The sequence below is a fragment of the Thermobia domestica genome, chromosome 2, assembly GCF_964235325.1.
Source record: "Thermobia domestica chromosome 2, izTheDome1.hap1.1, whole genome shotgun sequence".
Classification (NCBI taxonomy): Eukaryota; Metazoa; Arthropoda; class Insecta; order Zygentoma; family Lepismatidae; genus Thermobia; species Thermobia domestica.
The window spans coordinates 318,597,159-318,851,958 of NC_137455.1; the positions used below are offsets into that span (position 1 = coordinate 318,597,159).

Consider the following 254,800-nt stretch of genomic DNA (forward strand, 5'->3'; position numbering starts at 1 on the left):
AATGTTATTTTATTGTAGTTATGGACCACAGATTTGTAATTATTTTGGAAGTCATATATATAAACTGAAACAAACTGCTAGATAAAGTTAGACATGTGTTTCGCTATGAACTACAAATATTTTTTTTAGATTAAGAGAGTTCATAGGCCATTATGAGGAAAAAGAAAAATTATAGCTTGGAAGAAATTGAAATATCCCTTATTTATGTAGTAGCTTGAGGGAAAATTTTCAATCTTATTAGCTACACAGTTCACCTTTATCACATCTAGGAAAAGATGGACTGTGAGCCTTCACTATCTGCAAAACAAACTGTTCCTGCTATTCGTTTTTAGTAAGAACGTTGTTTTAATCTTCTATTGGTTTCACTCCCCTTTCTGCTGTATCGTTTGTTACGTGCATGAATTTAAGTATTGTCTTTCCTTGAAGATAATCATTATTTTTTGACCACGAAATCGGATCGCACTCAAGAAACCCTTTGCATATTTTAATCTCTCGAGGAAACTTTGTGTATTTGTTATAATAAAATCAGTGATTTCTCTTTTCACAAGACGTTTTATGTTATGACCTCTTGCATCAAGCCTCTTTGCTGCTTCACGGTTTCCCTTACAATTTTAATTCTTTCAACCGTTTTTTGTTTTCTCATTATGCTAACTTCATCATCAAAAAAAAAAACAATGCTACGTGTTCCTCCGTCAAGTACCAGTGGTGGCGAGAAAATTTAGAAACAGCCATTTCAGATAATTCAGCTTCTATTTTTCTATAACTGTACAAACCTTTCAAAAATTGCAGGTCTTGTAATGCTGAATGGGATGGTTGATCACCTCTAAACTAAGCGTGAACCTATTGTCGTATCAGAAAAATGCATGCTCTCCGATGAACCGTTTATATTTGCTTCGTAAAAAAATGTTCGCGAAAGAAATTTTCTTTAAAACAAGAGATTGCTTTTCCCATCCACCTTGCATGGTGAATTGCTTCAGGCAAACGAAAGAAAACTCCTCGAGGAGGTATGCCTCCTAAGTATATGATGATCAGTACTAAAAATTCCCTGTAATCTTCTCTGCGGTGTACTGCTTCTACAAGTTTGATAACAAAATTCAACACTTCATTTCTTACATTGGAAATATTGTTACTTACATCCTTATCATCAATTCCTGGAATAAATTTTTAGAAATCTACTTTAGACCTCTTGTTCTCAAAACACCTCAATAGGGAAAAGTCTGGTCCAGATCAAAACGGAAAGCAAACTTGTCAAATACACATTTTAAACCCAATTCATAAATGTGGTGTCTATAAGGAAGGTATAGAAGGTTATTTTGGAGCTTCTGCTCTATCAGAATACAACAACGAGTTGGCCTGATCCATATTGCAGGGAGTAGTATCACAACAAACTGAGTGCACAATCTTTACCAAGTTCCATTCTTCAAGTAAGTGAACTACAGTAGAAGCAATATGTTCTGCTTTTGTTGATGACATAATTTGAACACCAATTAGCCTCTCATGACCGTCTCCTGTAATAGTTATTGCTAACCTGTCGCCAGTCTCTCTGCCAGTCAAATTCAGCAGTACTTTCCCGTTCCTATGTACAACTAATGCACTTGATTCACTCTGAAATTGTTTTTCGTGGTCCTGTGTAACTTCGACACGGCTTTACTCTCTGCATCGGTGAATGGAAGATACATTTATTACTAGTTCCTCTACATTATGGCCTAATGCCTCTGCCGTCGCTGTCAGGGTATGTATCCGGATCAGTGGCCTTGTATCTATCAAGAGCAGCAACCAGTCTTGGAGTAATACCAGAAGTTTTTTCCCTTTTACATATATTTGAGGGTCCGGACATATGCCCATCCATATTTACATTTTCTGTAACACTCCCAACTTTTCCTCTTCATTACTTGAACTGCTTATCTCCATGTTATTTTTTGGTATAAAGTTCAAACAAATCATTTACAGATGTGCATTTTGTTGTGCTGTCCTCTTTCTTTTGAAGCCGTGCATATCCCTTTCGTTCCTTTCGCGCCAAACTCATATCTACTTTAAATGTGAAAAGGAGAAATCTTTTCACAGGTATTAATTATTACACGATTAAAGCTATCTTCAAAATAGTGCTAGATTTATTTTTCTGGTGAAACGCTACCTCAAAACTACATGTTACATGACCTTCTATTTGAAAATTTCGAAATTGATAAAACATGGCGGACTTCAAGGTGGCTGCAATGACAATACTATACAAAATTAGATATGCTTCTTCCTCTGGTTTCATTAATCAGGTTATTTTCGCGTTCCATTTAGTCGTCTATAAGTTATAGGAATTTACTCCAGATGTTTTTCATATGCTATGTGTTGTAATTGAATTCAAAACTTTAGGTGGCTTGAGGCACAATTTTATAGTGTTCGATGACGCTAATTTTTCTCCTGACCTAATTTAGTCCCATGTGGAACCATTTTAGTGTGTTTTTCCAAATAAATTCCTAAATTTATTTTCCCCATATAAATGAGAACCACCTTAATATATCATATGGGAAAAATCTGGAATAAACTCATGTAATTTAGAAACGGCTAAAGGTAATGCAAAGATACCCTGAATAATACAAAATAGAGGAAGAAACATATCTAATTTTGTATAGTACTGCCATTGCGGCCATCTTCAAATCCGTCATCTTGGATTCAGTTCAAAATTTTTAAATAGAAAGAGGGTCATGTGACATATTGTTTTGAGGTCGCCCACACAAACGGTCATAACCCCCACACAAATGGACAAATCTCCCAAATACACGAACGGTCATAACCTCCACAGCCAAAACCCCCACACTCAAGAAATGTCAAAACTTCCACAAAATCGGTCAAAACTCCCACACAAATGGACAAAACAGCCACACATAGCAACGGTCATAATCCCCACATAAATGGACAAAACCCCCACACAAATGGTCAAAACTCCCACATGCAAAAATTGTCACAACTGCCACACAAATGGACAAAACCCCCACACAATCGGACAAATTCCCCACACTCTGATATGATCGTGATTGCACGTCTTTGTTGCGGCTCTTTATGACGCCCACTTTAGTATGTCTGTCATTAGAAAACAGTGCAAGAAGAATAGTTGCAATATCAGTTTAAGTGGAATAAAAAATGTTATTAAAAAGTACAAGGGCAAGACATGCAACCAGGATTATTTCAGAGTGTGGGAGATTTGTCCGATTGTGTGGGGGTTTTGTCCATTTGTGTGGCAGTTGTGACAATTTCTGCATGTGGGAGTTTTGTCCATTCGTGTGGGGGTTTTGTCCATTTATGTGGGGATTATGACCGTTGCTATGTGTGGCTGTTTTGTCCATTTGTGTGGGAGTTATGACCGTTGGAGGTTATGACCGATTACCAGTGTGGGGGTTTTGGCTGTGGGGGTTATGACCGTTCGTGTATTTGGGAAATTTGTCCATTTGTGTGGGGGTTATGACCGATCGTGCGGGCGTTTTGACATTTCTTGAGTGTGGGCGTTTTGGCTGTGGGGGTTTTGACCGGTTCCTAAAAGAACGAAAGGGATATGCACGGCTTCAAACGAAAGAGGAACGCGAAAGAAAATGCACTTCTGAAAATAATTTGTTTGAACTTTATACGCCAAAAGACATGGAGCAGTTCAAGTAATGAAGAGGGAAACCCAGTTGAGAATGTTAGAGAAAATATAAATACGAATGTGTGTGTGCCGGGACCGTCCAAGAGATGTAAAAGGGGGAAAAACTAATTTTATTACTCAAAGACTACTGTTGCTCTTAATCGATAAAAGATCACTCATAGATCTGCAATACATATTCTGGCAGCGACAGCAGAGGCATTTGGCCATAATGTAGAGGAACTAGCAATAAATGGGTCTTCCATTCACCGATGCTGAGAGAAAACCTGTAGTGAAGTTGCGCAGAACTACAACAAACAATTTCAGAGTGCATCAAGTGCGTTAGTTGGGCATTGGAACGGAAAACTACTGCTGAATTTGACTGGCAGAGAGACTGCCGGCAGGTTATCAACAATTATTACAGGAGATGGTCATGAGAGGCTAATTGGTGTTCCAGTTTTGTCGTCATCAAGAGAAGAACATATTAATTCTACTATAGTTCTTTCGCTTGAAGAATGGAACTTGGTAAAGTTCGTGCAGGCAGTTTATTGTGACACTACTCCTTGAAATACGGATCTTGTCAATGGTGCTGCATTCTGCTAGAGCAGTAGCTTCAAAATAACCTTCTATACATTCCATGTAAACACCACATTTATGAATTAGTTTTAAAATGTGTATTTGATAACTGTCGTGTTTCGTTGGCATCTGGACCAGACTTTTCCCTATTGAAGTGTTTTGAGAACAAGCGGTCTAAAGTAAATTTCATTGCAGTGGCAGCAGTGACGAACATTGTGGGGGTATGGAAAGGCACTGTGCCCAATGTTACGAGGGCATACACAATTCATGGACAAACGACGTCTGCAAAGCACAACAGTGGTCGAAAGACAATCCTGTCAGATAGGGACCGGAGGGCATTAACATCGATTGTAGCAACTAAAAAGAAGACCACTGCAATGAAAATTACTTCTAAACTAAATTTCGGGCTACAGAACCCGGTTTCATCGAAAACAGTGCGAAGGGAATTTCATAAAATGAAAATGCATGGCAAGGCCGCTAATGCCAAACCCCTGGGCACAGCAGTAAAAGAGAAGAGGCGTATCCAGTGGTGCAAGGACTACAAGGCGTAGACTCATGAGCAGTGGAAACACGTAATGTGGTCCCATGAATCGACCTTCACCTTGTTTCCAACAACCAGTTGTGTTTACGTATGGAGAACATCGTCGCTGGCCTATGATACAGACAGTCTGCTCCCAAGTGTCAAGCATAGGGGTGTTCTGTTACAGTATGGGCAGTGATATGGTGGTTTTCTGCAGGTCCCGTCATAGCCCTGTATGGAATGATGAATGCTAACGCGTATGAAGCAATTTTGGGGGACCACGTTCTACGCATGTCCCAAATATTGTTCCCTGATGGTGATGGAATTACCAAGATGATGTGGCACCCTGTCACGCTACAGAAACGGTAAAATCATGGTTTGAGGAGCATGACCAGGAGCTATTATACCTCCCCTGAATTCCACAATCACCAGATCTGAACATCATTGAGCCATTGTGGTCTAAGTTAGAAAGGCGTGTTCGGTCTCATTACCCTCATTACCCTCCACCAACATCCCTTAAGGAACTGGAGATGTTTTGGAGGAACGATGGTACGAAATTCCATACACCACGATTCAGGAGCTGTATCGTCCGTTCTACGTCGAATCCAAGCTGTTTTGGAAGCAAAAGAAAGCCCCACACCATACTAGGTATCATTTTCACAGTTTTTGCAAACGATTTAGATTTTTTGTAAAACCCCTGTATATATATTCAACTGTATATGAATATAAGATAAAGAGAATATGAGAAGATCAAGGAACAGAAGGAAAAATTATAGTGAAACAAAATAGAATTTCCATATTCATATTTACACTCCTACACAATTTTACGAGACTCTTACGTTTAACAGTTTATTGTACAAATTAATTTTGGTCGTGTTGAAATTATTTTTCTTCTTTCTTTCTTTGTGAATTAGGTAGATAAATGTAAATAAAATGCAATAATATGATTTTTAAGGTTTTTACTTCTGGGGTATCAAATTACAGGATAGGTGTCATGGTTGTATTACACTAGTGAAAACAGTTAATGTCAACATCAGCAGAAATCATGTGGTATGGAAGATTGTGAAACAGTTATTTTTTTTTTTAATGTTAAGAGAACAAAAAATATTTTATGAAAAAATTACTTGTAATAATTGTGTACGTTTCGTGATTTATATGAGTTTTTTGGTGCTCTCTGATACTCTCTGTCTGATCTATGCAACTAGACGAAAACTGTGTGTATGAAGCTTAGCTCCGTTGGTGCCACATGGCATCAGCGTATGCTATTCGCTAATGTACGCATTTTAAGAATATCATTATTATTGTTATTGATATTGATTCACTATGATGCTAATTGGCATCAGAATGCACTTTAGGGTTAATGGAGGGGCAATCGAACCGAATTGAATTCAACTGTTAACAAGTTTCAATATATGCGAGTAGTAGATACAAGGAAAATGTAGGAATTTCCTTCTATTGGATTGACCTTCCTTCTATAAAACTAACAGCTTACAAAAATAATAAGCAATTGAAGCAGTCCACGAAACAAAGCTGTTAGAGAGATTTTGAAAGTACTGATATGCTTGTAAATTATGAAAGAGAGCATGATTGGCTTATACTAAAGGGATCAATCCTTGAATATCAGTACCATGTCTGAGATAATCGAAAAAAGATCATTTCAGTCTGAGCGAATCATGTTCCACTAGCGTAATTCTACTGGGATACCAGCAGAACACATTTCAAAATATTGTAACGCCATGGTTTCGTGGAATGCTTCTACTTCTAAAACAACGGAAGTTGTAATTTTGGCCTATAATAACAATAACATTATCAAAATTAAGATTTATAACATTGGTAGTAAAACCATTGTATTTGCTTTATAATTGAGAATAAGAAACTTTGTAATGCAATGATTTTTTCAGCTATACTTTCGACCAAAATCCCATACTGGCTGAAGTCAATAATGCCGAAAGACTCTCATGGGCCGTAGTACTTGCACACAAAACGCTACACAAACGTCGGTTTGTATGTGTTTGCATACAAGAGGCTAGAAAGAAAACTTCATTGCGTATCGCAAATGATATACACGGCCAAGAATAAAAACAAATGTGTGTCAATTCCGATACACGCAGCCTGAACGTGTTACTTTGTTCCGAGAGGGGGAATCCGCAAAATGTCTTAAAGATAAAAGAGAAGAGTCTAATGAGTAAAGAAAAATTATGTGGAAATAAGATATATAAGTAGAAGACAATAATTGTGCAGCAAGAATACTGCTTTGCAAAGTAGTTAAAGTGAAGGATAAGAAAGCAGTGTAGTAAATAAGTAGTTTGAGTGAAAATATTAAGAGGAGAGTTACCGATGAATACAGACAATTCTCACATTAAATTCGGGAACACTTTATTAAACGAACATAAGGATGTATCATTTACGATCCATTATTTAGATAAATCTGTGTATGAAATATTCAAGTTCATAGCTGCCTAGATAATCTTGTTTTTCTAATATGTTCATAACAGTTTCTATGAATAAATTAACATGTAAAACTTTTAAGCATCTTATATTTAGGGACTGTGCATTTCTGTTAAATATCAAAAAATTAAGTGGATTCTCTTAGTGTGCAAGTGATTATTGTTGTAATAAAATCAACGTTACTCAGTTTTCGTTTACATGGTATCAGTCATGGCTCTTGAAGGAAGTTCCATCAGTGAAAATTAAAAATCTCTTAGTTTAATTGGCACAAAGTAAGACTATGGCTAGGGAATTTTATTAATCTTTTACTTGTTTTAGCTAAGAATTATTACATGAGATATGTTTTGTTCCTATTAAATTTTAGTTTTTACAAATGAGACTCCTCTCAAGAGGTGTTATTGTATTAGAATTCTAACTTTCAATTGATATTTAACCTTCCTAACTGCACATCAAGGAAATATCTTTTATACTTATTTCCAGTTTAGTGGCCTGTTACGTAGAGTTTTTTTTCTCCTTTTACATATAAGTGGAGAGGAAACAAGAAATTTGCGAGACAAAGTGCAACATATTGAGTTGTTCTCAGCAGTGACTGTCTTTTTTCCATGTGCAATCAAACTAACATACAACTGAGAAAATACATAAATATTATTCTTCCTTTATCGAATCAATTTAAATTGTTTTCCAAATCATTTAACAACTCCCTACTCTTATACTTTTTTCTAGCTGTTCTTGATTCTTCATAAAAGCACATTAAATTCTGGCGTGACGATCACCACTATTATGATACAGATGTACCATGTAACTAACTTAAGTAATCCATACCCAGAGAATCTAATAATCTTTAAAAGATGCTTCCAAGACTAATAAGGTACTTTGATATAACATAAATTAATTCGTATTATCACCTACTTACGATTCAATAGCTGCATCAATATTCTCAGATATAAAATTAAGTGCCAATCCACGAGTATCTTTGTTGGCAACGATTGCAGCAAAGAACGTATCAAAATCATCATTACTCACTCCTCCGTTGGATGGATCAACAATCGACTGCCATAAAACGCTGGAAAAAAATAAATAAACTTAGCATTTGAAGCCAAATATTATGCTTCTCAGATAATTTTAAGTACCTCCCAATCTTTAGTTTTACAATATATAATTAATAAATTAGAAAAAAATATACGCATGTTGAATTTCCTAATATTTTGGAAAAGTCATACAAAAATATGCTACAATTAAATACTAAAATATAGTTAACTCGATTAGCTCAACAAATATAACAACTACGTTTGAGTCACTGTTTTAAGTTATATAGTGTAGTCCACGGACAAACGCCTCTGTTCTGTCACATCTCTTCATAAGTATAATACTGTATTTGCACTCGATGCGTCATTTGAGACTTCAGAGATCAATTGCCTCTACTGAAGTTTGGATATATATTAGAGTAATGAAAAACATGAAATCTTAGTTCCTTATATCAGAGAGTCTTGTTCTCTCCCTCCCGAAGGAAACCATGAAATAAAGCTGCTAATCTGCATCTTTATCTTGTGGAATGGAATATAAATAAGAGGATAGATTCTGTTTCTCACGTAATTAGCATAAGGCAAAGATTATTTCTTTCCTTTAATACTTCGATTGAGTAGTTACTGAATCCCAATAAATTAAATCCATTTTATTGTATTTATGTTATTATCTTTTTATACTTTAATAGTAATAGTACTGAGAAGTTAGGTTTAACATACTGCATAATGTATCAAAATTATTTAATACTAATATTATAGGGAGCTAGCTTGCTTACCAGCGGGACATGAGATAGAGGGGGAGAAATTTCAAATTTTTTTCTGCCTGACTCTTGCGACACTCCCTTGCCCTACTTCTATATGTCAGCGTTGCCAGGGGTAGAAAATTATCACGTGAATGTCATTCTGAAGAGTTAGTGTGAGTTGATTATTTGTTGAGTGCTGTTGTGGTTTTGTTCCTTAGTATTCACTTGATAATGGCTTCACAGCGTAAGAGATTGCAAACTATACACAGCGAAGCTAGAGAAGTAATGCTAGGCCGCTTCGCCACGAGGGTGGTTATAAAATATAGAAGGTGAGTATATGCAAAATATACCCAAATACGGTAACTGCTTATGCAAATTTGTAAATGACGAGTTTTGAAAAAAAAATCTTTCGATAGGGATTGCATAATTTGTATAAACTCTTTGAATTCAGTGAGTATTAGGTGAATTTTTTACAACGCACTGGCAACCCTGCCCAGGACCGTCGAATGACCGTTTCTTGGTGAAGGGAGTGGGGCATCTGTCAATCAAATCTGAATTCCTCAGCCTCGCATTAAAGCCAGCTCCCTATAATACTTAAAATATACTGTATGGTATTGATATTAATGATCTGGTCTGTATCAAGGCAATACGCACAAATATAAACCTTCATTATACCAACTGATGACGATTTAATATTATTATCGCAAATATTATAATCACCAAATATGATTTTTTAAATAAGTAAGCTACATTCTATGATAATATTTTATTGTCTAGAGAAGGTTATATACGGAAAGTTATTAAATTAGCTAAATCTTGTTCATTTTTCAATGTGAATTCTGTATCTTGGTAAAGAAGTTTATAATAATACGCGACTGTACTCCGAAATTGAAATAACACATTACAATTGTCTCCATATACCTGGGTTTTAAAAATTCATTGTTCTAATATACTGGGTGCGTGATGTTCAGCTTGTGAATGCTGAAATTTGCAATTGTTGTGGCGTGGGTGTTTACACTTTTACTAGCCTTTGAACAACTTGTGTAGTTCGCGCCAGATAATTTATTGCAGTCCTTGTTTCTCAATCCTAAATGAGAGAATTTAAAGAACTCAAGGAATGCTCGTCCTGAATTATAGATATTGGTTCAAAACATGATGTATCGTTTCAAAATATAAAACTAATATTAGTCCTAACAACAACCGTTAGATTTGATATAAAGTACAGAGTATTAACTTTTACCACCGTTTTCCTTCATTCTATAAAAATTCTGACTTTTCTCAAAATCGTGACAGAAAAATTGCTCGTCATTCAATTGATGAGATATTATTCTGAGTCGACAACTAATGAATAGGGGAAAACGTTGTACCTTTGAAACAATGTACCTTTGAACACTTGTGCTTTCCTCGAATTCAGAGCTATCGAGGGGCAGTGGTTAAAATTCGTTTGAAAGAGTAATTGAAAAAAAAAAGCACTTCAAACGCGTTTTGCTGTTGTTTACTGAGTGTTGTGCCGAGTAATGTACCTTTTAATTTTTTCACCCCCAAAACGAAGATTTTTTGTAGTTACCTTTTGAGTTTTGTACTTTTCGCTATTCGCAACTTGTGATATTTATTTGTCCAAATTTGGGGTAGAATCACTGGTGAATACAGTAATATTTTTAGTTTTAACTACTGTTCAATATTTAAGCTAGTGGATAACTTTTTTTCGTAATGGTGACCCTCTTGTACCTATGAACATTAATGCATCTTGTACCTTTGAACGATAAATAATACTGTTTAAAGGTACACAATGTAAGTAGTTAAAACAATTGATATATTTTAGGTTAGGATATAAAGTTATTAATTATAATTTTAAGTAGTTTCTAAATATTCGCTTACTGTATAACATATACGGTTATGTTAAGAATTGTATATGCTAAACTTTATTGTTCATAAGTTTTTGTTAGAACTTCTCTTCAATATTTAATTTAATTAATAAAATTTCAATTCTGGGAAACTTTTTATAGCTATACCTTTTAATACAATTTATAACTATTAATATTTGTGGCTTATTTTTATATTATTGCCCCAGAAACATTGTAATTATCACTTTGTTCAAAGGTACAAGAGGGTCTGTTCAATGGTACATGACCATAATGTACCTGTGAATAAAACGGATGTTTTCTTATTATATCCTATAAAATGAACTGTAATTATAAAACACGTTTAAAAATCATCCTGTCTTATAGCAAAGAGATGGCACTTCAAATATACGACAAAAATTGGGGAAAAAGTGCTGAATATTAGCACCAAAAATTCGAAGACTCTAAAAGTGTTCACAGGTACAACGCCTTCCCCTAATCTTCTAGTACATTCAAAGTGGAAATTTCCATTTTCTTTTTAAGAAAAACATCAATTTTGTCCCCATCATAAAATTGAACATTTCTCTAATTGTATGCACAATACGATTATTTACATGTTTTGTTTTAGATGTAGTCTATGAAACTCTACTCAATTCAATCGAGTTTGAGAATATTTTCAGATTCTTGCGATATGTAACTTTTGAAAAAAAAAATGAGGTAGGTTAACTACAGACTCGACATATGCATAATGATACCTAGGTAATACATTTGAATTTGTACATTTCCACATATTTCCAAAACATTACTAATTTTTTTATGTCTTCACATCTACTTTTGTATAGCTCTTTCCTTGCTCCGTCTGTTTCCCCTCGTAACTCGTTATTTAACTTCCTGTAGATCTTCACCCTTTCTTGTATCAAATTGTTTCCAAGTCTGCCTTTCACTCTTTTTCTGCAACATTTGTTCTGTAACCCATGGTTTCAGTTTCGTGTTCGCAGTAACCTACTATCTGTCTTCCTCTGCAGCCTGCTTTATGTATACTTTAACATGTTCCCGCCGTATGTTACTACCTGCACCTATCATTTTCTCGTTAGAATATTTTCTTTCGAATTTCTTACTTCCTCTTTTTTCGACTTTTCAATATTCAACATCTTGTTACTGACTTTTCTCTTGCCTACATTTTTAGGATGAATATCGAACTCGCCCAGCACAAGGTTATGATCAGAGAAAATATCGGCCCTGGGAAGTATTCGAATACTTCTAACTATTCCGATATCTATAGTCTATTTGATAATACCCATCGCCTATTGGGTGGAGTAGAGCATAGTAAGAGATTGTTTGGGTGCATCAACGGATAGGTTCTTTTGCACCCATACAAAGACAGGAGTTAATCATAAAACAAATGAAACACAAAATCCACAATAATAAAACGAGTAATAAATTAATTAAAACATAGGCAAATACATACACACACGAGTTAAAACTAAATGGCATGTAAAACATAGAGCTCTGCGAAAATATCAGCAGTTCGTGGAGAAAACCTGTGCTGTCACAAAGCAGCAAATGTGGCTCTTCCGGAAGCTTGTAACGTTGTCGGTGCCGACCCAGAGCAGGGCAAGCGACAAGAAGATGACAAACAGCTAAAAGATCTTCACAAAAATGTAACCGTCGGTTACTGTTAAGGCAGTATAAATTTTTTGGGTCCCCATAATGTTTGATCGTACTGCGTATTATTAGATTTTACTATATAATTACCGGTTTACGCACTAAATCTGTTTGTTTCTTGTCCAAGTAAAAAAATTAACCAAGATCCTTCAGAAAAATTCGGAAAAAATTATATTTCGGGAAGTAATGTTATTATATATTATTTTTGTCGCAAATTTATGTATATGGACAACTCATTTGAAAGATTATTTCAATTATACATTTTTTCGATGTAATTTGTAGGTTAGCAATTGGGAAGAATTTTCTGAATTTTCCAACCAGTCCAATATTTGGTAGAGTATCTTGGACACCTTCATCCCGCTGAGATCCTCTTATCCTGCTAAAAATCCGGTTCGATCAAGTTTCCACCATTTTTCATTCGCTTTATATTTTCCGCCGCAAAAATTACCGTGCTTTGATAGGGAACTGTATTCTAGCTGAGTATTCTGGGGAACTTTACCTCTTTTTTGTCTGGGAGCAGTCGGTGGATCAACATAGATTAAATTGATGCAGTGAAATGTAATAAAAGGACCAGATTTCCAACAATATTTGCATTTAATAAATAAACCAGTTTGGAAGCTTCCGGAGTCCTGAACTTTTGAAAATCCTTCAGTGAAATTAGTCATAAAATATAAAATATGGAACTCGATTGAGCAGGCGCCATGTTTGTGAATACAGATAGTTATGGACAGGATTTGTAGTGAAATATATTGATTTTTCCGGTTTTATGATCCCGTCGAACTAAGTTGTGGAGATTAGTGTTTTCCCTTAAGATTTTCCTTCACCCTCCCCACTTCGTAACATTTTGATGAACCGTAATCGTTTAAAATGACCCGAAGAAGTGTTTAGAGAATCATAATGTGAGGACAATTCATATTTCATGACTTCTATACAATTTGTTCCCTTTACACAATTCAGAAATGCAAGTAAACTTGATTGGTAAATACATGTAAGTATTAAGTACCTACCTGGTCTAACGATGTGAGTGGCGTTGATTTAGTAAATGTTTTGGTATAGTTTAAAAGTAACTACAGAGCAGTATGGCTGTTTCCCCAATTGGTGCAGTATAATTATACTCGTCCAGCCTTTATTCTCGTTAGTACTTGTTTGCTTTGATTTTTTAAATTACCTTACTAAGCTTAGTTCGTCACTGTTCGTATAGGTGACGGGACGAATAAAAGTAAATAGCATAGTTGGTTTATTACAGTAGTGTATCATTATCCCGCACCAACCCGTCAGGAATCCTAATATCTATGGATCTTCACTTCCTTTATTTCTAAAGATATAGTATTTGAAATTAGTTGACGCCTCAAGACCTCGTAAGTCTTGCGGACTGGGAGCGACTGGCTAAATTTGGCTTCTATTAACTTGCTAGTACAACATTAATTTATTTTAATTTTTTTTTAAATCTCTGGCACGCCTTTTATTATTTTTTTTGTTTACCGACTTCTATACTATTTTCTCCATGCTTTAATCTAAAATCTTCACAATTTGCTGAGGGGTAGGATATTTTTTATAATTAAAAAATTTTAAATTAAGAGACTACACTTCCGTTCCTGCATTTCCAGTGGCTTGACGGGATACAGTGGGGAATGGGATTTCAATAAAGCCCGTGTCTTTGTGAAAATCCCATCCTGGGCACTGACTTGTTCTCGCATTTGGGGAGATATCTTTGTCTTCGCATTTACTATGACAACCAATCAGACATATTAAAATATATATTTTTGGCTCTGAAGTCGACGATTTCGTATATTTAAATTCGACTACTCTTCTTTGTAGTATTTAGTGTTCTATATTACTTCCTCTTTTGGCGCGCTGATATTCTCTTCTCTAGCTATTCTTCTGTTTTTTCTATAAGATTCTTTAACCTCCCCGTTTTAACTTGACAATTCTTAACCATTTAATATGCCTTATTTGAACTTGAATATTCAATTGAGATATTGCAGGATATAATTCGAAGAGTTATTCACTTTCGTCAAATATCAAGGGACCATTTCAATAGCTATTCGACCCGCTGTAGTTGTGAGCGATCGCCCAGTATACGATCCAACATTGTTTCCGTTTCCTTCACCATTTTCTGATTGAAGTTTAGCTTTGGTACTCATCGTCTCTATTCTTGTTTCGACACAGTGTCACAGAGATGAATTTTTCGTGTAAAATATGGGCCCACGAGTATTTGTTAAAACTTGAAGTTTGATCATCTGGATGGCAAACTGTAAAATGAAAGTGTTAGTGTTTTAATTCCGTTTACGTACCTGTCTTATACCTTGAATGTTCATTATTTCGAAATCGTTAAGGAATCGAAATCGTTATTCATTGTATGGTCGAATTCATTTCATTGTATATGATGTAGTGGTGAAACCCTAGGATTTTGTTATGCGGGGTTATCAATTTAAAACTGTAAGGAAATAATTAAATGTGTGTATATTGAATTATAAATATTTAATGGATCTAAGTGTGATATTGAAGAGAAATCGTATGATGATGAAATACTTTGATTAAGGTGAATAAAGGGTTTGTTACGTACCACGAACGGTTACGTTGGTTGCCATATTTTCATAAATTTGACAGTTGTAATATATAAATTTGGAATCTACCGCCCTATGTTTAAACATCATCCTTAGTTTTCTAATGTGATCAACGTGTGTGTGTATATATAAATATCTAATATTATCGTATTAATTGCATGTTGCATCTGAACAAGGCAGGTTATCGTAAGCCAGAAGTATCATCAAGGCTATCCTTAATCCCATGAACCTGGAATCTCCTATATATTCATATCTCCATTTCCGTTGTGATATACAACCCATTGAAACCCAAATAGTGTTTCCGTCGTAATGATCTTGGTCTTGGTACGAAAGTGATTGGCAACATCTGCAATCTCATATCAATTATCCTTCGAAAGTTGTGACAAATCTAGGAATTTATGAAATTTTAGTTTCTTTAAATTGTACTAATATGACTACGAATGTGTGTGAGCGATATGATATAATTCGATGATGACTCGAGAGATATTGAGTTAACGAAATAACAAACGATGTGGTGAAATGAGTGATTTAGTCAAATCTGAGCTAATAACAGAAATTCTAATCTTCCTTAATTTACGAATGTATAAAAATATATAAACAAATAATTCTATAAACTAAATGTGTTAGTCGCAAATACATAAATATCACGTCATGTCTATACTCGAATAAAGGAAAACGTGTATGGATGCCAAATAGGTGCAGTATTGGCACGTGAAATAAACTGTTATGCAAAACTACTATAAGGATAGACTCGTTTGATAATATTTCTTTAGAAAACCTCTTAATATACGAGGTACGAATTGATGTTATTAATTTCTTTTTTAAAATATTCTTCTAACATCAAATTTAGATTGACACAATTTAACATTATATGTATAATGATATAACAATATGTATTTATTTGCATGTAATTAACATCTTCTTTTGTGTTTATTCTTGAAAGATGTAATAAATGTTACAAAAATGTAGTTAGGTGATAATTTCATTCAAAGCAAATCTAAACCTATTTACCTCTATCAGTACATTGTCCTGTACGTTTGTCCGTGTGTGAGTAATATATCTGGTTTTTGAGTGGTCATTTCTAACGTTAATATAGAATAATAACACTTATTATGTACTTGTCTTACTATAACAAGTGTATATCTCAGTCATGACCCAGGTCATGAAGTTAAATGGTCTTAAGATAATCCAAATCGGATCTGAAAGACATGTCGAAACAGCAGAATAAGCTGTTGATAAGGACGGTATCTTCAAAGTTTCAAGATCTCCGATTTGTGGAAAATATGTGTATCATTTGAAATATTTTCTTTCCTTGTTTAACTCAAAGGTGGGTTCGACCTTGATTATATACAATGAGTTACTGGATGAAAGTTATTCAATATTCAGAAATAACAGATAAATAATTGAATTAATACTTCTCATCATCTGGTCTGGGTCTGGGTAACTCAAACTTCTGTAGTTACCTGGATCCAGGTCAGAGTAGTACGAGGGAACATGTTCTCATCGGGAATAGTTCAGAATTGATTCTCGAATAATAAAATTCGGTTATGAAGCACCTTTTAATATCTTTTTAAGATTCATTACTATATTTCCATAATTATCCAGTATTTTTCATTTCTATTTTTTTCTCTTGCTTCTCTATTTTCTTCTATTTCTGTTTCTTGCATTTCTATTTTTTCTTGTATTAACCATGAACTATTCAACGTTCCTTTTCTGCAACGTTTTCTTCTGGTCTCTCCCTCTCTCCAACATAGTAGATTTCTTTAGAAGACCTTTCTAACTCTCTTTCTTCCTTCTATAATTCTTTCCTTTTCCCTCTCCTCCTGCTACCTCCTTCTTGACATTACTATCTCTTTCTCAGTCTTTACTACCTTTAATAAAACTGAAGAGAATTCATGATTGGGAATTTTCGCTATAGGAGCGGTCAATACATTCAATTTATGTTCTCTTCGGAAGTCCGTTATTAAATAACTAATAATGAAATATATTCAGAACAGAAAAATGAAAATTATTTTAGTTTATTTACTGAATTAACAAATTGAAGTTCAAACTGGTGACAACTAGAAGGGTCACTTCATCTCCTTTTTTCACAATCACCACGTTCATTGTTTCAAAAAACACATTTTGTAACTGCATCTCCACGTAAAAGATATGCATGCGTTATATGATTGTGCCCAATACGCAGTCAAGTTAAAAATATTTCTTCTCCATGAGACTTTCGAGAACTTGAGGTCCGGGCTGCTAGGCGTCGTTTAATAGCATGCAATTTGTGGCATGCGGAAAATCTCATTCCGACTGCCATTGTGGAAGAAGACGAGATGTCAACACCGGGTAAAAATAAGTACAATGCAGGGGGAATCACGTGTGCAAGTGCAACACCTTGAACAGCTGCATATTTTGCCACAGAATCCGCCGCTCATTACCAGGTATACCAACATAGCTACGAATCCATGAAAGTGGGCCACTTAGTCTTCACAAAGTAGGGAGTGACATTTTAGCATAATGCGCTCAACCAGAAGATGCCTAGTGTATATATTACTAAGGCTGGTAAGAGCACTCACGGAGTCAGACAAGATTAGAATACGGGCAATAGCAAGGAGCTGAACAGTTAAGATGGATGCAAACGAAGGGAGTCGGTAACCATAATGACCCGGGCCAAAGATGAAGCCCCCAGCCAACAGAATATTTCTGATTGTAGCCTTCTGTACAAAATTCTGAGAATTCAGCATAGTGTTGTAACAAAGAGCAAAATTCCTGCTCATATGCCTAATCAGTGGTGGTTTACTTACTAAAACACGCCAACAAAAATGAAATATGAAGACTATGGAGCTGCCAAGGTGAAACGGGAAGAAAACACAATTCATCTAAAAGTTCTAATGCACGAAACCCAAAAAGCAGGCTGACACCAGGTTGTGTAACATACCGAGAATCGCGATCACCCGTTTCAAGAACGAAAGAAGTAGGGTGACTCGGAATGGCTTTAGGATGTCCAAAATAACGGACGATTAAACAACGTTTGCTATGATGAGGAGGTAGTTCATGCAAATCAACAACGGAAGCTCCCATACACAAGAGAATACCAAGATGATGGATTATATCTATTTGACTTAGAACAGATGGCCGAGCGAAGGAGTCAACCAAGCAACCATTATCCAATTTAGAAAGATCAGTGTACGGTAGATTCGCAAACGTACTGTAGGATCATCACCCCAAGAACAATAAGATAGGACTCGCAAAATGTTGAGCGCTCTCAAGCAAGTATATATCAGATATCACACTTGTTAAAACCAACTTAGTCTACGGTCGAATTGTAAGAAATCGAACACTTCAGACAAACGAAAGACGTGTTCCACGAAAATAAAGGTCAGGATCTGAAACACGATGTAATCGACAAAAATTAACACACTTGGATTTCTCAAAGGAAATACGAAGCACAGGCTGTGTGGTATATATAACGATTCCAGGTGTATATAATGATTCAGCGTAAGTTGGGGCTGGAGAGTACATGTACGGAGGTCATAGAAAATACAATAGATGGTAAGGTCATCAACATAAATGAGGCCACAAACAGGTGTCGTAATATGAGACTTGACATCATTGATGGCAACAACAAAGAGCGTCACACTCAGAACACTACTTTCAGGGACACCATTTTCTTTGATGAAGCGATAAGAAAGAGTGAAGACAACCTGAAATATCACTCACCTTAGAACTGTTCTAAAAACAGGGCCATAGGGCCGCACAGTCCCCAACCATGAAGCTATTGGAGAATTCCAAAGCAGCAGGTTATGTCCTACGGTTTTTCTAGGTCAGGAAGTGTTCCCCATGACAAAAAGCATCTTGAACAAAGATTTCCAGATCGACAAGATGGTTTGTACTCGAACAAAATTGACGGAATCCACATTGGAAGTTCGAAAGGAAGGATTCCAGTTCAAAGAACCACACCAACCGAAGATTTACCAGCTTTTCAAAAACCTTGGAGACACAGCTAGTAAGGGCAATAGGCAGTTAGCTAGAACTGCAAGTTGAAATCTTACTTGTTTTAAAAAAGGAAGGATATGAGCATCTGGCCAAACTACCTGAATGTGACCTGCAAGCCAGATATGATTCGACAGTCAGTAAAGAAGCCTTCCCATTAGGGGTGGATGGCTTAACATAGCATTAGGAATGTTATCAGGGCCTGGAGCAATATCCTTGGTGGTGCAAGGCCCTTAGTCGAGTTCTGCAGCAGTAAAAGGTAAATTATAGTTCCACATGACTATTGTGAAATGATAAACGTGTAAGTTCAGCGTGTTGTTCATAGCGATTGAAGTCCATAGCAAAGAGTAGTGGGTAGAGCTAGAGATGGAGGCAAAATAACTAACTAATTCGTTCGCTATTTGCTTTTGATCAGTGACCAACACGTTATCTACGTGAAGTGCTGGGATAGAGTGCGGTTCATCACAACAGTGTAAACGGCAGATTTTCGACCAAAGAGCAGTCATGGAACTGAACGTGGTTAATGTAGAGACATACTCTCGCCAACACTGACGTTTTGCCTGTTCAGTCAAGTAGCTAGCACGAACACGAAACTGACAATTGTGTGGTAAATTATCGATTGTTGGAAAACATGTAAACCGGCTAAGTGCACGACACCGAGCAAGAATAGCACAAGGATTTCAGAGGATCACTAAGAAACTCTGCGTGAACCTGACCGTAGGGAACAGGGATTAGAAGAATCAGCAGCTGCGAGAAAACTTTGCTAAAATAGTGTACTACGCTCGCCAAGAGAAATATTTTACCACATTAAAGATAAAGAGGTGTCTGAAATGATTCTTGTCTGCCGGACATAACTTGTAAGTGGATGGTTAAATGGTAGAAACACTAGGGAAACCATGAATGATTATGGAGAAATGGTCGCTTCCTCACAAATCGGATTAAACATTCCACGTAAGAGGAACACCTAGCTGGGGATTGCAAATGGAAAGGTGCCCGTCCTAGCTATAAAATAGATGAGACTGCCATCATTAAGTAAGACCAGGTCGAACATATCAAGGAATGTAGTGACTTCACGGCCCCGAACCTCGGTCTGAGGATAACCCCGCAATATGTCAAGTATTAAAATCTTCAACAAGAACGACAGGGAGTGGTAATGATGATAAAGTTAATATAAATCATGCATTGCAGCGTGATCACGACGAGTAAGGTAAATACTGCAGAAGGTAGTCGGTTGTTGGAGGAAATCTCGAACAGCAGCAATTTGCAAAGTACTTTGAAGATACAGGAGTGAGAAATTAAAGGCGTTCAAGACACCAATAGCCACTCCTTCTGTACCACAGCCACTTGAAGCTTGATCCTGTCTATACATAGTATAATCCGACACGACAGCTGAGCGCGGTGGAATAAAATGAGTTTCCTGAATGCAAAAATTACAGGTTGACGTCTGAAATAGCTGCATAAATTCTTCGAAATGGCTGGAAAAATATTCAAATTCAATAAAAGAATTGCCTTTATCAAAAAGAGGTGTTAAGGTGTAGTAATCCGCGATTTTGATTTCTTCTTCATATCCTCAAAGACAGTAAAAGGAGTAGGATCATCCACCACCATCATTCGAGATAGAGGAATCGCTATGGTGTGGACTGCCAAGTGGACTAGAAAAAGATTTAGACTTCTTACTAGTAGGAGGACTGGCAGATTTAATTCGCTTCAATATCTTCTTGCTTTTACGAGATTAATTTCTTGAGGTGGCACAGGCTGATCACAAAAGACAGTAGGTGTTTTAAAGAAGATCTTCCGTAAAGAACTAAGAAACACCAATGGATTAATGTTGAGAAGCAGGCGGAGTCTTAATTTTGGGATGGTCTGTAGTAGCAGTCTATGACGATGCGCCAACTATATCTGAAGCAGTTGTAGATGACGGTTGAAAACTAGTTTGGGTACCTGCATCAACAATCTGGGTAGCCTGGGAGCAGGTGGAGGTAGTAGCAGTAGTAGTTTGAGTAGAGACCTCACTTGTTTGGGTGCTCTTGTACATGTCGGCAGTAGCTACCGAAGAAAAGCTAACTCCAAACGTATGAAAGTTTAGACGTCTACGGGCGCCGGCAGCAGAAATTTTCTCCGTAACCATTAATTGTCGAATGCCCTTCCAAGTTTCAACGACAGACAATGGGGATTTCCATGTATAGCTTCTCTTCTTCTGATTAAACCACGTGTTTCCAATTGTAATGAACTCTGTCTATAGAAATTCACCAGTCCCTCTCCCATTTTATTATTTTTTTGCCTAACAATATTCGGCTAAAACCCTACCTTCCTGTTTTACTCCCACAACTACATTGAAATCTCCCATTAAAATTACACATGCATCCCTGTTTTTCCTTCCTATAACTTCTTCTATTTTCCCATAATTTTCCTTTACTTCTTCGGTCCTATACAAAGTTGTCGGTACATGTGTCTACTACACTACTAGACAATTGTTTTCTCCTTTAAGTCTTAAAACCATTACTCTATCTACAACACATTCTACTTTCACTAACTTCTCCTTTAAGTGCTTACCAAGAATGATTCCTACATCATTATGACCGCCCTTTTCGTAAAACATTCTATTTCCTTCACTGTTCAACGCCCTATTTTCTTCCCATCTAACTTCACAAATTCCTACCATATCAAGATTATTTTGTTTCATTTCCTCTTTAAGATTTTTTTACTTTCCCTTTCTGTAACATGATAAGTACGTTACGTATCTCTTTCCTAAACCTTTTCCTCTTGCATGTTTTTCTCTATTTATCTTCTATACATTGTTACTTTCTCGTCCTATAGATCTTCCCAAGCCATCCCCTATCGGAGATCCAAATGGGGGATATTTTACCTGCGGAACTGTCTTTTGACCTATAGAAGACCATTGTACGTACATATGTTCTGTTTCTGCTGCCAACAAACTAGCGGAAAACGAGAGTACTGAGTTTCTGTTGCCTTCCACCCCTCAGTATCCCAACCGTTTAGGTCATTCTGTCTGCGCTTGGAACTAAAATCCAAGTTGCCCTACCAATGACTATGATTCCTGCTAACTTGGCTACTGGAGAACTGCCGTCTTCTCCGAGAATACTTTATGTCTGAGTACTCCGTTTAGACCAATTCGGTAGGGGTAGCCCTTCTGGTAGTCAATTACCTAAGTCATAGCTCTATATATGACTCTAGAATACAATCCTCCCCACTCGACATATAAGTGTGTTCGTAAAAGTGGTGAACATGTTCAAATTTGAGGTTCTTTAGTCTTCCTGTTGCTCTTGGGCTGAGCTTCTTTATGTACAAAGAGACCACCCAAATATAAAACATTTCCCACGTTGCTTGAAAAAATTACATTAAAAATTGCAGTATTTCATTGAGTATAATACTAGAATAAAGTGTTGACTTCACATATCTTTTTTGCTTGTGTTAAGATAACTTCCGTTAAAAGATATTTTTTTATTAAATGCTATATGTTATCTTTGAGACTTACCAGCATTCTGACTTGTAGTCTGCCAAACAGTGGAGCATATTTTGAACTCAAGACCCCAAATTAAAAAAAAAAACATGTTGGTCGCTTATATACAATGCGACACGAATTTAGTTACCAAACAACGTCCTGTAGTAAAATATAAAAGGGTTTCTTGATTATCACAAAATATCCAACTATACTTAGAAACGTAAGAGCTAAAATATTATCTTAGTTACCTCTTCTAAGAATCTTAAGTCATAAAATATGATTTTAATATATTTACTGTGTTTCGCACTAAAATATATACTCACCTGTTCAGAAGAGTTTCATTTCGTGAAGAACCTAAAACTTTAACCCAATATTTCTTGTTTGTCAATCCCTGGGCTTTTAAGTATTGCTGATAAACAAAATTCCATTCTTCATTTCCTCCTTCTCTAACTGCTGTTTTATAAATTGTTTCTCTATAATTTGGGGAAATTCTGCAACAAGTAGAAAATGCAATGTAAGCGTGCAAATACTTCGCTAATTCCAAAATGAATTATGTAACTAACAACATTGGGGTCAAACTTACAAGTATTTGAAAGTTTACCCAAAACAAAAAATATTTTTAGTTTTTTCAATGAAAACTAGTTACTTGCGCCTTTGTAAAAATACATCAGTATGGTGGTTAACAAGAATAATATACTTTTTCGGAAAGTTACGAGATATTTCAATTTTAGGCACTGCAACTTTTGGGTGCGAAGAAGTTTAATACAACTTGTTGGTATATTCTTCGTACGCTCTCGTATAGCAACACTACGCCAGAGCATGTATAATGCATTTCGATTTGTCCTTGACTTTTAGTTATTTTTTAAAATCAATATAACAAAAATTGAAACCAGCAATAACTGTTCTTTTTTTGTGTGTGTGTGGAAATAGTCAACGTGAGAAAATCTCACCGTACCGCCAATCCATCTCAGCGTATTGCGATGAGGAGTGTATTTTTTAGAAGCTGAATATAAATGCCACTCACTCGAGCCCCTGAAGAATCGCAATCTCTAAAAATAAAAGAAAATCTTTAATTTAGTGTCCCATGATTATACTATTTAGGTAAAAGGAGATGAATGACTAACAACAGTAAAAATATGAAATGTTTGGTTAGTCAAAATATCGAAGGAACGAGAAGATCCTCGAAAAATCACGAACACGATATTATACACTCGAAACTAACATGCCTGGTGTCAAAGGTATTCGACCACTTCCAACAGAGATGTGTTCCTTACCACTGAACAACCGTGCCAACATTAATAAGCGCCTTCACTGTTACCATGCTATCATCAACGTGATTCACTACTGTTTTGAAAGGTTTTTCTTAAAACTGTATACTGTATTGGTGATAACATTGGAATCTAATTTTACTCTCGTCATTTCACACTATTCTACCATTTTTCTTAGTACTTATAGTTAAGAGATCATCCAAGTTAAGTTAGCCCGTGAAAGTTGCATTAATTTACGATGTCAGATAGACATAATGGTTAAGTTTTTGTTCCATCACAGCTTAGTAGATTTTTGTAATTAAAATCATTTGAAGTATTGATAGCTTCTATAATAATTTCAAAAATATCCAAATAATAAATTCTATTTTTCATTTCTCATCCTAAGAAATTCATTAAATACGCCCTTAAGTTTTCTTAGTACACGGTATGCAATTTGTACTGAGCTGTGCTCTGGTACCAAGCATAAAAGTTTCTAAAATGTTAAGTTATTTCAGGCGGAACATTTCTGGCATCTCCACTGTTGAAACCAACTTCCTAAAGTGCGCCTTCTTAACCGTTACTATTGAAGTATGTCTCTCGATAGTTCACGCCATTTCTGCTGGCAACTTGGGTATTATGTCAACGCTACTCTTTTCTTCTGAAGACTTTTTCTTTTCTATATTTTTCATCTAATATTTGTATTCATCATATTTACTTCATTTACGTCTTTTAAGTTTAACTTGTCGACAACTATTACGATGATTGAGAACATTCTGTCAGCACTTTTTGACATTTCATAATGATTTGACGTTTATAGGCATATTATCTTTCATTTTGCTGTGTAAAGTTTCACATTTTCACTTTCAGTATTACGTGCTGAAATTACATACGGTGACTGACATACATACGTGAAACTACTAACTCTTTGTCAATCCTCCTCAATTCTCTTCATTCTACCTTCATAATTATGTATAATTTAAACAAAAATCAAATATCACTAAAGCATTTTTTATTATTAATCTGTGTGAGAATTTCGCAATGTATATCATTGCCTCCATCATACACGTTTTGAAAATACAATCTAAGTCAACCTATATGCATTTAAGTAAATTAAAGAGATTACACCTAACAGCAAATTGCATTCTTCATTTAATTTTTATTGTCATAAATGCTTAACTAGGAATTACTACAAATCATGATTAGTTACACATTTTCAGTTTTTATTAGAATACTTAACCTTTAACTATGGAAACTTGCCCTTACATAACATACTACCTTGCATGTTCTGTCTCTTGGTCCTTTTATTAATATTTTATCTATAATCTTGAACCATGAATCGCAACTGTTAGTGTACTTGTGTGAAATATTAATCTCTTTCTTCTCTTTGTTTATCCACTGTCCTTCTTTCTGCTTTCCTATATCATTTTTTCTTTCTCTTTCCACTCGCTCTATCCCACCTTAGTCTCTTTCCTACACTGTTTCTCTCACATCTTTAAAACTTGCGTTCTTTTTCTATTAAACCTAGGATCATCTTTATTATAATTAATCCTTTCTTCTAACCTCTTCTCTATCTCTTTTATTCTTTACTTTAATGCAATTCCTTCCTCCTTCTATCACACTGCTTGTTCTCATTTGATACTAAAAGTGCGCAATCAGTTTTGTAATTGTTGTTCACATACGAATCTGGAAAGCCAACCAGTAGAATTACAAAAAGTGACAAGAAAATACGTTCTTTATACAAATGAGTGTCTTAGAATTTACGTTTTAAACTATGTACTCACCTATTTTCATCTGGATTTCCTGATGCCATCCATTGTCGAAATGCCTCTAGAGATCTCTGCGAAGAATCTTTATGTCCAAGATCATTAATACGTGGAAGCAGAAGTTGTCTGGAGAGGGTTTTATCTTTGGATTCCGTTGGTTGTTCATCAAAACCTATATCTTCATAGATACCCTCAAGCAGTGCAAGCAAGTAGTTCTGAAATAAGTCAGACAAATAATTTCGTTGCAAAAACTGAGAATTATAAACAGTATGTGCATCATCGTTAGAAGTGTGGGATTCGCCGTTAGGTATAGAAAAAAGAAATAATAATTATGGTCTGCTAGTTAGCAGTGTTTTCTTTTACACATCAATACAGAAATAAATAATCTGTTGAAGCACAATAAAATCTATAAAGTATTATTGGTAATAAGCGGTATGATTTTTAGCACTATAAAAATTAGATTTTCCCGATTTTCTTGAACACTACTGATGGAAATATACCCTCAAAAAGTACGTTTGTTATGCTCGATGTTGAATACCGATTGATGTCAAATCTTTAGACATTATTGGAGTTAAAGAAGAATTAAATTTTAAGAGTTCATGATAAATTTGGACCATATCTCATTAACCAAACTGTGTACTTTCCTGTTGCTTGTGCTATATTGGAAACCTTCATAATGCTACACATTAGTATAACTTCTATTTTAATATGTAACATTTTTATCTTCCTGTATACATTTTCACATTTATAAAAGACTTAGTTTCTTTTTCTGGGTCTCAAGAAATATGCACAGAAAGATTTTCAATGACTCATATAGTTTGTTCAGCTTGGACAAATTTATTGATTGGTGCATGTCTCATCTTCGGTCATTGTTCGGTCATTACAGGCTAATAATATTTTACAAAGTTACTAAATGAATCCTATTTTATTTTTTCAAGTAATATGTGTGTATCTCTGTTAGGATTATATCCAACACTCTTTGGAGTATGATTATCACTCTTAAAAATATGTACGTTAGTGTTGAGGACTATAAGTGTCACTCGTGGGAGAAATCGAATATCAAGTGATAAAATATCACAAGATTTTTTCATATATAGATTGGAAAGAAACGACGTACTTTTAGTGGAATACAAATTCGTTTCTTATCGATTATCTCGATACTAAATCATGAAAATTGACCCTCGGATATGCCAGGTTATTTTTCTCAATGCGCTTTGCAAACTGATATATGGATTGACTTTGAATAATACAATACTTAAACAAACATTACAATTTAAGAGATAATGATCATTTTGGGCTATACCTCGTTAGCTATACTGCTCCTACCTGCTGCCGTTTGGTTGTTGGCATACAGAAGAGCTTATTGAAGTTTATTTCAATACTTATTTCATGTTATTAAGTAGAATGGTTCTGAACAACACAAATTTTTAAATTTAGAAGATCGTTTTTCTTATTTCCCTAGAAAACTACGCATGAGGACTTACGCTCAGCCATATCATTGTGTTCGCTGAATGAGACCGATCAACTTATATACGTCTTCCTATATCTTAAGTATTTGTTTCATTATGCAGTCATAATGTCGTACAAACTATGAAAAATACAAATGAAATATTAGAAATATTACTGAACGATCTGTCTAAAGGATGTTTTTATTTCCATTTACTTGTGTTTTATAGTGGTTGATACGTTTCCTACGGAGCTTTGAACTATATACGAAGGATTGAAACCTAGGTGAAAAGGAACAGGCTGTCCTTTAATTCTCCAGGCAATCCCTACTATTTACATTGGTATTCACTTGTATGTATTTTCTAATAGTTCAAGATATAAAGCGCGCTCTCCACTTTGTTGATAATAGTAAGTGCCTTGCAGCAGGTAGTAAAATAGTAAATAACATTTTGCCTCTTTCATTTAAGTATGACACGCCTAGTAAAATACATCATTGTTATAATATCATAAATAGAATACCTATTTTAAACGATACATTCATATTTAATGCTCTTCTTATTCTTCTTCATTGAGCTGTTTGAATGCAGATAATTCGGAGGATTCATAGGTAATTATCGAAGTTGAAAGAAAAAGAGACAAAATGTGTACACCCCGTTTAAAACACATGGCTTTCTGTCTTACCTTCTAATAATTATTTCAATATCTGTAGAAGGAATGTCATTTGGGAAAGGTAGGAGGAGCAATTCGGAGGAGCCCGTCGTGAGTTTGAAAAGTATACACTGTTTTGATAAATTCTATACTAATATGCTAACAAAAAAGGAAAAACGTATTGGTGGATATTTTTGTCCCCTCTTTCCTCGTAAAACATAAAAGACTCCATTCATCTGGACACGAATCGTTTAGAGACAGTAAAGAACTTCAGGTAGAGATCTTAAGTATGAAATATGCCCGAAATGACCAAAATTAGACTCGAATCCGAAGGAACCCATGTTGGGTATATAATTCCTACAAAGTTGAAAGTATTGTTTTAAAATACAGAACATATGGTACAACGAAAACAAGAGGGCTGCAGTCTGTGAGAATTTCAGAGCTTATTAAAGTTCAGTGCCTGAACCATATTTAAAATTAACTGGATAAAAAATTCTAATATTCTAGTTGAAGTGCACGTTCTGTTTATGGGAAGAATGAATTTGAACTAACTTACCCCTTAAGATGTGTATTTGAATGGAAATTAAATAATACAAACCCCGCATGACGTAAGTGCTAACCAGTTTTTAAAAAATCGTTTACAAGGGTTGAACTATTTCCTCGCTTTCACCTTTATATAAAGAGAAAAAAGAAAATTAAGGTATTTGAGAAATTTACCTCTTCTGCACTTAGAAGGAGAATTTAGTTAAAAGATTGACCATATATCGACTTATTTTTAATAAAGGTTGTTTATACCCAGTTTCAGCGTCCTCAGGTTAGGAATTCCCCTGTATTGAGTTTTAAATCACGATACTATATGATTAGCGATTAACGAAAAAATATCCAAATTTGAAGCAATGGATAAATCATTGATCTGAAAAAAGATAAACCAAGATGTGTAGTTTTCAACAAATTAATGACTTTTTGTAAACCTAAACATTGGTGATATATGATAAGCATGTCAACAAAAATGAAACTGACATTGAACTATAACCTGATCAAAGTTTTCATTCTCTCCAAAGGTTATATATATATATATATATATATATATATATATATATGTCAGTCGATACATCACAAGGAGATAAATAAAAAAGAGATGTTTCGAATTCTTATTCGTGGTCTCCGAGAAAATCAGAGAAAATAATTTTTTATTTGATTGAAAATTATGTTATTCATTGCTAACAAACATACGTTTTATTCCGCTGAATCAGTTTATTTATTTATTTATTTATTTATTTATTTATTTATTATGTACGTAAAAATACACTACTATATCGTTGTTCTCACAGTGACATAAATATTCCTAACAATGAGAGAAATATTACTTGAAATAACGAATATCAAAATTCTTTTAACCTCTTAATACTGTGTTTAAAATTGTTTTCTTCTGAAATCGTAATTGTAGAAATATATGAAAAAGAAACTTTCTAAAGACAGCGATTTCGTGGAATCCGAATTTAATCCGATTTATAACCCTCTTGGGGTTTCAAATCATTTGCGTTACAAGGCACAAATTGAATTAATCAACTTTCAAAATTATTTCAACACTAAATTCGCCATATTTAAGGGCTAAATACAAAAAAAAATAACATTACTTAAGTAAACAAAATGAACTTTTAATACACATCAGTTATTCTAAGTTGATATGATACGTTCTCTTTTTAAAAAAAGGAACACACACATAAAACAGATACAGCAACGTCAAGGTAGCAGCAGCACTGTTGCAGCTTCTGACAATGAACTGAATAAGGGAGTGTATGGATGTTCCAGGTGCAGAGAAAATGTTCGCACTAACATGCACGAATAACCTGCTGGCATTCTGGTTTCAATAACGATTTCGTTTGTAAACCATGTGTGGCCACGCTTCTTTCGACCAACTATACACTATACGTATGACATTACAAAGGTGCGATTTTAAACATAACTCGAAATATCCTGTTTTGGAAATATTACTTGACAAAACATCAGAGTAATTTCTACACAAGAAAGATTTTCAGGAAGAAGTAAAAATGAATTTCAATTAATATTTTCACAGTTCAATAAATAACTGGTCACGATTTCAGCTTCCAAGTCGGTTTGCAGCAACGTTGCCGGTGCTATGTTGCAGAAGTCCTATTGTCCGAAAGTAATATGCTGACAAGAATCTTTTCATGTGATTCATTGACTGAGGATTCTAAGCCTTTTATTCTCTCTGAGAATGTTTGTGTAACAACCGCAATTCTATATATATTAATTCATATCTTACATCGGCTTATTATTCCGGTCTTGGGTTCGTTGTAAAACACTATTAATAACAGCAGAATAACACTAACGATATTCAGAATTGATTGATGTTTCAAAATTGCTTGGAACCTTTTAGTCGAAAACCAGATATAAGATATGCAGTTGAATGTTAAGCATTATAATAGTATGAATAAAATCTAAATGGCAGAACCCCCTGAATATTCTATTAATCTCCTACGTAATTTTGGTAATTTACATCACATTGAAAACTTTAAAAGATATTATATGTTCCCATTCTTATAAATGTAGATTAACGTGTGTACCTTGGAACTGGATAGCTTCATAAGCGTAAACGGCATATTTAATGATATATGTTTTAAATTTATTGGGCCTTATGCAGAGTCGTTCTGACGCTTAATTAGTGCCATACTAAAGTGTTCTACTAACATGTTTCTTGCAGTAGTCAGGCCTTTAGTACGACGCTAATCGTACTTCAAAACGACTCTGCATAAGATTTATTATGATTAATACTTTTAAGTTATGTTCATTATACTTTATTTTTAAATGTTATCTGTAACTTTTAATGTAGTTGAAATAGACAAATATTGAATTGAATTTTGTAATTTTTTGACGTTATTACCTTGTTAGCTAAAAGAAAAAAAGTTAAAATAGCGAGCAAATCATTATGGGTGAATTAGTGGAGTGAAGTGACTTTCAGGAATCGCAAAACCTAATAGAAACCAAAGGACAAGTTATCCACCGTAAGTTAACACTGCATGGAATTGAACCAAATAAAAGGTATTTTACTACTAAGGTCACAATGTCCAACACGTAAGTGGTTAAATGTCATATAATGAAATCACTGCACGAGATTTCCTTGTGTCTAATGATAAATACTAGTAGTATAATGACATTTCTTTAACATATTCACATTAACATATTGGTATATTTAATTCTATAAATGAAAGAAACATAGTTATAAATGAAGCACTAAATGCCAAATAACGTTAAGTTGTTTCATATTGATTTACTTTCCATGTTAACGTTTGAAATAAAGGAACAGAAACTTGTGTTATTTGTATAACCGTCTCCCCTATAACGTTATTAGTGTTAGATATTTTTCTTCAGCTAAAACGAAGTTACATGTTATAGGTTAAGTTTTTGCTTAATAAATTTCCATCTTTCGCTAAAGGCATACATGTCATTGTTTCATGAAGTAGTGATCGCTGCGCGCATTAGTTGTCTTCAAAAAATATATCTTGAAAGTTTCTTAATACTTTCTAACGAAACAAAAAATAAATATAAAAATACTTCATAAACATAAAATGCTCTCATTGAAAGTTAACATTATATTGCTTTGAACTTTATACCGTACATCACTAAGATCAACGATTGTGTCGATTTCATATATATGTAAACAGATCATACCTTGTAAATGTCTTCGTGTTTCAGATACAAATCCAGTAGATGAAATATGTTGTTTGAGGCGACATACCAGGGAACATATTCAACTTCCCTGCTCATATATCTTGTGAGTTCCAAGGGTACAGTTATATTTAAGAGGCCAGCATTATATAAATCATAGGAGTCATCGAGCAGTTGAGCTCTATTGAAAGGACTGATGTTAAGGCCATCTTCAGAGTCCAAATAATCAGCAATCAGCTGCCAATTTTTGTCATCGTAATTCACTCTATAATAACCTGTCACAAAGATAGTTTCAAAGTTAATTTTAGTCTTGATCACGTGCAGTTTCGTAAAAGTAATATTAAAACATCTGACTTCCTTACTTGAATCAACTATGTAACTGTTTATAAGATTTCAAGTGATTCAATCTATTAAATGTATGCACTTAGCTTGTAATAATTAAAAAATAAAGACCTTATTAAGTAGATCAAACATAAATGAGTATATACGTGTTCTTAGTGTTTTTGCTTTAAAACTAAGAGCTTCTCCGTTCAAATTGACCGAAAACTTACCCATATTAGTTTTAAATCATTAGTTTTGTCAGATAGGAGAGATTAATGATGATAGATTAACTTTAACTGTGGAACTTGATTAAACTCCAGAATCACTTAAAGTATTTCGTTGTTACTTGTTTCCCGTGTAAAGTGCCTTGATAGGATTATTTGGAATTTTGATAATATCTGTATGTAAAAGAATTCTTGGCTGACCGGCTGGTCAAAAGCCCTAGCGAAACAGTTTAAGCAAAAACTTTGAAATTTGAACTGTGCATTACTTTGTAACGTAAGCTTCCTACTACTAAGAAAGGATTTTAGATTGCACATCTTCGAAAGGTACAAAGATTTTGGTTTCGTTTCCTCTAAATTGGGTCAAATGGTTGCAGGGTAATAAAAATGCTTAACTACGTCTTGACTGGTTAAGTTATATTTAGGGATCAGTTATTAACAAATTTCTGAAAATTGAACATATTTGGCTTATCGATTTAACGAAATTCAATATTCATGTGCAGAACGCGATTTAACTACTTCTTGCTGTAGGGAAAGAAATGTAATCTCTTCTTAGCAAGAATTGGATATTGAAGGCAAAGAACTAACGTAGAATTAGATCAATGTCCCTTTTTTAAGCCAAAATAAGATATCTAGATTGATTTCAATGTTTTCAAATAAAGAAATTATACGTTCAAGGTCGGAAAACTCAATTCATTCAAGTACTGTTTTGTTAGAATTATCATAAAATTTAGTGAATTTTAAGTTTTGGGATAAGAACAAGAAATTTAACTTAAAACGACTTGAGAAACAGATCTAGTAAGAAATCATTAAAGAGAAAGGGTAACTAGCGCGATTTACATAAGATGAGACCATTTTACCATTTTGGGGTGCAATAATGCTATTTCGATAGATCTCGAAGTCGCGAAAGAACATCAAAGGTCGATTTTTAAGAGTTCACGAAGCTAGAGTGAAAACAAAATTAAAAGGAATCTGAACCTGCTGTTTTAGCATCTGTCAAGTTTTCGTTATTCTAGTTCAATGCAGATTAAAAATATCGGGACTTCAGCAGCTAATATTTATTAATTCAGAATGGCAGAATAATATTCAAAACTCTTGTTTGTGCATACGTTCAACATGAGAGTTATGTATACGAACGATTCATTAATACACAATTGTAATGTAAAACTAGTTTGTACTGATCATCTAGAGAAGTTGATGAGTGTTTTCCACACTTGTCTTCCTTTATGCGCATAATGATCTATACTAACGCATAGTGCATGTTTTTCAAAGGAGTAATCTTTAAAACAGCATAAGTCTCCATAGAAATAATGACATTTAAGTGGATAGCCACATTGTTTACGGCATATGAATTATGAAGCATATTACAAGTCTGTGCGTGATACGGGGAGGCGTTAAAAGAATAACAGTACAGAGAACATTAGAAGATAATTATTGAAAGAATTTTATTTTTGTGCAAGTATTTCTGATAGTGCCTCTCAATTTTACCTGCTCCAAATGGATAACCCGCACACTCCAACAAAACAAGTGCAAAGAAGACATGAGGGTACAATTTCCACAAGATTTGAGAGTTTCACTATTATGTAAATTTGATCCTATATTTTAAAATCTGTTTGTTTAATTTCTTCTTATACAGAAGCAGTCACCTGTACTATTGAACAAATAAATAAATCTGTGCCTACTAACCTGTTTGTTGGATATTAAATATTACGAATTGATCGTCACCGGGAAGGTCATCTACTAACATTAGTTTTTTCTTCCTTAGAAAGTCAAATGGAGCAGTGTCATTAAAATCCAACTCTTCTTGTGTGGTAAAAGTTATAGGAACCCACCAAAGGGTGTCATTATCCACAGAACCATCAGTGAGAAATCTTTGCTAAGTAAACATGGAAAAACATAGTAGTATCAGTATTTTGTTATAACATATCAGAACTTTATACACATATGAAATCTACAGATCAGGCTTTAATACAGGCATGCGAATAAGCAACAAAATTTTACTAGCCCAAGAAAGAAAGCTACTAGCCCACATGCCAAAATAGAAATTATTTACTTACCTTCACTGTGATATTAAATACTCGCCCGTGCCGATGAACCACTCCCTCCGGGCGAGTGGTTATTTGCATCCCTGCTGTTACAGACAAGGGTGTCCATCAGGGGGGCAAGGTGGGGCTCTCGCACCCTCTAAGAGGAAATTGTACTTGGGAATATTGAAAACCCAATATAATTTTTACATTAGTTACAGCAAAATTTGAAATTATATTTCAAACGTCGCTTCTACTTGCCCCCGTTGGAAACCACAACCTGGTCGCCCTTGGTTACAGATATACAAATATTGGAACCACGGTATTATTATTATTATTATTATTATTATTATTATTATTATTATTATTATTATTATTATTATTATTATTATTATTATTATTATGAAGTATTCTGCCTTTTTTCAGGTCCTGGGTCAAATGAGAGGTTTTTTTATTTATTCTTCTTCATATTTTTTTTCAATTTGGGCCAGAAAATGTTTCTTCAATGTTTCTCGATTTTCAGCTAATTCTCTTAACTAAAATATTTCGTTCTATTTTTTTTTCGAATCGTCGATCACTTGTGTTCTTCTTATTCCTATTCCTCGAATTCCTGGGGGCCACGGTGGCTCAATGTTATGGCGTTCACCTCTGTTGCATGGGGTTCTTCATTCAATCCTAGCTCGCGCCAAATGAACTTTGTAATGGACAAACACGATGTGCGTGGATTTCTCGGGGTTCTCCTGTTTCCTCCAACTTTCTTCATGTCAACAATTCATTCATTTCTCATCATTACTGTCTTCTTTAGCCTAGCCGGTATACCCCTGGAACATACAACTTAAAGGTTTCTTTTCATTTTTCCCACTTTCCTTCCATCTTTCCTAGTATGGCGGTGTGAAGAAGACAATTTCTGCACAAGATCTGACCAATCCAATTGGATTACCTACAAAATATGGTGGCTGAAAGTGTCCTCTTCTCTCCTATCCGCTTAAAAGACATCGTTTGTTGCTCTCTCTGTACATTTTATCTTCTCAATTTTTCTCCAACACCACATTTCGAAGCTCTCCAAATATTTCTTCTCTAACTTCCGTCATGTCCAAGTCTCCGAACCATACAGTCCAACGCTCAATATATATCACTCGACCAACTTCTTATTAAGTCAAATATTAAGACTGCTAGTTAAAAGTGATCTTTCCTTGTTGAATGTTTCTTTGGCTATGGTAATTGTTTACTTGATCTCTTTGGTACAGTAAGCGTCTCTCGTCAAAATATTTCCCAGATACTTGAAATTATCGATCTCTTCGAGTTCTCTTTATTCTACACTGACCCATAAGGGCACGTTTCAACGGTATATTCTCATGACTTTCAATTTTTTGATGTTTATTTTCATTCCATATAGCTTTCCAGTGTCAACTATTCTGTCAAGCATTTCCTGCAGTCCTTCTTCAGTCCTAGCTACAATAACCGTATAATCTGCATACCTGATCTTGTTAATGATCTTCCCACCAATCTTGAAATCTCCAATTGCAATTAATTCTTCCTTCATTAAACATTCACTGTAAATATTGAATAATTGGGGCGACATATTACATCTTTGTCTGACTCCTCTTTCGATCTCCACACTATTGGTTTATCCTTCATTCGAGCGCAACTTCACTCGTTGTCCTATGTATAGATTTTGAATTAGTCGTCGATCTCCCTAGTTGACTCTGATTGTTTAAAGTATTTTCAGACCTTTCGCCCAATTGGCTATAATATACATATACAGCATGATTTTTTTTAAACTCAAGGATTTCACTTGAATCTACAATTACTGACTGAAGGCCGATCTCCATGAGATTTGTGGCAAATGATCAAGGAAGAATGGGAGAGTAATGGCACTATGTTTACTGGTTTAAATTCATTCGGAGTAATATGGGCCACGCCTCAAAAAAAACAGAAATATTCGCCAGGTACCTTACAATTGAAATGAGGTTTTGGGTTTTTGAAGCAAAATTGCAGAATACAAACGAAGTGTTAGTGAGAATATAAACTCAGTGTTAGGGGCAACATCCATAAATCACATGTTGAATAGTATTAACCGGTTTCTTGGGACAAACAACGGAGAGATTTCTTGGGCAACCTAAGTAGTCGATAATTGCCATTTTCCACAACACCCAATGCTTCCCTGACTCAATCAAAAAAGATCTTATTTCTTCCAATGTATTCACTAGCGACTATATTATGTTCCTGTCTGCGGCAGGACGTAACACAAATTTCTTTCTAAGTGCTTTTTGCGTACCAACATCACATTTCGTTCTCCAAGAACTTGTAAAAATAAACTCATGTTGCTCCAAACAGTACAGTATTCTTACTGTATCCCGATCATACTCACACAGTAGCACAAAAATGTACAGTACAATTCCCAATACAACGACTCAATTTACTTTTTCTTATTGACCTTGGCGAGGTTGATAGCTAAAGAAGAAAACTCAAATATCCACACCGCATCGCAGCTCATTCCAATTGTAAGGTACATTGGCGAATATTTGCCGCTTTTCTTGAGGCGTGGCCCATATTAGCCCGCATGAATTTAAACCAGTCAACATGGTTCCATAAATCTCCCATCATTCCTTGGGATTTTCATGCGTTGCGACTAACCGCATGAAAATCGGACTTCAGTTAGAAATTCTAAACTTAAATGAAATCCGCGAGTTTAAAAAAATAACCTAATATAATTTCCCAACGAAATATATTTGTACATCGATATTACTACAAAAATTTTGATCTTACTGAGCTCGCTCGAAAGGATATCGGACATAATACACAAAATCTGGAGCAAACGATTCAGCTTAAAAGTGTGCTATTTATGGACAGAGTTGCGGCAACATTGCGCCTGATCACTACTTGATGGGTCATTAATTTGAAGCTTGGGTCAGCCGCGCGTGCTTCTTGTTCAGAGTGGGCTCTTAACCTATGTGCAGTAACTCTCTACATTTATGCTCTCTACGTTTTTATGTCACCATCGACAAACGAGCTTTTCATCCACTTCGCACACCAATTTAGTATAGGCATTGAATAATGTCTTATGATTTCACTGAAAGCCTTTAGTTGTTTTTACTTGTAAAAAAACATACAACACAAACATCACTTCTGTCAAATAAATCTGAATGCAACTGATTTTAAAATGAAGTGAATATGGCAATATTGTTAACGTTGGAAAAAGCGTTAGACGCTCCCTATGCGCAAAATCATCGTCAAGTCCCTACACTTCTCTCAGTGCTTTTCACTCTTTACGAATATACTGTTCTTCCAGATAATCACGAATATAACGTCGTTTGTATTCTCAGCACGTCAAACATCCCGTACCATATCTCACCTTCATATTATTCACAGTAAAACCCGATTGTTACTAACCGGGCCTTCTGACATATCTAATCACTTCGAGGGTCGCCCCTGGACAGAAGTTTACAACCTAGCATTCGTCTCAGTAACACTTCCTTTGTGTTGCACATCCTCATCGTCGTTTCATTTCACTAAGCTGCTCATGAAAGCAAATCCAACCAGACATCCAAACTGCCTCATCTAATTATAAAGAATGCTCGTTGATGTTAATTAAAGTTAATTAATATCATTTGCCCACAATAAATTCTTCTTACTCCATGAATACGGCAATACTGTTTTGTTAGTAGAAGGGCAAAGCCACCGCAACGGGTGCTAGTTACACCCTTGTTGAAAAAAGTACAGACACTGCTAAATCTAGTTTGGGAATTATTAGTTACAAACAGAGAGAGTAAGGAGGCAATTTGAACATTTGTTTCAGGATTATTAAAGTACTAGTGTAAACAGAAGTTTTACAATAGAATAACTGTCAGATTCACATATAGTGATTTTTTATCGTGTTGTAGTATATGAGATTTGTGGTGATAGTTGCAGAACTCTAATAGAGGAATACCACCAAAGATTTTCTAACCACACAGTCTCCAATCGACGCATGTTCTCACACGTGTTTGATCAGCAAAGGAACATTGATCATCCTCCCCACGTACGGATAACATCGGGACGGGTTTCCCGATAAACTGCTGACACAAATGAAGGTACCAACAATAAATATTAGAAGGGTTTCGATTTCAACTTCTCCCTATTTCAATGCGGACAGTCTCTCCTTCCGGTAGACAGTGCAAAACTTGTTCCATTTTATGAATTGGTAGAAACGCTTCCTAACATTCTGCAATTCATTTTGTTTACTGATCAGGCAATTTTCACCCGAGACCGGATCAAAAACACCTACAACACACGTCATTGTAGTGACGAAAATCCTAGGGCAACGATAATAAGAAATTATAAAAAGATTTAGGATAAATGTGTGGACTGAGGCTATTGATGATAAGATTATTGGTCCCATTTTCCTCCCTTAGCGTTTCGCCAGTCAGGACCACTTGCTCTCCTACACGATGATTTACCACAACTGCAAGAGAGTATGTCTCTCCAAAGTAGGTTACTAGCATGACAGAGAGCTATCTCGCGCTCATCATTGTACTTCAGTAATTTGATCAAAAAAGTTTTCAAGTCGTTTAATCGGTCGGGGAGGAGCAGTCAACGCAAACTCAAAAGATGAATTAGTGCAGAACATCATTCAGGTATTCACTACGATCAAGGAACGCAGAGAAGACACTAGAAGGGCAACAAGACACAAGACATATAATGACCCGTACGCCAAAATGCATCGAAGATAGTCATATTTAAAAAAACTTTAATCACACATAATAAATTGTAACGGAAATTCCGACGTCAGTTTTCTGTTTCGTATCTACTATATCTGTTTCCAGTGAATTAGCTTTATATTGTGTCGCAGAAATTGCGTCCAATTATCTTTTCGTTACCTTTCTATTTTAGCGGAGCCTTTTAATATTTTAACTCCCTTACTTGCATCTTTTAGAATACTTGCAATACCCTGTAAACCGTTGGAATGTGCTATACACTATTAACGGAAACTCAACATATTTCAGTGGCAGAAAATCTAACCTTTATCTCGAAAATCAGGGGGAATATACCGTATGTAATACGAAGTTCCTGTGATAGTATTACCCATTTAGCACCTCCAAAACTATCTTTACTTCCTCACCGGATACCTATCTTGTATACGTAGATGGATGTGTGTATGTTTCAACGTAATTCTGGAACGATTGGAATAATTTCCAAAATTATTTGCACATATCATTATAATCTGAAAGCAAGTGCTATGCAGCAACAAAACTCAAACGCCCGTAACAGAGGAAAGCGGTAACTTATATAATAATCGAAAATAACCAATATTAGTGTTCAATTAATAGTTTTGGGGGTCGCTAAACTGATAAGTCATAGTTCTGATGAAATTTAAGTACGTATTACTCGAGGAACAAGCAATACCTTCCTTCGATAGAAATAAGAATCGGAACGGGCTGACATGGGCAATTGAAAACGGCAGATATTAGTACCGATTTCACAGTTTTTAGGACTACTGAGAGAATAGTGTTACTGTCGATGAAGTTTAAATTGATAGGCAATGGTATGAGTAGGGCCGGAAAATAAAATACCCAATATGGGCGAGATTAATGTCGAGGGTATAGCTATCATAATCATTAGGCTAATTAGTGGCAGTTCAGGTGATCATAAATTTTAAACAAGCTCGGACATGCCATTTAGTCTGGAAGGTCAGAGGTGCAAAGGTGAAGAAGGCGTTGTTTGTACACTCATATATATATATATGAACTTCTGAGTGTGTATGTACCTACAGTCAGCACAACTCTCTCTTACATCTGAAGAAAATCAACCCAACTTGCTACACATATGGCTTACAAGGAAATTCATACGGATTGAATGACAAGTAACGATGAAAAAATATAGAAAACGATTGATAATTTTGTTCAATCCGCACTTTTCTTGGCCGCTGAGATAAATAGAAACATTCACGATGACGTTTCATTGCAAGTTCATCCCTCAGTAGGGGTAGTAAAAGTCTCCTATCCCTCCTAGTGTGTAAACAAGGTAACATGTACAGATAACTGTAAGACATTTTCGATGCCGTTTAAGTCAAAGATCATTCGGCATGAAGGAGAGAAAGAGTGAAACATTGAATGTCTAAATGACTCAGATTAATATCTAATCTATTATTTTTGGAGTTAGGCAAGCAACTAATCCATCAGAAATGCCTTTAGGAACATTGTTAGTACCCACATCAAGCCAGTTTCTATCGACTCGCTATGACGAAATGGAGTATCCTAAGGGAAGAGGGTGTTTTATAATTTAAGTTAAAATAGAGTATTCCATAGATTTTTGGCACGTTTTTTTTATTGAAATCATTATCCCAATGGACAAGGGCGGGAACGACCGTAGTGTTTTTTTTTTAAATGGGAGCAAACGTTAAATTCCAAGGATTGCAGAGATTGATTCAAAGGGAAGGTCAAAAGACAGAAACACAAACACAGTCATGAATAAACAAACTTTGATGCACGCGTGCATATACTACTCTGTATCAAACAATAATAATTTACTTACATATTCTTATTAACTACAGAAATAAACTACAATATTTTGGTATTTTATACTAGCAACTTAGTATGTTTTGACATGTATTTTTAAGAATTCAGCACCTTTCGAAAGTCTAGAGAGATAAAGGGCTGTCATGGACAAGAGGAGTCAAGTGTTTTTCATAATTATATTCTCTTTGTGCGAAAAACAGGATTTTTTATCTAGTTTCATTATAAAACATTCTGTTTATTATGAACTAAATAAGGAACATTTATAGTATTCAAGACATCAGAATAACAACGGATGCATCTTCCTGGTAAAAGGTTCCCAAATGTTTCTTTAATCATTGCAATAAATATTACTTATAGTGTTACTGTCATAGCACACTCTTCCTACCTGACTAACATATGCGCTGCCACTTTCATAATTTCTTTCTACTGTTAGGAGAGGGTATCCGGGCTGAAGAATCCAAGATTCAAAAATTTCTTCCACACTCAGATCATCTGCCAATGTTCCCTCCTCATGAGCCACTGAATCCAGAGCTGCATACAAAGCAGGTCGAGTTCCAGAACCATACGCTCTACATCAAAATGGAAAATATGTTAGGAATTTACACACATTATTCACTCTTCAGTTACTACAGAAGGTATGATTTTATTTTACTCAACCTGGCAAATACGTAACATGTATCTTTAAATATAGAGCTTGACGACTTTCTTTCAGTTCTTTTCCCCAGATTCGAGAGGAAATTAGTAACCGTGCATGTTTCTCGAAAATGTTTGACAAATACATAAAATTTGGGACTTAAGGCGACCCAACCGACAATGAATATGGCTGAGTAATTTGAGTATTTTAACTCCAAAGCAGAAGTTGGTATATTTTCAATGGATCTTTTAGTTCTGGGGACAAAGGCTAGATGGATAAATCAAATACTGAAAACAGATTTATGAGATTCTGCTTACAGATTGAAACTACCCGAATAACTCTAATCGAATATACTAAATTAGAATCTGAAGTTTGCCTTTTGATAGTAACTTTCGTTCATACAAAGAAGTTAACATAGCGATTCCCACCGATTCAACTGACAGACAATTCATACATTCGACGATTTAGTAAATGAAAGGTAGTGGTAGGAGAACCACTTTTTGTTCTCTACATTTAGTCAAGAAAGCCAGAAAGCTTGCTTTCTGGAAACACATTGATAATTTAAAATAGCTGTAAAAATCGAGAATGACAAATCTGAATTAGAAGTTACTCTTTCTGTCGATCATTTAATTCTCAAGAAACACTTCGTGATAGACGCAAGGATCACGTAAAATATTTTGCTTCTTTTTAGTGAGTTAGAGATTATAAATGCGGATTTTGACGAAATCAATCAACTATCGACCAAATATTTACCTTTCGCCAAATACTCGAAAACAAAGTGGGAATACAATACCCCGGTACTTCAATTATTTATTGATTTTAGAAAGGCGTACGGCTCGGTTAGGAGAGAAACATTATACAACGTTCTTACAGAACTTGGAATACCGAGAATGCTAATTAGATTAATTAAGATATGTTCAAATTAATCCCAAAGTAAAGTCCGGGTAAGAAAACTTTTGTTCATGAGCTTTCACGTCGAAAATGGCCTGAAACAAGGAGCTGTGTCGTCGCCATTATTATTTAACTTTGTGCTGGAATACGCTATAAGGAAAATCAAAGATAGCAACCTGGGCCTAGAGTTGAACGGTATTCACCAGGTTATGGCATATGCTGATAATGTAAATCTAATAGGGGAGGATAGGAGAACAATAGAAAGAAATGTAGAGATCATATTAAACGCTTGCATGGACATGGGTTTAGAAGTAAATGCAGAAAAACCTAAATACATAGAAGTGCGTCGGAACCGTAATAGGGCAAATTGTGGATGCGTTAATATTTTAAATAATACTTTTGATAAAGTGGATACTTTCAAATATTTAGGATCAATATTAACAGACGAAAATCATATTCACGAACAAATTAAATGTCGACTAAAAGCAGGGAATTCGTGTTACTATTCGGTTCAAAATCTCTTGTCGTCGCGAATTCTGTCGAGGAATTTGAAGTTTAAAATATACAAAACTATAATCATGCCTGTTGTTCTGTATAGCTGCGAAACATGGTCGCTTACTCTAATGGAAGAACATAGACTGAAAGTATTTGAGAACAAGATCCTGAGACGAATATTCGGACCCAAGAGGAACGGGAATGGGGAATGGCGGAAACTTCATAACGAGGAACTACATAATCTATAAGGTTTACCCAACATTGTTAGGGTCGTCAAGTCTAGGAGGCTTAGGTGGGCAGTCATGTAGCTAGAATGAAAGAAAGTAGAAATGCTTTCAAAGTCTTGACTGGAAGACCAATCGGAAAACGATCATTAGGAAGACCTGGGCGCAGATTGGAGGACAATATTAAGATGGATCTCGCAGAGATAGGAATACAAATTAAAACTGGATCCAATTGGCTAAGGATAGAAATCAGTGGGTAGCTTTTGTAAACGCGGCATTGAACCTCCTGGTTCCATAGATCATAGTTAGTTAAGTTAGAGGCAGGCTTTTTGATAGTAACAGAATTGAAAATCTTTTAGACTTCAGTGCCAGAACCTAAATAAATGTGTTATTTCGGTTCTATTCTAGTATCAGAAGGGAAATATATTTCAAAATATTGGTTCTGTTTTCGAGACCAAAATCCACAGTGTTTTGGTTTCCGGTACCTTTGCATAAAAGTGGGAACAGAATCTAATTACAACCCAACACAACTATTCCAAAAACTACACTGTTTTGATTTCTGGAACCAGAACTTGAAGTTTCGATTAGGTGCACTTCTGAGAAAAGAACCAAAGTACATTTTTAGATGTATGTTCTGTTTACGGAATCAAAAAACACACTGTTCTCGATTTCGGTACCAAAACCCGAGTACCAGGTTTAATTCGATGCAGTTAAACTGGGAACATAACTTAAATATATTTCGAAGTAACCATTCTGTTCAGAAAACAGAAAAAACTTATAAACTGTGTTTTGGTAATAGAACCAAATATATTTATCATACTGATTTTGTTCAGGAAATCTTAAACAAAAGATTCATTAACTTATGTTTAGAATTGGTTTAATTCGAATAGGTTTTCTATTAATTATTTTTCAAATTGTTAATAGTACTACAAGGTAGAGCGTTAATGTTCTTCAAATGTTCTTTATATATTAAAATCAAATATTCGAAATGTATTCGTAGTTAGTCAGTTTAGGCAGTTAAAGAATGTTGAAAGGAAATTCAGCGAATTTGAAAAAAAAATATCCAAGGTGCATTCGAGGGTTATTCGCCGTATGTAGGCTACCAAATGTCACTATATTTTTGCATATCAACAATGAACTGTGTCCCGATGTCATAGCTTTATGGCCTCTGGAAAATATTATTCCCTTGTCGATTACTAGCCTTTTCAGAGTCAAAGTTTGATTGATTCAGATGGATTCGGATCTGAGAAAATTAGTTTCACTTCCAGAACAAAACGTTTGTAAAATCCATCTCCACCTACCGTTCTCGTTACCATTAACAAATCTAGTTAAATGTTTGTGAATTCATCGAGTATAAAAACGATAATGATGGACTATCATTAACAGCAAGCCATGCAAAATACAAAATAGGTTAGTGTGAACGAAAGGCGAATTATGATCGGTACTCGTCTAGTAAAAGTTCATATTACATTATAATCACAGATAAACTTAGTTATATATCTTACTTTGATGGACGCTAACAAATTTAAAATTTTATCAAAAGTATCAAAAGTTGAGACTTGCTGAAATTTTTAAGAATGTATTTACTAATGTATGTTTATTAACTCATCGCAAAGATGAAAAAAGATATTTTTTCTGCACCACATCGTTACACTTGATGAGACATGGATACATTATTATTTGGTTTAAAGTAAAGAGAGCACCGGTGTTGTAAAGACACATATTTGCCACTAAAGACGTTTTGCATTGTACCAAATGTACGTCATTCTAAATAGCTATATGAAGACCAATTATATTAGGTATATAGATTTCTGAAGGAAGAATAAAGTGTAAATTCCGAGTACTACTCTACCTTAAATTCTGAAAATGTCTGTAGGGTCAAGGATAAGAAATGTACAATGTTGCTTACAAAAGTACCTGACAAGGGACATCACCCAATTGTCCGGCTCCGATTTCAATGAAATTTTTATTGCTGATAGAGGACATGTATTCATTACTTGCGATGACAGAAATTTTTGCCATGGTGCATGTTTTCTATTTTTTAATAATTTTTAAAGGTTGTGATGTGGTTAATAGAGATTACTGCAGAAGTCCCTTACTACCCTTTGTAAACGGAGTGTTAATGAAAGAACAACCATGTAGATACGTATAGGGTCTAGGGGAAAGTCGTACGGTACGTATGACCTTGACGGCAGCCATCTTGAAATCCGCCATTTTGAATTAAGGTCAAGTTTTTAAAATGGGAATAGGGTAATATGATACATAATTTCGAACTAGAATTTAATCAGGAAGACAGTGGTGAAGTTAGTTTTAAGATGCGCCTATTTGGTGAAAAGTTACAAGCATATTAATTGTTTATACTTACTATGTGCTTAAGTCCCTTACCTCCGCTTCAAACCCGCGTATTAATGATAATAAGTGGATAATGGTTTCGGTAATACATATTATGCCTAGAGGGAAGTGATATGATAAGGGTATCATTGACGGCAGCCATCTTTAAATCCGCCATTTTGAATTAAAGTTAAGTTTTGAAAACTGAAAACCATAGCATGTGGCACCAAATTTTAATAGTAAATTTTCCCCCAAAGCCAATGGTATGCTTATTTTTGTTCTATAGTTCACCAGTATGAATTTATGACTGCTCTAATTTGCACGAAACGTCCATTACTCGATCTTTCAAATTGGCAACACTCCTAATTTTCATCGCATGTTTTAAGATTCCAACTGGCACTTTGCAATTGTTTCCATGGCTCATGTTTTCTAAATTTATTACATTTTTTTTAAGAGTTGCGATTTGTCAGTTCATGAATAGTGTTGGGTTAAGCATCCAGCAGTCTTTCTGAAGTTTGAAGACTTGCCATGTAATTATTAATTTCCTAGGGAGTGTAATTATTTATTTTAACCGAGAGTACATGAGGAACCTATGAACCTATGCGATGTAAAGAAATACAAATGAAATTATAAGAAGTTGGTGTAACACGAACTCAAAATTATCATGAAGTGTAGCCTACATGTTGCGCAAACGACAAACAGTATTTTTTTTTTAAATAAATACAACTTTACAATTTTATAGGAACAGCAACAAGGATAGAAAATATCAAAGAGACATAATATGACTGTTCCCAACACACTGTTTGTACCATGAACAAAATATGAAAACAGGTAACTTTTTTATAAAGAGGTGTAACTTAATTGAGTTCCCGATTGAAACTGATTATAAATCTTACAAACATAAACCATCGACAACAATCGCTAGAAAACGAATGACTTTTTTGTCTGACTAGCTAAAATATTGCCATAGAAAATAAATATAAAACAAAACAAAAGACCATTGATTTACACAACAATCATATTTCGTTTCCTTTTCTGAAGTAAATTTTCAACTTATTTCTCGTCTCATCTACTATCCATTACAAGCTACGTCTCCGGTATTACGTGAATGCAAAGTTGGAGTTCTTTCGTTCTGCGATGATTCATGTCAGTAAACGAGTTTTTGAAGGGCAGGTATAGGAAATAAATAATTACATTGTCTATGAAATTAATAATTACATGGCAAGTGTTCAAAATTCAGAAAGATTGCTGGATGCTTATCCCAACACTATTCACGAAGTGACAAATTGCAATTCTTAAAAAAAATGTCATAAATTTAGAAAACATGAGCCATGGAAACAATTGCAAACTGCCAGTTGGAATCTTAAAACCAGGAGCGTCATTTCAGATTTTGCTTTGGGGGGGGGGCAAGATCCCTTGATATAAGTAAAATTTCGCGTTTTTTCACTGATTTACTACTATTCTACTGATAAAATCTATATACATCTCAAACTCAGGGGGGCAAATGCCCCTCCCTGCCCCCCTAAATGACGCCCCTGCTTAAAACATGCGGTGAAAATTAGGAGTGTTGCCAGTTTGAAACATCGAATAATGGACGTTTCGTGCACATTAGAACAGTCATAAATTCATACTGGTTAACTATAGAACAAAAATAAGCATACCATTGGCTTTTGGGGAAAATTTACTATTAAAATTTGGTGCCACATGCTATGGATTTCAGTTTTCAAAACTTGACCTCAATTCAAAATGGCGGATTTAAAGATGGCTGCCGTCAATGATACCCTTATCATATCACTTCCCTCTAGGCATAATATGTATTACCGAAACCTTTATCCACTTATTATCATTAATACGCGGGTTAGAAGCGGAGGTAAGGGACTTAAGCACATAGTAAGTATAAACAATTAATATGCTTGTAACTTTTCACCAAATGGGCGCATCTTAAAACTAACTTCACCATTGTCTTCCTGATTAAATTCTAGTTCGAAATTATGTATCATATTACCCTATTCCCATTTTAAAAACTTGACCTTAATTCAAAATGGCGGATTTCAAGATGGCTGCCGTCAAGGTCATACGTACCGTACGACTTTCCCCTAGACCCTATACGTATCTACATGGTTGTTCTTTCATTAACACTCCGTTTATAAAGGGTAGTAAGGGACTTCTGCAGTAATCTCTATTAACCACATCACAACCTTTAAAAATTATTAAAAAATAGAAAACATGCACCATGGCAAAAATTTCTGTCATCACAAGTAATGAATACATGTCCTCTATCAGCAATAAAAATTTCACTGAAATCGGAGCCGAACAATTGGGTGATGTCCCTTGTGAGATTCGAGACGGCTGCTAGAAATGTGATTGTTATTGACTGATTGCATCATAGCCCACCCAACCAACGTGACTACATTTCCATGTAGCTGACATTTCTTACTTATCTGATGACATTTTTCGAAATCCATTGTTTGTTTTTGTGTTGTTTGTTTAATTAAATTTAGCACATGTTTTTCAGCATTGAGCCTGTATAACACGTAGACAGTTGAAGTGGTATGGGCTTTATGCGCAGTGGATCAGCCAGCCACTCGGGTCACAGATTGAAATCGTAAACCAGTGATGTGTAAAGTAGACCCACGGGCTAGATGTGGCATAACCTCTGTTCTCACAAATGAAAAATAATATGGCTCTTTCAAAACAGTTGTATTAGAAACAATGAAATACGATTATATAACATTATTCTGAGAATTAGTACATCCCAGTTCCATTCCGATTATGAGAGTTTTCAATCATAAATAGGGATTATTATTACAAGAATTTTGTAAATATATCATTGTTGTCAATAAATTTACATTCCTAAAGTTTTTCTCTCCTTTTATCTATCCTAAAATAGTTTGCTGGTCATTGTTTTGGCCATAAGTAAACTGGCCCGTAATTCAGAAAAACTTGCATTTGCATGCTCCATCTAGATTCTCAATACAATATTCAAAACTGTTTCGAAGAGAGGCATGGGATACGCCTATTACTGCGATTTGCCGGCAGACATCTCCTGGTTATATCTACTGGTAGAGAAAGCTTCCCTCGATAATGGAAGTCTATCGGTATTTGCAGTGTCGGCAACGAAGTGTCTCGAGCCAAACTGTAACCTAGGTTTGGTGCCAGGAAGCATCCTGGCACTTTAAGATAACAAACATTAGCAGTGTAATTACAACCTAGCAGTTTTCAACCCATTTTTGAAAACTTTTAAGAGACAGAAGGGGTATAATCCCAGACCTACCTACCTCAAATTATAGCCCAGATACCACCTGCATTACTGAAGCCCAATACCTAGTGCAGCTTGCCCATTTTGAAGTAGGGCAAACTCTTCTAAAGAAGAAATACAAACCACTGTGATGCGCTCAATGTTCTCCCAGGATCCCGTCCACGAAACGTGTGCACATTACCAACTAATCTAGTGGAAAGGGCACTTCAAAGAAGTTCACATGACATAATTAAGGCAATTCTCTATTGATTTGTGACAATGCTATGAGAACAGGGAACCTCACAATCATGTCGGAAAGTGTCTTGCAACGAAAAAAAACTTATGACACTTATTTTTTGACAAGAGCACCTCGGTCTGTAACGGTTAAATATGGGATGTGCTCTGTAGTTACGCCTTGCCGGATGATTACGGGTTGCTTATTTAGAAATACCTTAACACACCTTATGCACAGAATGAGTATACCAAAGGTTTCACTAGTAATTCCCTCTTCGTTCTGTTCGAATTATAGCTGCATTAATGCACTAGTTTCAACGACGTATCAAACGGGATGACAACCTTTTATACAATTTATATCTTAACTCCTTACAGCGGGAATCGAACATTGAAATCCCTCTCCGAAGTCACGTCTACTATATAACAACTAGGAAGTTCAAAGGCTATGTCGGAAAATTCTGCAACTTCAGAGCTGTCTACGAGATAAATCAGTCTGGATATAATTTCGACATCCTTCGTACATAACTACACTCTGAAATAATTATACCTGTCATTTAGGTAGCGGTTTAGTCCTTGACGGAAAACTTCAGGTGTCAAGATGTGTTGTAGCATTCTTATGACTGAAGCACCTGTAAGAAAAAGAATAATTGTCTGGGTGTTATTATTGCTAGACAGACAAGTAGTAGGATTTTTCTTTAATTATTTGAGTATTATAATCAAATAAGAATTTTAATAAGCTGTATCATGTGTACTCATATGAAGAAGTTTTGTTCGTATGGCGTAATATTTTCTAAATTATTTTTGAAACCGGAAGTGTTAGTAGATTTTAATATAGAAAGATTGGAATGGATATGACTAATATTCATGAGACGCTTAATTAATTACAGAAGACCGATTTTCTCTAATTATTACCGTTTCTACCCTAAAACATTCGACGTTAAATCTAGCAGTGATTTATTTCTAGCAATTTTTGATTTGAATAAGCAGTTAAGAGGAAACGAGCAGTTTGAATAAGCAGTTAGTACCTATTCTTAGAACGCTAACTAGGTGTCATAACTTTTCGTCATCTTTTATCGTTTTTGCTCTACGTAGATCAATATTAAAACCGGAAGTTGCAGTATATTTCTACCACTTCCTGGTTTAATAGATTGACTTAAGGGTAGAAACGTATGCACTCTTGGGACAGTAATCGATTGCAAAACATCTTTTTTAGCAATCTGTTCCTATTCTCACTCTATGAAGATCAGAGCTAAAACCGCAGTGGTTGATTTGTGACACTTTCGATTTAGTGCAGTGATTAGAGTGGAAACGAAATATATTCTTCGGATTCTTAATTGATTACATAAGACCACTTGTCGCTATCTATTATTTTTTTTTATTTTATAGCAATTAACGTTAAAACCGGAAGTGGCTGAATGCTGAAACTTCTGGTTTTAATAGAGAGATTAGAGAGCAGATTAGTGTATTCTATTGACGACACTTAATAGTAATACTATTATTACTATTATGATTACGAATGCTAGTGCTAATTCCACTATTTCTGCCACTGCTACTACTATCACTACTACCACTAGTGCTACTACTCATTACTATACTAATACGACAGCGAATACCACTACTGCTATTACTAGTAATACCAAAACAAAGCAATGAAAATGAAATCTTTGACTTTTACGTCCGACAGTTATCCCGGCTAGGCTAAAGAATATATGGTGAATGAATAAAGTGGGAGGAAACGGGAAAACTCCGAGAACCCCTCTCCCACATGGTGTTTGTCCACCACATAGTTCACTTGACAAGAACTGGGATCGAACCAGGGACCCCATGCACCAGAGGTGAACGCTCAACCACTGACCCACCGTTCCAGAACACCTAATTGACCCTGGCGTCTTGGTGATTTATGTGATCAATATACAGTATTTTGTTATATTTGTAGTATCATATTATAAACAATACATTAACATGTAGCACCATTTGGTATTTCCCTTGCTTATTGAACATTACTACAAATTGCGATGATCTTAGGAGCACGCCAGTTTACGGTTTTGGCCTCCGTGGTCTAATGGTAACGTACCAAATTCTACTTAGTAAGTCAAGTACTTGACTTTATCATACGTTCTTTAGGTAACTATTGTACAGGGCGTAGGGCAGCAAATTTCCAGATGCAGCAAATGTTTAAAACGCAGGTTTGAACTACGATATGTGCACGAAGGAAGGTTTCCACGATACTGAAAGATAAGGAAGGTCTATACTGAAAATAATGTTGGTACCACAATGTGACTCAGTTTTCGCGTTCCGGCGCTAGAAGTTGAGGAAATTGATTATTGGCTGCTAGTGTAATCTGTGCATTTATTTATACACCCTCCTCATTGCTTGAGTACAAAATTAAACTGGATGTGATCGCATTATTCAGACGTATAATGAATACGAATCACTAGGGGAACTAAATTTTCTTGGACTGAGGGGCGTAAAACAAATAAATACAAAACTGGTAAATAGAGTTTGAAACTATCTTTATTGATCACATATAGAAGGTTTTTATTACTTGTAGTTGTGAAAAGAATATTTTGTAATTTAATATTATTTGGAAAACCTTAACTGGGTTAAGATTTATAATGATTAAAATACCTAATAAATCATAAGTTTTTTTTTTCTCCAAATTTACTTACCTTTGACTGATTGGCGTAGCATCAACAAAGTGATAGGATTCTTTAACATTAGTTTGGAGTTTGTATCATTTTTAAGTTACGCACATAAAGTAATCATTACTACTAATACGTACGTCACTCTTTGAAACATCGAACACTTCTGAACAGGACAGGAGTGTGGTATGGCTTAAAAGTTAACTCAAGTTTGTTTCCCCAAAAGTGTTAACTGTCTCATTACCAACATCTACTGTGGCATAATTCTTAGCTATTTTAGAGGACCAATCTCTATTCAGCCTTCTGATCTCGACAAAAGTGGAGAAGAAAATGCTCTCTCTCGGAACTTTAACTTTGTTTTGTTTTACTTCAGATAAAGTTGAATGAAGTATAAATTAACTAGCTAATTTTCATGCTAACTAGATAATTTGCTCTGTGAAAGTTAATCGGGATCACTTCTATCCAAGGTTAGATTAGGATCACTCTACCTCTACCTTCGTTCACTAAAGCAATGGAAGAGTATGACACAACTAGTTTCTACACTGAAGTATTAGTTAGCAGCTGATAAATGATAGCCCATTTCTAAAACTTCTATTTGTTAAGATTTATCAACAATTAATAAAGTTTCTTTGGTAACACAAAGAATATTAAATTTGAATATACGTTCTCTAGCATAATTGAAAAGTAATGAGGAAAGTGGACCCATCCGCGCAAGAAGATTCTGTAAAGTTAGCTTCACATATGATTAATTTGTAGATGGAAATATTAATTATCAACTACAAAAAGACGAAGCAAACTCCTAAACTTTATATTCGTGTCACTACTATATCAGCCTTACTGGTAACGTTCCTTTTCTAATACAAAAGCTTGCTTCTAACTCGATCGTAAATTATAAGTTATGAGAAAGGAAACGAAGACGCCAAAAATAATAATAATAACCTGAAAGATAGTTTGAAATTTACAACTTTTGAGGTTCAATTTTATTTTTATATAATGTTAGCACCTATTTTTTCCATTGACTTGGGTTCTTATAAGTTTCACACAGGCTACAAAGCTGAAATGTAGAAGGTAGTATCAAATATCATAAGAAAGAAACACAACTTGTAACATAAATATTGTGCTGGTAATATATTGAATTGGTACTGCATTAACACCACATAAAAGGGACTCACTATATAGTTCATGTTAAGCATCCCTCAAATATATAAAACCTGTAGAACAGTAACTGTGGTCTTATATATATATATATATATATATATATATATATATAGATAGATAGATAGATAGATAGATAGATAGATAGATAGATAGATAGATAGATAGATATAGATATAGATATAGATATATACGTTTTTACATACCTTTCTGGTATGTAATATGTTGAAACATTTTAAGTGGCGTGCTCACATTCCTTGAAATAGGTAAAGTTTTAAGTGTTGAATCCGGAGAAAACACGTCTTGGATTTGTTTTATTAAGAACTGTTGATCATATTTATATCCAGGATCAACCTAAAAGAATGACATGAAAGAATAAAAGAAAGAATAACATGAAAGAATAAAAGAATAATACGAAGTTATGTTAATAGATCATTCTTAGAACTAAAGGAAAGAACTTTGAATACGGACCCTATAAAATATTCTCTAAATAAAAACAACAATATTAACAAATCTCAACAAAAGCGCTAAAAAGCAAAATATAATATAAGCGCTGAAAGGCAGAAAATAGTAAAAGTAAAGTGCATAAAAGCAGAAAATACTTCATTTTTCTTATCTTTAAAAAACTATTGAAGTTTGTGCTAAGCCTAGTGAATTATTGCCTGAAAATTATCATTGAAACTAATTATATGTTCAGTATTAATTTGTTTGAATTTCCACATAATTCATTATTTTTATACGTAATAATCATGAATTATTAGCTGCTTTTAAGTACCTCAATGTTATTATTTCCTGTTTGTAATGGCTTTTATTATTTTCTACTATTTAGCGCCTTTGTTGAAGTCGGTATATGTTGTTAGTTTTTAAATTTTAATTTCCAGTTTTTAGTGTTTTTGAAATCGATTGCTTTTCTTTTAACTTTGTTTCAATTTTTGACATTTCTGTTATCTCAATACTTTAGTTAGATACTTAAACTAAAGGTTGGGAACTAACCTCCTATAAAATAGATCATTCTTAGAAACACGTGTACTAACATTATCGTCTCTTGAGTATCATGGCTAACTCCAAAGACTGTAATCAGAGGCTGATAATAAAATCATTGAAACCTGTGAGAAAGTATACTCTTTAAAACCAAAACGGAATAATTAAAGTTGGTGCATATACACTCATGTCCAAAATGATTGTCGCATATCTATAACTGTCTTCTTGTAAGAATATAATTTGATAATAATTTTGCAGGGTACTTTTAATACTGATACTATGTGTATAATCGGAAAATGTATATTTGTGGCAAATTTCACAGGAAATTAATTATAAATAGGAAAATTTGAATGAGTAAAGCAAAATGTTGCTAAATAGGCAAGGAAGATTTACTTTCGTTTTATGGTTCTTATTTAATGCTCTTTTGACATGAAATTTGCCACATACATGTCTTTGCCGATTATACATATACTAACATTATAAGAAATACCGGGCGAATGCATTATCAAATCATATTCCTACAACAACATATGTATATGTTCTCGACAAAGTAGGTTAATTACGATATTAGCACAGTGTCATTCAAAAGTTTTATAGTCTACCTATGAAAATTATTATTAGATCATTATGCAATTTAGCTGGGGACACAAGCAAAGAACACGCTTTGAAACAAACAATAAAAGAATAATCAAAACCAGTACACCTATATCGAAATTATGTGTGATGATACAAAAATTATTGTACGAACACTGTCAGACATGTAGTTTCATGATGTAACTTAGAAGACTGTTGTTAGATCCTTATGAAGTTTATATGGAATCACAATTACAAAACACTCTTTCAAACAAACAAAACAATGATAGAATATTCAAAATCGGTGTAACTTTATCGAAGTTATGAGTGATTATATGTAAAATGATAAACACCGTCAGGTATTGAAGAGTTTCGTGATTTAGCTCCGAATGGTATTGTTACAGCCTTATAGAGTTTCAGTGGAACCAAAAGGAAAGAAGCTCATCCAAATCGGTGTACATATAGAGAGAGTCCCTCCAGAATAAAATAGACACGCGATTTGGAACATCTAGTATTGGAAGTCTCTATAGAGCAGATGCGTTTAAATCCGTAACAAGTGAGTTAGAGAAATACAGGATGGACTTATTTTAGAAGCTGAAGAAGTTAGGTGGAAAGGAAGTGCAAGCGGAACTGTTTTACCAATTATAGTTTGAACAGGTTCTTCGTTCACGAACGAATAATATCAGCAACTAAGTTGGTTGAATTTGTTAATGGCAGACTTTCTTCTATTACTCTTAAAAGACGGTGGTGTGATATTATTGTCGTAAATGTACATGTCCAACAAAAGAACATAATGACAATGTAAATGATATTAAACGGGAATTTGACTATAAAAATTCTATTAAGGAATGTCAATTCCAAGGTAGAACGAGAGGGTATTTTCAAACTGATTATGAAGAACGAAAGTCTACACGAGGAAAGTAATGATACCGGTGTTAGACTCGTGAAGTTTCCAACATCAAAAAAACTTATTTCTGGGAGGAGTACAAAATTCCCACATCGCGACTTTCATAAATATAGTAGGACCGCCTCCCCAGACACATAATTTATCACCTTTTAATAACTAGAAGAAGACAATCTAGTATAACTGATGTTCGCTCGTTTAGATGAGATGAATGTGAGTACCTGGTGGCAGGTATAATAAGAGAGTTATCGTTAAATAAAAGAAATATTCAATATCTGAAAACTGAGGGATTTCACTTAAAGAAATTAGAGGAGAGCCAGGTGAAAGAGGAATACACCTGCTCATCCCATAACAATAGTTAACAATAATAACGTAAAACCATTATCTTTACACCATTATTCTCTTTTGTGCGTTTACCACAGTTTATTACTAAAGCATTGTTTAAGTTGGGTCATCGAAAGTTTCTTTCTAAATCTTAAAATATTAATAATACTAATAAATATTGAAGATTTAATAATTTTGCAAAACTCACTTGGGCAGAGCCATAAGGCAGGAAATATTAGATTTTCAAGAACCAGCATTTCACGTAAATAAAATGACTAAGTACCTTTTCAATAAACATCAACTGACTTTCACACAATCATTTATAATCCTGTTACTTACTTTATACAAAGTGCACAATATTGGTAATCTTAAAGCCATAGTCGTAGTAACAAAACGTTATTGTCCATTAATAATAATTTTGGACCAATGTAGAAAGAGAAGGAAGGGTATAGTTAATAGCGTTAATATCTTCTAGTGTAAGACACACACTAAAAATTAGAAACAATTCTGCAATTCATATTTTCGTTTTACATTCATAGAATAGATTTTGTTGCACTCGTTTCCCTGTAAAAGGTTCTCGATATACTACCACTTCATTCGTACCTACAGAGGAAATACATCAGTAAATATTACCAAGACATTTTAGAACGAATTTTAAAATTCCCTTATGGTCGCCATACATGACATTTTATATAAAGTTATAGTGACTGCAGAGGAATGAATTGGGACATATCATAATATATGTAGAAAGAACATGATACAATGTATACATTGTTAAGATTCCATGAAGATAAGCAGGAAATATTTAAAATTTAGTAGGTGTTTCATTCCTTCTTTAAAAATAAAATGAAATGAAATCTTTCAGTTTTAAATCCCACGGTTTTCCCGGCTAGGCTAAAAGAGTAAGTGATGAAGAGAAACGAATGAAATTAAATATTTTGGAAACGTATAACTATTTTTGTTGTAGATTATTATTATTATTATTATTATTATTATTATTATTATTATTAGTAGTAGTAGTAGTAGTAGTAGTAGTAGTAGTAGTAGTAGTAGTAGTAGTAGTAGTAGTAGTACACTAACAGCACAATTACATAGCAGGTATATGCCTATCATGTTCCCTCAGGTACAAGGGAATGTGTCCAGTATGTGCCTTATGTACCTCTGAGAGAGAAATCACATGGATGGCAAGTGATAGTCACAGTCTATGTCTGCCCCTAGCCGCATTCCTGACATGTACCTGGGGATGGTGCCTAGTATGTTCTAGGTATGTTTCCTATGCCATAAGCGTGAATGAATCACAAAATACTCTCCCAAAATATGTTAAATCGCCTATATGCGTAATGGGCTTGCGTTAAGGTGAGTGTGATAAACACTTTAAACAAGTAAAAATCTACCCCAAGGTTGGCAAGAACCATCAACCTTCGGATTACTGGCCGCGTGCTCTTCCGACTTAGCCACCTAGGCGATGAAGGGAACATCGCTTGTAGAAGGATAAATTGTTGAGTTCTTTCGAATTTGGCTAATCAGAGTGCTCCTTTAACCAAACTATAATCGTTTGGGATAAAATAAAATCTGCTCGCCATGTAATTTTATAACAAACTTACGACTGTCTATTTACTTTCTTCCATATTCACTTTCAAATGATAAGCGAAAGTTGCCATCTAATAAAGTTGATGCGTTTGTTGTTTCTAGTACTCAATCGCTTAGAACAAGAAGCAAAAATTGCATTAAATGTGGGAGATGAATTTAGAACACCTAACTGTCACATGCCTTGCACATCTTGTGTTGTCAGGGTATTTGAAACAGTATGTACCTAAATGACGTACCTAGAACATGACAGATATATGTTCCAAGTGATGACATAAAAGCAAATGACTCTTAGAGTGCGAAACTGAGACAGATATATTCATGCTATATTTGTGGTACAGCGGGGGACACTTCTAAATGGTACAGCCATATGGAGATTTACGGCTAAGGTGTACCATTTAGAAATGTCCCCCGCTGTACATAGTGGCAAATATCAATTAGGTGTAACAAGTACCTAAAACTATAGGTAGCTGAAGTACATACTTATCACATGAATATCATATGTGCCAATGTCGGGTACCTAAAAAATAGCTGGTACACATAAATGACACATGCCTAGCACATCTTGTGCTGTTAGGATAGTAGTATCATTGATGAAATGACTTTCTTTGGAAACAGTAATATTTATAGTTCAACAAAATGTAAAGCAAATAGATTATCAACAGATAAAATGTATTATCTCAACTACTACCAACATAGAAAAAGACATTTAAAATGTAAACTAGACTTACTGCATTGACGACAATGTGCTGAAAGAAATTAGCAAATCCTTCATTGAGCCAAAGGTCACTCCACCAATGCGTCGTTACTAAATTTCCAAACCATTGATGCGCTTGTTCATGACCCATTGTTCCAATAATATTTTGCTTAATTCCAATATCGGAATCAGAAGGGTTATAAATGAGAAAGTATTGCCTGGAAACAACAATGTATTAAATCGCATTATTCAAAGAAAATTAACATCGTTGAAATCATACTGAAAATTTCTGAGAGTTGGGAAATTTATAAACAACTCCACATGTTCCCTATAACACAAGAATAAATTAGATTCTTATACTATTGATACAGAAAATCGAAAGCCTAAACACTACCTTTTATCCCATTTATCTATGAAGGTAATACAAGAAGAAATACGATATTCATACGATTAAAACGGGAATTGAACTTTTAAAGTGAACATTTCAAAATTTAACGTGTTTAGAATTGTAACAATCGCAGCTCCTTTAATTGCAATGATTAGCTGCAGAAGCTCCAAGTGTTCTAGTGCACTTATACCTATATCCTACTGATTTGAAATTAGTAAATTCTATTAAGGCGTATAAGTCAAAATCTCTCTTAATTTTGACATTTGGTTAAGAGCACTCTTATAATGCATCACCCGATGATGGTACATTGCACAGCATTGATGCTATATACTTATATTCTAATACTGGTGTGGGGTCTATTCTTTTATATTAGCTCCAGCACCTACGGCTGCATCATATTTTTTTTGTCAGAAAGTATAACGTTAGTTGATGTCCAGACTCTGCGATAGAACTGAATATATGTAAAGATAACGAAGGTATACAAATATTTTGTTACATGAGGCAGCCAATATTTATTGTTCTTGTAGTTAAATTACGATACTTTTAAAAAGACAAAACAAGACAAGAAATTTAGAAAGAAAGAAAAAGGGAGAGAACTTAGAGGAAAGAAAATAGAGCTGGAGATAATACAGATAATTTGGAGGGGAAATTATGCGAGAATGTACGAGATATCAAGTTTAATTATACATTATATGCAAATATTGCGGATATACAAGAAATACCATTCATTAGTTCTGAGATTGTATACTGTATATTGTTTATCGGAAATAGCAGAAAGTCAATAAATCTAAAATTTTCTGCACTAATTAAGCTGATTTTAATTTCATTACTTGGTAGTATTACTGTAATAACTGTTATGCTTATAAATGCATTTTCCCTATTTCTTTATTATATTCCTAATTTATAAACTATGTTACTAATTATTAGTTGAAACATTGAATTATCTTCTACTGTAAAACAAAACTAAGCATCTTTATAAGGAAAAAATTAATTAATCGTAGACCTTAATTGAGTTAGAAATATAAATATTTATAATTTTACACTCTTAATCATGGCCTTTAGTGTAAATTATCTTATCGCTAAATTATGCTGTATGAAATCTACAAAATTAAATCGTAAATAACACAAATATTTATTTTATTAATTAAGCAAATATGTTTAAGTAATTTCAGAAGTTCTCTCAACTTATATTATTTATTTATTAGCTTCTTTGTTTTATTACTTACGAGTACGTGATCAATCCCCAATTTTCCATGGCCCCACCTTTTATAGGAAGTGCTACTGAATCCAACTTTGGAAGGGTGAATGGTATTCCTAAATATTCACTTAGGACATCTAAAAGTTTAGGACCAACATCTAATGCATATTCTGTGTCGTTTATCAGAGCAGGTTGAGCATAAATAGTGTAATTAGAACTACTGGAGGCAGAAGCAAAGTCTGACACCAGAAAAGCAACCAGATAAGAAGACATATACGGAGATTCATCAAAGGTATCTAAATAGTATCCAGGAATATCCGATCTGAAATAAGAAGCAATAATTATAATGTACTTTCAACTTTAAAGAAATGGATTTCATATACAGTAAACTGTGGTAAATAAAGAGGAAAGATAAACGCAAAAGTAAAGTTGTTTCTCATAATGAAGTTTTGGAAACATAATCACATTTCCAAACTATTCATTGGTAATCCCCAATTAATTCCAAACAAAAGTGTAGAATGAATTATACATTTCCAGTGTATAAGTTATGATTATAATAACATAATCAAATTCATCCTATTATAGAAAGCTATATGTACAGATTTTTTCGGTAACAAAACAAGAATTGTTATTATCTCCTAGAGCGTGCCATAACTAAGTAACTATCAAACTACTCTATTAAATTAAGTAAACATTCTGGAGTATTTACCTTCTTGAAATTCAAGTTACTTAGTCTTTAATCAAGAAATCCCTGAACAATCTTGTTGCAAGTTTTTCCTTTTTCCCCATGCTATTAATGAAATATGCACAACTATTTAGCACCTTAGCAGAATTAAATAAGATGAATAGAAATATTTAATTAAAGTTAGATATACAATGCTTTAGAATGTACGTACTAGAACTAAGAAAAAGAAGCATAGAATTTGAAGACAACGAAGTTCGTTGCAATAAGTCTTTTAGTATAATGTCTGATAATGTAATTACTCTATTAGGACAGTAGAAGTATATATTAAAAGGAATTACAAATTCTTTGTGTTTTTTAAACTTACCAGGAAACTTTTTCTGGTGTCATCCGAAATGTGGAACGAGACTATGGTCAATCGATTTGTGTTAGTGAACACGAAAATCCATAGGCGGAAAAAAGCTCGATCGCAAACGTTTCGTATTTATGAGAGGAAGAGTTGGGGCACTGCCAACACTACACGTTGTGGATAATGAGACGAAATATGGCGCGAGTTCGATGAAAATATGCATAGAAGCACAGTTAAACATATACTAAAATGTGACATTACATTCGACAATACTTTGATAACTGAGGGTAGAGGCATAGGGAGGAAAAGGAACGCGGTTAAAGTCGAGTACAGCATAGGGGAAAATAACCATAGAAGGTATGAACACTTACGAGCCGGACTTAAGGGGAACAGCATAGTAATATAGTCGAGAGATGCATTTTATTTCTTACATTAACAATAATAACATATATTAAATGAATTATTGCAGCTCCTGTGGTAACTTACTTAAAAGTGCTTAAAAGAAACTATTAATAACACGTTCGCTCCCGTGCTTACGTGGTTATAAAAAATCCAATCACTAAAAGTTTTGTACCTTTTAGGAGATGTATATCAAGTAGTGAGTAAAAGGTAGACCTGTGAAATTTGCGCATGTCAAACACATCTTTAGACAATTGTTTTTAAGATGAATACTACATTTATTTGTATTGTTGGTTACAATTGATACAACACCGTTTAAAATAGATTCTCTTTTTCTTACATCAAATAATTTTAACAAACTGAAATATGAAGTACAAAAGGCGATAAACTTTATATTTTTATAATGATTAGGTAAAACCGCTACAAAGTTGCACAAAGAAATCGTTTCCACTTCATGTGAAATGTGCAAAAGATATCAACATAACAAAAAGAAAACATTTATAAATAGTTTTCTTTTCTGTAGTTTCGTTCGACATACTGATGCACGCAGAAAGCAACACGACAGATGAGGAAATAAACCGAAATGTAATATTTTAAAACTTGTATTGAATGTGTTACGAACATTTAATTTGTGTTTATTAGTATTCTATCTATTTTCGCTAGTAAATACCTTTTTCTGCTAATGTCTTTTGAGAATATCTAAATCATTATGTCTAGAAATTAAGAACCTCACCGCCAAAACCAGTCAAGTATTAGCTTATTCAGAACATTTGCTGTTTGTTCTCTATTGACTTTTATGCATTCACACAATTCTCCTAAATAAGAGTAAAACAAGTTTAGCTCAAAACATGTAACGAATTAGTTTATATTTATCAGCAAAGTACATCTAAACAACACAACTAGCAACAGATTTCAGCTTATAAGATGTTTCTGCAAGACTTAAAGTAAATAATGTTTTCTTTCAGGTGCAATTCTGATAAATTTTCCATACAACTGACAACGAACAACAATTAACCACTCGCCGAAGATTTTTTAGAGATGCAAACTTACAACCAGACCCTAACTCGGGTTTCGTCGACTTACATTACAAAAGTATCCCGAGTTCTCCTATGGCTTTGGATCGAAAGTGGTAACTTAAATACAGTAGTTATTTAGACTTTTAAGAAAGGTTATTATTGTGGGAACATACTTCAGAAGTAAGTCAAAGATTCTCCTGACGAGTATTAGAGAATCATTGCTTTATTATCTAGTAAACAAAACAATCCATATTTTGTATTTGAAGTGTAAATCTCAAAGTAATATTAAACACAAAATCATTTCATATTCTACAGACTACTTTATAACTGAGAATGTAACTCTTAAGATCAAGGTGTAAAATCATATTTTATAGAACGTCGGAAAACTACTGTGATAAAATTAGATTTAATTTGGAATTTTCTATTGCTTCCTCGGTTTATTGCGTTAAGTTAATATGTTGGAATGAAAAATAATCTTCAAAAGAATACGAGTGTTCTTTGTGAATAAAAAGATATTTTTCAATCACCATAACCAAATGCCTATTACAGTTAGATGACTGACAGTTAACCTATAAGTATTGTCCCTGAGAATAGAAGCCGAGAACGTCAAAGAACTCTCCGCAGTACCAGTAAAATATGAAGTTCAAGAACGGTTAATGTAGAAAATTTAATAAATGAAGCGTTGATGGCAAGATCTTTTCTTTCTTTCTTTCTTTCTTTCTTTCTTTCTTTATTTATTTATTTTATTTTTGGAAAAAGGAAATTAAGTCATTTCCGTTAACTTGAACCATAAGTTGTTGGATGGGAAAGTTGCGTACACCAGAGTTTAAAAGAGGCCAAGAGATGGCAACACACAGAATGTCGTAAATTCGAACTCAAGATGATCCTGCAGGGCAAAGTGGCGTAAGTCAGACAACATTCGACAAGAGGCACTTTACAAAGGACCTCGAGCGTAGCCACCGATATAAAGACCTGTGGACGAAAATGTGACGTCATCATCGGTAGGGCTATCACATTACAATGGAGGAAAACTTGAAAGCCCATTACATTAAAAATGGCTCAAACGATTTACATGAAATTTGCTGATGAAACGTTTCTTGATACGGGAAATGGATCTACCTTGGTCTCAACTTTCGAAAAACTTGTTCAATGGCGTTTTTGGGCGCATCAATTAGGGGGCGCCTCACTTCCATTACAAAAACAACAAAGAATGTTCACCAATTTTCTGAAAATGTATTGTCTCGTACAAGAAAACAATTTAGGTATGGATCAATTATCTACAATTACATTAGTGGCGTTTTGGGGCGCTTCATTTTAGGGGCGCCTGAATTATATTCCAAAAAGAACAAGCTATATACACAAAATTTTTCTCAAATGCATTTTCGCATACAAGAGTGTGTTTCAGCTAAGTTTCAAGTTACGCAAATTAGTTCAGTGGAGTATTCGAACTTTATTTCGGAGTGGAAAAATTTAAACTTAAAATAGTTCCTAAGATCATCATGAAATTTTGTAAAACTACCTTTTTTGAGTGTAGTAAAGAGATTTAGCTTAGTCTCAACTTTCGACAAAACTTGCTTACGGGCCTTTTTGGGGCGCTTCATCTCGGAAGTGCCTCAATTATATTTAAAAAATAAAGGATCTCCAAGAAAATTAGTACAAATGTGTTGGAGCGTATAAGAAAACGATTTAGTCATGGTTCAACTACCATAAATCACTTTATGGAGTTTTCGAGCGCTTCCATTATATTTCAAAATGAACAAACTATCTTCACAATATTTTATGCACATGCGTTTTCAGGTACAAGAAAACGATTTAGCTAAGACTCAAGTGCCGCAAAATTAATCCAGCATCATTATTGGTAGGCTCAAGATTTCATAAAAAAGCTCTTATGATCATAGTTTACTCCCAAATTTCAAGAAATTAATTTGGAGACATTTTTAGAACTTAAAGTACTAAAATTTTTAGCTTAGAAATCGATCAAACTATCTTCGTAAACTAGAAAAGTCAAATGTTTTGCGTGCGAACTAGCTATTGGAAAGATCAAAATACATAAATTATCTATCGTGAATATTTCGGCATATAATGAGACTATCTGTAGATCCTCCTAGAAAAAAACTTAATGTACACAGCTTCAGTCTTTTTATTAAATTTAAATACAAAATTAGCTTTGATTCTATTTATATAATGCATCATATGGAAACGTAGATATAAGAAACATGTTATCAAAGGAATTACTGTACATCAATAACAACCAAAATTCGCCTATTACCTGAAGAACAAGTGTCTTTTACAAAGTGAGTACTGGAGATGAAAGTGTAGTAGAGTAACAGCTCCGACCAATGAAATTGTCACATCTGTTACCTTCTCTCTTTACTTTTATTGTAACACTGATACCAATACTATTTTCTTTAAAAAAAATATGGCATTTTTCTTAAATTCTGCATTTATTTTGCATTATTCATTTTATTTACACTATTTTAAATTTTATAACTTAGAAATCTTAGAGTTCTAAAATAAATAAAATATTCTAGCATAAAAGTGAATAATTATTCTAAAGTTATATACCATTTGAGAAAGCAGCAAAAATATTCCAATTAATTACAGAAATTATACATCAATGAATGATTTTAACGAACTAATTAATATATATATAAAAGAAAGCAAATATTTTAACCTGTGTGTTGCGCTTTGGGGTATTTTCTCCTACAATATTTCGCAAACTTCAATGTTTGCTTATCCATTTAGTCTTATTCTCCGCACTACTTGTTCAATTTTTTAATTCATATTTTTATACAGAGAGAGAGAGAGAGAGAGAGAGAGAGAGAGAGAGAGAGAGAAAGAAACGAAGAAAACATTAATGAAGGAATTCAACAAGTAATCTGAAGAAAAAGACTAGACGGATAAGGAAACTGTGAAGTTTGCGAAACACTGTAGGAAAAAATACTACACGACGCACCACACAGGTAAACAATATTTGCTCTCACAACGACTAAAAACGAAATTATTATTCAAGGCTTTAATAACTTGGTTTGACGTGTTTACATCTTAATTTATACATATCAAACACTACTGAAATATTAAATAATACGCCTACACACATGGTGAAAAATCGTACACACAATCATACATTAGTACGAAAACGTTAATATAAATACACATGAACGTGCCTGACAGATTTAGAGGGTTAATAATCACAGTCGTAACATCTAAATGAATGCTGATTAATAAAACGTACGGAGATCATTTTTCAAACTATAAATTACACTAACCTTTTTTTTATATTCGTAGTAGACGATATTTCGGATAGTCCATTTTCAAGGACACAACGGCTTAAATAATATGCATTAATAGAAGCGAAATCTGACCCAAGCAACCGCTTATAATTACTAATCTGTTTGGCTATTTTTTTCAGTAAAATTTCTCATGTTATTTGCTTCAACATCAGTGGAAGTTAATTAATTTGTATACGAAGTAATGCGTATTTACGGAGCAACATATTAAAAGAAGACTTATATTCTAAATTTTCCCACACGAAATTCTGTATATGGGATTGTGATAAGTGCACTTATTACCTAATTATATATTCGTTCTTTCTATCTTACAGGTATTTCAGCGTATTAATATCATCTAAATAATATTAATACGATCAAATACCTTAAGACAAAAATAATATCTAAATTGGTATGTAAATATATAAACTGATGAATTTCCACTAGTGTTAAAGGAAAAAGGATGTAAACGTCTTGCTGCATAATATGATTTAACTTGTTGTGATCTTGTAGTGTAAATGAACACCTGGTTAACTGTCTGAAATATTCGAGATTATATCAATCTACTAAAAATATAAAAAGATTAGTATAATTTCTAATTGAATGTTTGTATTTTCCTTCTTTTTTGTTTCTGCTGAATCCCTTGCATTGTTGTGTCTGACCGTATCCTGCAATAGTTACTTAATAGACAATTAATCGATACATTTAACACCAAACGAATTACAACTTCTGCAGTATGACCATTCGAACACAAATCCAAGGCATCTAACATTTCTCTACTCTGGAGCTCTCTGAATGTTAGTTCCCTTGCCACTATTCTTTGATTTTGTACATTTAAAAAATCTTTCTCATAATCCTTGCATAAAATTTGAACAATAAGAAAGTTATAAACAACTGTGTTGAGAACAACATTTGTTGGATACGTAAGTTTTCCCCTGTCTAAGCGTTTCAGCAAGCAACAGTTTGTATCATACGCTACTTCCTTGTCTGAAACCAACATTGATTTGCACTCTTCATACTTCAATTTTTTGGAAGCAACATAGGAACAATATCCTCCCAAGTAAACAAGGACTGGTAAATATGGCTCTGTGCTTTTAGGTGACTATTCAGAAACATCAATACTAAATGGCGTCATATCCGCATCTGTAACGTGCGACACTTCACACTGAATAACTTCAGGCATATTGTCATCAACATCAGTCACTGGAACATCACCGTAGCTGCTAGTAGCAATTTTTAATTTCATGACCGACTGAAAATGTAGTTTAGACTCATTCTCAAATATCTGACGAAGGGTCACACTATAATTAGCACCTGACATTTGCCTGTACATACCGAATCGTGATTCCAAACAGTCAGTTTGATATTTGCCTGGCAAAATATAAGTCATGCCCAATTCACTAGTACAATAAACAGCCAGTTGCATGAGGGATTCTGATGTCGTTTTCAGCACTGCGCAAGTTTCTCTTGATAGTCTGCCAGTATTTGAATTCATCGCATCCCACCGATCTAACCAGTTGACAAATTCGCCCAAAAAGGCAAATTTCGGGTCGTCAACTGATGCTGTTAAAGGTTTTCGAAAAGTGTCGTTCAAACGGAGTCCTTTCATTGGTGATTTAACATTGACAATTCTCCACCACTTTTCTATAATTTCAATGAAGTTGGCAGTACCTCGTAGTAGGGCAAGTTATGCATCTTTCCAAGTTCACGAACACCCACAGCAGTAAATTCGTTGAAAATTTGTAATGCTAATTTTACATTTTGCCTTTCAATATTGGTAGGAGCAAGTGCCTTCAGCGATAGTCGAAATCCATATTTTGCTAAACTGTTACTTTCTAAATTGTGAACCTGCTTAAGAATTGAAAATGAAGCTGTCTTAATATTGTCATTTGATTCATACTTAAAGTCAGGATACCAGAAGCATTTTTCTGCATTTTTTACATTTAACCAATTATTTCGTACACATTTTAGTAAACAATGGCCTATTTTTATGACAGGGATGGGGATAAACAATACTTTCAACTGGAGGAGTTGTAAACAACGACACTGCCTTTCTGTTGATTGAATTATTATCTGTCACAATGCATATCACTTTCAATTCTAGATTCTCCAAACCTACGATAATTTTTTCACGCACAGAGTGCAAAACTATAGCATTGATTGTCTTAGCCGGTAATATATGGACAACGTCTGCATATAACGACTGGATACTGGAGATCATAAAAACATGAGCACTTGTTGCAGCATCAGTGTTGTCAAAAGCTGTCCCAACAATGTTACCTCCTTTATAGTCAAAGAATGGCCTTAACTGAATTTCGTCTATCATCAACACCACAGTTTTGCCTTTTGATTGTAAATAAGTGTGCTTTTGCTTAATATAACTAAGGTAATCACTTTCAGATTGCTCGTTATGTATACTAGTGGGAAAAGGACTACACACACCACGCAATGTAGAGGGATGCGGTAGAATTATATATCCTGAATTTCTAAAAAAGCGATATGCATGTGGTGCAACTGAATGTAATAATGCAAAGAACACTAACATTTCAGGTAAATAACGGAACTGGAACTTGCTACTTGTGAGGAGAGAGACTTGCTGAATAAGGAACGTAACAATATTTGTTCTTTCTTCACCAACACTGTTTTTAACCGATGATAACAAAGTTTCTATTATTTTAAAAATGCAATTCACATCTGTGTCTGTATTTACTGCGTTCTCTATTGATTTCAGTTTATCAAGTATGTCCTGAATTTGTGTAATATTGCTAACTTTACATGGCAGTTTTCCAATTCCGTGCATCGAATTCAGGCTCACACTTCCAACATATACATTAACTTCCATGATTTCAGAAATACATACAGACAATGTTATTTTCGGACAAGGCATTAATTCCATATGATAAAAAGTTGCACTCGCATTCTGAAAATGACATAACCAAAATGATTGTAAATAAAGTTTACCAAGTTTCAATTTCAGTTGTTCTACCGATGATACAGTGGTTTCTTTCTCGTGTCTGAGAAACTCCTCTTCACTTTTCTGAATTATCTTCGATATTTGTCCTTCTTCCTTTCTTAGAAGTCGTTTGTTTGGACCTTCCCTTACGGCCACTTTACCACTCAAATAGGTTGGGCAATTTGGTAGTATCGTGGGTACTGCTCCGTGTATAAGCTGCGGTACAGACAGTTTTGCAGTAATCCGCCTGCCCGTTTTCTCATCAAAAGCCTGAGAATGCCATCTGATAGAGTTTGGTGCAAAATGTAGTTCACAAATCTGAAAAATACGAAATAAAAAACAAATTAAGATAATTACAATGTTAAGATGAACTATATACGTAAATACAGTGATATTTCGAGACTTACAGAAATGACGGGGAGAGAAAGCTAAAGCCCTTAGTATAAAAGCTCACAGTTATGCTCTGTAGACAAAATGAGGGACGATTAAAGGATTAGTGAAACGAAGGGAGTTATTAAAAACGGAAGGATCCTTAGAAACCTATAAAATGATTTTATCCATCAAAACATGGGGACATTGCGTGTAGTAGAATTGAATCAAGCCTTGGAAGCAGAGTTCTGTACTCCACTATGGAATTATATCTTCCTCCCCTTACGTGAACTGAATCGTATGTAAGTTGACATGGTCCTGATTATTTGTAATGTGATGGGAAACAAACCAGGAACATAGACCCGTTAAAACAAATGTATGAAACGTTAAAGTATTTAATTTACCTTTATGTGCTTGCATATTAACGTAAAATAGAGTAAAAATTAAAATACCTACCTTAGTATTTGTTTTTTTCTTTTTAATCCTGATATTTCTCCTTTGATAAAAGTATCAGTTAAGAGTTATTGAAATTCCGTGATAAAAAGAAAAACAACACGTATTAAGGTAAATATTTTACCTTCCTTTATCATGCGTGAATATTGCATTTCATAAGTAAAGAGGAAATTGGAAAATTAAATCACCAGACCATGTAGGGCCAGACCTAAAGAGAAAGATCAATTTCGGCTGCTACCTACATGGAATGATCCGAAATTGATTAACTCGTTAAACTCTAATAGTTACTTATTTCTTTTACAAAAAGTAAATTTTGTGTGGATAAAGTAACATACTGCGATCTTTGCACTAAATAACTATTATTAGAAAATATTCTAGAACATTTCTGATGACTAGTCAGTAATAATACGAAAAAAAAATGTACCAAGTAAACGACTTGACATGAACGTAGTCGAACATCGAGTCGTTTCGATGTTTTACCGAAAAGCCGAAAACAGTTCAAGCTAAGTAAGTGGTAAAAGATTTTTAAAAATCTCAACATTTAATTATTTTGCAAGCTTAAAATAACAACTAATAGTTATTTTAAAGGTAACGACATTATCATAACCATATCTCGTTTACAGCTCTAAGGCAGGCAATTTTAAAAATGTCGTAGCTTATAAAAAGAATTCCATCGCCCCATGAAAGTAATGCATTCTTATTCGTATATTCAATAAAATTAAATAGCGATTAATCTCTCTTATCATTAGCAATTTTGGCAACGAATATTCCTAACCAGAATTCAAACTCGAAAGGATCAACATAGCAATAAGTCAATGGAATTATTACATACCTATTAATGATGAAAAAAGATATAAATCAAAAGATAAAGGCAAATTAAGGTAGAAAGATGAAATTGTAGCGAATTAAGCTACAGTAATACTTACCTTGCTATATTTATTTGGCACATAATTGTCTCTGTGAATGTTTCGTAGCCATTTAGACTGAAGTTCCGCATCTTTCGGAAATGAAAAAACATGAACTTTTGGTCCATTCTTATAATTACCATTACATCCTGGTACACAACAGGTGTACGGCATATCTGAAATTTATAACAAAACTTGAATTCACTCAAAGAATATTGATGCGTTAAAAATAGTGACACAGTAAGATAAAATTAGTACATTAGTAGAATCTACATAGTTTTTCTACAACTACAAAGTCAGAAGTCAAAAGCCCAAAACTACACTAATATTTACACCAAACGAAGTTCAAAGCTACTATATTGTGCATCTTTACCTTGTATTCTACTACAGGTACGTACACAGCAATTTATTTTCATGGGGAGATTAATATGAGTACGAACTGTATTGAAATATGTATAATTGCTCCTAAAATTAGGCAGAATTTAGAGAAAAGACGTGATTTCGGGCCTTAACGTTCTTGTGCAATAGCGGTGCTATTAAAATAAACTGACAATTTCAAAAGACTACAGAATACAGATCAAAATTAGTTCCGAGTTAGTTCATTAGTTGGAAATACGTTTTAATTTAATTTGCGTATCAGTTCAAGAAGCAAATAAAGATACGAAAATTTGACTTCACTCTAGTTTTCAAGCACTCATCTTATAGTTTTGATTTAAATTAATTCCATGAGAAAAACGTTTAAAGCAGCCAACCCTGTCCAGGACCAACCCTCTGCGTACGCCCCTGCTATACTGTATAGAACATAATACAATATCGAATCTAATTTACTCTTCAGGCCCCTCTACACACTGTGCAAATCGACGAGAGGATGCCAGGAATTCTCTCCCCCTCTGGCAAAAAAAAAAAAAACTTTATCCTTCCTCTCGAGAAGATATCCTTGGTAGGGAGAACTTACCCCACTCTCTCTATATAGTTTACGTATGTGATAGCTGAGTGTGTATCTGGGTGAAATTCATCCCGCTGGGAAAAATGTTCAATTCGCACACTACCGGCATCTTTGCAAATACAAAAAATAGCACTTACAACTAGATAGGTACGTTCTTTTTTATTTTCGTATCAGTCGATAAGTAAATCAAAGTCACTTTGTTACCCTCTTGGTAAGTTCGTAGATATTCAATGAATAATCCCTAAAAGTATGAGCGTCCAGCTCGTTCGGGAACTGACGCGGCTTTAAGTATACTATATCCTATAAACAATTTAATGATTAGTAATTAACAATCTGTATTGTGATTAGTATTTAACAACTCCTATGTTCAATGATGAGTATAGTGACTTAATTAATATGATTACTATGTAATTAAATTATTTTGTATTTGTATATAAGTATTAATACTTATTCCAATTATACTATAGTAATAATAAGTAGTTTGGTAGTAATAGTAGTACGTTGAATTATTTTAAATAATCTATTCTGTTTTATTAAACAATTGCGATCATTATTTCATCACGGAAGGTAATCTGGAGAAATGCCAGCTACGGAACTTTACCCAAAGTGACTACCTACCAGAGCTTCGTGGGTATTTTCGCATAAAAGCGATTTTTCAAAGTAATAACGCTTATGTCTTTCTGCAGCGAATTTGTATTGAGGAGTGCAACACCGCATATTAAACACAATGTTAGGTACTAAGAGTCTCTCTTGGTGAAAAAGGAAGATTATGTAATTAAAGTGAATTTGGAACGAGGTTCTGTACCTGCACACAACATAATGAACACTGCCAAGTCATGAGAAAAATTAAACTAAATACGTACTCAAAAATGTAAATAACCATTATACAATTGAAACACTACATTAAGGCTGCTTTTCAACCACTTACATGTAATTTTAAAATGGTTGACTTCCGAAGTGCATTCAGATAATTGAGTATATGTATTGTACAAGGTGTAGTTGTTTGCAATATTTATAATGTACCTTATGCACTAAAAAGTTCTACACAAATTATTTGCAGTGTTTCATTGTACACACTTCATGAAAACGCATTTTTGTAGGTGTATGGACGTACCATATTCAATTAAAGCCTATTTCGGAACTTTTGATTCATATTGACAGTTTACACTCCATAATGATGAATCTCTCTTATCCTTCCAGGCTACAGTATACATGTTTTATTTTCCGGTGCAACAATAAATAATTATTGTATCACATGATTTTTATGATCCTTATCGATAAATGGCAACAATAACAAGAGGAACAGATGTTAAAATTAAACTCTTCTATTTATACTGTAGATAGAGGTATGAAATCAAAGATGCTGCTTAAGTTATGAACTTTATGTTATATTTAAAGATTAAACTAAATATATTGACTTACCTTCCACTTTTAAGGTGTCTTCTAATACTTCTGTCACAAAATGGTGTATTTCTTCCTTACAATGATATGTTTTATCTTCAGAACTTACAATAAAGCATCAAATAAGCATGCTTATGATAGTAAGTTTGCCCTACAGGATGTGACGTATGAGCTTCGTGACGTCAGCGCCCTCAGGCCTTTATAACGGTGGCTACGCATCGAGTCATTTGTGTGCTAAAGAAGGACGTAATTGACTCGTTGCTATTTATAAGACCTATCCATCATCACTACTTCTTGTCTTTAACGGACAGCGACAAGTAAGGAGATGATGATGATGTGTACTGTGACAGTAATGATGATTCATAATGTTCCAGTATGCCTTCCTTACTCATGTTTCTGTTTACATTGATATTGCCACTTTGTTTTTTTATATATATATATATTTAATTTCGTTTAGTGCTGTGCATTGTTTTTGTCAACATACGGTTCTGCTACACAAAGGTTTGGATGGCAAAGTAACATAAGTCAATATTACTCATAATTTTAATACTGATGTGTTTATTAGAGTAAATATTGGTAATTCTACAAACTTATGAACTTATAGCTACATAACTATTCTTCACAGATAAACGTCTCGTTAAATAGAGATAAAAATATATAATACTTGTAAAATTTCCTGCATTTATTTTAATATGTATCTCAACATCTAGAAATCTTTTCCCTCCAACCCCTCAATTATGTGCTATTTTACTGAAAATACAAGAACTCTAAATATATATTCTGACACTCTGCACTTTCCGAGTTGGCAACATATCTTAGCAACATAAAGAATTCACAATACAACTTTACCTTCTCTTCGATTTTTCTATATCGATTCTAATAAAAGTCTCAATATTTCAAAATGTCTCAAAAGTGACTTACGCCATCCAAAGCATCAAATGCCAAATGATGATTAAATATGGTCAATTAAATATGAAAGATAGAGGCAAATCTGCCCCATGTCTTCTTAGAAAGGTAAAGTAATTAATTTATTCTATTCATGGAGTAGGTCGGAAGAACGTTAACTTAATTGTAGAACACTTCTCTCTATTGCGAAACTGTTTCATTATTTTAATACTTTGAATGTTCAAAAGAAACTTATTACTTTCACTTTTGATGTACACAAATAAACAAGATTATCCAATACGTCAGTTAAAAGTATTTTAGGCATAAGAAAAACATAGGTCTTACATGGGCTGAGATTCACCAACTTGTGGCATGTTGGACACAGCAGAGTAACTTTCTGGTCTTCCAAGGGAAATCCTGAATCTAGCTTTGTATCCTGGTTCATCAAATGACGGGAATGCTCTTCTCGCTCCTGTTGGTTGGAACTGAGTTACTGCTAACCATCTGTATTAAAATTACAATTATTTTAAAGGAAATATACATAATCTATGAAAAATATCTATACTGTATATTTCGTACGATAAAGTAAACATGTCAGATAAAAAGTTTTTCTTTTTCAAATAAGGGACTTAAATCCATATAAGAAACGAGAAATATTCGTCATATAAACGTAACTAAGAAAGCACTGTCGCTTTTGATGAAGATCTGTGTTCCGTTGGTCTTCACACCTTGAGCTGAGTGTGAATGGAGATAAAGCAAAGATCAGTTATTGGTCTGGATATATCTAACATACCATCAAACTGGTGACGGCGGTTCAGTTACACCGGAAATTGCGTAAGGACAGTGAACATGGGAGCTCCACAGAGCTTCATACGGGCATGCATGCTGTACGAGTTCAAACTGGGGTCAAATGCTGCTACAGTGGGCTGGAAGATGTGCCAAAACTTTTGGTGAGGGTGTCGTGACAATGCAGTAGTGCTTTAACAAGTTTAGGAACGTTGACGAAACCCTCGAAGTTTAAGAACGTTGACGACAAATCAACTGCCGGAAGACCAACACATGTACAAAATGAAGATCATCAAGCAGTGATTCATATGAATAGTAGTCAGATATGTGAGGAACCTGGACTACAATTTCTTGTGAGTGGAGAAACCATTCAGCAGTACCTCCATCAACTTCGGAAGCACTACAAGTTGGGTCGATGGCTCCCACATGATTTGACTCCAGGTCAGAAAATACGGCGAGCAGACACCTGTTTCTGTCTCGTCTGTGGAAGGAGCCATTTCTGGAACGATTGATGACATGTGATGCAAAGTGGGTCCTGTACGAAAGTCCAGGGCGTCGTCATCATTTGTTAGCATCCCATGAACAGGTTCCAAAACAGCCGAAACTAGCATTGCACCAAAAGGTCCTCCTGTGTGTTTGGTAAACTGCTCGCGGCATCTTGCATCGTGAACTCCTAGCAGCTGGTCAGAGCACCAATGGAACTGTGTACTGTCAGCAGTTGAACCGTGTTCAAGAAAAACTCAAAACGCTGGAGCCAGCACTTCTGAATCGCAAATGGGTTCTCCTGTTCCAGGACAAAGCTAAGGCCCACGTATCTAGGATGACCCGGGAAACCATTCTACGCCTTGCATGGGAAACACTATTGCATTTGCTACACTTCCCGTACATTGCACCGTCCGATTATTATCTGTTGCATTTCTTGGATAATCAATTTAGGGAACGCCAGTTCAAATCCCTAGTAGAGGTGCAAAATGCACTTGATACTTTCTTCGGTTCACGGCCCACCAAGTTCTAGCGATATGGAATCGCTGGCCTTCCAGAATGTTGTCAGAATGTCGTCGATACTGATGGGCACTATTTTAGATCGTTCAGGTACGTCTTAGGTGGTATATCGATGTTCGAAGGTGGTGGGTGAAAAAGCAACAGAACTTTCTTGGTTACCTTAATAGAAGCAGTTAAGTAAATAACACTCCACCCGCAACGCTTAAAATCTGAATTCTATTTCATATATAAATAAAATACTCTAAATTATTAAATTGATTAAATCGGAATAGAAAACGTACATAATAGCCAATAGGCACTCATCAATCTCATCATAAGCTAAACTATCCTTGTCAAACACATCATTAGAGCTCTTTTATAGGTGCATCCTAATTTGTATTGTCAATGTATGTACTCAAACACAGAGATAAAACTCTTAACATCAGACAGTAATGTAAAGTAAAACTCGAACGAACCTTCAAAGACACAACAATACAAAGTAAAATATTTCCAGAAATACGAAGATACTCAGCCATTATTGACAGGTTATTTGCTACACTAAGAAAGCTTATCATTGTCACCAAACCTCTTCGTTATCGCTTAGCAACTGTTAAACAAACTTTGCGTTAAACATTTATTCTCTATACGCTCGTGTACGTGCAGAAGTTAAAAAGTCTCGAGAACTACTTGATGGAGCACCATCAATATTTGCCTGAATGTACAGGGTCGAAACTTACTTGTAGATAACAAGTCGTTTGTTCACTTGAACCACTCATTTAACCCCAGATTATGGCCAATAAACAATTTGTTCCTTATTCATTGTTATGGGAGTAAATATGTATTTCAAGGTTGAGAAAAAATTCCCAGTGATGTTGAGAATAGCGGTTAATTATCATTCTCAAGATGGAAAACCGTAATCTGCTTGTGAAAAATTATACAATGATAAAACGAAACTAAAATGACATTTTACGCGACAAATCTAGATTTAAAAATGAATGAAAAAGCAAAAATTGAAACTTAGAATTTTTCACGTTGTGTACACAGGAGCAAATCGAACAATTGTACATATTGTAAACTGTGAAATATTACTATTTTATCTCTTCACACAATCAATTGATTTAACCCCCTTTTAACTCCCATCATGACCTACATCTCATTCCATAGTTTGCGACAAAGAACTAGTGGTTTCCTATACTCTTTTATATTATTAATCTACTGCTCTTTTCTCCACCACCTTCTACCACCTCGTCTTTGGTTTCTACTCGTACCAACCAATTTTCTCCAGCGTACCCCTTCAACAAAGAGAGTGCCACGCGTGATTTCTGTGCTCATAGTCGGAAGTTCGATTTGCGACAAAGATGGTTGTCTTGGGCAGGAACTTAATTACATATTCGGATTCCACTTCAAGCAGTAAATCCAGTCTTACATAGCCCATGTGATGAAAAGGAATCTCAACATTCAAAATGACCAGTTAATACATTTTATCTACTCTTCTCGTCACCTATATTTCGAACGTTTCTATTAGATTTTTCAGCATCTATGAGAAGTAACTTTATTAAAATGAAAATGAAAATTCAATTAAGAAAATATCTGTACACTTTTAATTTTAAACAAAGATAGAAGTATTCAACAAAAATAACAAAATCAAAAAGTTCCTTGCTTCATAATTAAGAGATTAGCTACTGTAAATTAACTTACTTTTTCTTCCTACTACATAATGCTAATGTGTCAATACTGCGTACAGTAAACGACAGGTATATCCTCTTCCATTAACTAAGTATTAAAATAAATCGTTTAATTAACTGATGTCAGTGATACGTATCTTGTTTCCCCTTCACTTGTTGTATAGTAATCTGTGTGGAATCCTGTTTGATAAGGGAGCAAAATTTCAGTGAAGTTTAAACTCAATTCATATTGTTGTCCTGGGTGAAGAGTCTCTTCCAACTGAACTATGTAGAACTCCAAATCTCCATTGTATTCATGGCCTGTGATCACAATCTTCGATCCGGATGATACATTCACCAATTGCAATTAACATTATATACAGTAAAAGAGAGCTATCATGTTGCATTAACTAGGTTAGGATTAATATAACTTGAATAATTAACTAATGTTTATCTTACGTACCGTCTTTCTCCATCTCTTGTTCTGTAGTAATCTCTGTAGAATCCTGTTTCACTCCATCCTTCATAGCTCAAAGTTCCAGTGAAGTTTAAACTTAATTCATACTGTTGTCCTGGCTGAAGAGTCTCTTCCAATTGTACTATATAGAACTCCAAATATTCATCATACTCATGTCCTGTGATAGAAATCTCTGATCCAGATGATACATTAACCACTTGCACAGTCTTTTCGTCTATTGTTATGTCAACAATATGTAGAGTTACATTATTAGTTTCGTGTGTTACATTAACTACAATGCTCTCAGCACCAAGAAAGATGAAATTTCTATCTTCGAAGAAAGGTATCAAAGTGATAGTATAAACATCAGGAACTACGTAGCCAGACAAACGAGTATCAGGCCCATCTCTTAGCTGGGGAGGGAATTGTCCAAAAGGTGTAGGTACGGGTATTCCTTGAACATTATGTCCTATTCCAAACACCAACAATAGTATTAGGAAGAGAGCTTGAATTCTGAAAGTTCCCATGATATATTTTCTTCAAGAACTAGAAGTAGATCAATAGATTAATAAATGATATCATGCATTCTCAATAATACTTATAATAATAACTGACAAATACACATTTTTTGATTCACAGGTTTATATAGAGATTAATGTTTCTTTCCAACACAGGCTAGAGTGTCATTTGCCAGGTGCCCAGTATTTACACATTCTTTTAGAAAATTATGCTGCCGTCTACTCGAGAACTCTATTCTAATAGCGTAATTCACTTTTAGCATGTCAGGTTTCCAGTCTACAAGTGTCGGTTAATTGAAAGTCACCAAGTACAATAGACCGATCTAGATGTTCTTGATTTGCCTCTACTTGGAGCCGACATGAATCGTGTCGAAAATGTGTGTAAAGAGTGATCAAAGTACGCTTTCCTCATCCGCCACCCACGACACAATCTACTTTGTGAGATTTAGAAGAGGCATGGGAGGAAGTTACTTCTACATTCTAATTGATGGGATTCCGCGAAGAATACAAGCGGTTGTTAGTGCAGAAACACATTGGATATCTTTCCAATATGGAGACGAGTTTATATAAAACAGACTCTTTGAAAGCTATATTAATAAATTCCAAAACACTTGAAATTTTAACTATTTAAAGGATTGCCACATATATATATATATATATATATATATATATATATATATATATATATATATATATATATATATATATAGAAATCATACATTTGAGAAAAGAAAATTGCATAATACTTTAATCGGAGATCGAACACGCGCTAACAAATACATCAGCAGGGAGTATTGTTTCATGTAAGAGCTTCACGCTCTTCCTGCAGATTAAGATATCCTTCGTAATTCACTGACGTGTAATAAAAAGCATATTCTAAATCAAGTAGAAATAAATTGCTAACAAACATTACGGAAGACAGGACATACCAGAACCACAGTTACGAATGAAAGTAGACCTCTATTGCAAAAGCAATATAATTTCCCAGTGTTTCTGAGCGTTCTCGCACTGTAACTTAATAACTGGATAATAGTAATGCTGAACAAAACGCCACAGAAATGTTAGCTAAACTCCTGTCTGTATCTACCATTGGGCACTCAATACTAACCTCAAGAACAAATGAGTGTTATGCATTATAGAACCTTCACTTAAATAGATGTTTACAGAGAAAATCAAACATTGGAGAGGCAAGTTTTTTACGAAACAAGTAGATAATTGAGAAAGTTTTATAATGCATGTGATTAAGTTTTGAAGCCACGAGACAACAATCCTAAAATTTTCCAGACAATACGTAATGTGAAAATTGATTATAAAAGTGGCTAAATTACTGTTTTAGAAAAATATAATTTACTATACTTATTGGAAATATAAGCATTCTTTATGAACCCATAAGCATACTGACAATACTTATGAAACTTTTGAAAACAAAAATGTCAAATAGTAATAATGCAAGAATGGCATTTCCTCTTACTTTGATATCGTGTTAACTTTCGAAGATATGTGGTACTTTAATTATTTTTCACATACCAAAAATTCAATAAAATAAAATAAAGAATTATAATACTACACAAATTTCTTCATAGGGCACTTAAACTGCCTACCATCTCTTTCCTATTGATTGACTTTACACTAACGTGTTTATCAATTACCTGTTCTAACCCAAGATGTGATTTCATTATGATAGTGTTCCAATTCGTTCTTTTAATAGATAATTTGCACTGTTTGCTTTATTTATACGGAATCTGCAGATATAAGAAGTGTTAGAAATATTTGATTAAATGTGTGTTTCTGAATTTACATTGTTCCCACTGTCAGTAGATTCCACTGCCAGTAGTGCCAAAGGTCTCAGATATACGTACGTTGAACTGCACAATTCTGTCCCATTCTAGAAAAATGCTCTTTTCAATAGAGTTGGTAATTTTCGTAATTTCGGCAAGTTAAATTTCTTTGTTTCTAATTTTTTTATTCTAAAATAACATTGAACTCAAACATTACAAACATGTTTGTAGTTTGTAATTAACCTTTCCTACTGTAGAGGTTTCAATTTGTCTAAAATATAATGTAAACGGAGATACTTTGAAAAAGAAAGGTTAAAGAGACGCAAAAATATTTTTGCTCATACCTGCACAGTGTACACAGTCTATTTTCCACATTACTAGGGTTGAGCGAGTTAGTCTGGGACCCACTCTAAAGTTTTGTCCACCAGAGCTCGGTGTGAAATAGCTTGGTGATCTTTCAAATTTACTAGCGTTTCCAAACTTCAGCGCTAGGCATTAAAATACTGTAGTACGTGAGAGGAAAGGGCCTCTCCTTTTATAAGAACTTAGTTTGGAAATTGGCTTATCATTCCAGAAATTAAGTTTATAATGCTTCTAATATCACTTATAACGTCCATGTTATCTTCCTTGTTAACCTGAGGTGTGGATGGAGCTGCGCAAATTCACTGAAAAGGTACACTCACCTTTCTTTACATCTCGCTATCCACGCCCCTGTATATAAAATATGAAACTACAAATACGTTCTCAATATCATAATAGTCATAATGACTCAATATAACACAATCTATATCACGTCATGCGAAGTGGTTTGACTCCCATGTTTGTTTTGCGATCTTTTGTCTGCAAAACCACCCTATTTTCCATTTAAAGGAGAAGATGATTATATATATAGTGTGTACATTTGAGAACGAGCCAGGCCAGTGCGATTACTGGTGAACCACAAAAGATGTGAGTATGCTTTTGATGGGAAACATGTATTGGCGGAGGGAGATATATGTGTATGTTATTGGCGATGAGCGAGAATATCACCCATTCTCCAAGCTCCCCAACTGAAGAAATTGAAATTGGAAGATATACCTTGTGACATATCAAATGAAAGGGTGTTGAAAAAGAAACTGGTTGGTAAAGAAAATATTGCAATCGGGCAATTGGGTCTCCAGCAACAACAAAAATGTCAATGATGTGGATAAAAACGTTTCCTCATAGTATTAACTGTCCCTATTATTAACCTGCTACACTGCCCCAGCTCTCCAACTATAAAATTTGAAATGGAAAGATATAACTTGCGACATCTTAAATGAAATTCTGTGAAAAAAGAAACATGTTTGTAAAGGAAATATTGAAATAGAACGAGTGGTTCTCCAGTAATGACAGAAAATGTACTGTTTACACACCTTTTGGTTGCAGTTACCATTATACTGGGTAGGGAAGACCAGGGACAATTGTAAAGAGGGTAAATTGTAACATTAGCCATTACTTGTAGAAGTGAGTTTCGAAATATCGTTTCTACAGGTAATTAGAGTCACTCATGCAAGGTGTATGTGGTAGCTCACGAATCTCTGCCGCGATTCTAATACGTTTATGCCGTCAGCCGCGGCAGAGATTCGTGAGCTAAGCTATAGAAGACTGGACAAGGAGAAACGTGATTTTGACAGAGCTAAGTAAATTTTTAACTGACTTGTTTTTATTTTCTCTTGATAGATATACGTTTACTGTATACAAACATCCTTTGCGTGTATTATCTATGTTCTTTCCTTAACAACGAGGACATTGTGTTTGGTGCTTTGACTCAATGTAATTATGAGAAATCATGGTATTTATCACTGACCGTTGAACGGATACAAATGTAACATAGCGATCGGAGACGAGACGATTACAATCGTTCCATACAAAGTTGTACTGAATCACTATGAAAATAAACGTACATTGTTTTATGTAATTAATAAAACAATGTACGTATTAAGTATGCTTTACCGGGATCTGGGGCCTCCCTTGACTTCTTTATACAGTTTTACAAACGTTTGTAATTGGCTGTGGATCACTGCTTTACGATGTTGTATCAGAATAGGCTGATTTTTCATTATGTCCCTTCCTTGTGATATCTTTAAATAGTCTATAAGATTTTAAAGACTCATTTGTCAAATAGACTACCTTTCTAGTTCATCAGAAGAAATTAACAATATAACTTTTCACTTGGTTTACTTAATCTCTCTCGTACAGTAGCGCATTCGTTGTTCGAGGTTTTGTGTGAGGGATGTATAAAGGACCTACAAATGCAGTGTGGATGTCTATTAGAAAATATCATTAGGATCTGGAACAGTGGCATAACAATAGAGTTTGCATTGCCTAGGGGCGCAGTTCGCTAGGGCATGAGGGCGCCAGTACGGATTTTGCCTAGAGATGCCAAACGTCATTGTTACGTCTTTAAGTGTGCAGAGCCGTCATAAAAAAGGAAAACAACAATGTTTAAATCTCAACCCTATACAGAAAGAGGACATCTGGACAACTACAAAAAATTCTGTTTCGTATAATCTGTGGCTGGACTTTTGTGAACATGTGTATTAGTTTGAGTAGATCTTCCGATGCAAAATCGTTGCCTAATAGGGGAATGGCATCCACCAAGAAGGCGTGAGTGAACTTATGGTGGAAAAAGACGCACTTCTGCAAAACGTAGTTCATTAAAATCTGAACTCTAAAATCCGCGACCGTAATTACGCGCATCTAATCGTGTCATTAGGGTTAAAAGTACTTTATTCTACTAAAACGACACAAGATCAAAGTGAAAATAATATTTTACGTAGTAACATGTGAGACACAATATATAATATGTTGTAAACTACATGTAAGTATATAAAAGGGGCAATAAAAGAAATATCCAAGTCCAAGAAATTTATATACGCCAAACGAAAATCAGTGTTGTTTAATCCAAAAAGTTTCTTCTCTCTCCGCATGATTAATTATAAGTTGCATGGCTGCTAATGGTGTAATATTTGCGCTTTAAAGGTATAACTGAACGAAAATTAAACCGGTATTTCGTACAGTTATTTACATGATGATTCATAGTATATTTGCGCAATTGAAGGAACTGGTCACTAAATGATTTATATTCTTGATTCAAGTCCCAATGCGGTAATACCAAATGAAGTTCCGAACAGTTCATGAAACGTAATCTGAAGTTGAAGAGGGTAATAGGATTTATCATCACTAGGAACCGAAACCAGATTACTGATTCGGAACCAGCAGTTCCATATACATATTTGAAATACCAATTATTATTATGAAAATATCGTTCGAGCATGAGACAGAACCCAGGAAGTAACGTGAAACCCAATCTTACAGGTCACTGACTTGAATTTTTATGTTACGTCATATTTTAATCTTGGCTTGCTTCCATATTTAAGTTAGGCCGAAGAAACGGCCTAATGTGGCACGGTACCATATTGAGAGCTAATGTGGCACGGTACCGGTAACAAATAACTCATCATTCATGCATCTTGTTCACGCGTGGAATATGTAATTTTTAAATATGAATTCTTTTAAAGTTGAGGATGTAATCTATACTCTTAGTTTGTTGTCTCCAGGAGAGAATCCAGAGGGAAGAACTTTCTTATTTTATTCATATATAAAATAAGGTAACTTTCTTATTTTATATATAAATATAAATAAAACCCATCCCAGAGTTTGGAGCTCTTAAAGTAGCTCAAAGTAGGATCATTACAACACACCGTCCCCCCAGAAGTCCGTACTGGATCCGCCCCTGGTTGTCATCATCTGTTGTTAAACCAATCAGTATTATTATTATTAATATTATCAGTATTATTTAACTATATACATTGTTTTGCCATGCCATATATATTATACTTTCCATTAAAAGCATCATGTTACAATTGTCCCAAAGCTCTGTTATAATTAACCCTGGCACGGGGACGTTTGTAACAAGACAAACACTGTCATAAAAAGCATCGTAACTTTCTATATTAGAAATTGTCATGTATGAAAAAAGGAATGGAATAACAAAGCTTCACTTAATACATGTGTAATTTTCAGACTTATTGGAGCATAAACATGTATGAAAGAAAATAAAATGTAAAATTTGTTACATTCCCGGTCTCTCCTAATTTGTAGAAACGTAAAATCAGCAAGCAGGCTTGTTGTGTATTTGAAAATAGCCAAAGGGTAGAAGTTATGACAACGAAGAGCTACCGCAGACATGCAAAGGACAGTCGTCCCGTTTCGATAGCAACAAACTCAAGAATGGTAACCGCAGCCTATTGTAGTGATGCATTCACGGGGGCTGTGGCCTAGTCGATTGGTATCCAATTTGTCGTATCGTGTTTACAGTGGAGTGGGGTACCTATTGCGATTGTTTAAGTGGGTAAAAAAGGGTTTATAAGCAGCTGTTAAAATGGTGTATACTTTAAAGGAAGAGTGGAAATTATTTTTAGTTTTAGATCTACTGGAAGTGTTAGGGAAACTGCGAGACTTTTTCATGAAAAACATCCCGATAGAAATGTGGTCTACTCGTGCGTCCAGCAATTAGTTACTAAATTCACCGAGACTGGATCGGTTCCTAACAAGAAGCAGAGCGGTAGCAGAGTAGTTGACGAGCTAGCTGAAATTGAAGTGCTAGGAACCCTCATAGCTAATAAAACATCAATACGAAACAGTGTCACATATACTAGATTGTGTGTGTATTCTCTGCAGAAAATGTTAAAGGCTCATAAATTTCACCCTTACAAAATGCAAGATTTTCATGAACTACGAGAATACGATAGTGACAGGAGAGTGCAATTCTGTCAAAAATGCCGAACGCCCAATCTATTGAAACACATTTGCCTTTTTTTCGATGAATAGGCCTTTTATTTAGATAAGTTTGTCAACAAACACAATTACAGATATTTTGTAGATGAAAACCCACATCCTTTTGTTGAAGGCCATTCGCAATCTCCACAAAATACAGTCATTACATTAATAACTTATATTGTTACACTATAATAATAATAATTATTATTATTATTAGTAGTAGTAGTAGTAGTAGCAGTAATAGTAGTAGTTGTTGTAGTAGTACTAAAAATATCAAACAAATTTGTCGCGACATCCAGGATATTCACTAAAGTGTGTCAGTCAAAAAAGGTTGAGAACCACTACGATTAGCCACTAGATCATCATGAAGGGAATGGTTCATCCCTGATCTGAATCAAGCCCGTTTGCTTAGTAATCAGCATATAAAAGTTCCGTAAAGCAAGAAGTGTGTTGGAGGAGAGAAACTTGGACGATACTATGTTTTTTTAAATACATTTCGTAGTTATATTTCCAGATTTTCCTCTATCATTCAAACAACAGATGCAGGACCCATAGTTTATCTCGGACATAGTTGTGTTGTGAAATGGTTTCCCTGAAGTTTATGATTTGGCCACAAACATCATAAAAAGAGTCGCCAGACTCTTAGTTTAAGATTTCCAAAATGCCCACAAGGAACAAGGATCAGTGTATTTCAGCTAACAACTGTCGTACCAAATTTCAGCAATCACAAAAATGATTTTTCCATTGTGAAAAACACTGCTAAATATTTTTATCACTATTTTGCCCCAAGCGTAGATTGTTAATGCGGAATTTCAGATACAGGCATCTCAACAAATAAATAGTAATATCAGTTTCTTCTTAAATAAAAACCTTAAACAACAAATATAGCTTTGTTTCTTAGAAATAAATGGCAAGAAAAAAGTCTGTACCTCTTATGAGAAATAATTTAATATACGTACTTTGAAGCCTGATATTTTTTCGCAATATATATTACATCGATGCTTTACTTCTGTTTTATAGCATACGCCAGCTCCAAGGTGTCCTCACAAGAGAGAAAAATGTCCGAAATATCACTCCACACACGCCACTAATAACACATCTTATATACATAATTTATAACACATATTTCATCATGGATGTCATAAAAATGAAGTTTATTAGTCAATATAACATCTATCTGTCATTTTTTATCACGAAGAATTAGTAAATAACAATGCAACCCAAGGACAAAATGTGTCACATAATTTAATCATTCGAGTAAATACCGGTAGCATAATTGACAAGCATTGTAATTTGAAACGTATATTAAAAACGAAGAGATGATGAAAAACTATCCAACTTCACTTTCCATACGTTCATTTCATTTCTTCTCTTCTGAAATTGAAACACGATAGGAGATTCATGATTCATTCAAGTTTAGTTAAGAATTCTATTTTGATCTTTTCTAGTGAGATATTCATCGGACCATTCACTTTCAGCACCATGAAGCGAACCCACGGCTTAACATAGGACTTCAATTTCATTGTTTTCCTACCGGATGTCGAACCCTGTGTCATAGTCACAGACTCATTTACCGGGAACACATCCAAGAGGAAATTCCAAAATATTTAAGGTGATCCGCAACTTTTGCAGAATCTCAACGAACCACCTTTGTTATTGTCCCTCATCGCCTTAAACCTATCCTACATAACTCAAGTATATGTACAATATCTTCAGATAGTGTAAACACCAATAATACCAGTCTATTTATTTATTTTTCGTATACATGAAATACATAATTTGAAATTCTAATTTTCTACATGTTGTCTTTCTTGTGTAAGAAAATTTGAAATGTAATTAGGAAAGTATGCATTCGTTCCTGTAAGTGCTTGCAGAAAATATATAGAAATAAAATTAAAATACACATCAAATGCATTAAATACCAATATTGTAAAATGCATTCACAAAGATTTTTTTGTTATGAAAGATAATGGTTTCCTAATAATAATTTGTACATAGTTCCTATATTAGGAATCTGCTGCGAGAAACGACTACACATACTTCTGGCTTCCACACACAGTTCACTTGTCGCCAGTGATATCTAGCAAGTAAAGGACGAAGAGTCTGTGTTTCTTTCTATGTACACTTTGATATCAACTTGCTTTTTGTTTAACTTAGCTAGTTATCCTTGTTATTTGATAAAGGTACAGAGAGTAACATATGATGTTTGAGCATATGCAACACGTCTCTCATCATATTGTCGTGCGTAGGAGTGTATAGAGTACAAATAAAGTAAAAATTTCATTCTCAATTCTCACTGTAATATTCATACAGCGAGATGCTTGAACGAACATCATTTAACTCTGACTGTCCACCTCTTTGATGCCTAAAAGTAAAAACTAATTCAGAAAACTTGGACCGAAAGGCACATCAAGCACTTTGTTGTGATTTAATGCTGTTGCTGGCCACCTCGTATGGACAAGAATCAGACATTCGGCGACCACACTTAAATAATTATAATTTATCGTTCTGTATTTGCATACGAGAATAAATGTAAATTATTGTTCTCATTTCTAAATATTTTCTTTCTATTATAACCCTAAGGACAAGTCACTTTCTCACTATTAAGTACAACTGCAAGTGTATAAGCCATGTTTTGTAAAGCTGATGATGTTTACAAAATTTAATGTACAAATTAGTTGCTTTGATTACACACACACACACACAGACACACACACACACACACACACACATATATATATATATATATATATATATATATATATATATATATATATATATATATATATATATATATATACACGTGTGTGTGTGTTAATTTAAAGCTTATGTAGATTAACTTTATTCGTTTTCTAATCTAGTGACAACTGCACCTCTGGCGCACATGATCCTTAGTTCGATCTATGCTTAGACAAAATATCGAACGTAATTAAGTGGCTCGGATTAGTCCTTATATTAGATCCAGGTTTCATATAGTATTGAGTGAAATCTAGCTTTACCATAACCAGCAAACGAACTGGCACTTAAACATTATTTTCGCTCAAAGACAAAGGTCAGTGTTTATTGTCAATCAGGGGTCTACGTAGGGGTCCAATAAACTCCTACCGGGATAGGACTATAATTTGTTAAATACGGAGTTCTACAGTAAAATAGTAAGATTTAATAATAATAACTTAGTTCGAATACCAGACTGCATTTATCCTTAAGATTGATTTTGATACTGAAACTCTATGCTTCTTAAAGTTTCAATTTAAGGCAAACATATGCAAATAAAAATTATAATTTAACTTCAATATTATGCATTCAATATGCAAGAACCATTCATAAGGTTTAACGGCAGTGTTAAATTCCAGAATATTCAACAGCTTCAAATTAAGAAAGGCACAACGAAGAAACCTTCAGAACATCCATACTAGGAATGTTTTACTTATTTTTTATTTTTGAGAACTACTTTAACATGATAAGTAAAAACACTATGTAAATATAACAGGCTGATCATGATATATCGAATGGCTATTGGTTATACCGAAAATCAATAATCAGTTAACTACATTATGGTAAATGTTTATTTTTGGTTGTATTGTTTCTAAGTAGTGATTGATTGGTTATTAATTGGAAATAAAAGGTAAGGGAAGATTCAACATGTTCTCTTTATTTTACCCTGTATGTTTGTTATTTTCTTAACCCGTAAGTACTATGGACCGTCTCTCAGACCGCTGCGACTTTTTCTATCATTATATTTTCTACACCCTTACCACTACAAGTGGATCTTTTCGTCTACCTTCCTGTCTACCAAATAGTTACATATTGTGAAGTTTTTGTTATAGTAGATCCGCTGTGCGAAGCGCTGGAGGGGTCGCGCGGTCTCACAGACGTACTATAGTAGTTACGTGAGTATTTTACGGTTTATCACTCTTTCGTTATCTGCCAATTATTAGCAGGTTGTGACTTACCGTGTGGCTCGTTTGGCACCACACATCAAATAATGAGCCAGAGACTGGAATACCTGAAATAATCGTGTATTATAATATGACTAAAGGCCGAGTGGATACTGTAAACTAAAAATTACACGTCAAGTCGTCGAACAAGACGATGTCCAATGACAATTTTCTTTATGCTGCGTATGTTGGATGTTGCGTATGGTGTCAATCCGTATGTTTTGCATCAAGCCTAGGCTAAGTCCGCAGTGATGACAAGACTTGGTTTCATGAAAATGTTGGCAAAAGGACTTCTTAGGCATCAAATGGAATGAAATTTGTTCATCGGACATCTACCACAGAGGCTGAGTTTTTCAATCAAGAGCATACTTCAGACTGAAAGTAAGCTTTCCACCATCCCGGACGAATGATGAGTTCGATTAAAGAAAATTATGGCCTTCTGTCCACTGCGTCCTAAGCGGAAAGCAAGATATTCATATCAGTGGTGTGGGGTGCACATGAGGTTTCAGTGCAACAAAAAAGTTCCAAGTGCCTACCCGAAGAACGTGCGTGAAGTCGGAAATGCTAGTACAGTGTTTTCTTTACCGGTAAAACGCATTTTCTTTACTTTCGCTATCACGCTATCACGAAACGTTAGTTTTGTTCATTATCTTTTCACTAAGCAAAAATATAACAATACTTTCTTGCAGGTTTGAAAAAGCTACAATTCCATGATTTTTTTCGGTTTTTAATGTATTTTTTATTATCAATGCATTTATAAGAACAATATTTTTTGGATTAGTGTTGTTTCGACTACATAGAAACAGAAAAAAAATTGAATATTTCAACAATTAAAATTGTAGAATAACAGTGAAAGCATTGTCGCAAATTTTGACTATGTTCTCTTTCTCATTGTTTTAGAAATATAAAGCTCTTTTTACATCGTGAAATTACTATGCTTCATTTTTGTATAAACAACTAAAATATGTAGGATAGCATTTTTAAAACTATATACTAAAACAACTTTTCAGAAAATGTGAAACAACGATGCGGTCTGACAGACCGCTCCATAGTACTTATGTGATAATTTTCGTCCATAGTACTTAAGGGTTAACGAACATTTTTTTTCGCATGAGAGGTTTGACCAACTAATGTTAATAATACTGTTCATGATCTTTTTAAGATACTTCCATCCACTCTAATCAAGTTATTCTCTGGCCTTGGCTACTTTCAATGATAACTAGATCTGTATTTTAATGGACGTAATATGTAATAGGATGCAAAATTTAAGTATTATATCTGTTTTCTATCAAATTCCGTTAAGTCACAGAGGAGAACAGCGTGAGATTATGTAACGAAGATAAAACAAAGTTATTCATTGGATATCGCTTATTCACCACCACCGACAACACTCTTACATCCCATCATTGAAGGGTAACAAGCATTAAAGTATATCGAATGTATTCAGAAGCGGCTCACAATCGTGAATAACGTGTCTCCGTGTAGAAGAGTGTAATATATTCGTAATTCATTGTCGAATGGTTAAGAGTTACGGCGAGAAATTAATAAGGGTTTGCTGTGTATATAAGTGTTACATACAATCTAAACCAAGATTACCGATGTACTCGAACAGAGTGGACAGTTATGGAAATCTGTTATGGAAGGCGAAAGTCATGAACGCTCGAGAGAGTTTAGATTTTGGTTCCTGAACTGTATCATCCCAACATTTTAGAGAACTCAGCAACAACCTGAATAAATCAAGTTATATCACGTAGTCGTACTTGGAAAGTGCTTGGATTGCATACGATATGTTTTTCCGCTCCCTACTTCACAATCTTAGATGATAGCCTCAGTCTTTTGATATGCGGGATGTGCGACCTTCAGTAAATAGATTCGGTTTATCTACATTTAGTTATCATTTGTGTCTTCCCTCGTAGCTTCACTCAGTTGGGAAAACAGCCCTCGGATTAATCTACTAGGGTGGGTCGTTTTTCCACTGTTTTTCGGAACGAAATACAATACCTGGCAAATGTGACCCACCCACATGTACATTACAGGTATAGATTTTTTAAATCGGACATCTGTGTGAACTATTGTCTCAAAGTTTCAAAATTTCACTGAAAATTACAAAAATGTCAAAATTTTTCATTATTTTTAGTTATGTTAAAGCAAACATATTTTCGGAATTATACATGCCAGATGCTATGAAAACTGACATTCAATACTCAAAATGCCAGTTATATACCCCTGCGGAATGTTAGGGGAGCCTCCTCTGGAGCCGGGGAAGGGAGCAAATTCAGTACAATGAAGAGTTTCTTCAGCTATTTTCGTCCTTGACTTTTCCTTTGACTGGTGGTTCATCGCGGTAGCAGAGTATTGTTATATTTCACAACGATACTCCCACCCCTGTTCTTCACAATAAAGAAATGCCCTTCTCCTGTCCCGATCTGCTTAACTCAGCGTAGCAGTCAGGAACAAGTAGGATACGCTTAGAATTTGGCGCCATTTCTGAAGCGCTATATTTTCTTACTGTTGCCTTCAGCTTATATGAATTGGCAGTTACATATAATATTTTGCTAACCACTATTTTCACAGAAAATACTGTATTTCTTCTCTTAAAAACGTCAATAATGTTTTTACATCACAGAAATGACTTATAACTCGAACATTTATTGTAATTACTATAAAGAGTTCTTTCAAAAATACTTTAAACAAAAGCAAGGAAAAAGTCACAAAAATGACATTCGAGTTTGTGTCACAGTGGACTGAATCGCTTTTTGAAATCCCCCACTACGACTTCTCTGTATTTTTTCCTTGAGTCCGTAAGTGTGGCTGTTCGTGACTACAAAGGTAGTAGAAGAGCGCGAGGAGGAGGAAATATAGTTCTCTATAGTTCAACCACAGTCCGCTTTCCTTCGGGGCAAAACGAAGCTGTGTCGATATCATGAGCAGAACGTTGAATGGGGACAGAGTCATCATGGAAAATTTTCTTCTTTTAGGTTATTACATTATGATGTTGCAAAAAAGGACTGCTGGGTTGGAGGGTTAAGGATTTTCATTGAGAAGCAGAGATCATTTCTTTTCTTCATTCTTTATTTTTTTGAAAACAAGTCGAGTTTTCTTTAGTTATTTTTCCAGGCAGTTTTCCAAATCATGGGTACTTTGTTGAAAAGAATGAGTATAATATTTTTGTGTGATATTTCATTTTTTGCTGTGTGTATGCATGTTGTCTATTGTTTAAAGCAACTAAATGTTCATAATATGAACGACAAATGTGCTAAAGCCATGTCAGCAAAGTAAGGTATATTAATTATTCTCTATATGCTGCTTACGCTCGTCGATCTTTTATTTCTTATCATTTGACTATTGCCGGGTGTGTGCTTCGGATTTTTTTCTGCTTTTCATTCAGTCAAGAGAATGTCACTTTCGAAATTCGTTCTTTGTGGTGTAAACCATTGACAGATTTTTAAATGAAAGCCCTAATGATTTTGACGAAGTTACACTATAACAAAGAAAGATGTTCTCCTTTGTTGTCTCGAAGTCGGCAAATTGGGTTAAAGTCTAAAAGTAACAAGGAGTCCGCTTTTTCTTCGGTAGCCCAACAAGTTGCAATCCAGAAAGGAGTTATTTGGAATAAAAAATCTATTCCAAAAGTAATACGTAACATGGTAATTCAACTAATTACCGCAGACCACTGAACTTTTTGACATAGCCTTCTATAAATGTATTGACTTTTCTACATGATCCTGCCGTAAGCACAGCAAAGTTCCTATTCTCGAACAACAGTTCCTTCTTAATCAAAGAGGTCTTATAATTGATCACATCAGGCCAGTTGATTAAGCAGTAAGAAAACAAATGCTGATAAGGGTTGGACGTTCCTGTAAAAGGCGTAGGCATGAAATTTCCTTTCTCATCATCTGCTTCAAATGACAATGAAGCATACGTTGGAGACAAAGCTGATTATAGCTCTTCTGAATAGGAGACGAAATCCAGAGACAGAACATCTAAACCGAAGCAGGGTTTGACTAAAAAGGTTGATTGCCCGAAAATACAATGTAAGCGAGAGGGTTGCAGCACATATAACCCAGCTGTGCTTCTTATACTATAACTTCTGGCTGGAATTATAACTTCTCAAGAGTTTAGCGACATAACATTTTCTTTGACTGTGGACAGGAGCAAAATAAGGCGTGCGAAACTTAAAGTTGCTCGAAATTTAAAATCAAGTTCTAGAAATGATGATCCCATTAAAAGCCTATACTTTGATGGTCGAAAGGATGAGAGTAAAACACACACAGGCATCATTAGAGAAAAGGACTTATCACTTGTGGCAGAACCTAACTCTCAATACGTTGATCACGTGACACCATCCTCTGGCTCTGCGCATGACGAAACCATAGCTATTTTCGAGTACTTCATGAACCAACTCAAAGTTTGCTTTGATGAATTTGAAATTCTTGAGTGAGATGGAACAAACATTAACACTGTTTGAAAGGGTGGTATTCTTCCAAAACTGGAGGAACTAACAGGAAAACCTATGCAATGGGCTATTTGTCTCTTGTATTTTAATGAACTGTTTTTGCTAACTCTCTTCAAGCATTTTGATGGCACTTATTCAAGCCCCTATTCTTACACAGATCCCATAGGTTCAAAACTATCTGACTGTGAAATGATTCTAGTAGTGCCTGCAGTGGTGCCATTCAACCAATAAAATGTGGCTTACCTATCATAGTGCAAAAAAGCTCAGAAAACTTAGTAAAGACCTGAGACACTTGTTCCAGATATCTCAAACTATTGACTCTGGAGCATGTCTGGAAGAGCTTGTTTCTATGATTCCTGGAAAACTAAATAAATCTCGCTGGTTGAGTACTGCAAACAAAATTTAAGATTGAATATTGCAACCCAAATAAACCACCAAGATATTATTAGAAATTGTGACATTCATACTTACAGTCTATGTGGCTATGAAATACCTTGTTAGAAAACAGTCTTTCATTGCAGATGATCCTCGTCAAGTCTTTGAGACCATTCATGGGTCTAGATACTTACGAAGAAAATACCAGACTGTAATATGTTCATTCATTCAGGCGAATGTATTCTTCGCACTCCCAGAGCATGTTCTTCTCGCCATAATGACTGATGGTCGACTTGCTGTCCGAAAAGATGCATTATATCATATAAGATTCTTAGTGCTCAAGAACACGAAGGAGGGAATTTTCACAGCTCCATTAGATATAACATCATTTTCAGACTGAATTTTGAGGTGAAAGGTTACACTGAAATTTTCTTTTGGGAATGCTCAGATGTTTCAATAACTGTACTACCAGTTCTAAGGACAATACCAAACAAACAGCTCAGGAACACACTTTTACTTCCTGACAACATTGTGCCAGAATGGTAATTCACCGTTTATCTGTACCACAAGAACGGCTCTACATATGGATGGTTGGTTGGGATGGGCTGGCGGAGGAGTCCTAGGTGCAGCCATTTCCACGTGATAGGCTCTGAGTTGCTTGGCTAGGTAAGCTAAGAGTTGCACAATCGTTTAACTGTACTAAATTTGCCCCCTTTTCTGGCCCGAGAGGAATCACTCCTATCCCTCTCAAGGGTATATAACTGGCATGTTAACACTCGAATGTCAGTTTTCATACCAACTGACATGTATTTAACGAAAAATATGTTTACTTTAACATAACTAAAATTAATCAAAAACTTTGGTATTTTTTATAATTTTCAGTTAAATATTGAAACATTGAAGCAATAGTTCTCACAGAAGATATTATCCAAATTTTTAAAAAAAAATATATTCCTGTAATGTCCATGTGCGTGGGCCTCTTTGCCAAGTATTACATTTCGTTCCGAAAAAATGCTAAAACGCTGCGCTCTATATCTAGTCCCGAACAAGTAGGTCCTAAATTAAGTATAATTAATGAGTATGTGCTAAAAAGGTGAAAGCAAATGCAATTGAAATTAATGAATGTGCATCAAATATAGAAATTCCAAGTAACGAAGTACTAGAATTTATGAATAGGTTTAGAACTTAAGTACTATTATTAGTGAATATGTAACATACGAAGAAAAACAGATTTGAAATGTTAAACAAGTTTTTCTTAGAACAAGAAAGAAAAAAATATACATCATTTTAATAAAGAAACAAAAATGATTGATAATATATTCTTGTACTTATAGAATTTTAATAACTTGTACTATGCGGACTAAAGATGTGAATCTCACAATAGTCAGAAGAAACTCTCGAAAAGAACAACAACATTTAGAATTGTTAGAAGGTGGAAGGATCAGTGCGAAAAATTACTGGAGACAATAATTTTTCATTAGAAATGGAGTTGAATATATGAGACAATGGAAATATTTCAAACAACACATGACACGAAAAAAGTTACTTGTGGTTAAAGAATGGTCCAATACGTAGGAAGAAGTTTTTATATGAAAACTCACAGACGTTTGGAGGATTATAAAGCATGAAAGGTTTATATAATAACTGATCTCCCAGTAATAACAAAATTCTGATAAAGACAATTAAAGCATATGGTTGAATAACGCTGTTAAGTACATTTTGATCATATGTCTACAGTATATTTAATAATATGGTATATGTCGACAGTATATTTAATAATATGGTATATGTCGACAGTGTATTTAATAATATGGTATGTGTCGACAGTATATGGTGAACACTACAAGATGTCTTAAAGTTTTAAATAAATTCCGTCCATAGACAGTGTTGATGAGCAAAAACAATAACAACCATATTCAGATCAATCCCACACATTTTTAAAAGTACGGTTAGCCCAGAATACTAGTTATCTTAGCCACATCTACCGCAAGACTAAAATTCTGTTACAAAATGTCAAGGTATCGCTCCGAAACAGCTCTTCTCTGATAAATCATAAACATTACAAACATAGAATAATTTTTCACACTTTATACAACAGATAAAATTTACCATCATGAAAAAAAAAATATTTCGACCGGATGTAAGAGTTTCTGCATTCGAAAATATGGCCTAAAAATTTGATCGTTCAAAACTCAGAAATGAGAAAAGCTACAACATGATATTTCACGCTATTATATAGCAAATCAATTTCTAATATCATGCTGAATTTGAAAAGTACCGAATGACTTTGGTAATTGCTTTTCTCCAAAATATAACTCGAAGAAATAAATATAGTATCACTAGTAAAATGCGCCTACAGAAGGATAGATTTCCAATTGCTCTTTTTACACTAATTTAAGAATCGCAATCAAATGAAGCTATTACTAAATATACAATTCCATGATGTTACGAGAAAGATGACCTCAACCTTTGGATGACTCAAATACTTCTTATGTTTATGGTAAAAGTGCCCACACTTCAACATATATCGAAATGCAGTTTTTCCATGTCCTAACATGAGGACAGTAAATTCAATGTTACTATTCTCAAATGCACATATTCTAAAAAAGTGCGGTTTTCTAAAAAAAAAAAATGTGATATCAAACGTTGGATAAAAATAAATATATATTTATCTCAAATTTGAGATCAATTTCCTCAAACCACATCGTGAAATATCTCTGAAAATAGCTCCATTAGATTCAGCAAGCTGAAATTAGTATGAGAAGTGCAATTAAAATGCACACTTCTATCCACAATTTCTGTCGCGTGTCTTTAGAAATTATATAAATGAGAATGATTCTCCTTCTTATGATCAAAATGCCACATGTTTTGTTGAAAGTATGCACATGAAGGAAACACATATTTCCAAAAAAGTATTTCAATTAAAAAATTAAGAAATAAGCAAGTTATAATTAAAGAAAAGAAATCTCTGAAACTTTGATCGCCAAATTCTAAGTTCCATTTTAAGTAAGCGTGGCAAAACGCAGCAAAATTTGCAAAGACAGAGGGAATATTTACTATTAAAAATATAACGTAACTCTCTCATAATGTTTGTTAATATACATACAGCACAGCTCTAACAATCTAGGTATTAAAGATCTTACACGGATTAAACAATGGATTAAATAGAAATAAGACACAAAATATGCGAAGAAATCAGGCATTTTCTCTTATTGCCTCCTTATATATACGAGGGCTAGTCAAGAAAGACTTGGACTGATTTTTTTTCTAGGCAATTTATTATTACTCAGCAACAGGCACATGATCCTTTTCAAAGTAGTCCCCGCCCATTTGAATGCACTTTTTCATTCGAGCCTTCCAGTCCTCAAACACGTGTCGCAGGCCATTCTTTGAGAGGTCCTTCAAAACCGCCTCCGATGCCTTCAGAACCTCGGAATTATCGGAGAAGCGGCGTCCACGCAGTCTGGATTTTAGGGCAGGGAATAGAAAAAAGTCGCACGGTGCGGTAGGCGTCTCCACCATCCTCAAACCTTTGCAACAGCTCCCTGCAAGTCTCCACTCGAACGGCCTTCTGCTCTGGTGTCAGGAGTCGCGGAATCCATCGCGCACACACTCGGCTCATGTGGAGGTGGTCATGCAAAATTTTGAAGGCACTGCCATGAGATATGCGTAGTGCGGCTGCCAGATCGTCGATACTGATGCGGCGATCTTCTCTAACAATGACTGCTGCCGTGTTAATGTTCACCTCAGTAACAGCTGACGCTGATACACCTGGTTCACCAGCTTTCGTGATTGTCATTCGGCCCTCTTTAAACTCTTTGAACCACCAAAACACGGTACTTCGTGGCAGAGCGTCATCTTTGTAGGCTTGTCTCAACATTCCTAGAGTTTCTGTTGCACTTTTCCCCAGGCGATAGAAGAACCGTATAGCTGCAAATTGTTCATCTCGTAATGACTCCATTTCTTCTACAGGCGACTTCTATTGGTGGCGCAGAACATCACCTGCAATAAAAAGTCGTGGTTACCAAACATGCAATGATTCCTTAACAACACTTTATATATATGCACAGAGACCCACCCTACTTGTATGCCAAACTATGAAGCTCCAGCGTTAACAGAACTGCCGGGAAAAAAATCAGTCCAAGTCTTTCTTGACTTGCCCTCGTATATATATATATCTACCAAGTGAGTGCGATGTTTAGTTGCATTCGTAGAGTATTTGGTTAACGCGAGTTCGTTTGGTGTTCGACTTTTTTCAGGATCGTCATTTCAAATTCCATACCTACAATAACTCTTTCCTTTCTCTCTCTCTCTTTTATTTTTTCTTTAATCAAACGTTGATTCTGTCAAATCGGAAAACAATAATGTTTTGTTCTAATAATGTGTCTTAGTATTAGTCTATCCATTTAAGTTTCTTTTTATATTTGCAAATAATTAAGATTTATGTCTTTAAAGAATGTTACAATGATCGAGAACTTTATAAAAAGCGTGGGTCTTCTAGGGTTCATTTGTTTCCTCCATTTTTGTATTTCATCGTCATCATGCATCTCATTATCACCGTCTCCCTTAGCCTCAGAATATAATCGTATGACATTAAACCTAAAGAAAAAATAAAATATATAATTAGATAACTATAATATTTTCACATTATGTAAACATGAACTCTAAAGTTGTCTACCTTATGATCGCAGGAAAATGACAGAGCCATCAGAAATGAACGTAGTTATCACTTTGCTCCAAGTGGGACATTAGACTGTCAAACTATGCTATACTTAAATATCGAAAGTCTCCATGTGTCTATCGACCCCTGTTAGAACAACAATGTTAGGATATCGAGAAGCGATATTTTTGTAAGTGATTCAGCGTTTTCAGGATAGATATCGCTCCGTTATGTGGTTGTTATTAATATTATTAGATTTATGTGTCACCTGCTATTTCTACTGTATATATATATATATATATATATATATATATATATATATATATGTTAATTACTTAAAATAGTGAATGAATAAAGGAAAACCCCCTAGACCAACCACAATTTTTGTAACCTCTACATTCTTAATACAACACTTCCTCGAAGAAAGGGCACAACCCTTTAAACGGGTGGACGAGAAAATAAAAAAGGTATGTGCTATCACTTTTCCAGAGCTTACTCTGAAGAGTATTTGTTATATGTATTCAGTAAAATTTTATTATATAAGAATTCAGTAAAATTTCAAAAAAACATGATTGCAACCATTAATACACTTTATGTCCTCTTATTCAAGTAAATCCTAGGCAATTGCATTTGTTTGCATTATAGTTTATAATCACAGCCATTTTTAGTTAATTTTAGAATTTACTACTTGCTTTGTTCCTTGTATTTAAATACAATTAAAATTTGTAAAAGCTGTTCTTTTGCAAGTCATGTCCTTACGACAATAACTAAGAACTAGTTTCAAACAAGTAGGGTTGTGTGTTATTTAATAAGAATTGACTTATCATTATTTGAGTATAATTAAAACTTTTTAAGTCTCATTTCATAAGATTAAAAGTATAAAAGAAAGAGCAATATTCCATTAACGTCAGGAATTTCATCAGTCTTGTAAAATATTTAAAAAAAAACTTTTAGTGAAAGGAAAGTGTGTAACGATCCCGTTACTATGAGTTGGAGGCGAAGAAATAATGGAAAAACTATGTAAAAAAAGAAGAAAGAAAATGTTTATAATTATGTAATATCGATGATTAACTTTCTCTGATTTGTAAAAACTAACAAGAATTAGTAACCTTTCCTCGTTTGCTTCTTTTTTTTAAAAAAAAAAAAAATAATGTGAATCTACGATTGTGGTGAGTGAGAGAGAGAGAAATACATTCCTTTTCTGTTTGGTCAATTCAAGGTCGCTTGCGCGGTAGGTGACGTGCCTTATCGCGATCGTAGCGCCGCTGTCCTTCGTGGGAGCTCGCAACCTTTCCGGCTGCGAACTGACGTATTAATTTGGAAGGAAGGAGGACGTTTTCCTGCAGTCTCCTAGCAGGCGGATAATTTATCGTCGATGTTAGAATATGGGACGCGTGTCTTGTTCGTTTGACTTAGTTTGTAGTGTCTGCTATTTTTTGCATTAGTTATATCTGGAAGGAGTTGATTCAATATACAAGAATAAAAGTGCAAGTTGTGTTGTGTTTCGTGATTTTCTTTTTTCTTGAAAAGAAAGGAAGAAAAATAGTGATACGAAAAGTTGCAAACGGAAGGTTGGTGTTTGACCATGTGCATTGGTGCTGTCTGAGTAAAATTGAAGAGGTTAGATTATGCTCTGTGATTATCCAGTGTCTAAATGGTGCTCGAAGTATTGAGTGAAATTTGTATTTGTTCATATTTCCATACTTTTAAGTCAGACAAGTTTGTTTCGTGTTCAGGTGTGCAGGGGCATTTGATGAATTCAATTAGTAACGTAGAAATCTGTATAGTTGACCTAAGTCTTGGTCAATAAGTCGCTATTTCTTTCCTCGCCGAAATCTATCGTATTTTATCGAGAGTGTTAAATGGTGTATTTCTATGTGGGTTCCTTTCGGCAGGAAGATTAGATGTGCTAGTGAGTAAAATAAATCTGTTCTTGGCTGTTGCCTTAAAAATAGCATGTTATGCATGCATTAATACTCGTAATATCCAGAATCTGAGGTGGTTTTTCTTTTGTTGGTGGAACGATGAAGTGGGATATTTCGAGTGAGAACAGAGGTTTGCTCCCCATTGCACGTTGGAACGCATAGTCTTGCAATATAATAATATTCCCTGCAATCTTAGCGACGACCACTCTCTGGGTTCAATTGTCTGACGGATTGGTGGAATGATAATGTGGAAAACGAGGGAGAGCATTTCAATCTGTTGAAACCAGACCTAAGTTTGGTCATAGTGGTTTTAGCGAATCTGGAAACAGAGCGTGACTTTCGATCTTTGAATGGAAATTAGTTTGGCTGAATGGGGGAATGAGAATGTTGAAGATTGAGGTGAGAGTAGTAATGAATGTCGTTTGGTAAGAGACACTATACCTTATCCTGGGTTTGTCTCGTAGTATCACTGATTTCTTTAGTGACTCTCGATGTTTTGTGGTCCGAGAGAGAGCCGACTGAATCAGTGATAGAACTAGTTACATTCGGACGTTTTCGGTTTTCAGACCTAAGCATTGGTCTTTGAGTTACTTTTTCGATCACTGCCTAAGCACGTTTATTCTTGTAATTTGATAAAGAACAGACGACAAGCAGACTGAGAGCGAGGTAGTAAATACCAAAGAAAGGTAAAAAAAAAGAAGAATATAAGAGGTGAGTGTTCATTAATATATATATCATAGTTGATTGTCCTTTGTTTGTGTTCTATGTTTGTGGGTCGTCATTTTTGATTCCAAAATAGTCGATTAATAGATTATTTCTTTGGACCGCGTTAATAATTACGTGAATTTCGATTGATAATTCAGCATTGTATTTTTGGTAAGCGGGCTAAAACCCGATGCATATAGTAATTGTTTGTAATCTGCTTTTTTTTCAGCATATATTAATGCGATTAGTATTGAAATTGAGCCAAATAGTTTTTGAACAATTTTTGAGATTTATCCTGTTGCTTGCTATTGTAGGCGAATGGTGCGGTGAGGCACGGCACTCCAAATTTGCTGAAAGATTTTGACATACTTGTTAATTTAATTATTATTGTTGTTTTCAACATAAACCTAACGGATCTCTCGATATTGGAGATTTCCCCCCCCAAAAAGGATTTTTCTTGATCGTTTTTCTAGATTTTTTTTTCCTGAGAACTTTGATTTAAGATTCTGAAATTCGATTTAAGGAATTTATTCTCTCTACTCTGGTCAAGTAAATTGAAATTGATAAAAAGAAAAAGGAATTATAAATATTATTTACGAAATTCATATTGAGATTAAATTGTTATTGTTCCTGGATAGGCTTATTATTCCGATAAGAGTTGAACTATAATATGATCAATGACTGAATATTATCGTTGAATCTATATCACGAACAGACGTCGAAGGAATAAAGAATTGTTTGTTGCTCAACATATTTTTTACCCGAAATAATATTGTATTATTATAATAAATTATATACACTTGAATTGTTGTTGTTGTTATTATTTATTTATATATATATTTACATATATTTATGACTGGTAATTGGTATTTACATTTACTTATTGTTGATTATGCTGAATTATCCATCTGTACCTGCCGTATGACTCGGAATTGCGTTCTTCTTCGTAGATCCCTCTGAGGTCGGACTTGGGTAGTGTTGATTGGTCAACATTGCATGAGCTTTGGTATCCATGAATGTTGTCCTTTTAACATCGGCTCTTGTCCTGATAGCGGATGGGAACGCTACAAAATGGTTAATACGTCAGTTCCATTTTTTTTAATTTCATTTTTTTTTTCTCGAACCTTTTTTGCTTCTAGTCGTAAAATGAATTTACATTTGAAGTTTATTGTAAGTAAAAACTATAATCTTGAGACAGTTTAATCATAACAGAGGGTAAAATATTTTGGTTTAAATTGAATAAATTTGAGAATATTGAATATTAAGCGAAATTTAAGATTGTAATCAAGTCGATTGAATATAACAAACAAATATTTTTCAAGACTAGGTTTTGGTAAATAGGGTTGTTCCATGCTGGTTCTCTTTGGTTGTTGTAGTATCCGTAGTTAGTTTAGTTATTAATTTGTTTATGCTAACCTGTTATATATATTTTCTTGTGTATTATTTCTCTTGTTACCTGAAAAAAAAAACGTGTTTAAGGAATTTTTGTGAATTTGCCACTTTATGATGGCTAATCGATCTGAGTTTGTGAGTATTAATATACCCGATGGGTATTCAGAACTAGTAACACGAGATAGAACTGGTTGTTGTGATGCTGATTCACGTTCTGATTTTGGGCAATTCAATATGTCATTAACTCCTCCCACTCAGGGAAGTCTTTACGCCAGACGGGTTTCAAATGAAGTCAATCGGAGTACTATTGGAAATAATGATAGTATGCATTCTGTTAGTTATGGGTTTAGTAGGCAAGTTAATGCAACTAGTTTAGGAGAGTCTCAGCGAGATGTAAGGCAAGTTGCCTTTGAAGCTCCATTAAGGCAATCTGAACAGACAGGGTTTGTAAATCGGGATTCTTTAAACGATAACGTTGCTGGAAATATTCCAAGTCAGAATACTAACAGATACCTTAATCTTCGTGACTATTATCGAAGAGTTTCTCAGATAAGGAATTCTACTCCGAAAGCTCCTTTGAGTTCTCCTTTTCTGCAACCTATAAATAGATATGAAGCTAGAAATAGTGCGGAATCTGGTGTACACGCTGGAGTTAATAGATTAGATTCTGGTGGGATCGAACATAACTTAATGGTAAAATATGCATTCAAAAGAAACAGTGAATCTCTTGAGTTGATATTTAAGGATGTAAAATTAACAGATGGGAGTAATAGTCATCAAGTTTTCAATTTATTGTTGAAAATTGAAGAAACATTATTAGAAACTAGTTATTCACTCGGGATGGTATTAACCGTTCTTGTAGCTAAATGTACTGGTGCTTTATTAAGAGAAATCTTATTTGCCTTGAACAACAATGTAAGTTGGTATAATCTACGAGGGAATTTACTAAGTAATTTCGTTACTCCAGTGAGTAGGCATTCTTTTGTATCAGAGTATGTTTATAGAAGACAGAAGTTGTCTGAACAAGTTAATGATTATGTAAGGTCTGTTATTGTAGCTATGAATGTATTAGGATTTGATGGTCCGGAATCGGAATTAGTGAGTATAATTATGAGTGGTTTAAATCCTAATCAAAAGTATAGGATGTTGAATAACTATTTGCCTGCATCACGTTTGGAATTATTGGAAATAGCTGAAAAACACGTGTTGAGTTTTAGAAACCAGTTAGATTATAATAGAGAAATGAGTGATAATAGAAAAAAGTCTAGTGTTCTAGTATCGATCTATCATAATAATAAATTGGGTCCGAATGAAACCTCGGTGAATAATACTTTGTTAGAAAATAAATGTAGATCAACCCTTTACGAAAATAAATTGAGTCGATCGATAGGTGGCTCTCGGGATTTTCGGAATTCTAGGGGTCCAAGTAATTTATCTGAGCCTGGAGGGAATCCTAGAACAACTTCATCGTTTATCCCTTCAGAGATGGACAATACTGTGGCGTCTTTCGTTGTCGGAAAAATTAATAGTCAGTTGACGGACATTTGCGTCGACGGTGGTTCCAGCTTCAACATTGTTCGTGCAGATTTGGTTCGTGCTTGTGGTTTCGAGAAATATATTACTACAACACAAGAGAAATTAGTAAATGCTCCTTCAGGATTGCATTTTTCCACGAACAAGGAAATTGTGTTGACCGTCAATTTTTCAGGACACTTTGAAAGAGTTAGTTTCAAGGTGGTAGATGAGTTATCTTGTAAGTGTTTGCTGGGAACTCCGTTTTTGCGTTCCACCAATTCGGTTGTTGATTATTCTAATAATACCTTAGTTCTCCGTGGTGGCAAGAAAAGAATTGCATTGAACTTTAAGAAAACAGTTCGGCATTTTGGTTTTCAATCTAAAGGGTTTAAGTCTGGTCCTCATGCCGGCCAGTTGAAGGGGAAGAATGGAAATCAACAGAGAATACAGACTCGGGATTCTCTGGATCAAGATAAAATGACTTCGATCTTTATATACGAAGATTTCTTTGATTATGGTTTGCGAGATGAAGGAATTCAGTGCGATTTGGATCTAGTTGATGCCGAATCTAGAATTTTGGAGATTCGTGCTCCGAATAACTTACAGCTTGGTCAACTTAGAGCGATGATTGATTCAGAAATCGATTCGGGTCATCATATAGAAAATACTTTATCTTCCATGGTTGATAGTTATGCGAGGGTTCAACCAGTTAGTAGTGTGCATGGTGCGATAGAAAGGTCCAATCGTCATTTGTCTCCGAACCGAAACTTAGTTTCTGGGACTTCGAAGCAGAATAACGATTCATCGCAGTTTAATTCGTGCAAGACTGGTGGTGTGATTGGAAACTCTTGTGACCAGCATCCATCTTACGTGAACTTGGTGACTTCGTCATCGAGATTTGGTTGTTCGTCTGGAACAGCTGCTTGTGCTAGTGGTTCAGATGGTGAAAGGGGGAATTCCATTCCTCGTTTGCCTTTTGATCAGAACTTGGGAGAGATGACATCGTTAATGAACAATGATACTATCAATTGTCGATCTGTTGAGACTTTAGGTGGTGCGAATGCAATGTCCGATTTTGTGAATCCGTCTAGTGGAACTTTGGTGACATCTACATGGGAAGATGGTTCTTTTCCGACTCGAACGTGTTGTAATAGAAGATCTGATGGTGCGAGTGACATGCCCTTTGGGAATAATTCGTCCATGGGACAAATAGTGAATTCTGAGTTCGACGTGAGATGTCGTGATTCGGGAGAATCTTTTCAGGATTATGATAATGGTGCGAATGAAATGTGCTTTGGTCATCGGATTGTCGCTGATGGAGACACTTCGAAATTAGTTTTAAATAATGAAAGACCTAGTAATATGAATGTTTCGGAACTTAAGGATGGTGTTAGTCAGTCATCTAGCAAAACTGTTACTACAAAAGACAATTTAGATCTTGTTCAGAATGAGGATCCATCGGCAATTGAGATTCCAGAATCTGAGAGTGTTAAGAAGAACAGTACTCGCAAAAGAAATAGGAATCGTAGAAGAAAGAAGAAAAGGGTGGATAATGTGACGGAATCCTCAAAAAATGTTAGTGTCTTGGAAAAACTAGATGATGTTAGTCCTTCGGGAGTGAATTGTTCGTCGAACGACAATGAACGTAAGGATGCGGTGTTAAACCATAGTAGTGGTTCCGAAGCGTCTGACGTTGACCTAGAACAGTCTGAAAATTTCCATAAATTAATTCAGCGGAATCGGAAGTTTCAGCCTCCTGACCTTTCATCTAATCAACGGGTAATGGCTCAGAATAACACACGGGTGAAGAATCAACCTAACATACAGGTGAAAAATCAGAATTTAGGGCAAGACTCGTGGAAGTTCGATAACCCTGAGATTGTTGCTTTCATCGACTCAATGAAAACTAAATATTCTGATGTAATTTCCGATAGGGTTGGATGTGTAAAAGGGTTCGTTGGTCGACTCCATTTAAAGGAGAATAAACCTTTCAAGGATACCCCCTTTCCAGTTCCTAAAAATAAGGAGAAAATTTTTTATGATCAAATTGAAGAACTTGTTAAGGAGGGGATTTTAGAAGAGGTTGACCATGCTAACTATGGCAGTAGTTGTTTTCTAGTGAAAAATAAGAACAATACATATCGAATAGTAGGAAATTACATTAAGGCTAATAGCTTAATTGTGAATGACGTATATCCATCCCCGAATTTAGAAGCGTGTCTGACAGGCCTTGCGGATAAGAAACTGTACTCTAAATTTGATTTAAAGCGGGCCTACAACCAAATCTACCTTGATAAATCATCACGTGAGATTACTACCTTGGTTACTCCCAAGGGATGTTATCAATACACCCGAGTTCCGGTCGGAATAAAAACTGGGAGCAACATTTTGTCAAGGGCGATGGAAAAGGTATTAGGTGATCTAACAGATAAGGGTGTCAAAATTTATTTTGACGACGTCCTGGTAGCTAGCGATACAATTGAAGAACACATGTTAATGGTTGAAAAGGTGTTACAGAGGTTCAAAGATTATAACATAACTGTATCTCCTGACAAATGCTTTATGTTTTATAAAAAGATCAATTATCTGGGGTATATTATTCAAGGAGACCAGATGGAAATTGACCCAGGCAGAGTATCTGCTATACGAAATATTCCTCCACCTCGTAATAGGCGTGGATTGTTGAAAATACTAGGAGTATTTAGTTATTATTCTAAGTTTGCGTCGGAGCTCCAACAGCTAATGGCTCCCCTTAGTGCCTTGAAATCTCCTAAGATTAAATTTGTTTGGACTCAGGAACATCAACAAATTCTAGATAAATTAAAAAATATTTTGATAGATAACATAGTTTTAAAGACTCCAGACCTTAATAAACGTTTTGTAGTCCACGTCGACGGCAGTGGGAAAAGTATTGCCGGATGTATTTCCCAAAGGAATGCGAATGGGGACCTTCAACCTGTGTGCTTCTATAGCAAGAAACTCTCAGAGGCGGATAAACACCGCAGTATTTATGAGATAGAATTTATAAGTCTTGTAAAAACAATATCTCGTTATAGACACTACTTGGTTAATGAGTTTGACGTGTTAACAGACAATAAAGCCTTGTCCTGGATACTTAACAACAGTAAAAGGCTCTTAAAGTACGGTCCTTTCGTCGAAACGCTTTGTCAGTTTAATTTTAAGATACGCCATATAAAGTCAGCGGAGAATATAGTAGCGGATTTCTTGACACGAATCTACGATCCGTTTGAATTCAGTATATTGGATGGACCGGTAGGATTAGCTGCATTTAGAAGAAATATGAATATAATGCATCTTTGGAATTTGCCATTAATTAAGGATCCTATCGATAAATTACAACGAGAAGATCCAGAATTAGATAATATTATCAGAAGAATTGAGAACGGTGACGATGTTCAAGGGTATCACCTTAATAAGAATATCCTGCTAAAAAGAACTAATTCGGCGATTAACCCATATAAGATAGTAATCCCGAAAGATTTAAGGAAGGTGCTTATTGAATATCATCATGAAGATGCGTTGATTGGTGGTCATGCTGGTGTGTCAAGAACATTAGCTAAACTGATGAAGAAATTTACCTGGGAAGGATTGAAAGAAGACGTCAAAAATTTCGTAAGTACGTGTGATGTGTGCCAAAAGGTTAAGGAATCGAATCAAAAGAAAATGGGACATTTAATTTCTGATTTCAGTAAGAGAGTTAATTCTCACTGGATGTTTGACATAGTAGGTGCATTACCAAATTCGAATGGATTTAAATTTATACTTATAGGTGTTGATAACGCCAGCCGATTTGTGGTTTTGGAGCGTTTGAGAACCATAAGTTCCAGTGTGGTTGCTAACAAGATGATGGAAATATTCAGTCGACTAGGTTTTCCGGAGGCCCTGTCCACTGACAATGCTTCAATTTTTGTTTCCGAACACTTCAAGAAATTCCTGTTTAGTTTGGGTATCAAGCACATACGGCTGAGCCCCTATCACCCTGGTGGTAATGCGGCTGAAAGATTTATAAAAACCCTGAAGGCATCCCTTAGAGCTTACATCTCGACGAAGCAACATCTGTGGTCAACTCTTGTGCCGGAGCTCCAATTCACCTTAAATATAAGCGAGCACTCAGGATTAAAGATGTCGCCCATCGAAGTATATTTTGGACGTCCATATAATACACCGTTAGGAAACCGATGGAGCATCAATGATTCTGATTTTGGTGGAAAATCATCTGCTCAGATATGGAAAGAAGCTATTCAGAATATGGAGAAAAGTTGGGCAACAAGGCGTAAGTTGATGTTAAGAAGAAGAAATCCCGTTAATTTAGACATAGGACAAAGTGTCCTCTTAAAGGCACACGTTAAATCATCATTAAGAGATAAGGTAGCGAAATCTTTAAGCGACAAGTGGTATGGTCCATTTGTGATTAGGAAATTTTTGACACCGAATACCGTCTTAGTTTCTGATGAGAATGACACGCCAGACTCATATCGCCGTTCGCATGTCTCAGAATTGAAGGTCTATAGGAGTAGGAGAGATTAATATTGTCAGAACTTAGTTATCCTGGTCTTGAAAAATAGTGTTGATTTGTTTGTATATGTAGTTATGATATAAGAAAATTTTGACTGAATTAACTGTGATATTTGTCGAGCATTTGTTAATATTGTTGTTTGTTGCCTAAACAGTATAAAAAACCTCTCCTTCAACAACAAGTGAAGATTTGGATACCTGAACTTGGATTGGCTTATTGAAGTACTACAAGAATGGCAGCACACTCTCCTGGCCCACTAAATTGTCCTTTCCTTACCTTTCTGATCTTGCGATACTCCACTATCACTGCCAATCATACTAATCACTAAATTTGTTAACTTGTTGAATTTTGTTCTTGAGATAATTGAAATCATTAAGGATCACATTAATTTGTGGCTTTTATTGTCTAAAGTGTTTCTGAGTAAGCTAACTGCACCAATACTGTTTACAGGATTAAGTATCGACTCTCTTAGCGCCTTGTAATAGCTACATGCAGAATGTGACATTGTTTGTTGTTCTAAATAATATAAAATAAAACATGTTCGCTAACAGCCCATCAATCCTTTCATTTCATATCAAAATACATACATTCTCAATAATAAATAACTATGTTCTCAATAAAAAGTAATAAATAATAATAGTAACATTCATAATCAATATTCTCAGAATATTTGAATATTCTTAGCATTATAATTATATAAGAGAATCAATATCTAACTACTTTTCTAGAGAACAAACAGTAATGTCAGAGCAATGAATTCAAGAAGTTTCCTAACGGTGACAGGATCGTCAACGGTGCGGTTGGTAGAAGCTGTCTGTTCTGCAGCCCGTATAGGTACAACAAGATTTGGATAAGATTCTTGAGCTGTAGGTTTGAATTTACATTTATAACTATATGCAGGGTGTTGATCATTGCACCTGGGGTATTTCGGAGGTTGTTTCATGTTTGGGCAGATACGAATTTGATGGGACCCAGAACTGTAACCGCATACAGCAGAGTTTGTAAACTGAGAAGTATGATGAGAGTTGTATACCTGGCATTTCTCACGCCGGAGAGACAAAGGGGGAGAAGAACTCGATGGTTCGACACGAGGTTTTCGTTTATAGATAAGTGCTCATACCGTCAGAAGTTTATCGATGGTGTCTTGAGGTGAGGTGAGGGCACATACCATGTAAGTGGGACCAGCACTGTATCGAATGCGTATGACTTTTCTGATGGCATGTCCTTCGTTTTGAATTAATTATAAATATCTTCATCACTGTAAGTTGGGTCCACGGCTCGAATCATTACTAAAAGTAGTGGAAGTAGTTTTGGTGGGGGTGCTTGTTTAAGTCGAGTAGAGTTAGGTGATATGATGAATTGGCTAAGATCTCAAGTGAAGCCTTATTCCGGACTGTAGTGATGAACTGTGGGTCTGGCAATTTGAAAAAATATCCGTTTCTAGTTTTAACGTTTTTTGTTACAGGTATGCTGGGTACATATTTACGGAGTTGAGTTGTAAGGAACTTTTCGTTACTGAACTTCGTATCATACTGTTGAAGGATAAATGAGTGAAAAGAGGGTTTTTCGTGAGAAATATGATTCTTCATGACAGATGATTGAGTATGATTGGCGTCATTAGCAAAGTGGTCATCGGCTGCATCCATATCTGAAAAGTCTGATGGTTTATCTCGGTGCTGCTTTTTCGCCTGATGGCGATGCTGAGTTACAGTATCAGAAAATAGCTGATTTCTTCGTGGTGATCTGGAACTTGTAGAAAGGTTTAATGTGGTAGAAGCAATTGAAGTATACGACTGAGTTCGTTGTCTGTTGCCCGTATCCTTCCGCTTTACCATCTTCGTGACTAAGGGGAGGGAGAAAGGAAAACAGGTGGTAGTTTAGCATGTCGGCCATCCAGTATGGATGCACCACAAACATGGGGTCCGCCGCCATGCAGACCAGAACAACGGTAAGCGGTGACTCGGACCGATGAGATGCTGATGAAGGACGAATGAGATGATGAAGGTAGGACAACCCGTTTAATCACTGTCCAGGTTGAGCAGCCGCTCTGGCTCGATCCCTACATCCTACCGCCCTTGACTGGATAAGTCTGACGAGAGGATCTCAAGAAAGAGACAGATAAGAAACGCAGCATGTGGAATAGGAAGGATAGATCAAAACTCGTTAACATGCACTTAATAACGCTATAGAGTCAGCTCTGGTAAAGTGCTAGCACAGACATTTTTTATTTTGTGGTCTACATGTTTGAAGGGTTGGGCCCTTTCTTCGAGGAAGTGTTGTATTAGGAATGTAGACGTTACAAAAATTGTGGTTGGTCTAAGGGGTTTTCCTTTATTCATTCACTATTTTAAGTAGTTATACTACTGTAAGTATATACAGCAAAAATAGCAGGTGACACATTAATCTAATAATATTAATAACAACCACATAAAGGAAATATGCTCATAGAGGTTATTAGAAACATAAACAAGAAAATAACAAGAGTGTCAGTGCATGAAGGCTAAGTGCGTGAATATAATAACAAATTAGAAAAAGTAAGAGGATTAAAAATTCAAAGAAATAATATTTTGACATTATGATGAAAATGATGATGAATTGTACTGGACACCGCAACACTAGGTTTTGTTAGTGAACAGAATGTGTAGTAATAGTAGTAGTAGTAGTAGTAGTAGTAGTGTTAGAACGGATTATATACCCCGCAGGACTCGGTTTGTTCCACATTGATTATAGTGATATAAATTTAACCTCAACTGTTTCTTCAGTCTTCTTCTTCAACTCCAACAAAGTGCTAATTTTCTTCTGTTACATCTATAATACGCAAAACATACATTAGAGGGTTTGGACCAGAGTCGTAACTGCCACAGAGGGTTAGACAGGCCATGAAGATGTTAGAGGAGACAAGTGATTAAAATTCTCTCACACATATCTAATTGTGTTTTCTGTATTGAGGTCTGGTGGTGCCACGAAGAGCTTAGGGGGCCAAGCCCCCTAGCCCCCCTCTGGTTGCGTGCCTGATTTTGAAAATCGCAAACTGCAAAGAATCAGAAACGTGTTTTTAGTTTCTATGGATAGGGTCGAGAGTTAAAAGAAACATGCTGTCCAGAAGATGATGTCTAAAATGCAGTGAGCAGTGGGTCTCTTCGTGGTGGGTCGCGGTGGGTCATGGCGGTGGTGGACCGCTGTGGGTCATGGTGGGTGGTGCTGTTGACCCATGACCCACTGGTACTCAGAACACTCGACCCACTGATCCACCAAGTCACTGACCCACTCCAAATCTGATTGGCGCTTATCCGTACATATTTTGGAAAAGTTAAAAACGATATGAATTGTTTCGTTTAGGGCTAATGTATTATGAGTCTTGTGTTTCACTTTTGAATGGAATTACGATTCCCCATGTATGTTTTGTCCCCCTCTATATATGTTTTGTGAAAACACCTTAATGAGCAATAGCAAATACAACTGTTTTTCGATTCGTATTGGTTTGGGTTAACAGCTTGAAAATGAAATCTTTACGTTTAATGCCCGATGATTATGCCTGTTAGGTTGAGGAAGACTATGATTGAAGCAAGTGAACTATAATAGACAAATTGGTGGAATGAGAAAGAGGGAGTGTCCCGAGAAAAAACACGAGCACGATGTTGTCCGACTCAAGCTTACTTACCTTGGGAACGAACCAGACACCCCATCAGATAGTTCAGTAGGCGGGGTCTCAGTTTCGATTCCCGTTGGGAGAGCCTTTGAAATATTACATGTCCTCGATGTATCTGTGTTCGTGTCCCTGTCGTTCAAAGTTACTGGAAATAACTGTACAACGAGATTAACGGAATATAATAGAGATAAGTTAGAGATACACTTTCGACTTTTTTTACAATTCAAACTTGAATTCTCTGGACTATATTATTTTATCATGTTCGAAATTAGTGTTTCATGGTTAATAAAATATTGGAATCGTAAACGTTTGCAATTTGCTACATAGACAAGTGATTCTTGACTGTTATTTAAAATAGCAATTTTTGGGAGTGGTTTGAGCATTCGTTTAGTTAGGGGTTTGCGGATCGATTCCCTACGAAAATATTAAGAAAAAATTATAATTTAGAATGTTGATATTTCTGACGAATAATAACATGAAAAATAGTCAATTTATCTCGTTCTTACAAGTTAGAGTTGAAACGACTTCCTTCACAGGGGAAAAACTAACAACATGACGCCACAATCAACAACCTTGATTCCTAATGTCTGAAAACCTCGCGTGTTTCGCAAACAATTCATGTATACAAACGGGTCATCGTTCAGGTCTACTATGAGTCATAAATTTGTCTCCCGTCTTACTAGAAATAAAAATAATATTTTCGTTCACAATTTTCAACACGTTCCATATATTGGTTCAACAAAAATTTGTAAATAGGAACTATCCCTTTTCTATATTTGTTTGTATATTTTGTTAAAATATCAATATAACGCATACATAATACAATATATTTTACCTAAAGGAAGGGTGTTACTATGTATCGTGAACCTACTTAGTTTCCGAAGGTTCGATTTTCATGTCCTCCAGTAGCTCACACCTTCTTCTTCCCCCTCTTTTCCTTCCAAAGTATCTTTTATAAGGAAATTCATCCTTATAGAGGGTCCAAAAAATTTCTTTTCGTTTTTCTTAACTTCAGTATGCTTATTTGCATTGGAATAGGACGTAATATTGAGATCTCAAATATTCAGTAATAATAATAATAATAATAATAATAATAAAATAATAATAATAATAATAATAATAATAATAATAATAATAATAATAATAATAATAATAATAATAATGGTATTAAAATTTGAAACTAATAACAAACTAACTTGTAGAGTATGCAGATGTAATCATGAAAGGTTTGCTACACAAATATAAACACAAACCATAATTCAGTGAGCTCTGAAATACAAAGTAACAAAATAACGTATAATATTCTATCTGCAGAGCAATTGTTACCTAAAGAGTGTCATACACTATTTCGAAAATCGAGATTAGAGGAGAAATGTTTACGATAATTTTCGCCTTATCTTGATTCTCATCTCCAAAGCAAGACAATAATTTGAATTAGTCTTGTCCCGTCTCGAATGTAAACTGTTAGGTCTCGTCCCGATTTTATTTAGTTTGTTTTAGAATCGAGATGAGAAATTATTCTTCTCATTTGCAACTTTAAACAAAACCGAAACATTTTTTGCCTAATCTCACGTTTCTGCTTGTAATTGTATGAACTAAGCGATAATAAGTTTCTAATTTTTAATCATCTACGAGATAGTTATTATTATTACTACTATTATTCCTAAAGATTTGATAGTTCAAGTATTGAAACATCCGACTATTCAAATATTGGAATATAATAAAACGTGTGTCATCGCCATCAATCACCATCAAAATTCATTAAGTAAAAAAATTGGCCGATGTGTATTCGATACAAGAACTTCCAGATTACTGGTCAAGTACCTTGACCACTGAACCACGATCACTACCGTGTAAATGATTCGTCTTTAGTCTGGTTACGTATGGTTTCTTTGCCTCCGCTTGCAAAGTTGTATGTTATATTTCTTCTTTTCAAAAAGTCTTTCGTATTTCATTTATGATGATATAAGTTAATAATCTTCGGCAAAGCTTATATTAATAACATGAGTTGTTTTTAAACCCTTGGTTCACAAGTTTCTTTCTTCTCCACAAGAAACTACGGATATGACAGATTTAATTCTGATACTCTGCATTTGTTTCAAAGCAGTCGCCATTATCTGGTGAAAGTCTAATGTCCGCCACGATACATAAAGCAGTTGTCCAGTAATGTATAGCCTAAATAAGAAAAGTAATTATTTTTGGAATTATTTATATGTATAATAATGATTCCAAATACTGATAATACTTACAGAAGTCGGAGTTAACTGGAGAGATCGACGACTCATTCAAAACCTGGTCACAGATCAATGAGTGAAGCTGCACTTGAATGAAGGAGAAACCAATAGTGTGGAGATTGGAAAATAAATCACACAACGATATAGTTTGTCGCCCCAATTATTCAACATTTACAGTGAATGTTTAATGAAGGAAGCATTAATGGGAATTGGAGATTTTAAGATTGGAGAGCAGATCATTAACAAGATCAGCTATGCAGATAATATGGTTATAATAGCTAAAACCAAAAAAGAACTACAGGAGATGATTGATAAAATAGTTGGCACTGGAAAACTGTATGGAATGGAAATTAGCATCGGAAAGTCGAACGTCATGAGACTATCCCTTGGAAACACGCCCTTACGGATCAGAGTAGAAGAAAGAGAATTTGAAGAGGTGGATAATTTCAAGTATCTGGGTGTATTTTAACGATAGACGCTTAGTGCACCAAAGAGATCAGGTCAAGAATTGCCATAGCTAAAGAAGCATTCAACATGAAAATACTGTATCACTCTTAATTACCAGGCACAATATTGGACTTAAGAAGAAGTTGTTCAAGTGCAATGTATGGAGCATTGGACTGTATGGTTCAGAGACTTGGACATTACTTAAATTTGAGAAGAAATATTTGGAGAGCTTCGAAATCTGGTGTTGGAGGAAGATGGAGAAGATAAAACGGACAGCGAGAGCAACAAACGAAAATGTTTTAAAACGGATAGAAGAAAAGAGGTCACTTGTAACCACCATCCTTCGTAGAAAGGCCAATTGGATTGGACACATCTTGCGAAGGAATTGTCTTCTTCACACCGCCATAGAAGCAAAATGGAAGAAAAGCGAGGAATAATAATAAGAAGAACACAGGTGATCGATGATTTGAAAGATAGGAGAAAATATTGAGACTTAAAAGAGGAGGATGAAGACCGACAAAAGTGGAGGAAACACTTCCGTGACAAAATCTAAAATTGAATAAAATCTTCAGTAGTCCCAGGACGTGCCGAAGGGCAGAATGGTTAATAATAATAATAATAATAATAATAATAATAATAATAATAATAATAATAATAATAATAATAATAATAATAATAATAATAATACGTACATGAACCTAAAATTGTCCTTTTTGCTACCTCAGAGAGCAGTTGAATGAAAAAGGAGTCTAGTGATTTAATACCCGCAAGTTTTCTATGTATTGTTTGCTCCGTTTATGTAGTAAATAATAATTCTAGGCTTACTAAATACCTAGAAAAAGTATGTGCCATTCTCACTTAGGTTAAAAGTCTTAGGAGTATCTTAGTGTTTTTAATGAATTGAACTTTAGACTTTAAGGTATAGATATTTCAAATTGCATATTCCAAATAGCAGTATTTTTCCAGGTGCGTCGATAGAGGGAAGTCTTTTTGAAAATTGGTATGATATTATTAATTTTACCGCTGAGAAACAATGAGTTCCCATTATTTTTTGTCTTCACGAAGGAAAAAGGCTGTGCGTATTCATTGGCAGCTGCGAGATGTTTTTGGAGAGAAAGGCCGTGCACATAATACCGTTCGCAAGTGGGTGTGTGAATTCAAAGGAGGGGGATCAATGTATGTTTTTTTCAATAGTTGACACCCGTTTATGTGTCAAAAAATTGCCCGGAGTTTACAACCTGGTAATGGAGGAAAGGCGGCGAACTATGGAGGTTATCTGCAACTCATCAAGGTTCTTGTATGTTGACATGGAAGTCATATTGGCCTAGCAATCGAAGCTGCGAAAGGACAATTATGTTGATCACCTAGGAAGTTGAACGAGGTGAGGAAGATAATTGTCCGTGGGCTATGTAACGCCGTAACGTCCGTAGTCTATCGGACAACGTGGAGGAAAAGCCAATCCAACAACCTCCTCAGAAGGGGCTTACACGAGGAAAATACCGGAATGTGCAATTATTAATTTTAAACCGGAAATCCAGAGGTAAATACTAAACACATAAAATATTATAAATTTCAAACAATGACAAGAGAAACGCTTTTCAGAAAAAAATCTTTATTACAATAATTTACAATCATTAGTAGTTCTCCTCGCCGCTAAATCAGAACTGGATCCGATAATAAATATTTAGAATATAATTTGAAATGAATAACTTTTCAGAACAAATTTATAGCATCGAGAAATTACCAATTAAATCGCCAAGGACTTTCAGTTCAAGGATGCAATTACTGAATTTAATTACTTCAGGCCAATCCAAGACCTCTACTCTATGAATCCAATAATCTTTCTTTCCTTTTCAAGAGAATCGCAAATTACTTTAATATCAGATGAAGATTTCCTTTATATTCCGAATCTAAATACTTTTATTCCAATAAATATCAGATTATATTTCCTCGGAACATTTTATAAAAACAAAAACAATTAGCTGTCCAAAATTATTGGGAAAGTTATCGATACTAAGTTGAGGAGAATTTAACATATAACTTACTTGAAGTATCAAAGTTAAGAATATATCCGTCTCTCTTCGACTATAAAACATTAAACTTAAACAGCTTAAACATCTCAAACAACTTTACTTTTTAGAAAAAGAAATTTTATAAAAATACGCGAGTGATTCTGAAAATAGCTGAAGCCAAATAACTGACCGAATAATTGACCTCTGGAACATTAAACCTGAAAAGAAGACAAGTACATTTTTGAACTTTGGGTATAAGTCCACCACTTGCTCTCTCCTGGATTTTCTGAGTTGAATCGCCCACGTTTTCTTAATTCAAATTGGAAAATACTAGGTAAATGGATTGCGACAGACGACACGCAATAAAAATTAATATAACAGAGACAAGACAAACTACTATGAAAAATTGAAAATTATCTCAGCTTTTATTTTCCGTCTTTGTTACTTTTTAATAGCGTCTTTCCCCTTATATCAATGTCTCAAATCATTCACAAACAAGAATAACCCAATATATAGTGAGGATATATACACACTTTTCAGTTTAAACGGTCTCAATTTTAAACTGCAACTCAAAGAAAAATGGGCCGGGGACCCACAATTTCTTCCACTCAAAAGTATGGATTAAATTAATATACTGCACTTCAGTGATACAATGCAATACAAATAAACTATTCTCAACCTTGTTAACAGGAATAGAGAGAACTGAGCCAAGTCTATTCTTTACACCAATTTTGTTTGATTGACACAATAACTGCAAATGTTTGAAAATTAGTACCGACGCTAATTGCAGCACAAACGAAATAAATAGCTCTGGCATAATCCTCACTAAAAATGGTTGTCCTTATTTTACTGCAGATATTAAACACAGAAACTCTACAGTCAGCACGCCGTCGTGGCCATCAGCACCTTGATATCTGCAACCAGCGGCAGTCGTGGCACGAATAACTAGCTGTGGCAATCAGCACCCCACCAAAATAATTCGAATATTAAGTATGAATCACTCATCAGATTTTCACATAAAACATGTCACTTAGAGGCACCATATTGTGGTCAGAGAAAGATCTCGAGATTAAATTAAGTAGAAGCCTGCATTTTTTATCTGAAGGGGCATTGTAAGAGATCAAAATGTATATACATTTGGGGTTGCTTATAAAAACACATGTCATGAACGCAACCAATAATACATATTTTTTTTAAGTAGACTTGCATAACAGAAGAGAATACGAGTTATATTATACTCGTAAATACCCGGGTGATGGGAATACCCGGGAATACAAGAATCAGTCTATTTCTAATAATTGTCATTCTAATTAGTTACGTGTCTAGTATACTTAACATCTCGTATTTATAGTGTAAATAACTTAGTTGGTTGGTTTGAAATTTTACATTACTCTCCGCACCGAGGAGCTATTAAAGTAGATATACAGCTTATGTAGAACCCTAAGAACTTCAACTTCCAGAGATATTATTATTCCACGGTACCCACATAGCCAGGAAAAAGTTCTTCAAGAAAATGGGACAGTCAGAAGCGATTGTGACAATAGGAGCCATCATATCATGTTTTACAAATACTCCTTTCCTAGAATGAAGAGCCCATATTTGCAATACTGCCTTACGTTCGTCAGCAAAAGATGAAAACTCAACTATGGAGGTTGTAGGCTAAGAAAATTGAGGAAATAATTCACCAGGATTTCCCCAAATATATAACTCAGGAAGATGTAGAATGTACAAGTTGCAAATATTTTGACGTAATTCTCCAAATTTTATGGATAACACTTCTTTTCTTAAATCTCATACCTACTCAACTGAAGCAACTCCACAAGCAACTGAATCAGATTCATTAATTCCGATCACATTGCACTTACCGTTTTACTACTCATTCACTAAGTACATTAATTTAATACCAATCAATGTTCGAGTAATTTAACACATTTTACACCCGATTATGTTCATTAAAATACACATTTTATTATCATGTAAAGAACAAAGTTTATTTCAGTTTTATTTTAAAGAGCAAGTACATATTTTCACAAAATCAAATATAATAAAAGGAATGTTTGTATGTTTGTTAAATCAACGTCTCGTCAAAAAATCTTTTTTATCTCTATTATTCACACGATCATGTTTTGCCAGATTTGTGACTTATTACGTTTCATTTCTTTTGTCAAAAAAAAATTATTAATATAATGTCAATGTTTTAAAATTTTATCTTCAACAATCTTATATCCATAATTGAAAACATAATGTTTAGTAATTTTGAATAAAAATTTATATACCCTGGCCCAGGCACGTAGTTAGGATTTCGTAATAGGGGGGGGGTCCGTGACGAAACACTGTGGTTATCACACCAGGGGCTGGATCGTTCTAAACTATTTTACTGGCAAAATATATTAGTTCGTTTTGCCAGGATTTCGTAATGGGGGTGGTAGTAACATGAAATGTTGTGATTACACACCAGGAGCTCGAACAATCTAAACTATTTTACTGGCAACATACCCATATTGATTTATTATGGCAATAAAATGAGGATATGTTAGTATTTTAATAACAAACTATAAAGAAATCTCCAGTAAAAGAATATTTTAAAAATATTGAAAAAGATATAGTCTTCCGAGGCCATTTGAATTCGGTTCGTCCTGTCTTCTTCCTTCTTTCTCTTATCTTCGTTTATTGCCGTCAAGGATACCAATAAGATCTCATTGGCAGTAAAGACATCCTATAAAGTGGATTAGTGTTGTTGCGAAATTGATTTTTTTAACACGTGCAACCGGAATCTATGTTTTCAGGCTCATATTATTGGTGATTGGGGGCATTTTTAAAGTTCTACCTGAGAGTCTATCTGATCGAACCGGTTTATCAATTGTCATTTGTAGTCCATAGGATTAACATGTAGCTAGAAGGAATTCGGAATGTTCCGTTCCAATAATATCCATTTTAAACGTGAACCTCTTTCGTTTCCTCCACACAAAGCTCCTTATAAAAAAGAGTAACCAATCGTTTGCTGTAGTTTTATATTATTAACGCTGATTCTTGTTTTTCTCGTTCCTTTTTATTTCGTCGTTCCTTATTTTTTTTATTTATGGTTTCGAAGGGGGGCGGACCCCCGGACCCATCCCTTTGCTACGTGCCTGCCCTGGCCTTATAATTTCTACATCTCGCAGATAAACTTACGTGTAACAATGTTACTAGTCCGTGTTGACCCTGGAATAATTTAATGACGTCCTATTAATTAATAATAATCTAATGAATAGGAATGAATTTGACTCTGTCTAAATGAAACAGTTCCTCATTTCTCAGAATAACTTGTTAACTTCATGTTGCGGATGCTGCAGAGAAGACTCAGGGTACTGTAAACCCGCCCTTTATTTTCTATAGATGTCAGAGATTGAATTGAGACTGCTCAAATTTATTAAGTTTAATATTCCATTTAAATTTAAAGATAAACTCAGAAATAAGCATGTTTGATTCCTTTAATTGGCAACAGCATTACTAAGCCAATTAGCCACAGTATCATAGTTGTCATCAAGCCATTGTAACCGGTGTTCAATCTCTGAATAGTAGAAAGTCAATGATCCTAAATAAGACTCATGGTCGGCTATGAGTTGTTTTACCTATAAAGAAAGAATATTTTCGTTAATAATATAACTGTTATATTCACAGTGGGAGCGAAAACATTATTTTTATTTTAATATACTCAAATTATAAGGAAGATTTCGGATGTTATATAAAGGTTATATTGAATGTCATTGATATTATTCTATCAATACCAATAACGATACAATACAGTAGACATCTTGGCTTTTGTTGTTAAACTTCATGATACAGTAATGTTATTCCAAATCAGTCAAACCATCCCCGAAAAAATGTTTATGGACAGATAGGTTGGAAAAAAGAGTATGGTGTCTGGGCGTCATCAATAATTACCAATATTGTAACAGAAGTGCCTGGCTTCGCAGGGCAAGAATAATATATAGGCCCAATAATTGTAAATAAACAACTTAGTAGAATAAACAACGAAGAAAAACACCTTTTTCATTGTCCTTCCGAATTTCAATTTAAATGACATGTACGTCTTCGGCATTGCTACTGTCAGAAAATAACGAACTGATTAGAATAAGTAACGTTAAAAACGTCCAGGCGAAATGATAAAAGCGAAGAATTGAGTAAGTAAATCAATAGAGCATCGCTTTCTGCGTTGGCTTATTTAAATTCCTGGGCTAGCTAACATAAATGTTGTTTAATGAACTTGAGCTTAGACATTATTGAGGACAGTCACCAATCAACTTCGTGACCTCGGAAAGTATCGATTCGACATCAATCTCGGTTATTTTGGACATTTTATGTTTAACCCTATAAATCCCCAGGCATGCCACGTGCCTGAACTTGGACGTAAGATGGCAGCGGAAATGTCACTATTTATCTTAGCGACCACAGAAAATATAGAGTCGACACTAATATGTGCATTTTTCTTTAAATAATTCTTACATGTTGCCCTCTCCTCCTTTCCTAGGAGTGTCTTGGTAAGCAGTATTTTTTCAAATTGTAAGTAATGGTGAAATATCTACTTTTTACATAAATTTTAAACCACTTTTTCCTTTCTGAAGCCCCTCCAACCCTTGTAAAGACACAAACCAAACCTTCTATACAGTGTATGGTCTATTGCAGACAATGGCTCTTCGATGAAATACTTTTAAGTATGTTAAGTCAAATGATATGGGTTTGTGTACCAGATAAACACACAAACAATAATTTTATTGGAAGTCAGTTATCATTTCATCATCACCATGGGAACAATCATCATTTTACAGTAAACATACAAGACATACACTTGGTTAACCCTTGAACCAATCAAAACTATTTCTTGAAAGTATGTGTTCCTTTCACACTATTTTTACCCTAACCTAATTATGTAGGGATTCGAATACATAAGAAGGACAAGTAAACACACTCGTGTTGTTCAGTAGAACTTGAAGCAACAATGGTTTTCGTCTTTCGAACATTTGAGATTGCCCGACTGCCACACACACCAGCAAAGTTATGAATATAGTTGTATTGTATGAACCTGTCAAGAATTCTACCAGACAGAAAATAAACGATGCGAAATATGTGAATTTAAAAATGTTGCATATTCCCCTTTCCCAAGAAAACTGTCAGTAACATATAAGCTATGTTTAAAGTAAAAACTATCAGCATCTTTTGAAATGGATTTTGGACATACCGGTCTCATAATGATTTCTCGTATTCTTCAAAGGTTTTGGTAAGTTATTTTGATTACATTGTTTGTTTATAAATATTGCTAATATATTTTAGGATCTATTATTAAACATGCGTTTATTTTATTTTTCAAATTTTCATTCTGCAATTATATGTTTCATGCTAAGAAGCAATCGCAAATAAATGAATAATAAAGTAAATGACAAAATGAAAATAGAAAATACCTATGCTTTTACTAGAATTCGAACCAGCGATAGATAGTTCTTGCACCAGAAGTGCATGTCAGAGACTCATGATCACACCACCCAGAATTAAGTTCTTTGGTTGGTTGCTTGGAGCTTAGCGTATTGTTTATTACCAAGACTTCATGAAACAGCGACCTATAGTTTTAGATGCAATATACACCATCGTAATGCAATATACACCAAAACGACCAGTTAGAGCAGCGTTTCCCAACCGGTGTGCCGCGGCACACTGGTGTGCCGTGAATGGGCCGTTGGTGTGCCGCGAGGAAATTGAAACAAAATGATTAATGATATAGCAATCAAATTGCAAAACGCAGGGGAAAATATATATTTGAATATCACATTACTATGAACCTCTACTATGAATCCACAATTTTAAGTTTCATACCAGGTTACTGTTCTGTACATTTCTAATATTGAAAAAAGTATTTGTAATTGATATGACCATTATTGCTTCTTTATTGTTCAGACTATTTCGTAACTTGAAAATTTAAAATACCATTCAATCCTTTCGACAAATTACCTACATTTGTGTTTTAAAAGTAAAAGAGATTTGTTTGTTCGTTCGTTATTTAGTGATCTTCCTTCTTAGTAAAAGGTTGGATACAGTTTTCGAAAAAGAAAGCGTAATTTTAAAAACCCGAGTCCAATATTTCATTGCAATTGTTTTCTGTTTTTAAATTAGCACGAAAAATAAGCATAGTGATTTACTACGGGGAAAAACCAGTGATCGAGCTTTCTTCTCTGTGAGAAGGAGCCCAGTAATCACAGCAAAAGTACCACGGTATTTTTTTATATATTTACAAATAATAATATCTATAAGTGTGCCGCGAGAATCCAAGTTACACCCGTAGTGTGCCGCAAGTTGAAAAAGGTTGGGAAACGCTGAGTTAGAGAATAGTCATAGTCAAAGAAGCATTCAACAGGAAGAGATCAGTACTAACTAGCAGGCTTAATATTGGTTTAAGGAATAAATTGGTCAAGTGCTATACATAGAGTATTGGACTTTATGATTCAGAGACTTGGACTTTACTGAAGATAGAGACGAAACATTTAAAGAGCTTTAAAATAAAGAGAAGATGAACAAAATAAAAGGGATAGAAAGTAACAAACGGAAATGTTTTAGAACGGATAGGAGAGACGAAGACGCTTCTAGCCACCATCCTACCCTAGTAATATGTAAATGGCACATGCTTTTATACGCCCTTCCATGTGTATACGTTAACCTGGTTTAAACAGTTTACTAAGTTCAAAATTATACTTTCAAATGGATACAATCAGCTTCGTGCAACTCATGGCAAAATAGGCTTACGAGATAAAACACGAGTTGTAAATATTTTTGTCGTAGATAATGAACCTATGATATACTTACTTTTACGTACCAAATTTCTCAAAAGTAAATCCCTACGTTAAGCGGGTTTGCATATCCAGGCTCCTAACTATGAAAACATTTACGATCACTCTAACCCCAATCATTTCACAGATTCAACCTGTCGTATATAAGTTATTAGGACGTAAAATTGAACATAATTTATACGAAAAAGACTTTTATGCATTGCAAGACCTGTAACTGCCAAATATTCACCACAAACTTATAGTCGTATCGACATAAACAAAAAGAAGTGTGGAGCAGGAAACTACTTTACCCAAAAGTCAAAGGAGACTCACTGAAGACATAGAACTGGTCGAGCGGTTTGGGTCACTAGTCTATCAACTAGAAGTTTATGTGTTCAAACCCTGAAGGGAGTACTCGTTTGTTTCTTTTTTGTTTTTTTAAGTGTGTTCCTATTTTCATCAGAGGACTGAGAACATTTCTTTAAATAAATCTTTGGCAACTACTTTTCTCTCAAATTCCATTAGAAGGGAACATTATATGAATTGCAAATCTAAAATCCACAACTGAGAACAAAATATTATGTTCAATATTTCATTATTATCCTTTGATTTGTAATGAAAAACTAATCATAAGCATTGACGATTTCAGAAGATTCTCCCCCGGTAATGGTCAATATATGAATGAGAGAAAACTGATAAAACATTATTAGTCCACTTTGAGCATGATCGAAGATAACTTATGGCCACGAAGGGGGAAATTTATATCGACGGAGTCTCAAATTCTCCCACAGGTCATGCCCTGAAATCATCAGTTTGAAAGGTTTCCTTAACAAATATAATATTACATTTATTTCTCGTTCTACGTTTTGAAATGGAAAAATCATAATTTTAAAGTGAATTATAATACGATAAGCATAAAGATTTATAAAACTAATGAAGTAAATATACTTGTGTAAGTTATAGATTTCTAATTCAGATTAAAACTCGAATATTCGTTTGCATCGCACATTAAAGTAAATTCTCTCTATATATAATTCTTACTGGAAAGTATGTTTAACTTCAATTACTTAATCAATATTTTTAATAATATATTTTTATTGTAATACTTTTACTATTCAATGTTGTATACACTTCATTTCCCAAAGCAAAACCTCGCAAATGTATAGTGGACTAGTGAATATTATCAAATAAATTATCATTTTGTTTACGTAAATACTCCATCGCCTCATTTGAAACTTCATACTTTAAATAATAATAATAATAATAATAATAATAATAATAATAATAATAATAATAATAATAATAATAAATCATAGCCATAGCTTTATCAGAATTTCAGGCTTAGTCAATAAATGAGTTCAACGTGGTCTCTATTCGAAGTTCTATTTAATCGAATCCGATAGAAATACAAAGAGAAACTTCGAGAACAGGTAAAAGAAAAATCTTAGCTTGGTGGGACTGGAACTAACCTTTAAGAGTTCCTTTCAATTTACAAGTGCCGTAGACACTTTGCTTCTTGTCTTTAAGTTAACTGATTCACTGAACGTATCTGAGTAACTTGTCTCTATTTTCTACTCTGTTATACACGTTTTACAATCATTTCCGTTAATCTTGAACGACAGGAACACGAATACAAAAACATCTAAGAGAATTAAAATTCCTAATAACTTATACACAACAGGTTGAATCTGTGAAATGATTGGGGTTAGAGTGATCGTAAATGTTTTCATAGTTAGGAGCCTGGATATGCAAACCCGCTCAACGTGGGGACTTCAGAGGCCAACAGCTTAAAAACAATACACAATAGAGAGTGCGGTTAAAAACGTCAGTTAAGAAGTCATACCTACTCTACTTTAAAAAATGAATAGTTGACAACGCAGATATGTGTGCGCACGTAATTTCCCAAAAGAATGGAGGGATTCCAGGAAGCGAAGGAAAAAGTATCACACATGTTAATCCGTGTCCACTCATAGCTGGGTCTTCAAACATGCATTTTTCAATGTGGCAGGTATGATTTCTTAAGTGAAGTTTTTAACCGCACTCTCTACGATGTGTTGTTTTTGAACTGTTGCCCTCTGAAGTTCATCTTCCCACGCTTTTGACGCGTTGTCACTTCTAAATGGGACGGAATTTCCCCCATGTTCACTAGGAGTCTTTTTCTTCTTTTTGGATGTAATATCACCATTCTAAGTTTGTCTACGTAGCTACCGTTTATTCTGTATATATATTGTTCTATTAAATGTTTAAATAGAAATAATCATAAATTGAATTCGATAAAAAGTAATAAAATATTTAATATATACGAACTAAGAGAATATTAAACAAAAAAATCTTAAATATCAAAATATAAATCTAGTGTGTAAACGTATTCCATACATTTTCAGTGTTATAACAATTCTCCGAAATGCAAAAACACGTTAAAGGATATACGTATATTACCTAGGTATAATATACTTTATTATAAATGTATTTTACACACAGTTATATTTTAATTGCAATTCGTGTAATTTTCATTCTTCTATCGTTATTATATATTACAATAAGAAAAAATGCTATTATATTATATTGGCTAAAAGGAGAATATGACTAGTCCAGTTTTACATATATAACAACCCTATCATTTTCCAAGGTAATTTAGATATCAAAAGATTGTTGTTTTACATGACAATAGTAAATTAATTCAATAAATTAAAAGAATTAACCTGGTAAGGCAAAGTATTTCTTGTGTTTACATCCTAACATTTGGAAGTAAATTGTTAAATTAAAAAATATATAAATTCAGCGTTACGCTTATGTTGTCTATTGAGAAAATAATCTTTCGTTCCAATATATATTTAAGATATAACTAGAATTTATAATATTAATATATAATATTTACATAATAATATAGAACATAATAACATTCATAATTTAAGATAGGATTTTATTTTCTGAAGAGAGACACATGGCATCTCTCCTTTATATTATTATATATTAATGTATAGCCATATAGTTATGGGAAACACAATATAAAGAACGAATTAACACGATCTATATATTGCAAGTAAATGTGAAACTATTGGCAAGGGAATAAACTATTAAAACATAATTTTCTAAGAACACAGTTCTTTCCGTATATTTATTTTCTTTTAAATGTTCTCAATTATAAATTATTAAGTTTATCCCTTAACTAATTACCGTAGTAATACTTTTAAAATTTATTTATAATTGTGTTTCTTTTCCAAATAATTGAGAAAATATTACTTACTTTATCAAAATCTTCTCGAGTATTGATGTCTTCTAATATATATGTAACAGCATCATATGCAGTGGGTCCAAGTCTAAATTAGTAAAATGAGAAACAATTATCTAAATTGTAATATCGTATATTTGTCGCTAACTATTAGAAACAAGATTGTATGTAAAATTAGAACTAATAGTGAAACCTATAGCTACCTTTACACAGTTCTATTGCAATATGAATTAATATACTCTACTGTAAAATGTTCTTGACAATAATTAAAATACATGTCAACTATTCCCACTATTTAAAAATAGTTAAAACTCGCGTTTTACAACTACATTGCATGTGTAAAAAACAGCAAGATGATACATTGCGGACTATACATATATATTCTATTTGAATTCTTCCTTAGCCTGAAAGGCATAACCCTGGGACGTTAAAGCGAAAGATTACATAGCATTTTATTCTACTTGGAAGAATCCTTGTCGCCAAAAGCGCCCTTACATCGCCGTGACGGGTGTGTGACCGCAACTACTTCAAGCAAGGGATGGTTGCATAAGAAATTGTGATTAATTTCAAACAGTTTTTTTTTTTTTTTTTTTTTTGACTAGGGAAATAACGTAGGTATAGGGAGTAAAAGGATATATTTGAAGCATCAGCGCACTGTCATCTCTGAAAAGATTCATATTCTCAGTTTTTCAATTTATTGTCTTAAATGACAAGTTAATAAGTACTAACAACTGCTAGAGCTCTTCCGTGGCTAAGCAATTAGCGTACGCGCCTTTGGCGTTCGATTCCCGGCGGAAGCTCATGTGGTTCGGATTCCACGTTAATCATTAGGTCCACGTCTCATATAGCCTCGCTGCTGAAAGGGACGCTAAACTAAAATCAACTCAACTTAACTAACAACTGCTACTAGAGCTTTCCACTCTTCAAGAATTTACGACATCAGAACACTTTTCAAAGTCTAAATGAGTGCATGAATTATTTCATTCGCCTCACTGTTCACATTTAAGAATGAAACCTGATTACGCTGAACGTGAATATGTTTCGCTGCCTTAAAGCAAGGGCCGTAATAAATATAAATAAGGTTATTATTATTAAATAAAAAAGTATTTATTACGTGTATAGCACAATATAATACGGTAAGGGCCGTAATAAATATAAGTAAGGTTCGTATTATATAAAACACAGAAGCAATTATTACGTGTATAGCACAATATAATACAGTAACTAAGCAACATGATAATCACTAACGCCCGCAGGATGTTTTATACGGGGGGAAAGACCGATATAGAGTTTTTCGATTTATTGTCCTATATATATTAAAAGTCATAATATTTATAATTGAAGCGTATATCCCTTTACTTTTAAATAACCACTGTAGCATATTAGTCAGAACATTCATCTCCAGACATCATGTAGAGAAAAGAGAAGGAAAGACATATGAAAAGTGGCGTAACAAATTTTCCTTCGCCCTGGATTATCGATATTCTTATATCCGCTCCTGCCCCAGGCATTTCAGTTGCTGTTTTATATATATATATATATATTTCCATGTCAGAGGGGCCCGACAAAAGGGCGAGAATGGAAAGGCTCGAGTGAAAACGGCCGTGGTCATAAAGGCCTCGCGTCAAAAGAGCAAGGTCAAAGGTGGCCCCGCGATGAAAGTGCCCGAGTCGAAAGTGTCCCGTGTCAAAAAGAGCCGCTCGTCATAAGAGTCCGGATCAGAAGATCGTCGCGAGAAAAGAGCCCGAGTCAAAAGGGCCCAATGTCAATAAGCCCGGGTCAAAAAGTACCCCGCCTCGAAAGGGCACGAGTCAAAAGGTCGTCGCGAGTAAAAAAGCCGAGTCGAAAGGGCCCTATGTCAAAAAATTCCCGGGTCAAAAAGGACCCCGCTTCAATGGGGCACGAGTCAAGACGGTCCCGTGTCAAAAGGGCCCGAGTCGAAAGGACCCTGCGACAAAAAGCCCCACGTTAAAACGGGCCGAGTCAAAAGAGGCCTGCGTAAGAAATTCCCGTGTCAAAAAGGGCCCGGTAAATTCAATCCCACGGCTAAAATGCCTGAGATCAAGAGTGTAAATCAGGAGAAAGAAAGAGATATGACCATTTGCGTAACTAATTTCACTGTGCCCTGGATCATTGATCATCTATTTACTTAGACCTTCTATCTGCCCCACACATTTCAGCTGGTGAATATATATTTTATGTCAGAAAGGCAGGGACAAAAGGGCGAGGACCGAAATGCCCGAGTCAAAAGGACCCCGCGATAAAAGTGTCCGAGTGAAAAACGGCCCGCGTCTAAAGGGCTCGTGTGAAAAGGGCTCGGAGACCAAAGGGCCCGAGTCAAAATTGTCCAAGTCAAAACGGCCCCGGGTCAAAAGGCCCGGGTATGAAGGGCTGGGCGAGAAACGAGCCTGCGTCGAAAGGGCGTTATGTTATAAGGGCCCTGGTCAAAAGGGCCGGAGTCAAAACGGCCCCGCGTCAATAGGGTTCGAGTCGAAAGTACCCCGCGTAAAATAGGCCTGAGTGAAAAAGGCTCCGCGTCAAATGGTACCGATAAACAAGATTCCATGTCTAAAAAGCCTGAGATCAAAGCAAGAGTGGAAATCAGGCATACACAAGGGAATATTGTCCCTTTGGTAAGTTGAAGTGTTTGTGCAAAAGAAAGAAAAATATATACAGTGAAAGTCATAAGTATTCGTACACCGGCTGCAAGCTATGAATAAATGCCTGTAGCTCCGACTTGGTTGGAGATAGAGCGTTAGAACAAACGGTACTGCATTCTCCATTAAGTTCTTTATTATTTACAAAACTAATGTTCCGTGAGTGCGAAAACATAGACAAATAATGGCAGAAGAAACGAAAATGAACATGATTTTGATTTGTCAAAAGTATTCGTACACTGCAATTAAAGACAAAAATGTCCAGCTGTTCGAGCTGTTGTTGACATAGAACGCCCTCTGGAGGTTTGCAAAGCTAAATACAACTACAGGCAAGCGAAATATCATACAAATTCAAAGAATTATTCAAGACGAAAGACGTAATGGGTCAAAAAGGGACGGAGACAACAAATGCAGAAAGTAAAATAGTTATAAGGCTTCATAACGATCTACCATTGATTGCAAATTATTACGGAAGATATAAGATGTTATCGGACGACCACATTTGACCGTGCAGTCAATCATAGATAGCTTCTGCGAAACAAACACAGTCAAAAACATGCCGGGAAGTGGACGTACACGGAAGATCTTTGGACGATGTGAGCGCATACTACTGAATGAAATTAAGAAGAACCCAAGAATCAGTGCTCCACAGATGCTGGCAGAAGCAGCCAAATCAGGTATGTTAGTTTCGGAAAGTACTGTGCGTCGTGCGTGAAACAAACAAGGTTATAGGGGGCGCGTTGCTTGAAAGAAATGTTTTGCTTCCGAGATGAATAGGAAGAGGCGGCTCCGGTTTGCGAAAGCTTACGTGAACAAAGATGTAGCTTTCTGGGAAAAAGTGATATTCTCAGATGGTAGTAAATTTAGTGTGTTTGGCTCCGACGGTAGAAAAAGGAGCCTAATACAGAGGTGAACCCGAAATATCTGCAACAAACCATCAAGCATTGAGGTGGAGAAGTGCTAGTTTGGGGGCGCATGCGTGCTTTGGGAGTGTGAAAGTTGACAATTATCGACGGTATTATATACCAGCATATGTATACTGATATCTTGAAGAAAAATCTACGTACTAGTGCTGATCAAATGGGCCTGCACGACCACTTTATATTTCAACAGGATAATGATTCCAAATATACAGCACACAATACAAGGCTCTGGGTACTATACAATGTGCCAAAGCAACTGGCCACTCCTCATCAATCGCCTGACCTCAATCCGATTGAGTGTTATGGTACTGAGTCGAAAAGAAACTCCGCAATCGCAGTATTACGAGTAAACGTTCTTTACAAAATGCATTTGAAGAGAAATGAGTTTCTATAACAGTCGAAGATTCTCGACATTTGGCGCAATCGATACCGAAGCTCCTTCTAGCTGTAATTAGGGCCAAAGGGTACCCATCCAAGTATTGAATCATGCACAATCATTTTCTTTCTGGACGTTTCGTACGTGTACGAATACTTTTGACACATCAAAACCACATCCACTTTTGTTTCTTTTGCTATTATTTATCTATGTTTGCACATTCACGGAACGTTTCTTTTGTAAATACTAAAGATCTTAATGCAGAATGCAGTGCCGTTTGTTTCAATGCTCTATCTCCAAGGAAATCAGAGCTACAGGCATTTATTCATAGTTTGCAGTTGGTGTACGAATACTTATGACTTTCACTGTATGTAGTTATTAGTAACAAATAGGAAATTTGAATGGTGATATAAGTTTTGTTTGGTTTTTGATTGTTCTGCAACAATCGCTATTGCTTAAATCATTCTTCATGAAAGTTTGCTTGCACTCCCGTCTTTCTGAATTTGTATCATCGTGACATAGCCTAATCAAACTTTATCTATTATTGACTTTCCCCTTAGTTCTAAAATTCCATTTCTGTAGTATACGTGTGAAAAATATTCTGTAAAAAGATTAGTTTAATTTTGCTGTGAAAAGACACATGTGGAGCTGATACAGGATTAGTCAAAAGTATTGAGACAGAACAATAACAACGACGTGTTACAATTGGTATTATTTATTGATTTGGAGTGTGGCCACCTTCGAAGCCATCTTGTATTCCGCCATATTGCATATCACACAATATTCTTTTTAAATGTAAAAGGTTATGGTTTTAGACTTTAACTTAGTCTTGAATATTCCCACAAATGAGAATGTGAACTCGTTTTTGACATTTCATCTGTTTGAGACAGAGTGTGCTCTGTTTGACACGGTGTGCTATGTTTATCCAATTATAAACATTCAGTCAAGCGGCTACATCATCATCCCTATTTATTGTAGGATTATGGTTCATACCTTGCTTTTTCACAATAAAGCAACCTTTCAAATCGTATAATTTACATTTCCCTATTGTGTCCCTCAACTGAGGAATTTTGAGAGAAATCAGAATTTTTCTCTTATTTTTAAAATTGTTTGGGCCCTCTGGACCCCCGTGTAAACGTAGACACCTGGAAATCAACTGAAAAAATACCAAATGTGTGTAAAAAATGTCTATCTTGAATAGTAAGGGCAGGAAAAATATTTAATTTATCAATAATCACCACAATGCCCAGACTACTGGAAAAGACCCTGTCTCAGTGCAAAAATTTCCTTAGAGATCCCTGTTTATTCTAGATCATGGTTCGCCGATCAGTTTCTTCTGAATATAACTATCTTACAAGCGATACCATCCACATGTCTCCATCATGTATCTAAGGCAGGAAAATCGCAAAGAAAGGGACTTTTCGTTAAAATATTCTTTTAAAATTTTTGCCCCTCTGGACTCCATGTTTTAATGCAGAGATCTGAAACATCTGATAAATACTATTCAGTGGAATAAATATTTGTCCAAATTTCAAACTTCTAGGTGCAAAAGTAAGCTCCCCAAAAATAATATAACCACAATACCCCAGATTCCCGCATAAAAAGGATCTTGGGTAGAAATTTCCTTGAGACATTGCTATTTATCCTAGGATCATGGGTCGTACATTATTCTCTTCAGAATAGAACTGCCTTTCAAACGATACCATTCACATATCTAGATCGTGTATCTAAAGCGTCAAAATCGCGGAAAAGGGATTTTTTAGTTAAAACTATTTTTATACCTTTTTGCCCCTATGGACCCCGCTATGTTAATGCAGCGATCCGAAAAAATCTGACGAATATTACTCGGTGGACTGAATGTTTGAGCAAAATTTCAATCTTCTAGGTGCAAAAGTAAGCAAGCCAAAAGATAATAAATATAGGCCTAACAACAAAATAATTTTAAAAGTTAAGATGTCATCACCTCATATGTCTCGACGTAGAAAGGCGTGAAACCATACTTAACGTATTCTACAATGCCTCTAGACTTGAAAAACAAAAAACAAAGTAGAAAGCTTTATTCGTTCATTTTAATCGAATAATGAAGACACTACTTTAGTATCTAAAAAATAGCTACTAGAGCTGCAAAGGGTTAACAATCCACAAGAACTGTCACGTGTTGAAACCCTCATATCGAATTATGAGTGCATTCCAGGTGCTGTTCTCAACAAACAAAAGTCAAGCCTTATGTGGTTGTTGAGTGGCCGTTACAGCGAGTGCAACGTGTTTTGTGTGCTCTGTGAGGACGAGAATTGAGTGGGCCTTTCTCTACATACATTACACTTACACTCTTTTTTCCATTTACACGTTCATACATTCCCTTCTTTTTTCAACACTTTTTTCTCTTCATTTTACACTCCCCCTTTTCTCTAGCTTTTGCCTTGTCCATCTTGGCCTTCAGCCCTCTTTAACTGTTCGAACTTCTTTCCCGATTGTGTCATACTTCTCTCCTGATTTGACATTTTCCCGATTGTGACATTACTTTTTTTCACGTATTTTTTTACTTTATCATACTTATTACTTTGTACATGTCATATACCTTTGTACTCATCTTATTACTTTTTATCATTTTTCCACTAATCAAATCATTACGTTTTACACGTTTAATTACCTTTGTAAATTGCTGATAAATCTTTTTAAGACAGTGACAACGTTCTTTTGCGCCACTTATGTGACGCTTCTACAAACAAACAAAGCCTCATGTGTATTTAACCAGATGCCCAACGCGTGTACTTGTCTCTGATTCCTTTTACTGATCGCACCAAAATATTAGGGGTCACTTGGCAACGTCGCATAGCAGATACGTTGACTACAACTTTCATGCCATAACATGTACTGTGGTTGTCCTTATTCATCAAAGTAAAGTCCGGCATGTAGGTCTTGCAGGCCGATTATACCTTTTAAATGTTTTTATATTCCGTCGTTCTTGGTTCCTTACAGAACTATTTTACTTGCCACGGAAACAAACAGTGCATCAGCTGTGGCATACCCACTCGCTAGGGGTGTCACGAGACAGTGTACTTATCAAAATGTGACGATGGCCTTGATCTTGAAAGGATTCAACTTCGGAGCTGCTCGCTGTTCTTACATAGTTTGTGCCAAAGGCCCTCTCCTAGGCCTAGGAGTCCCTTTCCAGCACAGTACAAGGGTGCAAGGGTGAAAAAAAAGAAAAGAAAAGAAAAAGAAAGAAAGGAAAAGAATACGGAAAACTGTTCCTTATGCAAAGAACGTTTGAAAACATTTCAAAAGGTGCGCTATGATTATTATCAGTTAATTGACAACAACCTATATCGCGGATTAGGTCCAGGAATTTTTGAGGGGGGCGGGAGGCAGGTCTGAAAAATAAATTTGAGACATTTTTCGATATGTGGTTCGTTAACTAAAACTGTGAACTGGAGTGCTTGATAATACGTATTTATCGCCCTTCTGGAGGCAGCATTTAGGAAAACCCTGTTGTTCAACACGAGGGAATATAGGATTACCATAAAAACGTTTTTATTACTATCTTTTTATTATTGCATTATTTTATTTTATTATTATCGTTATATTTCTTAAATTAGATTAAATACAGTAAATTATTTTTAATTTAATTTCCTACTAACATAATTCATATTAACTCTTCACTAATATCCTTATTTTTATACTGCATATGTATTATCGTGGGGTCAGATTTAACCCCTATTATTTGTATTGAAATTAAAATATGTTAAAACGTAGTACCATTAGCAGATGATTGTGGACCGTTTACTAGTGCTATACTTTAATGGATTTAACCAATTTTGGGCATAAAAAAATATTTTCAATTTTTTTTTGATTTATTGTCTTTGGTAATAGATTATTACAAAATGAAACAACATACTTAAATGAAATAATTTTTTTTGTTATCCGAAAATAACAAAGTATGAAAATAAACTTATTTTCGTATAAGGAAAACATTCAATTATTAGTGCTGAGAAAATGTAACTTGTAATTCAAAAAAAAAAGACACTTGATGCTTTTGTGTTTCATCACTTGCTTAGCTACAGGTCCGTATCCACAGGATGACTAGGAAGCCGCCCCCCTAAAGTTTTACTGTCCTCCATAAATATTCACGGTTGGCTTGCAAATGAACTATTATAATATAGTCATGAACTATAATATGGTTGGATAGGCCCCCTAACTTCTACAATCTCCCTCATATTTTTGGGGTTTCTATAGGCCTGCTTGGCTACCTAACAATGCACACAATGTTTAGTCTTAAGGCGCCGTCCACATATTACGTAACGCTATTTTTGACCAATTTTTACCCCTCCCTTCCCCATGTCACACTTCGTAACGTAAGGCTGAACCCCTACCACGTTCGTTACGTAACACATCTGAATTTTTGTTTTTTCACCAATTTTGCTTATTTTGGGAGATATTACAATCAAAACTATTTTTAATGGCAGAACTTTTATTACAAACTGCTTTTATTCTGAATATATTTGTAGTGTTTTTCGCCAATAAATCAAAGTACCGGTACGTATTAGAAAATGGTAGGATGGTAATAATATTTTCACCCCATAAGATTGTTTAATTGACAGTCCTAATTCGTTAAAACTTCATACTATCCTTTTCCGAAGGAGATCGCACCTATCCTTTTAGGTCAGATGATGATAAGGAGGAAATACTGACAAGTAAGAGGCAGGTGAAACAGGATCTAAAGAATTAACATCGACCTCTTTTTCAGAGATCCAGGATGCTTCGTGCATTTGAAGTTCGCCAGTGTCGATGCAAAGTTCTATTCCTCGTCGACCAGAGATTCGAAGTGGCTGCACATGTGAAGGAGCAGGGACATGTGAAGGAGAAATGACATTTGAACAAGCTTTCGAGCATATTTTTTGGAATTCGGACTTCAGTTTACCTTTTTTCATATTCTTCTTGTCCTAAATCAGTGTGAGAATGCGAATAAACTCAATTTCTTCAGAAATATTCAAATTAAAAAATCAAAAAAAAAATTAGTACGAGACAATATCCGACGGAAGTAGGATGCGGCTTATACACGCGAATGATTTAAAATGGCTTAAAGATAATTACGTTATTAATTTTTTGTGTTTGTTGTACGGTATTTACCGTACATCACAAGAAACACGTATAGAAAACAAATCCACAAGGCCACAATCAGAAGAAACAACAATTCAACACAGGAACAAACACATTAAATCAAATACTGCTATTCCTAATTTGAATCAATAATTACCGGTAAACGAACAAAAGATTTTTTTAAACGGATGTAAAGGTAAATTTTAAGGGTGCGGCTTATACATGAGTGCGGCTAGTAGAAGGGCGGCACCTGACCCCCGGTAGCTGAAAAATCGCCTTTATCCAGGGTCTCCTGAGAGCAAGGACTCAACTTTCCAGTGTCTCACGATACGCTATAACCCACGTACCGTCCACCCATGGTCTTTTAAGACCTCCAATTTAGGGGTGTATCCATTCTCTTTTATGAGCACATTTTAGGGGGTGTATTCATTCCCTTCTATGAGCATATTTTTCAACCCTTATTTTAAAATAGCAGATCGATAACACATCTTCCAACGGCCTATTTAACATAGCACATATTACATAAGACTATGTAACATAGCAGGGGTGTATTCAAGAGAATGGCTTATTTTCCAACCCCTATTTTAACATAACCGATACTACGAAACATAGCGAAGATTAAACATAGTTCATTTTAGGGGTGGACTCCTTCCCTTTTATAAGCATATTTTTCAACCCCTATTTTAATTACGAGAACATAGAAGTGCAGATAACACATAAGACTCGTTTCCTTTCATGATCACTTTTTCAACCCCTATTTTAAAATAGCAGATAATACATAAGATTACGAACACACAGCAGAGCAGATAATAGATAAGATTCGTTCCACCCCTATTTGATCATTTTATCATAGCAGAGAATACATGGAGATTATGAACACATAGCATAGAAGATAATACATAAGACTACGAAACATAGCAGAGGTGTACTGGTATGATCACTTTTTCAACCCCTATTTCAACATAGCAGATAAAAAAAAACATAACACCACGAAACATAGCACTGATTACATAAAAACATTCGTTCCCAACCACTAATTTAACATAGCAGAAATGACACAAGCATGTCCCCAAACTACTGACCATCGAGAACAGAGGTCAAACTCAAAAATGGAGACACGTTTAGTAATAGGTCATCAAAGACCACATGTCTCAAAAGTGTTGACAATCGAGGTCAAAGGTCAAACTACTTAAAACCTAATAACTCGAAAATGGATACACATACCCAGATGGATTTAGTGATAGGTCATCAACTACTACAAGTTCCAAAAATAACGACCATCGAGGTCAAAGGTCAAAATACTTAAAACCCAATAACTCGAAAACGGAGCAACATATTGAGGTGGTGTTTCCACATTTAGTAATTGGTCATCAAGTACCACATGTCCTAAAAGTGGTGACTATCAAGGTCAAAGGTCAAAATACTTAAAACCTAATACCTCGAAAATGAAGATACATCTTGAGGTGCTGTTTCCACAGTTAGTAATTGGTCATCAACTACTACAAGTTCCAAAAATAATGACCATCGAGCTCAAAGGTCAAAATACTTTAAACATAATAACTCGAAAACGGAGCAACATATTGAGATGGTGTTTCTACATTTAGTAATAGGTCACCAACTACTACAAGTTCTAAAAATAATGACCATCGAGGTCAAAGATCAAAATACTTAAAACCTAATAACTCCTAACCGGATCCACATATTGAGATGGTGTTTCTACATTTAGTAATAGGTCATCAACTACTACAAGTTCCAAAAATAATGACCATCGACGTCAAAGGTCAACATACTTAAAACCTAATAACTCAAAAAAGGAGCCAAATATAGAGGTGCTGTTTCCACATTTAGTAATTGGGCATCAACTACTACAAGTTCCAAATTAATGACCTTCGAGGTCAAAGGTCAAAATACTTAAAACCTAATAACTCGAAAACGGAGCCAAATATTGAGATGGTGTTTCCCCAGTTAGTAATTGGTCACCGACTGCTACAAGTTCCAAAATAATGACCATCGAGGTCAAAGGTCAAAATACTTAAAACCTAATAACTCGAAAAGGGAGCTAAATATAGAGGTGCTGTTTCCACAGTTAGTAATTGGTCATCAACTACTACAAGTTCCAAAATAATGACCATCGAGGTCAAAGGTCAATCTCGTAAACATATTGAGATAACGTTTCCTCTTTTAGTAAATTTGTGTGATCTATTCACTTTTGTACCAAGCAGAAAAAATGTGAAGAAGGAATAAATTTCTGTGGCTTATTTACTTTTGTATTAATGAGAAAAAATAAGAAACACAATTTTAAATAGCGCAGAATTTCTGTACCTTTTTTGGATATTCAAATAAACGCAAAAATTAATTTGGATGGAGTATTTATTTCTCGACTAACAAGAAAAGAGCAAAGATATGCCATATTAACTAGCTGAGAATTTTATATCATCTTGTACTATTTAAACAAAACGAAGGGCTAAATTTGAGAAAGCGAACATGGACCATTTTACTCAAATTTGGATGGAGTATTTAACTTTGTATGAACCAAAAAAAGGTGAAGAAGGTTCATTTTAACTAGTTTAATATTTCTGTACAATTTTGTACTACCCAAATAAACGAAAGAATAAATTTGGATAATCTATTTTTAATTTTGTACCAATCAGAAGAAAATCAAAGAAGGGTCATTTTAACTAGCCAAGCAGAAAAAGAAAAGAATTAACACTTTGTACTAATCAAGTAAACAAAGGTATAAATTTGTACTGATCAGAAAAGGAGAAGAAGGATCAGCATTCTATACTTTTTGTGCCATTTATTGGGGAGTCCTATTCCTTTTGTACCAACTAGAAATGCCAGTTTCTATACCATTTTGAATTTTTTAATAACCAAAGCAATATACTTGTACTAACCAGAAAAAGCAAAAAAGAACTTTTGTACCACTCCAATTAACGAAATAATAAATTTAGGTGTTCTACGTTTTATACCCCACGAGAAAAAAATTAACATCCATTTCATTTAAATAAACAAAAGAATAAATTTTTACTAACTAGAAAAAGCGAAAAAGGACCATTTTGTACTATTTATAAAGGGATAACTTTTGAATGAGCATTTTAACTAACTCAGAATTTTATAACATTTTATAATACTCAAAAAAACGAAGGGAGTATTTAGTTTTGTACCAAGCAGAAAAAGGAATCCAGAAAATTCAAAGAGGGATCATTTTAACTAACAGAGCATTTTATCTTTTTGTGCTATTCAAATAATCGAAGGAATAAATATGAGTGGTCTATTTTATTTTTGTGCCAATAATTTACACTTTTTGTGCCATTTAAGAAATAAATAAATATATTGGAGTATCAACGAGAAAAAAGCAAAGATATGTCATTTTTAACTGGCTAAGAATTTTTTACCTTTTGTAAAATTTGTACCAAACGGAAAAAAGCAAAGAAATACCATCTTAAATAGCTCAGCATGTTATACATTTTCGTACTACTCAAACAAACGAAGCAATAAATTTGAGTGAGTTATTTACTTTTGTACCAACAAGAAATGACATTTTAACTAACTGAGAATTTTATACCTTTTGTATTATGCATTTAAAGGAAGGAATAAATTTATACCAACCAGAAAAAATGAAGAACAACAGTTTTAACTAGCTGAGCATTTTATATCAGTTTGTACTCCTCAAATAAACGAAAGAATAAATTTAAGTGACCTATTCAATTTTGTACCAATGAGAAATGCCATTTTAACTGGATCAGAATTTGAGAGGTCTAAAAAAGGTGAAGAAGGACTATTTTATATAATTTTACTACTCGAATAAACAATGGAGTATTTAGTTTTATACCACTGAGAAAAAACAAAGAATATTGTACCATTTTGGAGTATTCAAAAAAGTACCATTTTAACTAGTGTAATAAACGAAGGCATAAATATGAGTGCGATATTGAATTTTGTAACAACCAGAGGATCATTTTAACTAGTTCAATATTGTACTACCCAAATAAACGAAAAAAGGGTCATTTTATACTTTTTGTACCATTAAAAAACAGGATAACTTCAGTAGTCTAAGTTAAGAAAAGTAAAGATGATACATTTTAACAAGCTCAGCTTTTTCATACCTAATGTTGCCATGACTATAAGGAAAGGAATAAATAAATATGGGTGTTCTAACCATTTATAACAAACTTAGATTTTTATGCCTTTTTGTAATATTTGTACCAAACCGAAAAAAGCAAGGAAATGCCATTTTAAATAGCTCAGCATGTTATAACTTTTTGTGCTTTTGGTCTACCCAATTTCTTGACCATGTTGTACTATTTAAACAAACAAAGGAATAAATTTGTGTGACTTATTCACTTTTGTAGCAAGCAGAAAAATGAAAGAACTAACATTTTGTACTAATCAAATTTGGGTGGTCTATTTAGTTTTGTCCATTGTAACTAACTCAAACAAATGAAAAATAAATTTGTGTGGCTTAAGCAAATAAGGTCAATTTATACCTTTTTGTGCTATTAAAATTAAGTGACCTATTCAATTTTATACCAACTAGAAAAAATTTAAGAATGAATAAATTTTGTTTGCGGAGAAGGTCTATTTTTATGTACATTTTGTACTACTCAAATTCTATTCTATTTTGTACCAAGCAGAAAAAATGTGAAGAAGGAATAAATTTCTGTGGCTTATTTACTTTTGTATTAATGAGAAAGAAATAAAAAACACAATTTTAAATAGCGCAGAATTTCTGTACCTTTTTTGGATATTCAAATAAACGCAAAAATTAATTTGGATGGAGTATTTATTTCTCGACTAACAAGAAAAGAGCAAAGATATGCCATATTAACTAGCTGAGAATTTTATATCATCTTGTACTATTTAAACAAAACGAAGGGCTAAATTTGAGAAAGCGAACATGGACCATTTTACTCAAATTTGGATGGAGTATTTAACTTTGTATGAACCAAAAAAGGTGAAGAAGGTTCATTTTAACTAGTTTAATATTTCTGTACAATTTTGTACTACCCAAATAAACGAAAGAATAAATTTGGATAATCTATTTTTATTTTTGTACCAACCAGAGAAAAACAAAGAAAGGTCATATTCTGCTACTCAAACAAAGAAGGCCCATTATAACAAGCTCGGTATTTTTATACCATTTTGTATTACTCTAATAAATTTGGGTGGTATATTTCATTTTTTTGTAACAATCAGAAGAAAAGTTCAGAATTTTATACCTTTGTGGTGCTATTTTGTATATGTTTGTGTCATCCAGAGAACAATTTAAATTGCCTCGCCCGTCACTATATGGGTATTGACGTGTGTTTAGCGAATTAGGTTTACAAATTCAATTATAACTTAATCCATAGCAATTAGCGTACTAAAGAAAAAAGAAGAAACAGCATGCTTGGCCAATTTGAATCACAGCAGAAGAAGACATCATATCAGAGTAAGAATCAGCTCATCAAGGAGAAGAAAAGTTTCCAAAGTTCCATGTTCCATTCCATCTATAAAGAGTGCTGCAGATATTTAAACAACTTACAAATGCGTTACCTAACATTTGTATTGCTAGTGTAGTGAGGGTCTTAATGTACTGCCTATTGCTCAACGATGCAATTATATTTTTAAAACTTTCTTCCCTCGTCTAAGCTTAATTATATGAAACTTCAAATATATATTTTTGCATTTATGTATTTTATTATAATGGAATATAAGTTTATGGAGTATATTTGGAAAATAATAGAACGTACATCATGATGTTATATTAACGAATTGTTTCTTTGTATTGCTTGAAACATATTAAACACGGAGAATGCATAGAATGCTTTTATTGTAGATATATAAATAGATGTATCACATTTGAAAAAAGTTTTTTTATTTGTTTTTGCTGAAGAGCATGGAGATTGTTTATGTTTCACCTAGAGAAAAGAAATTCAGCGTGAAAACGAAAAACCTATACTGTTAATCCACCCATCTGACCCCAGATGAATTACGTGATAAAGTGAGAATCATATATCCAACACAAGAAATAGAAGAAGTGTATTATTTTAGACGCTATAATAGATATAATGATGAAATACTCCCTGAAACTGATGATGGCAGTGTTTCAAATATTAACTGTTTTGAAATGGAAGCTAATGAGTGCGATTGTAATAGTGAAAGTATTAGTGATACATGTGTTATACAATTATTTAATGAGTACACACCAAATTCAGTATTATAGTGCGAAGCATGTTCTGAACATAATGAAAATGAAAAAGATCACAACTGTTTGCTGCAGTATGATTACGAATTATTACAAAAGGTGTGGACGATCTTAATTAAACGTGAAATGAGAGAGAAAATCTATAAACTTTATATAAAGAAACATTTTAAAGGTTGCAATATTAAGAACACATATACTTTGGAGAAAAAAATTAATCTGGTATATGAATACATTACAGAGTGTGATTATTATATCAAAGTAATAGTAGAAATGTTTTTAGAGAAAGATAAACAATTATTTAATTTTGTAAATGAACACTTAGCCACTGTAGCACATGCATTTGATTGTGTAGGAATAGAACATATTAGATATAAAGTTAACTATATTATTTTATAAATGGATCAATTTGTAGTATTGTAATATTAAGAATTTAATAGATTACAAACATTGGACTCTGGCAACTGAATTATCAGTGAGAGTAATGTATTGTTTTCTTTAACAGAAATAAATAAACTCATCTGGATGACACAAAAATATACAAAATAGCACCACAAAGGTATAAAATTCTGAACTTTTCTTCTGATTGTTACAAAAAATAAAATAGACCACCCAAATTTATTAGAGTAATACAAAATGGTATAAAAATACTGAGCTTGTTATAATGGGCCTTCATTGTTTGAGTAGCAGAATACGATCTTTCTTTGTTTTTCTCTGGTTGGTACAGAAAGTAGAATTTGAATAGTACAAAACGTACATAAAAATAGACCTTCTCCGCAAACAAAATTTATTTATTCTTAATTTTTTTCTACTTGGTATAAAATTGAATAGGTCACTCAATTTTAATAGCATAAAAAGGTATAAATTGACCTTATTTGCTTAAGCCACTCAAATTTATTCTTTCGTTTGTTTGACTTAGTTACAATGGACAAAACTAAATAGACCACCCAAATTTGATTAGTACAAAATGTTAGTTCTTTCCTTTTTCTGCTTGTTACAAAAGTGAATAGGTCACACAAATTTATTCCTTTGTTCGTTTAAATAGTACAACATGGTCAAGAAATTGGGTAGACCAGAAGCTCAAAGGTTATAACATGCTCAGCTATTTAAAATGGTATTTCCTTGCTTTTTTCGGTTTGGTACAAATATTACAAAAAGGCACAAAAATCTAAGTTTGTTATAAATGGTTAGAACACCCATATTTATTTATTCATTTCCTTATAGTCATGGCAACATTAGGTATGAAAAAGCTGAGCTATATAAAATGTATCATCTTTACTTTTTTTAACTTAGACTACTCAAGTTATCCTCAGTTTTTAATGTTACAAAAGAGTATAAAATGACCCTTCTTTCGTTTATTTGGGTAGTACAAAATTGAACTAGTTAAAATGATCCTCTGGTTGTTACAAAATTCAATATCGCACTCATATTTATGCCTTCGTTTATTAGACTAGTTAAAATGGTCCTTTTTTGTTGAAATAATACAAAATGGTATAAAATACTCAGCTAGTTAAAATGGTCCTTTTTAGAGTTGACACAAATTATAAGCTCTTTGTTAATTTGAATACTCCCAAATGGTACAATATTCTTTGATTTTTTCTCGGTGGTATAAAACTAAATACTCCATTGTTTATTTGAGTAGTGAAATTATATAAAATAGTACTTCACCTTTTTTAGACAACTCAAATTCTGGGCCAGCTAAATGGCATTTCTCCTTGGTACAAAATGAATACCTCACTTAAATTTATTCTTTCGTTTATTTGAAGAGTACAAAATGATATAAAGTACTCAGCTAGTTAAAATAGTTCTTCATTTTTTCTGGTTGATATAAATTTATTCCTTCCTTTAAATGCATAATACAAAAGGTATAAAATTCTCAGTTAGTTAAAATGTCATTTCTCGTTGGTACAAAAGTATAAAGGTCACTCAAATTTATTGCTTCGTTTTTTTAGTAGTACGAAAATGTATAACATGCCGAGCTATTTAAAATGGTATTTCTTTGCTTTTTCCGTTTGGTACAAATGTTACAAAAGGTAAAAAATTCTAAGCCAGTTAAAAATGGCATATCTTTGCTTTTTCTCGTTGATACTCCAATATATTTATTCATTTCTTAAATGGCTCAAAAAGTATAAAATATTGGCACAAAAATAAAATAGACCACTCAAATTTATTCCTTCGGTTATTTGAATAGCACAAAAAGATAAAATGCTGAGTTAGTTAAAATGATCCTTCCTCGCCTTTTCTGGATTCCTTTTTCTACCTGGTACAAAACTAAATACTCCCTTCGTTTATTTGAGTATTATAAAATGTTATAAAATTCTGAGTTAGTTAAAATGCTCATCCAAAGTTATCCCTCCGTAAATAGTACAAAATGATCCTTTTCCCCATTTTCTGGTTGGTACAAATTTATTCTTTTGTTTATTTAAATAAAATGGATGTTAATTTTTTTCTCGTTTGGTATAAAACGTAGAACACCTAAATTTATTATTTCGTTAATTGGAGTGATACAAAAGTTCTTTTTTTGCTTTTTCTGGTTAATACAAGTATATTGCTTTGTTTATTAAAAAATTCAAAATGGTATAAAAACTGGCATTTCTCGTTGGTACAAAAGGAATAGGACTCCCCAATAAATGGCACAAAAAGTATAGAATGCTGATCCTTCTTCTCCTTTTCTGATCAGTACAAATTTATACCTTTGTTTACTTGATTAGTACAAAGTGTTAATTCTTTCCTTTTTCTGCTTGGCTAGTTAAAATGACCCTTTGATTTTCTTCTGATTGGTACAAAAATAAAAATAGATTATCCAAATTTATTCTTTCGTTTATTTGGGTAGTACAAAATTGTACAGAAATATTAAACTAGTTAAAATGAACCTTCTTCACATTTTTTTGGTTCATACAAAGCTAAATACTCCATCCAAATTTGAGTAAAATGGTCTATGTTCGCTTTCTCAAATTTAGCCCTTCGTTTTGTTTAAATAGTACAAGATGATATAAAATTCTCAGCTAGTTAATATGGCATATCTTTGCTCTTTTCTTGTTAGTCGAGAAATAAATACTCCATCCAAATTAATTTTTGCGTTTATTTGAATATCCAAAAAAGGTACAGAAATTCTGCGCTATTTAAAATTGTGTTTTTTTATTTCTTTCTCATTAATACAAAAGTAAATAAGCCACAGAAATTTATTCCTTCTTCACATTTTTTCTGCTTGGTACAAAATTGATCACACAAATTTACTAAATGAGGAAACGTTATCTCAGTATGTTTACGAGATTGACCTTTGACCTAGATGGTCATTATTTTGAAACTTCTAGTAGTTGATTACCAATTACTAACTGTGGAAACAGCACCTCTATATTTAGCTCCCTTTTCGAGTTATTAGGTTTTAAGTATTTTGACCTTTGACCTCGATGGTCATTATTTTGGAACTTGTAGCAGTCGATGACCAATTGCTAACTGTGGAAACGCCATCTCAATATTTGGCTCCGTTTTCGAGTTATTAGGTTTTAATTATTTTGACCTTTGACCTCGATGGTTATTATTTTGGAACTTGTAGTAGTTGATTACCAATTACTAACGATGGAAATCGCCCCTCAATATGTCTCCATTTTCGAGTTATTTTGTTTTAAGTATTTTGATCTTTGACCTCGATGGTCAACACTTTTGGGACATGTGGTCTTTGATGACCAATTACTAAATGTGGAAACACCACCTCAATATGTTGCTTCGTTTTCGAGTTATTAGGTTTAAAGCATGTTGACCTTTGACCTCGATGGTCGTTATTTTGGAACTTGTAGTAGTTGATGACCAATTACTAACTGTGGATACAGCACTTCAATATGTCTCTATTTTCGAGTTATTAGGTCTTAAGTATTTTGATCTTTGACATCGATGATCAACACTTTTGAGACATGTGGTCTTTGATGACCTATTACTAAATGTGTCTCCGTTTTTGAGTTTGACCTCTGTTCTCGATGGTCAGTAATTTGGGGACATGCTTGTGTCATTTCTGCTATGTTAAATTAGTGGTTGGGAACGAATGTTTTTATGTAATCAATGCTATGTTTCGTGGTGTTATGTTTTTTTTTATCTGCTATGTTGAAATAGGGGTTGAAAAAGTGATCATACGAGTACACCCCTGCTATGTTTCGTAGTCTTATGTATTATCTGCTATGCTATGTGTTCATAATCTCCATGTATTCTCTGCTATGATAAAATGTTCAAATAGGGGTGGAACGAATCTTATGTATTATGTGCTCTGCTGTGTGTTCGTAATCTTATGTATTATCTGCTATGTTAAAATAGGGGTTGAAAAAGTTATCATGAAAGAAAACGAGTCTTATGTGTTATCTGCTGTTCTATGTGCTCGTAATTAAAATAGGGGTTGAAAAATATGCTCATAAAAGGGAACGAGTTCACCCCTAAAAGAACTATGTTTAATCTTCGCTATGTTTCATAGTATCTGTTATGTTAAAATAGGGATTGGAAAATAAGCCATACTCTTGTATTAGCTCTGTTATGTTACATAGTCTTACGTAATATGTACTATGTTCAAATAGACGTTGAAACGAATACACCCTTGCTATGTTATGGAGTCTTCTTCTCTTCTATGTAAGTGTTCGTTGTCTTATGTGTTATCTTCTCTTCTATGTGTTCGTAATCTTATGTGTTATCTGCTCTTCTATGTGTTCGTAATTTTATGTGTTATCTGCTACGTTAAAATAGGGGTTGGAAAAGTGCTCATAAAAGGGAACGAGTTCACCCCTTAAAAAGTGCTCATAAAAGGGAATGAATCTTATGTATTATCTTCTCTGCTGTGTGTTCGTAATCTTATGTATTATCTGCTATGTTCAAATAGGGTCATTTTATAACGGGTACACTTGGCCGCGTGGCTTTCTGGCTCGGGCCTTTTGTTTGGAGCCCCATTTCACCCGGGTCCATTTGACACAGGGGGCTTTTCAGCCGGGCCCATTTGGCGCTTGGTCGTTTTGACTCGGGCCCTGCTTTTGCGGGACGCATTTGTCTCCGGTCTTTTTGTCATGGGACCCTTTTGACTCGGATCCATTTGACGCAGGGCCCATTTGACTCTGGACATTTTGTCGCGGAGACCTTTCGTCGCGGGACTTTTTGACTCGGCAATTTGTTTCGGGGCCCCTTTTGACTCGGGCCTTTCTGTCCTCGCCTTTTGTATGTTCCTTCTGACATGGAACCGTATATATATATATATATATATATATATATATATATATGTATATATATATATATATATATATATATATATATATATATATATAAAACGCAGCAGCTGAAATGCCTGAGGCAGGGGCGGGTATAAGTAAATTGATGATCCAGGTCGCCGTAAATTTAGTTACGCCACTTTTCATATCTTTTTCCTTCTCTTCTCTCTACATCATATCTGGAGATAAATGTTCTCACTAATAGGCTACAGCGGATATTTTCAAAAGTAAGACGATATACCCTATGAATGATAAACGTTACGACTTTTAATATATATAGGGCAATAAATTGAAAACTCTATATCGGTCTTCCTGCCCCCATATAAAAAAAATCTTGCGGGCGTTTGTGCTTGTGATGTTGCTTAGTTACTGTATTATATTTTACTATACAAAGAATACATATTTCTGTGTTTTATTTAATAAGAGCCTTATTTACATTTATTACGGCTCTTGCTTTACGATACCGAAACATACTCACGTTTAGTGTAATTAGTTTCCATTCTACAATAAGGGAAGTGAGGCGAATGAAATAATTCATGCACGCATTTAGACTTCGAAAAGTGTACTGCGAATATGTCGTAGTAAATTTCTGAAGAGTGAAAAGCGCTAGTGCCAGTTGTTAGTACTTATTAACTTAACATATAAGACAATAAATTGAAAAACTGAGAATTTCGAATCTTTTCAGAGATGACAGTACGCTGATGCTTCAAATCTATGCCTTTGCTCGCTATACTTACGTTCTTTCCCTAGTCAAAATAAGAACAGTTTAAAATTAATGACAATTTCTTATGCAACCATTCCTTCCTTGGAGTACTGAGCGGTCATATACCCGTCACGACGATGTAAAGGCACTTTTGGCGACGAGGATACATTCATGTTAAAACTGTCGTTTCCAAATTCTACACCCCTCAATTGAGTAAAACTCTTACCATCTTTCGGGTAAAGGATGAAACTATTTTTCTTCACAGAGTTAAACCATTGTTTATTTAAAGTTAGAAGTTGGATTAGCTTTCTTTCGAAATCAAATTTTTTCTTTATTCATTAGTGGTTTACCAAGTTATTAGACAAAAACAAAGCTTATCATTATTTATCCCAGTGAACACGATTATTATAAGGGATACTAGGACAAGAATGTATTGCACAATATTATAGACCAATGTCCATAGTTCTTCGACTCAGAAGAGTTCATTCAGACAAAAATGATCAATCATAGGAATGCAGAAATAAAGACAATGTCACAATAACATATAATATAATTCAAATAATTCTGAAGTAGGTATTGTCTTATTATGGTGAGAGGCTACGAAGAAAATCACAAATTTAAGAATTAATACAATTATATAGATTCAACACCGCTTATCTTCAATTTTGTTGAATTTAAGTTTCTTATACCATTGGAATCAGCATAGGATAGTGCACAATCTGGTTAAGCACTGCACCTATATCACGATAAATTGCTCTGTTGTTTCCTGCAAGGTAATACCGCCTATAATGAGGCTAAAGCTAGTTTCTAAACAATTTTTCTCTCTCTCCTTGCTGAAATATTACGTGGTATTGAATCTCAGACGACTATGTATATGTATAGGGGAGAGTAGTACGCAGAGGATCAATTGTTAAAACTTTCAGCATAAATCCGTTTAAGCTGAATTCCATTAAATCCAGTAATAAGTATGATTGCAAATGTTTTTTTCTAGGAAAAGTAGTTTTTTCATTCTTGGACCCCTCTTTCCATCTTTTTCTTATTCTTTATGGTCCCCAGGAGCCTGTGGGTACTCCCGCACGGCAAGGTCTACGAGGTCCTTAGTACGCCTCTGTGCCCGTTCCATACATGACAAATTAATTAAGGGGACAATATTGACAAATCTCAAAGCCATACTAATAAATATCATTCCTAGGGTCCCTAATAGTAGACATTTTTACTGAGATGGGCCCAAAACTCGTTTTTGTTTCATTTCCCTTTTGTGTGCTGTTTTCTTCATGTAATGTAGTGAACCTGTTTGATTTCATGTTCGTATCGTATATGGACTAAGGAAATTTTGCCTTAAAATGGGCCCTCCTCGAGCGACGGGGGGCTTCACCGGGGAGCAGTTTCCCCCCTGCCCTCACAAGTTACTGCTCTGCTTTTTAGACAACTCAATTGATATCTTGTCTAGAGAATTATTAGTTCCGGATATTTAAAACTAGTAGTTCAACTATTTATAGACCACATAATAACATAAACGATTTGTTATTAAAAATGGAGAATACAGCATTGACTCTGTTAATTGAATTATATGCCTAATTATGCACTATGGCGCGAAAAAATATTAGTCTAAATCGACATCATTACTCTGAAATTTCAAAAGATTAGCTGATATCAATTCCCTGGAAGTCCACCGGAAACCTGATATAAGCAGACAGTCATTTATTCTTCACAAGATGCTTTGGAAGCACCTTTACTACGCAAGTATTATGTATGGGTGAAATACCTAGTTTATTTGGTTGGACGAAACTTCCATGCATCTTCTCACTTCTCTTTAAAAACGAAATCTTAAAATTTCCTCATCGTCTTTCTCTTTCACGATTTGACCAACGTAATATATCCGTAAATGAAATATTACAAGAACCTAATTCCCAGGTTAAGTTTCTCTGATTTTGTTCCAAATTATCATTAATAGTAGTTTCTGTCTCTAACGTAACATCGTCATATGAAGAATCTTGTAATACAATTGGCTGAAAATCATCACTCTACTTTGAACTATCGCTTTTCTTACCTTTCTCCAGGATGGCTCGTCTTACTTTTCTTGGTTTCTGTTTCGAATTTCCGCTGAGTTTGGACTAATTACTGGCTTTCTCTTCATGAAGTTTAACACTTTCCGGAGTGTCTGTTAAGATACAGCTTCTGCCTTTCGTTCGAGGATGTTTCTTTTCTCATGGTAAAACTTTGGGATATCCACGAACTTCTTCAGGTGACACAAAACCACGGTTTCTTTTGTAAAAAAAAAGAAAAAAGTATTTTCTCTTGGGTCTGCATCTATATTTTCTACCTCTTGAGTTGGAGTATTGCTGCTTGAGAAAGGTGCATTAACTAGTCGTTCTGTGTGATTTGGCTACTAAAAGATCGAGACTAAAAGATCGAATGTCTGAAAATACATTTTGATCGCAAGGAAATATTCCGATCTTTCTGAAATCTGCTTATGTTAGTTGAAATCACTGCGCGTGTAAACGCTACTCCCAAGTACTACTCATGCTGTCATGAGTACTCCTGGATTTTGTAACAACCGGGTATCCACAGCACCATTGTAATATGCCTTCAATGGTCCGAACACATCCAACGGTTGCATTTTATTGTTAGAATATGGTGTAAGAGTCAAGATATGTACTCCAGGTTCTTTTGCTGTGTGGAGAGTGAAAAAGAAATTTGCAAGACAAACTGCAACATATTGAGATGTTCTCAGGAACGGCTACCTTTTCTCTATGCGTAATCAGATTCACATACAACTAAAACAATGTATTATTTTTCATTTTCTTCTAACCAATTTAAGTTGCTTCCCAAAACATTTAACAACTCTCCACTCCCATACTTTTTTGTAGCAGTTCTTTAATTCTTCATAAAATCACATTAAATTCTGGCGTAATGATGACCACTACAATGAGACGGATATGCCTCAGGAAATTACGTAATTCTTTCCCAGAGAATGCCTTTAAGTGATGTTTGCAAGACTAATAAGGTACTTTGATAGAACATATAAATTAAGATTATCACCTACTTACGATTCAGTAACTGCATCAATATTCTCAATTATAAAATTAAGTGCCAATCCAGGTACATCATCGTTGGCAATAATTGCAGAAAAGAATGCAAGAAAATCAATAATGGACGGATCAACAATAGACTGTTTCAAAACGCTGAAAAGAATAGGTATACATAAACTTGGCATGTGACATTAAATATTATTTTCTAAGGTAATTTTTAATATTTGATAATCTTTACCTTTATAATACATAATTATTAAATTAGAAAAGGAAATATACTAAAGGTGAACTTTCATTATCTAATATTTAGGAAAAATCATGCGAAAATTTGCTACAATTAAATGTTACGGTTAACTCGATTACGTCGATAAATTAAAAAACACATAGAGTATGTATACAATATATATATAGATAGATAGATAGATAGATAGATAGATAGATAGATAGATAGATAGATAGATAGATAGATAGATAGATAGATAGATAGATAGATAGATAGATAGATAGATAGATAGATAGATAGATTATATATAAGAGAGTCTAGTATCCCTTACCCAAAGCAAGACCTGAAATGACGCTGTTAATCTGCATCTCTATCTTGAAAAATAGAATATACGTAATAGGACACATTATGTTTCTCACGTAATTAATGTGACACAAAAATTATCTTTGTTTTATACTTAGATTGAGAAGTTACTAAATTCTAAAAATTTTAATTCCATACTATTTCGTTTATTTTGATACACTTTGAACTTTAATAATTATAGTACGAAGGAAGTTGACTTTGAAAAGCTGCAAAATTTATGAAAGGTATTGAATGCTAATACTTAAAATGGGTTTTATTGATATTACTGATCAGCCTGTATCGAGGCAATACGCACAATGTTTGATTGAATCTGTGGTACTATGTTTTAATCATACTCTCGAAACTTTATTATACCAACTGATGATGATTCGAAATATGATTTTCAAAGTAATAAAGCTATCTTCTAAGATAGTATTTTATTTCGTACAGAAGGTAATATTCACAAAGTTATATATTTGCCCAAGTTTGAGTATCTTTCCATGTGAAATATATAATGATATACCTTGGCAAATACGAGTATGTATATAATCATATACGAGTATACTTCGAAAGTGCGAAAAAGCACTAAGATTGTGTTCACATATTTGGGCTTGGAAAATCCATGCTTTGATGTACTGGGTCCGTGAAGTTCAGCTTGTGACTGCTGAAATATGCAATTGTTCAGGTATACTATTGCACTTTTTGCAGCCTTTGAATAGGTTGTGTAATTCGAGTGACATAATCTATTACAGAACTTGCTCATAAGTTGTTTTTCGTTCTTAAATGCGAGAATTTCCGGTTCTGAATTATACATATTGTTTCAAAATATATTGTATCGTTTCAAAAGATAACAACTGATATTATCCCTAACAACAACTGTTCGTTTTTCTATAAAGTACATAGTATTAATATTTCCGAGTGTCTTGCTTCATTCTATAAAAAGGTTAATAGTCTTTTTTCAAAACCGTGACAGAATAATCGCATGCACTTTAATTTAAAGATATTATCCTGAGCCAAAAAGCGACAAATAATCTTTCGAAGATTGTAAGTTGAAATTCCTATTTTACTTTTAATGGAAAAACAGGAGTGTTACCTCATCATAAAATTGAAGATCTTTCAAAATGTACCTTCAGCACCAATTTTTATCTTTCCATTTTCGTATGATTTATAAAATTATTTTCAATCCGATGAAGGTTGCGGAATGTTTAGAGATTATTGTAATATGGAACTTCAAAAACAAAATCCTCACACAGGTTAACTACAAATTCTCCATGTGAATAATGATATCTACGTAATAAGTACCTTTAAATTTATTTCCCATCAGTAAATTTAAACTACATTCAATTTTTAACTTATGATTGGAAACTTATCTAAGCTACTTTAGTTCAAATTAACATACTGATATTATAAAACCAGTTGAGTAGAAAAGTGGTAAGACGTATCAACATAACGTCAGTCTAAAATTGTATGCTTGCATCATATGAGTAGTATATTCTATAGCAATGTAATTTTTCTGCTTGAATTCACTCAAGAATAGTGAGGTTATCATAAGTGAATTCAACCTCAACTGTAAGTTCACTGGTAGGAGTAATGTTAAAACAAATCGATTTTTCATCATATTTTACCTAATCTAAATTACGAATAGCATTATATGGCAACTTTGGTAAAACAGTTTCTATTGAAGCAAAATGCTCCACGTAGTTTCCTTAAGACTAAAGTTATTTCATTGCTTAAAATTGAAGCCAATCAACGATTATTTGGTAGTCCATTAACTTTTAAAGTAGACATGTTATACAATAAGAGCACTGAAATTTATTACATTTGTATAAAACATGCAGAGTGTCAAATTTGACGTTCATCAGTCACTCTTTTGCTCTGGACTGAACTTGATTACGTACAAGGAGCCCACCTAAATGTAAAGCATGTCCCACAATAACTTTCGTTCGAAAAATTAAATTTACCTTAAAAATTGGAATGTTTTTTTTTAGTATCGAACAAAAATAAAGTGATGACTATACATATCGGTAACGTGCCTTAAGATAACTTCTATTCTATTCTATAGCGTACATAAAGCTATTCTTTTCATTAAACGCAGTATTCTACTTCTGAAGCTTAGGAGGATTCTGAGTTGTAATCAGTTAAGTATTATGGTATACATTCTACTCAAGGAGCAAATAGAAACGCGCTTTGGTCGCATATATGGACACTAATTTAGTCAACAAAGAACGTGCTGTAGTGAAATGTAAATCGGCTTCCTTGGTTATCACAAAAAGTCCAACTATAATTAGAAACGTACGTGGTAAAAAGTTACCTTCGTTACTTCTTTTAAGGAGGTCAGGTCAAAAGATGAGATATTAATGCATTTACTGTGTTTTATACTAAGGTATATACTGACCTGTACAAAAGAGTTTCGTTTCGTGAAGAACCTAATACGGAATTCCAAAGTTCCCAGTCACTGAGTTGCTCATCGTTTAAGTAAAGCTGATATGCAAAATTCCATTCTTCATTTCCTCCTTCTCTAACCGCTGTTTTATAAATGGTTTCTCTATAATTTGGAGAAATTCTGCAACAGACAGAGAAAATGCAATATGACCATATAAGTATTTCATTAGTTCCAAAATAAATTATGTAACTAGTAACATTGGGCTCAAACTTAAAAACATTTGAGACTTTAACCTAAAATTATTTCTTTTTCACTCTTCCCAGTTAAAACTAGTCATTTGCTCCCTCGATGTAAGAAATTAGTCAGTAGGGTGATTATACTTTTCATAATATTCCTGAATGACCTTTCTGTTTGTATTAAGACCTCACATACCTCTACTCTGTGCAGATAATCTAAAATTATATAGAAAAATTATAACAGCACACGACTGTGTTAGCTTGCAAGAAGATCTACACAGAACAAATGAGTGGTGCAAATGCAATTTGTTAAACATAAATACAAAATTGTGTCCATTACTAAGGAGCAGAATGTCTTTAAATTTCTATATACGATAGTTGGTAAACAAACAAAAGGGGAGAAAACTGCCAAAGATCTGGGCGTAATACATGTAGCAAACTATGGTTTCAGCATCATAAAAATCAAATTATAAATGAAGTATACAGGAATCTTAGATTAATTTTCAGAATGGGGACTAAATTGAATAAGTCGAATGCTTTACTGAAATTATATTTTCCATTTGTTAGATAAAAATAGAATACGTCTATTATATGGACTCCCTACACGAAGGAAGGCTATATTAGAATATAAAGAGTTCAGAGTAAATACAGGGTTTTCATAAAGATGGACGGATTTAATTCGCTTATAATTTACATAAAAATGCTCATATTGAAATCAAATAAAGTGCAAACGGTAGCGGAAGGATTAAATTTTTACCTGTAATCTGCATCAGCTCAGTTCATTCACCACCACACCTCCAACTGGGCGCCATTTACGTCCACGCATTCGCGTAGGCGGCGCTGGAATCCACTCACAGAGATCCGCCGTGTTTGATCCGAAATGCCAGCCAAGAAGCCCTGATTTTGTCCTTTAAGTTCTCCAAACCACTTCGCTTCTTTGCATAAACTTCCGTTTTCACATGACCCCAAAGCAAGGGGGTAATTTCGGGTGATCTTGGCGGCCAAGCGGTCGGGCCACCGCCGCCAATCCATCGGTTAGGGAATTTCTCGTCAAGGAACTGTCTCACCTTGATTGCATAGTGATGGGGTGCCTCGTCCTGTTGGAACACGATGTCGTTCTGGATTCCACATGCCTCCAGTTCCGGAATAAGGTATTTCTGCAACATATCCAGGTACAAATCTCCATCCACGGTCTCCTCTTCAAAAAAGAACGGTCCAATGAGATGATCATAGGACACAGCGCACTAAACGTTCACTTTAGGGCTATCTCTCTCATGTGTCTCAAATTCCTTTGGGTTTTCCGTGCCCCAAACGCAACAGTTGTGTCGGTTAACCTTCTCGGAGACATGGAAGGTTGCCTCATCTGAGAACTTGATGGCTGAAAGGAGAACGTCGCCATGTTCCAACTGCTTGAGCATGGCGTCACACAAGTTGAACCGGATGTCCAAATCTTCATCATGCAGATCCTGGACTATCTTGATTTTGTAACCTTTGGCCTTGATCGTCTTCTTGGCTATCTTAAATACGGTTGTCTGTGGAATTCCGAGTTCCATGGCCGTGTAGGAATCGACTTCTGTGGGCTGTTGATGATGCTTTCTCTTACCCTCCTCACTGTTGCAGGCGATGTTGGCGGCCTCCCACTTCGAGGACGGTCCAGGACGCTTCCTGCCTCCAAGAACTTAGCATGCCACTTTCGGATTGCAATCTCAGTCGGTGCCGGCATTTTGAACTCTTTGGTGAACTTTCGACACACCAGAATTGGTGATTTTAGCTCTGCGTACCACAGAACACATTGCGCTTTCTCTTTCACCGACGCCATCTTTGATACGATAAAAAATAGTCTTCTCAGAGGATGTTTTCATTTATTTATTTCTTTAAAAGACACACACACCAATACAGCTTACAACTTACTTTTAACAGTCAACATTGAAACAACAATGAAAACAACAATGGATGGAATTTGGTAAGAAACTGACCTTGCCCTCCCTCTCTCAACGTGTTCAGAGTTGCCGCTTATCTAACAGTGTTTCCAACTAAAAATTTAATCCTTCCGCTACCGTTTGCACTTTATTTGATTTCATTATGAGCATTTTTATGAAAATTATAAGCAAATTAAATCCGTCCAGACTTTATGAAAACCCTGTATCTCAGGTTTGTAGTGTACAAGAGAACAGGCATATTCCCCAGTTATGAGAATAGTGTTTCGCTTAATGAAATGTTTAACACCTTGTCTCTCAATCTTAGAAGGGTGTTAAATGACATGATTTTTTGTACAAAATACTAAATAACAAATTAAAGAGTACGAACTTGGTCTCTGTCTTTCATCTCATACAGTACGTGCGGGAAATAAAAATTTCTTTCATTGTAAGAAACCTCGAACAAATTCAATAGAATGTCACCAACGTGGAAGATGAGTGCAGTGTATAACAAACTGCGTAAAAGTAAAAATGTTCTGGATCTACACGGTATTAGGATAGATTTTGCAAAGGCAATACAGCTACTCTATGTAACTCGGATATGAACACTGTAATTTGGGTACTATCTGTTGTGTTCTTCTCAAAATAAATAAACAAAATTATTAGATTTTCCTTCTTGAAAACTTATGAGATATTTTGATCTTACACACTGTAAATTTTGGGCGTGAGGACGGTTTAAAAGGAATTGTTAGTTACGCTTCGTGCACTCTTATGTAGTAATGTTACACCAGTGCTCGAATTGTGACATTTTGATTCCTTTTGCGTTTTTCTTTCTTTTTTTTTGTAATTATTGCAAATCAGTATCAAAATTAAGTAACCAGTGCTCTCTGCTTATCTGTTGTGTTAATAGCTAACTTGAGAAAACCTGACAGTCCCTCCAATCCATCTCAGGATAATATGATCAGGCGTTATTACTCTGAGAAGGCGATAAAAATAACATTCTAGCGCCTGAAAGATACTCAAAAATATATTTACACGATCCACGTATGGGAATCAATTGCAGATGCAATTTAGTGTCCCATGGTTATGCTTTAGGTTAAAGGATATGGGATTATATCACGATGGTGAATGATTATAAAATGTTTGGTACCATCAAAATATAGAAGGAACCAAAAAGCTGAGAAAATCCAGGGATATATATTCTGCACTATAATCTCACACGTCTGGTGTCAATCCAGAATGAACTCTTAAACAGAGATGAAGTCCTCTACGACTAAACAATAGTGACAACATCAATAAGAATGTTCTGTTACTGTGCTATGATTAACATGATTCGTTGTCCGCGTAGAGATTCTTCTCTTAAAATTGTATATTACGTTCATACCGACATTGGAATCTGAATTTACTCTCATCACTTTAAATTACTCTATTGCACAAATATTCATAGAATTGTACTGTTTCCATTCACGAGAAATACAGGACCCTTTCACCGATTCTCCTTCTTAATCCAAGGCATCTTTCTGGTAACTCGGCGTTTGAAACCAATTTCCTTCAAGAGATCATTCTATTAGTCTTATTGTTGAAATATATCTCTAAATAGTTTATATTATTTCTGCTGTCAACTCTGGTATTATCTTGATACGAATCTTTACTTTACAAAAACCATTATCCTTCCATCTGTTCCACATAATAGACGCATACATTCCATTCACTTCATTTATTACTTTTCCCTTCAACTTGAACTTGTCAACAACTATTAAAACGGATGAATATGTGCTGTCATTACTTTTTTGACATTTTGTACTCATGTTGCTTTCATAGCCAGAATAGCTTTAATTTTGCATTCACGGTGTGAAGTTTTAATTTTCTCACCACTGTACTGTGAGTCTTGCTTGGTGAAAATTACACAAGATGGCTGGCAGACATACGTCAAACTCGTAACATACGGTCCCTCTTCCCCAGTACTATCCCTTCTATCTTTATAATTATGTATAACTTGAACAAAAATCAAATCTGACCAAACCTCTTATTATTACTAATCTGTGTTTAAAATTATATCATTGGCTTAATCAGACACATTGTTAAAGTAGAATCTAAGGCTACAGCCTACGTGGACTTTAGTAATCAAAGGAGATCACGTCTAACAACGAATTACATTCTTTATTTAATTTTTACTGTCATAAATGTTGTAATTACAAATCTTGACTAGGTACTAATTTTCAGTGTTTTTACAATCCTTAACTTTAAACAACACAAACACTTCCGTTATCTTGTTCTCATATTCCATACTACGTTGCATGTTCTATCCTTTAGTCCACTTTTTTCTATCTTATTTGATATCTTGCTAAAAGAATAACAATTGTTAGTCCACTTGTGTAAAACATTATTAACTTTCTCTCTTCTCTCCTTATCTGCTGTCCTTCTTTTCAGTTTCTTAAAACATTTCTTCTTTCTCTTTCTACACCTTCTACACTTTCCTAGCCTATTTCTTGCCATGTATCACTCACATGTTTAACATTTATGTTATTTATTGAGTCTAAGGACATGTGTATTATATTTAATATTTTTCTAACCTCATCTCTGTTTCTCCCATGTAAATAATATTATTACATTCTTTACATTCTTTACATTTAAGGTAACTATTTTCCTCTTCCATCATACTGTGTGTTCCCATTTGATGTTTAAAGTGTACCATCAGTTTTCTAAATGTCGTTTATACATCAATCTGCAAAACAATCAGTAAATTTACATAAAAAGTACAAAGTAAATGAATTCTTTAAACATATGATTGTCTTAGAATTTACGTTTTAAACTACCTACTTACGGATTTTCGTCTGGATTTCCTGATGTCATCCACTGTCGAAATACCTCTAGAGATCTCTGTGAAGAATCTTCATTTCCAAGATGATTAATAAGTGGAAGTAGAAGATATCTGCGGAGAGTTTTATCTTTGGGTTCCATTGGTTGTTCATCAAAACCTATGTCTTCATAGATACCTTCAAGCAGTCCAAGCAGATAGGTCTGAAATAAGTAACACAAATAATTCCGCTCCAAGAACTGAGGATTATAACCAGTATGTGCATCACCGTTAGCAGTGTGAGATTCACAGTTATTAAAAGAAAAATTATAGTTTATTAGTTAACAGTGCTTTCTTTTACACATCCAGTACATAAATAGAGAATACTTTGAAACATAATAAAATCTAAAAAATATTATTGGTAATTTACGTGATATATTTTTGCAACATAAAAAATAGTTAACGATTTTTTCGAACATTGCAGTTGGAAATATATCTTCAAATATGTACTTTCGTGAAGTTCGATGTTAACTAACGACTCATACCCAATCGTTAGACAAATTTGCAAGGTTCCAGCAAGGTTCCACATGTTCTCTCAGCAGCACGTGCTGGCTGTAAACCCACTTAAAACTACAACCACGTAGGTATAAAAGCCGATTTTGTATTCCTGGGCAAAATATGCTCGACTTTCTCGTTGGTATATCAACAGTTTTTCGAATTATGTTGTGGCTTTCTCAAGGAGAACTATGCCGCCAGGCTTCTTTAAGCCAACAATGAGTTATATGATATTATAAGGGAGTGATTATGTATAGTGCCGAACAGAAGTCTTTGATCAGGTAATAGCGGCTGCTTTGAAACAAATGCAGAGTATGATAATTAAATCCGTCAAATCTGTAGTATGGTGTGGAGAAAAAACAAACTTGTGAACCAAAGCTTTAAGAACACCTCAAGTTGATAATATAAACTGTTAATACTGGTATAAACTGCGCCGAAGATTATTCACTTTTATCATCATAAAAGAAATACAAAAGATGTTTTGAAACGAAAAACACACAACTTTGCAAGCGGAGGCAAAGAAAGTTAACGTAAGCAGACTAAAGACGAATCATTTTTCGCGTAGTGATTGCGGTTCAGTGGTGAGTTCGTTGTGAGACGCGGTGTAGTGCACCTCGTGTGTGAGCTCCGCTGTAACTAGGTTATGCTTTCGCCTTGACGGCCTTTGTGTTTGATACAATTTCAGTAGTGTGTCTGTCAGTGTACCTAACCCGGATTTCTGCATAGTTTTGTTTAGTGAATCTTAGTTGTTGTGTCACTCTACGATAGTTTTGTACCACTTACAATGAATGCTTTACGTAAAAATACAGTTCGAATTGCATTTGACAAGATGACGCGTAGTATCAAGCCCAGTGTAGCCAGGATACAGGCTTGGTTAACTAACGAATTGCAATTACATATTCAGGATATTGCAGCGATTCAACTTCATAATGAGGATTATAGTTTGTACATCAAGTTTAAATGTCAAGATCATGTGGACACCTTTCTTCGTCAGCACCCGGAAACCATGAATTTTGAGCATGAAAATGGCACAATAAGTCAAGTACAGTTGTCCAGTGCAAGTATACAATATACCCGTGTACGCATATTGGATCTCCCCATGGAAATCACTAATGATGAACTTAGTGCAGTGCTTCGCCCCAATGGACAAGTGATACATGTCACGGAGGAAATGTGGTCCAGTACGTTACCATTTCCAGTGTATATTGGCAATAGACTCGTTCAAATGATTTTAGGGAAGCATATTCCCTCTAAAATTGTGGTTCGTGGGTGTCGTGCTAGTGTCATGTATCATGGTCAACCGCCTACCTGCTTTATTTGTCTGGCCCCGAACCACGTCGCAAGTGCGTGTCCACGGAAAGTTAAACCCCAGGTTATATCTACTTCAGCTCCCACTGCATTTAAGATGACTGAACTTTTCTGTGGTAAGATGCCGACAACTCCTAGTTATTGCCCTTCTTCGCCCGATTTACAGTTGCCAACGGTTTCTACTGCCCAAACAATGGTCCTAGAGAGCACCCCCTCCCCTTCGGCTCCTAACTTAAAGGATGAGAGGAATTTTCCCCAGTTGCCCCTCAAAAGTGAATCTCTTCAGTCAGCTGTATCCGAGAAGCAGAGTAAAGAGGACAATGCCCCTCATGCTACCTCCAAGATGATTCCTACTACTGCAACGACCCTGTCATCTGACCCCTCGCCCGACTGTAAACAGCCTGAAGTGTCTATTAACCAAGAAGCACATGTGACTCCCCCTGTTGTAGTGGAGTCTCCGTTACAGCCAGTGCAAAGTGAAAACGTGTCAAAGAATAGGAAAACAAAAGTATCTACTGAACGAAGTGACGTAACAAGTGCTTTATCCGTGTGGCCTTCCAGTGCAGTGTCTTCCCTCACTCCAGCAAATGGTGAAAACAATGTTAGCCAGTGAATTCGTAAACAAACCATGTTCCAAGTGTTTATATCGTTCTGCGATCTTACACGTTTCAGACACGAGACCAACAACACACCGCACAGCTCTTCTCTCTCCTTTTTTTCAAGGTTGATAGTTTCACGGTCTGGTAGTAATTTTGCCTCTAAAGTACGATTTACGTAATAGTGTCTGCGATACGAAAGCTTTATTTACATTGTCTTCTATTATATGTTGTTATATAGGTTGTTTACAAATGTATCGTCTGTTAAGAAACGTACTAGGGAGGTCATTTCCTTTCTTTTTGTTACTGCTGTTCCTGTGCGCTATATCCGGGTCAATGCAAGAAGTTCGTAAGCCAAATGTTCGATCATATATTACCTTAAATTTGAATGGAATTCAAAGTGATGCTAATCGCAATCTTTTACGAAGCTTTATTAACCAAACATCGACTGACTTTATTTTATTACAAGAAGTGGCGTTTGCAGAATTTGACTTTCTACCCCAATATATTGCATATGTCAATATAGGACCAGCGCACCGGGGTACAGCTATATTATGTAAACGAGGTATAGAGGTCTCAAATTCATTTGCCGTCTGGCAGGGGTATTAGCATTACTTGTGACAATATTACAATCATTAATATTTATTCGTATTCTGGCACTAATAATCGAATAGCACGGGAACAGTTTTACTCTACTGAAATCTTACCATTATTTCCGAATGTTCCGAATAACATAATACTTGCAGGCGATTTTAATGCTGTCTCTAGAGCAATTGATACCACGGGAAAGTTTATTCCATCACCTGCCCTACAGCAGCTAGTTTCATCAATACCTCTCAAGGACGTCTGGGTCCACCACCGGCGAGATCTCCAATTCACTTTTAAAAATTCTACTATGAGCAGTCGGTTGGACCGAGTTTTGGCAACCACTAATCTAGTATCCTCCATCACTGATATTCATTTGAAATTAGTTCCGTTCAGTGATCATGCCGCAGTAATCTGGACATGTAAATTTGCGCTAGGTGTTTCTACAACCTATGGGAAAACAGCTTGGAAATTGAATACTCAATTACTTACTGACGCCGACACGAAATGTTTGTTTAGAACTAAATGGACGTACTGACTCCGCCAACGTCACTACTACCCGACACTAAATGACTGGTGGGTCAAATATGTGAAGCCTAAAATAAGAAGTTTTTTCAAATGGCAAGGAGCTGAAAAGAAACGAGACCAGCGTGACACCCTAGCGTATCTTTACAGAGCGCTGCATGAACTTTGGATCCTGCCCAGCTCTCCGCAAAATATGATTGCAATTCACAAAACGAAGGCATGGATAAAACAACTTCATGCTAATGATGTACGCAAATATGTTCATACCCTGCCAGACGGAGACTGTCTGCCCGATGAACACATTACATTTTATCACTATATGGCAAAACATATACGTCGTGTTGGGAAGGTGATTGACACCCTGAATCATAATAATACCAAACTTACGACCCTCCCTGACATTCAAAAAGTTTTCTTTGACCATTATACAACGTTATATGCTGCCACTACGGACCCTCCCCAAGGGTATCACGATTATTTAAATTTGTTGCTCCCACAATTATCAGTGGCTGATAATCAGACATTAACTGCACCACTAACAGAAGCGGAAATACTTCACACGCTTAAGCAATGTAATCCTACCTCATGTCTCGGGAGTGACGGTTTGCCGTATGCACTCTATCAACAGTATTGGGATATCATAGGCGTGGATATGGTAACATTATATAATGAACTCTATGCTACTCCGCACTTCCTTCAAAATGATGGTCATGTGATCTTTATTCCTAAGTCTTCTGATGCCAACACTGTCACACAATATAGCCAATCACCTTGCTCAACACCGATCTCAAATTGTTTAGTAAAGTTCTAGTACGACGCCTCAAATCAATATTTCAAGACAAAATTAGTCCATTTCAGACTGCTCTCAATCCACATAAGAATGTTTATTATGCGCTGACCAAGATTCGGGATGTTGTAGGTTATTTTACATTTAATAGAAAACCGGCTTGCCTGATATCCCTTGATTTTCAAAATGCATTTGATCGATTATCTCATGCCTTTCTGTTTGCTGTGCTACAAGCGTATAATTTTCCGGAAGTTTTCCTTAACTTTCTTACTCACATTTATAGCACAGCCACGGCTAAGCTTCAAATAAATGGTTTTTCTACTGCTCCCATTCCATTACAGAAAGGAGTTCGTCAGGGGTGCCCGATTTCCATGTTTTTGTTTGGCCTCGCACTGGAACCTTTATTATATAAGTTAGCTGCATATATACAACCTGATCTGAATGACCTGCAAAATATATCGGTTACTGCCTTCGCAGACGATGTTAGCCTTAGCTGTACCACTCTACAACAATTTCACTATATTATTGACCAATTACAACAATTTAGTGCTCTTAGTGGCGAACTGCTTAATTTACAAAAAACGAAAGTGTTGCCCTTTCATTCTTGGACTATGGACTTCATACCCCTACCATTTGCCAACATTGAATTGGTTACGAAGGTGAAAATCCTGGGCATAACGTTCTCTAATTCAAACAGTTTACAGTATGAACATGTTTGGGATCCTCTCATTCAAAAATTACGAATGCTCAGTCTAAATCACAAATTGCGCAACTTAAACCTAATCCAACGTATTTGGTACATCAATAGTTATTTATGTGATATGCTAAATTGTGGTACTCCGCTCATATATATCCCATTAGTGATTTGTATGTTCGTAAAATAAATTCCCTGATTGGTTGGTTTCTGTGGGCAGGACATTATTTTCGTGTCAAGAGTCACACTGTTACCTTACCCCTTGACCGTGGGGGCTTGAACCTAATATCAGTCAGAGCTAAATGTACTGCATTCTTTCTAGCTAATAATTATAAACAATTTCAAGTTACTGACCAAATCACCCACCAATGGATTTCTTGTTGGATCTCTTCCCTCCCTGCACCTAATCCTCCTAATATGATGTCACTCAAACAGGCCCCGGTGTATATTCAGCACTGCGTGCAAGGCTGGTCCTATGTTCCTATCTCTGATCCTACCAACTACTCCCATATCCGCTTTCTATCCACACACTTCCACGCACCTCTTTGCAATAATATCGTTCCGCGTATCCAAATCAAATTTCCAACAAAAAATTGGTCCAGAATGTGGTTCAATATTCATAACACCACGTTGACATCAGCGGTCGTGACTGTCTGGTATACGATAGTAAATGAGCTCGTACCTACTCATGTTAAGTTAAAACGTATTAGTGTACTCCCTACGGATATGTGTCAACACTGTAATCAGGAAGACACGCTAGAACACAGATTGACGTTGTGCCTTCACTCTTCTTCTATCTGGGCTAAATTACAACGCCTGTTAAGTGTGATTTGCCGAGAACCTGCACATATGTTTGATCATAATTATGCTTTGTTCCCAGATTATAAGTTTTTTTTCCAATCACGAAAAACAATAGCGTCACATGGTTAATTGGTCAAACGATCTTTTATCTTATGGACACATATCCGTATGGAAATGAATATGCATATGTGCTGTTTCTTAAAACTGCTTGTAAACAATTTTCTGTGAATGTAGCTCACAAATATTTTTCAAATTATTTGAGTATACTATGTACTGAATATCTGACCTAAGCTGTTTTAGCTTCATGTAGCTCTTCTCCAAATGGCAAATAAATAAAAAAAAGTGGTTAAGGCGCTCGACCAGTAATCCGGAGGTTCTTGGTTCGAATCTGCGTAATGTAGTTTCTTCTTATTTTTGATTTATCGTGATTGATCGGCGATAACATACATTTTATGATATTCAAATATTTGAATACTCGCATGTTTCAATATATGAATTATCAAATCTTCAGAAATAATAATAGTAATAATAATTATTATTATTATCTCGTAGAAGATTAAACGTTAAGAGCTAATTATCGCTCAAGTCATACTATTACATGCAGAAACGTGACTTTTGTTAAGAATATTTAGTTTTTTTTATTGTTGCACACGAGAAGAGGAATTTCTCATCTCGTTTCTAAAAAAATCAAAATAACATGAGTATTAACATTTTCCGTTTAAGGCGAGACAAGGCTAACTCAAATTATCGTCTCGCTTTGGAGATGAGAATCTACACGAGACCAAAAGTATCGTAAACATTTCTCGTCTCGATTCTCGAAATATTGTATGCCCATTCTTTAAGTAACAATTGCTCTGTAGACTGAATCTTATAGGCTATTTTGTTACTGTGTATTTCAGAGCTCATTGAATTATGTAGGAATTTTTGTAGCAAAGCTTTTATAATACCTCTGCATATTCTAAAAATTAGTTTATCATATGCCTTACTGTTGCGTGATATTCAGTTATTTCTATTACAGTTATTTTCCTTAAAACGCACAGTAAAATACTTTCTACATGAAGCTTTAGTGGAACGCTTTCGTCTAAAAACTTGCTGCAGATGTGTATCTTGAAGGTAGGGAACCCCTTGCCTGAAATACCTATTTTAAGTAAGTTTTTCCAAATGTTAGGGCAACTTTAAAACATATAATACCATCATTATTACTATTATTATTACAATTATTATTATTATTATTATTATTATTATTAGTAGTAGTAGTAGTAGTAGTAGTACTAGTAGTATTGAAGTGTTGTGAATTTAATGTTTCTCCCTGTTCCACCCAGCTCCTGACTAGTGGGCATTGTGCTGGACAAACATCGTGTAGGCCCTATGTGTAAGTTTTCTCCGAGTTCCGCTTTCTCCCACTTTCCTTATTCCAATATTTCTTTCATTCTCATCATCTACGTCTTCTGTAGCTTAGCCAGCGTAACCATTAGTTAAAGAATTTTTCTTAGGGCTCTTGTGAATTCAGTAGTCCTACTTTCTACATGAAACTTGCCTGGAAACATTCCGTTTAACATTTAGGTAGTTGTAGGGACGTATGCAGAGAGTATGTCCCGATGGCCCTGACACAGTTCATTCCAATCTCGACAATTTTGTAACTTTAGTCTAACGCTAGGGGCGATTTCACAGATTTTAATACAATCTGTCCTCATACGGAATTTGTCTTATTATTATTATTATTATTATTATTATTATTATTATTATTATTATTATTATTATTATTATTATTATTACTGAATATTTGACACCTCAATATTATGCCCTATTAAAATGCAAATAAGCATACTGAAGTTTAAAAAAAATTAAAACAAATTTTTTGGATCCTCTATATGGATGAACTGCATTATAAGAGATACTTTGGAATGAAAAGAAGAGGGAAAAGCTGTCAGCTCCTGGACAATACGAAAATCATACCTTCGGATGCCTTAACAAACACTAAATAGGATTTCTCTTCATCACAATACACAGCAACGCCATTTGTTTTGGTAAGAAACTTTGGATTATGTATACGTTATATTGATATTTTAACAAAATATACATAAAAATATAAAAAAGAATAATTCCTACTTACAAATTTTGGTTGAACAGATATATGGAACGTATTGTAACTGGCGAACGAAAATATTATTTTTAATTTCCAGTAAGAGTGCAAGAAATCAGAAACAATTCCACAATAAAACAATAACGTGTGAGACACATTTATGACTCATACCTAACGTATTCATGAATTGTTTGCTAAACACGCTAAGTTATCAGAGAATACGAATCGAGATTGTAAACTGTGACGTCATGTTGTCAGTATTTCCGCTGTGAAGGAAGTCGTTCCAACACTATTTTGTAAGAACGAGAAAAACTGACAGAAAAATTTTTCATGTTATTATTCGTCAGAGATATCAACATTGTAAATGATAAAATATTTCTTAATTTTCTCAGAGGGAACCGAACCGCTGACCCCTAAAGTACGAAACGAATGCTCAAGCCACAACCCTAAGACTACTCTGTTAAGTAAGGGTCAATAAACATTCGTGTATTTAGCAAATTGCACACCTTTACAATTCCAATATTTTACTAACGGTGAAACACTGATTTCGGTCATGATAAAATACTATAGCCCAAAGAATTCAAATTTAAATTAACAAAAAAGACTTACAAACAAGCAAGGATATGAAGGAGAAAGTGTCTTAAGAGTAGTTCAAATCCTTAACTGGAACCTGGTGACTCAGACCAATCCTTTTTCTGATTCACCGAAAAAATCTCCGTAACTTACCTCTTCTATATACGGTTATTTTTTCCTTACAGTTACTTCTCGTAACTTTGAAACACAGAGACACGAACACAGATATATCGAGAACATTTAATATTTTATTGGCTCTCCCACCGGGAATCGATACTGAGACTCCGCTTACTAAAATATCTAGTGGATCAGGTACCTGGTTTTTTCAAAGGCAGTAAGCTTGAAACAGACAATATCGTACTTGTGCGTTTTCTCGGGACACCCCCACTTTATCATTCCAAAACTTCGTCCATCATAATTCACTTTGTTCAATCGTAGTCTTCCTCTGCGTAACAGGCATAATTGTGGAACATTAAACGTAAAAATTACATTTTCAAGCTGTTAACACAAACCAATCCGAACCGAAAAATGGCTATAGTTTCTATTGCTAATTAACGTGTTTTCACAAAAAAATAGAGAGAGAAAAAAACATGAAGAATCGTGAAACATTCCATTCAAAAGTGAAACAGCAGACTCATAAACCTTAAGCTGAAACGAAACTATTACATATCGTTTGGAACTTTTCCAAAATATACACAGATATACTGTAATGTATGTTTTCAAACAAAACTGAACCAAATTACGGTTCGTTTTCTGAACTAAACGGGCATATTCCGTTTCAAGATTAAGCCTGGCAAATTTCATGTAGAAAGTAAGGCTACTGATCTCAGAAGAGCCCTAAGAACTTTTTTTAAGTAATGGTTATGACGGCTAAGCTACAGAAAACCTCGATGATGAGAGTGAGAGAAATATTGGAATAAAGAATGTGGGAGGAAGCGGAACTCGGAGAAAACCTACACACTCTGTATTTGTCCAGCACAATGTACACTAGGCAGGAGCTGGGTGGAACAACGTGAATCATTAATATCACAACACTTCAGTAACAACAACAACAATAATAATAATAATAATAATAATAATAATAATAATAATAATAATAATAATAATAATATTAAAAGTTTGAAAGCTGCCCTAACATTTGGCAAAACTTACTTAAAAGTGGGGAATTGAAGGAAGTGATTCCGTACCTTCAAGACACACTTCTGCAACTACCTAAATTTTAAGCGAAAGCGTTCCACTAAAGTTTCATGTAGAAAGTATTCTATTGTAGGTTTTATGGAAATTAACTGTAATAAAAGTAACTGAATATCACTCAACAGTAAGGCGTATAATAAACTAATTTTTAGGATATGCAGAGATAATTATAAAAGCTTTGCTATAAACATACTTACACAGACCATAATTCAATAGGCTCTGAAATACACAGTAACAAAATAGCCTATAAGATTCAGTCTACAGAGCAATTGTTACTTAAAGAATGGGCATACAATATTTCGAGAATCGAGACGAGAAATGTTTACGATACTTTTGGTCTCGTGTAGATTCTCATCTCCAAAGCGAGACGATAATTTGAGTTAGCCTTGTCTCGCCTTGAACGGAAAATGTTAATACTCATGTTATTTTGATTTTTTTAGAAACGAGATGAGAAATTCCTCTTCTCGTGTGCAACAATAAAAAAAAACTAAATATTCTTAACAAAAGTCACGTTTCTGCATGTAATAGTATGACTTGAGCGATAATTAGCTCTTAACGTTTAATCTTCTACGAGATAATAATAATAATTATTATTACTATTATTATTTCTGAAGATTTGATAATTCATATATTGAAACATGCGAGTATTCAAATATTTGAATATCATAAAATGTATGTTATCGCCGATCAATCGCGATAAATCAAAAATAAGAAGAAACTACATTACGCAGATTCGAACCAAGAACCCCCGGATTACTGGCCGAGCGCCTTGATCACTGAACCACGATCAGTACTCGGTAAATGATTCATCTTTAGTCTCCTTACGTTAGCTTTCATTGCCTCCGCTTGCAATGTTGTATGTTATATTTCTTCGTTTCAAAAGGTCTTTCGTATTTCTTTTATGATGATATAAGTGAATAATCTTCGGCAAAGTTTATATTAACAACTTGAGTTGTTCTTGAACCTGTGGTTCACAAGTTTGTTTCCTTTCACATCATACTACAGATATGACAGATTTTATTTTCATACTCCGCATTTGTTTGAAAACAATCGCCATTACATGAACAAAGACTTCTTTCCTTCAGTTTACAAACTACAAATATTATGTATTCGATATGTTCCTTAACAAAACACCACAATAAGTTCTATACAAGTGAAAGCATTTTTACAATATGACTGTACTGTAAATTGAAAAAGCTGGAGAACACATTGTTACTTATTCTAGCCTATGCAATTCTGATAATATACAGCATATTTTAAAAACTTTTAAAAAAGGAAAAATTCATATTCTTATAAATGTACGTTAACTCGTGTGCCACGGAACTCTGGATAGCTATGTAACTATATATATAAGTTAACTATATATATATAGCACAACCGGTGGAAGAATGTTACAGCTCGGAAAATGGCATTTTTGAGTTATCATCGCCACTGAATAGTGAGAAGCGAGCTCTGACTTGTGGCATCTCTTCGTGAACGTAACTCAAAAATTAACCCCTAGATGACAGAAATACCAGTGCTCCATTCAGCGATTTTGATAATATATGGCGTAAGAATACAGTTCATCTTAGTCGAGAGCCAGAATTCGACGATGGTGTGTATTGAGGAATGTTACATTTTGAATTATTACCACTATTCTTCTCCAGCAAAGCTTATCGACAACCGGTAGGAATTTCAGAAGCAAAAAAGCGTGATCTGATGCCCTTTGTCAAGAATAACCACATTAACAAAGTACCTCATGCATTTTGTAAAAACCTTAAGATAATGACAGTGAGAGAGTGAAATTACTGAAAGATATGCAGCTACTCTAAAGTGGGTGGCACGAAAGTAGCAGCACATTAGATAATCTGTCAGTAAATAAACGTCGATAAGTTAAACAGCAATATTAAATTTTCTTTTAATGTTATTGTAATCAAATTTTAGTTGTTTTTTTTTTTTTCATTTCAAAAGCTGTAGTTCTCACAATTTGATTTTATGAAGTTGATTGAAGAGAATTCAATGAAAACAGAAACGTTACATATCCCATCTGGGGTTGTTTGTGCACATGTAAAAGAATGCAGTTTTGTGGCTTAAACATATGGACAGGACACGTATTCACAGTTGGTTCCAAGACTGAGAAAGTTACTAACAACGTTTGGTTTTACTAAGACTGTGACAAATAGTTTTACTTTGAGATAATGCAATGTAACGGAGATTTCAATATTGCAACAAATGACCCATTTATTTATCGTAATGTTCACTTCATTCTGTCCAATAGCCTGAAGGTTTATGAACACTACTGATTTCCAAAACATGCAGACCGTGTAAAATTGCAAAGAACATACAATGTGATAAAATGTAACATAAAACTACTACTTAAATTTGGTATATCTTCAGATTACTTTGATTATGACGGAAGAAAAGTGTTATAACCAAATATTTTTCTGCCTAACACCCATTTCATGAAAACAATACGAAAATACTTATTTGACTTAAACGTGACCAACAACTAATATCTGAATATATTTTAATAGCTACAGTGCTTGTTCATACCTATGCATTGCAGGGAAAGAATACTAAACTATAAAATTCATTTTACCAAAAATGTGTAGTTTTGACTTGTAAAAGTCTTTCAACCGGGTGTGCGATATATATGATTAACATTTTTAATGTAATTCGAAATAGTTAAATTGAATTTTGTAATTTTTCTTTGACGCCATGTCTTCTTAGTTGAAAAGAAAAAGTTATAATAACAAGTTAATGAATATGGACGAATTAGTGGAATAAAGTGACTTGTAAGAATCGGGAAAACTAATAAAAAGTCAACGGGCAGGTTATGCGTTAGAAGTTAACATTGATGGAATTGAACCAAAGAAGTGATTAATTTACTACTTAGGTCCCCATTTCCAATATGTAAGTGCTTAAATGTCATAATCAATTTACTACATGAGTTTCCCATGGGTTCAGTGATAAAGATTTGTATTACAATGACATTACATGTACCTATGAGCATACTCAAATCTAGGAAGCAAGAAAACATGGTTACAAATTAATCAATAAATGCCGACCAAAGTGTTTTTGTATCTATTAATTTTTAATGTTAATGTTTGAACCAAAAGGACAGAAACTTGTGTTATTAATGAGACAGTTCCACTATACTATCATGAGTGTTATGTATGTTTTGTTCAGCTAAACCGAAGTTATATGTTATTGGTTAACATTTATTTTACTAAATATAAATCCTTCTCTAGAAGCATAGATATCACTGTTTCATTACTTAGTGATAGCTGCGCAAGTACAATCTAGGCATCGGAGCTTAAAAATTGAGTTCTAAGGGGCAAATCATGTAACAATTTGGCATCCGATATTTTTTGAATATATACCCATAAATGCTCGCATAAACGACGAACGCCAGAAAAACATCTCACGGGAGGGAAGCAAGAGGGGAGAAAGATTAAATTTTACCCGTTTCTATTATTCACTATATCTCGGTAACCATTGAAGCTAGAGCATCCAAAAGTTTTTTTTTTATTTTGTTTATACAATTGTCGTCTGTTTTTCAATTTTAATGCCTTATTAAGCTAAATATATAACGGCTTTCTTGTTATTTTCGTTTTTATTTCGTATTGGGTGAGCATGACATCAGTTTTTTTAGCCACAGATTCTTTACGAGATCGAAATCGGAAGAATGTTTCCTCTGAACGTTTCTCATGTTATGCTCTTTCAAAAAATGTATACTTATATTAGTGTAGAACTAATAGTGCCTGAGTTATAACCAACTTTATTCTGTCATGTGCGAAACTGATCACGGCGAGGCCCTAGAGTTATCTTCGAAGAAACGGTAGATATTAGCAGCACATGAAGATTAATATATATATAATCTTGTCTGCCTGCAAATATATAATCCTGATGATTTACTGGTAGTCTGTTTATAATATAAAGAAAAATATCCATTTTTATTATCAATTGAGGGACTTTTCTTAAAATAACCCTTGTCAAAACACAAAATTTCTCTGAAGAATGAAAAGAAAGCATTGTCTAGTACAAACTGAGAAACTCTACAAATCTCTTTCTTTATGCGTGTTTCTGATACCTTCTGAAGCATGCATAAACTTGCTAATTTCTATTCATTTTTCTGAAAAAATCTTGTTTTGACAAAGGCTGCTTTTGCTACAAGTCCTTCGATTTATGTACTAAAATGGTACTGAATGAAATAGAGCAGAAACCAGATTTCAAAATTGCCTTCAGGAGATAATCATGAACAATTTGCCATCCACATATTTTATATATTACCACCTTGCCTGTTAGTACTTACTGTAACGGCAAGAAAAAAGGTATAAAATAAAATATGCCTAACACATTTTATAAATGATCAGTTTTTAAACTGTTAAATCTTATTTACAGAAAAAGCTCTTGCCTTTTATTAAGATCGTGTACAGTTCCTATAATACAATAAATTTATAATTAGAAACATAATAGGAATCAGCTATATGCATAAGAAATCTCTACACAAGAGAACAAAATATTTGATTTCTAGAATTAGTACTCAATAATGTTAAGATAAGTTCCGTCGCATTTTCTAAAGGCCTGTGTTCGTACGGCATTCACACCGTGCGTTGAATGTGAATGGAGATAAGGCGAACATCAGTTATTGATGTTGTTATGTCCAACATACTACCTGGTTGTGATAGTTCAGTTACACCGTGAATTCGCGTAATGACAGATTGAAAATGGTACCTCCACAGAGCATCATAAGTGCTTGTATGCTGTATGAGTTCAAACTGGGGTCAAACGCTACTGCAGCGAGGAGGAAAATATTCCAGGCCTTTGGTGAGCATGTCGTGACTACGCGGAAAATACAGCGTGGCTTAACAAGTTTATGGACGGTAACGAAACACTTGAAGACGAAATCACGTCCTGGAAGACCAAGACATCTACAAAATGAACATCTTTGGAGCGCAATTGAGGCGAACAGTGGCCAGACATGCGAGGAACAGGGACTACAATTCAGAGTGAGTGGAGAAACACTAAAATTGGGTCGATGGATCCCACATGCTTTGACTCCGGGCCAGAAGGCAACGCGAGCAGACACTTGTGTATCTTTGCTGTATTGTCTGAGTACGGAGTAATTTCTGTACAGGTTGTTGATGTGTGATGATTAGCGGGTCCAGTATGAAGCTCCAAGGCGCCGTGATTTTCTAGCATCCCATGAGCCGGCCCAAAAACAGCCGTAACCAGCACTGAACCAGAAGGTCCTCCTTTGTATTTGATGGACTGCTTGCTCTATCGTGCATCGGGAACTCCTACCAGCTGGTCAGATCATCAATGCAAGTGTGTACTGTCACCAGTTGAGCAGTGTTGAAGGAAAATTCAAAACTCTGGAGCCAGAACTTCTGAATCCTCCTGTTACAGAACATCGCTAAGCCCCACGTGACTAGGATGACCCGGGACACCATTCTACGCCTTGGATGGGAAACATTATTGCATCCACCATACTCCCCGGACATTGCACCGTAAGATTATCAACTGTTCTATTCCTTGAACAATCACCTTAGAGAACGCTCATCAAATCCCTAGTAGAGGTGCAAAATATACTTGATACCTTCTTCGCTTCGCGGCCCACCAAGTTCTGCCGCGACGGAATCCATGGACTTCCAGAATGTTGGCAGAAGGTAGTGGATGCTGATGGAGACTTTTTGTGATCTTCCAGGTACATCTTAGGTGACATAATGATGTTTCAAGGTGGTGGGTGAAAAAGCAAGAGAACTTTCTTGCTTACATTTATGGAATAAATCTATTATAAGAAATGTAGTAGAACGAAACCATATGCTTAAGAAATCTCCACACAAGAGAACAAATTATTTGATTTCTAAAATTAGTTGTCAATCATGTTATCCCACACTTATATCTGGAAAAAGACCAAGAAATTTGTGATGTCTTTAATGCATCATTCATTCTTCTTCATTACTCTGTTCATTAACTGATACTGACTTTTTACGTTCACTCGGACAACTACACATTGGAGTGAACAAGAAACCATGATTCTTACATCTGCATTTCAAACTTACTGTACACACTCAAGTTTCTGACAGCTTTACATGGTAATCTCTAAACAAGCTGTGGAAATATCTTCGAGTGTTTTCAAAACTTCCTTCTGAATTTCCTCCTCGAAGTACCATTCGGAGTCTTCGTAGATCGATCTCACACTTATCAGCGTCTCCCAAATTGCTGTTTGGTAATGTAATCTATTTACATGTTGTTTCAGAGCATGTTGGAGGTAATTTCTTCAAGTTGCATTTTCTTAAAAGTAGGACCTAGCTTCATCACAGATTTTCATATTAAGCTTGAGGAGCTTTGTGAAAAACAGTTCTGTAGATTCAATAGCGTTTGTTGATAAAGGAACCTGTCCTAAGGAAATAAAATGTCACAGTTTTCTGACTAAGTAGACCATGAGTAGATAATACAGTGCTGGAACTGTCACTTTCAGAACACTTTGTTGTAGTTTCCGGTAGTTTAAAAGATCAGAAGACTTTGAAATCTTTGAGTTTTACCTCCCACGGTTATGCCGGTTAGGCTAAAGGAGACGGTGATTATGAGAAATGAATGAAATGGTGGATGAAGAAAATGGGAGGAAACGGGAGAACCCCGAGAAAACCCACGCACACGGTGTTTGTCCACCACAAAGTTCACTTGGCGGGAGCAGGGTTTGAACCCGAGACCCCATGCACCAGAGGTGAACGCTCTACCACTGAGCCACCGCGGCCCCTAGATCAGAAGACTGTTAAGAGTCAATCCATTCTAAGTGATGAAATATGTGCCGGTCCACCATCTCCAAAAATCTTTTTCCATGAATATTTATACTATATCAGAGAACTTCAAAACTGCGATCAATGGATTTTTGAAACATTTTGCGACGTAGCGACGTTGCAAGTGCTTCTTCTGTAAATAAGATAATTTATAAAATGTGTAAGGCATATCTCATTCTATGTTTTTTTTCTTATCGTTACATAACGTATTAAAAGGGAAAGGTTGTAATATATAAATACGTGAATTTCAAATTGTCCAAGGGTGTGGGCGGATCCAGCGTCTTACCGGGAGGATGATGTAGGTATTTCCCTCAAAGAGAGTGTAATGCGTTCTCTTGGATCCGGGATGGGATACCTCGTATCCTAACGCATACTCGTACCTCAGGAGCGCTGAGGAAGTGGGTCACTCCTTCGTCCCAGTAGTGTGAGCTGAGTGCAGAAGCCACGACAGTACCAGGGGAGCCGCTGCTCCCAAATTGCCATTGTCTTTAAAGGTAGACAGTCTACATCAGCCATTGGGGTTGGTAATGTACGGTGTACCTCTACCGTAATCAGAGGTAGTTTCGTATTGATTGAACGACCCTACCGAGGAAGGGTGTGGGTGTCCCTTCTAATGGTGTTTTACACGTACTATTGGGTTTCGGACAAGTAGCTTTGCTACAACGTGTACGTAGTACCTAAACACGTTAAAGATAGGTAGCCCCGTATTATTTGGGCGGGCCTACCAGGAAAGACACGTCTCCCAAATGACAATGTCTGCTTTGCCCAAACGGTCTACATCAGTCATTGGCTCTGGTAATATACGGTGTACCTCTACCGTAATTAGAGGAAGTCCCGTATTTCTTGGACGACCCTACCGGGGAAAGTGTCGGACTCCATCCTGTGGGGGAGCCAAACGTTGGTGGGGAGGGGCAAATCCCAAGAATCTGGTTAACGGTTCTCATCCTGCTAAAGGGAAGAAACTCCGTGGGACATGGGACGGCACCAAAACTTAAATGGTGACTTAACACGTACCATTGGATCCGAGATTAGATACGGGAGTATCTCGACGTGTGCGTGGTACCTCTACACGACAAAGCGGTTGCCAGTTGAACGCTAGAGGTAGGGAGAGCCGGGATTGAACAAGCCCTCTCGGGCATTGCCTGGGGCCCGGGATTTGTGTTGGACTCTGCCGGGCTATGGGATTTGGAAGTTTGTGGAAGCCAATCCCAGGAATGTGGGTAATGGTGAACACGGGCGGGAGGTGAGCTTGCCTTATAGCGCTCGGGCGCCATGCCTGCAGAGCATGGTAGGACTGGCTCGCTAGCAGTCTGCCTCAACCAGTAGGTCTACTGGTAGGCACTCAGGACTTCGGTCTGGCCGCGCAGTGGGCGTATCCCACTCCTGCAAAGAATAAGGGTTACATCGCTTAGGCGAGTCAGAATTAGGGGACAAATTCTTACGGTGCACTTGTGCACGAGCAATCAATAGCGTATTGAGGAACTACGGGCGGGGTGCATTACATTTTTGCGGAACCCGTCCATTAAATAGACCAAACGGTCGCAGGCATGCTCCCCATGCATGCAACTAAGCGTGGAACAGTAGACCACTAGCATCAACGTGTTCATGATTATATCTTGAAAGCAATTTGAAATCTTGTTTCTGCTCTATTTCGTTCAGTACCATTGTAGTACATAAATGGAAGGACTTGTAACAAAAACAGCAAGTGTCGAAACAAGACTTTATCAGAAAATTAATAGAAAGCTGCAAGTTTGTGCATGTTTCAGAAGATATCGGAAACACGTATAAAGAAACATATTTGCAGATTTTCTGAAGGTGTGTACTAGAGGAAGCTCTCTTTTCATTCTTCAGAGAAATTGTGTGTTTTGACAAGGGTTATTTTTTGAAAAGCCCCTCAATAATGATATTAAAATTGGATATTTTTAATTAGATTACACTAGTTAACAAAGGTTTTGTTACATAAAAGGAAATACCTGTTCTTAAAGGAACTTTTTGCGCTGAATTCGAATATGCAGTCGGTTTTTCTCCATCACGTACGATTTTCCCGTAACAGAGGGATTTTCGGGAAAATCCCTCAAAAATTTCCCTTTTCGTTTATTTTACACCCCAAGATCTTGTCCCCTTGCATATACTAACATAGAAATTATACCTAAGTATACTTTGATTCATATTTAACAAACCCTCCAAGTTTCGTAATAATCGTTTTATTCTTTCTAGAGAAATATGTTTGTATATATACTGTGTGTACTGTTTATTGCACCTTATAGTAATGCTTTCAGATCTCTTAAGTTGAGGTAAAACGTTTTGCTTTATTACCACAAACACATATATAAAATATAATACAATATAATTTACAAGTGTGACAATTTACAATAAACAATAATACAAATGTACCAAAAGGTCATGAAAAGACAATCAAAACTATCACAATATATGAAATTTCCATTGGGTTACAAAAACGTACACTACTTCCTTCTTTTGTAAGAAATGTTGCATTCTCTAACAAGACCCCAACAATAGTCCCCAATCATTGAAGGATCCCATAGTCCCTGGTACCTTTTCTCCATTGCCATTATATCTTGGTGGAATCTTTCCCCCTGTTCGTCGCTGAGAGCACCTAGGTTAGCAGGAAAGAAGGTGAGGTGGGAGTGCAAAAAGTGGATTTTTAAAGACGTCCTACAACCCAACTCTTTGTATTTCTGTATCATGTCCTGTACGATTTCTGTGTAACTGTCAGCTTTGTTATTGCCCAGGAAGTTGCGCACAACACACTTAAATGCTGTCCAGGCAGCTAGCTCAGCACTGTTTAACTTGCTGTCAAAGCTATCATCAAGCATTAATTTCCTAATCTTGGGACCAATAAACACTCCCGCTGAAATCTTAGCATCACTCAGGTTAGGGAACTTATCTCGCAAATACTTGAAACCTTCACCAGATGTGTCCATGGCTTTGACAAAGTTTTTCATAAATCCTAACTTGATATGAAGTGGCGGTAGTAATATCTTATTAGGATCTACCAAAGGAGCGTATTTGACGTTGCATTCTCCAGGTACGTAATTCACTCTAGGTTCCCATTCCTTCACTTCATAATGTTTGTCATCAGCTCGGCTATCCCATAAACATAAAAAAACATTGGTACTTGGTGTAACCGCACTGCAGTCCTAATAAAATACCAACTACCTTGAGATCACAACATATTTGCCAACAATGGTCCTTGTAATTTTTAAGATTTAGCAAAGTTGACATGGTGTCATAGGATTCCTTAATCTTCACTGAGTGCGCAAGTGGTATAGAAGGTTTTTTATTTCCATTATGTAAAAGGACAGCTTTAAGGCTGACCTTTGACGCGTCGATAAATAACCTCCATTCTTCTGGAACGTAAGGAATTCCTAGCTCCGCCATCAACCCATTTATATCCGTACATACGCACACATTATCTTGCATTGAGAAATAGCTTCAAAATTGAACATGCCTTTTCCTGTACACTGATATGTTCGTTTCTGCATCCAATATGTTCCACTGCTGGAGCCTTGATCCCAGAAGTTCCGCCTCTTGTTTTGTCAGGTGCAAATCACGGACTAGGTCATTAAGTTCACATTGCCGGATGAAATGTGGCTCGCGAACACAGTCAGGGATGAACGTTGGATCCTTGGATGTACATGTTGATGTCGATGGTTCATCAAGGTCATGATCATCATCAGAGTCTTTTGGCCATATCTCTTCCCAGTTGGTAGGGGGCTCGGGAAGTGGAAGTTCATCCCCGTGCGGAATAGGTCTAATTGCGGATTAACGTTGGGATAACTTATTGTGTATTTGCTTTTTTTAGAATGTCCCTTAACTACTGTGAGACAAAAATAACAATCATCCAGATGGTTGGTGGGTTCTCTCCACACCATTGGTACAGCAAATTTCATGAACCTCCGTTTCCCTTTGGCCCATGCAAGTAAAGTGACGTAGCACGATGCACAAATTATGTTGGGTGCCCAAGTTTTGTCCTGATCTCCCAACTCAGGAGATCTGAAAGCATTACTATCAGGTGCAATAAACAGTGCACACAGTATACATACAAATATATTTATTTCTCTAGAAAGAACAAAGCGATTTTTACGAAACTTTTAGGGTTTATTAAATATAAATCAAGGTATACTTAGGTATAATTTATATGTTACTATATGTAAGGGGAGAGGAGCTAGGGGAATAAAATATCTGAAAAAGGGAATTTTTGAGGGAATTTCCCGAAAATCCCTCTGTTACGGGAAAACTGTACGTGATGGAGAGAAACCGAGTGCATATTCGAATTCAGCGCAAAAAGTTCCTTTAAGATCAGGTGATTTTTCTCATGTAACAAACTAAAAGTTTACATTTGTTAACTAGTGTTATACACAGACTTAATTATGATTATATACTTGCAGGCAGACAAGATTATATATATATTAATCATCATCAGCTGCTAATATCTACCGTTTGTGATCAATTACGCACACGACGGAATGAAGTTGGTTATAACTCAGGCACTATTAGGTCTACACTAATATAAGTATACATTTTTGGAAAGAGCATAAAATGACGAAAAACTTTCAGAGAAAACATTTTTCCGAATTCGAATTCGTAAGAATCTGTGGCTTAAAAAGTGACGTCATGCACAACCAATACTGAATAAAAGCGAAAATAACAAGAAAATCATTATATTGAGCTGAAAAAGGCATTAAAATTAAATTGTAGAAGACAATTTAATTAGACAAACATAAAAAACGTTTGGATGCTCTAGCTCCAATGATTACGGAGATATAGTGAATAATAGAAACTACTAAAATGTCGGCCTTTCCCCCTCTTCCTGCGTTTTTGTAATCAGTGATGGGTATATATTTAAAAAATATCGGATGAAAAATTGTTACATGATTTTCCCTTAAACTTGAATTGGAAAGCACTTTTGTCAAGTTGATGCCTAAACTATTAGTTCACTTCAAATGATGTAACTTCGTTGTTTGTTAATACCTTTTAACGAAACAAAAGATAAATGTTAAAAAATACTACATAAACATAACATCCTATTATTGAAAGTTGATATGATATTGCTTTGAAGTTTACACAATTAATGATTAAACATTACTAAGATCAGCGATTGTGCCATTTGTTATTGTTTTTCCCTATATTTAAATAGCTCTCACCTTGTAAGTTTCATAAACATCTTGGTGTTTCAGATGTGCATCCAGTAATTGAAATATGTTTTCTAAGGCTACATACCAGGGCACATATTCAAGTTCTCTGCTCATATATCTTGTGAGTTCCAAAGGTACAGTTATATTTAGAAGTCCAGCAGCAAATAAATCGTAGGAGTCATCGAGCAGCTGAGCTCTGTTGAACGGACTGATGTTAAGGCCATCTTCAGAATCCAAATAATCAGCAATCAGCTGCCAATTTCTGTCATCGTAATTCACCCTATAATAACCTGTCATATTGAATGTTCCAATATAGAGATTTAAAATAAATGAGCATTTAATTTAGTAAAGTAATTTCTAAGTAAAGTATTGGGTTAAGAATGGTAAACACACTAAAGAATGCGTAGATATAGTGTTAATTATACCTTTGATCACAAGTAGTTTTTTATAAGTAATATTAAAAAGACTCATTTCCTTATTTGAATCAAGTGTGTAAGTGTTTATAAAATTTCAACTAAACCAATTTATTAAATGCATGCACTTAGCATGTAATAAGACATTAAATGGATTAAAAGTGGTGAGTATATAAGCATTCTTAGCATTTTCGCTACAAAACTAGGAGCTTCTGACACCAAATTGAACGAACACTAATCCTTACTAAAGTTTTATATGATTAGCTTTTTGACAGATATACGAGGTGGTAGATTCACTTTAACTATGGATCTTTATCAAAGTCCAAAATCACATAAAATATTTAGTTGTTACTTGTTTCCCGTGTAAAATGGCCCTAAAGGATTATCTGAAACCTTAATAATATCTGTATATAAAAGAAGAAGACATGACCAACTGGCTGGTCAAAAGTCCCAGTGAAGCAAAACTTTCGGAATTTGAACAGTACATAGATTTGTAAAGTAAGCTTCCTACTACTGAGAAAGTATATTTTTTAATTCAAGGTGGAAGGCGGCAATTATTTTAATAAGATGTTCATACTTTGGAATCCGTTAAGGTTAGAACCATGAGCGTTTCTAATTGGTCCTTTGATATGAAATAATTAAGGACATATTTTAGCACTTTTTGAAGTTTAGCCTGGAATAGAAGAATAACGGGGACAGTAGTTCACTAAGATGACCACATGGCGTTCAAATTGCATACGAGACGAATTATGTAGAAAAGGTGCAAAGAGAAGAGCACAAATTATTTCCATAGTAATTCGTTTCGGAATTTGGTAGTCTACATCATTATTATCATCATATGCATTCTGCTATTATTGGCATGTCAATTGCTCGCAACAGAGAAGCTTCCATACTCAATGGTCTTCCGCTAACCCCTTCGTCTTCACTTACGTTTTCTATTTTGATACTGTCCAAAAATTCTAGCGTCTTCCCCCTATCTCTCTTTTTTCTATCGCCATACCTTTTAGCACCTCCCTCATCATACAGTTCTTTGTCCCAATGTCCCAAACAGTTTCTACTCCACATTTTAATAACATCTAAAGTTGTTATTTTCTCCCTGTTTCTAACAACCTCTCATTCGTTTCAACTCGAACAAGCTAAAGATCAAAATCCTTGTCAATACCCACATTTTGAAGACTTCTAATCCATTTTCATAACTTTTTGTAATATAAATGTTTCTGTCTCACAGAGTACAATGTTCCACACGAAGCATTTTGTGAGTCTTTTTCTGAACTCTTTATTCAAGGTTGCACAAAATACAAAGAATATGTGTCTTTCTCCTGAACATTTCTTTCGCCATTCCTAATTCATTTTTATTTCGCGTTTGCTAATAGTAACCATCATCATTAATAATACTATCCAGGTATCGAAAACTTATCATCTGTTCTATTTTCTCACCTCCTACTTCTATATTTGACACCAAACGCTTCGTTCCAAATACCATAGATTTTGTCTTTATAACAAATATTTTCAGCCCATATTATTCACATCCCTTTCTCAAGTTTTCTAACATCATACTGATTTTCTTTTCAGATTTTATCTAAAGCGTCATATCATCTGCAAACTATATAAACATAACCATTCTACCACCTACCGAAATTACTTTATGGAGTTTTCTAGTGGTAAAGCGATAATGATATGCACCTTTGGTATAGAAGACCCATGCCCAATTTTCCGTGGGAGTTCATGTGGTTCGAACACCATGTTAAGCTGCAAGACAACATCTAACAAAGCCTCGTTGGTGAAAGGACGCTAAACCGAAAATCAAATCAAATCATTTTGTAGCCTTTTCTAGATATATATTAAATAATATAGGAGATGGATAGCATCCATGTTGACTCCTTTTCCAATTACGCTCTTCTCTGTTATTTCCTCTCACATCATAACACTTATTTGTTTATTCATATTTAAGATTTTCATGAGCCCTCGATCTTTCTATTCCAATCCAACCTTATTAAGAACTCTGAAAAAGAATTTCCAATTCATACAGTCTGAAACCTTTTCTGATTTATATATATATATATATATATATATATATATATATATATATATATATATATATATATATAGGGTGTTTATGAACTATACCGCCAAACTGTAAGAGGGGATTCCTCACATCAAAATAAGAGAAAATGTTCATATGGACCTATGGCGAAAAGTACATAATTTCAGAACTGTCCAAACTCGCAAAAAAGCTCAATTTCAATAGGCCCTATTTCGAATCCCAGAAACTGTAGATACTGGTTCTTATCAGTGTAAAGGAAGCCACGCATACACAATCCAAAAGTGCATATTTCATCAATTGTCAATAGGTGTAGAGGGTAATCCCTACAGGATGCAATTCTCAGATATGTATTCCATAGTGTATTCAGATATACTCTGATCTCAAGAGTCCAAAGCAGGCAGAAGGTAAACCTTGACCAAAATGGACATCCAATGTTTCGGAGGGAAGATGGAAGTGTTAGGAACAGGCAACTCCATGTTTTTTGTGTTCGGAATAACGTGTGATGATATGTATTTCGTCTCGGTATATTTTACGTTTTCTTTACTTATGAGCTTCAAAGAAAACGTTGCAGAATACGTTTTACCGAGTACGGGAGACCGTGCTGCTGACGATCCTTAACACTTAAGACATCGCGCCAAAGGATTCCGCGTTCACTGCTCTCAAGGTTTATCGTTTGCCTGCTTTGGTCCAATCATAAAGTCAGAGCATTTAAAGAAAAATTCGGTTGATGACGTGTCTGGGAATTTAACCATGCAGGGAATAATCTGTACACCCATTGAACATTAATGAAACATGCATTTTTGGATTGCGTATGCGTGACTTCCTTTACGCTGAGAAGGACCACCATCCCTCTCTCTCGAATTCGAAATAGGGCCTCTTGAAATTTCGCCTTTTCGCGATTTTGGACAGTCCTAACTCTGAAATCATGCAGTTTTTGTCATATGTCCATTTTAACTTTTGTCTTATTTTGATGTGAGGCATCACTTCTTAAAGTTTGTCGGTATAGTTCATTAACACCCTATGTGTATGTATATATGACTTACGAGTCTTTCCCTTTCTCTATAAATCTTTCATTGACTACCCTTAGTAATCCAATTCCAGATCTTATGCCATTACATCTTGTGAACCCGAATTGTTCCTCCTATATGTTTTTCGTTTTTTCTTCCGTAAAACTTTGGGTTCTATATTCGAAACAAAACTTTTGCTGCATGCTTTATGAGACTAATATTTCTATAATCCTCACACCTCTCTGGATTCGATTTCTTAGTCATTATATCAAGATCCTCTTTTGGAGACCTTTTGACCACTCTCTTGTTTCGTATATTTCACAGCAATGTCGAAACAGTTTTTTCTTGTAATTGTCTCCCATATTCTTAATGAATTCAATTAGTATATTATCTATTCCCGTTGCCTTTCCATTTCTAATATGGGACATATCTTTTCCAAATTCATCTCGAGGATTACTAAACTATTTATTATGCTTTCGTACTTCATTTTATACTTCAACGTGTAGACTCTCATATAAACCCTCATATAAAAACCAATATATTCTTTCCATCTTCTTAATACTTCATTTCCTATTCTTATTTACTACTGCCATCGTAATGCAATCTTATTTCCCCCGAAGTCTAATAGATTACACCTCCTTGTCCATTTTCTCATATTTTTCAACTGTTTCTAATTCTTCTATATCATTACATTTCATCTTATAAAATTCTTCTCTTACTCTCTCTTTTCTATTCGTAACTCGTCGATTAACCTCCTCTAGATCTTGTGCCTTCTAGCGTATCAACCTGTTCCACGCTTGACTTTCCTCATTTTCTCCAACATCCGTTCTGTAACTCATTGTCTCTTTTTATTCGTTTCGTAATCGCAATAAACTACTACTTCTTCTGCAGGCTGCTGTATGCTCCTATCGTCTGTTAACACTGTCTTTATCCTTTCCTCGTTTCAGCATTTTTCTTAGACTTTTCAATGAAAAGTTTTTTTTTTACTTCGTCGTTCTACACTTTTTTCCACACTCAACATATTGTTGCCTACTTTTCTTCTGCCTGAATTTTTCAGTTGAATATCCATTTCGGCCACCACAAGGGTATGTTCGGAGAAAAAGTCGGTCCCGAAAAGAATCATTCTTTCTTAGAGCTATTCCAATACTTGTCCTGAATCTTGAAGATTTTTATGTATACTTCCTTCTCTTGTGGTCTCTACAAAAATTGGCCAGTTCCTCTGCTCATTGGATTTTTGCCCTAAACCTTCTTATTTTTTTTTTACCAACAGCTACATTGAAATATTGCATTTCAATCACGTACGCACTCGTCTTCTCCCTATCTATAATAGTTTCTATTTTCACATAAGTTTCTTCTACGTCTTCAGTTGCACAGAAGTGATTGGTGCGTGTGTCTGTATCACAGTTAGATCCTCCTTTTTCTAGTTCGAATCTTAACATAATAACTACATTACGAGTATCAACAATATTCTACTTTCACTATCTTCTCTTTTAAGTGATTACTATGAATTGTTTCAATACCGTTATGACCACTTTTGCATTACTTGATTGCGAGTGTAACATTCTGTATCATTTGCTTTTCAGTTCACCACTAACTTCCCAACTAACTTCACAAACTCTACCAAGTTTAGATAATTTTGTTTCATTACTTTTTTAAGACTTTCAACTTTTCCTCCCTGTAAAATGTTAGGTACGTTCCATGCCTCTATTCTAGCTTTTTCCTCTTACTTGTGTTCTTTTCTCTAGCGATTTTCCCCACACTGTTATTCTCTCGTCCAATAGTTATTTCCAATACATTCCCCTCCAGGAGATCCGAATGAGATAATATTTTACTTCCGGTACTATATTTTAACCTCCAACATACCATTGTACATAATTTCTCCTTCTGCTATCAAAAACTAGAGAAAAAGAGTTGCCTTCCACCTCACAGTATCCCACCCGCTAGCATCACTCTGACCATGCCTAGGACTAACGTCTAAGTTGCTGAACCAATCACTTTAATTTCCGCCAACTATACTACTTGAGAACTGTTTCATTCTCACAGAACACTGTTAGTCTGGCTACTCCACTTATACCAGTTAGATAGGGATAATTCTTCTGGTAGTGAACTACCTCCGACAGAGCTCTAAATTTCACTCAACTATCCCCACCCTACGCTTAAGTGTCTTCACAATAGAGTACGTAAAATCACTGTTTTAAATCACCTAAGCCGTTTACCCAGGAAGTTAAAAAATGTGTCTTAAGGATAAGATTTCCTTGGATTTTAGATAGTAGCTAACATGGATAGATACAAGGGCTAGAAAAACAAAAGTATTTTTTAAAACATATTTTTCAGCGGTCTTTTGTCTGGAAATATTTGCGATTTTTTAAAATATTTAACGTTTAATGAAGAGATAATAGTGCGTTCGATCTTGATTTTTCCTTGTAACACGGAAAACGTTTAATTACTCCATTCTAAAGAGATAATCCTAAAAAAAATATTGGAATCAAATATAATCGGCTATTCGATAGAACAGAAAACGTTCGAACTGGCGGATGGACTCTATTTACAAAGAGTTATTCATAAAGCTATTATTCATAAAGTTTCAGCGACAAAAATGTTTTGATAAAAAGTTAGTGTTAGCAATATCTATTGTAAAGATGTAGAATAAATCCTACTTACATTATCACCTTGCTTCAATATATTTGTGCCTATATGATAATAATAAAACTAGTAATTATCTGAATAGTCAGTTAAAATAAACTTATACCTTAATTTAGTAGACTGAGACCTGTGTAGCTCAGGATAAAATATATGTCGAACAGAGAAGGAGGTGTAAGGAAAAGTTGATTTTATACAGAAAGAAGGTTTTGTATTTGTATCTTGGTTCATGGTACTTTTTTCTTGCCTGACAAAATGCGTTTCGGCAATCAGTAAAGAATATATATATATATATATATATATATATATATATATATATATATATATATATATATATATATATATATATATATATATATATATATATATAAACATAACATTCGGGAACTTGATAACTGGGTTAAAACCAAAACGACATTTGGAATAAGGTGTTTGTATAACATACACTTGCTGGAAATAGCTGCAAGGTCAGTTTGAAATCAAATCAAGGCAGTCAACTCCAGACTTAACATGGGACGAAAATGTTCTGGATGTTGTAAATGCCCTTTCTGAATTATAGAATTTACTACAGAGACGCAAAACTGGAGCTTGAACAGGAATGTTATAAAAAAAAGTCCAAAAGAGGAAAACTTTTCAGTTTTCTCTCCCCAAGAAATCGATTAATGGAGAAAAATTCCATTCCAAAAAATGGCACTGTTTTCCATCTCTGGTTTATGATATTCTTAATTATACTGTTATAACATATTTCTATTAAAATACAAAACAAACTCAAAATTTGGAAGGTTGGTTTGTTAATTAGAGTATGGCTTTCAGCAGCGAAGCTATATGAAAAATAGACCTATAGCTTAACATGGGCTCGAGACACATGACTTCAAACCGGCAATCGAAATGGTGTTTCCGGTGTCAAAGGCGCATATTCAATTATATAGCTAGAAAGAAGATCACAAGTACATTTGATATTACAAAAAAGTATGACAACAGTAAAAAATATAAATCATGTACATACATAATATGATATATAATATTTTATACAGGGTGTTTGAAAACAACACCGACAACGTTTGGGAGAAGATTCCTGGCACCAAGATAAGACAAAAAGTATAGACCATCCTGGGTGCACAAATGCTTCCTTTTGGAGTTATAGGCTGCCGAAAATATGAAAAAATGGACTTTAAAGTTCCATAGCTTTAAAACTATGGGACCTACCGTCGTGAGAGAGATGAAGAAGGAAATATTTTTAAAAAAATATATTGGTATGAAGAGAAAATTCTGATAACAGACTCATTATTGTATGTTTTTGATCATGAGGGTATATGGCCACTCATTCATTAACAAAATTGATTATCTGTGAGATTTTTGTTTAAGAATATCAATCATTATTTTACTTCCAAACATTCATAATGGATTCTGACACGAAGGATGGTAACGTTTATGCTCTTTTACATTCCAAACCTTCCTCTTGCAATAATTTAATTATGATACTTGTACCAATTTAACTTCCACTTAACTACTATTTGACGTGAAAAAGGCCTGAGAAAGAAAACATGGCTCTCTATAACCGTTGGAAATAAATATTTAAAATGTTGGACTAATGGTACTAAATTTCTTATTTGCGAAACAAAGAAACACGGACCTATGGGAAAAGAGATGTGAAAATATTGACCATAGTGAAATACTGCAAACCAGTAGATTTCAATCAACGATTTTTACGATATAGAATGTACCTACTTTTTAATAAGCACCATGCATTTTTCTAGATCTGAAGTTCATGACACCTCGTCGAGAGGGGACAAAGATTTTGGTTTAAATTTCGTTTCAAATGGGTCAAATGTTTTTTTCGCAAGAAAATGCTTATCTACGTCTTGACTTCTCACGTTATACCAATTCTAGAATCCAGTTAAGAAAAAATCCTTTAAAATGACGAGATTGAGCCTACAGATTTCAAGGAATTCAATATTCAGGTGTGGGAAACAATTTCAGCAGTTCTCGCTGTAAGTAATGAAATTTAACTAACTTAGAAAAAATTGAAGTTGAAGATAAAGAATTAACGTAGAATTAGGCCAATGTATAATCTTTACGTCGAAAGAAAATATTTGCATTGTTTCAATCTTTCCAAATGAAGGAATGATATCTAACTTCAAGTTTGAAAAATCAGTTCATTCAAGTACTATTTTATTGACACTGTAATAAAATTAAATGAATTTTCTGTTTTGAGTGCCAATACGAAATTTAGCTCACTGTCTGCTTTGAAAAATTAATTTGCTAGGAAATAAATTAGAAGAAACAGAAGCTAGAGCAATCTACATAATATGATGCTACTCTAGGTCTCAAAGTTGAGGAAGAGTGATTTGAAAGACATCAAAGAGCGATTTGAAAGAGGTTTAAGGAGCTACATTGACAACAAAATTAACAGATTCTGAAACTTACAGTTTTAGGTATCTGTCAAATATTTTCGTTATTCTAGTTAAGATTAAGAACATTTAGAGTTTAACACCTAATATATGTCATTTAAGAACAAAGGAGTGTTTACAGCTTTAAAGAGATTGTTTAAACATATTTTGAACATGAAAGTCATCTGTGAATTCTTCATTAATACACAATTGTAATGTAAAACTAATTTTTACTGACCATCTAATGCAAGTTAGTGATTGTTTTCTGCATTTGTCTTATATATATATATATATATATATATATATATATATATATATATATATATATATATATATATATATATATATATATAGTTTTTCAACTGTTACGTTTCTTTCTTCATGTCCATGTCGTAACATTCTCTCATCACTTCCTCGTCTCGAAAACCTTGGGTAGAAAATGTAATGTCGCTTTACAGTTTACACGACATTACACTTTCTATCCCAGTTTTGTTGAGAAGCGGAAGTGACGCTGCAATATGACGTCATAGCCATGAGTGGCGTGGCCAAAATCTAAAATTAGTTGACAAACGGACGATTTACACTCGACGACAAGACACAATTCATTCATTTATCCATGACTTTCATTCAACAAACAGTCCTAAGTATTATAAGTTTACTCAGCTGTGTTACTACCGGTATATCATTATATTGTTAAGTTTTGGCATACCACTCGAAATAATTGATGAAAAATTACATAATTATATTATATACAACGTGAAGACTCTGAAGTCAATGCGCTTACTATTCATCGCGCGCAACTATTGAAGTGTCTGAGAGTTAAGGAACACATAATTGTGAAATATACAAATTTAAAGTGTTATATTACTTTGGAACTCAAAGTATTTAAGCAATTAAAACATAATTATCAGCATATTACCTATAACATCTTTACTGAATTACAATACGTAACACGTAAGATAAGAAGTTTATGCCATATACAGTGTTTTTCGCTAACCTAGTTTTAAATATACCCACCTCCGCCGACGCGCCTCCTAATTTTGTAAGGTCAATCTTCGCCTATTAAACTTAGCAAATACTATTTGCAAGAATACGTACATTTTTTATTAACCTAACAATGTACAAGTGCTTTTGATTATACTTGTGATTGACTTTTTCCCTAGCACAGGCATATAATCGTTATGGTTTTGTGTACATGTAAAGCAAACTGAACGAGGCTGGTAACGACTTCTGGTACAAATTCCATCCTCCTTCGTTTGATTCAATACAATAACTGAACAATTGCCATCATGCAATATGATATCTCGGTTTAAACAACTACGTATCACACAAATAAAAGTTAACCTATTCCGTATGCTGATTTATTAGAAAAAAATGTAGAAGACTTCACATACGCACAACACCGATTGTTTTTGAACTGTTAAGTTTCTTTCTTCATGCCCATGACGTAAAATTCTAACGTCACTTCCGCTTCTCTACAAACTTGTGTAGAAAATGTAATGTCGCTTGCCTTCCTTTATGTGCATACTCATCATTGCTAACGCGACCGTTCTCTACGAACTGGTCTTTTGGGCGCTTCCAGCTTTTCCCTATCATGAACCGGAACATGAATTGATAACGTTTACTCTTTTTTGGTGTAGTTGTTCTAATAACGTAAGTCTCTATGTAAATTATTCATGGCATTAAATGGATAGCCATATTGTTTATCGCATATGAATTAGGAAGCATATTCCAAGTCTGTGCACGGCTGCAAGGCACGCACTAAGAGTATAAGAGTATAGACAACGTTAAGAGATACTGATTGAAAGAATTTTAATTTTGAGCAATTATTTCTGATAGCTTATCTCAATTTTCCTCTAAGCTGAATTCCCGAATGCTTCAACAAAATTAGAAAAGACGTGAATATGTAATATCCGCAAGGATATGTGACGTTCATTATTAGTAAATTTTCTTCTCTATTTTTAATCTGTACGTTTAATTTCTTCTTATAAAAATATAGACACTTGTACCATTAAATAAATATATAACTTTATACCTACTAACCTGTTTGTTGGATATTAAATATTACGAATTGATCGTCACCGGGAAGGCCCTCTATTAAGATTTGTTTTTCTTTCCTTAGGAATTCAAATGGAGTAGTGTCATTAAACTCCAACTCTTCTTGTGTGGTAAAAGTCACAGGAACCCACCAAAGAGTGCCATTATCAATAGAACCATCAGTAAGAAATCTTTCCTAAGCAAACAAGTAAAAAGAAATATTTTGTAATTTGTGCACCAAATTTATACATACATGAATTCTAAGACCAGACTATAATTTACAGATATAATAACCGAATGAAGTACATTCTCATCTCGGTGTTATTACAAAAAATTGACATTTCTCTGATATTATGTAGCTTCCTTGAAAGGATATCGGAAATAATGGACGAAATCTGCAAGTAGACGATTCTGTTTGAAAGTATTTTAACACACTATTTATGGGAGAAATTGTTGTAACATTGGGGCTGACCATTCGTTGGTGGATCATCCCTTTGTGACATGAGTGAACCACGAGTGATTCTTGTTCAGAGGTGTAGAAACTTTACTTTTCCCCACTCTGCGTATTGAAGTCACCATCGATAACCGAATTTGTCATCTCCTTTGCCCGCCAATTTACTAAATGCATAGTATAATTTCAGATTTCAGTAAAAATATTTTTTTGTTTTTTAAACAAAGGATACAGCTAAAATGTCACTCGTGTCACATAAATCTGATGCAAATTCATTTTAGGATGAAACGAAAATGGCAATATTGCTTAACGTTAGACAAAGTATTAGACGCTACCTATACCCAAAACCATCGCCATGCGCCAACACCTCTCTAACTGCTTTCCGCAGTATACAAATGTATTGTTCCTTCAAATCTTCCCGATTATAACAAAGTCTGCATTCTAAGAATTCGTGAAAGATCCCTGCCCACATCTCACCTTGATATGATTCAAAGTAAAACCCGGTTGTTACTAATATGGTCTTCTAACATATCTCATCACGACTGGAGTCGCAACTGGACAGAAGATTTCAAACCAGCATTCGTCTTACTAACCACTTCCTTCGTGTTGTACATCCTCATGCTCATTTTATTCTACTAATCTACTAATGAACAGCAAATCCAATCAGGTATCCGAACTGGCTCTTCTGATTATAAAGAAGGCTATTGTTGTCAATGAGGGTTAATTAATATCATTTTACGTACCAAACATTCTTCTTACTCCACTATTACGTCAAAATTCTTTCCCTAGTTGAAGGTTCACCCCTGGCAATGGATGCTAGCTATGATATAGCTAGTTAGCTATTAAAAAATACAGAATCTCTTAAATCTAGTTTGTGATCTACTCGTTACAAATAGTGACAGTGAGAAAAGGATTTATATATTTATTTCAGGATTATTAATGTGGTAGTGCACAAGTAGAAGTTTTAATGTAGAATTCCTTTCAGATTCCCATATACTGAGTGTGCGTACGTGCTTTACGTCTATGAGTCTTGTGCTGGCAGTTGCACAACTGCAGTACAGTAATACCATAGAAAATTCCCAAACCTTAGAGTCCCCAATCCACGCCCGTTCTCAGAAGTGTTATATAAATTACGTAACACTGGTGACCTTACAAGAGTACGGGGAACATCAAAGTGAGTTTCACGATATGTCCCTGACAAAGACGAAGACATTCAAATTTTGCAGCAGAGTCCAACAACAAGTGTTAGAAGGATTTCGAGTAGTCTTGGACTTCCCCATACGAATTTATTTGCTGTCCTTTGAGGAGATGGGTTTTACAAATTTCGCCTTCAATGCGAGCAGCATCTCCATCCAGAAAATAGTAAACAACCTGTGTTTTCTGAAACGGAAGATCTGGTTCCTAATGTTTTATCATGCATTCTGTTTACTGGGGAGACCACTTTCACCCGAGATGGGGAACATCGCCTGCAACGCACGTCGTCGGATTAGCGTAAATTCCAGGGAAAAGACAGTAAGAAATTACCAAATTGAGATAAATGTATGGACTGAGGTTATTCATGATAAGGTTATAGGGTCCTTTCCCCTGCTTCAGCCTTTGACTATTGAAGCCAAATTGCACTTCCTACGCGATGATTTACCAGGACTGCTATGGGATATTCCTCTCCAAACTAGTTTCTCATCAGTATACAATCATTGCCGAGAACCACCTCAAGCTACTAACATTGTACGTCAGTATCTTGACAAAAACTTTCAAGTCATGTGCCGGTAGGGGAGGACCAGTGAACTGGCCACCTCGTTCACTCTACTTAACACCTAGGACTTTTGGTTTTTAGTGTGATTGAAGGATATCGTGTAAAGACCTGGTTTAACTCAGCAGGAGAATTGGTACCGAACATCATTCAGTCATTCACTGCCATCAATGAACGTATAGAAGGTATTAGACTGGCAACGAGATATGTAATGACCAGTACTACAAAATGCATCGAAACTGGTCATATTTTTCAAAACTCCTTTGATCACATACCATATACTGAATACAAAATGTTTACGTTAGATTTGTGTCTTGTATTTACTATATCTACTTTTAGTGAATTTGCCTTTCCACTGCATCGCAGAAACTGCGTCCAATTACGTTTTCAGAGTCATATTATATTTTTGAACATTTTAAGTTATAAGATTTGAATACTGTTTACGCCAACAACGTATTTCCTTAAAAACTTCCTAATCATAAAGCGTAATATACACCCGACTTTTACTAGTGACAGTATTTCCACTTAATAACAGGAGATAATAGTGATAAAATTGTAGAGAGACTTTTTTAAATTTGTTTCTGTGTTATTTAATTCCCTCTTTTAGACATACTTGAAATAATCTTTGCACTGTCTGAGTTTGTTATACAGTATTTACTAAAACTCAGCTGGTTTCAGTAGGTGAAATGGTACCCCCATATCGGCAATTAGGAGGAAAATACAATCCGTCTTATGCAGAGTCGTTCTGGCGTAAGATTAGAGTCATACTATAGACCTGATCACTGCAGGAAACATATTAGTCGAACTCTTTAGTATGTCTATATAATAATCGAAAATGACCAAGATTAATTTTGAATTCACAATTTTGTGGGTGACAGAAGATGCCATAAATACTCTTCTAGATGATATCATAGAAAATCTATACGAAAAGAAATATGTATTAGCACTTTTCATTGACATAGGAGTATTTGATAATTAATGCTTTCCACCCTTGGTTGGATGTTAAAAAACTACAAATGCCAGAATACTTACTAAGTCTTATATGAAACTACGTAGAAAACAGAGAAATAATAATACCTAATGAAGACCGAGACATAGTAGTTAAAACAGAGAAAGGATGCCCACAAGGATCAATACTAGGATCCCTACTATGAGACACAGAATTACAATCATGCTTCGAAAAAATTAAGCGAATAACAAGAAGTCTATAAAATAGTGGCATTCACCGATGACATCTTTATAACAACATCAGGAAACAGCCGAATGGAATTAGAAGTAAAAATTAAAAAAATAATAGAAACACTTGAAAAATGAACTATGGAGAGTAAATAAAGATATAATCAAAAAACCAAATATCTAAGTTCGGCTCGAAATTACAAAGAAATCCGAACATAAAATGACATGGAGTAGTAGTAGAACGCTTACAAAGCATAAAATACCTTAGCATAATGTTAGATGATTAATGAAGATATGAAATATATAGTAAAAAGAGGAGGCAGTGTAGCGAGTAAATTGACCACTATAGCACGAAAAAAATACAGGCTACCATTAAAAATACTAAGACTATACCAAGAAATTATTATGCCAGCTACTACGGCGTAAGCTTCCAGTGTTTAGATTGGCAGTCTATTAAGAAATAAGACCTACAAAAAACAAATCAATAGAGCCAAAGAAACCTATTAATCAGAAAGTCTGGAGCCTTTAAGACTAATTTGCATAGCGCAATTTGTATAATTCTAGGTATCAAACCAATGAATTATGTGTTATTGCAAAGAGCAACTAATTACTGGTTAAGAAAAGAAGATAAAAGGTAAATTAGAGAAACTTTTAACAAGGATCTAAAAGATGAGATAGAACTTAATGACAACGTAATGCGACTATGGAATAAAGTATGGAAGGAACACAGTGGAGCGCAACGATTACATAGAATCTTTCCTAGCCTCGTCGACAGACTAAAAATAAATAACCTAAATCCAACATATGGATAGGTTCGTTACCTATCAGATCATGGACCATACGAACAACACCTAGACAGAATTAAATTTAAAAACATTCCAATGTGTGAAGATGGAGAAGAAGAAACTCCTGAGCACCATGTCATGTGGTCTCCATTATTAGACGAAACTCTAGAGCTAAGAACTCAAATAAGGGAAAATCGCTGAAAGAATAATAAAGTAAAGGATAACTGCAAAATGTTGGAAAATTTCACTAACGAATATACGAACTAAGACGAAAAACTTATAGAAGAAGAATAGAAGGATGAGTGCAAGTGGGAGAATGAATGAGGAAGTCGTTGGACCGAAGAAAAGACTCCTGGAACCAAAGCACCGAATTACCATGCTTTTACCTAAGAACAGAAAGTTTTCTGCACATCCAGCCTCTCGATTTGGGAAGAATCTCTAGTGCAAGAGTGAATGTTGTGTGAGTGCATGAGAAGAGCTAATGTAAGGTAAGTGTCTCAGAAACAATACATACCTCAACACTCGCCAATAGGACGGCAAATTCCCGGCGTGCTGGCCGAACGATAGAACGGACCAGGGAATGCACTAAGTGCTCTGAGTGGAACCTAGACCTCAAGTAAGCACAAATGGGTGAATATTGGCATGCACATGCAACTGCGAACACTAAAGCATCAAAGCAAAAGTGACAGAAAACGCTTTTATAGAAGCATAAGAAAATAAAAACTGGAAAATGTGAAAAAATAAATAGAAATAAGTGTAGTGTGTGTGTTCCAGCGTACGTATTACATGGTGAAGGTTAGTGATTTCATCAGAAGCAGTCAGTGTCTTAACTTAAACATAATCGGCAATGGCCGATATTAATATCTATTTCATAATTTTAGGGGTCACTGAGGTGAATAATATTATTGTCGATAACGTTTAAGTTGATAAACATCAGTGAGTGAGAGAAGAAACGAAAAATGCCCACAATGGGTGACATCGGTGTCAAGCCTATAGTTTTCGGGATCCAAGTTTAAGTAACAAAGAGCATATTAGGTAGATCGAAAAGTCAAAAGTGCAAAAGAAAAGGCGTAGCTTGTACATCCACACACACACAAAGACACACACACACACACACACATATATATATATATATATATATATATATATATATATATATATATATATATATATATATATATATACCTTTGTGTATATGTGTATGTTTGTATTTTTCAATACAAACCTGGAACGTCTGAATTCAGCTCAACTCAGTACGCATATGGCTTAAAATCTGAAAGGAAATACCGTCTGCTTAAGAGATCTCTAGCACCGTAAGGATTGCGTCAGAAGTGGCGATATAAAAGTTATAGAACATGATTGATAATTATGTCCAATCCATAGTTTTCTGAGCCGCTGAGATGAATAGTAAGACTCACAATGAAGTGTCAGACCAATTTTACCTCTCAGTAGGGGTAAACACATTCCTATTCCTTATAAATGGTGCGACCGAGGTGATATACATAGCTTCTAAGATTTTGTAGAAGCTATGTAAGGTCAAGATCATGCCTTATCAGCATGAAGGTGAGAAAAAGTGGGAAATAGAATGTCTAAAATGTCGATGTTAATGCCTAATTCATTGTTTATGAAGTTGGACTAACGTCTAATAAGCTGAAATGCCTTTTAGAGTATAGCTAATATCCACCTGAAGATAGGATTTCATCATATCCTTTTATAAAATTAAGTATTTAGGGGAGTTAAAATTTATGTCAGAATAATCTCCTATGGAATTTTTATCGCAATTATTTTCATTGAAATCACTATAATAATGAACAAGGCACGGGACGACCTAAGGTATTTTCCCAAATGGGATCCAAAGACCTATTCGAATAAGGGCAGAGTCTGATTCCAACTGGAGATCAATAGACCGAAACACAAGCACAGTCATGAACAAACACACACTTTGGAGCACATGTCACATACTACACCATATAAAACAATAATAATTTACATGCATATCCAAATTAACTACAGTAAAAAAAACTATAATATTATGGTAATTAATGTAAATATATTAAGTTGTACAGTATGTAATAGCAAATTAGTATATTTTGACATGTATTTCCAGGAACTTAACACCCATCAAAAATCCAGGGGGACAAAGGGCACTCATGGACATGTTGATTCAAATATATTTCATAATAATATTCTCCTGGTGCGAAGAACAGGTCTTAGTAGCTAGATTCATTATAAAACATTCTGTTTAGTGTGAACTAAATAAGGAACATTGTTCATATTCAAGACCTCAGAATAACAAAGGAAGAATCTTGCGAGTAAAAAGTTTCCAAAGCTTTCCTTAACTCATTGCACTACTTAAGACATATGTTGTTACTCTTGTAACATACTATTCTATACCTGACTGACGTATGCGCTGCCATTTTCATAGTTTCTTTCTACTGTCACGAGAGGGTATCCCAGCTGCAGAATCCAAGATTCAAGAATTTCTTCCACACTCAGATCATCTGCCAATGTTTCTTCCTCATGTGCCACTGAATCCAGAGCTGCATACAAGGCAAGTCGAGTTCCAGAACCATACATTCTACATCAAAATGGAAAATAAGGTAGGAAATTATATTTTAAATAGTAATAAGGTATTCTTTTTATTCATTCTTGGGGTACTATAGAAGGTATTGTCTCGTTGTGTCTCTTCAACAACGAATTTGAGAACTAAAGATTTAATGCAAAGGTTTTTTTATACAATATTTTAATATTTAAGTGTCTTACACTGTATTTTTATTGCTTTTCCCTCCATTTTCATATTCCAAAACGGCCTATACTACACGTGAGTTCGAATTAGGCTTGATAACACCCATCACGGATAGGTCATGACATTCAAAGCAATAGGATAAATGCATGTAGCTTGAATCTAAAGAGCGTTATATTTATTATTATTATTATTATTATTATTATTATTATTATTATTATTATTATTATTACTATTTCGGTTGTTTCCAGATTCATTCAAAATCTTAGTTGGTGTGAACTAGTGATTCACAACCTGCTTCGATATCATGGGATCACAAGTTTCACCCATGATATTACCTCAACCTGTCAAATGCAGGAATGTGTGTCTTTAAATATAAAACTTGAGCGATGTTTATTTTTTTTTCCTCTGGTTGCTACTATTGCTGGTTATGAATGATGCGAGTGTAAATTAATAACAAAGCGTGTTTCTGGAAAATATATAAATAATGCATAAAACAGAATGACTTTAGGTGACCCCATTGACAATTTATATGGCTGAATAATGTGAGAATAGTGACGCCAAAGCAGAAGCTGATACGTTTTTAATATTTCTTTTAGTTCTGGGGACAAAAGCCAGATAGATAAATCAAATATTTAAACCAAATTTCTGATATTCCGCTTACAGATTGATACTAGACTTATAAGTGGAATGCGGAATCTGAAGGCAGTCTTTGAGATATAACGGAAAAACAGAAATTCTTACCGATTCAATTAACAGTCAAATGATGCAATTCAACGTATTAGTAAATAAAAAAATGGTGGCAAGAGAACCATTTTTCGTTCTCCAGATATGGTCGCGAAACCCACCAAACTTGGTTTCTGGCAATAATTTCATATTTAAAATAACAGCGAAAATCGAGAGCACCGAGTATGAATCTGTTGATTAATCAATTTCCGAGAAAAGTTATAATAAACACGCCACGACAGATGAATGCATTTTTTTTTTTTTTTTTTTTGTAAGTAAGAAGTAAAGTTGTTAATAGTAACAGAATCAAAAATATTTTGGATTGCAATGACAGAACCTAAATAAATATTTTAAATCGGTTCTAAGATTAAAACCAAATTATATTTCGAAATATCGATTCTGTTCTCGATGCAAATACTAAGTGTTTTGAGTTCCGGTACCAGAATGTAAATAAAAGTTTGGTTTTGGTTCTGCTCTGGGAACAGAATCGAAATACATATCGACACAACTTTTCCCGAAACCGAAAACAATAGCGTTTTTATTTCTGTTACGAGAACTTAAATAGGAGTTTTAATTAGGTATGGTTCCGTCAGCAGAACCGAAATACATTTTTACATATCAGTTCTGTTCACGGAATCGAAAACCAGTTTTAGGTTTCGGTACCGAAACGTAAATAAGTTTTGGTGGAGGTTGTGGAAAAGAACTTAACTATATTTCGAATTAAATGGTTCTGTTCAGAAAACAACACTTATACAGAGATGTTTCGACAAGATAACCAAAATACATTTATTATACCGGTTTTGATTACGAAACCGAAAACCAAAAGTATCATTAAATTACGTTTTGAAACGATTTAGTTGAAACAGATTCACTATTAATTCTTTCTCGAACTATTAATAGTAATCCCAGGTAGGACAGTGATATTATTCGAATGTTGGTCACTTTGAAAACTTAAACAATATTCAGAGGAAATTTAGCTAATGTGGAAAAGTAATACCCAATGCGAATTCGGGGAATGTTCGCCGTATGTAGGTTACAAAATGTCAGGGTATTTCTGGATAACAACAATGAAGTACGTCCCTTTGTCACAGGTTTATCGCCCCTGGAGAATGTTATCCCCTTTTCGATTCAGCTATTTCAAAGTCAAAGTTGGATGCCACATTAGAATTTGATATGATAGTATATTATTTCAGTTCCATATCTGAAGAGCCTATACAAGAGGGCAAAGAAATAAGGATACGGATCAAAAGGGCCCTGATCAAAGCGGTCCCACATCGGAAGGTCCCGGGTATGAGAAAATCGGTTTCAATTCCAGAACCGAAACCAAGTAGCCTTTTCAGTCCTCTCATCGAGCCCGCTGAACAAATTTTAAGGTCACGGTGTATAATGATAAACTGGTCTCATGCACTGAAGTCCCGTCGTCGAGTTAGTTGAACATTGCATTTCATCTTATGTGGAAGTAGTGCGCGTTTCGCTTTTGTTTTGTTTGTTTTGTGTTCGGAAGTATGACTGGACGTCGAGAGAAGTGGGAAGCTAGCTGCATCGTCCTTTCACAAAGGCACGGTTATTCATTATAAATCCTATTTTAGGAAATATATTTGCTTTCTTCTTACCTAGAAATGTCTGTTAGGTATGTATTATTAAGCAATTTCATTAATATGAACTAAACTCTGTAAAGATAAAAAGCCATTGTTGACTTGTTCAGTTCCTGCTGAACAATCGTACTCAACTTATACAATTTTGTATAGCGGCGGGATCTCTTGTGGTTCGGATTCCACGTTAATCAGTAGGTCCACGTCTCATATATCCTCGCTGCTGATAGGAACGCTAAACTACAATCAACTCAACTCAACTCAACAATTTTGTATAGCCTTTGTTCTATTGCAACGTATTTGATTGTTACAGTTGCTTCCTAGAAATATTGAACAACTGCTTGTGTAATTATTTTGGCTTTTACTCATGGTCGGATGCTTAACTAGCTGGATATGTTTCTGCATTTATTTAATGTTGTATGAATTATTTTAAATATTAATTTGTTTTTTTTTTTAGAATTAACTCTAGAATTTTGACAATTAAGGTTAATTAAAGAGGAAACTTGTTTCGATTTTCATTTCAGGCCGGAGTCTTGACCAGGATGATATACTTCAAATGCTGGAGGAAAGCAATATTGATATTTATGAAAGTGATGGCGATGAAGACGATAGCTAGGTTGAGTATGAAACAGTTCCTATTCAAGAATGAAGCTACGAAGAGGAAGAGGTAAATATACTGTTCCTCCATATTCATACTTTATTAATTTCTGTTATATTCATTGAAGGGAGGAGCGAATTCTTGTATTTTACCAGTTTAATAATCTGGCTGGATGATTCTAAATTAGATGTAAAATAACGTACTTTGTTTATACTGTATCACTTAGTCCCTTTTTAATTTCTCACACAGGATGAGAATATTTGGGTAGATTTCTTTCATTGGTAACACTGCTAGTTAGTTACAATGGTTACACAGTTCACTTTCCAGCGGCCGCGGTGGCTCAGTAGTAGAGCGTTCACCTCTGGAGCTTGGGGTCCCAGGTTCGATCCCAGCCCCCGCCAAGTGGACTTTGTGGTGGACAAACACCGTGTGCGTGGGTTTTCTCGGGGTTCTCCCGTTTCCTCCCACTTTCTTCATTCCACCATTTCATTCATTACTCATCATCACCGTCTCCTTTAGCCTAACCGGCATAAGCGTGGGACGTAAAGCTCAAAGATTTCATTTCATTCTCAAAGCATCCCAATTCCATCCAGATTATGAGAATCTTTAATCATGAATAGAGCTTAGTATTACAAGCATTTTATAAAATGTATCATTGTTGGCTTTAATAAATTATGTTGGCTCGCCTAAGGTGTTTCTTTCCTTTTACCTGCCACAAAAATGTTTGCTCATCACAGTTTTAGATTGTTAAACAGTCCCGTAATTGAGAAAAATGGTATTTATATTCTCCGTCCAAACTCTCAATGCAATATCAAAACTGTTTCGAAGAAATGTAATGGGATACGTCTATTAGTGCGATGGACCGATACATCTCCCGGTTATACTTAGTGGTAGAAAGAGCTTCCCTGTTGAATTCCACTGTCGGCAACGAAGTGTTTCAAGCTAATTTCACATCCTTTAAAAGTCAGAGGGGTAATAATCTTGGGCCTGAATACCTCAGATAATAGCTCAGGTTCCACGTGCATTTCTGAAGCCCAACACGTAGTGTAGCCCGCTCATTTTGAAGTGGGATACACTCTTCTCAAGAAAAAATGCAAACCACCTTGATGCGTTCAATATCCTCCCAGGATCTCGTGCATCAAACGTGGGCACACTAGCAACTGGTCCAACGGAGAGGGCACTTTACATATGTTCTCATGAACGGATACATGATTAAGACAATTCTTCAATGACTTGCGATAATGCTACGATGTCAAAACAGAAAAAGTCATAATCATGTAGGAAAGTGTCTTGACACAACTAACAGCTATGATGCAACTATTTTTTGCCAAGTCTACTTCAGTTTGTGACAGTTAAATGTGGGACGTGAACTGTGGTTACGCCCTGCCGGATGACGACGGCTTGCGTATTTAGAAATACCTTAACAAGCCCTACACTTAGAATGATTAGTTCAAAAGTGTAACTAGCCATTCCTCTTCGTTCGGTTTGAAAAATATTTACATTAGTATGCACACTTGGCGCTACTAGTCTCAACGACGTATCACACAAGATGAAAACTTTTTTTTTCAATTCATGTATTCAACTCATTACGTCGATACCCTGCTTCGGAAACACACATGTCAACTATACCACCACGAGGAAGTGCAAGGGCTATGTCGGAAAATTGTACAACTTCAGAACTGTCTACAAGATAAATAAGTCTAGATGTTATTTGGACATCCTTTCCACATAACTACCCCTGAGAAATAAAATATACCTGTCATTTAGATAGCGGTTTAGTCCTCGACGGAAAACTTCAGGTGTCAAGATGTGTTGTAGCATTCTTATGACGGAAGCACCTGTAAGAAAAAAGCATAATCGTCTGAGTGTTATTATTCCTAGACAGATAAGTAGTAGGATTTATCTGTAACTATTTGTGTATTATAATCAAATCAGAGATTTGACAAGAAACAGTGCCAAGTGTACACCACACAAAGGAGTTTGGTCTGTATGGCATGATATTTTCCAAATTATTACTGAAACTGGAAGTGGTAATAGATTTTAATAGAGACACATTGGAGTTAATATAAAATATATTCTTGAGATGCTAAATTGATTACAGAAAACCGCTTTTTCTCTATCTATTACCGTTTTCGTCCCATAGTCATCGTTAAATCTAGAAATGGTTGATTTCTATTATTTTCTTTTTGTATAGGTGAATGAGATGTATTTTACGCTAAATCTTTTTTATAGATTTTTTGCTATATGTTATTGCTTTTGTTCTATGTAAATGAATACTGAAACCAGGAGTCGTAATAGAATCCTATCATTTCTGGGTTTAGTAGAGACTTAAGGATAGAAATTGTATATGTTCTTCGAATAGTTAATCGATTGCAGAAACCCGCTGTCTGTCACCGCTCTCACTTTATGACGATCAAAGCTAAAACCGAAATTGATCGTGTCTGAAATTTCCAGTTTTAGTGCAGTGATTAAAGTGGAAATGAAATATATTCTTGAAACTCTTAATTGCTTACAGGAAATCGCTTCTTGCTATCTATTATGTGTTTTCATTCTGTAGCAAGTAATCTTAAAATCGTAAGTGCTTGATAATAGAGAAATCAGAGTGCAGGTGGAGTATATTTCTGCGACAACGCTTAACAGATTACAGAAAATTGCTTCTCGCTTTCTGTTACCGTTCTCACCCTATGACGATTAACATTAAAAACGGAAGCAGTTGTTTTGTGCCACATTTGGCTCCTTTTCAGAGGCTACAGTGAAGATTACAATGTATATATTTTGGGATTTTCAATTGATTACAAAAAATCAATTCTCTCTCTCTCTCTCTCTAGTACGGTTTTTATTCTATAGCGATGAACTTTAAAACTAGAAGTACTCGATTTCTCCCACTTTTGACTTGAATAGAGGGTTAGAGAAAAGAGAGTACATATTCTTAGAACATTAAATCGATTCAAGAAAACTACTTCTTGCAATGTGTTCTTCTTTTTACTCTATGTAAACCATTATTAAAACGGAAATGGTGGATTCCTACAACTTATGATTTTAGTACGGACCTAAGAATGAACATGTGATGTACTTTTGGGACGCTTTACCGATTGAAGAAAAGAGCATCTTCCTATATATTATCGATTTTACTCTGTAGCGATCTACGAAAAGAAATCTATACAGTATATTCTCCAATACGAACTCAATTCCAAACTTTCGACCATCCATATTCTCAACTTTAGTAAAGATTAATCAAGTAGTACTTGAAACGTTCGGTCTCCCGGATGGATAGACTGAGTTACATAATATAAAAAACAGTTTTGAGACACCAAGCTACTTAGAAAGCTTACAGTTAAGTTGCCTAACAGAGCAAACTACTAGATATATTTAACTAACATTTATTGAACATACCATTAATAATTACATTTTCAGTTTTATGTGATTTGTTTAAATATAAATGTATTACATAATAACTGGGATCAAACTCAGCGTTTAGATTCAGAGCATGAGGATTGTTTTCTAAGTAAAAGATAGTCAATTTAATCCTCCTTGGTCACTCGATCATTAAGCAAATTATTGTTATTCATATAGTTGTGTTACATAATCTCTTTGGTACGTAGGCTACTTGCATATCATGAAATGCGATTAATAAGCTATACCTTTGAAAAGCTTCCACGGGAAACTAAGTAAAAAAAACTTTAGTATCACAACGAAAAGCACATTCTATCTATATATTTGGTATTAGTATTCGACAACACTTCCGACTTCTTTCAGATAATGGAGGTAGGTGTGCACCCGTCTTGTAGGAAGATGAAACGTGGAATTCCCAGCTCCTGATGAGGTAGAAGCAATATCCTCAGCATGTACAGTTATGAAAAGCAACTGATTGTTTCTCATTGGAAATAAGTTACTAGTATATCTCGTAAGAAGAAAGTACATTCACTTTGAGAGTCGTTGCCAGGACCTCCTTTCTATTGCAATGGATATGGGTAATATTGCAAATATTGATCTCAATTTTCCACGTACTCGGCCGATGTGTACCTAATTCTTTGCTGGATCTTACAAGGTATTTTAACATACTTCGCTCGAAAGTTTCCCGAACACACTCAGTTACTTTAAACGTTTATAGTGAACTACCAGATGACTTTCGCTTACAGGTGCAACACCATTTGTTCAAATTGCAGTAACAATGCTGATTTTTTTACCTTGTTGGAGGTTCGCCATATCACTTTCGGAAATTATGTTACGCACTTCAAACATCAGTAATAAACATTGGTTGAAGTGAAAATAAATGACGCAAACACTTACGTATATTCGCAGGCAGTCATTTTCTGTATCTCACCTAGCCGCAAGCTGGATAACTACGAGACATTCTTATCACAAGCTGATTTTTCGAATGATATATTTCTCTTTCTATTGATGATGCTTTTATGTAACTGCTGTCACTAGACTTGAGTTATAATTGTTAATACTCGAGAAGACTCTGTTTATAATGACACTGATTTCCGTTTCTGTTTGGTTCAAAAATAACAAGCTATTAATTATGAAACTTAATCAGTTAATTACATATAAGCAACGCGCCATTGTATTCAAAGTATAGTCAATGCCAAGGTTGTATTTACGCAGGGCGACAAGGACCTGGACACAGGGCGGCAAATTTCTAGATGCAGCATATGCTTAAAATTCGAATTTGAACAACGATATGTGCAAGAAGGAAGACTTCCACGATACCGAAAGTTAAGGAAGGTCTATACTGAAAATAATGTTGGTACTACAGTGCGAGTCAGTATACCTCCTTGGGTTAGAAGAAGTTGAGGTTATTGCTTTTCGGTTGCTAGTGTAATCTGTGCATTTGCTTCTACAGTCCTCCCTGTTGCTTATATACCCAATTAAACTAGATGTATTCGTATTACACTGAATAAGAAAAACTACGAGGTCCAAAATGTTCTTGTACCCAGGAGGTGTAAAATGCGCAGAAGGTTTTCTCTACTTACGGTAGTGAAAAAGTATTTTGTAAATCTGTTATAATTTTAAAACCATATCTGATGTTACTTTATAGTGATTAAAATACCGAATGAACCATGGGTTACTCTAAATTTACTTAGTTTTAACTGATTGGTGTACCATTAAAAACGTTGTGAGCTTCTTTAACACTATTTTCGTGCTGCAACGTACAACATAATATGTCACAACTTGTTCCCACAATGAAGAATCGGTAATAGTTAACGGCTGCTGAATGAAAGTCCATTCCTTATTCTATTTGTTTGGGTTTATCAACAATTAATAAAGTTTCTTTTGTAATACAAAGAACACTAAATTCGATTCTATGTGCTAGAGCACAATTGAGAAATCATTAGGAAAGTGAACCCATAAGTTTAATTAAATTCTGAAAAGTTAGCTTCAATTCTTCATTTTCAATTGCTAATAGTAACAGACATGTCGTGACTTGTTTGTAGAAGAAAGCATTAGTTATCACCTGCACAGCGACACAGCAAACTCTCAAAATTTACATTCGTGTCACTATTATATAAGAAATTCAACGAGGCAGCGCTTGGAATTAAATTGTTAACATCTAACTTCGAACTACTAGGAGTTGCTCTTTCATCAGACGCCAGGAGTAAGATATTGCTTAAAAAGATTTCATCTTTAAATCATCTACTTTTACACCTTTCCAAACTTTCTGTACATTTACCATTTATCTTCTTAGAGTTTCTTTCTCGATACCAAGATTTTTGTATTTTTTACGGTGTGTCTCATCCTGAACAGACGATAATCTACTGATGAAGTTCGACAACGCTCTCAAAACAGGCTTAGAGAATGTTCTAAATTGTACCCTCAGTGATGAAGCATGGTTAGAACCATCATTACCAGTCAGAAACGGAGGTCTAGGAATTCGTCGCGCCACAGATTTGGCTATCCGGTCTTTTCTAGCCTCTTTAATAGTTCAACTCGACTGATCAGAACACTCCTTCAGAGGGAGGGAGGAAGTCACCAACCCCGATGTGCAGGACTGCATAGCTAAATGGTCAAATTTGCTTGAGTTAGACCCCCCGGCTCCTGAAAGTCGAAATAATTACTCAGTCTGGGACGAGCCCATAGTGAATTACCGTTTACCTGCATTATTGCAGACTTCTAGTAACCTCGAAGATGAGGCCAGAATTCTTGCTGTCATGTCCCCGGAAAACGGTGCATGACTTCAAGCTCTACCCTCATCTTCTCTCGGCCTACACCTAGACAACGAAAGCTTAAGAGTATCCATCGCCCTTCATCTAGGAGCAAATATATGAAAGCCACACCATTGTCCAAGTTGCAGCCCTCTAGTAGATAAAAGAGGTTTACACGATTTATCATGCAAAAGCAGTGCTGGCAGACATTCACGCCATTCGAATGTGAATGACATCATTTAGAGAGCCTTAATATACTCAGAGGTGCCAGTAGTGAGAGAACCAATTGGTTGCAGCAGCCGTTCCGACGGAAAAAGGGCGGATGGTATGTCATTAGTGCCATGAAAGCAAGGAAAGGCGTTGATTTATTATTTCAGCTGCTCAGACAGTCCAATCTTCAATTTTCTTCAACAAAAGCTTTACTTATCGCTGTACGAAGAGTAAAAGAAAAGAGAAATAAATATATTAATCTCGCAAATAAGTATTAGTTTGCAGCAATAGCAATTGAATCTAGTAATTCCTGGAATCAAGAAGGCGTTCAATTTGTTAACGAAATCGGCAAACGTATATCTTTTAAATTATGAGAAATTTGAGCTAAATCTTTTCTAAATCAACACGTTAGGATAGCCATACAACAAGAAAAAGTAGCCGCTGTTATGTTACCCATCAGTAAAGAACTAGAATAGATTTTTCTGTTGTAATTTATTTCTGATGGCGAAGTTATGTTTCCTTATGATAGCAACTAGAATTTAATACAACTTTGATTTTTAATTAGTTATTGGAATGTTTCCAGAGTATAAATGTATAAACGTGAAAATGGGTAGATTAAGATTAAGGTTTATGTATTTTTAAAAAAACAATTATATAAGATTTATTAACAAGTAGTAAAGTTCCTTTTGTAACGCAGAATTAATTTGCTTCATTCTACGTTGACTATCATAATTTTAGAGATATTTAGAAAGAAACCCCAGACGTTAAAAAGGCTTCTGGAAGTTAGTTTGAAATTTAGAAATTTTATACTAGGTTATTTTTATTTTATTCATTATTACATTTGATCCACCTAAGTGTTTCATTAACGTTGATGATTAACATTTTCACACAATCTACAAAACTAAAATTCATCTAGAACTTAGTATCAAATTCCGTAATAAACACAAGTAATAACAAAAATATCGTGTTACAACCTAGGGGTAATTTATTGAAGTAGAAATGTCGGTACAGCATCTACAGAACTCACACTATAGTTCAAATTAAATAACTTTCTAATATACAAAGCCTATAAAACAGTTATAGTAATCTTATTATAATTATGTTCGTGTTTACATACCCTTCATGTACGTGATAGAGTCAAACATTCTTTCAATTTCAGACGGCGTGCTCACGTTCACAGAAATAGGTCTCGTGTAACTTGTTGAATCATCAGGAAACACGTCTTGGATTTGCTTTATTAAGAACTGTTGATCATATTTATACTCAGGATCAACCTTAAACAATTAAATGAACAAATAAAAACAAACATTTTGCTCCATATCAATCAGTGAAGGGAAAGAACACGAATGTTATGTTAAATTAGGACTAAAGGAAATTACTTTCTATAAGGATATTATAAATTAATCTTTAAATAACAAATATTAAGCAATTTCAACAAAAGCACAAAAAACTAGAAAATAACATAAGCGCTAAAAGGCAGAAAATAATAACAATAAAGAACATAAAAGTAGAAAATAATTCATTATTCTTATCTTTAGAGAATATTGATTCTGTGCCAAGCCTAATAAACTCATGCTTGAAAATTGTCATCGGAACTAATTTTATCTTAGATATTATTTTATTTGACTTTGCACAGGATTCATTACCTTTATGCACAACAGTAATGAAAGCAGCGATGAGTTATTTGCTGCTATTAAGTAGACTTACTTAAATCTTAAAATCTTCTGTTTGCCATCGCATTTATTATTTTCTACTTTTAGCGCCTTTGTTGAAGTCAGTATATATGGCTTGTTTCTTATTTTATTTTCTAGTTTTGGTCGTTTTTGAAATCGGGCTAATTTCTTTTATGTTTGTTTAAATTCTCGATATTTTTGTTATATCAACAGTTCAGATAGATACCTCAGCTCAAGGGGCGAAACTAAATTTCTATAAATGACCTCATTCTAAAAAATGTGTATATTAATACTATCATCTGTTGAGTATCTTCGTGACTAACTTCAAAAACTGTAATGAGAGCCTGATAGAAACGAATATCGTTGGAACCTGCGAAGAAGTATACTTTTTGAAAGCGAAGTTTAGCTGGGACCTTATGAAGTTTAGCTGGGACCACAGGAATAAAACCCGGTACATCTATATTGAAGTTCTGTGTGACCACACTGCCATTATTGCATGAACACTCCCCCAGTGTCAGACATTGAAGAGTTTCATGATCTAGCTCAGAAGATTGTTGTTGGATTCCTATGAAGTTTATATGGAACCACAAGGACGAAATATGCTCTCAAACAAACAAACAAACAAACAAAAGGAAAAAAGAATCATCAAAATGGGTGTAAGTTTGTCTAAGTAATGGTTTCTAAACCTAGGTGTCGCGACCCCTAGCGGGATCGGAAAGATAAGTAGAGGAGAAAATATAATTAGAATCTAATTCCGGCAAATATTTTTAAATAGTATTTTGAATTTTCTTCTGATATGTGTATTTTTATACTTACACATAGTGTTAAGAACAACAAATACCTCTACTAAACATTTTCAACATGCTGAGAAACCTTAATGCTTCTTTTTATTGTGATTTGGAGTGCGTTTTTAAAACAGAAAAAAGTAATTTGATTCTTAAGAAACAAGCCATAATATATTGATTGGCGTGATTGCTTTCTATTTACGCCCTTTGTCAACAGCAAAAATTCTATATCTTTAGTTTAAACTGGAATTTCAATCACTGAAATGATTTAGATATTCTCAAACTGGTATTTAATCTAGAAAATTGTGCACCAGTAACGCATGGTAGGATTTTCTTTATTATTTTAAGTCAGATATTCTCTACTACTTTACTTCGTAAATACGTTACTTCCTTGGATTTTTCTTACTCCTACAATTTAACTGTAAACAAGTGCGTCATCGAAAATTTATTTCTAAATATATTTTAAAAGTAACCAAGAAAGTTCTGTCGCTTTTGTGGAAATCTGTGTTCAATTAGCCCTCACACCCTGAGTTCAATGCAAATGAAGATTAGGCGAAAGTCAGTTCTTAGTGTGGGTATATCAAACATACTACATGGTTGTGGCAGTTCAGTTACACCGCGAACCAGAGTAAGAACAGAATGAACATGAGACCTTCACAGAGAGTCATAACGGCGTGTATGCTGCACGAGCTCAAACTGGGGTCAAACGCCGCTGCAGCGGAGCGGATGATACGCCAGGCCTTTCATATGATGTCGTGACTACGCAAACAGTGCAGCGGTGGTTTAACAAGTTTAAGGACGGCGACGAAACACTCGAAGACGCACCATCTGCCGGAAGACCAACACACGTACAAAATGAAGATCTTCAGGCAGCAACTGAGGCTAACAGTGGTCAGACTTGTGAGAAACTTGGACTAAATTCAATGTGAGTGGGGAAACTATTCGGTGGCAACTCTATCAACTTAGGAAGCACTACAAGTCCACATGATTTGATTCTGGGCCAGAAACCAATGCGAGCAAGTGCCTCTGTTCCTTTGCTGTCTCGTCTGAGGAAGATACCAATTCTGACCAGGGTGTGGGCATGTGATAAGAAGTGGGTCATGCCTAATCACTACGAAGATCCACGGCGGCGTCACAATTGGTTAGCACCCCATGAACCTGTTCCAAAAAAGCCAGCACTGCACCAGCACTGCACCAAAAGAAGGTTCTCCTATGTGTTTGGTGGACTGTTCGCGCATCGGGAACTGCTACCAGCTGATGAGAGCATCAGTGCAACTGTATATCCTCAGCAGTTGAGCCGTGTTCAAGAAAAACTCGAAACTCCGGAGCCAGCACTTCTAAATCGCAAAGAGGTCCTCCTGTTACAGGACAATGCTAAGCCCCACTAGGCTAGGATGACCCGGGACACCATTCTAGGAATAGGATGGAAAACACTAATACATCCGCAATAACCTCCGGACATTACACCATTCGATTATCGCCTGTTCCATTCCTTTGGAAATCACCTTAGAGGATGCCAGTTCAAATCCCTCTTAGAGATACGAAATGCACTTGATACATTCTTCGTTTCACGGCCCACCAAGTTCTTCCGCGATGGAGTACAGACCGATGGCAGAAAGTCGTTGATGCTGATGGGGATAAGTTGTGATGTTCTTAGGTGACAAATCTTAGGTGATCTTAGGTGACAAATCAATCTTCGAAGGTGGTAGGTTAAAAAACGACAGAACGTCTTGGTTACCCTTATAATACTGTAATAAGAATAAATATTGAATGGTTTAATAAAAAATGGGATGAAATCTTTGTGTTTTACGTCCCAAGGTTATGCGAATGGTTTAATAATGCTAACCTCACTAGGGAAGAATCATAAGGCAGGAAATGTTAGATATTTTCAGGAATCAGAATTTTGTATAAATGAAATTATTATTAAGTTACATTTCAATTAACTTATAGTGACTTTAACACAAAATTTATAATACCTTTACACATGTCACACAAACTGGACAATATCGACAAACTTAAAGTTATGTTCGGTGTATCAAACTGTTATTTTCCATTAATAACATTTTCTGTGGTCGATTTAAAAAGTTGTTACTCTTCAGTCTTATAGAAGGAAACAGAGACTAGTTAAGACCTTTGAAATTATTTAATTTTATTTTCATGTACGACACGGGCAAAAAATAAGAGACGATTCTACAATTGACGTTTTCATTTTAGATTCGTAGTATTATATTTAGTTTATTTTTTTTCCTGTAAAGGAGTGTGAACATGCTACCACTCGCGTTGTACTTATGGACAAAATACGTGTATATTTAACAGCAAACGTTACCAAGAAGGTGATCTTAGAACAGATCCAATTTCCATTGTGCTCAGCACACACGAAATAATCCATATTATTGTGAAGACTGTAGAGTAATGAATTGGAACATACCACAAAGTAAGCACATAAAAATGATAATATAATGTATACAGCATTAAGATTTCTGAAGGTAAACATAAAATACATGAGAATTAAGTAGGTGCTTCATTCCTCTTTTAAGTCATTTCTGCTTACATTTCGGAGACATGTGACGTTTTTGTCGGTTACATTACTATTATTATTATTATCATTATTATTAGTAGTAGTAGTAGTAGTAGTAGTAGTAGTGGTGGTGGTAGTAGCAGTACTAGTTGTAGTAATAGTAGCAGTAGTAGTAGTAGTAGTAGTATTAGTAATAGTAGTGGTAGTAGTTGTTGTAGTAATAGTAGTAGCAGTAGTATTTCTAGTAGTAGTAGTAGTAGTAGTAGCATTTAATCAATTAATTTTCTCAGGCAATTTAATACCTATAGTTTAACAAAATAGAAGGCAAATAGGCTTTTAATAGCTACAAAATATTGTCCCAACAATTACGAACATGGAAGAAGACTTTTCGAATCTAGACTTACGCCATTGACAGCAATGTGCTGAAAAAAATTAGCAAATCCTTCATTAAGCCAAATGTCATTCCACCAATGCGTTGTTACTAAATCACCAAACCATTGATGTGCTTGTTCATGACCCATGGTTTCAATAATATCCTGTTGTCTCTCAATAGTGTGTACAGATGGGTCATAAATCAGATATCTTTCTCTGGAAATAACAATATAACAAAACTTTTTGTGCATACGAAATTAACAAGGCTCACCTCATATTAATAATTTCTGAGAGTTGGAATTTACTCACATCTTTCTCATTACAGAAGAACTAATGTTATTGAATGTCGAAATTGTAAAGTAAACATTACATTTCATTCCATTTAGCTATGTCAGTAATACAAGAGCTATCACGATATCCATAGAATTCAAGTAGAAATTGAACTTTTAAAGTGAGCATTTCAAGGTTTAACATGTAAAGAATTGCATCAGGCGCAGCTAGTATAATTGTGCTCCATAGCTGCAGATGATCACGTATTTTAGTGTCAGGTGTATTTCCTACTGAGTTCAAGTACGTTAATTTTGTTAAAACATATTAGTCAAAATCTTGAAATTTGGATTAAGAGCACCTTTATAATACGTCGCCTGATGATCATATGTTGCACAGTATGGATCCTATAATTTTTAATAAAAGTGAGGGACATATGGTGTTACACTGGCATTAATATATATGGTTGCTGCAGTTTTTTCTCAGAAAGGAACATCGTTAGTTGCAACCCTGAAGCTAGAATAGAACAAAATACACCCTAAGATACTGAAGTCATACAACTGTTTCGTTACAAGAGGCAACCAATTTTAATTGTTCTTGAAGTTAAATTACGTTACTTTTAAAGAGAACAATTAAAACCATGAATTTAGAAAGAACTAAAAAGAAAAAATAATGCAGATATAATAAAGAGCGATATAATAAAGAGAATTTAGAAGGAAATAATGTGAGGATATACGAGATATCAAATTATGCAGTACGTACAAAGATATCAAATTATACAATCTATGCAAAAATTTGCATTCACTAGTTTTAAGATTGTATATTCTATAATTACTTTTTAGAAATGGCAGAAATTGAATAAACCTAAAATTATATGTACAACACCACTAATTTCGTTTTAAATTTCACCACTGCATAGTATTACGGTAATAACTGTTATGCTTATCAAAGCATTTCCCAATTCCTATATTATATTTCTAATTTATATATTTTTTACTAATTAATAGTTGAATTATAGAATTATCCTTAGCTGTAGAGCAAAGCTAAGCATCTTTATAAGGAAAAACTTAAAATAGTCGTAAATCTTAATTGAATTATAAATATAAGTAATATTTATAATTTCACTCATAAAATCAAATAAAAAATAACGTATATATTTATCTTATGAATTAAACAAAAATGTTTAAGTAATTTCTCAAGTTCTCTCTACTTATACTATTGATTTATTTTTTTTTTTTGTTTATTTTGTTACTTACCCATATGTGATCAATCCCCAATTTTCCATGGCTCCGCTTTTAGAAGGAAGTGCTACTGAATCTAACTTTGGAAGAGCAAATGGTATACCTAAATATTCAGTTAAGTAATCTATAACTTTAGGACCAACTTCTAATGCATATTCTGTGTAGTTTACGAGAGCAGGTTGAGCATAAATAGTGTAATTAGAACCACTGGAGGCTGTAGCAAAGTCTGATACTAGAAATGCTACCAGATAAGAAGACATATATGGTGATTCATCAAAGGTATCTAAATAGTATCCAGGAATACCAGCTCTGGAATGAGAAACAATAATTTTAAAGCCCTTTCAACTTTAAAGAAATGGATTTGAAATACAGTATACGTTGCAGTAAGTAAAGAGGAAAGATAAATGTAAATGAGAAGTTCTTTCTGATAATGACGTTTTGAAAACATGTTCACATTTCCAAACTATTCATTAAAAATCCCCAGCTAATACCAAAGAAACGTGTAAAATGAATTGTATATTTCTATTGATATTTTATTATTATAACAACATAATCAAATTAATAATATTATAGAAAGCAGTGAGTGAAATTCTCTTTAGAAACATAGCAAAAGTATTGAAGTTATTGTTATTTTCTACCAGCGAGCACCAGAACTAAGTAACTATGAAAGTATTATAATAAATTAATTAAATATAAACATTCTAGAGTATTCACATTCTTGAAATTCAAGTTAGTTAGCCTTTAAGTAAGAAATCTCTGAACACTTGCGTTGCTTTTCCTTTTTGTCCCAGCTATTAAGAAAATATATACAACTATTTAACACTTTAGCAGAATTAAATGAAACGAACAGAAATATTTAGTTAATGGTTAATATACAATGCATTAGAATGTACATAAAGGAGGCAGAAGAAGAATCTCAAAGTTTGGAAACAAAAGTATTATTTGTAAGAAAAGAAATTGTACTACTAATTTTTAGTAGAATGTCTGATTTTACACCTATCACACTAGAATAGTGCAAGTACATATTAAAAGAAATTACAAAATCGTTTATGTTGTATCGCTAAGAATCCACGTAAGGGAGTCATGGTTCATGGATATATTCCGTTGATTCGAATTAACAAATGGCGACGAATAAGAAAAAATAAATCATTTAAGTTAATTTATTTTGCTAGCTAGATTTATGTATTTGGAAACACAATGACTGAAATAGGTTTCTGTACCATTCGTTGGGTTAAAACCGTACAAAAAGGAAATTGGAGAGTTTGAAACAGTTTTATGCATCAAACGATGTTAGATGAGACTTAAAAGTGTACATTCTAGATTTGCATATTATTTCTTACAATAACAATAATAGCATACATTTTATTATTATTTCAATTCCGGTAGTAACTTATTCAAACATGCTTAAAAGAGATCAGTAACAACACATTCGTTTCATTGCTTATATAAATAACATCTTCGTGAAAGTTTAGAGTGTCTTTTCGTAAAAAACAAAAATGTCAAGTAACATTTGATCTTAATACAAATACAACTTTTACTTATACTGTAGGTTAGAATTGCTACAACATACTTCAAACAGATTACGATTCATTTACATCAAATTAATTTTATATAACAGAAATATGAAGTAGAAAAGGTGACAAACATGTTTTTAATGTTTAAAATAAAACTACATTGTGTAAAATAGCTACAAAGTTGCTAATGAATAAAAGAAATGCTTTTCCCTTCATAAAAAATGTGCACAATGTATCAATATAAAAAAGCAATAAAATATTATAAGTAGTTAGCTTTTCAGTGGTGCAATTGAGACCGTCATGCAGAGAGCAACAATAGAAATGGGAGAATAAACAAAGCCGTAATATGTGCAAACTCGTATTGAATAGCTTTTGAACATGTAATTGATGTTTGTGAGTGCTTTATGTATTTTCGCTTCTAAATAATTTTTGATATTGTCTTTTGAGAATATCTGCATCATTATGTCCAGAAATTTCAACCTCACCGAGAAACCAGAGTCAAACATTAGCTCAATCAGAATATTTGCTGTTTGTTGCTCATCTATTGTTATGTACTCAGATATTACAAGGAAGTTAATATGTATTCGTATATTACGAGAAAAAGTAAAACAATGTTAGCTCAAAAAGGTGCAACAAGTTATTCTATGTTCATCAGCGAAGTACTTTAAAGCAAAATACCTAACAATAGATTTCAGCTTACAATGTGATTACAATTTCATTACTAGATGCTAAGCTAATAATATTTTCTTTTAGATGCGAGTCTGAATAAATTTTCCATACAACTGACTACCACTTGCAAAAAATTTCCGAAAGAAGTAGGAACATTTCTGAGAGACGAAAACTTGCCACCCCGAAGTAGACTCATGTTTTGTTTATTCATATTACAAAACTATCCCGTTTCCTTCTTTTCCTAAGAATTGGAAGTGATAACTTAAACACAATACTTATCTAGAATTTTAAAAATGTAATTAATGTGGGAACATCTGTCCCAGTTCTCGTGACAACTTGAGAAACACAGCCTTAGCACCTAGTAAATCAAATAATCCAAATGTCGTATTTCATGTATAATTGTTAAAATAATATTAAACCCCAAATACTCTCATCATCTATAGCATTAGAAGAGTACTGTATCCCTGAAAATTACACTTTAAGTATTAGGATGTAAAATGCTTGCTGGAGCCATATTTTATAGAACGTTGAAAATTACTGTATTAAAATCACATATAATTTGAATTTCTCTCTTGCTTTCTTCGTTTATTGTATTTAAAATAATATTTTAAAATCAAATATAATATTCGAGAAGCAATATATTTCAAGGACCATACACGTAAATGCCTATTACAATAAGATGATTGATATTTAACTTATGTCAAATATGCTCCCTTAGAATAGAAACCGAAAATATGTAAGAACAAGTATCGTACCAGTACAATATGAACTTTAAGAACGATTACCATGGCAAATTCACTAATGCAATATATATGAGGGTTAAATGTGGTCAAATATGAGAGAGAAGTAAATCTGGCCCCACGTTTTCTTAGAAATATTAAAGCAATAAATTTATTAAATTCATAGTGTAATAAAGAAAAACAATAACTTAAATACGGATCGCTCATCTCTCTTTCAAAGAGTTTCATGCTAGTTTCCAAGTTTCCTGGTCAATGCGAACATGTTTGTGGGTTAACCTAATTTCAATTTCTATTATTCTACTTATTTTCAAGTCCTTATATCACCAATTATTTCATAATAATTAAATAGTTTTTAAAATCTTTCCGTTAAGCTACAAAAAGCACAACTTCTAATTCCAAATATTTTTCTTCTACAAACACTTTCGTATGCTATCCATGTTTTTTACCTTCACCAGTATTTACACTTTACTACTATACTAATGATTTATAATTTTTATACTTTCAATGTTCAAGGAAGATTTATCGGTTTGTCCTTGATTTATCATTTCTTCCACAACATTAGCAAACGAAAACTCAAGTAAAGATATTATTCGATTCCTCATATTAAAAGTATTATAATTAAAAATCTTACATAGCCTGAGATTCTCCAACTTGTGGCATGTTAGACACAGCAGAATAACTTTCTGGCCTTCCCAGAGAAATTCTGAATTTAGCTTTGTATCCTGGTTCATCAAATGATGGGAACGCTCTTCTGGCTCCTGTTGATTCGAACTGAGTTACTGCAAACCACCTATGTTAAAAATAACTTTTAAAAGATTTATATTGTATGTAAAATATATATACAATAAAATAAAGATATCAGATTGAGTGTAAGGAAATAATTTCAAATAAGTCAGTTAAGGTGGTAGAAAACTAAAAATATTGGATATGGAACTAGTTGGGGGAGTAACACTCTACCCGAAAAACTTACTTTGCGAATACAAATGCACATACAAATGAAGCAAAACTAATCACTAAATTGATTAACTCGAAATACAAACCGTGCATAATGACTAACAGACAAATAACCAGGATCATCGCAAGTAAAGCATCCCTAGCTCAGGTACCATTCCGAGCTCTCTTATAGTTATATTGTAGTTTACATTTAAAACGTAAATACACAAAATGTTAAACCTCATAACTTAAGACAGTAAAGTGAATAAAATCTAAAACCTCCCTACACTTACATAAAAATATAGTAGTAAAATATTTCCACAACAGCAAAGTATTCCGCCAATATTCATAGGTTACTTGCACCATTTGAATAAAGGATTACGACCCTTAGCTAACTTCTTCTTCACCGCGTAGCAATGGTCAAGGCGTCTGAACGACAAAAACCTTCAAAAATTTCCTCATGGTTCATCATCAATTTTAGTCACAATATAGAGAACGTAAAGTTAATTGTAGAATCGAGTTTGTTTATGCATGTACAGGGTGCGGCACGTAAAACCGGCCCGTCGTAATATTCAGGTATATTGTGTTTTTGGCAACACTTAAATAAACTATCTTCATACCAAGAGATGGCGTGTCGAGGTCGGGTCGACTTACGTGACCTGCAGCAGTCACGTGCAGCCGCAGCCAGTGAAACTTGTCGAAACCAGTTGAGAAAAAGGCCTCGTTGTGTTAAGCCGGGTGAGTGTCAGTGTGTGATAATGCCGTATTCGATACCCGAGCGTGTTGCCATTGCTGAAGGGTTCATTCTCACTGGATCTTTTGTGAAAACAAAGAATTTGTTTCGGGAGAAATTTCCAGGACGTTCTGTGCCAGCAAAAAGCACCATTCAGGAATTGATTGAAAAATTGCGGCGTACAGGATCGGTTCAAAATGCCATTTCCGCCACACGCGTTATTGGGCACATATTCTTTGAGACGACAGTGAACAGTGACGTGTATATGGGAATCCTGGAGGAGATTTAGACACACTTGACCGAAGAGGAGCGTCAGTTATGTTACTTTCAGCAGGACGGTGCAACATGCCACACATCAGCTGCATCATTGTCCCTTGTGCATGAGATGTTTACCCCAGAGAGGACAATCAGCAAAGACTTGTGGCCTCCTCGGTCACCAGACTTGTCCACGTGTGACTTTTACTTATGGGGACTGTAAAACGGAAGAGTATACGAAACAAATCCACACACAATTGAAGAACTCAAGACCAGGATCCAGGATGTCACCAATAGCATTACAACACAAGAACTGACAAGGGTATATATTAATCTCCTCAATCGTGCTCACATGTGTGTTGAAGTGGGCGGAGGACACTTTCAGCACCTGCTGTGAAGGCTGCTGTGAAGGTGAGTAGTCATATTCAATACATTACATTTCATTTATGTGTTGTAGTTAATTATATTCAATACATTACATTTCATTTTATGTTCATTTTATGTACTCCGTCGTTATAAAGAGTATAACACGACTGTTTTCTGTGCTTTTAGTCGGAGGTTCGATATTTTATGTAGGCAGTTGTATCTTACGGTAGCTGAATTACATATTCGGATCCTATTTTAAGCAGTAAATTGAATCTTATCTAGACTCTGTGATGAGAAAAAATCATAACATATACATTATCAGTTGATATATATTTTATCTGTTCTTCTTGTCATTGACTTTCGAAAGTTTGTAGTAGGTTTTTACTGTCTTTGAGAAGAAACTTTGTTAACCCTTTCAAATTTTTTGGCCTGTATACAGGCCATGGCGTCGACCTTCGGAATTTGCTTTATAAATCTCTAGCAAAGCTCTTCACACCTGGTTTTTTGCATTTATTCAAGTATGGAAGCATCAAAGAACACGCTTTATGGGCATTTTGCAATCACGTGTGCGATGCCTGGGTGCAGTGATCACAAACAACAAAAGCAGCTTTTAAAAAAGGATAAATCTTAGAGCTTGTTTTTAAAAAAATTCGTGACGCATCCCTATTAATCCTTGAAACATAGTTTTGCCTCGTTGGTTTTCTTATAAAACAGACTTTCTAAATGTAGCACACAAATGTCCCTATTATGTACCAGAAGCGGGAAAATCCCGCCAAAATCGAAAAAGGGATTTTTTCAGGAGAAAATTTCCCTTTTTCTAATTTCTCCCCTCAGGGACATATAGACATATTAGAAGTGGTACCGTCTGAAACCTAGCTTATTTGGAACAAAGCGAGATGTAAATCATGATCCTAGAGTAAATCGAAATGTGCCAGGAAATTTTCCGTTTGATTGTTTTATTTATACATTTTTAGTCAATTAGTTTACTAAAGTATCTACAGTATTATCACTATTTATCCTAAAATCATGAATCGTACCTCGTTCTCTTCGGCATGAATCGGTCTTTCGGATGGTATAACTTGCATATCCGTATTGTGCATTTGAGAGGAGAACATACCCCCAAAAGAAAATTTTGTAAAAAAAATCCCTTTTTTTCAAGTTTGGGCCCCTCTGATGCGCCCCGGGTGGTACGCTCAGCGCCCAAAATATTTTGTAATATACTACATAGTGTATGTAATAACTGTACGAAATACCAATCTCATATCTTGAAAACTAAGGGCGTGAAAAAATATTATTGACCCATGTCTCAACAACACATGTTCCCCTATAGAATGAAAAACACGCCTGATTCTAGATAGCAATTCTCTGTGAAAAAAAAATTCAAAATCATGCATAACAGAATTATAACATTAGATGAAACAGCAAATTGTACTTACTTTGTGCAGCTCGATGCAAGTCCTTCAAACATGCCTCATCTTCTGACAGGCAGCAGTACACTTTGCACTTCAAGCACATTTGGTATGTCTTGCGTGATCTCTGCTTTGTCTTATAGCATGGTTTGCACCTCCTTTGCACTTTACTTTTCACAGGCGCATGCTCTACAGCCTCTGGGAAATTACTCCCAGATGTTCGAGGGTCATGCGCAAGTGACGGACCAGCCATACCAGCCTTTCCAAATTCCACCTACTGATACAGCTGAATTCTTCGAAACTCCTCATGGAACTTGACCTTCTCTTTCATGACGTAGGAATTGACGACTGCTGCGTCTACCAAATGGAAGAAGAGCTTGGTCGTTCATTTTGCCGTTCTCCTCTTCATACCAAATGTCATTGACATCTGATCAGATTTGTCAACGAGCCCCATACACAGATTATAGCAGCCAGTTCGCCTTTCTGGAAAGAGACAATGTCACCTTTCTTGAGTTTCAATTGCTTTGGACCAAAAGAAGATGTCATCCCTTTCCTTCTAGGGTTAACTGTGCCGCATGCTCGAATTCTCACTGACTCAAGTTCTTCATACAAGGCAGGAGATCTGAAAAAGTTGTCCATATACATATTATGACCAACATATTTCAGCTCTTCTGCCAACCTCACAACTAGGTCGTGGGTGAAAGAGTGTTCTTTCAGAGTCACATCTCGTTATTTACCAAGATAAAGCTCCATTTTGTGGGTATAACCTAAAGCATCAGTGATTTGGAATATTTTTATTATAAAACGCTTATGCTTCTTAGGTATATATTGTTGAAAGAGACTCTTCCTTTGAACAAGACGATAATCTAGTCGATAGATACACACTGTGTTGGGTCGTTTTCTTTCGAGAAATTGTCATTTATCTCGTCAAAGAAGCATCTGAATTTCCACAAGCGGTCGTTGGAGAATTACGACCCGGACTTTGCGTGTTATCCTCAAAGTGTAGACTTCTCAGAATATAAAGGAATCTGTTTACAGACATGGTATTGTCATACCATGGAGTGTAATCAAATCCCTTTGTCTCCTAATAGTCTACCAATTTATTACGGCGATTCAAGCCCATTGTTAGACATACACCGAGAAAAACACAAAACTCCTCCATTGAGAAAGATTGTTCATGTGACAACCTTGCACGGTTTCCAGCCCTTTGGAAGAACTGGTCCATATACAAGTTACTTTTTGTTCCACTATCAGTCTGAGAACTTCCGTAGCAAAAAAGAGGAAAAACAAATCAAGCGACCGTACATCTCCATGAGAGAGAGACCAATTCGTCATCCCCGGGTTTCCAGTAAACGAGGGAACATGGGGAGTGACATCATTCTGTCTACTGTGTTCATCAACTTTCAACCAACCCTTTTGCCTTTTACGCGGAAGGGCACTGCTGGTGGGAGGTTGAGCAACATCGTCGTCAGAAGAATCAGTATTCTCTCTTTCAGAGACATGCAAACCAGCATTTCCAGCATCTAAATCCTCTCCGTCGGTCTCATTCTCATCCGAAAAATCATCACCCCCTTCCCCATCAATTCTCTCTTCAAAATCCTCCTCATTCTCAAAATAAAACTCACTTTCCATTTGCTCGTCGTCGGTGTCATATCCCTCAAGAAGTTCAACTGAGAGCTTGAAAGCGCCATGCTAAGTTTAGAAAAATACTACCTATAACTCGAACCAACGAACACATTTATCCTGCTTATTATACAAAAGTGCAAACTCTGTTACTTCGCGAACGACACACAAAAAAATTCTAGACACTACACTCCTAACAACTTCACTCAGTCAATTACGCTGTATCAACAAAGGCCACTGGACAGCAATGAAACTCGTATAGGCTCAGACAAGTCTAAAAATAGATTGCATTGATATTGGATGCGCAGTTTATATCGCGTTCGTATTTTAACTTCTTGTAAACTATGATAAGAAAGTGGATGGGGAGGGGAGAGAAGCGTGACTAAAAACACATTTTTTCCCTCTGCTAGTGACATAGAATGCAGCTAAAAAGCTTCCACAGGCCATTTCTTGGTGGAGAAAAAGGGAGACTTTTACGTTGTATTCATGTAAGGGGAGCGTGGCTAAACATGGGTCAATATTTTTTGTCTCGCCCTTAATTTTCAAGGTATGAGATTGGTATTTCGAACAGTTATTACATACACTATGTAGTATATTTAGAAATATTTTGGGCGCTGAGCGTTACCACCCGGGGCGCACAGAGAGGCCCAAAATTGGAAAAAAGGGATTTTTCACAAAAATTTCCCTTTTGGGTACATTTTCTCCCTTCAGGTGCACGATACGGATATGCAAGTTATACCGTTCGAAAGGCGATTCACGCCAAACAAGACAAGGTACGATTCATGTTCCTACAATGATTAGTCTTTATGCTGAAGGGGATTGGATAGAAATTGACTGAAAATGTATTATCGAGGGAAAATTGGTACAACGGCTATAGCGTTAAGACTATTTTTCCCCGTGCATTCTTCGTTCCTTATTATTTTCACAATGAAGCAAAGTTTTTTGGTACAATTTGCATGTGTGTGTCATATACCTGAGCGGAGAAATTCGCGATAAAAGAGGATTTTTTTCAAAAATCCCTTTTTACCACTTTGAGAGAGCATTTCTCGCATTTGGTACGTAATAGGGAAATTTGACAGATGCAGTTGGAAACTCTGCTTCATTACAAAAACAAACGAGGTACGAACCTTGATCCCAGCGTGAATAGTATTGGTACTGAAGCTGCTTGACTGAAAACCTAAAAATTACCTAAGAAACCCCAAAATTTAAAAAGGTTAAACTGAAGACTAACTCATCACTTACTCTCAGTGCTCGAAAAGAAACAAACTATAAACAAGCATACCTGCTAGTTGGAGTAATTATTTAGTGAAGGAAAATTTCAATTCAATTGAAAAAATGATTCTAACTTTTATCGGTACGTAATTGAATATTATAGAGTGCTTTTTTTTAATTTTAGCCAAAAAATCACTTTCTGATAATCAAATCATCTAAATAATACTGATCATATTTGATAACAGTACTTCCAAGTTGTTTAACATTTTAATTTCTGTATTTTAAATGATAGGAGCATAAAACTAGATATCCAAATTTAAAAATGTCCTTCTAACATAATAAAGAGACCTAGTATCGTAAATTAATTTATTTTAACCATACTACTACAAATATTCAATTTTACCATCGACGCTCAACAAAACAGTTGTTTCGATTTTGCAATGAACTAGAAGAAAGGAAAAATTGGCCGAAAAACTTCCTGAAGACGATCGTGCTACCAATAACTAAGAGATCGATTGATTATAATATGATTTATGTCGGAAAAACAATAGGCAAATTCCTAATTACAATTTTCATCATTCTATGGTAATACACCTAAAATACATATGTAAAGGTAACACTGTTCAACAAATTTTGATCGAAAGTATGTAAATTCTTTGAAATTGCGATTTTTACATTCATTTAAGCATAATATGAAAGGAAATTATAATAGAAGAATTTTCTTAGCTCAGGTTGTGAAAAAAAACGCCCTTGTACAACAGCAGCTGTATATATAAATATGCATTAATATTTATAGAACATTTAAGCAAAATCCTTGTAAAAACCTACATTTCACTTTTTTTTATCTATTTCACTGTGATGTGATAAGCTGGGGAGTTAAGAAGTACCCTAACCTATAGCTTTCTATACCCTTGTACTTCCTTTTTCAAAATTGCGCAAATACCAGTTTCACAGCGATACAGAAAATAAAGTAACCGTAGTCAAGTTAAACATTAACAATTCCGTAATAAAAATCAGTATTAACTCAAAAACATGAAAAATGTGTACAAATACCTTTTTGTGCAAGAACTACACTGCAATGTAGACAAAAGTTTCAAGTGATCCCTTGTACAGGATTATGTTTATTTTATTTTGAGCGTCTTCACTTGGCTTACCTTTTGTAGGTTATATCTGGAGCATCCCTTGTAATAGTACAACAGTAGTCGGCCAATATGTTAGAACTCCACTTTCCCTCATATCTCTTCTCCATGGCTGCAATATCTTGATGGAAACGCTCACCATGTTCGTCACTTACTGCTCCACAATCTTCGGGAAAGAAGTCTAGATGTGAATGAAGAAAGTGGGGTTTCAGAGACATATTGCAACCAAGATTTTCGTAGCACAATAACAACTTTGATACCAGTTGTTTGTAATTTGTTGCTCGGTGTCTTCCCAAGAACTGTGAACAAACACTCTTCAAGCTTTCCCACGCAGCTTTCTCCTCATCTTGGAGAATTTCGTCGAACTTGTGATCTTTGAATAGTTGCCTAATCTGTGGCCCTATGAAAACACCCTCTTTAACTTTGGCATCACTTAATCGAGGGAATTGTCCTCTTAGGTACTTATAGGCCTCATCCTCTTGGTTCATGCTCTCAACAAAACTTTTCATAAGACCTAATTTAATATGTAGAGGGGGAAGCAAAATTCGGATACGATCTACCAGTGGTTCATGCTGCACATTTTTCACTCCCGGCTGAAGAGTTTCTCTGGTACTCCAATCACTTTTGCGGTAATGAGATCCACGATCTCTACTGTCCCATTCACATATAAAGCAACAATACTTTGTATACCCTAACTGCATACCAAGCAACAGTGCTATTACTTTAAGGACACCACAAATGAGCCACTGAAAATCGTAATATTTAATGGCTTGAAATAAACGTTTCAAGTTTTCATAAGATTCCTTCATATGAACTGCGTAACCTACAGGAATTGAAGGAAGTTCATTTCCAATATGTAAAAGCACTGCCTTTAAACTCACCTTGGACGAATCTATGAAGAGCCTCCACTCCGTAGGTTCGTAATTAATTTTAAGTGCCCTCATGAGACCATTTACATCTGTACATGCCACAAGTGTGTCTTCCATAGTAAAAAATGAAGTGAACATCATCTCCCTATTCCGATACACTGAAATATTTACTTTTTTTCTGAAATAAATTCCATTGCTTTAAGCGTGACGCTAAAATTTCGGCTTTGCTTTTCGAGAGGTCCAAGTCTCTGATTAGATCACTTAGTTCCTCTTGAGTAACTCTATGTGGTTCACATGGAGGTTCTTCTACAACAAACGTAGGGTCCTTCGAAGTACTTGATTCAGGAGCTTCAACTTCTTGATCATCATCAGAAAAAAGATCGTATTCTTTAGGTGGGCCAGGAAGAGGTAGTCCTTCTCCATGTGGAACAGGGCGCATTGCAGAAGGAATGTTAGGATAGATCAAGGCCCGCTTCTTCTTCGTGGAAATTCCCTTCTTGACGGAAGGAACCATACAAAAATAACAGTCTTTGATGTGGTCGCTTGGCTCCCTCCAAATCATGGGCATTGCAAAAGGCATTGAGCACCCCTTCCCATTAATCCAATTTCTTAGATTGCTGGCACAAGTGTTACACACAATGTGGGGTGCCCAAGATTTATCTTGGTCTCCAATTTTACAACCAAAGTAATATTGATAGGCTTTTCTTATTAGTGGTGTTATAGTCTGCTTTTGTGAGGAAAATGTCACTTCTCCACACACGTAGCAGAAGCTATCCGCACTGTTTACACAATTTTGCGGCATTTTTGTTTATTGAAATCCTCAAAATGTCACTTGAAATAGTTACGACAACTATTTAAAAATAAACATTCGTAATACCAGTATTTTTGCGTACTTATAGTTGTATTTTTATGTCCTACACTACACAAACGTCACACCCAAAACGCTGATAACTGCACTAAACCTGTCTTTTCTAACAATAGCAGAACACTACTGAGATAAAGAACACAATGAAACCAAGCGTTCATATAGTTTCTCCAGTGTTGCCGGATCAGTGTAGCATTTTACCCCAAACGAAGCGAATATATTTATTTTTAAAGCGTTGTTATTAGACATGCCTGTAAAACGAAAAGTAGAGATAATATTCGAAAATAACTTTCAAATTCGTGATCAGCACCACAAAATCAATAAAAATTAGCTGATTTTGTTCAATTTACATTTTTGTTGTTGAACAGTGTAACCAAGAAAGTTCTATTGCTATTTGTAAAGGTCTGTGTTCAATTGGCCCTCACACCGTGAGTTGAATAGGAATGGAGATAAGGCGTAGGTCAGTTGTTGGTGTGGGTATATCGAACATAGTACCTGGTTGTGGCAGTTCAGTTACACCGTGAAAATGCGTAAGGACAGAGTGAACATCAAACCATGCCAGGCCTCTGGTGAGGGTGTCGTGACTACACGAAAAGTGCAGCGGTTTTTTAAGGATTATAGAACTATTAGTGTAATATCTCATGCAGCAAAAAGTTTGCTTCGCATTCTGAACAGAATGTTGTATGGAGAAATAAATAAAAAAGTTGACGAGAAACAGTTCGGGTTGAGAAGAGGTAAAGGTACAAGAGATGCAATTGGATTAGGGGTAATTAGTGAAAGGTTTGTAGAAAAAGAGAAAGAAGTTTATATGATGTTTATTGATCTAGAAAAGTTTGTGACATTGCGAATTGTGAGTTGTTTTTACAAGGTTTGGAAAAGGTTAAGTTGAAAAGGAAAGAATGAAGACTAATAAGAGACCTATTTGTGAACCAACTAGTAAGTGTTAGAATATGATGAAATGAGAGAGAAGAGTAGATAGAAAGGGATGCTCTCTCGGCAACACTCTTTAATATCTATCGAGAAGAAATAGTGAAACATAGCCTACATAATGAAGACGGCATTTCGGTAGGACGTAGAATGATTAGGTGTATACGGTCTGCAGATATTATGGCGCTTGTTGCGGAACCCGAAAAGCAAACCAATAAGATTTCACAAAACTTGAAGAAGGGCTGTGAATAACATGAGTTAAAATAAACGTGAGAAAGACAAAAAACATGGTGACGGGAAATAAGCGGTCGTTGTCCAAATATTGAAGTTGAGGTGGAGACTGTAGAACTCTAACTGATTGCAGATGTCTTGGTCGTATTATTAGTGATCATATGAAATGTGAACTAAAATAAAAGTAAGAAGAGGAATGGGGAAAGAAGCCTTTAGGGGAAAGAAAAGACTATTTTGTGGAACCCTGAACAAAGAATTAAGAAAAAGATTCATAAAATGCTTCGTGTGAAGTGTTGAACTGCATATAGAAACACGGTATAGAAACACGGGCGTAACCAAAAAATGATACAAAGAGACTGAAAGCTTTGGAAATTGGGTGTGAATAAGAATGGAGATAATCAGCTCGGTTGAGCGGAAAACGAGTAAAGAACAATTTTAGGTAGATATTGTTAAGAAGAGAAAGATAAACTGGTTGCAGCATTGGCTAAGAAGGAATTGTATCATGAAGGATGTGCTAGACGGTATGATGGCAGGAAAGAGAGGGAGGGGCGAAGGAGACTATAATTGACGAAAGATATCAAAACAGAAAAATCGTACTTGAAGACAAAGAGGTTAGCGGAAGACCATGGAGCATGGAAATTTTTCAGTTGCAACAAGTGAAAAATAATGGCAGTATATATGTGATGATAACGATGATGACTACAAAAACTAAGGTATCAACATTATATACAGTAAAAGAGAGCTATCTTGTTGCATTAACTAGGTTAGGATTATTATAGCTTGAATAATTAACTAATGTTTATCTTACATACCGTCTTTCTCCATCACTTGTTCTGTAGTAATCTCTGTAGAATCCTGTTTCGTGGAATCCTTCATAGCTCAAAGTTCCAGTGAAGTTTAAACTTAATTCATACTGTAGTCCTGGCTGAAGAGTGTCTTCCAACTGTACTATATAGAACTCCAAATATTCATCATACTCATGTCCTGTGATAGAAATCTCTGATCCAGATGATACATTAACCACTTGCACAGTTTCTTCGTCTATTGTTATGTCAACAATATGTAGAGTTACATTATTAGTTTCGTGTGTTACATTAACTACAATACTCTCAGCACCAAGAAAGGTGAAATTTCTATCTTCGAAAAAGGGTATCAAAGTGATGGTATAAAGATCAGGAACTACATAGCCAGAAAGACGAACATTAGGCCCATCTCGTAACTGGGGAGGGAATTGTCCTAAGCGTATAGGTGGAGGTATTCCTTGTACATGGTGTCCTATTCCAATTAACAATAATGGGATTAGAAAGATAGATTGAATTTTGGAAGTCCCCATGAAATCTTTCCTTCAAGTACCTAGAAGTAGATAAATTCATTAATAAACGATTTGTTTTATTTTTAATAATATTTATCAATCAATAGCAAAATCACACTACTTTCATTTGTTTGATTACTTAATTTGAAGCTTTAAACCCTTTCTTCAAAAGCCTGACTATACAAGATGTAAGCTTAACAGATTAACATAAGATTCAAACAAGATTATCTCCCACTAAAATTTTTACCCAATATCATAAATGTCTATTCTAATCATATAGCTACGTGAAAGCTCAAGAGTTTTTTTCACACTTTTTAGGAGTGCGGTTATGAAAGTTTAGAAATTACGATAGCTTAAGTAAAATTATCGATTACAGAAATAATAATTTTACGCCACTATTACAGGTACGCGCTAGTAGTTGCTTGATTGTGAAAATATGTCTTTCATTGCTATTTGAAAATGCTTGTGATGAATATTCAATCGTTAACGCTCTAGATTTTGATGCGTGCAGTATCGGGTTCGGTTCTCCATGGGGAGCATTCGATCGAAGAGGTGTAAGAGCTCTTTTCACGACAGCCATCCTGAGTGAGGTTTTTCTGTTTCTTTCTCATTTACATAAGGAAAATACGGGATGGTACCTAACATACAGGTCCCATGCCGCTTCCTCCTTTTCCTTCCTTCTTCCTTACCCGTTCCTCGGATTGTGTGCTCGCCGAGAGCGGTACTTCCACTACAATCTTTATAGAAGTTGTTGGTATGTACTTTAAATTATATGCCCGAAGCCAAATTCCCTCCATAAAAATTATTGTGCTAGTACCGCAGGATTCTAAAACATGTATTTCTAGATAGCACACATATTAGTTTCTCAGTGAATTCTTGACCCGACTTCGGTAGGTCACATATTATTGGAGTTCTAGTTCTTTAAATTTCATTTTTTTATGCTTTCGGCAGCCTATAGCTCCGAGTTGACGGACTTCTGCACGGTTGGTCTATACTTTTTGTTTATCTTGGTGTCAGGAATCGCATTCCCAAACGTTGTTAGTGTTGTTTTGAAACTTCCTGTAGATATGAAATTGTAAGATGCAGCAAAGTTTTCTCGATATTCTCTCATATTCACGGTGCAAGTCCTTATGTCTCATTATAGGAATTCATGCGCATAATAGAGTCAGCTGTTAGCTGAGAAGGGGTCACGGTGGCTCAGTGGTGCGTTCGTTGACTGGCTGTAGTCGGGAGTAGACGTTGATAGTTAAGCTCCAGGAACAGTGAAATTTTTTGCAAGCTTCGACATTTATTCGATATTCAGCTATTACTGACCAGAGTTTTACAAGTTTTGGTAATGTTTTGTGGCTTCAGTGTTAGCGGTATTATGCAAGAACTTCGCAAGAATAGTGTAAAATTTGGTTTAGACAAAACCACACGCACGATACGCCCTAGCCCGGCTGAATTACATGCATGCTTATGTGTGCATTTTTCCGACATATTTGAGTATATCGAAGTTTTACAGCTCCACAAAGAAGAGTACTGCGTGTTTGTCGAATTCAAAAATAGTGATAGTTACGCAACGTTTATGTCTAAGGTTCCAGACAAATTACCTTTTACCCATTTTTATCATTCTGTCGGTGATGTGTATATTATGGACACACAAGTTAATCTCACGAGAGTTAAAATTATGGACTTACCATTCGATTTTCCTAATGAAAAAGTGTCTCAGGTATTATGCAATTATGGTGAAGTTAGAAGTGTTGAGTATGAAGCCTGGAAAACTGTGTTCCATACAGGCCTTTATAATGCTAAGAGGATTTTTGATGACTTTAAAAACATATACCTTGCCACGCTTGTGGATCACTTGACTACCTTACTTTCATGTGTAAACAGCGACGACGTCCTGGTTGGTCCATGCGACTAGAAAAGAACACTCCTGTAATGAAAGATCTGAGTCAAGTTACAAAAACTACACGCCATGGACCCGGACGACCTGTGCCCTTGACGTCCTCTCTTAGTGTTACAAATTCCGACGCCAGGTCCCAACAAGTGTCAACAGCCCTACCTTCTTCAGAAACTGACTTCCCCAATTGACATCAATTGAATATTTTATTTCCACATTACCAGTTAAGCAGCCCTCAACTCCCACTGACTTCGATGACGGGGTGCCACGCTCTCCCGAGGCCCTCCCATGTACACCTCTCTTCATATGCGACAGTCGTACTTCATGATCCATGGACAGGCCTTCCTTCTGCTAAGCATGACATGACCAAGGATTTAGTGCTTCGTCGGTATGTTACACTGCCCGCTGACGTCTTTAGTGATAATATAAGCAGTTTTTCACCTATATTGTCAGTGAAACACGTGAAAAAACGTAAACCGAATAAACGATAAAGCGTGAGTGACCTCCAAACGCCTAACCTTATGGACTAGCAATTGTGGCAAGGTAAGACTTCACTGGTTTGTTTGCTTCGTCTCGTCATCACCAGCTGTATGCTGTTCTGGTGTTTTGCTTCCTGTTTCTATTACTTGCGTTATGTGTTAAAGCTATGTCAATTAGGATTATTTATCCTTGTGTATAGCCAAGATATTAACCTGTTTTGTTTGGTTTTGTGTTCATGGTTTTGTTCACAATTCAGTGCTTATTTTTCTTTTTTCTGTGTGGTCAACAATATGTATAGTATTTAGAATATTTATTTGGTGTATGTATTGTTCTGCGGACGAGATACATTTGCAGGTATGTGTCCTGGATATTTTTACGACCTTGTAAGGCACACACTCATCTTGTGGGTACGCTTCTTGTGTTTTGCCAAATGAACGCTGGGGTCAATCCTCGTTCGTATTTAGCTTTAAACATTAATTCTATTAATGCGTTTCATAGCGCTTCACGATACTGATATCTATTTTTTGCAGGAGGTAAACGATCCCGACCTATCCTTTGTGTTTAATTATACCGCCATTGTAAATATTGCACCCCCATTACTGGGTACTGCTTTACTTGTGAAACGAGACCTCCGCTCCACGCATATACATCTATCCACGTCTGGACGGGCCATTCGATGAGTTATTCACGGTATATTAGTTTGGCTGTCTATCTGCCCTCAGGGACATATCAGCGTATGGCTCGCGAACGGTTTCCTCACAAAGACGTTGTTGACAAGTTACCTATTACACGATATCCGATTTTGTTTCTTGGAGACATGAATTGTCACATGTTTCCTCAAGATACGAGAGGTGAATATCACCCATCTCCAGCTACTCATAGTTTTATTACACATTTTTGCTTAAAGGACATTTGGATTCATTTTCATAGAATCATACTTTTACTTTCAAATCAGAACAAGTGGCCTGACGCTTGGACAGATGCTATCTCCCGGCAAGCCTCCTAAGCAGACTATATGATATACAGCAATATGCGGCTTGCTTTCCAAACCATACAGGTATTAAGCTGGTGTTACGTTTCTGACACCACTTCCAAAACTGTACGGTCACAATTATTGGAAATAAAACAATCAACTTTTAATCATAGACCACGTGCGGTTTCATGCTAGTTCAACATGGTAGCAACGAGGACGGACGATCTATCCTAACATTTACATATGGTGGTGTCACTACATTAAATCTCAAACTCGAACTTTCTTTCAAGACATGGGGAAATTACATTGACAAAACTATCGCGAGATTCACGAATTCTTATACAGTATTCTATGTAAGCTTTGGAACCAAATAAGTAGCGTTTCCGATATAGCGGCTATCATGCGTGTTAAGCAGCAATTGAAACAGGTGCAACATACCCAATCTCTGAGCATTCACACCGACGACCGGACGACAGATATACTTGTTTCGGAACCTTCGTCTTTGTATCATTATGTTAAACGCCTCAATCGCCAACAACATCAGTTTATCACTCATGTGTCCACCTTCGATGGACAACAGCTCACTATTAAAGATGCCTTGTACTAACATTTTCAGGAATATTACACATCATTACCCGACGTCAATGCAATACCTCCACCATTCCTTACCAAGATACCACCATGCCTATTCAAACAAGACTGAATTTTTTACTTGCACTCATCACTCTTTTGGAAATACAGAAAACCCTCTCCCAAGTTATTCGAAATACATCTCCGGGAAAAGATGGGATCGGGTGCCGCTTTTACTTAAGTTTTTTATACACTGGTCGGCCCAATACTCTGTGAGTTTTTTTTTTAATTTTCTGTTGAAAGGTTAACCGGTCTATGAACATGCAAGCGTTATCATTGTATTACCCAAAAGCGGCAATCCGATAAGCGTGGAGGACTATCGCCCGATCACACTTCTCAACACAGATTACAAACTTTTTATTAAGCCTTTAGCCATTCGTATTAAGCAAGTTGTCCTTCAGTACATCTGTTAAGCTCAGACAACGTTACACCCCTCCCACGATATTCACTCCGCCCTTGCTACCATGCGCGACTTCTTGCTTATGTCCGATTTCAATCTTTTCGCTAGGAGTATTTGCATCCGATTTTCGAAAAACCTTTGACGCCCTAAACTACTCATATTTGTTTGAAGTCTTACAAGATAATCACTTCCCTCCTCAGATACTTACCGTTTTGCAACAGCTTTATCACAATGCTACTTTCCAGTTACAGCTTAATGGAAATTTTCTCTTCCGATTTAGGATTCATAAAGGTATCAGAGAAGGTTGTGCTCTCTCGGGAATATTATTTTGAGTTTTCACTAGATCCCGTACTTCATCATTTCCAGCATCCTCTTTCATTGGCTCTTCACATTTTCCATCAATTAACAGCCATTCCTATATGGATGGTTTAACCATTCTCTGTGCTACCAGTGCTCAACCTTTCTCAGCATTACGAAAAGTCGAAAGCTTTTCCGTAGCGAGTGATTTGCAACTTAACCTACACAGAACAACTCTTTAGATGGTCAATAACTTTCAGAACTTGCTTCCCAGGGACGCATTAGCCTCTCTGACTTGCACGACAGAATAAGTCATTTTAGGTGTCAAGTCCCATCCCGCACATCTGCCGTCCATATTTGTCAGCCATTACTCCAGGTACTGCGTATGATCTTAGCGATGTGCCGCTTATGTACTTTTACTCTAGCTCAACGCATGCAACATCTGAATATTTACATTAGTTCCAAACTCTGGTTTCTAGCGCGTCTTTTTCCACTGACCGAGAAATATGCTCCCAAATTTATTCATTATTTGGTTGATTCATATGGAAAGGCTAAATGTTCTGCGTGCAACGACGCGTTTTATATTTCTCGTCGGCAAGTGGTGGTTTAAATCTAAGTAGTGTGCGTCACAAATGTCGAGCTCTTTACGTATCACCGTCCTCCATCATCTGCAACATGTCTCCTCCCACACTGCGCAATGTTACTAATGCTGGGTAGATCGCCTTTCGCCAGGCAACAATCCTGCCCACGTTCGTTTCCCTGAATCGTGTCGAACGTATATCTTACAGTTTACCCTGGCCTGGTTGATAGTTCCGAGTGAAAATCCTTCCACGCCTTGGACTTCTAACTCTCTATATCACATTGTTGCAATCTGAATTGATAAATGTCAGGACAGAGAATCACATCACAATTGGCCTGCTATGCGGCCTGCTACCAGTCAAGCGCCGTATCTTACATCCCCAATGAGAGAAGCCTGGTATCGTTTAGCAAATAACTTGACTGTCACGAAAGCCAGACTGTTGCAGATTGGTAGGAGTACGTATGACATATGTGACTTTCGTCCGCAGCTGGACATTTTAGAACACCGATATACACGAAGCACGGCCACGCGCCCTGCATGGCAAACTCTGTGTCCCCGATATGTGTTCAGGGATATATTTCACCTTGATCTCATTTAATTAGGAAATGTCAGTGGTTTCCGCCTACTAAGCAACGAGCAGTTACCTGGCTCATCTGCTCGACTATTTTATTTATAGACAATTACCGACCCTTCTGTTACCGACATCTATATTTTTCATATTTCAACCGAGTTCGGGAAAAAGTTTACTCGCCTAGACGAGCAAAGATTGTTCGCTCGATTTCTCCAGGTGGCTCTCGATGTTTACTCTTAAACTGTAATGTTGTTCGTATTGTCTAGTATCCTTGCACATATAATTAAGATGTTTATATTAGTCTTTAGATTTAAGCCTATACATATAAATATTTCTCTATATATGATTCTCATGCAACTGTAGCACAAAATGTATTTTATATTGCTCTAAATAAATACAATTTTAAAAGTGGTAGATCGTTCACCTCTGGTGCATGGGGTCCCAGCAGCTCCAAGTGAACATTGTGGTGGACAAACACCGTGTGCGTGGGTTTCTTCGGAGTTCTCCCGTTACCTCCCACTTTATTCATTCACCATTTAATTCTTTTCTCATCATCACCGTCTTTTGTTAGCCTAGCCGCATAAAAGTAGAACGTAAAATTCAAATATTTCATTTCATTTCATTTTTTTAGCTCAGAAATCACGTTAACCTTTGCCAGTTGCAACTTTTACATCCTAAGATTTGGTACATTTACCCCATCTTGTGCGCAAAAGGCTAAATAGTTATAGACGACCTGACATACTGTCTTTTCTGTTGATTTTCTAAAGAGAAATCAAGTTGAGGACAAAAATATAAGCCTGGTATTTTTAGTAAACAAGTTAAGATCAAGATTTGCAAACAAACAGTTTTAACGTAATAGCCCCATATTTAATGGCAAGTTCGAAAATTATTTTTGACAATCTAGTATAATCATGTTAGAAGTTATTTCTTTTAAACCTGAAAACTTCCTTTTCCAAACCTCTATAAGCTGTATACCTACATACACTGGTCAAATGGTAGTAAATCCATATATGTATTCGTCGTTCGTTGAAGCCAAGTCAATGTATCCAAACGTTTTAAAAATGGACGGAAGTACTTTATTGAAAACAAATGTAGACAGTGACTGTTTCATTACTGTAAAATTGGATAGGCGAAATATCACCATACACCTCAAAATATTTAATTCTTTGGTTTTCAGATCTTAGTGTAATATAAGTATTTCTACAGCTGCGATATGAAGTTTTACATATAATGGTATAACGTTAAAATGTTGTTACTAGCTTTCTTTGTGTCTTAAGTATTTTTCTATAATGTGAGACATGTTTCGAATATTTTTACGAGAATGAAACTTAACTATATATACACACATGGAGATGATAATGTATCTAGGTCGTACACAGAAATTCATTTTGAAAATGGTCTAAAACTTGAGGAGAAATTCAAAATGAGGATAAAATTTGTAAAATCATCTCTAAAGTGTCTTAAATATTTACAAAGAAATCGAATTTTAGGAATAGAATGTCCAGAGCTCCAGAATCCACTTCCTGTTTACGTCGTTGGGTGTAACATCCTAACATCTATGTATAAAGTTACTTGACTGAAGCTACAATCAGACTATAAAAGTAGAAATATTCCTTTCTTCTTTCCAACTAATTTTATTTTTCTATCTTTTTCCAGTTTAAAGTAACTATCTTGAGTTTTGCACCATTCTTAATAACCCTGCAATTAATCTCATATAAGATATTCAGAACATTACGAACATAAATACGTTTGGATATCAGTTGAGATGTTTTCAGTTTAACGTCCCGTTCTGCACCGAAGCTATATGAAACGTCGACCTACTGATTAACGTGGAATTCGATCCACATGAGCTACCGCCGGGAATCGATCCTTCTTTTCCCACGACAAAGGCGGTACATTAACCGCAACTATTATGCACTCAGACTTATCAAACTCACATGCTACTTAACAAATTTACATGAAAACCGGGATACGGACAAAATCTCGCGGCCAAAACATCGCCTTTCAAAATCTCGCCGGCCAAAACCTCGCCGCCTAAAACCTCGCGGGACCAAAACTCGACAGGCCAAAACCTCGCGCTGCCCAAAACCTCGCGGGACAAAATCTCTCCTGGCCAAAACCTCGCCGTCCATAATCTCGCCACCCAAAACATTGCGTGGCCAAAACCTCGCCGCCAAAACCTCGTGGGTCCTGAGATCAAGCCTACGCTCAAGAATTATCCAAACTTCAACACTCTCTTACGAGGAGCGTTTTGCAACATACCTTCTTATGGTACAAGGAGAAGATTTGTACCAAAACGTAAAGATTTTATGCTTAGTAGTTTTTTAGATCTGGAGAACGGCAAAATTCATTCCAGACCTTCCATTCCATTCCTCCTTAGGGCATGCATTTCACAAAATATTGTCTTATCTGGAGCTTGTGCCCATGTGGAGCAAGAAGATTTATACAAAATGTCAAGTTTCAAAACCTAATAAGTTTTGTAAATCTGGCGATAGAACGTTCTACATTGAAGAAATCGTCGTGAAGAGGTTTTATCCTGACGACATTTCTTCGCAGGCGACACTACGTCTTGATTAATTTAGACCAGGCGAGATTCTGTATCGCAAGATCATTACAACGAGGTTTTGGTCAGGCGAGATTTTGGGTATGGCGATATTTTCGGGCGCGAGGTTTTGGCAAGGCGAGGTTTTGGCCCGGCGAGATTTTGGCCCGCGAGGTTTTGGGTGGCGAGGTTTTGGCTCCGCGAGATTTTGGCCCGCGACGTTTTGAGCTGCGAGGTTTTGGCCAGGCGAGATTTTGTCCCGCGAGGTTTTGGGCGGCGAGGTTTTGGCCAGGCGAGGTTTCGGCCTGGCAAGATTTTGGGCCGCGAGGTATGGGAGGCGAGGTTTGGCCAGGCGAGGTTTTGGTCCGCAAGGTTGTTGCCGCGAGGTTCTGGTCGTGAGGTTTTGTACCCAAACCATCAAAACCTTGTAGCATATTTTAAGATTAATATTCTTTTGGAAAGAAAAAAGTAAATAAAAAATAAAAAAATAATACTAGCACCATTTCGAAAGTGTGGTAGGAGGAGGAACTAGTATCGTCTGAAGTTAGTTAACGGATGCCCTTATGGCCATTGGAAAATTGAATGAGGCGTAGAGCACATGCTCTTGTTAAGAGTCGAAATGGTGCAATCATAATAGCAAGCAAGGACTTTGTCTTTAGAATTATTAAGTTGGTGAATTCTACAATTCAAGACATATTTAGATAAGTTTATATAGTTTTCCCTGAAAGGTGCCTAGTGACGTTAATTGAAGTTGAATGGACTTGTTAATTGGAATGTTATCAAGGCACTATTTGGTGTTAATTAATAAGAGTATTTTGGAATTTCTTTTCCTGTTTTAACTGACAATGTGATATGCCTAGTAACAGTGAAGATTTTACTTAAATATCAAAGGTATAATATTTATGAACATTTAATGCTATGGAATTAACCGGAAAATGGGAATGGCAAAGTGCGATCTGAAGGAACATTTAAAACTAGTTGCCATTATACATCGAATAATTATGTCCTCAATTATGGTGTAAGTGATACAGCAATTCTCTGTATTCAAGCAAATTTTGTACAATAACTATTAAAACATCCAGTGTACTAGTGGAGTTTTCTTGTAATTATATTAAAATTTCGATAATCTGAATTCTCTCCACAAGTTTCATAATAGTCTAGTGCTCACGTAAATTCCTTTATAAAGATTTCTTCTAATAATTTGTGTGGGTCCTATAATCCTGCACCACGGCGTCTTGTTAATAAAAAAAAGTCTTAAAAGACAGACGTCGGCGCAAATTTCCAATCGCTTATTATAAATGGAATTTAATTGTGAGTACTAAAACTGTGCTTAGTGGAAGAATTGCGACTAGTTTTCTTAGATAAAAAAAGAATAAAAAAGAACAAAAAAATAAAAAAAAAGAAGAATAAGAAATTACTAGGCATAGAACTTTCAGTCCGAGTTTGCTACACCTTGGAAGAGAAGTTAATGTTGGCGATTAGCTTGTTTTACTTTGGTTTTTGGAGTGGGGAGAAGAGGAGAGTAGTTACGGCAGTGTTCGGTCTGTGTATGGAAGTGATTTCCTGTTGTTTTCGAGTGTAAGAAAAGAAGAATGATAATTATACAGTTTCTGGTCAGTGATTTTAGTTGAGTGATTATGGCCTCAATTGAAAATTATGTGGAACGTGTTCCACAATTAGTGTTAAATCATTTTTCGAACGGAGACACAGGAGTTTTCAATCGTTATGAGAATACAAGTAATAGAAGGTCAGTCGACAGCTGTTCTGATAGGCAAGGACATGAGCCGGATTATGAGGTAGGTGATCCATTTGTTATGCCTAGGAGCGCTCTCTGCTTCAACGAACATAGCTTGTTATCGTTGAGACAACTCGAAACACAAATGAATGGTTGCGAAAGGTCAGTTACTCCTGACATTGATCTAAACAGACTTGATTTAAATGAATGTGAAAATCAGATGTTTAACACTTTACATTTTAATAGACATTCAACTGAATACTTTGACGAATATAAAGAATTACCGCATAGTGAAGAACTTCACGGTATTGAGAATATAAAGACTCGAAGAATAAATGAACAATATTCTTCTAAAAATCAAAATGTGGGTAATACATTTAGACCTTTTAGCACTAATTTGGAGAAAATTACTATAGGTGTTGCTAATAATTCCTTTTGCAATTTAAGCAAAGAAATCAATTCTTGTGACGGAAATGATGATTTGTTGTTGTTTAAATTTTTATTGAAAGTAGAGAGTTTGAATAAGGGTAATGTTTTTTCCGTATGAATCAATAGTAATGGTTGCGTTGAATAAAAGTAAGGGCATTTTGCGTACCAAGATCCTAGAATATATGAGACAATGTGATAATTCGTTGATGCTTGCTCACAAATTGTTTAAAATTTTAAGTTCTTCCTTAGGAAGAAGAGTTGCATCACGCAATGACGTTGAAACGATACAATCCGTAGGTCAAGATCCAATTCACTTTGCAGAAAATGTAAAAGATAGCTATATAATACTGTATGGTTATTTGAATGAGGTTCATGTGAAATAAATTATATCGAGTGGTGCAGATCCACGCCTTGTGAGAGATATTTACGGGGTTCGAGTTCCAGAAACTTTACAGGAACTTGAAAGGGAATTATTTTCTTATGTTACTCATTTAAAGAATGTAAATATTTATAAAGGAATTAACAAATTCTCTGAAAGTGCGGAAAATATTAAAAGGAAAGGATTGAAAAAGACTGTCTCATGTTTGGAATGTAAAGGGTCTCATTATGCTAGCAAGTGTAATCAAAAAGGGCCTTAAATTTGTCTAGAAAGTTGCATAGTTTACAGATAGTAGAAAAGAGGAATGGAAGGTTGGAGGTAGAAGCAGAGGTAACAGCAGATATAGGCAGGAATAGGAAAAAATAGTGAGGATAATGATTAAAAATGTAAACTGTGGAAGACGCCTTGAGTGTTGGAATTAATAGCAGTAATCAATTTACTAAGGAAGGCAGTGTTGCAACTTTCGTAGAGGCATTTGTGTTGGGTAAAACATTAAGAGGGTGTGTAGACACTTGGTCAACTATCAGCCTGATAAATGCTAGAGAATGGAATAACAGAATAAATAATAAGTTCCAAGTGGCTGAAGTTGTATTTATTGACAAGGGTGTTGATAATAAAAGTGTCACATTGAAGGAATCAGTCACTCTGCCCCTAAAGTTGTTGAATAAGGTATATAGAATAAAATTTTATTTAGAGGAAGATCTAAATCCAATGTTCATATTAAGGGTTAATGAGTTAAAAGATATGAAGGTTACAATTAATTTTGGAAGTAATAGGTTAGTATTAGGTTTGGAAGAAAACAAGACAATTCGTTTGTATGATCGATTGTGTCATGTGCACAAAGTTTTTCGAAAAGAAGAAAAGTTAATGAGTTTTCAAAATGTTGATTGTTTTCATAATAAATTGTTAGTGCCATCCGAAGAAAGGGGAATAAAAATGTAGAAGAAAAGTACCATTTGAAAATTATAAATAAAGAAAAAAGAAGGCATCAAGTGAAGCAAAGGTTACCAATGGTTGAGGGAGAAGATTCACTTGAAGGTTAGTCCATGTAAACGAAACTAACCATTTGACCACTAATTCTATTTTACATACAAGTGCGGAAGCTATACTTAAGGGTAGCGACTCGCCAAAAAATAGGCAAAAGTTAGTTGACCCCGAGGTATTAGAGTTAGATAGTGGGTTACAACATTATGTAGACGGGTTAGTGAGTCAATTTTAAAAAATTATTTGAAGAACATGTAGGAGAGGTGCCTAATTATTGTCGCCAGATCACATTAAATGATGACTTGCCGGTAAGAGAAAAAGCTTATCCAATAAGCAGAATCGCACAAAAAGAAATGGATAAAATATTAGATAATTTATTGGAACAAAATATTATTCGAGAAAGTGATAGTGCATATGCCTCTCCGTGTTTCTTAGTGGGGAATAAAGATAGTAGTAAGAGATTAATTGTAAACTATCAAAAATTAATAAAAAAATATTAAATTCTCAGTATACCCCCAGAATGGAAGATATAATGGGTGAGTTATCCAATAGTATTTTTTTCTAAATTACATATTCATCATGCATATCACGTGATTAGGTTACACGAGGACTCAGTTAAATATACCGCATTTCTTACTCGTCGGGGATTATACGAATATAGATACGTTCCTTTCGGTATAGCAAGTGGATCTTTGACTTTAAGTAAATTAATTACTAAATTGTTGCATCATCTTAAGGATAAAGGCGTAACCTGGTATGCGGATAATTTATTAATTCACACTGCAGACATTTAAAGTTATAAAATGCTCCTTAGTGAAGTTTTTTTCGATTTTGAAGAAAATAACTACATTATCCTTCATAAATGCGCCTTTTTTCAATGTAAGATTTCTTATTTGGGGCATATAATAGAAGATGGCCATATTTACATGGATCCATCGAGAATAGAAGTCATCAAAATATTACCCTCTCCGAGGAATAGGAAAGCATTAATAAGCTTATGTTCATTTCTTCAGTATTTTGCCAAGTTTATTCCCAATTTTCAAGATCTTATGGACCCTTTGAATAAGCTGAGAAGTCCTAAGGTAGAATTTAAGTGGGGGGATGAGCAGAAAGCGGTCTTGAGTAATATTAAAATGATGTTTGAGAGTGACGTAATGCTTAAATTACCACATCTCAATAAGAAATTTTACCTTTCAAGTGATGCTGCGCTAATTTCATTAGGCGGGATGATTTCACAGTTGAATGAAAAGAGGGAAGAAGTTCCTGTAGGATTTTATAGCCGACGTTTGAGGAAACATGACGTAAATAAACCCATATTCCTGCTTGAATTAATGGTTGTAGTGGAAACTAGGGAACGATTTAAAACCTTTCTCTCTAATGCTCCTTTTGAATTAAAAGTCGATAATATGGGGTTAAGTTATGCGTTGCGAAATTTGAAAAGATTGAAGCTTTGAGAATATATATAAATAATAAACAACATCTGTGGGACAAATTTATAAATGGAATTGAGTTTTCACTAAACTCTTCTGTTCACTCCGAACATGGGTTTACACCTATGGAGTTAGTCTATAACTTTAATGTTAATGATCCTCTAGATATTTGTTAGAGAATAGATGAAACTGATATTAAGAGTAAAAGAACATATATATGGATAACAGCTTTGAAACATATGGAAGGCGCATGGTTGAAAAGGAAAAAGAAATATGATAGAAACTAATTGAACCTCTGATTGGAAAAAGGGAATAAGTACAATTTTTTGCGATTTTAACCTGAGATAGCAGATGTGTTCCTTTAAGGTAGTTACATCGTTGAGTAGAAAATAGGAATGTTTGGGCAACTCTATATGACCAATGTAGAAGACAAAATACTACGTACACAGTAATAACTAGGTTTCTTATTCCCTTCTTCCAGTAACTACAGGGCACCACCACAACTGTGAGACTGTGTGTAAGTAGACAACCACCGGAGCCCTGTGCTGTCGTTACGATACTTCGCCTTCTTTTCGCATTGCATAATCTATAGAGAACTTTTTGCCCCAATCAGTTACAGATTTACATGTTTTCAGTGATACAAGTGGTGGCCAAAACTGCAATCGTTCAATGACATGAATGCTTTTCAGCCTGATTGTGTCATAACGGTTCAGAACTATACAGCAATATTTGCCTGTCAGAGGTCATAGTTTTTACCATGTGACCGAAATTTTGCTGTAATCAAACCAGAACTCAAACGACACAATCGTATTTATTTACCAGCACAGTATAACCACATGATTGCGAATGCAAGAAATACTAATTCTCCATTTCAGGTTTACGAAGTTGTCAATGAAGAAATCTTAGATTTTAAACATGGATGGCAACCGTTTTACAAGAAATCTTCAGGTAGCATTGTGGACAAAACAGTAAAATTCCAAGTAAATAGAGACACTGTTTACAAAGCAGAATCTCCAGGTTATGTGCAAGATCATAAGTTTATCAATGGACTAAGAACAGATATTTTTCGATTACTCAAAAGTAATGTCACAAACGTTCCACTGCCAACGTCAAAGGCATACGATTGGCAAGTCTCTATCAATCAGAAAAAGATCAACGATTCTTCACAAATCATCAAATACATACCTGATCAATAGAAACAGTTTTATAGGATGATTTGTTCATGGAAAACCACTGACCAAGAAACTGTAGAAGACGAAGATGCACACGGATAGGACCCAATGTAAAGCCATTCTATTGTGACAACGTATTTTGCTACGTATTTTGTTCAGCTGTCTATTGCATTACTTTTCTTGCTGTACGAATGTGTTGTACAAAAAAAATGAACGGTGACAATAAAAGTGTTAGAAGCCTAACATTCGTGATAGTTCGGATACATATATCCAAGATTAACATACAACATTGTATTCAGCATGTACATTTTCATAGCTTTCTATCATAAACTGCACATTACATACCCTACATACAATTACAATTGCGTCCAACTCTAATTGATTGGAAAAAGGGAATATTTTTTCCGTTTTTAAGCTTATCTAACCAATTGCAGTGCTGCAATACAAGATTCTTCTTCTTGTCTTAGTGTTTGTTAGTTCTTTTGCTACAAGTAATCAATTATACATTTTTTTCAACAAATAGAAACAACGCTTCGGGAAGGTTTTTTAGCGTTTTTGAAAACTTAGGTCTGATGCACTTATTCCCTTTTTCCAATCAGTGATTCAATTATCAAGTAGGTGATAGAGTTTTGATTAAGTCACAGATTCAGTTATCTTTATCAGGCAAGATAAATAAGAGCTTATCAAACTTAAGGTTTGGTCCTTTTCGGATAATCCGTATTTTAACAGTTAATACTATTTTGGTAGAAAATCTTGACGATCCTAAGGATATTAGAAAAACACATGTGAGCTTAACAAAACCATAATAAAAAGAGAAATATTACTTAAAATATTTTTCATGTAAATTACAGGCCTGTAATTATAATGAATGAAGAATGCTAAAAGAAAAAAAGAAAAAATAATTAAATAAAATAAAATCTGATGAGAAATTCAAATTTTTTCCCACAGGGTGGGATCTTGTTTGGTGTGGTAGGAGAAGGAACTAGTATTCTCTGAAGTTAGTTAACGGAGGCCCTTATGGCCATTGGGAAATTGAATGAGGCGTAGAGCACATGCTCTTTTTAAGAGTCAAAATGGTGCAATCGTTATAGCAAGCAAGGACTTTGTCTTCAGAATTATTAAGTTGGTGAATTCTACAATTCAAGACATATTTAGATAAGTTTATATAGTTTTTCCTGAAAGGTGCCTAGTGACGTTAATTGAAGTTGAATGGGCGTGTTAATTGGAATGTTATGAAGGCACTATTTGGTGTTAATTAATAAGTGTATTTTGGAATTTCTTTTCCTGTTTTAACTGATAATGTGATATGCCTAGTAACAGTGAAGATTTTACTTAAATATGAAAGGTATAATCTTTATGAACATTTAATGCTATGGAATTAACCGGAAAATGGGAATGGCAAAGTGCGATCTGAAGGAACATTTAAAACTAGTTGCCATTATACATCGAATAATTATGTCTTCAATTATTGTGTAAGTGATACAGCAATTCTCTGCATTCAAGCAAATTTTGTACAATAACTATTAAAACGTCCAGTGTACTAGTGGAGTTTTCTTGTAATTATATTAAAATTTCGATAATCTGAATTCTCTCCACAAATTTCATAATAGTCTAGTGCTCATGTAAATTCCTTTATAAAGATTTTTTCTAATAATTTGTGTGGGTATGTATATACAAGATTTATAGTCTCATTTTTTAAATTTCATCTAGAATTTATCCGAATCCTTCTTCGTTATAACTGACCCACAAAGGGTGTGATATAACAATATTTTAACCCTATTTATTATTGTGTAATGAATCTTTAATATCAGCACGTTTACGACCAGGAAAATACGAAAAAAAATTAAATTTAATTTTATTTAAAAATTGGAAAACGGTGAAAGCATTATTTGGTAAACACAGTTTATTCTTGAATACCAGTTTATTCTTGCTAGAAAGTGCAGTTGCGCAAACAGGTAGTATATAAACTAAGAGAATGTGGGTCAAGAGGCTGAACTTCTGATGTTCAATCCGTACGTGTGCATACTGTGCGACAGAGCTCTGATCTTCAACATTATACTAGTAGAACTGTACTTATTTTACTAACCATCCACGGCGAGAGTCTTCTAAGAGAAATGCGTCAATTTTAACTTATTGCACTCCTATGCTTATTGCACAATGCACTTCGTCTAGTGTGCTACGGAAACTACTTTGATTTGAGAAGTCCTGAATTCATTTCTGAAATTTAGGCACTCTGCTTACGCAGTTTGGGCCAACAAGGTAATGAAAAGATAGTAGAGTTTCACTATAGATGAAAGAGTAGGAAATTTCGCCTAAATGAAGTATCTGCAATCCCTCGAGTAGCCTGTGAAGAGACTTTTACAATGAAATCATCTAAGAAGACAACCGACATAAACTTTGCCTAAGATATAATGATTTATTGCGCGAAGTATATAAGTTCCTTTTTACATGTGGTACAAAATGCTGGGACCTGTTCTGGTGGCCTATGTAAGTAATCTTTGCAATGTAGTTTCTGAATTCAAAAACGATACACCCTGAAAGAGGTTTCTACCATAAGTGTCCTATGGAGTATCTAGCTATATTTTGTTTCATCTTGATTAATATAATTATCTGTGCTTTAAATAAAACGTGGCAACTATTTCATAGCTTTAGCATTAATGTGTCTCATTTCTCTTTGTAAGGATCTAGAAATTCTCCATTTGAAATATAATCCTCTGTTGACATTCACCAAACCTCTATAGGAAATATAATCATCTATAGAACATTAACCAAACACAGTTATTCAAGTAATATAAATAAACATTCATTATCATAAAAATTAAATCGTGTTTCGAATATTTCTTAAGACAATTACCTAAAGATTGAAGAAAAGCATGAATCGAGTAGTAATAAGTAATTACAAACGAACTCAGTAATCTGAAAATAATGTTTCCTTTAAGTATTTGTTGTCGGTGACCAAGAGCCTTGTCACTTTGAAACGAAGGTTTATATGCATATTACTTCAGCATTGCTGATTGCCTACACTGCCAAAGTAAAATATTTTACCCTGGTCCCTTGCAACTACTACTACTACCAAATTAAAATAGAAATGTCAATTCAAAAATATTGTATAATGAATTCCTTGTCTTTAAATTAATGATAAATGCTCTTCATTAACAATCGTTTTATTAATTTATATTTTTAGTACTATGAATAAAGTAAATCGAAAATAATACGTGTGATCAAAGTTTTGTATTATCAGTATTTATGCCTATTACAGAAGTATATTCCAATTACTACAGGATTACGAAATTAATATTATATGTGCAAATGAACAATAGAAGAAGAAAAAGGAAAATACATAAACAAGAAAACATCAGCATATTTAATGAAAAAATGATAAATGTGTAAAAAGACAGTAAGATATGAATAAGATACCAGAAAGAGAAACTAAACAAATTGCTAAATCAAATGCGACCAAAAGCATAGAAAATATATTAGAAGTCTAATGTTTTTGTGAACACAGGTACTTCTAAAGTAGTTTCATGAAACAATCTTCTAATAGAGGGCAAAACAGAGTCTATAAACTAATTAATCAAAAATTATTATTAATAGATACAACATTGTTACTAAGCAAAATTCAAAATAGTAACATTAGAATGGTAGTGGAAATATAAATAACTTACATTGTTACATTAGCATTAAATTGCCTGATATAATAAACATGGCATAAAATTGCAAATTTCATAATTAAATACTTATGAATTGAAATATCTATACAATAGATCATCTAAACGTGGTAAAATTGTTATAATTGATTTTATGTTGGCAGTGAGTGGCATAGAAAAATCAATTTCAATGTTATTTTGTGTCAAATTGTTAAAAAATCTACACATACTTATCAAAGGTGCATCTAAATATAGAATTGTATCTGATTTTTTACAAATAAATGACACTCTTTCTCCTCAAACAATTATATGTAATATTAAAATTTAAGAAAAGTAAACACAAAGGTTATCAATAATTCCATTTACTAACGTAAAAAGAAATATATACTTTCGCCTAGCAGATAATGTTCCAATACCAAATAACCTTAGAAAAGTTGCATACTATATATTATTTTCATAAGGGTTGTTCTATATGTTTTCTCATATAAGTATCTCAGAAAAATATTATGCATCAGTTCTGTTTTTGGAATGTATTGCTTATAATACGGTGTCCAAACTATACTTGCATAATCAAGTTTACTTAAACCACAAGTATGTATTTACGATGATACCCAAATCATTTACTTCCTGAACTCTATTAAGAATAGAATTAGTAAAACATAATTATAAAAATAGGGTTTCTGTTTTCAGAAAATATTATTATATTACATTTATTTACATTAAAATGTAACTTACCATTATAAATTACTGTATATTAGAAAGTAACACTCTATAAATCGCAGTTATTTAGATCTTTCTGTTTTAAAACATCATCAACTTCTCTTATTTCTCTCATAACTTCATATCATCCACATATAATAAACAGTTTAGATGTTCAAGTCTGGATGGTAAATCGTTAACAAACAACAAAAGAAAAAGAGTTCCAAGGGTTCCTTGCGGTATACCCGAATTAATATCTATCAATGGAGAATTATGGTTATTATGCACTACATATTATTTTCGATCAATTACATAAGAAGAAATTAATAATGATAGTTGCTTGAAAAGACGTAATTAGATAATTTTCCCCGTAATACAGCATAATTTAGCTTATCAAAGGCTTTCGCAAAATTTGTATACATTACATCCACAGAAGAACCATTATCAAGGGAATATGCAATAGACTATATAAATATAACTAGATTAGTAACGCTCGATCTCCGTGGACAAATTCCATGTTGAAACTTGGAGAAGTAAGATTTGATATGATGAAATATTCTATTATAGAAAATATTCTCGAATATTTTAGCTATCTTGGAAATTAGAGATATTGACCTATAATTTTCAATAATCATAGCATTTCCTTTCTTAAGTATTGGACGAACTTTAATAATCTTCAAGATTTCTGGAAATATTGAAGCTTTTAGTATCAGATAATAAATGTAATTAAATGGTTTTAATTAAATTTAATTGGTCACGAAACGCAAGACATTTCTTGTTTCGTTTTGTGGGCAACACGATTTTATATAATATTAGACTATAATCTATACATTTATATAATTTATATATATTAATAACTCTCTTCTAAAATATTAGGCGTGAAAATCCTTTAAGCCTCACACAGTAACAATTACAAAAGTTAAAGCGCTAATACTTTTGATTGCATTCGATTTCGAATTTCAGTAAGAGTGTGATTTATTACGCTAAATCGTATAGAAATTCATTCTGCGAAAGAGACTGCCTGAAACCTCTTTTCACACTCTGCTGAAGAAATTGGTAATATTTTAACAGATAACGTATTTGTAATGTTGGAAAAAGATTTTTTTTAAGGGCCCGGGAAATGGAAAAGTACTTGATGAGAGTAGGGAAACCCCTCAATTCTCCCCTGGCATCCAACCCTGGTGACAGATATGTCCTTGTCCCTGATAATAAAGAAATAATTCATGTTATTTCGTTCTGTGTTCTTCCTTTGTTACTCTTATTTTTCAATTTGCGACATAAAGGTCTATTTATGATTAAGTTGAAAACCGCAACTCTATTGGTTTATATATTTATCTTTAGTGTTATAAACGTATCATTAGAGGTTCAATCGGTGCTAGAGGAGCGTAGTCTTTTCAATCATTTTGATGTATGGTAAAACCGCGCTTTTATAGCGTTTCATGTTACGATTTATTGTTTTAAGACAGAACGGCCTATCTCTTGTTATGCTTGTAATTATACAAAAATATTTGAAAATCATCTTAAAATTATGTGAAGCTGAAGTTCACGTAAGACGAAAGTAATAGGTGAGAAAAAAATTGATGCTGATGCGATATTAATTTAATCCAATAAATTACACCTTTGTCTCTCTTGTATAAACTGATTACAAGATATTAGGAAATTGTAGCGAATAACGATCTTGCTGCGTTAATATCCTTACTGTTGGCAAGCAAGCAAACACGCCATATGGGGTTGAAGCCACCATTCGGTTCGAAATGATTGAATCCAAACGAAATATTAAATGATACCTCCTTGGATCGAAGGCGAGCCCATCCAAATACCAAATATGGGACAGCCCATGTTGTGGATCCATAACACATCTTAAAATTTTATGGGAGAGTGGAGGTGATGATCAATCAGTGGACATTGATGCCTTCTGCTGTGTGTTGACTCTATTATCCAGAAATATTGCTGACTTCATTAATCTTGGTTACTTGAAGATTGTTGACGATATTTGACCATATGTTCTTGGTGGTTGTCGTCTGAAGTTCGGTTACATCTAGCATGTGGTGTTGGGGGCAGGTGTAAAACCCATTGCAATATTTGTGTAATCACAAGTTAATTCGTTGGTTAACTAAAAAACATTAAATGAAAACTGTTGATTATCAAAGTGGGTGTAGCGTATAGTGAGCAGAAGGCTAGGGAAAGAAATCTAATATTTATAAATTTCGGTGGGATGGTCGCTTCCAAATCTGTAAGTAATGCTTTCCTTAGGCAGCTTTAAATTTGTATATCATTATGCTCTTCTAAGTGACCAGTACTGTAGAATGTAGAAAAAAATGTATGAACAATAATTAATTTCTTTATGTTCAATTTTTTTTTTTTTTTTTTTTTTTTTTTTTTTTTTTTTTTGCTCTTACTCTTTAACTACACTATGCAACCGTTCATACTGATACACAGTAAAACGAATTATGTTATCATTTCAGACAAGATATGTATATATATCATACAAACGGCTTTGGTAAAATTCATTTCGGAGAATCTTCACGATTCTATAAAATTGGGCACTGTAACAAGAAGCCTTCTCTATTTTAAAAATATTTTTAGACTCCCAAACTATGTTATGCATAAGTATCGGAAGTCTTATAGAACGGCATGTTCATCCACCTGTTGACAGGTATTATAGCAAAAACGATAATTATGGTTTCTTAAAATCAATTCATAACATCAAGAATAGGTTGCATCTCTTCCATTAATCCTCTATCCAAATTTTAAGTAGTATAAACAAATAAGTTCTGAATTTAACGACCTAGAGTATAAAAACGATTATAGATAGCGGTAAATTGCAGTTTGGAGAAAAATCAATTTAGTGTCTCAAGAGAGCATTCCATCTTCACCTGTATTATTCAACTGAAACCGAAATTGGTTGAAACTTACTAGTACTTTTGGTTTTTAGTATTGATCTTCAAAAAGGAAATAGGATCAGAAATATCGAGAAGTAGTTTCTGGAAATCGATTTATTGTTCCAATAATGGATCCCAGCTTTGCTCCTAACCCTCTATCCAAACCAGAAGAAGTATGTAGCAACCTTTCCGATTTCAAAGTCAATCATCACAGAACAAAAACAGTAATAAATAGCAAAAAAAAAAGTTGTCTTTGAAATCAATTTAACTACTTAAGAAAATATTATATCTTCTCCCGTAACTCCATATTGAGACCCGGAATGTAAGACATCTCCTAGTTCTTCCAGTTTAAATATCGATCTCCATACGATAAGATGTATGGAGAGTAAAATCAATCAGATAAAAATCGATTATTTTTATTGGATTTAGGCACCACAGAATAAGTTCCATCTGCTCCATTAACATCTCTTCAAATCATAAATGGTGGAATCAAAAAATTCCGGTTTCAATGCTGATCACCATTGAACGGAAATGCTAATAGATAGCGACAAATGTTTTTTGGAATCAAATCAGTGTCTTCAGAAAAGATTTTTTCTTCTTCCGTAGCTCTATTCCGAGACGGGAAGTGATAGAAATTTATTAGTAGGCTTTCCAGTTTAAATAACAACATCAATAAAGTAGAAACGGTAAGAGATTTCAACAAGTAGTTATCCGGAATCAATTTAGCGTCCAAGGAGAAAACTTTATCCCTGTATATCAACCAGAAGTGGTGGGAACTGTTATTTCAGCTCTGGACACTGATCACAATAGCACAAAACGATAATTGACAGAAAAGACCAGTTTCGTAATATGTAGTTTATGCCGTAAGAGCAGGTTCCATTTCCGAGTTCTTCCGGTTTCAATATTGATCACCATACATAGAGCAAAATGATAAAATACAATCAATAATAACTTTCTGATATTGACACAGTGTTTAAAGAATACAATTTATATCCAACCTTATACCTATATTCAAACCGGAAGTGGTGGAAATCTACGATTTCAGGTTTCAAGGTTGTTCATTATAATTTAAAATGGACAGAATATACTAAGAAGCAGGCTTCATCTTCGACTATACTCCTTTATTGCAACCGGATATGGTACAAACAAGATATTATTTTCAGATTTGATATTGATTCTCATAAAGAGAAAACAGTAATAGAATGTGACAAACGATTTTATATTCATTCATTGTTCAAAGATTAGATTTTCGTTTTAGCTTTATTCTTCTGCTAAAACCAGAAATGAGTAAGGAATTGTAGAAGATTTTCGGTTTCCATATTAATTTCTAGCTAGGTATACAGTGTGTATAGCAGATAACGAGAATTTGGTTTTCATATGAATTCAGCGTCAGATGAAGTCATTCCATATCTCACATTATCCCTCTATTAATGCTTAACTCGTTCGCTGCCACTTGACGCCATATGTCGTCATTCATACGTATTTCTGTGTGCTTCTGACACCATTTGGCGTCCAGCGGTAGTTCTTATTCTAGACATTCTCTGTAAAATGGCACGCAGGTATTAGAGGTCTGCACGGGCTGGTCCCATTCCGCGGGCCTGCAAAGCATATATCCGTTCTGGTCCCGGCCGGGCTCGGGCAGTAAAGTTTTAAATACGCAACCATGTTTCTCGGGCCTAACTTTGTAAATATATTGTACAAAGATATTCATTGGACCGTTCTTTTCTGGTTAACTTTTAAAACACAACTGCAAAATTAAACTTGTAATTGCTGTAAATAAAAATAAAATTTTGCGTTAATGATTACGTTTCTGTAATTCGGGCTTCTTTCGGGCTCATTTGATTATCACACGAACTCATGCCGGGCTCGAGCCTAAATGTTAAAACATATTTCGGACTCGGGTTGGGCCTTACACTATAAATTCACGGGCCGGGCCGCCGCCGGACTAAAACTTCCGGCCTGTGCAGACCTCTAGGAGGTATAGAGCTTTTATACTCTGGTGGCACAAAGTTTTTTGTTGTCATTTTCTGTAGTGTGCTTGGTTTTCTCTAGATGTAGCTACTTTGTTGCAAAACGCTAAATGTTGTAAAAGTGTAGGTTGCACATTGGGTTGGGATAATGAAACCAAGGTGGCACCAAAAGAGTTAAGCTATAGAACTTCCATTTTCTGTTTCAACGTTACATTCGCTTAGCTTGGAAACCAAAAATACTTTCACAAATATGAAACTAAATGTTTATTTTGCTTAACCCTTTATAAAACAAACTGCTATGATTTTTAAACTAAACCAAATATACTTTATTACCTTTTTATCCATATATAAAAAATTATTTTCATCTTTCAGAGAACTGTTCGTTGATTTGCTATGTCTATTTATAAAAAGCTTTTATGCAAGTAATGCAAAGAAACTGATTTATTAAAATTAGGTTTTAGCAATGAGTTTGTATATCCAATTTCATTATGTAAACTAAATAAATTGTATTTAATTTAGTTTTCAAACATTCTGTTGTTCTCCCGTTTCCCTCCAATTTCTTCATTCCCCATTCCGTTCATGAACATAATCTCCTTTATCCTTCAAGGAGAGTCGTAAAACTAAAAGACCTCAGTTTATTTGTTCATCATCATGAAGCAATTGGAGAGCTACTTAAATTAAGAAGTAGGAAGCTCAAGTCCAGAAAGTTAGAAATAATGTCATAGTCCTTCGATTGTAGCGCTAATGAGTTGAGTACTTCTTTCTATCTGTTAACTAATTTCAACAATATTTCTAACTCATAGAACTACAAACAAAACTAAAGAATGAGTCTGAGATAAAATGCTTAACGTTACGACGCAACAGCACATGAAAGTCTGTCCGACCGACCATGCAAACCTTTCAGCCGATGACGCATGCATTGTGTATTGGCTTATATATATTACCTGACCAGGATAGCAGTGTGGTTTTTGAAGGATGGCGCTGCTCTTGTGTTTACATCAGTTTCTTGGCAAGCGCGGTGGGACAGGGGAGCTGAGAGTTTCACTCTGCAGTGTATCCAGCGATTTTTAAAAGTTGCAGTTTGGATGTTATCCATAGCCTAATCTCTTTCCGCTTAATAAAGAATGCCGTAAGTTATGGGGTTGTAGTGAACCATTCCTGCAGTAATGCAGATGTATTTTGAATAGTGATATTTGAATGGAAATTACCAATAGGTGAAAATTCTTAGGTTTTATTTTTAAAATAAAAAATATCCTATTCTGGGAGAGAGCAATCGCCCCGCCCCCTGGATCTGCCTCTGACTTGAACATATGAGTGAAGTGGTTTATTACGAACAGGACAAAAAGAACTGTGATAGATTGATTACAAGTAATACGGTTAGAAACACTCCTGCTTGCATTTTAGTTCCAAAACCGGCCACCCACACTCGTTCGCTGGTCAGCTATATATACCGGTATATATATATATATATATATATATATATATATATATATATATATATATATATATATATATGTGTGTGTGTGTGTGTGTGTGTGTGTGTGTATCGGGTGTTGCAAAATAAGTGTTATAATTCTTGGGAGCTGACTCCTCCCACTGAGACAAGAAAAAAGTTCTCTTGAACTTTCGCCTATCGGACATAGTTTCGGATCTACGAGGTGCCGAAAGCGTGGGAAAATGACTTTCGGACGCCAATAGTTCGGAAACTATCCAACGTAGAGAGGGCGGGTAAAAATTCACTGAAGAAGTTATACCTGCCGTATTGAATTTTGCATGTTTCACAATCCTACCATGCACGTGCAAGGGATTCTCCAAAGGAACGTTGGGAGTCCCGGGTAATCTGCCAAATGAAAAACGGTCTAAATGGACATGAATTGACAGGGTTTCTACCAGGTAACAATAATTCGTTTGTATTAAGTCGATGTCTGCAACAAGTACAAAATGGCGGAAACTTTCATGCCGGTTGTGTGTGATTGCATAATCGCCAAATATGGATGCTGGCCAACAGTGACGTTCTGAGTATTAGGTGTAGCGAATTTGTACTCAAGTGCTATAGAAAAACATCTGGAGTGCCGGTAGAGCACAACAGATGAAGCAGGGTGAATCACATGTCTGGAAACACGTAACGAAAAATGCCCAGAAACGCACTCATACTCAGTAAACGTGAGTTCAAAGCGTCGGAAATGTAAGGATTTGCGTCATCGACATGAAAGCCATTGCCAACTCACTAATAGTATTCCCTCAAACCGATGCAATATGATGTGCACGGTTGCATACCAATGAGGATGCAGCAACTGAGGCCAAGTTGAAATTGTGCAAGGGGATTCACTAAGAAACTAACTAAACTAAATAAATGTCACTAGTGGGATCGCATGATAGATATTGAAATGTGGCAGATGTGTGTGTTCCTATCGACATGTATCTAATGAACAAATGTCAACATGTCCCACTACTGCTGGGACAACGTCCCTCGTACGAAAAATAGGGAAATAACTACTCGGGTCTTGAATCTGAGACCGTGGGCTCCCAGTAGGATTGGAAACTGCGACCACGCGAGCGAAAGCGAGCGCTCTAGCCCTGAGGATTCGAGGGAGCCTCACTTTCTCTGTACTCATTTCTTTGATGAATACACACTTTGTTTGGCAAGCGCTCTTGTACAGCCTCCCGACGTGCTTGTGTGTTTCATTTTGTTACTACTACTGCACAGTTGTAAACAATTAGAGCTTTAAGATGTTTCTTCCTACTTCTCATGTCGTTTTATTTTCCATATGTATGGTGTTCCAACACTAGTGTTACAGAATTTGAACCATGGATTAAGAAATTTCTTTTAATATGTGTTGCATGTGGGACAATGTCCCAAACAAAGAGGGACCTTGATACAATCGTGTTCTAGTTAGGCTTTACCAAAAAGTGCACAAGATGTAATAACAGAATGTACAACGTTATTTTCCTAGTTTTCGCACTTGGGACGGTGTCCCAGCAGAAGTGGGACATGTTGACATTTGTCCATTAGCTACATGTCGATATAAACACACACATCGGCCACATTTCAATATCGATCATGTGATCCCACTAGTGACATTCATTTAGTTTACCCAGTTTCTTTGTGAGTCCCCTTGCACACTTTCAATTTGGCCTCAGTTGATGAATCCTCATTGGTATGCAACCGTGCATATCATATTGCATCCGATTGATGGAATATTATTGGTAAATTGCCAATGGCTTTCATGTTCTTGATGCTATTCCTTACATTTCCGACGCTTTGAACTCACGTTTACTGAGTGTGAGTGCATTTTTTCTGGACATTTTTCGTTACGTGTTTCCACACATGTGAATAACCCTGCTTCATCTATTGTGCTCTACCGACACTCCATATGCCTTTCTAGATCATTTGAGTACAAATTCGCTACTCTTAATACTCAAAACGTCACTGTTGGCCAGCATCCGTACCTCGCGATTATGCAACCACGCACAACGGGAATGAAAGTGTCCGCCATTTTGTATTTGTTGCAGACATCGACTTAATACAAACGAATTATTGTTACCTGGTAGAAACCCTGTCAATTCATGTCCATTTAGACCGTTTTTATTTGGCAGATTACCCGGGACTCCCAACGTTCCTTTGAGGAATCCCTTGCGCGTACATGGTAGGATTGTGAAACATGCAAAATTCAATACGGCAGGTATGACTTCTTTAGTGAATTTTTACCCGCCCTCTTTACGTTGGATAGT

General features: G+C 35.0%; 3 protein-coding genes across 3 annotated transcripts; all 3 read right to left on the minus strand.

Annotated features, from left to right (window-relative positions):
* Window positions 1–8,060: 8,060 nt before the first annotated feature.
* LOC145679498 (aminopeptidase N-like) lies at window positions 8,061–100,470 on the minus strand. The gene is made up of 13 exons (XM_081750077.1): window positions 100,371–100,470; window positions 76,305–76,533; window positions 72,756–72,914; window positions 58,812–59,105; window positions 57,232–57,415; window positions 52,338–52,485; window positions 48,882–48,963; window positions 40,673–40,856; window positions 33,453–33,642; window positions 31,228–31,499; window positions 25,459–25,655; window positions 22,754–22,921; window positions 8,061–8,214 (listed from the first exon to the last, which is right to left on the minus strand). The coding sequence occupies exons 1-13, from the start codon at window positions 100,468–100,470 to the stop codon at window positions 8,061–8,063; spliced, it is 2,361 nt and encodes a 786-aa protein (XP_081606203.1).
* A 17,384-nt stretch (window positions 100,471–117,854) lies between these two features.
* On the minus strand, window positions 117,855–157,587 carry LOC145678646 (aminopeptidase N-like). Its single transcript, XM_081749012.1, has 5 exons — window positions 157,405–157,587; window positions 152,441–152,608; window positions 149,499–149,633; window positions 125,284–125,356; window positions 117,855–118,853 (listed from the first exon to the last, which is right to left on the minus strand). The coding sequence occupies exons 1-5, from the start codon at window positions 157,539–157,541 to the stop codon at window positions 118,713–118,715; spliced, it is 654 nt and encodes a 217-aa protein (XP_081605138.1). The 5' UTR covers window positions 157,542–157,587; the 3' UTR covers window positions 117,855–118,712.
* A 21,429-nt stretch (window positions 157,588–179,016) lies between these two features.
* On the minus strand, window positions 179,017–219,458 carry LOC145679499 (aminopeptidase N-like). The gene is made up of 9 exons (XM_081750078.1): window positions 219,233–219,458; window positions 216,141–216,288; window positions 212,602–212,895; window positions 211,111–211,294; window positions 206,848–207,004; window positions 201,131–201,212; window positions 196,110–196,293; window positions 189,560–189,749; window positions 179,017–179,312 (listed from the first exon to the last, which is right to left on the minus strand). Exons 1-9 carry the CDS (start codon window positions 219,456–219,458, stop codon window positions 179,017–179,019), a joined length of 1,761 nt encoding a protein of 586 aa, XP_081606204.1.
* Between the last annotated feature and the right edge of the window lie 35,342 nt (window positions 219,459–254,800).

Coding starts and splice junctions, on each gene's coding strand:
- LOC145679498 (XM_081750077.1), bottom strand. CDS start 100,470: ATGGATACCAAAGCTCATGCAATGTTGACCAATCAACACTACCCAAGT. Junction 72,915..76,304: donor ACAAGAGATGGAGAAAGACG/GTACGTAAGATA, acceptor ATTTTAATACAG/ATGGTTAGCAGTAACTCAGT. Junction 33,643..40,672: donor GCAGCGCATATGTTAGTCAG/GTAGGAAGAGTG, acceptor ATGTTTACTTAG/CAAAGATTTCTCACTGATGG.
- LOC145678646 (XM_081749012.1), bottom strand. CDS start 157,541: ATGGAACCCAAAGATAAAACTCTCCGCAGATATCTTCTACTTCCACTT. Junction 149,634..152,440: donor AACGAAACTCTTTTGTACAG/GTCAGTATATAC, acceptor TATTCTTTTCAG/CGTTTTGAAACAGTCTATTG. Junction 118,854..125,283: donor CTCGAGAAGATTTTGATAAA/GTAAGTAATATT, acceptor CTTTCTTTATAG/GTAAAACAACTCATAGCCGA.
- LOC145679499 (XM_081750078.1), bottom strand. CDS start 219,458: ATGGCTGGTCCGTCACTTGCGCATGACCCTCGAACATCTGGGAGTAAT. Junction 207,005..211,110: donor AGCACATTGCTGTCAATGGC/GTAAGTCTAGAT, acceptor TAATTGTTTAAG/GTTGATCCTGAGTATAAATA. Junction 201,213..206,847: donor CTCTATCACGTACATGAAGG/GTATGTAAACAC, acceptor TTTTTCTTACAG/GTGCTTCCGTCATAAGAATG.